Source organism: Ovis canadensis, chromosome 18 (assembly GCF_042477335.2).
Source record: "Ovis canadensis isolate MfBH-ARS-UI-01 breed Bighorn chromosome 18, ARS-UI_OviCan_v2, whole genome shotgun sequence".
Lineage (NCBI taxonomy): Eukaryota > Metazoa > Chordata > Mammalia > Artiodactyla > Bovidae > Ovis > Ovis canadensis.
The window spans coordinates 23,579,566-23,867,923 of NC_091262.1; the positions used below are offsets into that span (position 1 = coordinate 23,579,566).

At 38.7% G+C, this 288,358-nt stretch overlaps 1 long non-coding RNA gene across 1 annotated transcript; it reads right to left on the reverse strand.

The window, feature by feature from the left end:
• Nucleotides 1-43,145: 43,145 nt before the first annotated feature.
• LOC138423514 (uncharacterized) lies at nt 43,146-135,854 on the reverse strand. The gene is made up of 4 exons (XR_011250299.1): nt 135,683-135,854; nt 53,879-54,141; nt 53,022-53,095; nt 43,146-43,256 (listed from the first exon to the last, which is right to left on the reverse strand). It is a non-coding gene; the product is annotated as an uncharacterized lncRNA (long non-coding RNA).
• Nucleotides 135,855-288,358: the final 152,504 nt, after the last annotated feature.

Consider the following 288,358-nt stretch of genomic DNA (forward strand, 5'->3'; position numbering starts at 1 on the left):
TAACAAGCAGTCTCCTAGCAGAAGGTCAGTAGAGAAGTGTAATCAGTTTAGAACTGGATGTTGTAACTTACTTGAATCAAAGACTTTTCTTAAGGTGACATTAAGATGAAATATTTAAGATAAACTGGAAGATTTGACTGGAAATTCACAATGGCTCTCTGAAATAGTCTGCCCTGATTTACAGATCCTCAATTTTCAATTTATGAGCTGAGAGCAGAGTATACCACTAGAGGATGAGAATAGAGTAGTCATATTAGAGGCAGCTCATATATCCTAAAGACAGACTTTGGAAGAATTAGAAAGTATAATAAAGTGCCTGTCCCTTTAAGACAGGACCTGGCTCACTGCCAATTTCAAACCTAAAGCATTAGATATTTTTAAAGCCTTTAAAACTGTCACTTCTTCCCCAGACTTTTTGTCATCTCTAAATGAAAAAACAGTACCAGAGAGATTTGCCCATATTGTTTCAAGTCTCCTCAGGATATTTTTGAAAAGTAAATATTTATTGCTGACAATAATTTCTTTGCTAAGGTTAACTAGCATTTCAAGTACAAAGCAGGGCATCTGAAAGACAGCGAATTCACTTAGTCACTCTCAAGTTACATATATTTACAGGATATTTGCAAACAAGACCAAAGTGCATATTATTAACATTTCTTTACCTTCTTCAAAGGAGGCACTAGTATTATTTTGAAGACATCAGCTAGATGTTGGGACTCAAAACAGGTTAAACTTAGGCTAGAGGCCACAGGAACATCGAATAAAGAACCAGCACTACCGATGGGCTTTTCCTTGTCCTTGAGCTCCTGGAGGTAGATTTTGACAATACAAACACCATTGGCATCTGTGAGGACACGTTCAGAACACGATTGCTTAGTAATCACTCACTGTGTGTTTTCCTGTCAGATATTCAAAGACGTCTAAGCACCTCCCCTAGTTTACTGCCAGCTTGTGCTAAGGGATGTTTGGGGCTTATTGGAAAAAGAAGTATTTATACTGAGATAACTTCAGAAAAGGCAAAGTTAAGCAAGTTCCCCTGGTACACATTTCCTCAATGATTTTTAATATATACTATGACTCTCAACATCTAGAGAACCTATTTAAGTTTTGGGGAACATTTAGCAAGACAAAACTAGAAATCATTAGCTCATATTTTGTTAAATGCTGCCTAGAAGCATCAAGAAAATAAAACTGCTATGGCCTGGAGAATTCCATGGACTGTATAGCCCACGGGGTCGCAAAGAGTTGGACTCGACTAAACGACTTTCACTTTCACTTGCCAAGGTCCCTTTGGGTTATTGTGTTTCTATTAATTGATTGGGTTTCCTGGGTGTTGCTACTGGTTAAGAACCCACTTGCCAGCGCAGGAGACATAAGAAACAGGAGTCTGATCCCTGGCTCAGGAAGTTCCATAGGAAGAAGGGTTGGCAACCCACTTCAGTATTCTTGCCTGGAAAATCCCATGGACAGAGGAGCCTGATGGGCTACAGTCCATAGGGTCACAAAGAGTCAGACACAACTGAAGCGACAGAACACACACACACATAAATTGATTAGTTAGATAAATGGGTCACACTACAGGTCTTTGCAGAGGACCTCACAAAAGGGCCTACATTTTTTCCAGATAAATATAAAAGATACTTAGAGAGCTAGAATAGACTTTGACGACAATAATTCTCCATCTCTCTATCTATCTAGCATAAAAGCATGGCATGAATGCACATTCGTATGTGATGACACGCACTGACATACAGATATTAGGATCTGTTAGAATCAGTTAGGATTTGTACTTGGCTTTAATAACAGACCTCAAAAACTCAGTGGTTTAAACAATTTGAGTTTTTTTTTTTTTCTTCTTTCACAACACGACGCTTCTAGAACCTGGAGAGGGACCTGGCTCTGCCTTTCGGCATCAGGTCCTTAGCACAGATCTGGTTATCTCATGGTTGCAGAATGGCTTATTACGTCTATATCGGCATTACGGTCAGGAAGACCTGAAAGGGTGACATAGACAAAGGTGTGTGTTGAGTTAGATCCCATTACCAAGCCCTACTCAACAATTTAGGCTAATATTTTATTGGCAAGAACTTGGTCCCATGGCTATCTCTATTTGCTGAGAAGGCTGAGAAATACAACTTCTTTACTGGGGAACCTGGGTTCTGTTAGTAAGAAAGAGAGAGAGAGTGAATACAGGGTAGACAACCAGAGTTGTTGCTATAACATGTTCTTTAGTTTGCCGCAGGTCTTGACGGCTGTCTCAGATAAAGGTATTTGGATGAACATCCAGGTAACAACTTAATGTCTGAGAAAGCAACCAGAACCATCGACTATCAACAGAGATTGTCAAGAAACATATTTCCAGATTTCCAAATATCAAAAAAAAAAAAAAAAAAGCTCTCGGATCAACTGTTGGGAAAGATATTGGGACAGGACAAAAGTGTATATATTCCCAGATGCTTCTGATGCAGGGAAGAACAATAAGTATATTTTCATGGCTGAAAGTATACTAGAACTTTTCTTAAAATGCAGTAAATATTGAAAAGAGCACTGAAATATTCAATCTGGGATAAGTTTTTATTTGATTTGTTCTTATATTAGACTAATACTCTAGTAACCTCAGGATTTTTACAGTCTATACATTTTATCAATATTCAGGCTAATATTTCAATAAATTAATTTAGTTTCTAAAAGCATTCTTGGCTCTTAAAAGATTGTTGGAAGAATCCTCATTAACGAGTGCCAAAAATACCTCCTGCATGAGGCTTCTAATACCTGAAATGCTCTCACAGTGGTGATTATCTTGACCTGTAGATGCAAGATCGCTGGGGTCTGAAAATAGGATCAGGTGATACAATCTATATTAATATCAGAGAGTGTTGCAGTTGCCATGACTCCAAGCTATCTTGGTTTTCTATTTCTTTTTTCTTCTCCTAGTTTCTTTTCTTCCATATGCTCTCAAATTATGCATTTTTGTTGAAAGCACAGTCCTTTGCGCTTCCTTTTTTCTTAATGATGCATTTTCCCTTCACATTGGCCTCACATTAAGATATCACCTAGAATATAAAGGAGCTGGATAGCTATTTTCTAAGATCAGTTTTAAAATTAAAATCCCATGATTCTTACTATTATGACTTCATAATCTACATAATTAGGCCTGTAGCTGATCACCTATGATCATTATTGAGCTCTGATCACAAATTTCTATATTCCCATTAGATATGTCTGCTTGTGACGTCTTCTGTCATAGATATCAGTTCTACGAATGAGCTTTTGTTGCGTTCAGTCACTCAGTTGTGTCCGACTCTTTGCAACCTCATGGACTGCAGCACACCAGGCCTCCCTGTCCATCACCAACTCCCGGAATTTGCTCAAACTCATGTCCATTGTGTCAGTGATGCCATCCAATCATCTCATCCTCTACCGTCCCCTTCTCCTGCCTTCAATCTTTCCCAGCATCAAGGTCTCTTCCAATGAGTCTGCTCTTATAAAGAGTTTTTAAAACCCATAAAAAGTCTTCCTTGTTTTGCTGACTGTATTCATTTCTCTCTGTCTTCCATTTAAAATTAGTCTTTTAAATTCTGATAGTTCTTCTTTCATATTTTCTCGTAATGATAAGTAGAAAGAGCAGGGGGTTTGCAACCAGGCTGGTGAATATTTGCATACTAGCTTGGCCAATTACTAGATGTATCGTCTTGGGTTGGATGAGATCAGAAAACATATAAAAAGGTGAAAATATAAGAAAACAGTTGACTTAGCATCCTATGGACAAAACAAAAAATCTTGTGAGAATACTGAAGACAGGTTGGTCACTTATATACTTAGGCGATCGGCTTTGTAATTTCAGCCTGAAAATCTGGCAAGTCTAAAAGAATGGCGTTGAGAAGGAAGCTGGTGAGGGAACCATTGTTATGGAGGTGGGACCCTACACAATATATTCAGGAGAAAATAAGGGATGTATGGCTGAACAGAAAGAAATTATTTAGAAATGTGATTGGAAATTGAGTTGCCTTAGATTATGGAGGAAATGGCAACCCACTCCAGTGTTCTTGCCTGGAGAATCCCAGGGATGGTGGAGCCTGGTGGGCTGCCGTCTATGGGGTCGCACAGAGTCAGACATGACTGAGGCGACTTAGCAGCAGCAGCAGCAGGTTATGAAGACTCTTGAACCCCAGGCTGCAATATTTGCACCTTGATTTAAAGTGATTGAAGGGTTCTGAGTAACAGAACAATAAAATAAGTGCAATGTATTATTACATATATTTAATAGCGGACAAAAAATCCTTTATTAGAAAAATTTAAAGGAAAATGAAAGAAAGTGCAAGAAAGAATGAATGCAACAACAACAACAACAAGAACAACAACAACAACTGAGAGCAATGGGAAGTGAAACAGTCAAATAGAACACTAAAAATCTGATGGAAGATTTGAATTGGGTCAAGCTAGTTTATTTTTTATTGTTTAAATTTTTTAAAAGATTTTTTTGATGTGGACCATTTTTAAAAGTCTCTATTGAATTTGTTACAATATTGCTTCTATGTCTTTTTTTAATTTTTAAAAAGTTTTTGGTTTTTCGGCTGCAAGGCATGTGAGATCCTAGCTGCTCAACCAAGGGTTGAACCCACATCCCCTGCAATGGAGGGTGAGGTCTTAACCACTGGCCAACCAGGAAAATCCCAGGTCAAGCTAGTTTAGACTGGTAGTCACTAACTCAACTAACATGTATCTATTTTATGCCCTGAGAAGGTTAATAAATCTAATTGACTGTCCAATGTATGGGTTGTGGTGACAGTATGGTAAGATTTCAATACACCCTTCTTGAATAAAGTAATGGGCCTTTCAGACCACAACCAAACCCAATCAATCTGAACTCAGCAATGTACCAAATACAAAGCTTCATGCACCCCAAATGGGGTTAATATAACACGTTAAAAACAGTAATGATGGAAGAGTGAATTGCCGACAAAATATGATTATACCCACAGAAAAAATGGTTCACAAATGGAAAACTGAGAAATAACAACAGAAAGATTACATTAGGTTAGGAAAATCATCAAAATTGGGTTGGTTTAGAAGATACAACTTGCTTCTTCTATGAGCTTCAGGAAGATTTGACTATTCTAAGAATACCCAAGGGGCTATCTGCTTTGGAGAACCTTTAAAAATTTATTATGGAACATTTACTATCTCATGGTTCCATCTTGCTTTACTCTTAAAGTCAGGACAGAACTGAGCTATATGCGGGTTAGCATCTTATACAATGTGATTGCTCAATAAATACTTAAAATCATGTTTTATAAGAACTGGAAGGGTACTTGGAGATCAGCTAGTCCCACCTTCTGTCTCCTCATTATTTTAAAGATGAAAACATTGAAACTGGAGAAACTGTGAGACACATTGGCAGATTGGTATAAAGATCTATCCACTAGACAGACAATGCTTTCTTAGAAGATATCCACTGACCATTTCTCTTAGACTTCAATAACTCAGAACATTTATCAAAAGTTAATTGTTTCCATAAAACATGTCAATAAAGTTACAATCCACACGATTACAAGAACCATGGGTATAGGAATCATGAATTGAAAATGCTGACTTTTGATGAGTTCTCATTGAATGAATGAACACTCATTTTTCCTTTACAAATGAAAAGTCTGCAATGAAGCCATGGTAAAAATTATTCAGAAAGTAGATCATTGAATCTTGGCTGTTTGAAAACTATTTGCACACATATTACATTGTATTTTAAATGGCAAATCATTTTCATAATTGATTACTGCATTTCTTTTCTTAAATACCTGATTATTCCAGTGATTAAACTAATTAGATTTAATTATTACATGTATGTTCCCCCAGCTCTTGTCAGAAGCCCTACTCTTTGGGGTCATCAAACCAAAAGCATTTCCTTGTCTTTGGACTTTAAAATTGTTTATCATTTTCCTTCTGGTACAATGAATTCCATTTTTAGTAATTTCAGAATGAATCATATTTAGGGATGACTATCCATCTTTGCTTTGCAGTGTTTAAAGAATTTGAGAGGATTTCTGCTTCTTGCCCTGACATGGGAGGAGGGTGAACGTTTTCCTTCTCAGGCAGAGTGGGGATTAGACATGGCTATTCCTGTTCTCTCAGGGATGGTCTCTCCATGCCCCTTCACACTGAATGGGTCTCTTCCTGAAGATTAGGAGATAATGCATCTGGAATAACATGAGCTCATCCAGGTTTGTGGTTTATCTGGTCAAATCCCAAAAATCTCATAGTCCATCTGGCTGCACATACATTTGGGTAACGTTTAAATATCACAGGGCCAACAACTTGAAAATAGGAGAAGAAAAGAAAGTTCCATCTTTGAGTTCAGGCTAAACATTCCTCTGCCTTCGGTGATGTTTTCCTTTCAGCAGCTCAGAAAGCGTTGTTGGCAGAAGCCTCTTCAGGGTGTTTGTTGTTCCTGTAGTAGGATGTGCTCAGCAGGCCCTCCGAAGGAAGCGTGAACAGAACCCAGATGCAGCCCATCCCCCCGGCTGCAGCAAAAGTTTAAAAGGTGTGAAAACACGAATCTAGAGATGCAGTCAATCAGCCTTTCGACATTCATTTCTGGGGAGAGCATCCTTATCCTGGGCTACCAACCAGTCAGTGGCAAAGCCACAGAGTGTGACAGACAGAAATATTTGGCCTTTGGTTAATAGGTAGTTTTCAGTACAAGACATAAGCAGGCAGTTTAGCACTAGTTCAGGGCCTAGAGTTTGAAATAAAACAGATCACAGTTGGAGGCCAGGCTTTGATACCTGGTAGACCTGTGACTGGGCTTCCCTGATGGCTCCATGGTAAAGAATCTGCCTGCCGAGCAGGAGAGTCAGGTTCTATCCCTGGTTTGGAAAGATCCCCTGGAGAAGGAAATGGCTACCCACTCCAGTATTCTTGTCTGGGACATCCCACGGACAAAGGGCTACAGTCCATGGGGTTGCAAAAGAGTCAGACATGACTTAGTGACTAAATGGCAACAACAGACCTGTGACCCGCAGGCTGTTCCCCTTCTCACATCTGAACTCAGGAGGATGAGGACCTAGCCTACACCTCAGGATTCTTGTAAGCATCACATTGAATGAGGGATGTGAAGTAAATGGACAGCACAAAGTCTGTCAAAGGGATTCACTACTCTTTGCATGCAATAGATAGCAACTGATAAAGCAGAGCAGATAATCTACCCTGTTGAGAACTTATTTCTGAAGCTTTCACAGATTTTTTACTAAACATACAGATTAAACAAACAAACAAAACCCTCTGTGGGCCAAAATACTCTCCCCAACACTGCTGATGAGTGTGAAAATTGGTGTAGTAGAACATTTCTAGAGGACAATTTGCTAATATAAATCAAAAGCCCTAGGCAAGTGCATATGCTTTACCTAAAAATTCAAGTTTTTACATTTGAAATTTCCCCAAGGAAATAATCAGAATTATAAGCAAAGGGTAAATGTAAAATATCTACCACAATGTATTTTTCATTTACGTGGTATTATTTATAATAGTGAATCTCCAAAACCTAAACAGTTGGGTAGGACTTATACATATAATGGAATACCTTTATAGTTATCAGAAATCTTGGTTCAGAAAAGTCTTCCATGATAAGGTGTCTTTAATATTCTATTAAATTTAAAAAAAAAAAGATAGTTATAAAGCAGCACAAATGTAATGAGAGCAATAGTTCTAGAATCTAGAAACATATATGGCAAGATGGCAGTTCTCTGGGTTGTGGGATTACAAATTATTTTTATCTTCTTCTTAGAGTTTCTGTTTTTTTTTTTTAAGTTAAATTCTGTATATAGTCACTTTTAAAAGGAACACAAAAGAGAAATACTGTTATTTTTTCCTTTTAAGTGTTCTTCACTGTCCTAAATTCCCCCTCTTGATGCCCTACATACCCCTACTTCCAAAAACCTGAGACTACCTAGACAACTTTTGACATAGATATGTTCGAATGTAAAAACACAAATTTCCTAACAGCTGAGTCACCTAATTAAAAGCACACTTGTTGAAATGACAAAGAGAAAAATAAAAATAATTACTATAGAGCTCTTTTTTTTTTTTTTGTAATGAACAATTTGGGTTTAAATTGCAGCTAAGTAAAATATCAGAAAAAGTAATCAAGTTTCAGTATGAATAAAGCCTTGGCAAATATTTTAAAGATATTTCCAAATATATGAATAATGAAAAAGTATTCCACAGAATATTCTGGGACGTCTTTTGTTGCCTACAAGGGACTTCTAGTGGCCAGACCATTCAATAAGCATGAAGTGAAGTGGACATCTGATGATTTTTCTCAAGATAATGGTATTCTTCATGCCATGTAGTAGGTAATGATAACCTCAAAATTCACTACTTAGAATTCTTCTCACTAAAAGTCCTGAACAATTTAACAGGCAAGTATGAAAATCACAATGGCCTGATTCTTTGAAAAGTTAGAAGTCAAATTTTCACAAATGTGTAAAAGATTAATTTTCTGTGATTGGAAACAAATACTTCGGTTTTAACATAGAATTGGAGAAACCAAATAATGAAAACCTATTAACTTTCTTCCCCCCCAATATAATATGAAATAAAACAAATAATTCTCAGTCATGAATTTATAAAAAGTGAATCTGTACCTTCAATGGCCTATCTACTTATTAAATATTTATTTCTTTAATACCTGCCCTTGAAATCCAAGTTTCAGAAAATGAGGCTCTGAGGTTTTGTGACCCCAGAAGAGACTCTCAACTGGTTGTTTAACACTGATTGTTTTTGGCCAATTACAAAGAAGTACTTGACTAGTGTGCAGAACCATCTTTAATTTTCAACCACAATATAGAATCACATGTAGCTAAAATATAAACAAACACAAGCATTAAGATTCTCTAGATCATGGAGGTTTATCAACCTCCACCAGCAGAAGCAAGCAGATAAAAGGGAAAGATCAAATAGGGCTAATCAGGACACACTTGGATATTTGCAGGACGTAGAAAGACTGATAGATGCATTCCTGAGTTATTTTATTTTTTCTATTCTTTTAAAAATTTTTTCTCACTTAGGTTATTACAGAATATTGAGCAAAGTTTCCTGTACCATACAGGAGGTCCTTCTTGGTTCTCTATTTTAAATATAGCATTGCATACTTGTCGATCCCAAACTACCAGTCTATCCCTCTTCCCTGTCCCTTAACCATAATCTCATTCTCTAAGTCTGTGAATCTGCTTCTGTTTTATAGATACACTCATTTGCATCATTCTTTTTTTTTAAGATTCCACATATAAGTAGCATCATATGATATTTGTCTTCGTCTGACTCACTTCACTTAGTGTAGTAATCTCTAGGTCCATCCATCTTGCTGCAAATGGAATTATTTCATTCTTTTTTATGTCTGAGTAGTATTCCATGGTATATATGTACCACATCTTCTTTACCAGTTCATCTGTCGACGGACAATTAGGTTACTTCCTTGTCCTGGCTATTGTATACCATGATGCAATGGATATTGGGCTGCATGTATGCTTTCAAGCCAAGTTTTTCTCTGGATATGTGCCCAAGAGTGGGATTGTTGGATTGTATGGTAGCTCTATTTTCAGTTTTTTAAGGAACGTTTTTAAAATGGTAAAACACGGAAAATATGACCTGACAAATGAATTGCCAACTATTCATAACATTATGGTGAAATCTAACCAGTGCTCAGTGAGTGAATTTACAACCCTGCAAACTTCAGGCTGCTTTCAATAGTTGTAGTGATTCTGTGACTGCAGAAGGATTAAGTGGCTTGATCCTGACCCATCTCTTCCAATTAGCATTGTGTTAATTTCTGCAAGTTTTACTTCTAAGGCTTTAAGGACACCAGGCTTTGATTCCAAGATATTCAGGACCTCAATTGCTCTAGACCTGCTCCGTCTGTCTTTCGGATTGCATAAAAAAGGTCTTCAGGCTTTGCCAAGACACCCTGCTGCCTCCTTTTTTAGAGATGAGCTTGATTTGGGATGATTTCATACAATTTCTCACCTTGTTGGGGTTAGAGCAGGTATGAGATGATGAGCAGAACTTGAACTCCTGACCTTGCCACATTGCTTTCCAGCCCTGACAAATCACAATAAAAATACACAAACTGGCTAGAGGCAACACATGTCAGCGAGGCCACAGAAATCCTGACTCCATGCCACGGAACATTAGAAAATTGTTTATCCTGCATGGCCAGCAATATCGATTGTCGAAGGCAGAAAGGTTAGCCATCATTTTCTAGTTGCAAATTAGAAGGGACCCTATCACTTGTTTGTGCAAACAAACAACATTCCTGGAGTATCACAAGGACATCTTCTGACACACCACGGCTGCTAGCATACCACTGAGGGCCCACATGTTCCCAAAGTGTGGTTGAACTGCACATCCGGAGTCGGTTCCCTGCTATGGTCTCCCTCTTGGAGACCACGATGAGATGTGATCATCTCCAGGTCACAGAGACTGAGCTCCATTCCCTCGTCTCGCTGGCCTTTAAAAGCCTTGCAGTTCGGCATCTCTGCCATAAAGTGGGAGAGCTGGCATTCTTTAGGACCTGGGGGAGTTGTTGTGTTCCACTGGAATGTGTTGAATGGCTTGTAAATTAGAGTCCCTAATGAAAACTCGCTGGTGTCCAACTGCAGCAATCATCTGGTTAAAATCAGGCAGTAATTCCACTAATTTTACTGCCCTTCTCCCAGCCCTCAACGCCTCATTTAGGAAAAAATGTTTATGTTCCCCTCAAAACACCTGCGTTTTAACTTCAGTCCCCAAAGCAATTATAGTATTATTTTATTTCATTTTTTTCTTCTTTTTTTTGGGGGGGTCTTTCTGTTGTGATGAAGCATTTCTTCCTTTTGTAAAATAAAATGTAAAGCATAAAAAACTGTAAAGTGCAAGCAGAAAAACCAACCCTGAAATCTTTAACTCTGGACAGTCTAAGTAGTCTGTTTTTTTTTTTTTTTTTACCAAGAGCCTAGTTTCCCAGCTGTTGCCCAGAGTCCTTTAGATATTTTTCAGGAAACAATACAGAAGTTTACATTGTGACTAAATGAGCTCAGGCTTGAAGAGAAGAATGATGTGGCTGCCACTTATCCAATTAAAAACCTTCCTTACTGTGGCTTTTCAAACTTTAGTTCCACAGAGGCCCTTCACTTTTATCAACTTAACATCACTTAAAAAAAAAAAAAGTGTTTTGATGCCCAAGAAAGAAGAAAGTTCTTTGGAAAATGTTTGAAATACAGTATGGAAGATTTTTTTTTTTTTAAACTCTATCTTTTATCTGCATAAATAGAGAATTACCTGGTGGTTAGTTTTTCTGGTCTCCATTTGCTTAAATTTCCTGAAAGTCAGGTGAAAATTTTTCTCTCAGGTAAAATTTCATAAATTTGTATTACATTTTCTTTCTTAATAGAAAACAGAGGGAAAAGAATTTTGAGTAACATACTCACTCATCTCTGTTTCCAAAGCATCACCTTTCCCCCGCCCTCTCTTCACTCCGGGTCTGGGAAAAATTTGTGAGCTGGGTAGGCATTCTGGGTAATGATATGCAAATGAGCCCACCAGTTAACAGAATTTCCTTGTCCAATAATGAAATTGGACCAACATGTAGGTTTTTAAATTGGAGCCAGGCTTGCCCAGGCCAGATGTGCAAACAGGAGCACGTGGTCCTGGTTTTAGAGATTGGAGCAGCGATGCTGCGTGGGGTAGGTTAGAAGGGAAAACCACGTGACAGGCTACTGGATGAAGAAACAGAAATGGCTGAAGAGCCTCCCCTTTGTTGCATATTAGCCATGCGCAGGTACCCGTACACTTCCATTCACTGGGGAGAGTCACCACGATGTCCCCTCAAGCCTGCCCCTGAGGCCGACCCAGAGTGGCCGCCTTGGTCTGGGTCCTGATCGATGCCCTCACCTCAATCTGAGTGATGATAGCCTGAGGCACTCAGGTTACCCCACACCTAGAGAGGTTCTGGTTTCCTTCCTTTATCCCGAGTGTTAATCCTCCTGAAATGCAGAGTAAGGAACACAAACTGATCTTCCATGTCCTATACTATCCATTGGGCATCCTTAGAAAATGTGGTTGTCCCTAGTGACAGAGAGGAGCTGAATTCACAACTTTAATCCCTACCACCTGAGAGGCAAGTCAGTGCCTGGTGCTTCCTACTTAGAAAACCAAAGTGATACTGTGAACTCTGTAACAGTAAGAGAAGTGGCTGTTGAGAAAATCTAAAGGAACTGGAGAGAAGCCCAATGAGCTTAAATCAAAATTTGGAAAAATCTTAAAGTCGGGTTTCAAAGCTTTCTTTTTGAAGTGAAGCAATACCTTACCAATTCTTTTTTAAAACTGAAACCCAAAAAAGTATAACATTATAGATGTCACAATTAGTGATCATTATGTGACCAAAGCTCACTGAGGATGAGAAAATGAACAAACATTTGGATATACTTCCCCAGGATGATAGATATATTTAACTGATGGCTATTGAATTTATCAGGGTCAGTTAGCATAATGAAAACATATTTTATTAGGCTGTTAAAGGGATAAATTGTTTTCATATTTATTCATCTGTTCCCAAGGCTAATTTGGGGAGTTTAAAACATGCTTTCATGTTTCCAAAATGAACAGCTAAATAAATAAAGCATTAGTTTGAGAACAGAAGTATCCACCATAGATGTAACACAGTATTTCTCCCCAGTATAGACCTAAGTAATGATTTTCTGATTGTTCATCCATCACAATAAATAGTCCCCAGAATTCCCAAGCTAATACCAAATAAACGTGAAAATATACATCAGTAAGGAAAAAACAAAACCACACACACACAAAGGCAAAACAACTTAGGTCAGCTTGATGCTTGTTAAATGCAACACAAAAATGAATAGTATTCTATTCGTTAGTTAAGCTGAGAACACTTTTGCTTTAATTCACTGCTGAGTGCATTCTTAAGGACTGAATAATATGAATAATCTGGAAAATCCCCATTCTATTTTGCTCATTTCAAAACCAACATTCCCAACTCAATTGAAACTTTTAGATACTGACTCCCAAAGCTTGTTTGGTGTTGTAACATTTTTCAGGGAGGAAAAACTTTCACATGAGGTGATGCCCACTTTGACCCCTAGCAGTGGAGTCTACGCATTCCATTGTAGCCTGCACTCTAGCCCCTCAGCTGGCAAGCTCACTCTTTGAATGTTATAGCAAGAACCCTGACCTGACTTTTCTTTGATAATGGGTTTTATTTTATTTTTTAATATATTTTTAAATTAAAGTATATTTGATTCACAACATTGTGATAATTTCTACCGTGCAGCAGAGTGACTCAGTTACATGTACAAATACATATGCTGCTGCTGCTGCTGCTGCTGCTGCTGCTGCTGCTGCTGCTGCTGCTGCTGCTGCTGCTGCTGCTAAGTCGCTTCAGTCGTGTCCGACTCTGTGCGACCCCAGAGACGGCAGCCCACCAGGCTCCCCCGTTCCTGGAATTCTCCAGGCGAGAACACTGGAGTGGGTTGCCATTTCAATATATGTATATGTGCGTGTATATATATATATTCTTTTTCATACTCCTTTCCATTATGGTTTATCCCAGGAAATTGAATGTAGTTCCCTGCACAGCACAGGAGGACCTTGTTATTTATCCATTCTATTGATATATGTAAGTTTGCGTGTACTGACTCCAAACTCCTACGCTGATTTTCTCTTCAATTAATTTCTTCTCGGATTCAGTTACTGGCTTTCCCCCTACTGCTTCCTCCTCACATGCTTAAGCACCATCACGATTGGAACATCATCTTTCTTTTCAGCTTCTCTCCTGCTACACCTGGTGTGTTCGGTTGTGGCAGACTCTTTTGTGACCCTATGGACTGCAGTCCACTCGTCTCCTCTGTTTGTGGGGTTGCCCAGGCAAGAATACCGGAGTGGATTGCCATTTCCTCCTCCAGGGGATCCTAGAGACTCAGGGATCGAATTTGCATCTCCTACATTGGCAGGTGGATTCTTCACCACTGTGCTCCCTGGGAAGTCCCCATCCTACACTTGATCTTAGCCAAAAGGCCAAGAAGTGACACCTTATTCTGCCTCATTACTCACCAGCATGACCTGCCCACCATCCTCCAGGGACACTGGGCTGGCATGCCTGTGCCTTGCCCTGTAGTGTTCTCTTTTTTAACTTGACAGTAGCCTTAGAGTTCAGAATTTCTAAACCACTTCTTTGATAATAAGCTCTTAGAGGACAGGGATGGGAGTTAGGTTAGTATATTACCAGGATCAATCACACCTTAACAATAGGGGGATGACATGGTTAGATAGATAATTATTGCTGGAGGGAAGTGTTGGCTAAATCACACTTCAGGCTTTATGAGGAAGAAAAAGCAAAGAAGAGAATTTCGATGCCAAGTAAAGTAAGCTGGCTCAGAAGCCTCAAGTGTAGATGTGTTCTCTTCTGTGTCAAGGAAAACACAGATAAATCGGTTGTGTGAAATGCACCTTTTGCCAAAGAGCGGACTTGGATAGGAAACCAAAGAGGAACGAGATGGATCAGAAAAGAGATTGTCAGTCAGTGAGGACATAGAAGCTGATCCCAGGCACACCTAGGCTGTTACAGAAGCTGGCATCTCTCTCCACACCCAAGTAGCAGCAATCTAGGCCACAATTTACATTTTACATTTGTGTTGGTGCTTAGCTTTGGGTAGTGGAAGTGGTCGGTAGATTAGAGAGAAACAGACCGAGCAGCAGCAGTGGAAGAACAGGCAGGCATGCAAAATGGGCAACAAAGGGCAGATAGAAGTGTTTGCTTCGCCTTTAAACCAACATGTGTGTAATTAACAGCTCCAATTCATGATTTAATTTTCCCAACATATTACTCTTTATTGCAAACCCTTCATGGAACATTGTCATTTGGCTGTAAATCAGAAAGATGCTTCAAGACGGGCCTGACACAGTTTCCTTCAGTTGCTTGGGACTAAATTTGGTGCTTTTGACAGACAGCACCTGGATTGCAAAGCCTGAATGCCCTCCTCACCTCGGGAGTAGGTGTAGCGAGGAATTTAGCTGAACAACACGGTATGTTCTTGTTACTGTGACACTGCCTAGGGATTAGCAAGTCCACTCTGGGAACTGTGACTTCTGTCCTGTTCAATTATTTGTCTCTCTACCAAGACCACCTACAATTGCTAATTAACACACGTTGTAAAGAGATTCATTGTAAAAAGGCCTTGATTTGGCTTCATTCTCGCCTTCCTGGTTCAGAAATTCATATGGTAACAGCTTCCAGAATCTTCTAAGGAAACTAGATGTGAAACAGAAATAAAAGCTAAGTTCTCCATTTCTCAAATGGAAAACAAAACACACACATACACAACAACCCCCCTGCAAAAGCAAAACAAAACAAAACAAAGCAAACCCCACGGAATTTCTTTAACGCTATCAATTTGGTGGTATAGAATGTGATACAGACTGAGAGCATACCTTGTAGACAGAGGGAACAATGAAAATACTGGGATATTGTGAAATTCATTGAATATTCTTAAATTTTCATGGTAAGGTGTGACAGGTTCAGCTTCAATAATCATCTCTAAAGTACATATGAGCAAAAGAAGAAAAATTGGTCACAAGGAAATATGAATTATTTAAAAGATGACTCCACTCACACTAAAAGGAAATTAACAGCATACAGTTCTCTTAATAATTCAAACAAAATTCTCTGCTTTCCCTTAATCAATTGTATGTTTTAAATAAAGTATTTTTCTGCTGGAAATATTCCAGTAATTTCTTCATCTGTCCACTCTGTGTACACACAGGCAGAAAGTACACATTCGAGAATGTTCTATAATTAATTTTAAGTGAAAGAACAATGTGCTGACAAGTAAAGTAGGGAGCCCATTATCTGAACAATTGGAACCTCACTTACAAATGTGGGTAAACTCTTTTTTCCCTTTTCTTAAACACACATACATCGTGCAAACAGAAAAAAGATATTTCCATTTGCAAAAGGGCTTTTTCGTTTTGTACATCTGCAGACACAAAAAAAGCCATACTCAACCACAAATTAGATCAGGGAGCTAAAACAAGCTCATATTATAACAGGCCACAGGTCTGTGAAAAATATAGTGTCTTTTGGGGTTGGAATTTTTTTACAGTAAAGCAAAGGAAAAGTCATTTTATGATAAAATATCATACCATCTGTTCTTGCATGTAAGAAAATTTGGCTGAACTGATCCAATTTACAGCAAGTTAAAATGGGTAGGTCTAAAATCCTTTTACCCTCAACCTTTGGTGGTTCAGCATGTGTAAGAAAAATTCAGTTGAGAGAAGAGAAAATATAGCAATTCTATTTTAAATTCTTGGCCTGGTTCCTATACTTTGTGGCATGTACCTGGTATGTTTGGGAAAAAACCTCATATACTTGCATGCTTTTAGAAAGAATCACCTTTCATCTCCAGTTAAGTAGGTACCCTAGCCAAATGAACATGAATGCCTTAATTTTAATCCAGGAAAGAGGTTTGAACTGGAAATACTCAAAACCACAACTTTGAAATGGCATAGGGTTGTCTAAAATCCTACGTTTCTGTGGTTATAAAATTGAGTAATGCTTTTAAGATTGTATGAAATTAACAGTTTTACTTTGCATAAGACATAGGTTGATTCTTGAATCTCCCCAGCTTTAATTTTAGTTCTACTTAGTTCTTGAAAGGTACCATATATATGAAATCTACACTGTATTTATCAATGTATTTTGATGCTCTGTTGAATGTTCTCCAGTTCAAAAAAGTAGTAAAATCCATGAATATATTACTTTAAATCCAGTATATATCAAGAGTGAAAAAATATCTGAACAGATAATTAAAACATTTAGTAGAAGAGAATAAAATAATGATGATGAGTCTATAGAGATTTAAAAAATATACAACTTAAGCTCTATGGTTTTTTTTTCCCCTCTTAGAGGATTGTATTATGATATTTAGTTTTGAAAGAAACCTCAACTTTGAAAAGTCATCTAAGATGGAAGACTTGGCTTATATTTTAATTAGATACTCCTTTATTCTCAGATAACCACATATCTACTATAACTTTTCAGTATAACTGCCTGCCAAATTTCACTAAAGTTTTTAGTTTCTTAGAATCTTGGAATAATCCTATATCGAAACCTACAGCAAATGCTTTGGCTCAAGGCATTAAAATAACGGATAATGCAGATCACCCTCCCAAGGTCAAGGATCTAATTTTTAAAGCTAGAGAACTTAGTTTTACTCTTCTCCTAACTCAAGATGGAACAAACCAGACGGAATACATGCTCACAATTTTACAGTAGGTGGGTTGTCATGTTGTAGATGAAACTTCATGCAAGACAGCAAAGGGAAGTGGGAATATCCTTTTAGTGTTGGGATAATATGAAAGACAATGTGAATAATTTAGATTCTAATTATCTGGTTGGGCCTTAGTGCCAATTAAGTTAACAGGATAAATTATCATATGGCAGAACATTTACAGTGAACAAAGAGAAGCAGAGAGTTAAGGTAAATACCTGAAGGATTCATTTACAAACTCAGTTAATAATGCTTTCAGTCCTAATTATTGAGTTTGGCTATCTAAGTAGTTGATCTATTTGCTGTATAATTATACAACTGCTTAATTCTCCGCACTGAGTTGTTGAGAAGATTCAACGAAATAGTATATTTAAAGAATTCAGTAGTATCTTCTCTACATGTTTACCTCTTTCCTACTTCACTCAATCCTTATTGCAACCCACCAGTTTGTGGGCAGGTCTCCTGTTGGAAAAACAAAACAGAACTGTCACAACATTTTTCAAATCAGTGCCATTTTATTTTATGCAAATTACACCATCTAATTTGGTCACAAGACAATTCAACTGTTAGAGCTACAAGCCAAGACTACATCTGGAAGACCAAAGCGGAAGAAAGAGTTCCTTCCAGGAGTATCGGTGAATTAAAATATTTGAAACAGAATTCAACAAAGGGGATAACATTGTGAGGATGCATTATATGTGCTGTCTTATTTAATCCTCACAAGAATCCTGTAAGATTAAATGAATGGTGTTGTAGAAGACACTGAGTTTCAGTGAGACAAAATAATATGCTTGAAGTTCCATAACAGTTAAATGGGAGAAATAAGACACTAACCCAGGTTTTTCTTGCCCCAAGCCTTCCTTCTTTTCAGTCCACCTTTCCTCCTTTGGACACACTGCCATTCACCTAGTGGGCATAGCACAGGTTTCACCTGATACAATGTATAACACAGAGGAAGTCAGCTCTTCAGCTAAAATTTTACAGATTGGCCAATTTACTTGGGCTTTTAATGACAGCAGCAGAAGATACCATTAGCCTGAAGTTTTCACGTGGGTCTTCAAATGAGATGATTTGTTTTACTGATTTAAACAAATATTGATCAGTGAGTCGAGAGCTATAATTTCTATGGAATGGAGGGTCAGCCTCAAGTGAATGGTTTGCTGAGGTATACCCACTGGAATTTCACATTCTTCCAGGGGTACTCTTGGGGAGTTACACAGAGCCCTGTGTGATTCTGGGATCGGTTAGTGAGGAAAGAGGGTAACAAAGAGGATTTGGGGTACTTATTCCACATTTGAATCTCAAAGGAAAATTATTTATTCTAAGGGTCAGATATAGGGACAGGAGTATGTCAAGGCTGTAAATTGTCACCCTGCTTATTCAAGTTATTTAATGTATTTAACTTATACGCAGAGTACATCATGAGAAACTCTGGGCTGGACGAAGCACAAACTGGAATCAAGATTGCTGGGAGAAATATCAATAACTTCAGATATGCAGATGACACCACCTTTATGGCAGAAAGCAAAGAAGAACTAAAGAGCCTCTTGATGAAAATGAAAGAGAAGAGTGAAAAAGTTGGCTTAAAGCTCAACATTCAGGAAACTAAGATCATGGTATCTGGTCCCATCACTTTATGGCAAATTGATGGGGAAACAGTGGCCGACTTTATTTGTTTGGGCTCTAAAATCACTGCAGATGGTGATTGCAGCCATGAAATTAGAAGATGCTTACTCCTTGGAAGGAAAGTTATGACCAACCTAGACAGCATATTAAAAAGCAGAGACATCACTTTGCCAACAAAGGTCCATCTAGTCAAGGCTATGGGTTTTCCAGTAGTCATGTATGAATGTGAAGGTTGGACTATAAAAGAAAGCTGAGTGCCAAAGAATTGATGCTTTTGAACTGTGGTGTTGGAGAAGACTCTTGAGAGTCCCTTGGACTGCAAGGAGATCCAACCAGTCCATCCTAAAGGAAATCAGTCCCAAATATTCATTGGAAGGACTGATGCTGAAGGTGAAACTCCAATACTTTGGCCACCTGATATGAAGAACTGACTCATTTGAAAAGACCCTGATGCTGGGAAAGATTGAGTGCAAGAGGAGAAGGGGACGACAGAGGATGAGATGGTTGGATGGCATCACCGCCTCAATGGCCATGAGTTTGAGTAAACTCCGGGAGTCGGTGATGGACAGGGAGGCCTGGCGTGCTTCAGTCCATGGGGTTGCAAAGAGTCGGACATGACTGAGCGACTGAACTGAACTGACTGGAGGGTCAGAAAAGTTTATTAAATGTCTACAGCCATTCTTACCAACTACATCACTTTGACCAAGTCCCCCATCTTTGCTAATCTTGGTTTCATCATCAGTAAAATAAAACCAGGTTGATCTACCAGGCTTGTGATGAGAACCAAATGAGAGGGTCTATATGAAGTTCCTTGAAACATCAAATAAGAAAGCACTGTACAAATACATGAGGATTATTAGCACTTGTCTGTTCCACTCCTGTTGCCAGGCAAAATCCTTGGCCACTTGCCCTGACCACAACATCCTCAGCACAGGCATGGTGCAGGGTAGAAACCGGAAACAGGCCACTTTCACATTATTTTAAAACTTGCTATGAAATTCTGCCAAAACTTTATAAATACCAGGCAGGGCAATGGGGGTGTTGTAGCACATTCTTTCCACCTCATGAGCCATTGTTTTCTGTTCTGAACTAATAAGTTAAAATGCACTGAGTTGCAGTTGCTTAGCTGGGTCAGCTTGTGAAATGCCTGCTATGTAATGCTTGATTCTAGCCAATTATCTTTAGTTCCTCTCTTTTATTAGTGTTAAATTTGAATTACAAGGGCAAGGGTGGGAGTGGAGTGTGGACCAGGCTCCTAAACCTGTAAGACAGTGAATTCATTTGTATTATTTTATGATTCCTCTTTATAAATATCGTTGGTTTTAGACAACTGCTGACATTTTCGACTACTCCAAACCCATCCTTCCCTTTCTTTTTGCTTTAAATTTGTTTCCTAAAATCTGAAGATGAACTTTTCTGCTGCAAAGTTTGAAGAAGAAAAAAAAAACTCACAACAATCTAAAGCTTGTAGTTAACAAAATAAACTGCAGATAAAACCCCTGAAGGTCTTGGCAGCAAATGTTTCCCACTAAAATGGGACTCTGCACTCCTAGTCTGAAACAAATTAGGAAGGAGGGGGAAAAAATCAACAGCTCTGGGGTGAAACTGGGGTTGGTGCTGCCTCATCATTTTTTAACCAAAAATAAAACAAGCAAATTTTCTTTAACGGCAGGTCAAAAAAAAAAAAAAAAAAGAGAATTAAAAAGTCCCTCATCTGTTCAGTGTAATTACTAACAGAGTGCAGTCTTACCAGCTGCAGGGTTCATGGATAAATGGAGAGAACCATAATTTTCTCTCCCTGGGGTTAAACCTCCAAACTTTGAGACTGTGCCTCTATATTATGCTTTTAATATACCATGAGAAGCCAAGTTAGAATGTTTTTAGAATATATCTCTATTCTTTTCTTACCAGAATGAAATAATCATGTGTAAATACAAAACTTCAAGTTCTAGAAGAAAACAAAAAAAACAGTATTATTTCTCCAACATCTATGCTGATCCTCCATGCTTTCTCTAATGATGGTTCTGGTTTTGTCAACAAGAGATGGGTGAAACTGGCTATACTTTAGACTTGTCAGTTCTTGCCAGCTTTCCCCAAATGCTCTTATTTTGGAACAACCAGGGAAAGTTTTCCCCTAGTTGTTGTTGAGTCTGACTCTTTGCGACCCCATGGACTGCAGCATGACAGGCTCCCCTGTCCTTCATTATCTCCCAGAGTTTGCTCAAATTCATGTCCACGGGTGTCCATGAATTCATGATGAAATTCATGTTTGCTCAAATTCATGAGTTGCTGATACTATCTAACCATCTCATCCTCTGCCACCCTCTTTCCCTTTTGTCTTCAATCTTTCCCAGCATCAGGATCTTTTCCAAAGAGTCTTTGCATTAAGAGGCCAAGTATTGGAGCTTCAACTTCAGCATCAGTCCCTCCAATGAATATTCAGGGTTGACTTTCCCCAGGACTTTTCCCTTAATTTTCAAACCCAAGTGTATATTAAGGAAAATTTGACCCATGTTTTCTGATTCATTTAAGCTTAGTTCATTGAACTTTTTTTAAAAAAATAAAACATTTTTAGCATCCAAAACCCAGGAGAAGGTTTTTTTAAAAGCATCTTTAAGCCTTTATTTTATTTGCATAAGGATGTCAGATTTGGGCTGAAAGGAAATGGAATTTGAGCTTAAAATTCCCAATTTGGGATTGGGATTGAACTCATCAAGTTCTTGTGAGGTCTAAAAGAGAAGTAGAAAACTTTGTTTTTTCTACCTCTGGCTAGGTTTTTCTTAATGGGTAATTTCACCTTGTCATCAGGGTGGAAACATAGATTAACACAAGGGGGTAAGTATTCATTTCATAATAATGTGAATGATAGGCTGGAAATGTGGAATAACAGAAGCTGTCATAAGCTCTTATGAGTATATACAAGATCTGCTTAACCATCTCACTATCTTTACACTTGACCAGACAGAAGGATGTATATTCAGGAAAAGGACAGCTCACTAGGAGCTGGACAGAGGCGAATCAAATAGAGGCTCCTCCTGGCTCCACTGAGCCAGGAGAAATTCACGGAAGATCCACCCTGGGCACACCATGTTCACCCCTTTTTGAAGATGCAAGAGGGTATTTTAGGAGCTTAAATCAAAGTCATCTCCATAGCAATGAGAAGAACATGTCTAGTTCTCCATTTTTGCATCATCATTGCAACAAACCCTACTGAGAAAAAACAACTGCGTTTTACCTGTTCAACTTCTCCATTTAGGAAAGGATTAAAATCCAGGCCTGGAATGTTGGTGTCATTATGTCTAAATAGAGATTTGGATTACACCTGTGTAGGCCGGTTGGGCTTCCCAGGTGGTGCTAGTGGTAATGAACCCGGCTGCAGGAAGCATAAGAGATCTGCATTCGATCCCTGGATTGTGAAGATCCCCTGGAGGAGGGCATGGCAACCCACTCCAGTGCTCTTGCCTGGAGAATCCCATGGACAGAGGAACCTGGTAGGCTACAGTCCATGGGGTAGCACAGAATTGGATATGACTGAAGCGACTTAGCATGCATGCAGACCAATTAAAAAATATTGAACAGTATGCTCAGTTTCAACAATTAGAGTAAGGAAAATCATTCAATAGCCTTGAGGGTTTTTTAAATTAATTATTAAAAAAATAAACTTATTTTTTAGTTGGAAGAAAATTGCTTTACAATGTTGTGTTGGTTTCTGCCATTCTGCAGTGTGAACAGCCCTGAGTTTTCATTGGCCACCAGTAGATGGGTTGTAATAATTTCTCCCTCCAGCCATGCATTACAATGTTGAGAGCTGAATGTATCAGGGTGAAAGTTCTCAGTTTTCAGCCAGGATCCATGATTTGGACAAGGTATTATAGGAATTTCCCATTTTTTGCCAAGTTTTGTGTTATCTATCAAATAATATCTACATGGGCTGTTTCAAAATTAAATGAATTAATAGATGGTGTTGGATTCAATATCTGGCATAAGTAAGGAGAGAGTAAACATTACTACCATATTTTATTCAATTTCAAGATCTTCCTACGTTTTAATATTCTTGAAATTGGACCATGTCTTACAATAGACAATATCTTATAATTGCTACTGTCCAGGTGGCAGTTGTGATATAATTGTCATTGCCTGTCACATGTGTAAACATCAAAGACTGTAGCATCAAAACTAGTAGACTGATTGTTAATGACTTTCAAAAATTCCAGAAGCAATAGTGAGCAGTCCTTGTAATCATTAGGATCCAAATAGATATGGAGGGGGGAGGAGAGATAACAAGTCAGGCATGTTTAGTTACATTTCTGAATTGGGAGTCAAGAGTAGGCCAATTCTTCATAATTGGAGAGCTGGCCTACAAATCTAGCACCAATGGCATTTAGTTATTTTGTTAGAAGATAACTTCACCATCTGTATTGATAGCACTGTGGACAATACTGGAATTGAAAACTCAGATATGGATTTCAATGATTTGGAGTGAAAAAGTGCTTCAGTAGAGTCATGTTCTGAAAATGAGAAGTAGCAGTATTCCTCAATTCATTTATTTGGCATAAACACATGCACAACTAGAATAATAGATGATAAAAACTGATATATGTATACTAAAAGTATCCTCTCAGTAAGTATAAAGTAAATATTCTAAGGGATAAGAAAGCTTATGCCATAGTTTCCTTGATAGTGGCTTTTCCATTTTTATTTATTTATAACAGTACACAAACTAAAGATTTGACTTACAGTTGATGGTGTCTTGGATACAATAAAATGGGGCATTAGTTTGGCGAGGATCCAGTGCAGAATGTGTGGCTAGAATGAGACCTGGAACACTTGGATCTTTTGAATACTTGTTAAATGTGGTAAGCATACTAGCATGGACTCTGAATGGTCTAACTCGTATCTGCCATGGCAAACTACCCTTCTGCATGCTTTACAATAGCCAAGCTCCACCCCTACAGGAGGATCTTTGTACAGGATGCCATTTATGCCAAGACAGTCTTTCCATTTCTGGGCATAGACCCAGAGAAAACTGTAATTTGAAAAGATAAATGCACCCGAATGTTCATTGCAGCAGTATTTACAATATCGAAGACATGGAAGAAACCTAAATGTCTGCTGACAGACAAACAGATAAAAGATGTGGTGTGTAGACACACACACACACAGGAATATACTCAGACCATAAAAGAGAACAATATAATACCATTTGCAGCAATATGAATGGACCTAGAATGATCATTTGAAGTAAAGTCAGATAGAAAAAGATAAATATCATATGATATTACTTATTCATGGAATCTAAAAAAAACCTGATAGAGATGGATATAATTACAAAACAGAAATAGACTCACAGACATAGGAAAAAAAGTATGGTTTTCAAAGGGGAAGATGGGAGGAGGGATAAATTAGAAGTTGGGATTAACATATACATACTACTATATAACAAAATGTTGGTAAGCAACAAGAACCTGTTGTATAACACAGGGAACTAGACTCCGCATTTTGTAATAATCTTTAAAAGAAAGGAATTTGAAATATATATATATGTATTACACATATATATATAGCTAAATATATATATATGTATGTGTATATATATGTAGAGAGAGAGAGAACAGAGTCCCTTTACTGTACACTCGAAACTAAAACAAGCATGCGAATCAACTATACTTCAGTTAAAAAGAATAAAGTTGCCCTTCTCTCCTGTGCTTGGCTTACAGTGCTAGACGGTGCTGATGCTCGTTCACGTTTCTGCTTCTCCTCTACTTGGCCACACACAAAAGGATCTCACTCGAAATTAGTCGTGGCCATGTGATTAAAATACACAGATAAGCAACGTATTTCCCTCCCTGGGGACAGCGTTTACAACCAGCATTGTTTTCATTATTCCTTCTCTCTCTGCTGCAGCAAAGCAGGGTACATCATGTGGAGATGAGGATTTTGAGATAGATGGAAGTATCCTGGAATGCCAAACCATCAGGTAGAGATCAGCCGTTCTAGAGAAGGATCTGGAACCTGCCTGCCACGAATCATTCCTGTTCAAAGTGAAATTGTTAGTCACTCAGTTATGTCTGACTTTCTGTGACCCCATGGGCTGTATGTAGCCCTCCAGGCTCCTCTGTCCATGGGATTCTCCAGGCAAGAATACTGGAGTGGGTTGCCATTCCGTTCTACGGGGGATCTTCCCAATCCAGCAATCAAACCTGGGTCTCAACTACAGTTTATAAGAAGTTTCAATAAATATTAGCTCTTGTGATTTTAGACTTCTCTGGTGGCTTAGGTGGTAAAGAATCCACTTGCAATGCAGAAGACCTGGGTTTGATCCCTGGGTTAGGAAGATCCCCTCGAAGAGGGCATGGAAACCCATTCCGATATTCTTGCTTGGACAATCTCATGGACAGAGGAGCCTGGGGGGCTATACACCATGGGGTCGCAGAGAGTGGGACACAACTGAGTGCCTTTTTCTTTTCACTTTCACTTGTGGTTTTTAAGAAAGCTTTCTTTGTTTAAGTCATATATCCTATTTTAGACACACACAGCCCCCTGGACCACTTCATAGGATCAGTTAGGATGTTTTGCTTTTCTGTGTGCTCACATGATGAATGTGTATGTCTCCCTGGTTTACTGAACTCCACGAGGGCAGGCACCATGCTCACATTTACTCAGTATCTTATGCCCAGGAGCCAGGCCAATGATTACAGCTAAAAGATGTTCAGGGAATGCGTTGAGGGAATGCTATTGAACACTCAAACACATCTTTCAATTCCCAGAGGGTTTTGAATCTGAATTGTCTGGGAAGATGGATCTGGACAAATCATATAGATATTTGAAAAGACGTGATAAAAGAAGCATCATTTCCACAGACTGAATCAAAGAAAGAATTAAGGACCAGAATGAGGAGCAAGATAATTGCTCTGTTGGTTAATAAATACATCTTTCTTTCTTGGATTATTCTGAGGATGATGCATATTTTTATGCTTTTTAGTTCAGTTCAAGCTACAGCCTCCCTGGAACAAACAAAAACTGGTGTGAAGTCCCTATTTATAGCACCATGATTAGCTATATCCTGCAAAATTGTTGATGGAAAGACTTGAAAATTAAAACAACGAAACTAATGATAACAGAAACCCTCTTGGATTCTCCTACTCTTCAGCCCCTGTGCTTTTGCAGTCAGCTGAATCTTTGCTATGAATAGCTTTGCGGTGTCCTTTTAACAATAATATCTTAAACTTTTATAGTGCCTTGTAGCTAAGCATCTCTAGACATTTTACAATAGCATTAAAACAAAAGCCAGTTCTCTCAGAATCGCCACAGGAGCCACACTAAAAGCCAGCAGTTTGTGACTTCATCCTGAACACCAGTGGAGGCTGGTGGGCTGATGGAATACAGGACGACCCTTGTCTTCCATCCCAAGGTTGAACTTGCCCTTCACCTCATGGTGGTGGGAGGCAGGCGAAGAATGAGCATTCAGAGCCTCGGAAGACTTGTGACCCACAGACGTGTGCAACACTTTGTGAAGGCATAAAATCAGGTCTTTCCATTCTGACAGTCAACATCCCTCAGCCTTAGCTTTTTTTAAATTTAAATGAATTTATGGTGGAAAATTAGATTATTTAAAAGCACAATCAAATATTTACATGACAGAAAACTAATTCCTTATTTAAGCCATCTCAGAATTTGTGCTTGGACATATGGGAGTATTTCTGCCTTGGAAATCTGTTCTTTCCTTATGCATAGGATTGAATATATATATATATAATGTATTTAATATGCATTTAATATAACTTTATATGTAGTCTATCGACACATATTCTCTCTCCACCGTCTGTCTATCTATCCATCATTTTCCCACTCTTCACATATTGTTAAAAAACGGCTAGGTTAGGATTCATTGAGTCATAATCCAGTTTTTTCAATTACAATGATCCAATGGATAAAGGATAAGTTTCAAAGCCAGAACTACATTAGCAAAGTGAGGAGAGAATTAAGGCAATTATCTCAGTAATTAAGGGCACTGGACAAATCTTTTATTTGGCTGAGATGTCTAAGGAAGTTGAGGCAAATGTGGGCTGGGAGGGCAGACACGATTGCATCTTCTGAATAAAAGCCTCCTTTGGCTAATTCACTTTGGTCATTGAACCAGAGTTACCCATTTTGACTTTTCCCTCTTAGCCTAAGTGAGGTGGAGGCTTTTGGTCATTAATAATTGATTATTTAGGCAAAGCTCTCTCTGAGCAGCTGCCGAAGAGAGCAGGGAATAAAGCTGTTTAACATCTCCGGGTTTTCTCGAACACACCAGCACATTCCTTGAAGGCTGGCCATCTGGAATAATAAAGCGTACCATTCTAGTGGGGCTACAGCCAATCCCCACAGAGTGAGTGTAAGCAGCGCTCTCTGTGTAATAGTGATGGAAGCTGTAGCACCCCTGCCCTAGGAAACCATCCAATGGGATTTCTTAAATCCCCTTTATGAAGACTTTTCACCCATGTCCCTCTGCATAAACCCCAGACTCTTGTTGGCTGACAGTTCTCCTCCCTGGCTGATGCCACACTCCAAGAGGGCAGACCTGGGGCACAACTGTTTTCTTTGCCTCCGTTTTTACCGCTGAGCTCAAGTTCAGTTGTAGCTGCCTTTAAAAACGACAAATGTGTTCTAATTTTAGAGCATCATAGCAATAATTGTTTTTATTTCAGTGGTGAGGAAAAGTGAAGGAAAAACAGCTTGGGACTTAATAACCGCCTAGCCTGCAGCCATCGACTTTATTCATGAGATTTTTTATCTTCTCTCTCTCTCTCAGTTCACTTTTAGCATCTTCTTTAAGGCTTTAAGGCACAGCCTTAAATTACCTTGCAAAGGTTATATGTTTATTTACAAAGAGCTGGCTATGAATGGGCCAGAGGGTGGCTTTTGGCGGTAAACATCTCCTGCTCTCTTAACCATGAGGCCAGCTGAATAAAGTGATGTTTAGAACTTCAGACATACTATAGTTTATGGCTTCATTAACAACCTGACCTGTATTGTGTGCAAATTTCAAGAACATATGATGCATATTTATTCCTCAAGGTGTACTGCTTGGTGGTATTTTATTCTTACAAGGAAACTGTAATAATCATCCTTCAAGGTAGGAGTTTTTATTTAGATACAAGAAGTTAGGAAGGGCTTCCCAGGCAGTGCAGTGGTAAAGAATCTGCTTACCAATGCAAGAGGTGCAGGAGACATGGGTTCGATCCCTGAACTGGGAAGATGCCCTGGAGGAGGAAATGGCAACCCACTCCAGTATTATTGCCTGAAAAATCCCATGGACAGGGGAACCTGGTGGGCTACAGAATCAGACACAATTAGCAACTGATCACGCATGTAACAAATTAGAAATTCAGTAACATTTGTACAGTGTCTATAGTAGCACATATTTGTGACCTAATTATATACATAGTAAGGTGGGTTGTCTTAACCCCACCCTAGCTCACAGAAATTAAAAAAAAAAAAAAAACTGACATGACAAGCTGATTCACAAAATAATCATTTTATTAGGGCCTCAATTATCTGTTCATTTAAAAGACCTGGAAATATATTTTTAAATCTAAAATTTTTAGACAACTACTTGAGTTCATTTTGCTAAAAAATAAAGGGAAAGTAGCCAATGATATGCTTAATTTTCTCTTTATAAATAGCCAAATATGGAAAACAGAAAAATCACAATATTTTTTTTGTCAAAATTAGTCAACATATGACTGACAAATAATATTTTTAATATGATGAATTTTGTGTGCATTTATTTGTGTGTGTGTGTGTGCAAATAGAAAAACATGAAAAGTTGAAAGTTAGGTCTGGGCTTTATTTGTGTAAATAAATGTATGTGAAAATGGTCATCACAATGATGAATAAGCACTAGCCTTTCCTCTTCATTCTGACATGCCATGATGATTTCAGCCCTTTGGGGGAAGCACAAGTTCCCACTGAACACTCTACGTGTGTTCCCTCTTGAGTTCTCAAATATGGAACTTTCTCTAGACTGGCCAGCCCGTCCTTCCAGATCACTACCCTGTCTCCTGTCAGTCTTTATCACTCAACACCGTATTAATCTGTGCTTTCAGTGTGTGTGCCTGTACATTTATTTCCCCAATTATGCCAACAAGCTTTGGGAAACCTGAAAAATTATCTTTATTGTATTCCCTTGCAGCATTTGGCTCTAACTACTTTCCCCCCATGAAGGTCCTCAGTAAATATTGTTCCTCTGATTGACTGATATTAAATAGTGATGTTAGATAAAGATGACCATGTGCTCAGAGTACTGTCTGGCACTTAGCATATATTCAATAAATGCTACAAATTGAGTCAGCTAGTTAAGGAAGCTGAAGAAAATGAAATATTTCAGTATCTTACTTGCTTGTGCTTAGTCACTCAATCATGTCTGACTCTTAGCGACCCCATGGACTACAGCCCACCAGGCTCCTCTGTCCATGGGGATCCTCTGGGCACGCATACTGGAGTGGGTTGCAGCCCTCCTCCAGGGGATCTTCCCGACCCAGAAATGGAGCCCAGTCTACCTCGTTGCAGGCGGATTCTTTACTGTCTGAGCCACCAGGGAAATCCACCTTCATTTGGTTAACCCACATAAAGGAGAATGTGATGGAAAGCCTTGCTCGTCCTCTAAATAAAAATGATCACTTCGTTTTTCTCATGGATTCACTTTTTCCTTTGTTATGATCACTGTGTACTTCTTTACCTAGAGAAAACCCCCGCGATCCATCCAGTCCTTGCTAGTGGTCTCCGAGGACTGGTCGTACATTTTCCAGACTGCTGTAGAAGCCTGTCATTTCTGCAGTCTCCCACAGCTGTTTGTCGTGCTGGGGCTGCTCAGAGCGAGCCGCTGTTCCCTGATGCTTCCCAGCTGCAGGAGGCTCTGTCTGATGACTCCTTTTGAGATTTTTATGGTTCGTACCCTCACTTAGCAGGGTTCTGTTTAACTACACCATCCTAATCGTTGCAATTAAAAAAAAAATCATTAGAACCTTTCAACTTATGTTGGAATATGTAACATTCTTGCTTGTGTAATGCTAAAATAAAATGCTAAGCTGACAGATTTTACTTTTTCTTTGTGAGTAGGTTTTTTCCCCCCACTTAATTTTCAGTTCATGTAGGAGAAACCTGCAAAGGGGCATAGTCATAATATCCTGAGGATAATTATGACCAATGAGAAGTTTTCCGGGAATTTTGTAATGGGCCAGGTCTGCACAAGACAGCTGAAAAGTCAGCTGCCTGAGAACTTAAGGTGAGCTTACAAAGATAAATCTTGCCTCAGCTTGTTTTTTTCATTCTTTGATAATTTAATGGAAACAAGTTTTCTTCTAAAAAATTCTTTGGGATTAAAATATAGAGACTACACTATATAAAATAGATAACTGACAAGGATCCACTCTATAGCACAAGAAATTTAACTCAATATTTTGTAATAACCTGTAATGAAAAAGAAGCTAAAAAAGAATACATATATATTTTTATATAGTTATATATATGTATGTATACATAATATATACACATGAATATATATCTATAACTGAATCACTTTGCTGTATACCTGAAACTAACACTAAACTGCATAGCAACAATATTCCAATAGAAATTTTTTTTAAAAAGCTTGAAATTTCATTCAATAAAAATAAATTTAAAAAATAAAATAAAAACAAATTTTGTGCTTTCTTCCTGCTTGTTCTCCAGTTCTTTTTTTCAAATCTGACAGATTATCATAGGCTATATCTGTTATTAACACTTTGCTTTTGATAAACAGAAAATAGTTTTTATGGCTGGAAGTTTCCCATTTCCCAGTGAATTACACACATTTTTAGTGGCAAGGAAGAACTCACCTAGCAATCCAGGGGTAAACAGTCTCCATTGCAGAAAGAGGACTGTGCCCTAAAGCTCATTAAAGGGATTAAGCCTTCCCAAGGAGAGAAAAATTTCAGGAACGATAAAGCAGAGAAATAGTGCCAGGAACTGAAGATTGAAAAGATATCATGAGGAAAGAATATTCTTTCTCTTGATGCAAACTTTTAAGTTATATTTGATTTGTGCGAGAGAATTTAGAGGACATTATGCATCCCCTGGAGAAGGGCATGGCAACCACTCCACTATTCTTGTCTGGAGAATCCCATGAACAGAGGAGCCTGGCGGGCTGCAGTCCATGGGGTCACAAAGAGTTGCACACGACTGAATGACTAAGCACGCCTGCGTCCATGAACCCATGTGAATCGTGTCTCCCAGAGATTTAGCTGCTTAATGTTGTCTGACAATGCTGCGACCCAATGGACTGTGGCCCATCAGGCCCCTCTGTCCATGGGATTCTCCAAGCAAGAATATTGGAAAAAGTAGCCATTCCCTTCTCTAGGGGATCTTCTCGACTCCGGGATTGAACCTGGGTCTCCTGTATTACAGGCAGATCCTTTACAGTCTGAGGCACACAGTGTATAACCTTTAACCTTTCTTCATCGTATCTCACTGGCCTGAAAATGATAATCGCGAGGATAGTAGGAGGACTAGGGAGGTGCCTAGAACAGAGTAACAGAGTAGAGAATTTAAGACGTTATTTCCCTTCATGCAATACCTATGTGACAGGTATCAGACATCCAAGCGAGTACCTGGAAGTGCTGATGACATGGGTGAGGCTGCTCAGAGTTCTTTAGATCCAGATGTTCCTGGACTTAGACCCTCAGATGGCACAAAATTGGGAAAGGGTAAGGAAAATGGTGGAATGAATCTCTTGGTAGAGTCGAAGACGGCTGCTGCAAACAATGGTTCTCCCCCATATTAGTGGCTTAATACAATATAATTTACTTCTAGATCACATAAATTCCAAGGTGATATCCACCAAGAAGAAAGTCAGAGGCCCAGGTGTTTTCCATCTTGTGACTCTTCATCAAGCCTGCAGCTATCGCGGTTGCTCCAGAAGGGTGGGATGAAGAGAAAACCAGAAGGGCTGTTGCTGGTGGCTTCCCCTTGGCTGACCTGGCCGTGGCTGGCATCCCGGCGCTGCCTGACATTCCTCTGGTGTCATCCCAGACATATGTCCAGAGGCACTTTCAAGGGAGGCAGTGAAACAAAGATGACCTGTGTGTCCAGAAGGAAGAAATAATATAGTCTCTTTCATAGTTTCGCCAGAAGCACCTGGATTTCATCTTTTTATGCTAGTCAGTGTGTCCTCCACAGATTGGGTCTTCTGGATGCAGAAACCAAACTGCGTTCCCACAGGAATCTTTGCTTCTTAAACAACTAGAAAAGAAGTAGCCAAGGAAAGATGAGCTCCAGTACACAGGCCTGTACACACACACCATCCACACGCATGCATATGCACCCAGTTTAAACGTAAAGGGGAACTGCTTTCTTAAAACAAACGGTTTAACATCGCTGTATTTGTATCTATGTTTGAGTTAAGCTTACCTAAGTTAAAAGCTAGATATCTCTCTATATGATTTCTTTAGATTTTGTGATTCTTTAATGGAAAAATAGATCATCTATTTCAAAGAATTTTGATGAACACCAACTTGTTTTTCTATCAGACTGTAAGAAAGAATCCTATTTTCCTGGGTTTTCTGATCCCTGATCCTCTTAAAGTGTATGGAAAACATACACTGGATTCTCTGCCACTCTTGTAACCCCACACTGAGGATAAAGGAACATTTGAGATACCTCTCAATTGTCTTCTCCATATTTGCGAAGAATTTTCTTTTAGCTTGGTTGACAAGTAACTAAGTCTTTTCTGTCTCATCCTTCCCACCACGCTGAATCCAATACTCTGAAAATACAGTATTACAGGAACTTATCTGCAGTCTCTGTTCTGCCCACACTTCATTTACTTCTTCCTTTTGAAATACTAGCAAAAGAATCTTTGCTAGGAAATCGTAAATCTCGTATGTTTAGCCAGAGGGCCTTTCATTAATCAGTCTTCCTTCCTTCCCTCTCTCCATTCTGTTTCTTTCACTCCTTCTTTCCTTTCTTTCTCTCTCTTTCTTCCTTCGTTTCTTTCTCATTTCCTTTTTCTTTCTGTTTCTCCCTCTCTACTTCCTTCCTTCTCTCAGTCACTTTTGCAATTGAACTTGCAACCTTAGGAAGCTAGGTGTCTTGCTCATGGGCTGGCTTATTTTTTATTTATGTCTTATTTACGCTTAAGACTGAGATTTTCCTGTGCGGTGCTCCACATCCAATCACATCACGTTGCCACTTGTGCTTTGTTCCGCAGGCCTGTGCCCATCATGGTGTTGTGTTTTTCTGCATGACGATATATTTTCTTCTTTGCCTGTCTTGCGTATCGTCTCTCTCAATGTCAGCTTTGAACCATTTAATTTCCACATTGTCTCTTACCCTCTTCAGAAATTGCCTTAAAGAAATACAATTTTATAAAAGTAAATGAACTTGTCATCATGCTCCCAGTTTAAATGCTTTTCCCACACCTTGAAAAGCTTTACACCTTACAGCACTTAAATATGTTGTGCATTTAATTAAAGGTGGTGTTTGCTGTCATTTCTGTAAGTCATCAAGCAACAGGCTCTTAGACTCAGAGTCCCATGTTACAACATCGCTTCAATGGGAAAATCAGATTCTCCTTACATCACTGTGAATTACAATGCCTTTTCCAGGAACATAACTCATGTTAAATACAGGAACTGCTTGTAAACTTAGTGAGCTGCTCCTTGCTTTTCAGCAGTGAGGGTTAAAACAGTGGGCATGGCTTTTAGAGAATAACTGCTAAATGCCTCCTGTTGGAAGGAGGAACTGTTAGAAGTTCCTGGTGGGCGAGTCTCTGGCCACTCTGAAGAGATATTGCTGGAAAAACTGCATTCTTCTTGTCCTGCTTCTTTGTGGTCTGATCCTGGATTGGCCCATCTAAAAAGTGTTTTACCGACACCATGCACACGTGTCTTGGCTGAAGCAATAACATGCAAGTGTCAGCAGAGCACGAGTTGAGCATGAACCTTCTGGGGACTGATAAATTCTAAACTAACTTTCTGAATGTTGACTTTTGGCTTGATTCGGTTTGAGAGGCATGGACCATGCTCCGTTTCTCTTCTAAAAATACTCAAAAGACCAACTGCAGTCTGAAGCTATCATAAATGGCCATGTCAGTTATAAAATTGTGGTCTACTTCCTCCGGGGCATATTCAGGTAAAAATATTGAACTGTTCACACTAACATGCGCTAAGATTAAGAGTCTAAAATCCAGTGATACCATTTCCACTTTCAACCAGCTCATATACCTAAATGGGACTTAGTCAAGGGGTGAAAGATATAAGCAAACATATTTATAATAAGATAATGAAATAAGAAAAGTGTAAAGTATAACTTAGAAAGTTCTTTAAAAGTCTAGGTATAGTAGAGATATATCCAGGATGGACAAAACAGACCTCACCCTCCTTATCCTGCATCCATAGATTGCTGCTCCTGCTGCTAAGTTGCTTCAGTCATGTACGACTCTGTGCGACTCCATAGATGGCCTCCTACCAGGTTCCTCTGTCCCTGGGATTCTCCAGGCAAGAACACTGGAGTGGGTTGCCATGTCCTTCTCCAATGCATGAAAGTGAAAAGTGAAAGTGAAGTCGCTCTTATCGACCCCATGGACTGCAGCCCACCAGGCTCCTCCGTCCGTGGGATTTTCCAGGCAAGAGTAGTGGAGTGGGGTGCCATTGCCTTCTCTAGCATCCATAGATTACTCAAAGGGAAATTCAACCTGTAGAGTAGAAATAAACTTTTCCCACTATTTGGGGGTTCCCAGGTGGATCTAGTGGTAAAGAACCTGCCTTACAATGCAGGAGATGTACGAGATGCAAGTTCGATCCCTGGGTCAGGAAGTTCCCCTGGAGGAGGGCATGGCAACCCACCTCAGTATTCTTGCCTGGATAAATCATGGACAGAGGAGCCTGGTGGACTACAGTCCATAGGGTCACAAAGAGTTGGACACGACAGAAGCAACTTAGAACACATAGCACCGTTACACTGGATTATGAAAAAACATTGAGTCGGTGCTAATGACCTAGGTGTGTAATTTAGCTTTAGTCCCATGAATTACTATGAGGCTATGCAGTGGCCATGGGCTATTCTTTGTTTAGACACAAGTAGAAGTTAACGCAGCTAATGCACATGTGATGTTCAAACCCAAATATGTACATACCTAGGCCACAAACATCTATTTCTGCTTTATTGACTATGCCAAAGCCTTTGACTGTGTGGATCACAATAAACTGTGGAAAATTCTGGAAGAGATGGGAATACCAGACCACCTGACCTGCCTCTTGAGAAACTTATATGCAGGTCAGGAAGCAACAGTTAGAAGGGGACATGGAACAACACACTGGTTCCAAATAGGAAAAGGAGTGCGTCAAGGCTGTATATTGTCACCCAGCTTATTTAACTTCTATGCATAGTATATCATGAGAAAGGCTGGGCTGGAAGAAACACAAGCTGGAATCAAGATTGCCGAGAGAAATATCAGTAACCTCAGATATGCAGATGACACCACCCTTATGGCAGAAAGTGAAGAGTAACTAAAAAGCCTCTTAATGAAAGTGAAAGAGGAGAGTGAAAAAATTGGCTTAAAGCTCAATTCAGAAAACGAAGATCATGGCATCTGGTCCCATCACTTCATGGGAAATAGATGGGGAAACAGTGGAAACAGTGTCAGACTATTTTCTTGGGCTCCAAAATCACTGCAGATGGTGACTGCAGCCATGAAATTAAAAGACACTTACTCCTTGGAAGAAAAGTTATGACCAACCTAGACAGCATATTCAAAAGCAGAGACATTACTTTGCTAACAAAGGTCCGTCTAGTCAAGGCTATGGTTTTTCCTGTGGTCACGTATGGATGTGAGAGTTGGACTGTGAAGAAAGCTGAAAGCCGAAGAATTGATGGTTTTGAACTGTGGTGCTGGAGAAGACTCTTGAGAGTCCCTTGGACTGCAAGGAGATCCAACCAGTCCATTCTGAAGGAGATCAGCCCTGGGATTTCTTTGGAAGGAATGATGCTAAAGCTGAAACTCCAGTACTTGGGCCACCTCACGCGAAGAGTTGACTCATTGGAAAAGACTCTGATGCTGGGAGGGATTGGGGGCAGGAGGAGAATGGGACGACCGAGGATGAGATGGCTGGATGGCATCACTGACTCGATGGACGTGAGTCTGAGTGAACTCCGGGAGTTGGTGATGGACAGGGAGGCCTGGCGTGCTGCGATTCATGGGGTCGCAAAGAGTTGGACACGACTGAGCGACTGAATCGAACTGAACTGAACTGAACTTAACTGAACTGAGACCACTGCTGAACCTGGGAAATCTCTTTCTACATCTTTCTTATCTGAAACAGTGTAATACTTTTTACAGTTCAATTTTAGCCAACTTAAAAAGGGAAACATTCTTTGAACTTGAGGGTCTATTTCCATTCAACCATCTGAAATAAATTCTCTTGTTTTATTCATTCAGTTTCCAACGACTCTTCTATGAGTGGATGTCAAGTTTTGTACCTGGGCCTGTGTCTTACATGTTTGGGGACCTCACTTAGCACAGGATGAAGGCAAGGTGAGTGAAAGGGAGAACAGATTCACCAACACTGAATTTCTGTGTTATCATTTCTACAAGAACCCATCAGCTTCCTCTTATCCCTGTTAGTCTGTGGCTCCCTATGAGGACTTAGCATTATTACTAGTTATCTTCCATTCAAAGTCATGGGTAAGCCAACTAGTTCTTGAAAACAATTTTTACAAAATTTTCTTTCTCTTCTTTGCCAAAATCTCAAAGAGGGAAATAAGAGGAAAGGAAGAATTTAAATATGATAGTAAAACTTTTGTATATGCCCTTGGTCTCCCTGGGATACGCTTGGTTGCCTCCTTTCCCCTTCTGAGTGGATAGACACAGAAAGAATTACATTTGAGGTTTTTACATGGATGAGTAACATCTGTTTTAACCTGAATGGTTCAATGTGTTCCTGAAGAACCATGTTTACAGAATTAATTTGGTTATAAATATGAGAACAAATTTAGGCAACAAATTTAACTTGGTTTTTCCCTAAGGCAAGCTAATTCATAAAATCTGAAATATTGTTTTGGCCATGAAGTAATCTTTCCTCTAACTTAATAAGTAAATGGAAGGAGAAAACGTAATAAAGCTCAAATCACAGCAGCTAAAAAGTTAACACCTTAGTGGTGAATAGCCAAAATAAGAAAGAATGGGCTGTTGCCAGCAGGCAAAAGGTCCCAAACCTGCTAAACCTCTTTCTTAGAGCTGTAACACTCTTCTTTCAACTTATTCAACCTTTCACCCAATAGGTTTCTTTCTGTGACCTTTGAACCATAGTTATTTGTTTAGCATTGTGGTAATAGAGTTTGGAAATCTGAAAAACATTAAGTTACATACAAGGGTGTTGAGAAGGTGGAATTCTTTAAGTGAGCTGCAGAAATTCTATATGGTAGATTTAAACATTTTTCTTTTTTTTTTTTTGTCCTCATTGGAGTAAGGGAAAAGAAAAATATTGTGGGTCTTTGGAAACATTATCAAAGTTTTCTTTCCTCTTTTAGTAAAAGGAAAGAAAGTTATTGATGACATGTATGTGTGAAGAGTGAAGAAAAGTAACGATCTCTTTTAGCATCAAATTTTTAAAAAGTTATAAAAGTAAAAACTTAATAGGCCAGTCAAAATTTTAATTGAAGTTAGATATACTGCCAATAATCCTCAACCTGGAAAATATACTTTAATATTCATGTGATCATAATTTCCAATCTGTAAGATTATTAAACGCACAAGATTCTTACAGAAGTTTCTCTTTCTTTGCTGTGTTTAGTTTGGAGAATTTGTTTTGTTCTTCCTTCAAATGTGTATGTAGATAAAATTTAGACCCTTATATTATGATTCTCTTGAAATAATATTAGCTGTATGTGAGACTTTGTGTTCAATTTAATAGTGTTGTAATATAATTATATTAAAGGTACATGCTTATCACCCCCAAATATCATGATTAAAAAGTGCAAAACTTGAGAGTCAATATCAGTAACTTTTTCTTTACAATAATTATGATCATTTAGAATACTGCCCTTTTCATTCACATTTTTAGCTTCATGTAATCTGTGGCCTTTCTGCTGCCAGAGTTTTAGTGCTAAGACTTTTCTGGATTATTCTTAATAATTTGAAATTTAATATCTAATTGACCAGAGAGGAGCTTCTAATTTTTCGGTCAGGCAATGAGGATTGACAATGGTCAAAATGGTTATGTTACAATCTTGTGTGAAAGTAACAAAACAAAATATTTGGCAATACCTCTACTCATGTCAGCTTTAGAACTGCTTCTTTCTGGAATAATTTGAGGGATGCAAAAGTGTTTCTGATCTCTATTATCTGTGTATCTATCTGTCTGTCTGTCTATCATCAACCTATATTCTCTTTTTAAATAATTTTATTGATTCATTTTTGGCCGTGCTTGGTCACCATTACCGAGTGGGCTTTCTCTGGTTGTGGTGAGGGGGTGCCCAGTCTTCTCCCTGCAGTGGTTTCTCGGGTGGCAGAGCACGGCTCTAGGGTGCCTGGGCTCGGTAGTCGAGGCATGTGGGCTCAGTGGTTGCAGCTCCCAAACTCTGGAGCACACGCTCTGCGGTACTTGTGCTTAGCTGTTCCGATCAAGGATCAAACCTGTATCTCCTGCATTGGCAGGCAGGTTATTCACCACTGAGCCACCAGGGAATCTTATATCCTTGTTTGTATCTATAGTACTCAGTCCCTTCATTTACTTACTTATTCAGAAAAAAACATGGAGCATGTATTTCATGACTAGTACAATGCAAAGCACCAGACATAAAGACAGAAAGACAAATCTCAAAGAGCTCCGGATTGAAGCACTAAGCATTAGTCACTCAGTCTCTGTGACTCCATGGACTGTAGCCCGCTAAGCTCCTCTGGCCAGGCAAGAATACTGGAGTGGTTAGCCAGTCCCTTCTCCAGGGGATCTTCCTGACCCAGAAATTAAACCCAGGTCTTCTGCATTGCAGGCATGTTCTTTACCATCTGAGCCACCAGGGAAGCTCTAAAGCACTGAAGACCTTGGTGAAAGTCAGATAGATTAAAATATTAGGCCCTCTAAGTAGCTGCGGATCTACGCAGTGTAGTGGCAATAACACTGCTGCTGCTGCTAAGTCGCTTCAGTCGTGTCCGACTCTGTGCGACCCATAGACGGCAGCCCACCAGGCTCCCCTGTCCCTGGGATTCTCCAGGCAAGAACACTGGAGTGGGTTGCCATTTCCTTCTCCAATGCAAGAAAGTGAAAAGTGAAAGTGAAGTCGCTCAGTCGTGTCCGACCCTCAGCGACCCCATGGACTGCAGCCTACCAGGCTCCTCTGTCCATGGGATTTTCCAGGCAAGAGTGCTGGAATGGGGTCCCATTGCCTCCTCCAGGCAATGACACTAGACCTAAAGTAATGATACCTGGGCTTTAGGGCTATGGTTCATCCCAGTTTGTACTAACTATTCTATGAAATACCTAGGATGGGTCTCTTTACTTCTCACCCTCCTCTTCAGTCATTAACTCTGTGTCCATAAAGCCTTAAAGGAGCCCTGGAAAAACAAAGGCATCCAGGCAACCCCTGGCACTAGCATGCTCTTCCTTGCATTTCCATATTGTCTTTTGTGAACCTCCAGCATCACATGGAGCACACTGGTTAGATATTTGTTTAGGTGTCATTTTCTCCCCTCTTCTCGCCTCTGTATCCCTAGCTCCTAATGCGGTGCCAAGAGTCAATAAATATTTAAATAAATAACTGAAAGGAACAACTAGGAGGGAAAGGAACAGTGGAGAGAGACAGTATGAGTTTGGCAGTGATTATAATCTTACCTAAAAAGACGTATTATGTGTTCTCCATATTTTATTCTATAATAGAAATCTTATGCTTTGGCGGCATTCTGTACCGAAGGCAGCTTTCACCGGCCACATGGCCGTGTAACTCTGTTAGAGTATGCTGTATGAATGGTTGAAGGGCGTATCAAAACAGAGAACTAATGTATGTGCATCCAGTACCCCATGGCACACAGAAGAGCAAATGCTTCCCTTCCAAGTCCTCACGCTACTGGTGATTTATTGACACATGGCATCAGTCGTCTTCAGGACAACAAATAATCTAATAATCGGAAGCTTGTTTGATCACCTGGATAAAACTCCCAGACCGTTATGCCTACTGACATTAAACATCTAGGTCTTTTCAGATATTGATTACATTGCTGTTTCTACACACATAATTAGTTTCACCATTTTTACAAATCTCTCCAGTGAGTTTGGTCAAACAACCAGATAAGAGATTAATTTGTCTGATGAGCTTTACGTAATGTGTGCCTAATAAATATTTGTTGAGTTAGTGTTTTTACTGAGTTAATGAATTTGAGTAAACTGGTAAGTCTCTGAATATCAGAAATTCCATGAGTAAGAGTGACTGCATTGTCAACTGGATATTTTCAAATGAGTTGTCTTCAGAGAACAATATCCATGCTTAAGCTTGGGATAAATGGTCATATGCTGAACAAATGCACATATCAATTTCACCATCCATGAATGCAGATATCAATAAAATATAGAAATAAAATCCACCAACATTTTTGAGGTCTATGCAGTGCTCCTAAGATCTTTGTCTAAGGATTAGGCATCCCCAAGGATTAGGAAGATATGGTTTCAAGTTTTCATTTGTTTTAGGGACTTTTTGAGTTGAATTCTTATGAACTCAACAGCAACCTCAGAAGTTAATGCTCTTGAAAGGGAGGGAATGCTGTATATTCCAATTCTATCAGTCACCATAATCTATCCAAGGATACTTCTCAATATATCATATTGACTGACTGCAACATTTGTATGTATTTCTTCTTAAGAAAAATATATGCACAGGCACATAGAATTGTTGGGTGAACATGCTTCACTGTTATGGAAAAAAAAATTGCAATCCAAGTTATTTCTTATACTTTTTGTTCAAATCAATTAGCAACATCAAAGAGATTGGTGTATTTGCTGTACCAGAATGATATTCAAAATTTAAACATTACTATGTTATTTTAGTAAAGGATGAGTCTATTTATGGATTTATTGAGGGCAAATTAAGGCCATTTGTAGATTTTCTTTCTTGGATGAAAAAAAAAAATTATCCTAGCTTTAAAGAACCATCTGTCTATCCTCTTTCCTCACGGGGTTTAAAAAATGTAGTACCAAGGAATTTCATTGATCCTATTTTACATCCCCAAGGATTTCTCAATGTCCTTTCCCAAGTATCTGCCATTTCCCATGAAGCTATATCCAACTTTTTGGTACACAGTGTCCCATTCTTGCTTAATCCCAACATGGGTCTAGAACTATTCTTAGCCATAGTCAGATTTTCTTCTAATGACTGGCTTTATACCCAGCCCCCCTCATTAATCAGCACCGTTATAGAATATGACTAAGATTATATCAAAGGAATCTACAACTCACTGATCTTTAGAAGGTCACTTCTTAGCTGTAATTTTTTAAAGCATTCAATTCCAGCTTCAAACAGAATTATGACTTGTTCACTGAAAAATTATAGTTTTCTTGTCTCCTAGTATTTCCTCATCCTCACTTTAACTTCATGTGTTTGTGGTCTCAGAGATCCTTTTTGTTCCCTACATACATTCTATTCTACTGATATTTACTTTGTCATTGATTCCTATCAATAACACGTTGGTAACTTGTTTTCTTTTGTCATGTACTTTCCCTTTTCAACTAGATGACATGGATTTGGGTCTTCAAGATTGCTCTACTGTTTATTTTTTTTCTTTTTTTTTAATTTTAATTTTTACTTTATTTTACTTTACAATACTGTATTGGTTTTGCCATACATTGACATGAATCCACCATGGGTGTACATGCGATCCCAAACATGAACCCCCCTTCCACCTCCCTCCCCACAACATCCCTCTGGGTCATCCCCATGCACCAGCCCCAAGCATGCTGTATCCTGCATCAGACATAGACTGGTGATTCGATTCTTACATGATAGTATACATGTTTCAATGCCATTCTCCCAAATCATCCCACCCTCTCCCTCTCCCTCTGAGTCCAAAAGTCTGCTATACACATCTGTGTCTTTTTTGCTGTCTTGCATACAGGGTCATCATTGCCGTCTTTCTAAATTCCATATATATGTGTTAGTATACTGTATTGGTGTTTTTCTTTCTGGCTTACTTCACTCCGTATAATTGGCTCCAGTTTCATCCATCTCATTAGAACTGATTCAAATGTATTATTTTTAACGGCTGAGTTCCACCCTGAACGCGCCCGATCTCGTCTGCTCTACTGTTTAGATGAATCTCTTAATTGAGTCTGCAGGTCTCTACCTTCTCTAAGCAATTTTCCACACAGCTACCTAAAATACAGCTCAGAAACTCTCATTGTTCCAGACATGGTTTGATAAATCTTTTGAATTCTACAACATACATGAAAGCAACATCTTACCTCTTGACTTCCCAAGGCAGTTTGATTCTATGGATGTCTCCACTGAACCACATACATCTCCAGTCTTTCACCCAGCCCCCAAGTTGTGTTTCTTCTCCTCCCATGTGGATAGAGCCTGCTAAAGGGCTGAGAACTGGAAATGACCATCGCTTACTGTCCTCGCTACACAGAAGATGGCTTCAGCAAGAAGCTCAAGTACATAGGAAAGATGAAAGGCTTTAGGGTCAGACAAACCTAGGGATGAGTCCCACTCCCCATCATTTCCAAGTTACGTCAATTCAAACATTTTAACTGGAAAATGGAGATAATCCAGCCCTTCAGAGATGAAATGAATGTCCATGTGAAAGAATATTCTGGGAGAATGGAAGCATTTATTAATGAGTATCCTTTGTGTAATGATCAAGTTGAAGAAAAGAAAAAGAAACATTATGAGTTCCGTTATTGACTCTGCTGTGACTGTCTGGCCAACAGTGTTTTGTGGGCTGGGTCTGGTAGCCGTTAAGGCCAGTGGGTTCAGAGAGGTCTAAGCTCCAGTCTGCTGCCCTAAGGGCCCCTGATTAGCAAGAGTCTTGACTTTTGGGTGAGATTTCCATGCCCTGGAAATTGTTTTCACTGCCAAATAGCTTCTCATTAGTTTTTTTCTTCTAAATAACATCTCACTTCAGATTTGCTCAGAACAGCAGATCAAAGAAAGTGTGTGAACTTTGGCCAGGGCAGGAGGCAAAAGAAGGAAGGGCGGTGACAAAGAGAAATTTATTTTCCAAACGGATTTTGTCAGGGCTGAAGGCTTGTGAAGAAAGATTGTGCCCATCCTTTTATTTCACTTCCATTCATTAAAGTCTGCTGCTACCTGAAAAAAAAAAAAATTCTAGTCAAAAATAGAAACAGGATAACTTTTATTTTACTCCTTCCTATAAATACAGATTGCCAAAGTAGACTGTTCCTATGAAACCTTTAGTAAGCAGAAATGGTGTAAAGCCGAGAAGCAATTACCTTAGGACAAACTTGCTAATGGATGCATAAAATAAATCAAGACAAAGCACAGATGCTCACAGATGCAGTTCAGAGCTATGGCATCTTGACACGGAGCTGCTCAGTGCTGTTCCTGGGGAAGGAGCTTGGCAGTGTTCCCCTCATGCTTGGGATGTGTGAAGTCTGTAACGGTTCACCGAGAAATACATATTGAACTCTAGTTTTGCTTTTTGTCTTTGTTGGGAGCTGGGGGGGGCGGGGGCGGGGCGGGGTGGGGTAAAAGGTAAATTCTATTTTGAGTTCTTTTGGTTATCCAAAACAGGAACTAATAAAAGTCTTTTTTTTTAAAAATAGGAGTATGGTAAAGCAAACTTTCAAAAAGTCAGGGATATCTACTGGAATCAAAGTGAGTTGAGTACCTTAACTAAACTGTATAATAAATATGTAAGTCTGATTGGTTAAAAACACATGGAGAAATGAATTGGAATCTCCACTTATAGAGCATATATAATAATAATGACATGCACTGTTTTGCTTTTCCAAAGTAAATGTGCCTTGTTCATTACATTTGGCCCTCATGATCCACCCTATCCATGAAGTGGAATAGGGATCATTAAAAAAGAAAATGGTACTTCCCCCAAACATTGATCTGTTTATTGCGATTTGGCTAAACAATACTTTCCAATAACAAGTACATAGGAAAATCACATTTTCTTTCGAGTAAATGTGATTTTTAAAAGCACAAAAAATATATTTTTTCAGGTAAATGTAAAGTTCTTATTATGGGTGAAATTTAAGACTGTTTCTGCTCAAGCGAAAATGTTCGGAAAATATAACGTCACTATGAAAATATGAACTAAAGTTTTCTCATTTCATTTTGTTCAATTATTGTTGCATTTCTTGTGCTATATAGTGTGCGCGTGTGTGTGTGTGTGCGTGTGTGTGTGTGTAAAATCAAAGTATCCATGGTTTCTGTGTTTCCATTTAACAACATGTCTTGCAATATCACTGTATCTTAAGTATTCTTTGAAAACAAAATGCTTGATGATTTCATAATTTAACATAATAATAAAATCAATTGATTACCTCATGTTGCAAATTCAGTTTTTTTTTTTTAATTTTTACTATTATCATGTCTTTTAGTTATTTTAAACATTTATGTTCAACTCCGGAGGCTAATGTTTTAGAGTTAAACTTTTGTATCAGAGGGTATAAATTTTTTAAAAAATGTATGTATTTCATCTAAGAATATTTTTATTTAATAAGTTCACAGTTGGCCAACAATCTTATCAGATAGTGTTTTGAACAGGTTAAGATTTTTTATTCACAAGATAACCATGTAGAAAAAAAATATAACACATTAAAAAATTATATAAATATATTTGATCATCACTGCTGTGTGAGAACCAGGAACTTCTTCAGGGAACTCTGCACATGATTATTATAACCTAGAGGAAAAGGCCAGGAGAGGGAAAGCCAGAAAACTTCCCCAGGGGACTAGTGGGCACACAAACACATGAGTTATAAGCAGTAACTGTTATAAGGAGTAACAGGTGAATTAGGAGTGACGTAATACAATTTAAGGCCTCTCTTCTATTCTCACCCCTTTCTTGGCTCCTAGATGACCAAAGAGTCTCTCATCACTCAAGCTCCTTGCTTCCTTTGAACCCGAGTTTGGTCTCCTTTATTGTTACACATTGTAGCATCATCAGTACATTACACTCAGGAACTCATTGAGATCAACATGTTTGTTGGGCCAAATTCTTTAATAACAAGATTAAACTATGTATCTGCATTATCATGCATATTCAGAAAACTGTGTGGAATGAATGAATTCATTTTCTGAGTTATTAGCCACTGAAGAATTTTCAATGACCAGGGCAAGTTGATGAAAATTTCTCACCTCTTCTAGAGTTTCTGATTCTACCTCAAGTTATCCCTGAAAAGGGATTGTTATTGTTCGGTTGCTAAGTTGTGGCCATCTCTTTGTGACCCCATGAACTCCATTCTAGGATCCCCCATCTTTCACTGTTTCCCAGAGTTTGCTCAAACTCATGTGCATTGAATCGATGATGCTATCCAACCATCTCACCCTCTGATGCCTCCTTCTCCTCCTATCCTCAATCTTTCCCAGTATCAGGATGTTCTCCAATGAGTTAGCCTTTTGCATCAGGTGGCCAAATTATTGGAGCTTTAGCTTCAGGATCAGTCCTTCCAGTGAATATTCAGGCTTAATTTCCTCTAGGATTGACTGGTTGGATCTCCTTGTTCTCCAAGGGACTCTCAAGAGTCTTCTCTAGCACCATAATTTGAAAGCATCACTTCTTCGGCACTTAGCCTTCTTATGTTTCAACTCTCACACTGGTACATGACTACTGGAAAAACCGTAGCTTTGACTATACAGAGCTTTGTCAGAGAAGCAAGGTCTCTGCTATTTAATACGCTGTCAAGTTTTGTCATAGCTTTCCTTCCAAGGAGCAAGCATCTTTTCATTTCATGGTCACAGTCTCCATCTGCAGTGATTTTGGAGCCCAAGAAAATAGTCTATTTCCATTGTTTCCCATCTAGTTTCCATGAAGTAATGGGACTAGATGCCATGATCTTAGTTTTTTTAAATGTTGTTTTAAGCCTGCTTTTCCACTCTTCTATTCACCTCCATCAAGAGGCTCTTAGTTCCTCTTTGCTTTCTGCCATTAAGGTGGTATTGTCTGCATATCTGAGGCTATTGATATTTCTCCCAGCAATCTGAAAAGGGACAGTGGGATGAAAAAGACAAGCTCCTTTGCAATTGTGCTTCCTTATTTGTCTATGGAATTTCTCTTTATATTCTTAATATAGTAATTTTTTTGTTAAAAAGATAGTGCATTTGGCAACAATTTTTTATTATAATAGAAAATAGAATCTATTAAAAAGATTTTATGCCAGATTTTCTGGGTGGAAATAAGAAGCTACAACTTACTTTTTTCAATTTTGTGTTACAAATATCATTTGGAGAACTATCTGTTCAGAAAGGCTCCGTTGTGAACAATATCTTGGTTGAGTCACCATGATAAAGGTTAAAATCGTCAGTTAAGTTTTTCAAAATTCAAATTTTCTTTTAAAATATTTATTCATCCAACTAGTCACTCTTTCATTCATTCAGCACAGAAAAAATACAGTGCTTCATAAGATTGGTGAAGGGAAAAGCAAATATAATTTAATTATTTGCTTGAAGAAAATGAGTCATCAAAATTTTATTTTGATATTAGAATAGAAATTTGAAAATTTATAGAAAACCAAAAAAATGAGGCAGAGTTCCTATGCATCTTATACCCGGTTCTCCCTATGATTCACATCTGACCTTAGTATGATAAACTTATCACAATTAATGAATCAGTATTTACACATTGTAATTAACTAAAATTATGCTTTATCAAATTTGTTAAAGTCTTTACCTAACGTCCTTTTTATACCAGGCTGTGACATTTTTCTCTCATAAAGCAGATTTTCCCCTGTTTATGACTTTTCAAGTTTGAGGAGTACTGACCATGTATTTTGGGAGGCTTCTCAGTGGCTCAGTGGTAAAGAATCGACCTGCTTATGCAGGAGATGGAGACACATGTTTGTTCCCTGGGTCAGAAAGTTCCCCTGGAGCAGGAAATGGCAACCCAATCCCATATTCTTGCCTGAAAAAACCCACAGGCAGAGGAGCCTGGTGGGCTGCAGTCCATGGGGCTGCACGGTGTCTGACAGGACCGAGTGAATGAGCACACCTCTTCTGGCCATATACTTTATGGAATGCTGCTCAACTGGGATTTGTCTCATGTTTTCCTTGTGGTTAAACTGGAATTACAGGTTTTGGGTAAGAAGATAATCCAAAAAAGTGCCCTTCTCATCACATCTTATCAAAGGAATCTGCTGTCAACGTGACTCATCAGATTTCTCTACTGTAAAGTTACTATTTTCCCCCTCTTTTCGTATTACTCTCTTAGAGTGAAAATCACAATGCATGGTACACACTAAAGGAATGGAGCCTTATGATCCATCTCACTGAGTGTGGAGTATCACATGAATTATTTGGAATTCTTCTACTTGGGAGACTTGTCTGTTCTTTATTATTTACTTATTGACTAATTTACTTTTTGCATATTGATAGCCAATTATTCTTACATCACCAGTTGAAATCATTATCTTTTAATCATTGGATTTTCTTTGCATTTTTGTAAAAAAAAAATCAGTTGTCTATATTTGTATGGGGTTATTTCTGGGCTCTCTAATTCACAAAATATCATGCTTTCAGGAATATTACAGCATTATATTAAACATCAAATCAGATAATGTGAGTCCTCTAATTTTGCTTTTCTTCTTCAGAATTATATAGACTATTATAAACCTTTTGTCTTTCCGAATAAACTTCAGACACAGCTTGTCAATTTGTACAAAATAGTTTGCTAAGGTTTTGATTCTTGATTGAGATTGTCCAGCATCTGTAGATCAAACTGGGTATATCTGACATGTTAACATCACTGGATCTTTCAATTCATAAATTCAAAATATCTTTTCACTTATTTAGATCTTCTTTCTTTTTTTTTTTTTTACTGTATTTTGTCATTCTCTACATGTAGATTTTAGATATTTCTCCTCTTCAAGTATACCTATTTAATGTTATAAATATTCCTTTTGGCTCTGCTTTCACTATATTCTACAAATTTTGATAAGATGTATTTATTTTCAGAACATTTTTTCAGTTTTCCTGACAACTTCTTTTTGACCCATTATGGGTTTCAAAACATCCATGGATTTAGTTTAATTTTTATTGTTTAATTTCTAAATACTGATTTCTGTTAATTTAATTTTACTTTAATTCCATGGTTGTCTGAGGATGTATTTTGTATGATTTCTATTTTTCTAAATTTGTTAATACAGGTCCAAAATCACTGCAGATGGTGATTGCAGCCATGAAATTAAAAGACACTTACTCCTTGGAAGAAAAGTTGTGACCAACCTAGATAGTATATTCAAAAGCAGAGACATTACTTTGCCGACTAAGGTCCGTCTAGTCAAGGCTATGGTTTTTCCTGTGGTCATGTACGGATGTGAGTGTTGGACTGTGAAGAAGGCTGAGTGCGGAAGAATTGATGGTTTTGAACTGTGGTGTTGGAGAAGACTCTTGAGAGTCCCTTGGACTGCAAGGAGATTCAACCAGTCCATTCTGAAGGAGATCAACCCTGGGATTTCTTTGGAAGGAATGATGCTAAAGCTGAAACTCCAGTACTTTGGCCACCTCATGCAAAGAGTTGACTCATTGGAAAAGACTCTGATGCTGGGAGGGATTGGGGGCAGGAGGAGAAGAGGGCGACCGAGGATGAGATGGCTGGATGGCATCACTGACTCGATGGATGCGAGTCTGAGTGAACTCCGGGAGTTGGTGATGGACAGGGAGGCCTGGCGTGCTGGGATTCATGGGGTCGCAAAGAGTCGGACACTACTGAAGGACTGAACTGAACTGAATACAGGTCATCAGTTTTTTTAAGCCAGAATTTCTACTTTATTGATATATTCAATTTCAACTTCTCAGATTTGAATAACCTACCATATTTTAAAAAATGGTCTGTTAAACATGATGCCCATGAATTCTGTTAATAAGAGCCACAGTAGACAAGCAGATCATTACACTAGCATTTGCTGTGGGAAGCGTTATAGGAAGTCAAAGTCACTGGCTTGGCGTAGGAGTCAGAGCCCCAACAGGGCGCACTCTCTGAACCGATGCTTTGCCATCAAGAGGAGGGAAGTCATGACCGGATCTTCATTTTTCTTTTCATTTATGAATGGGAAATCTCATAGGTTTAGCTAATCAAAAATTCTGTTTCAGGACTTGAATTAAGTTTTTGATCTATAAAGAGTGAACTACTCCTCATCCTATGAATCTGGAATGTTCTTCACCTTCAGGAAAAACATCTCAGTAATACTAGGATGCTAATAGGAACTGGAGGACACCCAACCCCTGACAGGTCCAAAGACATGCAACCCATTGAAATATTTCGGCTTCATATTTCCTTAATTCCAGGTGATCACCACATTTTTTGTCTTTTCTCCCTGGCCATTCTCTTCTGTGTCCCTTATTGTGATTGTCAGATCAAGCATGGTGGCATTCCTTGGATGCATTTTGTTCCTTCATGCTTCCGTTTTCTATGTTCTATGGGAACATTATACAGATATCTTTTGGGGTTCCATTCTTAACTCTTATTTAAGACACCATCAAATGATATCATCTTTCAAGCTGTCATAGAAGTTGGCAAGCACCTCGGTTATGGCACCCTGCAGTGTTATCTTTTTCTATGTTTATCTGTTTCCTGCCTGATCTACTCCAGGAAGATGCAAACTCTTGTCAGGTAAGTTTATGTTTTATCCATCTCTGTGTCCCTATAGCACAGAGAAGGAAATGGCAACCCACTCCAGTGTTCTTGCCTGGAGAATCCCAGGGATGGACACGACTGAAGTGACTTAACAGCAGTAGCAGCAGCAGTGCCCCTATAGCAATTAAAAGACACTGGGTTGCTCAGACGGTAAAGCGTCTGCCTTCAGTGCATGGGACCTGGGTTCAATTCGCTGGAAGATCTCCTGGAGAAGGAAATGGCAACCCACTCCGGTATTCTTGCCTGAAAATCCCATGGACAGAGGAGCCTGGTGGGTTACAGTCCATGGGGTCGCAAAGAGTCGGACACAACTGAGCTACTTCACTTTCTATTGAATGAAAAAATAAACGAACAACTATATGATGAAGTGGAGCTCAAAGTGTGATAGTTCTCTATCTTCCGCATGGAGTCGGTAATAGTGGGGTCAGTGTTTTGTCTAAATTAGAAGATTTTAGAGAAAACATAGGACAGAAAAGACAAGAGAAAAAACTGATGACATCAAGTTTAGTCCAATTAGTGCAGTCCCTGTAGAGCTCCTCTTAGGAGCTTTTTCGTTTTTTCAAATTGAAGTATAATTGCTTTACAATGTTGTGTTTTTTCTGTTGCACACCAAAGTGAATAAACTATATATATACATACATCCCCTCCCTCTTTTTTAATTAATTAATTTTTTGAGTTTACCTTTGATTTTTAAAAAAATTTTAACTGGAGGATAAATGTTTTACAATGTTGTGCTGGTTTCTGCCTTACAACAACAGCTATAAGCATACACAGATTCCCTTTCTCTTAAGTTTCTCTCCAAGCCACCCCCCATCCCACGCCTTTGGGTCAAAACAGAGTACTGAGCTGAGCTCTCCATGCTGTACAGAAGCTTCCCACTAGCTGTCTGTTTTTACACATAGTAGCAGATAAATGTGAATTGTCATCTCATAATTCATCCCACCCCCTTCCCTTTTGTGTCTGAACATCCATTCTCTGCATCTGCGTCTCCATTCTTGGCCTGCACCTTATACTTCCTTTCATTTTGGAGGCCTTGAACAGACGACTGGGTCTGTATTAACTCCTTTCTAGGACCCCCGCAAGTATTTCCAAACCTTAACCTTACTGTAAGGCTACTGAAGACACCTGAATGACTTCAGCGTAAAGATTCACTTCTCACAGATTCAAAGTATAAACTAGAACTAGAGCTTTGTAGAATGAATAAAACAGTGAAAACCAAAATGCTTTCCAGGTGTTTTAGCCATCGATCCTAGCTTCCAACCCCACCCCTCCCTCCTGATTCTACTCATGGGGGGTTGTCTTAAAGGAGGCATATATAGAGTTTCTTTTTTCAAAGTTAGATGATTGCTGCTTTTCTAAATAATAGGCAAGAGAATTCTGAGTCATTCAACAAAGTGCTCGTGACCAAACTCTCTTGGAAGAGGGGAAAAGCACGTTCATGCTCTCTTTTTCTCTCAATTTGTAAAAAGTGACTCTGATCCAGCTGAAATCTGGGCAAAGATTGTGTGTCTGTGTGTGTGTGTGTGTGTGTGTGTGTGTGTGAGCACGCACACGTACACGCCTACATTTCTCTCTTTTTCTGGACAGCCTCCAGTTACACAGTCTTGAAGGCTGGTATCATGTTCCCCTTCTTTCCTTCTTATTTCTTCCATCCTGATAGCAAGACCTCTCAGTCCCCTCTTCTTTCTGTGGTTCCCAGAGAGGGACGTGAGTTTTGAAAGTGTCAAGGCAGTGTAAATGCTGATGTATAGGCCACAGTTGTTTCTCTGAAAAGGCCTTCAGAGTCCTCCCCTCTCTTCTGTTCCCTTCAAGTTGGAATGATTCATCAGCTGGCCTTTTGCAAGAAAAGAAGCTGGCCTGAGGTCTTGGGCCTTTGACCTCCGTGAAGAGAAAGGTTACACCGAGCGCAACTGTGCAAGGGCCAGGGCGGCAGCCACGGGCATAGAAACCCGAGGTGGGGGCGCCAGGCCCGGGGAGGGGGCTGGTGGGAAAGAGGGGGGATTCAGCAAAGTGAAGAGTCTATTTCTAAGAGACTCAGTGGATCAGCTGACAGCCGGGGTCAGGGGTCATATTTATGCTTGATTCCCTGAGCATGTTACAGTAACATCTGCTTGTTATCGGTCTTGAGGGAGCAGGCGTGGGGACCAGGCGCTCTGACCTCCTATCAAAGCAGGCGGGAGAAGAGATTAGGGGTCCCTATTAATGTTTGTGTTAGACTTAATGCCCCCCCCTCTCCTGAGCCTGATTTGCCAGCTTTCCCCTTATTCTTTTTGTCATCTTGCGAAACATTTAAATGAGCCCTGTTGTTGTCAGTGGTAGAGCATTGGATTTCTGGAAATTGCAGAAAAGAAAGTTAGGTTTCAATCAGAGGAAAATCTTGGTGAAAAATATACAGTGAGAAAGAGAAAAAAAAATCAACAACCCAGGAAATTCCTCACATGCTGGAATCGAATTGTTTCATAGAAACGTCTCAGTTTTGGACATCGTACATAGAATTAAAAAATCAGCTGTAATTGTGTTCTGTCACTTTCTACAAAAAACTCCCTAACAGGAAATGTGGTTTGGTCATTCAGTTACCAGGGAATTCAACTTTAATGTAGGATTTGCCTCAAGGTTGGTGTCATCAACTCAAAACAAGGACAGAAGCCACCATTGGAGTGGGGTTGAGGGTGGGATAGTAATTTTTCCCTTTGATTAACCTTTTTAATTTGAGTCACTTTTGTGACTTTTCCACAAATTTCCCTAAAAAATATTTTCCTTCTGTCAAAAATGAATTACAGCTTTTACGTGCAAATATTTCCCCATCTCCAGTTTCTCTGGCCAAACTAATAATCCACAGAAACATAAAGCAGTTTCTGAAAATCAGGCTGAAGAAAGAAGAAAATGCACTGAGCTGCTAAGTTCTTTTTTCTTCATTTTCTGAAACAAAGAAACAAACAAACAAAAAAAACCACTTGCTGTGTGCCTGCTGGCTTCTAGAAGAAATAATTATCTATAATCTTGTGTTTCCAGTTTCCATGATTTCTGTTCAGAAGTTTCTGGAAGATCTCTTGTAAAAATCTCTTGGTCCGCTGTAGATGGAGCATACATAATTGATACCTAGTAGATGCCTTAACCACTTATGTGACATTTTGTTTTAGCCTCAAGCCTTGCATGGAGGAATAAAATTTGGGAGTGAAGGAAGAGGTTGGAGATAGAGGATATTATTTTTAGCTAAAAAAAAAAAAGGAAAGTTAAAATAAGCAAACCTGATTTCATGGAAGGCAGCCACCTCTGGGGTCCAAATTCATGGCAAAGTTCACACAGTCCAACTTCCATGTAACTGTATGAAAACAACATGTTTGCTATTTATAAGGAATTGCCTTGGGGAAACCAGCTTTAAAAAGGAGGATAGATTGTTCTGAGGGAAACTGGATGTGAGTGGATAGGGCCTCTTTAAAGGTAAGGGCTTAGATGTGAGTATACGTGTGTGTGTGTGTGTGTGTGTGTGTGAAGCAGTGGTGGGATGGGTGATGGGAGTCGCTGTTCAAAACCACTTGGTGATTATAAATAATAACAAAAAACTCAGTCGGAAGTGCGTTCTGCCAGACTGGACAATAAAGCTCCTAGCAGGGCATTGAGATTTTCTTAGTCAGGGTCAGACCCACATGCATAAGGCCAACGAGTTCAGTGGGAAAAAACGACTCTTCTTCCCCGTTTTTTTTCCCTTTCCTTTTTTCTTTCATTTGGAAGGGACCCCCTCATAAACATGCAGAGCAATTTTCCAGTACATTAACCCAGGAGGGATCCTCTCTCTGTCGGCTCAAGAGACAGAGAAGTTGAGAACCAGGGTGAGGGGAAGATGGATGAGCCTGGGATATTAGAGAGGGCAGTTTTTCCACTGTCCTGCCCTGTACACCTAGGACAAAGACTTCATTGACTGCCATGCTTGACATCAGCCTCGTAAACTAGTAGTCGGGCACAAAGGGTCTGACACTTGAAAGTACAAGTCCCTGCCTTCTTTCTATTGCAGCTGTGCAGGGGGGTTGGGCCTAACAGTGGTGCCCCTTTGTCAGCCCACAGGACAAGAGGTGAAGATAAATAGTATTGACTTTAAGGTAGTCACCCAATCTTGCTATTTCCCCAAAGACAGCACTTCCTCTCAGGCCGCACATCATGGCCCCGGGAGATGTAGCCATCTTCCCTTTGGCCTGGGTAGCAATGAGGGTGCAGGGTGGATGTGTAGCCTGAGGGAAGGGGAGAAGACAGGGGCAAGTACAGAGTCGTGGGATCTGTTCCTCGTCCTCTGTGAGGAGGTGGTATGGTGGTATGCATTCCAGCTTGGTCTCAGTGGTTTCTTTCATTCTCTTGAGATCCCCAGAAATGGTCCTAGAGGGGAAAAAAAAAAAAAAAACAAATGCAAGAGGCAAGACTGAAAACCATGTACGTTGATATGATCCAAAAGATAGGGAAAAAAAAAAAAAAAGCAACAACTCACATTGGTATCGCTGATTATCACACAGCCAGACAGCACAATGCTTTTCTGAGAACATTTTGGCAATAAAACTTTAAAACAAGCACAGAAGTTGAATGCAATCTTTTAAGAATCGTATGTGCTGAAGGCAGGGACACAGCTGTGTGATTTGTTGAGGTTTGATTGATGCAACCGCTAGTTTTTTTCATTATTATTTTCTTCATCATTAGTTTTTACTTGATACATTTTATTTTTTTTTTATTTGCAGCTGCATAGGTAAACTTTTCTGTATCATTTCTATCTGCGTTAGAAGAGAAGGGATTTGAAATCCAGAACACCGAACCCATTTGGATTTGAAGGCTTATGTGCTGTGCTTAGTCACTCAGTTGTGTTTGACTCTTTGTGACTCTGTAGACTGCAGCCCGCCAGGCTCCTCTGTCCGTGGGGATTCTCCAGGCAAGAATACTGGAGTGGGTTGCCAAGCCCTTCTCCAAGGGATCTTCCCAACCCAGGGATCAAACCCAGGTCTCTCACATTGCAGGCAGATTTTTTCCTGACTGAGCCACCAGGGAACTTCTTAATGGCTTATGACCAAGTTCAACAGCTTAGAGAAGATCACTCTTCCTGTGGGTCTTTCTAGACCTTCTGAAGGCAGGGTGCTATTTCAGATGTCTTTTCATCCTCTAAAGAGGCTCAACAGACAATGATTTATGAGCCATCCTCAATGACAAGCGTCCATCTAAAGTTAAACCTTTTGTCTTCAGAGTGGACTTTACAGGTCTCAGAGCAGACAAGTTCTAAAGAGCTCTCCAAAAATATTTTATGTACACAGAAAGAAGGGTGTGGTAGCTCAAATCCCTACAGGTCCCATGTTCAGGCTGAAGAAAGGTTACAGTTAGGATGTGAACACCAGAGAGGAGTTCCATTTAAACCCTAACAGTGGAACTCAGATCAATCACACATTAGCTGTTTTGTAAAATCTAGCTTCCCTTCCCTTCCCATTGCCTTTTCAAAATTTCTCAGTTTAGCGCCTCCTTCTATTGACAACTCCACTTTACATCATTTGAGAATATATCCTTTATCCAAGTTATTTCAAGAACTCTATTCTCTAAAACTGTGCTATAATTTCATTTTAGAGAACACTGCTTGAGGCTAAGATATAAAGAGATCACATTGATAGGAAACTGAGATTAGCTCCTTTCTATGAATCTTTTAAGTAAACATATTTACTCTAAAAACTAATAGTTTCCAGTTGAGAACAAGTTTCTTGAAAACAGAGGACATATTGACTAGCTTCGATTCACACTCGTTTAACCTCCTCTTTAAGGGAGTCCTATAGCTGATGCATGTCATGAACTTAGAATATCTGCTTTGAACTTGATTCGCCTTTGAACAATCATGTGGCAACAGTTTTGTGCATGTGTGTTCACTTGTGTCCGACTCTTTTGTGATCCCACGGACCATAGCGCACCAGACTCCTCTGTCATGGGATTTTCCAGCCAGAATACTGGAGTGGGTTGCCATTTCCTCTTCCAGGACATATTCCTGGTATCAAACCTGAGTCTCCTGCATTGGCAGACAGATTCTTTAGCACTGAGGCGCCTGGGAAGTCCAGCAATAATTTAGACTTACTGATAAAAGCATTATGTCTGGAAGGAGGTAGATTTCATTCATTGCCTTTTGTTTTCACTTCTGGAGTTCCTAAATTCATTATTTCCAGAATCTAGTCATGTTTACTTACACTTCAATAGAGCCTTGATTGTTTCCAGAAACCTACAAGTTATCTCAGAGTGACACTTTTATTTGCATATCTCAGAGATGGTTTATGGGGCAAACTGCAAGGTGAGCGTAACTTTGTCCCTCTGCCTCTGCCTAATGCCCCCTTCCTCTTCCCAGAGCCATTGGGTCTTCATTTCTCTGGGCTCTTGGATATTCCTCTGGGGTCTCTTCATCCTTTGCCCTCCAGACTCTCAAACTGACATTCTGCCTAGAACATCATTTGGCAACTCTCAGATGTGAAGTGCTAAGTCTCCTTATAGCAGGAAAAAAAAAAAAAAAGCTGAACAGAAGTAAACAGAAACCTAGTTTGTAGTTATAGGAAAGAGAAGTGAAGGTTGTGTCTAGGGGATTTTCATGGGATGATGAGATGTGACCTCCTGGGAAATTTGTTTCACTTTTCCTTGTCCATTTTTGCCTCTTCTAGTCCATTCTTTTCCACAGAGTACATTGTTTCACAGGTTTTCATTGAGAAAATTCTGAAATAGATATTGAACATTCTAAGCAGATCTTCTCAAAAGCAGCAAAGGGATTAGCCTTGACTCTCCTCTTTCCCAATGCTATCCATTTTATTTCTGCCTCTTGACTCAAAACCCAGAAGGAACTTTCCATCAGAGGTTATCTGTCAAACCCTAGGGTAGGGAATATCTCTTAATATTTTCTTCTGAGTCTCTTCTTCCTGAGAGGCCACAATTTTGTGGGGAAAGCTCACGGGTTGGGTGTTGGGCAGGCTTCCGTTCTAGTCTAATCCAGTCCAGTCTGTGCTCTCTTCATTGAACTTAGACACTCATTTCATCTCCCTCAGTTTTCTTATCTGTAAGATGGACAAACTACACATATCTGTATGATTGTTTTCTTTCTTTCTTTCTTGTCCCTTATGTTCTAACAGTGGACTGCATTTTTTTCCCCATTATAATTATGGGAAATAAGCATGTGTAAGCAAATAAGTGAACATTGAAAAATATAATCTCAATTTTGGGTATTGTTGGTATCGCAACTGGAAAGGTCCATGAATTTGATGTATATACATGACCAAACATTTCCTGTCTTCTTTATTTAGACCTGGGTCATGCACTTGGAATTGATATGTTTTGGGAGTTTTTCAAAGTTCTAGTTGAGGACACGTGGTTTTGTAAACACACCATTAAAAGCTAACTGACTGGGCAGAGACCCTCGCATGTGCTTGTCCCATGGGATTCAGCGACTGGCCTGACTTTCCTAGTCTGAATCAGAGTTTAAAAATTCTTTTAAATAAACATTTGTGTTCTGCCTTGCCCAAGGTCTTTCTGACAAAAATGTATTTTTATTTGCATACTATTTGACATTTATTTTAGGTAAAAGATCTATTTCAGCCCATTTGTATTTATGCTGATATAGGCTGTGGGCCACTTTGTCCCTCTGGTGTGTGTACTGGGGGCTGAGTTGAGCCAGGAGGCCTTGCTTTGTCTCTCACTAACTTTGTCTCCTCGAGCTAGACTGTGGCTTCAAGGAAAAGAAAGAGAACTCTCTCTGCACAAAGCACACTGCAGGCCCCATGCTCTGTATCCTTGTAGAACCAAGGCCAAGGAAATATGAACAGAGTGAAGTAAGTCATAAAGAGAAAAGCAAATATTATATATATTAACTCACATGTGTGGAATCTAGAAAAATAGCCCAGATGATCTTATTTGCAAAGCAGAAATAGATACACAGATTTAGAGAACAAAGATATGGACACCAAATGGGGAAAGGAAGGATGGGATGTGTTGGGAGTCTGGGACTGACATAAATACACTGCTATGCGTAAGACAGATAACAAATAAGAACTGACTGTACGGTGCTGGGAACTCTGTTCAGTGTTCTCTGGTGACCTAGAAGGGACGGAAATACAAAAAAGAAGGGATATATGTATTCATATAGCTGATTCACTTTTGCTGTACAGCAGACACTAACACAAAATTGTAAAGCAACTATATGCCAATAAAAGAAATTTAAAAAGAATGGCCGCCTTGGTTTTGTCCCTCTTCTCCTTGATGTTGGCCCCAGGGGCCTGTCGATACCTATGAATCTTGATACTGAACTTACAAGGACATGGATCACTTGCATTAAAGGGTTAATTGCTGCTTCTAACTCTCTAATTTTGCTTTCCCCTCAGTGATTCAACCTCATATGACAGACTTACATGTCCAATTTGATGACCTGTGAACCTCAAACTCCACCTATGTTAAACTCACTTCCAGTCTCCCCTTAGAAAAGCAAGCTCTGCTTTCTCTTTCATTTTCCCATTTCTATAATTATCGTTGCTTTTGTTATCCAAACTCAGAAATTTAGCTGCATCTCTGATTTTTTTTCCTTCTCTTTTCCGTATGTGGCAGCAGCGATCTGTTCCTACTGAGTCTTCTCGTTTCTACATCCTGAGTCTATCCTATTTCTATGGCCCTGTTCAGTTGAGGCTCTCAGATATTCATTGCCAAACTACTGCAGTAACACCCGAGGTGAGTTTCTTTTGCATCGCTTACCTAACACACTCCTCCATTCCAGCCATCTCTCTGCTGTGTATGTTCCAGCACCTGTGCCTCAATCTAGTTTCCTGCCCAGAAGGAGGTCGTTTTTGTTCCCTTGTACCTTTCAACTCACATTCCTCAGCAAGTCTGCCTTGATTTCTCCAGAGATGAGTGAACATGCACCCTCTGGATACCAATTGCACCATTAGTCTTGATATCAAATACTTCATTATTCTCATTTGAGAAAACACATAAAACACCTAATGTAGCTTTCTAGAAGCTGTTTGAATTGTGAACAAGATGGTATGAAGTTTACAAATCAGGTCAGGAAATTCACTAGAGAGGTAGGTGGTAACAATAAGACACTCTCATGTGCTAGGAAATATTCTAATCATTTATTGTCATTGACACACTGAGTCAATAACCCTATGAGGCTGTTACTCAGGATTTCATTTCATAGATGTGAAAACAGAGGTGCAAACAGGCTCAGCCCAATGAAGAACAAGTTTTACAAGAATGACAAAGGATTGTGAAAGCTTGGTAGGAGAGATGACTCCTGTCCGGTTGAAATAAATGTTATGAAGGAGGTTTAAAGGAAGAGGAAAGTGATTTGGTATTTTCCAAGTAACTAATTAGAAATGTTCCATCTTTTAGTCTTATTATTGTAGTTCTATGAGTTCATCTTTGCACTCCTAATTGGATGTGTCACTCCTTAGGACAGATATGAATTCTCTTTGTTTTCTCCACAGCACCTAACTCAGTGTTTTTCATATAGCAGTTGTATGTTGATAGATGCTTAATTACCTTCTGTTGTCTTGAGCACAGAGATGCTGCATTTCAGGGTCTTTTTTTGTTGTTGCTTTGTTTTCTCACCATTTCTAGATATATATACTGAATCAGTCATTTATTTTGATTTTGGGGAAATAATTTACTTAGTGTATATACTGTGTATATGCCTATATAGATTAAATAGCAATGACATTTAAATTTTTGACTAATTCAAGATAGAATACTTTTGAATCAGTTTTCCTTCAATCACCCTAATCAAATTTTTGCCAAGTAAGAATGGACTTACAACATAAGGAATTAAGTGAGCCAATGTTGTTCAGCTGCTGAGTTGTGTCCAACCCTTTGTGACCCCAGGGACTGCAGCATGCTAGCCTTCCCTGCCCTTCACCATCTCCCAGAAATTGCTCAAGCTCATGTCCATTGAGTCAGTTGTGCCATCGAACCATCTCATCCTCTGTCACCTCCTTCCCCTTCTGCCCTCAATCTTTCCCAGCATCAGGGTTTTTCCCAATGGGTTGGCTCTTCGCATCAGGTGGCCAAAGTATTGGAGCTTCAGCTTCAGCATCAGTCCTTCCTATGGGCCAATACAAGTTAGTAAAGACTTTTCACAGAACCATGTTCCCTACAGCTTCTCATTCTGATGGTATGTCCTTTCTAATGTTCCCGTGACTTTCTCACAGGGTTGTTGAGAGGATTAAATGTAACGAAAAGTCAATCAGAAAAGGAAAGAGTTTAACATACAGTCATTTCGTATTTATTAAATGTCATCATCACCGTCAGCAGTGTTATCTTCAGTGCTGTTATCAACTTCATTGTCTTCGTCACCATCATCCTCATCATCAGTGTCACCATCATCAGCATCATCCGTTATTACCCCTTATATACATGATCTGTGAATGTCATTGGTTCTGACCAAAACTACAACCATGGTTCTAGTGTTAATGTGATACTATGTCGGGCTGAGTGGTCTTAGTAAAGGACTTACAATGCTAGACTCAGGTGATTTTCCCAGAGCAAAGACTTCGTTGCACTTCATTAATATTCAACTAGGAATCATTGCTTCTCAGGTATCACACATGACTTTCTTCCGTGGGAGGGTGAGCTGCAGTGTCTTCTGCTTGAAGAAATTAGCTGTGACTCCCTACACACTCTCGTCTCCAAGTTGACCGTTCTTAGCATCCTTCATCCCCAAATGGATTCACTTACAAACCGTTTGACAAATAAATACATTTATGTTTAAGTTCCTTTTAAAGTTTACAAGCAATTGATAGCTTTGAAATTTCTAAAATGAAGCTGAATTTATGGTTAGCCAGCAAATTTTTTTGTTAAACAAATCACACATCCTTTAAACTAAATGCAACTGGAAACTATGCAAAAAAAAAAAAAGAAATTATTTGTAATTTAAGTGAAAAATAAAGGTAAGGTAAGATCTATTTTGCTTGTGATTCATTTATCCTTTCCAAGGGCAACTACTACATATTTAAATAAAAGAAGTGATCTGTTGAATGATATCTATTGAAAACAGTCTTGTCCAGAAAGTTACATGTTCAGAAATATAATTTGACTTTCTTTTCTGAAATCATCTGAAATAAAAATAATGTAAAGCACTTTAGATATAGATACTATTATCAAGGACACAATTCCTTTCAGCTTGACTTCCCTGAAATTCACATTTGTTACTAGTTAAATTATTGGTTACCATAAAAATAATCTAAAAAATAAAGAGAAAATTTAAATGTATGTCTGAACATATGAGTTGCTAACACCGAATTTGTTGTTTTTTATATTTGATACATCCTAATGTTCATATGTTCAGACATATGGTTTTTCCAGTGGTCATGTATGGATGTGAGAGTTGGACTGTGAAGAAAGCTGAGAGCTGAAGAATTGATGCTTTTGAACTGTGGTGCTGGAGAAGACTCTTGAGAGTCCCTTGGACTGCAAGGAGATCCAACCAGTCCATTCTGAAGGAGATCAGTCCTGGGTGTTCTTTGGAAGGAATGATGCTGAAGCTGAAACTCCAGTACTTTGGCCACCTCATGTGAAGAGTTGACTCATTGGAAAAGACCATGATGCAGGGAGGGATTGGGGGCAGGAGGAGAAGGGGACGACAGGGGATGAGATGGCTGGATGACATCACCAACTAGATGGACGTGAGTCTGAGTGAACTCTGGGAGTTGGTGATGGACAGGGAGGCCTGGCATGCTGCAATTCATGGGGTCGCAAAGAGTCAGACACGACTAAGCGACTGAATTGAACTGAACTGAACTGAATGTTCTACAGTTACAGAATTACTTAGTATATAACTTGCAATTATAAGGTATGTCCATATAGTTGGTTAACAGAGAAAAGTAAAAATGTTTAACAGATTTTTTTTTTACCTTCCAAATTCCCCCACTCACCTCCTCTCAAGCTATAGTTTAAAAAATCCTAAAAAGATTTTGAAGTTTACAAAGAATTAAAAATCAGTGTGACAAGTAACAGAAGTTTTCCTAGTCATCATTCATCATAAAAGTTTAATTAAATTAAGAATTTGTGAATAAAATATATACAATATAGTGGTTCATAATCATTGTACAGGAAATGGTGATCAAAACCATCCCCAAGAAAAAGAAATGCAAAAGGCAAAATGCTTGTATGAGGAGGCCTTACAAATAGCTGAGAAAAGAAGAGAAGCAAAAGGAAAAGGGGAAAAGGACAGATATATCTATCTGAATGCAGGGTTCCAAAGAATAGCAAGGAGAGATAAGAAAGCCTTCCAAAGTAATCAATGCAGAAAAATAGAGGAAAACAATAAAATGGGAAAGATTAGAGATCTATTTGAGAAAATGAGATACCAAGGGAACATTTCATGCAAAGATGGGGACAATAAAGGATAAAAGTGGTATGGACCTAACAGAAACAGAAGATATTAAGAAGAGGTGGCAAGAATACAGAGAGGAATTTTTTTTTTTTACTTTATTTTATACACAGAGGAATTATACAAAAAAAGATCTTCATGACCCAGAAAACCACGATAGTGTGATCACTCACCTAAAGCCAGACATCCTAGAATGTGAAGTCAAGTGGGCCTTAAGAAACATTACTGTGAACAAAGCTAGTGGAGGTGATGGAATTCCAGTTGAGCTATTTCAAATCCTAAAAGATGATGCTGTGAAAATGCTGCACTCAAGATGCCAGCAAAATTGGAAAACTCAGCAGAGGCCACAGGACTGGAAAAGATCAATTTTCATTCCAATCCCAAAGAAAGGAAATGCCAAACAATGTTCAAACTACTGCACAATTGCACGCATGTCACATACTAGCAAAGTAATGCTCAAAATTCTCCAAGCTAGGCTTCAACAGTACGTAAACTGAATAGTTCCAGATGTTCAAGCTGGATTTAGAAAAGGCAGAGGAACCAGAGTTCAAATGGCCAACATCTGTTGGATCATAGAAAAAGCAAGTGAATTTCAGAAAAATATCCACTTCTGCTTCATTGACTATGTATGCTAAAGCCTTTGACAGTGTGGATCACAACAAACTGAAAAATTCTTAAAGAGATGGGAATACCAGACCACCTTATCTACCTCCTGAGAAATCTGTATGCTGGTCAAGAAACAACAGTTAAAGCCAGATACGGAACAACAGACCAGTTCCAAATTGGGAATGAATATGTCAAGGCTGTATATTGTCACCCTGCTTATTTAACTTCTATGCAGAGTACACTATATGAAATGTCAGACTTGGTGGAACAGAAGCTGGGATCAAGATTGTTGGGAGAACTATCAATAAGCTCAGATATACAAATGACACCACCCTTATGGCAGAAAATGAAGAGAAACTAAAGAGACTCTTGGTGAAAGTGAAAGAGGAGAGTGAAAAAGTTGGCTTAAAACTCAACATTCAAAAACTGAAGATCATGGGATCCAGTCCCTTCACTTCATGGCAAATAGATGGGGAAACAATGGAAACAGTGACAGACTTTATTTTCTTGGGCTCCAAAATCACTGCAGATGGTGACTTCAGCCATGAAATTAAAAGATGCTTGGTCCTTGGAAGAAAAGCTATGACCAACCTAGACAGCATATTAAAAAACAAAGACATCACTTTGCCGACAAAGGTCCATCTAGTCAAAGCTATGGTTTTTCCAGCAGTCGTGTGAGCATTGTGATGTGAGTGTTGGACCATAAAGAAAGCTGAGTACAGAAGAATTGATGCTTTTGAACTGTGGTGCTGGAGAAGACTCTTGAGAGTCCCTTGGACTTCAGGGAGATCCGACCACTCCATCCTAAAGGAAATCAGTCCTGAATATTCATTGGAAGGGCTGATACTGAAGCTGAAGCTCCAATACTTCGGCCACCTGATGCAAAAAGCTGACTCATCTGAAAAGACCCTTATGCTGGGAAACATTGAAGGCAGGAGATGAAGGGTACAATAGAGGATGAGATGGTCAGATAGAGTCAGTGACTGAATGCACGTGAGTTTGAGTAAGCTCTGGGATTTGGTGATGAACAGGGAAGCCTGCCATGCTGCAGTGCATGGGGTCTCAGAGTTGGACATGACTGAGCAACTAAACTGAACTGAACTGAATGAATAAGGACTACTGTATAGCACAGGTAAATACACTCCATATCTTGTAATAACCTATAAAAGAGGATGTAAAAAAAGAATATATATATATTTGTATACAAATAAAACTGAATCACTTTGGTGTGCACTTGAAACGAATACAACATTGTGAATCAACCATTGCAAATCAACTAGATTTCAATAAAATTAAAAATAAAAATTAACATAAAATACCAAAAATCAGAAAAATTAGAAGAAATATAATATCAGAATAAATTTTAAACTTATTAAGTACATTTTATTTTAAATGCATTGTCTTTACATCTTTCATTTTGCTGCTAACTGGTCTGCAAATCTTACTTCTTACCTGGGAGAAGTAAGCATCCCTTTAGTATACTTTCTGAAAAATAATGTCATTGAAATATGAAAGAATATTCAGGTGAATTTAATGGAAATTTCTGATTGTGTGCTATTTTTCAAAAAAAAGGTAATAATTTTTAAAATGAATAATGATAATTATCAAGCTATTTTATGGACTAATTGACATGAATTGTTTGGTTATTTCTAATTTCAATGTATGATCAAGTCTTACATGACACATGGAGGAATCATAAATAAAGTCAACACCAAACTAATATAAGAGGAGAAAGTGAAAGAGGAGAGTGGAAAAGTTGGTTTAAAACTCAACACTCAAAAACCAAAGATCATGTGATCTGGTCCCATCACTTCATGGCAAATAGATGGGGAAACAATGGAAACAGTGACAGACTTTATTTTCCTGGGCTCTAAAATCACTCCAGATGATAACTGCAGCCATGAAATTAAAAGATACTTGCTCCTTGGAAGGAAAGCTATGACCAACCTAGACAGCATATTAAAAAGCAGAGACATTACTTTGCCAACAAAGGTCCATCTAGTCAAAACTGTGGTTTTTCCAGTAGTCATGTATAGATGTGAGAGCTGGACCATAAATAAAGCTGAGCATCAAAGAATTGATGCTTTTGAACTGTGGTGTTAGAAAAGACTCTTGAGAGTGCCTTGGACTACAAGGAGATCAAACCAGTCAATCCCAAAGGAAATCAGTTTTGAATATACATTGGAAGGGCTGATGTTGAAGCTCCAATACTTTGGCCACCTGATGTGAAGAGCCGACTCATTGGAGAAGACCCTGATGCTGGGAAAGATAGAAGACAGAAGGAGATGGGGATGACAGAGGATAAGATGTTTGGATGGCATCATCAACGCAATGGACATGAATTTGAATACAATAATTGCAGAGTTGATATTTAGATTATCTAAATATTGTTTCACTGATCTGTAAAAAATAGTTGTTAGATAAATTATAAATACAAACTTTATTTTGGGGGAAGGTGGATTTTTAAATGACTGAACACCTTCAAAGCACCTGTTTATTAGCAATGACTATGGAACTGCATCTCATTCATTGTAGAACCAGAGTATAAACTTTGGCAGGGGACATTTTTTTTTTTTTGGTCATTCCCAGGGTTAGAGCATGGATTTTAAATAATATTCTTAACTTTTTAAGCTGTTTGCACTCTTCACCAATTATTTCCATTTTTTAGCACCATTCCCCCAGCAATTAGTTCTAAGGATGAAATATTTTACTTATTAACATTTCATTGGACTATCCAGGTACATTGTTTGAAAACAAATTGAGCATCTCTAGGATGAATTTAACAAATTTTGTTTTTAGAAAACAAAATTATATTCTGATTCATTGTGATTGTGTCAACACTAAATTACACTGGAAGTTTTACAATAAGGCATTAAATTCACCTTCAAGTTGTGTATTAAAATATCCTTCCCCAAATAAGTAATCCTTAACTTGTGAATTCATGAGGGAGTTTTGAAGTATTTTTGAAAAATTAGGGAAAAAGGAAGGAGCTCCATCTTTCTGCTTGTAACACCAAAGAGTTGTTCTTGAAAAATCAAAAAGGATTTGTGTAAGATATACCAACGTGCTTATTGGGGTAACCATGTCCTCATCATACTCTGAAGGAGGATTTCTTTGTTATAACACATCAGTTCAGTTCAGTTCAGTTGCTCAGTCGTCTCCACCTCTTTGCAACCTCATGAATTGCAGCACGCCAGGCCTTCCTGTCCATCACCAACTCCCAGAGTTCACTCAAACTCATGTCCATCGAGTCGGTGATGCCATCCAGCCATCTCATCCCTGTCGTCCCCTTCTCCTCCTGCCCCCAATCCTTCCCAGCATCAGAGTCTTTTCCAATGAGTCAACTCTTCTCATGAGGTGGCCAAAGGACTGGAGTTTCAGCTTTAGCATTATTCCTTCCAAAGAACACCCAGGACTGATCTCCTTTAGGATGGACTGGTTGGATCTCCTTGCAGTCCAAGGGACTCTCAAGAGTCTTCTCCAACACCACAGTTCAAAAGCATCAATTCTTCGGTGCTCAGCCTTCTTCACAGTCCAACTCTCACTGGACCACTGGAAAAACCATAGCCTTGACTAGACGGACCTTTGTAGGCAAAGTACTGTCTCTGCTTTTCAATATGCTCTCTAGGTTGGTCATAACTTTCCTTCCAAGGAGTAAGCACCTTTTAATTTCATGGCTGCAATCACCATGTGCAGTGATTTTGGAGCCTAGAAAAATAAAGTCTGACACTGTTTCCACTGTTTCCCCCTATAGCCAACCATTTGGTTATCACAAAAGTACAAGTACTTAAACAGTCTTTGAGATGAGAAAGCCTAATAAAGAGTCAACCGAAAATTAGATTTTAACACAAACATGCCCCCCCTCACACATGGTAACAGAACACAGAATGCATTACAGAAGAGCCTTGTCTCTCGTGTGATAGAAAGGTGCTGGAAGAGGAAGCACTTTTGCGTTTATTCACACCCCAAAATGTCCTGTATCAGGGAATTCACTCCATCAGAGAAGAACGATTTCTATCCTCATTTGTGTTTGAAACATGAAAACAACATAACAGCTGCATACTGCATTGAATAAGGAAGATCCACATGCATTTAAATCACTTATATCTTACTTTTTTATGATGCAATTGTGAATTATGTTCCTTTTGCATCTGTAATTAGAGGGCAGAACAGATGGCGAAGGCTTCGTTTAAAGTGATGTGTCCATTAAAATAACCTATGCTGCCAAATGATTGTTCACTATAACAGGGTATTCATTCACTGTGGCAGGCACTTTGCTTTGCTGAAATATGTTGCAAAGGCCCCTGGACTATACATGACGCTTATTATTTTTAAGGGCTTTCCAATAAAAGGGTTCACTGTAGCACAGCTAGCTTTGTACCTCATTTATCTTGTGAGCATATGTTTTACTATATTGTTCTAATTAAAAAGTGACCTTGTATATAATGATCAGAACTCAGTGCTGAAAATGATTCATATAGGAGCTGGGGATATGAGAAGACAGTCCAAGCCATATTAAACCGGGCAGTGAGGCAAGGGGGTGGGGCATTCTCTTCTTGTGCGTTACTTGGAGATGATTTTTAAAGAGGAAAAAAAATTAAACAAGGGGAAAAAAAGGGTAAAAAAATCATCATAAGATTTGGTTCAAAGACACTCGTATGAAGTTTAATTATTTTACATCTGGCCAAAGCATATTGACTTCTGTGTTGTTCAAAGCTATGAAAGATGCACTTTGTTTTGCTTTGCTTGGTTAAGATTGTTGGAACTTTTTGGCATATCAGATTCTGGTCAGCCATAATAATAAATACTATTGAAATTTCAGTTTTTTCCACTTCTGAGGACAAAAATGAGCTTTCAAATACCACTTCACAGAATTCCCCCAAATTTACAAAATAGTTATTATAATTTCCACATTATGAAGCAAAAAACAGTTTCAAAGAGATTAGGAGAGCAGCCTGACTCATCCACTAGTAAAAACATTTAAAAAGAAAACATTTGAAAACAATAGAAAAAAACATGGAAAACAACAGATGAAAATATAAATAACTTCTTTATGTAATTTATGGAGAAAACATTTTCTAGGTAAAAATTGGTGAAAAAAGTCAAAAGCACATGTTACAAATTTCACAAACAAAATAAAAGTGCACACATCTAACTGAAGAAATTGTTTGTAACCAATATGAGAGGAACTGTCATCCTTGATATGTGAAGAACTCACAGAAATTGATAAGGAATTACTGAGACTCAATAGGAACATACTACAATGCAAACTATCTGTTTACAGCAGAAAATACAAATTGCTAATTAAAATAAAAAATATGTTCAACTTAATTTGCAATCAAACTTTTAGAATAAATAACAAGAAGTACTATTTTCAACTAATATTAGGAAGCCTTTTAAAATGTTCATGCCCTCTTCTTGGGAAGTTTCTGTAAGACGGTCTTTGTGGTGATGCTAACTTGGGTCAGAAAGATATTTCTGAAAAGTGTTTGAATAATTTAGGTCAGGAATATTTTTTTTTAAATGTGTGCATTTTATCTATTACTTCTGCAAGTCAATGCTAAGGGATCAAGCAGAAATGTGGCAAAATTTTGTGCATTTGGATTTCAATTATAATGTTATTTATTATTTTTAAAAAATGTAAAAATCTCCTGATTATCAATACCCTGGTAATAGCTTGAAAAGCTTTAATATTTCCATCCCCAAATATTTTAGCATTAAAAATAATGTTCTTAAAATCTGAATTCTGTTTATATTCAAGGAAGAAATCTTGCCATCAGGGATTTATTTCAAAATTCATTGTGAAAATTCACTTCTGGCAGGCCGAATTTCATCTCTCAGGGAGGCTTTTCTTAATTTTGGCTAATCAATAAAAGATTCTCATACTTTGGTAGTTTTTCTCTACCTGCTTTTTTGTGAGTAGTTAATGGTCTGTAAATACCATTTAGGAAGCACCAAGGGAGTACACCATTAAGAGGAAATCTTCAGGGAACCCTTTCGTAGAGAGAAAGTCTTTGAATAATACAAATATTTACTCCTCAATAATTTTTATTGGTTTTAAAGTTCATTTTAAAATCCTTTAGGTGGAGCTTCCGGTCATCATGAGTATTTTTATTTTGGAAAAAAAACAAAACAAAACACTCCCTTTTTATCAGAGTTCTTGTTTCCCCAACTTCTTTAGTAAACTTGAATTTGGCACTATACTAAGAGGATGGGCTGAGGATTCGGAGAGCTTCTGAATGACAGTGCCTGATCTTCAGATTCTTTGAATTTGCATTTATGGAATCTGCCCACCTTTTGATGGGTATTCCCAATCCGGTGTGGAGCTGAGAGGTGAAGTAGCCAACACAAGTGAAATTAAGCAGCTTCGCCAGGACTTTACATCCTTCTGGGAGGAACTTAGACCTAGCCACAGGCTCAACACTCCCATAGAAACACTGTGGAAAATCACCACCACTCCCTGCGCTGGAAGTGGGGAAACTGAAGTCCACCCCTAGACCTCCTACCTAACTCTAGGTCATCTCCCAATGTCTCAGAATGTCCCAGTGTGAACTGAGATGATAATTAGCACCTGGTTCATAGGATAATCAAGAAGATTAAGGCAAGGGTGATGTGGAAATGATTTTCAGTCTTGCACAGGGAAATCAAGCACTTACCACATTATATGCGTTTTGATTGCTTTCTTGTCAGACTCTATTCTGGGCTGGAAAATTCTACAGAGCAGGTGCAAAGTCTCCTTCCCTTCTCCTTCCCCAGAGCTTACTCCAGACCCTGTCACAGAGTCCTTGTTTTATAAATATGTGTATTTTTTTTTCTTTTCACTGGACCGACACATAAAGGAGTAGTTTCTGGGTGGAATGTTATTGTATTTTAAACTCCTTGGAAGATGCCCATATATTCCAAGGATCAATAGTTCTGCCAGAGATTCTGTTATTTTTATTTATCAGCATCTCTTCCATCATCATTAACTACTTAACACAAGGCCCTGAACAAAATTTAAAGATACTTTACCTGTCTGTTAGAATCTTAGAATCTAGCTTCTTCTTTGCACAATATGATTATTCAGCAATAAAGATATTAAGAATTGGATATTCAAGATTCATTCAGACTTCTCACAATGGCAAAATATTCCAGACCTATACTTTCTTGATTTGAAATGGAATCAGAGCAGGAAAAAGTTACAGGACTAATATAAAATAAGGAATAGCTGAATATACATTAAAATATGATTGCCAAACATACCAAGAGAAAATGGTTCTTTGGTGTTTTTATTATGAAAGCTCAATTTTAAAATATCAATATTTTATGCTTTAATTTTTGACCTCTGACCAAGCTATTTGTCATTGTTGGAATAGTGTTCTGCAACCACTACTTATATGCTTTTTCATTGTGAAATGGGTCTTTGGTGATCATTCTTTTTCATGGAGTGCATCTATCTTTCTCAGTTAAGATTTTCGGCTTTTACTTCCCCAAAGGTTACATCTATAATAATTGTGTTACCCTACCTGCCAGTGGCCATTTCTCAATTATTCTAACTCAACTATTTGTGGTTTCCAGTAGGAGTATGCTTCCCATTTCTTCCCATACACGGATGTTTGTTTCATGAATGCCTGTGGTTTATTTCCTCTTCTCCAGAAAATTAAGAGGCTATAGATCAGAGGAAAAAATGCTAATTAAAAGGCCAGGCATGGCATGGTTGAAAGCATCACATGGTTTAGAACGCTATGATTCCTTCAAAGAATTTCTTGAGTCGATTCAGTTTTCAATTCATTAAGGTCAGTCCCAGAATATTTGCAGCTTAATCTGTCTGCCCATCCAGGTAAGCTTTGTGTGTGTGTGTGTGTGTGTGTGTGTGTGTGTGTGTGTGTGTGTGTGTGTATGCATGCTCACTGAGGCTTGGTGAGACTTTAAATATGATTGATTCTTTTTTTAAAATTTTTATTGGAGTATAGTTGATTTACAAAGTTGCTTTAATTTCAGGTGTACGGCAAAGTAGGTCAGTTGTACATATACATATATTCCTTGTTTTTCAGATTCTTTTCCCACATGGGCTATTAAAGAATAATGAATAGAGTTCCCTGTGCTATACAGTAAGTCCTTTTTAGTCATCTATTTTATATATAGTAGTGTGAGCTTTGTTAATTCTGATTGGGAAGGAAAGTGATCACTGACATGTTCTTACAGGGGACAGTTTCCCAGTTTTGAAGAGACCTGTTGGGATAAACACATTCAAAATAATAGCGTTGGGACAGGACAAAAGCCACATCATTGTAAAAATGCCTTCAACCTGAAACATTCTGATGGAACTATGCATGAACAATGGACACACACTGCCTAATGTGGTATGTAAAGATAGCAATAACCCTTAATGGCGACTGTAAAATGAAGCATTATGTTAGCCAGTAGAAAGGAAAATGCAAATTGATTCCCTTTTTGTTTAGATGTAAGTGCTTATCAAGGTTAGTAGGTATTCAAGGTCTGTGACACCAGAATAATTTGTTTTATTATAATACATGGAAATAGAGAGTGCTTGGGGCTTTCTGAGGGACTCGAATGGCCAGAGAAAATTCTACAGTCTGGGCTCTTAACAATCTCATTTCAACATATCTCGGACTCTATCTCATAGACAGAAAGGAGATTCGGAACCAAAACCTTTTTAAAATGAGATGATGGTGTTATAGATGAAGCTAGTAATATTTTTTCCTTGGAGAGAATATAAATTGAAACTTGCATTTTGATTTGAAGGATTTTAGAATTGCCTAATGGGCAAAGGCTTTCCAAGTTCATTATCTCAGGCTCCTGGACACTAGCAAGATGTTCCCTGTTGACTCTTTCCTATCACAAGGGCTCTTTGGACAGCAGACGTTATAATATGTGTGAGTCAGTTTGGCTGGAGTACAAACCACACCCAACCCAACCGCCAGGTCTCTCTATACTAAATCTAAGTCTATGGGACTCTTTTATTCTGGTCTGGTCACCAAGGTAACAGCTTAATTTTTGCATGCTGTCACATAGTGACACCTATTGTTTGATACAGCAGTTTTTGGCAATGCCTTCATATATCTCTACCCAGATGGTAGCTCAGGAAGAGGGAAGGTGAGAGGGCAGAAGGAATCATATTGATGGAAAAAGCTTTTCATTTGAAATGCTGAGCCACAGTGAGAGCTACTGAATGTCTTCCCTGGGTACAAGTGATCTCTCATAACTAGGCTAATTTACAGAGATCCTGACAATGGTAAATATGGCGGCTCAATTTCCTTTCAGCTATTAAGTAGATGCAAAATGCATTTCAAACACATGAATTCTTAAACACCTGAATGAACAGATAAAACCAGCTCCATATAAATGGACTTAAACACAGAAATGAATATAGCTCTCTAATTCTTAAGTGGGATTTGGTATTTGGATCTTCCTTCTAGTGGGTTACTGAGTGAAATAATTTTAATGAAAAAAATTAGCCTTTGATTCAGTGGGTTGGTGAATGATGGGTATAACTAGTTAGTTACCACTCTGGGGAATTGTGTGAGTGCAATACCTGGAACAGTTACCGCCCCACCCCTCTCCTTGGGACTAGATCGCTGTCTATCAAGGGAAAATCACCCAGATAAATAATAAAACACTAAAAATGAAATCGACTGTATTAGTGGTCTTTGCTTTGCAAATCAGAAGAAAATAACTTGAGCTAGCTTATTCAAAAAAGGGTATTCATATGAAGGATACTGAAGTTGTCATGAAAGGGCTGAATTAAGTGGTGTCAGAAAGCATGGAAACATTGATATTGAGGTCCGGATCTTCCTTCTTGAGGCCTATTATTAGTGAACTCAGTTCCCAGGAATTCTTTGTTACAATAAAGAAACTCATGTAAGAAGGAAGCTGATTGGCCCAGCTTGGGCCAGGGATCTAAAACTCTGCATATGGTAGTCGCAGGAGCAGGGTTGTAAAACTCGCACATGACCCACCACTAAGGGGCCTTTCTGCAGAGTAGTGAGAGAGTCAAAAGAAAGGGAAAAGTGTGAGCTGGATAGACACCACCAAACATGTCATTTATAATGGTAAAATAACAAAGGTTTTTGTTTTCGGCAAATACTGATTTCATTTGAGAGACGGCAACTATGAGTCTAGAATAAACAAGTACCATAGCACGGGGTTTCCCCGGTGGTTCAGTGGTAAAAGTACCTGCTTGCCAACGCAGGAGATGCAGGTTCAGTCTCTGTGTCAGGAAAATTCCCTGGAGAAGGAAATGGCAACCTGCTTCAGTATTCTTGCTTGGGAAATCCCATGGACAGAGGAGCCTTGAGGGCTATGGTCCATGGAGTTGCAAAGAATTGGGCGTGACTTAGTGACTAAATAGCAACAATAGCAGAGTCCTTGAGCCTTTCATAGTCCATCTTTCTTCAGTTTTTTTTTAGCCCCATCTCAGGCCACACTATTCCCCTCCCACATACTGTAAAAAATTAACCCATAGAACAAAGTCAGATATAGAACTTATTGTAGGTCCCTAAACATGAAGCATATCATCTGTACTCCTACCCCCTTGCTTATGCCATGCTCTGTGACCCAGAATACGACCTCTCCCCTCTCCCTGTTGGCCTTGTAGAGCACTTAGCGGGATCTGAATACCACCTCCTCCAGGAAGACCTCTCTGTCACCACCATCAATCAAGCCCTCAGCTCACTGTGGCTTCTCTCCAGCGCCTAGAACATGAGAGATAGATTTATTTTTCATGTTTGTAGCCAAAGATGAGGACTACATTTCTTTTGCATCTTTGTATCTTCTACTGCGTCTGGGCTGGATGTTGGCACAAAAAGTGCTCTTTGAAAAAAGGAGTGAGGCGAAGTCAATATGAATACAAACTGGAGGCCTCTAGAATATCTCGCCTTCTCTGCTGCTCCCCGGAGCAACGTGGCTGTCCTCTGGACCTTCCTCTTGCAGCCTATAGGTGGCAATGAGAGGTTTCTCCAGCTCTTCTTTCCTTCAGGTCTGATGGAAATGACAGACCATTCAGGAGCACGCTGTGTTTGGAATGAAACCAACGCAGCAACAGTGTTATGCACACTTCAGTCCCTATCAATCTTGACAGGATTTTTATATGGGGATTTTATGACGAAAGGCTTCATATCCCATCACACCTTCCCCGAGCCATTCATTCCTGGGGGAATATTTATCTACAATCGTAAAAAAAAATTCTAAGAAAACCTGCGACATATTGCTATGACCCAACATAAGCAGCCTCCATTGTTCCTGTTATTAGCTACACAGACCCACATGCTATTTCAGTGTGTGATGTATATACAATGGACACGTTTTTATAGTTACACGTTCACTTATACCAATTATACAAGCATATGCTGTATACAGCAACCTTTCTTGGACATGGAGTGGCAAAGTCACACACACATATACACACAGCACACAAAAGGAAAGGGAAGAATATTATTGATTTCACTCCTTCATAAATAAGCCTCATTTTTTTTAATGCCAAAAGTTGGGGAGGTGGGTGACAGAAACCAGCACAACATTGTAAAGCAACTATACTCCTATCAAAATTAATTAAAATAAGAGAAGGGAGAGGAGGGGCACAGAATTCTAAGTGAGGTGAGATACAGGCTTGTCTAAACATTTTAGTCTTTCACCTTTTCACTGCGTCCATTTTGCTAAATCCGCTCCCAGCAATCAAGGCCAGCACACTCATTTGCCTAATTTGGAATTAGAGAGAACGCGGATTGATTTTTCAGCTTCTCTCAGAATACAGGGGAAGGGCCATCTGTTAGGATGAACGGGGTGCGTAAATCCTTCTTGACTCATCTTCTCTGACAACAGGGATGGAAGAGTAGCTGGTGGACCGCGGCATTCTTTGGATTCGTGGTAAGAAATTCACCCTCCCTCCGAGAAGTCCATCAGTTAATATTAACAAGCAGAAACAGCAAGAACCACTTGGCAGGAGGCTCCGAATTTCCCCCAGACTCTGAGCCAAGAGGTCATCAAGGAAGCAGTCTCTGTAAAGTACACCTATCTTCCTGTGATGAGAGTGACGACCGGGGTGATGGAATCAGCGTAGACTGCCCTCCTTTGGCAAACAAACACCCACTCTAGTAAGTGCCTTTTAATGTGCATCGAGGCTGTGTCTAGGAAAAGGATGCACAGTTGGCAAGTCAGAGCTGTAAGGGGATCACTTTGACATGCCGATAAAGCTGATTGGTTTACTTTGGACTTGGCTTTATCATTTACTGAAGGATATTATTAGTGTGGAGATGATAGCCGTTTTCGGACTTCTCGAACAAAAGCCAGTGAAATGTGTATGAACAAGAGGTCTGTTCTGGAGAATCCTAGCCTGTTTCTTCAGTGACTTTGGGATCCTAATCATGCAACTTAACAGAGATAAGGCTCAGAGCAGAGAAAAAGAGCCCACCCAGTTTGGGGCCCCCAGGAAGACGAAAGTCAGTCGTGTTAAAAATGGAAGCCCATCCAACTGAGCATGTGTGTCGTTTTCTCTTATTGCAAATATGATATTATAAAAATAGGCTTGCTCTTTGGAGCCAGATGGCACGCAATACGTCTGAAGCTAAATCCAGGCTTGTGACAGTGGTCATCGCCAGCGAGGAACCACTTGGTCTGTGATGCCAAACTATTCGGTTCTTTATGAGTCTTTTCCATCAAGCAAGCTCCTCTGTACTTCTCTGAGTGTAAAGAAACATACATGCCCCTTGATGACTGTGGGACTATTGTTTTGCGAGGTATCATTTTGTTTGTTCTGTTTCATCTACGTCACTCTTCTTTAGGAAAAATAATGAAGAACACGTAAATAATAACCTTGGTACTTATCATCAACTAGCTTGTTGCTTCGCAATCTGATTTCAGTGCTTACTTTTCAATGACTTCATTACTGATTGATGTATCCATTAATTCAGCGAAGTCTTCAGTTACATACAAACCAAGACTGTAGGCGCTCAAGTCAAAAGTTGGGTTCGTCAACACACAGATTTTAAAAACCATGTCGTCTTTACATTTTTCTCAGTTCTAGCTTCTATGGCTTATTTATATTGAATATAATCCTCCTAATTGTACCATTTATAAAAGTGATTTGTAAACTGTAATGTACGATGCAAATACTTTTGATCCTCAGAGGTTAAGACTGGAATATTATATAAGTTATATATAAGCATATTTTAAGCATCTATTGCATGCTCAGAAATATGTGAGGTGTTTTGTGGATAAAAGGACTAAATTGACAGAGTTTCTATACTCAAGAAAGTTTGAGTCTATGAGAAGAAAATAATTTAATCATGGAAAAGACACAAATTTAGCCACTGAGTTGTCTGAAAATTTGCTATAATCTGTTTGCCAGTTAAGGCCATTAACACTGTGATTCTCTGTGCTCCTTGGTCTGATTTTGCAATAACCTATGTAGCCAGCAATAGCTCTTATTTTAAGATAAGCTTCCTCCAAACATAATAAATTATTCAATTTTATTTAAAGAGCAAAATTCTGCATGTTAAATAATTTCCTACTTTCACAGCATTTTGGAAATTTATTGATGGACACTGAATCCAGGCTACTTGTCTCTGTATTTTTCTAGAAACCAAAAAGATTTTCAAATAATAATTGAGAATATTTTTATTATTAACAGCAAATATTCAATTGTTAAGGCAAAACTTCCAAATGTAGGCTTATCAAAAAAAGTTTGTGTATATATCAATTGGCTGTTTTGTTTAACGAGAGTGCATGTCCTCAGTCTCTCCGAAGTGTCTGACTCTTTGTAACCCCATGGAATATAGCTGCTAGGCACCTTCCTCTATCCATGGAATTTTCCAGGCAAGAATACTGGAGTGGGTGGACCCAAGGATCGAATCCCTATCTCTTGCATCTCCTATGTTAGCAGGCGGATTCTTTACCACTGAGCCACCTGGAAAGCATTCTATTTATTAGTTATGTGAATTAAGAACTGAACTTTTGGAAATTCTGTGTTCTGACCTGTAAGTGGGAGAAAAATGTCCCATTTTAAAGCTGAAACATAAAAATAGGCATGGAGCACTTGTAGTAATTAGATGCAGCTTAGGTTTGGTAGTCTGAAGGAACAGAAGTCTCTTTCTTTCTTTCTCACATAGCCACCTGGGTGACTGATCATGCCTTCCTCGTGGGTTGTAAGAATTCCACTTCCACCATGGATGCCAGCAGGACAGATAAACTAGACAGACGAGGGACACTGCTTAGTGACTTGAGGATCTGGTCCAAAGAACTGGTGCACCCAGGGACCTCTGTCTGCCCCGTGGCCAGAGAATCCTCAGGGAAATGATCACCTCCAAGAAATGGGCACTGTGTCATTGCCCTGTGGGTCTCCTCATCCAGCATCCTTCAGGATACTTACAGCATTGTCCTTACAGGACTAATTGTAATTTGGCTGATTGTTAATGATTTTCCTTCCATGATGACACTGTTTATGCTAAAGGTCACCTTACAATATTATGAAACTCAGCCTTGAGGATGTGAACACAGCACATGTGGGGCGTGAAATGAGCAGGTGCGTGTTGAGATGGGTGTGTAAAGTGATTCATTCAACCAGGCAAAAGGGGGCAGTTGTGTATGGGAGGCCTGTTACACGAGGATGAGAACCTGCTGGGCAATCCTCAAAATGTGTCACTAGAATCCTGGTGGGATTTTTACGAACTAGGAATTGCCACTGCTATTTCAGAGCAGGCATCCACCGACTCAGGGCCTACAGGGTTGCAGTTGAGAGCCCTTTTTTCCCCCAGAGGCCAGAAGACTTCCCGGCTCTGAGTAGGTGTCACAGATGGTGCCGCAGGTAAGTGTCAGATGGTGAAGCAGCATGCGTCTTTGTCACCTTGCCTTCCCCAGAAGCCACTTGCCTGAGCCGCTCTGCACTGTCAGCCAAGGCTCAGGTGTCTGGCTCCCTGCCCTGCTCCTGGAGTTCGCCTTGACATTGCAGCTTGTACACCCTGCCCCTTGGAGGATGAGAAATCACAGGCAGCAGAAGCCACTGGAAGTGACACCAAACAGGGATTCTGGCCTTGGCTCTCATTTACGTCTCTCCTCTTTTCTGCTCCCCTTGTAGCTCAGATTTGCAGTGTCACTCTATGATATTTGGGGCCAGTGTTGGCCCCAAAGACAGTGGACCCAGACGCAGTCGATCTTATATTCCTTATCATAGTCATGTGATAGATGAACCTGCCTTAGAGGAGTTTGGTTTCACCTATAGTGAATTTGGGATTCACAGGTGGCTTAGCAGGTAAAGAATCCACCTGCAATGCAGGAGACGCAGGAGATGTGGGTTTGACCCCTGGGTTGGGAGGATCTCCTGGTGGAGGGCATGGCGACCCACTCCAGTATCCTTGCCTGGAGAATTCCAAGGAAAGAGAAGCCTGGCGGCCACAGTCCTTGGGATCACAAATTGTTGGATACTACTAGACTGGCTGAGCACGGGCACACATCCTGAGTTTGAGAAGATGCAAAATTGTGCATGTCCAGCCACTGTAACAGAGAAGGCGATGGCACCCCACTCCAGTACTCTTGCCTGGAAAATCCCATGGATGGAGGAGCCTGGTAGGCTGCAGTCCATGGGGTCGCTAAGAGTCAGAAATGACTGAGCGACTTCACTTTCACTTTTCACTTTCATGCATGGGAGAAGGAAATGGCAACCCACTCCAGTGTTCTTGCCTGGAGAATCCCAGGGACGGGGGAGCCTGGTGGGCTGCCCTCTGTGGGGTCATACAGAGTCGGACACGACTGAAGCGACTTAGCAGCAGCAACAGCAGCAGCAGCAGCAGCAGCAGCAGCAGCAGCAGCAGCAGCAGCAGCAGCAGCAGTTAGTTTAAACTACACTGACAGAACCAGAGGAAAGGTCAGGCCTAGGGGTGTCTAGAGCTCTCTGAGGTTCAAAGACTTCTGAACCACTTCTGATTTTTTTTAAACATAACTGACATATTAAGAAAAAAAAAAGAGAGAGAACAAATAGAAACTTTGTGGCATACTTAACATTTTTTACATGTATCAACACCTTCATTAGATATAATCCAACTGCCTTTTTAAAGAAAATTAAGATGGAATTCCTAAAATATATATAAGCATGGAGAATTAAGTAAAATGGTTTTATTTTATTTTTTTATGAGAAATGATTTTATTCCTACTATTTAGTTACCATGCAGTTTACTCTAATATGACTCTGTAACTAGAAAAGCAGTGAACGAACACCCATATATACAGGATGGGAGACAGTTAACATCCACTTATGTTTCTCTAAATAGGATGGTTTTTTATTGGGGTATATATGGGGTGATTCTTCCTCTTGCTGTGCCTGGGACAGTCCTGGTGTAAACCCTTTGTCTCAGCATAATTATTAATAGCATTCAAAGAGTCTCCCAGTTTGGATGATAAATTGTTTAATCAAGTTAGCAATATGTTTAAACCCCTATGCTGAATGCCTTCTTTCCATGGTCCCCACATGGCTCAGTAACTCTCTGTAAAGCCTATTTATAGAAACATCAACATTCTCAGTTGGAGGCACTTTGAGAATAATAGGCTTTGGAAATGAATATGGGAGTCATCTCTGCAGAGGTGACGCTGTAAGTTGAGGTGGTGAAGTTGAGGTCTTTTTCAAAGACAGCAAAAACTGCCAAAATGTCATGGTTATGCTTTGTCATAAACCTCATCGTGCCTTTACATGGAGCCTTTTATTCTTTCTCTGAGCAGCGGGCAGAGGGAGGTAGTGTCTTGTTGTATCAGGTAGACTGACCCTAGGATTTGAGACCCCATGGGAATGGATTTATGAGGAAGGAGAGGGTCAGATCTTGTCACTGATTTCATATAAACTTTCTGTGGCCAGATGCTGGGTAAGATGCTAGACCAGTCTGCTACCAGAGATGGGTGTGTGATGAGATCTACATAAGCCCTACATCAGTTTTGGACTTGGCATTTTCCATACAGTGACCCCATATACCATCTCAGCTGATCTTCCGATTCTACTATGAGCTTGGCAGTACTTGTAATATTGTTCCTGGTTTACCCTTGATGAAAAAAAAAATCAGAAGAATGTAAAATATACAAGTAACTCAAGGTGACTCAGATGGTAAAGAATCTACCTGCAATGCAGGAGACCTGGGTTCAATTCCTGGGTTGGGAAGATCCCTGGAGGAGGGCATGGCAACCCACTTCAGTATTATTTCCTGGAGAATCCCACGGAGAGAGGAGCCTGGCGGGCTACAGTTCATGAGGTCACATAGAGTTGGACACGACTGAGTGACTAAGCACAGCACATCAGTCAGGGGAAGAACAGGGTTCAGACCAAAAAATCCTTCAGACTTGAATCCAGAGTGCTCCCGTGCTGCTGTGCAGGGGGGGGAAGTTAGCTAAGGCTTGATTAGTTCAAGTTGTTAATGCTCGGCCAATGCTGTAATCTACAGGGTCCCACGTGACAATTGATCTTACCAGAGATGTACTTGAACTGTTGGACCCAGACAGACTGTCAGAAACAGGATCTGTTTCCATGCAGATCCTGCCATTTCCTACAATCATGTGCAATGTATCCGTCTGAGCCTCTTTTTTTTTTTTTTTTTTCCCCATCAATTGCATTATGTGGAAGGATGATCAGTCCTACTTCATGGATTTGGTTGTATTAACTGAGATTTGTATAACATGCCTGAGGCATATTATACAGGGGGCACCAAACAATCCATTTCTTCTTTAAAGTATGTGTAAAATACTTAGGTTTTTAGTATGGCTTTAAGTTCCATTTGTGATTTCCAGGAGAGAGACAGGACACTTGAGGCTGCTTCACGTTTTGGTGAGTTAAGTGAAACCAGCAGCTGAATTTGCTGGCAGATAATAACTCTGTGTCCCATCGCTGCTCCTTCCAAACATGGAATAAATCTGAAATTTTCTACCACTGGAAAGAAATGTAATATTTAAAGGTAATTTGACCTGTACATGTGTGTAATATGAATATTTAATGAAACCTATGGCAAATGTATTTATATAGCATTAAACTGAGGATATTTATTTCTGACTCATTTTCGGGATGTTATTTCTTCAGCAAATGGGAAGTTGCCCTCTATAAAAATGCTCAGTTCTAAAGGTAAGCTTAAACATGGTAAAATCGAGCTCTTTTTTTCCTGGTTCAACTGCAGATGCTAACTCTGCCCCCTTAAAAAGAAGAAGAGCCATTTTAAAAGGTCAAGATGTGTCCCAAAGACATTATAGATTAAGGGCTAGTCCCAAGTACCACTCTTTTGACCCTTTTATTCTATTGTGTCTAATGTTTACAGATATAGATGGCAGAGTCTTTTAATATTTTATTTCCTCTTAATATAGATCATTATGCTCTTTTATAATATTTCGATTTGCTAGTGCTTTAAATAAAACGGGCATACATGTTTCAAGTCAGTTGATATAATACCTAATTTAGAGATGTGTTTGAATTTGTTTTTTTGGATTGGATAGGATAACCATGTGGAATGAAGTTATTTTTCTCTGAGGCAGCTGCAACTTTGGGATTAAAAAACAGCAAAAGCAAACAAACAAGTGACATCAATAATAAAAAAACAAATATAAGGTGCTGTGTCCAGATGCAATTTGATAAATTAGGATTTCCCTGGTGGCTCAGACAGTAAAGCGTCCGCCTACAACATGGGAGACCCAGCTTCCATCCCTGGGTTGGGAAGGTCCTCTGGAGAAGGCAATGGCGACCCACTCCAGTACTCTTGCCTGGAAAATCCCATGGACGGAGGAGCCTGGTAGGCTGCAGTCTACCATGGACTGGTAGACCCCAGTCCACGAGGTTGCAAAGAGTTGGACATGACTGAGTGACCAAACTTTCTTTAAACTTTATTAAATTTACCATTAAGTCAGATGAGGTAGATTTGGTTTTCATTAAATCAGATGTGGTAGATTTGGGGTAAAAGCTTAAGTTGTGATTTGATCACTTAAAAATTATTTATCTATGTATAGCTGTTCAAGGTCGCTGTAAACACATGGGCGTTGCTCTCGTTGTGATGAGTGGGGGCTGCTCTCTAGTTGCAGCGCATGGGCCCCTTGTTGTGGTGGCTCCTCTCGTTTCCGAGCACAGTCTCTAGGGCACGTGCTGGCTCAGTAGTAGCTGCGGCTCCAGTCTCCAGAACACTGGCTCAGTAGCTGTGGTGCACGGACTTAGGTGCTCCACAGCGTGTGGGATCTTCCTGGACCAGGGCTTGAACTTGCGTCTCCTGCATTGACAGGCAGATTCTTTACCACTGAGCTACCAGGGAAGTCCCTTGACACTTTTTACAACTAGAAAATCTCAACATAGTTGAGGAGAAAACGTTATGGAAAAATAAGTATCAGCTCTTCTTATCCTGCTGGGTAACCATGTGAGCTAGAAAAGGCAATCTTACTCACAGGTCAAGGGTACAGGAAGAGCCAAGCTTCCAAGGAAGATTGTGCCAGCTAAGTCATAATTGCAAACTTTTTCCATTCTCTGATATGGTTTCCATTTTATAAATAACCATATTCCTCCTAAAAATGTCACTGTCTTAAGGAAAATAAATCTACTGTTTATAATCAGCATACTCTTTTAATATGGCATTAGCAAGAAGTCATATTTTGCTATCTCTTGGAAGGGAAATTAAAACTCATTTTGAAACCAAAACAGCTTTAACTATATCAAAGCCCAGAATTCCAAAGGAGCTTTTTCAAAGACTGCATGTTTAAAAACTGTAGCACAGAGGAACTGATAATGTGCTCACCGTAGAAGTGCTTATAGTTAACATGGAAGTTTGGTGCACACGCGATGTGATTGTAATAGTTGCCAAGTTTTACCCTGACTTTTCCTGATCTTCATAGTTGGATGGCTCTTAACTATGATGATTGGGGGCAAATTGCCTGTTATTTAAGAGTGGTTTAAAATCTCATGGTTATGCCTACTTGTCATAAACCTCTTTGTGCCTTTATGTAGAGCTCCTTTTCCTCTCTGATGGGGATGGTCAGTAGAATGTAGTATGCTGCTGTATCAGTTAGTCTGACCCTAGACTTAGAAATCATGTGGAAATTAATTTGAAGAAGGAGCAAGGATCAGTGCCTGTGGCTGGTTTTAGATGAACTTTCTGTTGCCAGCACTCAGTGGGCCTAGCATAGTGTGACCCGGTGAGCACATGCACACACACACACACACACACACACACACACACAACAGCTAATAGAAACAAAATTCTCAAAAGATACGTACTGTTACTGTGTAAAAGACAGAATGGTATTTTCTGTTCCAGCCTATCTCATTCTATTAAAAAAATAAAGTGGGTCACAACCCACTGAACTGATTTCTCAGTCCACTAATAAGTCATGACCTAGAGTAGGAGAAGCACAGGCCTGGCACCTAGCAAGGCACATCTCGTATGTTTTTAAATTTTTAAAAAATTGTTACTTTTGACCACGTATATATTTATTTGACTGCACTGGGTCTTAATTGTGGCAAATGAGTTCTTTAGTTGCAGGATGCTAAATCTGAGTTGCAGCATGTGGTCATAGCTCTTTGGCCAGCAATCAAACCAGGGCCCCTTGTATTGGGAGCATGGAGGTTTTGCCACTGAGCTACCAGGGAAGTCCCAGTGTGTATGTGTGTGTGTGTGTGTGTGTGTGTGTGTGTGTTCCAATAACCTAGTGTTTTAGAACCTACTGTTATAGCACATGGAAAAGTGAAAATGTTAGTCGCTCAGTCGTGTCTGACTCTTTGTGACCCCATGGACTGTAGCCCACCAGGCTCCTCTGTCCACGGGATTCTCCAGGCAAGAATACTGGAGTGGGTTGCCATTCCCTTCTTCAGGGGATCTTCCCAACCCAGGGATCAAACCTGGGTGTCCTGCATTGCAGTTAGATTCTTTACAGTCTGAGCCACCAGGGAGGCCCCTGTTAGTTTATTGCTAAAGAATGTTAGACATCATCTGAGCCTTCACTAAGTCACAGTAGTAACACCAAAGTTCACTGACCACAAATCAACAAGAAAATGTAATAATAATGAAAAAGTTTGAAATACTGAGACAATTACCAAAATGTGACATAGAGACATGAAGTGGGCAAATGCTGGTGGAAAAATGGCACCAACTTGCTCATTGCAGCATTGCTACCAACTTCAACTTGCAGAAGATGCAATATCTGCAAATTACTGTAAAGCAACATAATAAAACAAGCTATGTCTATAGTAAAAAACAATAGATGGTGAATGGATAATTTTAGTTTTAGTATTTATTTCGCAATTTAATCTTGAGAGCATATTTTTAACTTGCAAAAAATTGGATGATGGATCCCTGAGAAAGAATAATGGGTGTTGTTGGGCTATTTTGGTCTCTGTGTCTCTCCATGAGCTTGTGCCCTGGAGAAAATGGGAGATGAAACCTACAAAACTGATACCTCCTCCCTACGTTCTCATCGTGGGAGGACTTTGCTGGCTGCGGCAGCCGTGGACTCTGCCTTGGAGATCTTTCTTTCATAGAAGACCTTGCCATGAAGAGGCAAGAACACAATCAGCTGACAACCTGCAGTTATTGCAACTCCAGGGACCACTTCAGCTTTCCAGCTGAGACCACTCTCCTCCCAGGCAGCCCGAGCCAGTGCCCAAGTGTGGCAGAAAGTACCAGGGTCCTTCAATAAGGCAGTCTTTTTGCACTGGAGTTCCTTGTTGGTGTGGCTGTTCTCAGTCAGATTTTTATCACAGTCAGAGGCTCTCCTGTCAAATTTTGCCTTTTTCCTTTTAATTTTTCATGTGCATTAACCCCTAGTCAAACTCAAGCACCCTAGATATTTGACCCCCTCCCCCCAAGCTCTCAGAGCCTGGAGAGATGGCTTCTCTCTCCCTATTAAGAGTTAGTATTCTCCCTGTATGGGAAGAGGCCAGGAGTTCTCACTGCTAAGTCCACTGGGTCCACTACCTCCTTTGTTGGCTGCCAAACCAAAAACTGAGGTTAAGTCATAGCTTACTGAAGATGTCCTGAGCCTGGTGAGAACTTTGTGCCAAAAGGGCAATAAGAGAATCAGTATATACAGGCAAAAACCAGGGGGCCACCTACAGACTGGATTTGGAGGGTGCTTGACCAAGGTGATTAGAATACAGCCAAAAGTGAAGAGAATGGGGCGGTGTGTCAGGATGTAGGATTCAACACCAGGGGATGATGCAAACTTGTTGGGAGGCTGGCTCTGGAAGCCTGGAAAGCAAGATGGCCCCACTGAGTGAAGTTGAAAAGCTGAATGACTATGGCAGGTGGTTGAGGAAGGAACTAAAAAGTTCAGCAAAGCAGCCGTTCTGGAGAGGATGGAAGATTATGTTCTAAGTCGGGGCCCAGAGGACACAGTATTCACAAGGCTGCTGTGAATGTGCCAGTGAGAAAGACACCTGCGTCATTAACTCTCCTCTGCAGGCTGACACAGAGCTTGTTCACTGAGAGCAGTGGGGATGTCGGAGTCCCAAAGCAATAGATACCAGGTGGTGGCACTAACCACCAGTGCTCAGGGACAGCTGCGCAATGAGTGAGAGCAGGGTGGTACCCAAGGGGCCTTGCCTCACAGTGAACTGAAGAGATTATTAATTGGATGAAATGGGACCCATTTTTCCTAGGGACAAAATAAATGGGCAGTCATTGAGGGTTCTACCTAATGCATATAATCAATTTAATAAAGTCCACACAACTAGGAACTTTACTTTGACCTAAATTCTATCATCTTTGAGTGGAACCTGGAGTAGGAAAAGCATCTACCTTGGGAGCAGGCTACAGGGCTTGCATTCTACTACTTGGGTCACACAATCACATGTCAGTGGTGACAAGCAATGCTGAGAGGAGTGCATGACAAATTTCAGTGGGAAAGTCACGGTTTGAGACCCCAGGATTCGGAAACAAAGGGAATGACATTTGCAATGAAGAATTAAATATCAAATTCTTCTATGTGCTGAAAGAGATAGAAAGTTTAAGAACAAGTGACCATGGATCTAGAACTTTCATCATGAACTGGCTTCTTTCAGTTATATATTGATCAGGCAGGCAGCACAGGAATCTAACTTTCCATGGAAAAGGAACACGTAAGATAGAGCCCAAGTAGAATCAGATGGTGACTTGACTCACTGAGAAATGTGGGGATTAATTGCATGAAATAGGGATGGTTTTCCTAGGGACAAAATATGCTGCAGGAGGGCCCAGTGGCCCCATCTGAACTCTCATCAGTGACTTCATGGGATCTCCTATAAGACAAGCTGATGGAGGAACCAGATCTCAGAGATAATTATCAGGGATCATCTTACAAGGGGCAAGCCATTAAAGGATGATGGGCTGCCTCATAGCCATAGTCAAAGGTGGCTTGAAAACAATTAGTAAGATAAGCTCTTCCCAGTGAGCAGAGCTTTGAGTGATTTACTTGGTCAGCCATTTTTTTGTGGCAGGAAAAGTGGCCTGAGCTGAGAATATGTATAGAATTGTGGGCAGTGTCAAATTTCCTGGCTTAGATGCTCCATGCATGTAAGAAAAAAGACTGAGAGATCAGAGAAAAAGAGGTAAGGAAACCAGAAGGAATGCCAAGGAGGCACTTACAGCCACATTCTGGAATCATCTATAAGAAGGTAAAGGGTGAAACTAACCCAGTAAATGTTGATGAAGACAGGACCAGAGTGGAGTATGTGGGGGGTCACAAAATTCCAAATATTAGAATCCGAAAGACATCATTCTTTGAAGAAGACCCAGACATAGGCAAGAACATAAATACAAAGCAATCCATTGCTATAAACACTGTATAACTAATTTGTCTATTAGTGCAAAACAGAACAAAAGCACTTTAAAAATATTTGGAGCATTAGAGGAGATTCTAAAATATTTCTGGACTGTTTGGAAGAATAAATGGAAATTAAAAGCTCAATATATAACCTTATAAATTTAAGGCTTAGCTATCAACTGTCATTATTTCTGCACCATTCATTATTATTTTATTGTAACTAAATAGATTTTTGAGGGATTTCAGGAATTTATTCCAGTTTTATTTCTCACACTGAATCATAAATTCCTTAATTTCCAAGTTTTCCACTGTGGAAGTTTCCTAAAATCATCTCCTTATTGTTGGGGAAAAGCTACAGTATCTTAAACTTTCCACTGGGGTTCAGATCATGGGTTGAAAATATATGACTACAGTATGAAAGCCTGTCACACTCTGGAAAAATAATTTTAAGCTCACCTTAATGTTACCTTTTCAGGCAATGTAATCTCTTTTCTTCTCTAATTTTACCTGTATGTTTGTTGTCCGATGCATGTGTGCCTGCTCAGTCTCTTTAGTCACGTCTGACTCTTTGTGACTCTATGGACAGTAGCCCAACAGGCTCCTCAGTCCATGGGATTCTGCAGGCAAATATGGGAATGGGTTGCCATGCCCTTCTCCAGGGCATCTTCCCAACCCAGGGATTAAACCTGTGTCTCCTGCATTGTAGGTGGATACTTTATCAACTGAGCCACCAGGGAAGCCCCTGTTGTCTGATATTATAATGATAATTATTAGCATTACTAAATCACTTATTGAATCTTAAATCCCCCTCAGATTTTAAAACACAAGAATCTATAATAGTATGGCCAGAGTTGGTCACTAATCATTGCAATGAAATGCCATCTCTATAATTTTTATGTTTCCTCTTCAAGTTATTTCTTTATTTTTGAAAACATTTTTAATTATTGCAGAAGTAATATATATTATTTGTAGATGTCTTTAAAACTTGGACACATGAAATTTAAAATGTTTAAAAGTTTTTACATTACCTTTAATCCTACCACTAAGAGATCACTGACTATAAATGCTGCTATACCCCTATATAGGAGAAGGCAATGGCAACCCACTCCAGTACTCTTGCCTGGAAAATCCCATGGACGGAGGAGCCTGGTAGGCTGCAGTCCACGGGGTTGCTAAGAGTTGGGCATGACTAAGTGACTTCACTTTCACTTTTCACTTTTCACTTTCATGCATTGGAGAAGGAAATGGCAACCCACTCCAGTATTCTTGCCTGGAGAATCCCAGGGACGGGGGAGCCTGTTGGGCTGCTGTCTATGGGGTTGCACAGAGTCGGACACAACTGAAGTGACTTAGCAGCAGCAGCAGCAGCATACCCCTATATTCCCTGTTTTTTTTCTTCCAGTCAAAGGGGGAAGAAAAAAGAACCAAAATAGTCCTCAAATAGGTCATTTCAGTATGTGAATACAAGCAAAAATGGCAGGGAATTACAGATAGAAAAATAATAGAGCAAATAGAAAAATAATAATAGGAAACAATAGAAGAAAATTTTCCTGACATGAAGCAAAAGTGAGTCTTCAGATTAAGACTCACTAAATGCCTACAAAATATATCAAATGAAAGAGAATTACATCCAATCTTGTAAAAAAATCAGCATTTGGAAATGTTATGAACTATAGCTCAGAGACCACAAGGTAACAGAGAAAGGGAGGAGAAGCAAATTTGTTATACATTTCTTCCTTTCATAAATGCTTCACACAAGGGAACCACATCTGCATATGCTTTGAGAATGAAAAATTGTAATTCAAGGTTTCTAAATAAAGAGAAGCTATGATTCATTCACAAATGAGATAGGAAAAATGTTCTCAGACCCAAAGAATCCCAGATAATAGACCATTTAAAGTTTTGTGAAAAAAACTGAGGACATATACTAACCAAATGAGAAATGAATCAAAATAACAGATGAAAGAACTGAAAGAATATGATGTAAATAAAAAGAGTGGTGAAAAATGAAATTCATGAATGTTAAGCCTTTTTTTAAAAAATATTGACCTCAAAATATAGTCAAGGAATATAATACACATGTCAAAATTATTCTTGAAAATGGAGATTAATAAAGTAAAAGCAGTTTGTCAGTAATAATCTAAATTTCAAATTTGAAATTATTGTGAAATATATAGGAAATGTGAAATTGGGAGTAAGAGAGTTGAGTCAACAGACTTTAGATATGCAACAAAAATATATTGTATATTAATGGAAGAGTAGACAGAATATATAACTTTCTAATCACTGGAAAGTAAAGGAAAGAGTAAAATGTAGAAAGTGTTTATCAAAAACCTTATTTTTCATTAATAAATTTTAGGGATTTTTCTGACTTTAAATATTTTCTTCGATAACACCACAGAGCATTATAGTTGATACTCTCATAGTATTTTAACTTGCATCTTATATTTAATGTACTGAATGTGTTGTAAAACTTTATTCCAACCAGTTTGTATCATTTTACAGTCCCACTAACAATGGCTAAAAAAGCCGGTCACCTATATGCTAGCTAACCTGCTGTTACAAGAAAAATGTACCAATACTGTCTCATTTTAGCTCAGCCACTAAATATTTCATTCATATAGGAGATTTTTCCTGTCTTGAAGTAAAAAGTTTAATTTTGCTTAAAAATGAGTTACCGGTGTATTTATATGCTGAGTGTATTTTCCCCACAAATAATTTAAAATGTGTCTTTCAAAATAGACCAAATGCTAAACATTTTCTCATTTTAGAAATGTGGTTTCTGGCCAAAATTACTGTCATGTGCCTTCAGAATATTTGGTAATAATTAGTATAATTTTGCGACCCCGTGGACTGTAGCCCGCCAGGCTCCTCTGTCCATGGGATTCTCCAGGCAAGAATACTGGAATGGGTTGCCATTTCCCTCTCCAGGGGATCTTCCCAACCCAGGGATCTAACCCGGGTCTCCTACATTGCGGGCAGATGCTTTATCCTCTGAGCCACCAGGGAAGCCACCAATAAAATTTTGTTTGATAAGACAAGAGACCTTTGGGGAAAATACTTACAAAAATAATTGTGAATGTGGTTAGGGTAGATAATCACTTTGCAAGTGATATTTCTGATTTTAGTGTGGTCTATTTATATTAAGTATAAGTAGAATATATTAGGCTGCAAGTTTTTCAGAAGTCTGTTCTTATTTGTACCTCCTTAGAGGGAGGAATAAAACCAGGAATTATTATGTTTCCTAGAAATCTTTTTTCTTTTAATGTGTCTGCTATCATCCTACCACAGTCTTTTCTTTTTCAGGGAAAATGTATAAAAACACATAAAGAAGGCTGAGTGCCGAAGAACTGATGCTTTTGAACTGTGGTGCTGGAGAAAACTCTTGAGAGTCCCTTGGACAGCAAGGAGACCAAACCAGTCCATCCTAAAGGGAATCAACCCCAAATATTCATTGGAAGGACTGATGATGAAGCTCCAATACTTTGGCCACCTGATGTGAAAAGCCAACTCAGTGGAAAAGACCCTGATTCTGGAAACATTCAGGACAGAAGGAGAAGGGGTGACAGAAAATGAGATGGTTGGATGGCATCACTGACTTAATGGACATGAGTTTGAGCAAACTCTGGGAGATAGTAAAGGACAAGGAAGCCTGATGTGCTGCAGTCCATGGGGTCACAAATATTAGGACATGACTTAGCAACTGAGCAACTGAAAAACAACAACATGATATGACACAACAAAGAATGTAAAGAAAAAAAATTAAGGCTCTCAAATAAAGATAAAATCGCAATAATATGGGTAGTGGAATACAATATTTTTATTTTAAAATCTTTAATATTAATACCACAATAGAATGCCAGATAAGTTTTTAAATTGAAGCAAAATTGATTTATAATATTATATTAGTTTCAAGTACACAGCATAGCAATTCAATATTTTTATAGATTATATTCCATTAAAAGGTATTGCAAGATAAGTCTGTAATTCCCTGAGCTATACAACATATTTTTGTTGCATATCTATTTTATGCACAGTAGTTTGCATCTCTTAATCTCATACCCCTATCTTTTATCTCCCCCTTCTTTTCTCCTGTTATAACCTCTAAGTATTTCCGCCCCGCCCCCCCATACCTGGGAGTCTGTTTATATTTTACTTTATATGTATTTAATTTTTTTAGATTTTACATATAAGTGATATCCTACACTATTTGCCTTTCTCTGTCTTACTTCACTGAGAATAATATTCTATAGGTGCATTCATGCTACAAATGGCATTATTTCATTTTTGCCAGCATTTTTGGAAAACTCAGCAGTGACCACAGGACTGGAAAAGGTCAGGTTTCATTCCAATTCCAAAGAAAGGCAATGCCAAAGAATGCTCAAACTACAGCACCACTGCACTTATCTCACATGCTAGTAAAGTAATGCTGAAAATTCTCCAAGCCAGGCTTCAGCAATATGTGAACCGTGAACTTCCTAATATTCAAGCTGGTTTTTGAAAAGGCAGAGGAACCAGAGATCAAATTGCCAACATCCACTGGATCATGGAAAAGCAAGAGAGTTCCAGAGAAACATCTATTTCTGCTTTATTGACTATGCCAAAGCCTTTGACTGTGTGGATCACAATAAACTGTGGAAAATTCTGAGAGAGATGGGAATACCAGACCACCTGACCTGCCTCTTGAGAAATCTGTATGCAGGCCAGGAAGCAACAGTTAGAAGTGGACATGGAACAACAGACTGGTTCCAAATAGAAAAAGGAATACTTCAAGGCTGTATATTGTCACCCTGCTTATTCAACTTCTATGCAGAGTACATCATGAGAAACGCTGGACTGGGAGAAACACAAGCTGAAATCAAGATTGCTGGGAGAAATATCAATCACCTCAGATATGTAGATGACACCACCCTTATGTCAGAAAGTGAAGAGGAACTAAAAAGCCTCTTGATGAAAGTGAAAGAGGAGAGTGAAAATGTTGGCTTAAAGCTCAACATTCAGAAAGCGAAGATCATGGCATCTGGTCCCATCACTTCGTGGGAAATAGATGGGGAAACAGTGGAAACAGTGTCAGACTTTATTTTTTGGGCTCCAAAATCACTGCAGATGGTGATTGCAGCCATGAAATAAAAAGACGCTTACTCCTTGGAAGAAAAGTTGTGACCAACCTAGATAGCATATTGAAAAGCAGAGATTACTTTGCCAACTAAGGTCCGTCTAGTCAAGGCTATGGTTTTTCCAGTAGTCATATATGGATGTGAGATTTGGACTGTGAAGAAGGCTGAGCGCTGAAGAATTGATGCTTTTGAACTTTGGTGTTGGAGAAGACTCTTGAGAGTCCCTTGGACTGCAAGGAGATCCAACCAGTTCATTCTGAAGGAGATCAACCCTGGGATTTCTTTGGGAGGAATGATGCTAAAGCAGAAACTCCAGTACTTTGGCCACCTCATGCAAAGAGTTGATTCATTGGAAAAGACTCTGATGCAGGGAGGGATTGGGGGCAGGAGGAGATAGGGAATGACCGAGGATGAGATGGCTGGATGGCATCATGGACTCGATGGACGTGAGTCTGAGTGAACTCTGGGAGTTGGTGATGGACAGGGAGGCCTGGCGTGCTGCGATTCTTGGGGTTGCACGGAGTCGGATACGACTGAGCGACTGAACTGAACTGAACTGAACTGAACTGAACATTCATATATATATATACCACATCTTCTTAAGTAAATCATCTGTTGATGGGCACTTGGGTTATTTCCATATCTTGGCTATTGTGAATAGTGCTGCTATGAACATTGGGGTGCATGTATCTTTTTTAATTAGTGTTTTCATATATATATATTCAAGAGTACAATTGCTGGATCATATGTAAGTTCTAGCTTTAACTTTTGGGAAACCTCCATGTTATTCTCCAGAGTCGCTGCATTGATTTACCTTCCCACCAGCAGTGTAGCATGTTCCCTTTTCTGTCCATCCTTCTAGCATTTATTATTTGTAGATTTTTTGATGATGGCCACTCTCACAGGTGTGAGGTGATATCTCATTGTGGTTTTGATTTCCATTTCTCTAATAATTAGTGATTTTGAGGATGTTTTCATGTTCCTGTTAGTCATTTGCATATCTTTGGAAAATTTCTCTTTAGGTCTACTGTCCATTTTCAGATTAGGCTATTTGTTTGTTTGTTTTAATACTGAGTTGTATCAGCCATTTATATATCCAAATATCCAAAGGGTTTTGGATATTAACCCTTTGTAGGCCCTATTATTTGCAAATATGTTCTTTAGTAGTATGCCTGTGTTTCTTCTAGTTCCATTCTTTTGGGGGATCTATTGTAGGTTTTTGGTTTGTGGTTACATGGAGTTGACATTGACCTGTAACTACATCTACTTGTTTCAATTAAAAGATGCTTGCTCCTTGGAAGAAAAGCTATGACCAACCTAGATGGCATATTAAAAAGCAAAGACATGTTGATGTATGGCCAAAACCACCATAATATTGTAAAGTAATTATCCTCCAATTGAAATAAATAAATTAATTGAAAATAAAAGCAGAGACATTACTTTGACGACAAAGGTCCATCCAGTCAAAGCTATGGTTTTTCTAGTAGTCGTGTATAGATGTGAGAGTTGGACTATAAGGAAAGCTGAGCGATAAAGAGTTGATGCTTTTGAACTGTGGTGTTGGAGAAGACTCTTGAGAGTCCCTTGGACTGCAAGGAGATCAAAACAGTCAATCCTAAAGGAAATCAACCCTGAATATTCATTAGAAGGACGATGCTGAAGCTGAAGCTCCAATACTTTGGCCACCTGATGAAAAGAACTGGCTCCTTTGAAAAACCCTGATGCTGGGAAAGACTAAAGGCAAGAGGAGAAGGGGAAGACAGAGGATGAAATCGTTGGGTGGCATCACCAACGTGATGGACATGAGTTTGAGTACACTCTGGGAGTTGATGGACAGGGAAGCCTGGTGTGCTGCTGTCCATGGGGTCGCAAACAGTTGGACACGACTGAGCAATTGAACTGAACTTCTTTCAAACAGATTGTCATTTAAATTCAAACAAATTCTAAAGATCCATACTTTGTACTCCTGTTCTCTCCCCTCCATTTTGTGGTTTTGAAATCATATTTTTCATGTTTATTCCTTAGCTGTCAATTGTAGTTATTGTTGCTTTTATAATTGTCTGTTAATTTTCATACTGTCTTATTTAAATGGTTAATCCCCAGTGCTTACTATATGTTTGCCTTTCCTAGTGAGGTTTTCCCTTTCCTATTAGATTCTTACTTCTTTTCCACTTAAAGAAGATCCTTTAGCATTTCTTTTAGAGAAGGTAGAGTATGAATTTTTTTGGTGTTTGCTTATTTGAGAAGTCCTTTATCTTTCTATTCTTAATAGTAATCTTTCTAGGCAGAGTACCTTAGGTTTCAGGTTTTTCCCTTTCAGCACTTTGAATATATCATGACACTCCCTTCTGGTCTGCAAAGTTTCTGCAGAGAAATCAGCTGATAGACTTATGGTGATTCCTTTATGTATGACTCTATTTTTCTCTTGCCAACTTTAGTATTCTTTTTAACTTTTGCTGTTTTAATTATGATATGTCTTGGCGTGGGTTTGTTTGGATTCATTCTGTTTGGAATCCTCTGTGTTTTCTATCTATTTCCTTTTTCAGGTTTGGAAAGTTTTCAACCATAGTTTCTTTAAATGCATTTCGATCCCATTCTCTCCCTCTCCTCTTTCTAGGGCTCCTACCATGTGAATGTTGGTGCATTTAATGCTATCCCAACCCAGAAATCTCTTAGACTGTTTTCATTTTTTAAAAATTTGCGTTGCTTTTTGCTATTCTGATTGAGCAATTTCCATTTTATTCTATCTTTCTGATCACTTTTTCATTCTTCTGTATCACTTAGTCTGTTATTTATTTCTTCTGATGTACTTTTTTTCCAGAAGTTAGTTCAATAAAATAAAATAATTCCATTTACAATCTTGTTAACCCTTCTGATGCCTTTTTATGCTAGCTATTGACTTCGTCATTTCTGATTGAGTCTTTGTATATTTCCTAACTCCTTGTTAAAATTATCAATGTGTAGTTCTATTCTTTCCCTTAATTCAGTTAACGTTTTTACAATCAACACTTTGAATTCTTTATCTGATAATTTCCTAATTTTTTCCAGGAGTTTTCTCTTGCTCTCATTTTGCTTAACTTTCTCTTCCTCCATGAATTTAGGTGAAACACTTACCTACTGTGGTCTTGAAAGTGTGTCCTTACGTGGATGCTTGCCTATACTGACTGTATTCCCAGCACCTCTGGTGAGAGAGCTGGATTTGATGCTGGCAGTTGTCAGTGTGGTAGGGGGCAGGGCTGGTGGTGGAAGGGCTGAGGGCAGAGCCAGGTGTGAGTGCTGAAGCAAGTGGGGTCCATGTGAGTTCTCGGCTTATGCTGACCACAGACAAAGGTCTGACCTGTCCCCTCTGCAGCTGCTGGTATTTATTTCCCTTGCTCCACTCAAACGCAGCCTCAGGTGCAAGTCCCCTTTGTCTCTCCCAGCCCTCTCCCTGTCCCCAGGCTCCACACGCACCCCATGCTGTGGACCGCACTGTAGGGTGGGTGGGCTCGAGTGGCCCTTTGGCATGTATCAAGAGAAGCTGTGGCTGCTGTCAGAAATCTGGGCTGCAGTGCTTGAGTGAAGTGCCAACAATGACAAGCACCTACCACTCAGGCTCAGCCCTAGGACTGGGTGAGCTCTGTGTCCTGGGGTTGATTCTTCCTTGAGGGCAAGCCAGTACAAGCTCCTCATGAGTGGAGTCCAGGCTTCACACAGCTCTCCTGTTAGTCCCAGTCATGTTCCAACCCTCCAGGGGAGCTTGTCTCCTTGGTGTGGGATTCCAGGACTGGGTGCCCAGCCTGTGGCTCTCACTGTTCACTCCCCAGGGCAGGTGTCTACCCGTGTCATCTCCCTTTTCCTCCGGGTCACCTCCCAGGGGCACAGATCCTGACCTGATTGCTTTCTTCCCTTCCTACCAAATTACATGTTTATCTTTCTTACAGCTCTGGTTGTACAGCAAATTGTGGAAAATTCCCAAAGAGATGGGATACAAGACCACCTTACCTGCCTCCTGAGAAATCTGTAAGCAGGTAAAGAAGCAACAGTTGGAACTAGACATGGAATAACGACTGGTTCCAAATACAGAAAGGAGTAAGGTAAGGTTGTATATAGTCGCCCTGCTTATTTAACTTATATGCAGAGTATATCATGCCAAATGCCTGTCTAGATGAAGCACAAGCTGGAATCAAGATTGCTGGGAGAAATATCAATAATCTCAGATACACGGATGACACCACCGTTATGGAGGAAAGTGAAGAGGAACTAAAGAGCCTCTTGATGAAAGTGAAAGAGGAGAGTGAAAAAGTTGGCTTAAAATTCAACAATCAGGAAACTAAGATCATGGTATCTGGCCCCATCATTTCATGTCAAATAGATGGGGAAACAATGTAAACAGAGACTTTATTTTTTGGGCTCCAAAATCACTGCAGATGGTGACTGCAGCCATGAAATTAAAAGACACTTGCTCCTTGGAAGAAAAGCTGTGACCAACCTAGACAGCATATTAAAAAGCTGAGACATTACTTTGCCAACAAAGGTCCATCTAATCAAAGCTATGGTTTTTCCAGTAGTCATGTATGGATGTGAGAGTTAGACTATAAAGATAGCTGAGCACTGAAGAATTGATGCTTTTGAACTGTGGTGTTGGAGATGACTCTTGAGAGTCCCTTGGACTGCAAGGAAATCAAAACTGTCAATCCTAAATGATCCTGAATACTTATTGGAAGGGCTGATGCTGAAGCTGAAGCTCCAATACTTTGGCCACCTGATGTGAAGAGCTGACTCATTGGAACAGACCCTGATGCTGGGAAAGATTGAAGGCAGGAGGAGAAGGGGATGACAGAGGATGAGATGTTTGGATGGCATCACAGACTTAATGGACATGAGTTTGAGCAAGCTCCGGGAGTTGGTGATGAACAGGGAAGCCTGGTGTGCTGCAGTCCTTGGAGTCACAAAGAGTTGCACATGACTGAGTGATTGAACTGAACTGAACTGAACTTGGATGTACAGGAGTCCTGCCAGTTTCCAGTTAGTTTTCAGTGAGAATTGTTCCACATGTAGGTCTATTTTTGAAAATGAGGGGGAAATGAGCTTCAGGTCCATTCACTCTGCTATCTTGATTGATTTCCAATTGTAGATAACTTTTGAATTATCTATAAATTTATATGTATGAAATATGAAGGGTACTATTATTGGACATCACAGAAAAAACAGTAGTTTAGAAGGTAGTTTGACAATAAATCAAAACAAACAACACCGAAAACATATATACATATTGACCTAGCAACTCCAGAAAGATACTCTTTATATAAGTGAGTATACTAGAAAACCCTAAAAAAATCATCTGCATACTGCTTAAATACACTGAATTATAGTCATATAATATGATATTATGTAGCCATAGAGAAGAATAAAGAATGACCAACTGAAAACTATTATATTTTTATACCACATAGGTTAATAAGAAGAAGCAAAACCATGTGGAAAACATGTGAAAGGTAAAACTAAAAATAATGAAAGAAAATGAGATAATCTTTGTGACTTAGCATGGAAACACTAATCAAATGACAAATCTGTAAGGGATGATGGATTTGATTATACTTAGAATCTGAAAATAATATTAAGAAACAGTAATATGCATAAAGTTAAGTGAGAGATAAGAGAGTACGGACGAAGATATTTGCAATGTCAAAAATTCTCAAGAAAACAGTATCTTGGAAATGCGGTAGAAGGAACGCTTTTAAATCAACAGGAAAGCTACTTCAACCCCAAGAGAAAAACAGGCAAAGGTGTAAATAGGTAGTGTACTTAAGTGGATATATAACTATTTACAAGTTAATGAAATTCAAATTAAAACAACAATTAAACACCAATTTATCTTTAACCACCAAAAATCCAGGAAGCTCAGTGGTAGCAGGTAATGTGTAGCTGTGGTTGCTCTCTGCTCTGCTGGTGAGAATACAGATAGACATAGCAGCTCTGAAGAGCTACTTGGTGGTATTTAGAAAAAATAAATATGTGCATTCCAAATAAATCAGCACTTCTGCTTTTAGGAATATGTACTAAGAAAATTCTCATTCAGGTCCATGTGTGGGCATGCATGAATTTTTTTGTTGCTTTTTTCCCCAGCATTATTTGTGGAGTGAGAGATTGGAAAGTATAAAGTATTAGTCACTTAGTTGTGTCCAGCTCTTTGCAACCCCATGGACTGTGGCCCGCCAGGCTCTTCTGTCCATGGGATTCTCCGGGCAAGAGAATACTGGAGTGGGTTGCCACGCCCTCCTACAGGGGATCTTCCCAACCCAGGGATAGAACCCAGGTCTCCTGTGTTGCAGGCAGATTCTTTACCACTGAGCCATATCAAAATGCTTATCATTGGGAGTCTGAGTGGCTAGAATCAGTGGGTGTACACTGTGAAGTGCCATGTGGCAGGGGACAGAAACAGAAGAGATAACATGCAGAAATACGGATGCAAAACAAGTACTGAGGAGGAAAAAGTAAGCAGTTGAATAGTGTAACAGTAGTATTATACCACTGTGCAGCTGTTATACACTACTATTATACTGAATTTGATCACTGGTAGTAGTATGCCAGGTCCTTAAGTTAAAAGTACCATTGAAGGTGAAGGTGAAGTCGCTCAGTCGTGCCCGACTCTTTGCGACCCCGTGGACTGTAACCTACTAGGCTTCTCCGTCCATGGGATTCTCCAGGCAAGAATACTGGAGTGGATTGCCATTTCTTCTCCAGGGGATCTTCCCGACCCAGGGATCTGAACCCTGGTCTCCCGCATTGGGGGCAGACGCTTTAACCTCTGAGCCACCAGGGACTATTGCCACAGATAAATAAGAAAATCAGTACAAGTGAAAATGAAGGGAAACTCAGGTGACATAAAGAATGTTTAAGAGATTTTAGCGAAACTTACAAGTTTTTGAAAAAAGTAAGACATGTTTCTGTACCATATGTATAACCATTTGTGTGTATTTTATGTGTGTACATACACACGTACACACACACATACACATATATATCTGTTCATATATACATATGCATACACGTATCTATCACAGACACACATATACAAGTACACAAATATATAATGTGTATGTGTACAATATACACATATACATTTATTACATCTAAACTTCTGGATAATGTAAATTATTTGTCATGACTGTATATTGCATGCATGCATGCTGAGTCGCTTCAGTTGTGTCCAACTCTGCGACCCTATGGACCATGGCCTGCCAGGCTCCTCTGTCCATGGGATTCTCCAGGCAAGAATACTGGAGTGGGTGGCCATTTCCTTCTCCAGGGGACTCTATATTATATTTCTTTAAAAATAATAAAGTGGCAAATATGAAAGGTCTTCGTATTTAGAGAGTATTGCTTTCCATAATAGTCTTGTGATGTTATTTTTTGTTGATTTTAAAATCATACTTATTTGTAATGTTCTTTAGAAATAATGTGAATGAAAGTTTGAACGTGAATCACAAGTGGAATTTTGTCAAATAAGTTTTACTTTCTTTTTCTTAATTTTATAACTAAATTTATAATTTCACAGTGCCAAAGGAAATATGATACTCTGGACATTTTTTTTTAAGAGTTTTTATTTAAGTATACTGTAAATTCAGGAAAGTCCTCAACTCATAAGTGATCACATCAATAAATTTGTACAAGATTTTCACAAGTAACTGTCACCAAGATTGAGAAATAGAATTTCCTCATCTTCACAGAAGTGTTCTCCCTGTCTCTATTATAAAGACAATCAAACTTTAAGGCTGTATATTAGTTTTCCCTTTGTATAAAATGTATATAATTGAGTCATACAGTAGGTATTTGATTTCTGCTTTTTTTTAACCATTATGTTAGAACTACATTATTTGTCATATTCCATATATTTAAAATTCCACAAGTAAAGGGAATTTTTATTTTAGTTTAAAATAAAATTTTATTTTAAAATTCTTTATAAAAATATATATGTACACATGGTATTGATTAAAAAGATTCTGAGTATCAGACTTCCTTGGTGGTCCAAGGATTAAAAATCTGCCTGCCAATGCAGGGGACACAGGTTCAATCCCTGGTCCTGGAAGATTCCACGTGCCTTGAGCAACTAAGCCTGTGCACCACAACTACTGAAGCCCGTGTGTGCCTAGAGCCCGTCCTCCACAGGAGAAGCCCAGGCATCACAACTAGGGAGTGGGCCCCCTTCCCCACCCCCACCCTCACCTCCCCGCCCTGTCACTCACTGCAACTCCGTAACTAGACAAGGCCCACAGGCAGCAAGGAAGACCCAATGCAGCCAAGAATAAATAAGTAATAATAAAAGATGTTGAGTACATGTCTGGATTTAAGGGGGTAGTTTGTTTAAGCTAATTGTCTTGAAAAAACCCAAAAATCTAGGATATATACAAATATAAATATACACATACCATCTATAAATATAAATATATATTCACACACGCACACACCACAATCCAAACATCCAAGGGCTATTTAGATGATGAAGATAACTGGACAAGATAGAATTTATCCAAATAACAAACTGTGTAGTAGTTTTTCAGTCTCATTCAGTTCAGTTCAGTTCAGTTCAGTCGCTCAGTCGTGTCCGACTCTTTGCGACTCCATGAATCGCAGCACTCCAGGCCTCCCTGTTCATCACCATCTCCCGGAGTTCACTCAGACTCAACTTCCATCGAGTCAGTGATGCCATCCAACCATCTCATCCTCTGTCGTCCCCTTCTCCTCCTGCTCCAAATCCCTCCCAGCATCAGAGTCTTTTCCAATGAGTCAACTCTTCACATGAGGTGGCCAAAGTACTGGAGTTTCAGCTTTAGCATCATTCCTTCCAAAGAAATCCCAGGACTGATCTCCTTTAGAATGGACTGGTTGGGTCTCCTTGCAGTCCAAGGGACTCTCAAGAGTCTTCTCCAACACCACAGTTCAAAAGCATCAATTCTTCGGTGCTCAGCCTTCTTCATAGTCCAACTCTCACATCCATACATGACCACAGGAAAAACCATAGCCTTGACTAGACGGACCTTAGTCGGCAAAGTAATGTCTCTGCTTTTGAATATGCTATCTAGGTTGGTCATCACTTTTCTTCCAAGTATTCCATTGTAGAAATATTCCATAGCTTTATTATTTTTCCCATTGATGGACTTTTGGACAGTTTCACAGTTTGGGACTTTTATGAAAAATGTCTTGATGACCTTCTGAAACATGCCTTTTTGCACATATTTGTATTGCATTTCCCATTTTTATTTCTCATCTTGATTCTTGTGTCTTTTCTCTTTTATTCTTGATCAATCTTGTAAGAATTTTAACAGTTTAAATATTGTTTTCAGATATATAACAATTGGCTGATTTGATTCTATTGTAAGTTTATTTTTTTATGTCTCCAATTAATATTCATTATTATTCCTTGTGTTCTATAGTCTTTAGGTTCAATATTTTAACTTTTCATGATGTAGGTATAAAGATATTTAAAATTTTCAGCCTTTCTTCCTCTCTCAAGTCTATATACAAGGCTAAATTTTTTCTTCTTAGCATGACATTAGTGTTATCCCACAAATTAATGTCATTTACTCACTGCTGCTGCTGCTGCTGCTGCTGCTGCTAAGTCGTTTCAGTCATGTCCAACTCTGTGCCACCCCAGAGACAGCAGCCCACCAGGCTCCTCCATCCCTGGGATTCTCCAGGCAAGAACACTGGAGTGGGCTGCCATTTCCTTCTCCAGTACATGAAAGTGAAAAGTGAAAGGGAAGTCGCTCAGTCGTGTCTGACTCTTCGCGACCCCGTGGACTGCAACCCACCAGGCTCCTCCGTCCATGGGAGTTTCCAGGCAAGAGTACTGGAGTGGGTTGTCAGTGCCTTCTCCTTACTCACTGCTATTCTGTTCAAAATATTTTAAAATTATATTGTGATATTTTGCCTCAGGTGTTATTAAGAAGTGCAGTGCTTTATTTACAAATAAATGACATTATTTAGAGTATCATTTTGCAAAATCAATTCCTAGTTTAACTATAACATTGTCAGAGATGAATTCTACATTATTTCCAAAAACTTCCAAATTTTTTAGATTTGTTAATGATATGGGTAATTTTAGCTAAACTTGGCATATAAACTCGAAGAGAATGTTAACAGTAATACTATCATTATATACAGTGTTATCTGACTGTCTTGACTAAGTCAAAATGGCCAATCATGTTCAGATGTCCTATATTTTACCTGAATTTTTTTTATATTGCTCTGTTAGATACTGAGAGAGATATGTTAAAATCTACTTTTTAGTGCTGTCAATTTTAGATTTCTGTACTTACAGTCATGCTGTTTGTTACATTCTTATTTTTAAATATTTTAATCTTTTTGATAGAATTACCCTCAATATTATGAAATAGTTTTATTTATCTATAGATATGTTTCATGACTTAAAGATCTCTACCATTATTTGCACTGTTTTTTGGTTTCTTATGTTTTCTTATGTTTAACGTATTTTGATAAACAGTATATAGAAGTTTATACAGTTTGAGAATTATCTCTTAATTAGAACATTTATTGTACTCAAGGGCTTCCCTGGCGGTGCAGAGGTTAAAAGTGTCTGCTGCAATGTGGGAGACCTGGGTTCGATTCCTGGGTCGGGAAGATCCCCTGGAGAAGGAAATGGCAACCCACTCCAGTATTCTTGCCTGGCGAATCCCATGGATGGCGGAGCTTGGTGGGCTATAGTCCACGGGTCGCAAAGAGTTGGACACGACGAGGGACTTCACTTTCACTTTCATTGTACTTAACAATTACTTAGCAGTTAATATGCTATGCTTTCATTTCTCATTTTATTATTTGCTTTCTATTAGTCTAGTTTCACTCTTCTTTTTCTCTATTTTTATTTTTGGCCCTTCTTTATGTTTCCTGTCCCCCCCTCCAACTGCAAAGAATTCCCTGTTCTGTCTCTTAGTTTATTTCCTTTATATCATTTTATTACTACCTAGACCTACCAACACATATTCTTATAAAAGTAGTATTTTTAACAATATTTGGACCACTCAAGAACCTTAGGATTTTTCAGCTTGTACATATATTTGTGTTATAGGTGACATGTATTTTAGTTAAATATTTAAAATCCAAAAATATATTATGTTAATTATTTAAGCATAATTGTATCTATTTACCTACATATTATCCTTTTTTTTATTCCTTTTCTTTCTGTATCTCAAAGTTTCCATCTGCAGTCATCTGTCTTCTGTCTGAAGAGCACTCTTAAGTTTCTTAATGCAGAACTGCTGGCATTAAATTTTTTGTTTTCATCTGCAATTGTCTGTATTTTGTTTTCAATCTTTAAGTACATGTTCACTGAGTATAACATTCTGTGTTGGTGCTAGAAATTTTGTTGCAGCACTCTAAGGGTCATAGTCCACTATTTTCTGGACATCTGAGAAGCTTATTCTCAAGTTTATTTTCATTTTTTAAAGATGTATATCCTTTGTCTGAGCTTCCCTGGTGGCTCAGAGGTTAAAGCGTCTATGCGGGAGACCAGGGTTCAATCCCTGCATTGGGAAGATCCCTGGAGAAGGAAATGGCAACCCATTCCAGTATTCTTGCCTGGAGAATCCCATGGAAGGAGGAGCCTGGTGGGCTACAGTCCATGGGGTCGCAAAGAATCGGACACAACTGAGCGACTTCACTTTCACTTTCATCCTTTGTCTAGATTCTTTTAAGGTGGTTTATTTGTTCTTGATTTTCAGAAATTTTGATCTGATAAACACAAATAGCACATTCTTTGTATTTATTTTGTTTAAGGATTGATGTATTAAACATATTAGAAAAGCTCTTAAGTTAATCTCTTCATTTATGTTTTTTTCCCATTTTCTCTTTCTTCTCAAATTCTGGCTTTCAAGTATAAATGTGTTAGATTTTTTATTATACTCCATAACTTTCTTACATTATTTTTTGCATTTGTGTTACCCATCTTTCTCCCTCTTCGTGTTATCCAGTCTGGATATTTTCTTCTAAACTACCTTCTGGTTCACTAATCTTTTAAATTGTTTAGTTTGTTGATAAGCTCTTCATTTGGGTTCTTAATTTAAATTATCTTATTCTTCACTTAAAGAATTTCCAATTACTCTTTCTTCATCTCAATTTCATTTAATTTCAAAATCTTGTGCATATTAATATTAACCTTGAACATAATTATTTTATTTTTAAATTATAGTTGATTTATAATATTGTATTAATTTCAGGGTTATAGCATAGTGATTCAGTTTTCTTTTTCTGATTATATTCCAGTATTTCTTATTATAAGATATTGGATATAATTCCCTGTGCTATACAGTAAATCCTTATTGCTTATCTACTTTATGTGTACAAGTTTGTATCTGTTAATCTCATACTCCATGAAAAGTTTGACTTTACTCCCTCCCATGTTAGTATAAAAGAAGCCTGAATTCTAACTCAGGCAATACAGTTCTTCAGAGCATGAGTCCACCATTTTCTCAGTTTGTTGGCTTTTTGAGTAAAATCATGTTTTCTCGCCCCAACAACTCAGCTCTCAAATTTTTTGGCCTGTTCGTGGTGAGAAGTATGAGCTGGGACTCAGTAACAGTTTTTCAATATTAAATTCTATGAACTGCTTGTAATTTTGGATATTACCCTTTTGTTAGTTGCTGCCTACTATTATTTTAAAATTTAGGACTGATAATTCCAATATCTGGAACTCTTATGGTTTATTTTTGTTGTGTATTTTTTTCTATTGACTTTTGGTAAGTGAGTTTTCTCTGTAAATCTAATAAATTCTTTTACTGAATGCTTGATCTTATATATGAAAAAAAAAATCAGAAACAATTTGAGGTCTTGGAAGATGCTATTTTCTTTCAGTGAGAATTTACTTTTGCTTTAGCAAACTGTCTCAGTTCAGTTCAGTTCAGTTGCTCAGTCGTGTCTGACTCTGCGACCCCATGAATCACAGCACACCAGGCTTCCCTGTCCATCACCAATTCCCGGAGTTCACTCAGACTCACGTCCATCGAGTCAGTGATGCCATCAAGCCATCTCATCCTCTGTCACCCCCTTCTCCTCCTGCCCCTAATCCCTCCCAGCATCAAAGTCTTTTCCAATGAGTCAACTCTTCACATGAGGTGGCCAAAGTACTGGAGTTTCAGCTTTAGTATCATTCCTTCCAAAGGTATCCCAGGGCTGATCTCCTTCAGAATGGACTGTTTGGGTCTCCTTGCAGTCCAAGGGACTCTCAAGAGTCTTCTCCAACACCACAGTTCAAAAGCATCAATTCTTCAGTGCTCAGCCTTCTTCACGGTCCAACTCACACATCCATACATGACCACAGAAAAACCATAGCCTTGACTAGATGGACCTTAGTCGGCAAAGTAATGTCTCTGCTTTTGAATATGCTATCTAGGTTGCTCATCACTTTTCTTCCAAGGAGTAAGCGTCTTTTAATTTCATGGCTGCAGTCACCGTCTGCAGTGATTTTGGAGCCCCAAAAAATAAAGTCTGACACTGTTTCCCCATCTATTTCTCATGAAGTGATGGGACCAGATGCCATGATCTTCGCTTTCTGAATGTTGAGCTTTAAGCCAACTTTTTCACCCTCCTCTTTCACTTTCATCAAGAGGCTTTTTAGCTCCTCTTCAATTTCTGCCATAAGGGTGGTGTTATCTGCATGTCTGAGGTGATTGATATTTCTCCTGGCAATCTTGATCCCAGCTTGTGTTTCTTCCAGTCCAGCATTTCTCGTGATGTACTCTGCATATAAGTTAAACAAGCTGGGTGACAATATACAGTCTTGACGTACTCCTTTTCCTATTTGGAACTAGTCTGTTGTTCCATGTCCCCTTCTAACTGTTGCTTCCTGACCTGCATATAAGTTTCTGAAGAGGCAGGTCAGGTGGTCTGGTATTCCCATCTCTCTCAGAATTTTCCACAGTTTATTGTGATCCACACAGTCAAAGGCTTTGGCATAGTCAATAAAGCAGAAATAGATGTTTTTCTGGAACTCTCTTGCTTTTCCCACGATCCAGCGGATGTTGGCAATTTGATCTCTGGCTCCTCTGCCTTTTCTCAGAACCAGCTTGAACATCTGGAAGTTCACGGTTCACATATTGTTGAAGCCTGGCTTGGAGACTTTTGAGCATTACTTTACTAGCATGTGAGATTAATGCAGTTGTGTGGTAGTTTGAGCATTCTTTGGCACTGCCTTTCTTTGGGATTGGAATGAAAACTGACCTTTTCTAGTCCTGTGGCCACTGCTGAGTTTTCCAAATTTGTTGGCTTATTGAGTGCAGCACTTTCACAGAATCATCTTTCAGGATTTGAAATAGCTCAACTGGAATTCCAAGAAGTGAAATGCAAAGGAGAAAAGGAAAGATATAAGCATCTGAATGCAGAGTTCCAAAGAATATCAAGAAGAGATAAGAAAGCCTTCTGCAGGGATCAATGCAAAGAAATAAAGGAAAACAACAGAATGGGAAAGACTAGAGATCTCCTCAAGAAAATTAGAGATACCAAGGGAACATTTCATGCAAAGATGGGCTCGATAAAGGACAGAAATGGTATGGACCTAACAGAAGCAGGAAATATTCAGAAGAGGTGGCAAGAATACACAGAAGAACTGTACAAAAAAGATTTTCACGACCTGGATAATCACTATGGTGTGATCACTCATCTAGAGCCAGACATCCTGGAATGTGAAGTCAAGCAAACTGTCTAAGAAGTCGTAAATTACTTTCTTTTAATCCAATCATCAATTAAGTTGATTTAAAGCTGAGCTTAGGCCTTTTTCAGAACTAGTTTATTTCCACTTTCTCTTTAACACTAGAAATTGTATATTCTGAATTCCCAGTTCAGAACCCTGGCTGTTTATGAGAGCCCCTAGACTTTATGGGCTCTAAACTCCAATATTGTCAAACTGGCTACAAAGGCCTGCTGGAAGTATTGCTCAGTCTTTCAGGTTCTCAGTCTCTCAGTGAACACATTCTGCAGTGCATATCAATTGGTCTTGGGAATAAAAAATTGTCTCAAGGAGAAAAATGATGTCAAATGAGAGGTTAATTTCTCTGTGCTTCCCTTATCTCTGGAATCTTGGCTTCCTTATCTTTGTTGCTTAGGTAGCACTTGGATACTTAGATTGGATGTGTGATATGTGTGTGTCTGTGGTTCATATAATTGTTATATATGTTTATATATGATACCATTTGTGTATCTATATCTATACCTATGTCTATATCTATATATCTTCCAGATTTTTGAATTGTTTTCATCAAGAGTTAGCCTGCTATACCATCTTTCCTTATATCCAGGAGCATATTCTGGATCTTTCTAATCAACACCATTGATACCATATTTTCATTGAAAGTTTTAAAATTAAAAACTTGGTTTTATCGCCAGTCTATGTCTGACGCAGGATGCAGCATGCTTGGGGCTGGTGCATGGGGATGACCCAGAAAGTTGTTATGGGGAGGGAGGTGGGAGGGGGGTTCATGTTTGGGAATGCATGTAAGAATTAAAGATTTTAAAATTTAAAAAATAAAAAACTAAAATTAAAAAATAAATAAATAAATGAACAGATGGGATATGATAAATAATGTAGTACACTCAGAAATTATATTACATGATTTGTTGGCACTCTAATATTTAAACATAATTTCTACTTTAAATTTGTAGATTATGACTCTGAAAGGTAATAAGGTTCAGATGTTATATCCCTTGTTATAGGACACTTCTAGCAAAATTCTGGGAAATTTTACTTCCAGTGATAATATTAATGAGCAGTAATTATTAATATTAAGGATGCATCATCAGTTTTCTAAGTACTTTACACATTTAATTCAACCTTTTATCATTAAAACACTATAATAGAATTGTAAGATGCATGTCACAGAGAAAGACAGGTAGAGTTACTTTCCCAGTTATTCACCATATGAGTGAGGAGAGGTGATTCACATTCCAGCTGTTCAGTTTTTGAACACAAATTCTTCGCCTAAATTTAAAGAAATCTTTGACTTGGTATATGGGCATTCCTTTTCTCTTATATGAGAGCTGTATATTTTTCTTTTGACCCCAGTTAAAAATCTAAGTTTTATTTTCATTTCATAGCCGACCAAGTTGATATATACCTATTCTAATTTTTGAGGTCTACTGATAATTTTTAAACTTTGCCCCAAAAGAACACTTCAAAACTATTTCTTTCAAAAATATAATTCCCAAAGTGAGAAATATTAGCAAGGAGAATTTCTTAGATGTTTGAATCTATTTTTAGAAATAATTGTCTGATTTACAGTGTACCTGATTATTAACTTAAATACTCTATTAAGCTGGAAAATAAGTGGGTATTAGTTTTGCAATTTCATAGCACATCTATGGAATTGTTAGTGCTACTATTTTAAAATAGTCTTTCTACTTAAATATTAACTGTGTTTTTTTAAATTTTAAAGAGATTGTCTAAATTATGTGGATATTTTTGGTACATAGGTTTACCACATAACCAATTGCTAAACTTTCAAATTGAGTTATGAAAATGTCTATGGAATTCCACTCTAAATTTATGATTACTCTTTTTGAGTATAAGATTTTTTATTTTTTATAGTTGATAGGAGAACAGCCTTAAATGTGAATTTGGTTGACTTAGACTAATAAGTTGTTGTTGTTTTTACAAAACTATATATATTTTTAAATAGAAGGTAGTTGGACTTTTCAAAATGCATTTATTTGCTACAGTAGTTTTCTTACAGGTGATGATGGTATTTTTTGGCTGTGTCACTAAACTTGAATAGCAAGAAAAGTGAATGAGCAGACAATTCAGACTTAAAAGCAAAGTGTTTTAGCTATTGGCAGATGTCAAGACAACTTGAGACTTAATGATTACTGAGCTACATACTTGCCATCCTTATCTGTCTCCAGCACAGTTGACAAAACAAGGTAGTCTTGATGTCAAAACAGATTGGGAAGGAAGAAAGGAAGACAGAAACTTGGGCAGAGTTAAGAAGTCTTGCTTTTCCATTTCAAGTTTCTCTTTTTAAAATTCTAAGTTATCTCCTAAACAAACTCTTATGTGAACCCAAAATAAAGCATTTACTAAACCACATAAACCACAGAAAATTTATCAGAAAGCATTCTGTACCACTAGATACAACAATGTGGCAGATAAAATTTTATTGATCAACTTTTCCCCCAGGTAAAACCATGGACCTTCATAGCCCTTATTTGAGAGATAATTAATTGTGCATGGCAATGATGACCTCTTTCTCCCTCCTTATTGAAGCTCTCTTGTAATGATTCTCAGCATGTTCCTCCCTTCTGGTCCTCCTTAGACTCTTCTTGGTTTTGTTTTGTTTTCTCCCAGTTTTATGAAGTTATAACTGACATATAACATAGTATAAGTTTCAGATGTATAACATAGTAATTTTATATTTGTATACTCAGATCATGAACTCCTTATTGCCAAATTCAGACTTAAATTGAAGAAAGTAGGGAAAACCACTAGACCATTCAGGTATGACATAAATCAAATCCCTTATGATTATACAGTAGAAGTGAGAAATAGATTTAAGGGACTAGATCTGATAGATAGAGTGCCTGATGAACTATGGAATGAGGTTCGTGACATTGTACAGGAGACAGGGATCAAGACCATCATCATGGAAAAGAAATGCAAAAAAGCAAAATGGCTGTCTGGGGAAGCCTTACAAATAGCTGTGAAAAGAAGAGAAGTGAAAAGCAAAGGAGAAAAGGAAAGATATATGCATCTGAATGCAGAGTTCCAAAGAATAACAAGGAGGGATAACAAAGCCTTCCTTAGGGATCAATGCAAAGAAATAGAGGAAAAGAACAGAATGGGAAAGACTAGAGATCTCTTCAAGAAAATTGGAGATACCAAGGGAACATTTTGTGCAAAGATGGGCTCAATAAAGGACAGAAATGGTCTGGACCTAACAGAAGCAGAAGATGTTGAGAAGAGGTGGCAAGAATACACAGAAAAACTGTACAAAAAAGATGTTCATGACCAAGATAATCACGATGGTACGATCACTCACCTAGAGCCAGACATCCTGGCATATGAAGTCAAGTGGGCCTTGCAAAGCATCATTACGAACAAAGCTAGTGGAGGTGAAGGAATTCCAGTTGAGCTGTTTCAAATCCTGAAAGATGATGCTGTGAAAGTGCTGCACTCAATATGCCAGCAAATTTGGAAATCTCAGCAGTGGCCACAGGACTGGAAAAGGTCAGGTTTCATTCCAATCCCAAAGAAAGGCAATGCAAAAAATGCTCAAACTACTGCACAATTGCATTAATCTCACATGCTAGTAAAGTAATGCTCAAAATTCTCCAAGTCAGGCTTCCGCAATATGCAAACCGTGAACTTCCAGATGTTCAAGCTGGTTTTAGAAACGGCAGAGGAACCAGAGATCAAATTGCCAACATCCACTGGATCATGGAAAAGCAAGAGAGTTCCAGAGAAACATCTATTTCTGCTTTATTGACTATGCCAAAGCCTTTGACTGTGTGGATCACAATAAACTGTGGAAAATTCTGAAAGAGGTGGAAATACCAGACCACCTGACCTGCCTCTTGAGGAACTTATATGCAGGTCAGGAAGCAACCATTAGAAGGGGACATGGAACAACAGACTAGTTCCAAATAGGAAAAGGAGTATGTCAAGGCTGTATATTGTCACCCTGCTTATTCAACTTATTATGCAGAGTACACCGTGAGAAACCCTGGGCTGGAAGAAGCACAAGCTGGAATCAAGATTGCTGGGAGAAATATCAATAACCTGAGATATGCAGATGACACCACCCTTATGGCAGAAAGTGAAGAGGAGCTAAAAAGCCTCTTGATGAAAGTGAAAGAGGAGAGTGAAAAAGTTGGCTTAAAGCTCAACATTCAGAAAACGAAGATCATGGCATCTGGTCCCATCACTTCATGGGAAATAGATGGGGAAACAGTGGAAACAGTGTTAGACTTTATTTTTGGGGCTCCAAAATCACTGCAGACGGTGACTGCAGCCATGAAATTAAAAGACACTTACTCCTTGGAAGAAAAGTGATGACCAACCTAGATAGCATATTCAAAAGCAGAGACATTACTTTGCTGACTAAGGTCCATCTAGTCAAGGCTATGGTTTTTCCTGTGGTCATGTATGGATGTGAGAGTTGGACTGTGAAGAAATCTGAGCACCGAAGAATTGATGCTTTTGAACTGTGGTGTTGGAGAAGACTCTTGAGAGTCCCTTGGACTGCAAGGAGACCCAACCAGTCCATTCTAAAGGAGATCAGTCCTGGGATTTCTTTGGAAGGAATGATGCTAAAGCTGAAACTCCAGTACTTTGGCCACCTCATGTGAAGAGTTGACTCATTGGAAAAGACTCTGATGCTGGGAGGGATTAGGGGCAGGAGGAGAAGGGGACGACAGAGGATGAGATGGCTGGATGGCATCACTGACTCGATGGACGTGAGTCTGAGTGAACTCCGGGAGATGGTGATGGACAGGGAGGCTTGGTGTGCTGCGCTTCATGGAGTCTCAGAGTCGGACACCACTGAGCAACTGAACTGAACTGAACTGATACTTCTGAAATAATTACCACAGTTAGTTTCGTTAACATCCAATACCCAACGTAGTTACAAAATGTTTTTTCCTTGTGTGATGAGAACTTTTAATATAGTCTTTCTTAGCAACAAAACAATGGGTGGCTCAGTGGTAAAGAATCCTCTGCAAAGCAAGAGGTATGAGCTCGATTCCTAGGTTGAGAAGATCACCTGGAGAAGGAAAGGACAAACCACTCGAGTATTTTGGCTTGGGAAACCCCATGGACAGAGGAGCCTGGTCGGCTACAGTCCATAGGATCACAAAGGGGTCAGACATGACTTAGTGACTAAACAACAATTGATATCCATAGTCACCATGCTATTCATTACATCTGCAGGACTTAATTTATCTTGTAACTAGAAGTTTGACTACCTTCATATAGTTCCCCCAGCTATTACCCCTGCCTCTAACAACCACAAATTTGACCTTTGTTTTGATGAGTTTTGTTGTTTCAGATTCTGCTTCTGGGATTATGCAGTATTTGTCTTTCTCTACATAACTTGTTCACTGTGCATAACCCCCTCAAGATTCAACCATATTCTCACCAATGGCAGAACTTCCCTACTTTTATGGCTGAATAGTATTGATATTTTACTAAATCTATACACATATACAGTAAGTCTGTATATATACAGTAAATATATATATACAGTAAGTGTGCATGTATATTAAATATACATATATACAGTAAGCATATGTATGTATATATTTAAAAACGTTTGTTTGGCTGTAGTGGGTCTTAGTTGTGCCATGCAGAATTTTGATCTTTGTCATGGTGGGGGATTTTTAGCTGTGGCATGTGGTATCTTATTCACCAACCGGGCATGGAACGAACCCAGGACCAATGCATTGGGGTTGCAGAGTCTTAGCCACAATCCACCAGGGAAGTTCCCTTTATGCATTTTTTAACTTATTTATTGATAGACACAGGTTATTTCTATGTCTTGACTATTATAAATAATGCTGCAATAACTATAAGGGTGCAAATGTCTCTTGAGGATAGCCACTTCATTTCTTTATGATGTGTACCCAAAAGCGAGATTGTTGGATAAAATGGTAGTTCTATTTTAAAGTCCTTCTAGAACATCCAAATTGTTTTCCATAGTGGCTAGGCCAATTAACCTTCTCACCAACAGTGCTCACCTGTTCCCCACATCCTCACTGACACTCATTATCGTGTCTTTTTTTTTAGATTGAATTATAGCTGACTCACAATGTCGTGTTAGTTTCAGGTGTACAACAAAGTGACTCAGTTATTCATATGTATATATTTTTAAAAATTCTTTTCTATTATGGTTTGTTGCAAGATATTGAGTATAGCCCCCTGTGCTATACAGTAGGGCCTTATGGTTTATCCTTTCCATACCTATAACACTGTGTATATGTTAATCCCAAACTCTTAATTTAGCTTCCCACCCCCACTATCCCCTTTGGTAACCACAGCTGTGTTTTCCACATCTGTGGCTCTATTTCCGTTTGTAAGTAAGTTAATTTGTACCATTTTTTATATCACATGTGTAAGTGATTGTTGTATGATATTTGTCTTTCTCTGATTTACCTCACTTAATATGATAATTTCTAGGTCCCTCCATGTTGCTGCAAATGACAGTATTTCAATCTTTTTTTATGGCTGAGTAATATTCCATTGTTTGTACATACCGCATCTTCTTTATCCATCCATTTGTTGATGGACATTTAGTTTGTTTCTCTTGTCTTTTTGATGATAGCTATTATAGAAGGTTTGCGGTGACATTTCATGGCAGTTTAATTTGCATTTCTCTACTGATTAGTGATGTTGAGCACCTTTTCATTTACCTTTTGGTCACTTGACATCTTGTTTGGAAACATGTCTATTTATATCCTTTGCCTTCTGTTTAATTGTACTATTCTTTTTTTTTTTGCTATTGATGTACGAGTTCTTTATATATTTTGGATTTTAAAGGCTTATTGGATGCGTGACTGGCAAATATTCTCTGTCATTCTGTTGGTTGCCTTTTCATTTTGCTGACTGTTTCTTTTTCTGTGCAGAAGCTTCTTAGTTGATATAGTCCTATTTGATCAGGTTTTAAATTTTTTGCTTATACTTTTGATATCACATCCAAAAGTCATCACCGAGATTTACGTTATAGCACTTTCCTCCTGTGTTACTCTCTCGTGGTTCTTCCTAGACTCCTCTTGGCTTGCTGATTTCTTCTTTCTTTCATTCTTTCTTTCAACTCTTGGTCCATTACATATTGGGATTCCCTGGGGTTTTGTTATCTTTGGTCTATTTTAAGGCTTTTATGATAATCTATAGGCTACTTACGCTAGTTATTTCACAGACTCACATGCTCAATTGTACAATAATCATTTTCTTGTTTTGATAAGTAGCTTTTATCTGTCTTATCAAGCTAGACAACTGGAGACATCTTAGTTTTTCTTGAATTGAAACCCTTTCTCAGTGTCTACCTCTAACATAGGCTTTCTGTTTCTTTTACTTCTTTAAAGACTTTCTTCATAAAGAAACTGAAGTGAGCTAATTCAAATATAAATCTATTTCTATCCATCTGAAAGTACTAACTGCTCTCCAACTTGTTGGATAAAGTACACATCCCTGCAAAAGATGTCCAAGGTCTTTTTTGTGACCTGATACATCTCTACCTTTCCAATCCCCTCTTTCCATTTTCTCCTTTCTTCATTCATTCAATAAATATTTACTGATGCTGCCTATGTAGTATTTTGAGCAGGCTAACATGATCCCTCCTCCAGGAAGCTTAGATTCTGTTGGAGAGAGGCCATTAACTAAATGAATGCACAGTTATGAACTGAGATCAATAAAATGCAAAATATAACATGTAGAAATCTGATCTAGCCTGGGGAGTTATGGAAGATTTTGCTGAGCAAATGGTACCTGATCTGATACATAACTGATGGGTAGACATTGTTAAGGAAGCAAAGAAACAGCAAAAATGGGGGAAGCGGTCAAGCCTTGGGCATAGCATTTGCAAAGACTCTCTTGTGGGAATTTACTATGTTTACAGGACTGAAAGAAGACTACTATCACTGGAGTGGAGAGGAAGGGGATGTGAAGAAATGAAGAGGTGACATAAAGAGGTGATCAAAGACCAGACCTTTTCCTTGACCTCATAGGTTCTGTTAAGAATTTGGTTCCTTACTCTGAGAACAGGTAGAAGCCATTGAAATTCTTCACACACAGTTGTAAAATATCATGTCATAAAAATTTTGAAAAGAACCTCTGACAGCAGTATGGAGAAAAAAGCTGGAGACGGGAATTTTTTCCCCATTGCTGATGGGAATATAAAATTGTATGGTCACTGTTGAAGAGTTTGTCAGTGTCTTAAAATTTACCATATGACCCAGAAATTCCATTTCTAGTTATCTAAACAAGAGAAATGGAAACATGTGTCCACACCAAATTATGTATGTGTATGTTCATGGTACCATTATTCACAACAACCAAAAGTAGAAACAGTCCAAATGTCTATCAACTGGTGAATATGGGTAAATAAAATAGGATATATCCATACAATGGAATACTATTCTGCAATAAAAAAAGTACTTATATATGCCCCAACATGGATGAAGTTAAAAAACACTATGCTAGGTGAAAGAAACCAGACACAAAATATTATCTATAGAATGATGTCATATAAATGAAATTCCTCAGAAAAACAAATCTATGGAGACAGAAATGGATTAGTATCTGACTGGGGATTCAGTGGGGGGAGTTAGGGTTACAGATGGTGTTAGGGTTAGGTTCACTCCCTGGGTCAGGAATATCCTCTGGGAGAGGAAACGGTAACCCACTTCAGTGTTCTTGCCTAGGAAATCCCATGGACAGAGGGGCTTGGTGGGCTACAGTCCATGGGGTCACAAAGAGTCAGACACTGCTTAGCAACTGAGCGTGCATGAAACGGGAGAGGGGAGTAGGCAGTGATTGCAGATACTCACAAAAGATCTTTGGGTAGATGAAAATGCCCTAAAATCAGAATGATGTGGTCATGGTTATGAAACATTTTGAATCTGCTAAAAATCACTGAATTGTGCACTCGAAACGAATGAGTTTTATGGTATGTAAATGATGCCTCAATAAAGTTGTTGAATGAATGGGTAAATTGCACATATGCAAAACCAGTCGTCACTGTGATGGCTTAGGTAAAAAATGATAACGTTTGAGACTAGAGTGATGGCTGACATTAGAAGAATGAAATAGGTTTGAAAAATAATAGGATTTCAAGAGAACCTGGGAAAGATTGGGCTTGGCAAGTTCAGCTTATCCTCTGTCCTGTAGAAATATCAAACTTCTTGTAACTTTGAACAATCCATGCCCCTTTTTACTTTTCTGTGTGTTTAAAAGTCTTGGGTTCCTCAGGAGAGCATTTTGCAACATCATCTACCTACTTATCATAGATTGGGCTGCCATAAGAAATCGCTATACATCAGGTGACCTAAACAAGTATTTATTTCTCACAGTTCTGGAGGATGGGAGTCCAAGAACAAGGAGCTGGCATATTCAGTATGAAGTGGGAATTCTCGTTCTCACTGCAGATCGCTGGTTTCTTGCTACATCCTCACATGGCTAAGAGAGAGAGGAGACTAGCCCCCAGGCCTCCTCTTCTAATGTCCAGATCTCATTATGGCAGCTCCACAATCTTGACCTCACTTATCCCTAATTTTATTCCCAAAGCCCCATCTCCTCCTACCATAACATTAAAGATTAGGGTTCCAAAATACAAACCTGGGGGGAACACACACATTTAGTCTATAACACTGTTATATACCTGATCATCCTTTAAGACTCAAGCCAAAAGTAATCTCCTCTTTAAAGAGTCTTCCCTGACCCCCTCACTTCTTGTATGCCCCCAGAGCACTTCCTTTAGCATTTTATTGCACATCTTTGCCCACTCCTTCCACTAGATCACTGTTGTCAAACATTTAATGTTTGAGCCTTCACTTCTGTTACAACATCCCTGCCAGGCCTGACTAGTGGATCACAATAATCTCTCCTGCTGAGTCAGCACTCCTCTCAAAACAGTGCCAGACGTAGCTTCTACTGACCACTGCCACTGACACATCCCTGAAATCTATTTGCCATACCTGCTCTAATTGTGATGTCCTTGATGACAGGCATGTCAAATGTCTATGGGCCCCATGTACTAGAAACAGAGAATAGGTACAATAACTGCATTCAAATCCTTTTGAAGAAGATGCTTCCAGATGGATCAATACTTGCCATGTAAAGCAATTTATTCCTACATACCATATCTCTTTCACGGCAATGGCTTCTAATTTTCACCATTAGGGAAAAAGAAATTCAGCTCAAAAATCATAATAGTTCCTTTCCATTTTTTTTCTTCTAAATCCTGTGTTTTAAGTATATGTTCAGCCCATAGTTTTCCATCATAAACTCCAAACTGCAGTCCATAATGGGGCTTTACACAATGGCCTTTATATTTTAGACGTTCTGCCTTTGAGAGCTAAAGCATTTTAAGTCAGGCATAAAGATAATGATTTAGTTATTTATTCTTTTGAACCAGTTACTTTAGTGACTCACTTTTCTGTCTAACCCAGGCTATTATGCACTAATCCATACATTACTTTCCTTCAATACAGATGACACAGACTGTTTACTCAGGATGATTTTGCAATGCACATTAACAAAGACTTTGTGAGCAGGAAGAATACCAGTTATTCAACCAACTTTAAGAAAACAGCTGAGTGCTAGCCCAGCTTAGCAGGGTGTTAAATATCCATTAATAATGGCAAGGCAACAGACTTGAAGGTTTTGATTTTAGTTCAGATAAGCACTCCAGATTTGGGACTTGGCTTACTGTATCTCTGGGTTTCTCTTAGGGAAAAGGTGGCCTATTCCGCCAGGGGGGCTTATCTATTTGAATGTTGGAAAGCAGTCATTTTTAATAGTACTTTGTGTAATCATTATTATGATGTGATGCACATTAAAACTGTTATCAATGTTGAACTTTGTAGGATAGCCCAGATTTCAAATGTTTGACTCTGTTTTTCCCCATGACTATGTTTCTCAGGTCACAGGTATTGATTTTTTGTTCAGCAAGTACCATCACTATAGTCTAAAGCTTTTATTCCCATTTAGAAACTGTCATCAAACTAATTCCACTCTCAGGAGAAAAAAAAATCACTATTCTCATTCAATTTTCATTGACTATCACATAATATTGTACACACATCTGTCCCCTCCACTAAGCTATATGTTCTTTGAAAAATGTGGACCATACTGTTTATATTCTATCAACACCTCTCAGTTTTAGGTGCCCAACTTCATGTTACTAAGAACCTGTTTTGCAAAAAAGGAAATTATTTACCTGCTAATATGAAGACAGTTTCTCATGGTTTATGGGAAATTTCATCACCTTTGAAACGGTTAGTTTTTCTCCTATTTCACAAAAGCAGTTTGTTTTTCTGGTAAGTGTTGAGCAATGACTGTGTCAGTCACTCTGATGTCATTTTACACAGATTTTCTTATTTTGTCCTCACAGCTCTTCTGTGAAGTAAGTGCTATGATTACTGCTCTTTTGTGCATAAGAATACTGAACATAGTTCAGTGACTTTTCCATGATCACTCAGGCCATGAGTCTGTGGAAAGTCGATTCAGAGACAGATTCTCAACTCGGAAACCCAGAAGTTCCATTTCATTGTCCTTCTATGAAGAAATCTATTTTCTCCCTTACTCTCCAAAATGAGAAAACAGAAGTTTTGTTTTCATTGGGTTTGGTTTCTTAGGCTTCATTTTTTCCCCCAAGAAAAATGAAGTCTTTTGATAGTTGGCTGAAATGAAAATCCCAGTGTTCTCTTTGTGTCTTTTCTTCTGTTGATTTCCAAATTCTGGTCCATCAGCAAGCCTTGTCATCTTTCAAAGCCTGTCCAGAATCTCACCACCTCTCATCACCTCCACTGTTGGCACTCTGCTACTGGCCACCCCCTGTTCTCACTAGGTTGTTGCAATATCCCTCCTTCCTACCACTCGCTCCCCTCCAACACCACCTACCACTCCTGTACACTGACAGACGGTTATCAAAAGGCAGTCAGATTGTATCACTTACCACCCTGGAATTGAAGGCCCACCCATCATCATAAAAAAACTGAGTCTCTCCAACAGCTCTGCACGGTTCACCGCTTCTGTCTACACCCAGCTCTCTAATTGATATCATTCCCTCGTTCCTTGTCCTGCACTAATTGCACCTTAGCCATGCAGTCTCCTTTCTGTTCCTCCAACTCATGACTTAAAATCACATATGCACATGTGCATTCCTTCAAGGCTTATTCATCCCACAAATAAAAATTCAGTACATAATATGAGCTAAGAGTACAGAAAGCATAAAAAATAAGATCCAGAATTTCAAAGATCTTAAAAACTGGATGGGAAGAGAAGTCACTTTCATAATAATTTCTCATTTCTTTCACTAGGCAAGTGCAGAAGTTATTGGGGCTTTCCTGATTGGGAAGGCAAAGAATGAGATGGTGCCTTTAAGAGAGAGGTCTTTGGCTGAAGCAAAGATAGAGTAATAAAGTTTGGACCCTTAAATGACATAAGCTTCAGATACTTGGAAATGGACATCATTAGCAGCCAATGCATACGAAGTTGTAGGAATGTACATTTGATAAGCTGAAGTTTACTTTAGCTTGTTTTCTCATTCAAAATCCTTCCTAGTCTTTCTCTGTTAAGCATTGCTGATCCTGCCACGTGAAAGTGGTCCGTTCTTCCTCTAAAACGTATTGTATCCCTTTAAGGATATCATAGGTGTTATTTCCTCCAGGAAGCCTTCATAGCTTTTCTCTGAGATGGGTCTCTAAGGGCACCTTGAGATTTTACTTCCCAGCTCTTTCCTTCTCCTGTTATAGCATGTATCTTAAATTATAAGTATTAAATGCTTATTTGTCCAGTTTGCCCATGAAGATTGTAAACCCAGAAAAGTTTGGTATGACGGTCACATCTCCTCCTTTGAGGTATCAGGTTTAACACAGTACTTACATTTAAGTAGCTGTTTCATAAATATTAATTGAATAAATAAGTTGCTTTACATCAAATTATACCTTAAATATTTGATTTAGAGTGTTCATCTGTAATGATTAAGGAAGTAGTTAAGAAAGTAGTTAATTTTTAATAATTCACCACTGCTTCAGTGAATAAGTTTAGACAGTTTCAAAATATTTGAGTTGAGCAGAGGGGGTGAGGGGCAGGTTAAAGCCTGCCCAAGACATCTAAGGTTTCTGAAGGACTTTGCAGAAATAAGTAATGTATTCATAATTATTGCTTGTATTTCTGTTCTCCAAATCTCCAGCAAGGTGGGCCCAATGATCTTGAAGAGAGTTCAAATGAAGAAGCATTCAAAACACGAACCACGAAAGACAGAAGGGAAGTAGGCAAAAATATACTAGCTCAGTCTTGCTACTATTTCTTGGAGTCAATCTTGGTTTAAAACATAATAAGCAGAGCCCAGCTTGTCATACCTACTTTCTCCCGGGGGTTTGAAACTATAATGAAAGCATTTTAACTCAGTGGTAACTGGATTAGAGTAATGCAAGAACCTGCCACCTTGGGACCTCCTGCTTGTGGCTTGGCCTGAATAAATGTGCATGGAAATTGTTTTCAACTGATGGCTGTGCGAGATCACAAGTTATAGTAATGTTGACAGTCTCAGCTTGGAACCTGACAAAATAGCAGAAAAAAAAATGTGGAACAAGGATTGAAAACAGCTCATTTGCTGACATGAAAGCGGTGCTCAGAGGTGGAGATGTACCACCTCTGCGGGTCAATGGTGACAATATTTGCGAAGTGCCACAAGCGTCTCTGCTGCAAATGGGAGCAGCTTAATATGAATCTTTGCTGCCAATCTCGAGCAACTTGATTTCTTTCCCAGTCTCCAGGACTCATCAGAAGCCATAAGGAGAAGTTTCTCAGACTTAAAGTGTGTGAAAGGATACTAAATCTTCCATCTCCTGAAGGCTGGCTGGGAAATGAAAAGGTATAGTTGTCACATTCTGACACAGCAGAAGATCGTGGAAATAATCTAATCGGTTTGTTCCCTGCAGAAGCATCCAGAGGTTTCAGTGCGAGTTCCGCCTTTCTTATTTCGCAGGTTTATTGTACTCTGTCACGGAGGCAAAACATCTGTTGGGGAAGACAAGGAGGAGGAGACCCTCCATCTCTCTTGTGCACATTCACAGAGAAGTTTTGGTGAATTTACTGCCAGTGAAAACTGGCAGCTTGTCTGTTTCCAAGATCACAGGCTTCAGGGCAGCACCAAATGGTTCCTGACTGGGAGCAAAGTACGTGTGTTTTCTGCACCGTGTAACTGCACCTTCATGGCAAACTGGGCCAAGTGGACTCAGAAGGGATGTTTTAGAGGGCACTTAAAATTAGACCATTTTGAGCCCTTGTAATTCAGAACAATCCAATTTTGCTTTTTGGAAAGCAGAGCTGTTTCCTCAAGGAAATTCAGTGGGAGTCCATTTTTCTTAGAAGATTATATGGATCTACAGAGACAGTAAAATAATTTGATTATATGCATTTCAGCAAGGACTCCAAATGAATTCTGCTTCTTTTCTTCAAGCGGGTGGTAGGATCTCCATTGTACAGATTAATTAAGTGAGGTGCATAGGTCATATGAGTTTATATATATGTACAAATATGCAGTCACTTCAGTCTTGTCTTTTCTGCCCTGTGGACTATAGCCTCCTGGGCTCCTCTGTCCCTGTGATTTTGCAGGAAAGAATACTGGAGAGGGTTGCCATACCCTCCTGAAGGAGGTCGCTCCAACCCAGGGATCAAGCCCATGTCTCCTGCATTGAAGGCAGATTCTTTACTGCTGGGCCACTGGGAAAGCCCATATATATAGATATGTGTGTATATATATGTATGGCACAACGGTTCTAAATTGTAGGTCAGAATTATACCTTGCTAATCTAAGCAAGAGCCAGTAGTCCTCAGGAGAGAGTCTAGCACATTGTAAATACTTAGCAAACTGCTTGTTGGATTGGATCTCTCTAGACCAGTCAGCAGCATGAAAGACTCACCTTTCTAAACCCTCTGAGAAAGAATATCATTGTCTACAGTTATTTTGAGTAATGTGTTCATTTGTTCATGAATTTATGTCTCATCTCCTTGCATGAGGACTATGAGACTTTTAGAATCCATACCCTATCACAACATTAGTTTGGATTCCCAAAACTATCTAACTTTTTCACATTTTATTGTAAATATGTTTGTTTATTTAAAAGGTAACTTTTGAATGGGGATTAAAATACAGTACTTAATATCAAATCAGGTTGGTGTGCCAAAAATTATCGTTTCCCTTCAGTTCTGAAAGAGAGCTAATAGCTTATTTTGGACTGACCACCTCCCCCACTCCTTTTTTCAACTTTAATCTGTTTTGTTTCAAAATTTGTATTGGAGTGTAGTTGATTTATAACATTGTGTTAATTTCAGGTGTACAGCAAAGTGAATCAGTTATATATGCACATGTATATATGTGTATATTATGTGTGTATATTATGTGTATATATGTGTATATATGTGTATATTATGTATGTTATGTATATATACACATACACACATATATAGAATCACTTATATATGTATATATCTCCATTCTTTCTGTACTCTCTTTTTATTTCTGTTTTGCCATTTGATGTGTGTTTGTATGTGTGTGTACATATTTTTTCTCCCCCTTTTACATCTTGTACACGGTATAATCTCTTGTTCTGTAAATAAATCAGAGACTATGACACTGGGCAGTGTCCACCTCTTAATTGGATGCATGGAACTAACCCCCAAAGCTTCACAAATAAACCCAAGAACAGGCAACCATTTCAAAGCCATATAATGGACGCAGGCTGCCTGTATATTTAGTATCTAAGGAGCAGCTTTTCCTTTTCTATTTTTTTTTTTCCTCTTTTCCCTCAGTAGAAGCTAAAACTTTATTATAAAACCACAGATAAGTATATCAACTGCTAGGAGGCTGGCACAGCAGAATACAAGGAAATAAGAGATAAGGGAATTTGGTCAAATACAAAAAGTACTGTGGAATTTAAACCAAATGACAGCAGATAAGGCTTTCCCTGAGTTTCTATTAAAAATGTAATAAATAAGAAATCCAAAAATATTTCTTTCCAGGCTCAGTACTTTTGTTCCTATATTACTCATCATAAATGTATGGGATCTTCATCAGTGCTGGAATTCTATTCACAGTTGCAAAAATAAACTTTGCTGGAGTCATGTTAAAGACGTGACAGCTTCAGATTGAAGCTTTGTGGATCTTTCAGTAAAGTTTGTCATTTGAATAAATAGACCTTATTTACACACTTAAGAAAGTAATCCCATAAACCCGCATGGAAGCCTAGTGATAAAAGCAGGAGTGACTGAATAGAAATCACCAGGAATCAAAACACAGATTAAAAAAAAAAAAAAAAAGCAGTGGCAGGAACTCTGCTTAAGATGCTCTTTAGGGAAAATTCATAGTGTTTTTATCTTATCATTTTTATTATTATTTTAAAGGTATAGAATTCTCTAAGGATTCAAAGGTTCTGTAAGTAATGGATACTTACTGATATTTCATGTTCCATGGCGGAATTTAAACTGACCTAAGGTAGATAGATTTTACTAAAGTGAATCCCCCCAAAAGTGAATGTGCATAGGTCTGGGTGGGCCACCTCAGTGCCTTTGACGCTATTGACCTCACGGAAAGGAAAAGAATTGAGATCTTGACAAAAATGGACTTTAGTGGTTCCCTGGGATGATAAGGCCTCTGGGGCCAGCAACTTGAGTGTGATCTGTGGTCTCAGGTGAAGTGGCCCATGGTGTCTGCTTCATCTCTAGAGGGCAATAGCCTTCAGTCATAAAACGTCTCCCTGCATAACACAGCACATCTGTCAGCATCCCGAACACTCAGTTTATATCTGTCTTGGGATGGCTCATGGAAGGGAAAGTGCACCCTATTTGGATAGTAGATATTCAAGCCATTTTATTTGATTTTATCTTTTGTTCTTATATGATATGATTATACATATATATATACACAGACACACGTATATATATTTATCTAGTTGAATTTCTGTTTTAAAGCATTTATTTACAGATGATAGGAGAGGGTATTTGTATTTCTCATTTTGAAAACACAAATGGTGGCATATGATACTTGCTGGTTTCCACCTTATTTAGTTAATGACAACTTACAGAATACAAAGGCATACAAAATCTTTAATGACCTAATGTGAAGCTTTGCATTTGCCCTTAAATATCTGCTGGTTTATTTTTATAATTTTGTGTCTATACTGTTTGCAAGCAATATATGTGAATAGTCTTTACTATTAATAAAGAAACCAATTTGGGTAGAAAAAAATATATATGTATATATCTCAGTATTGAAAAATAGAGCAAGCCTTACATAATTCTTGAGAGGGGGAACCAGTATTATCAAATTTCAGTAACAGTTTCTATTGACTGTAGCAATGATCCTTCCTAAGCATAGTAAATTCAGTGCAATAAATGGGTCACATATTACAAATTACACATATAGCTCTGGGTATCAAATCATTAGTGAATTTAGCCATCACAAGCAAAATGAGAAATCCATCAGGAATAGGTCAGGTAGACAATAGTGAAAGTTACAATGTCCTAACCTAATACCTATTTTTAAAGAAAATTTCAAATTTTGAGTATCCTGCTATTTAACATTATCAGATAAAAATTTTTATGGACCTATAATGTTGGTATTCAGAAGGTATTGAGAAATCCAGGCATGTGTGGAACATGGAAAATGAAAGTCAAATCTCTCCAAATTAATTATTAAGATGCTGAGTCATTATAGCTAGAACACTGAAAGCTATCCATTTTATTTTTTCTTTTGCCTCTCAACCTGTCTAGTTTTCTTACTAAAAAAAATTTTAAATGTGGTATCAGAAAATATTTCTATTCATTTTGAAACAGAATTCTCATACATTGTGGTGGCTTCTGGGATCTGACCCAGAATAAGAAGTCAATGTGAGATTGGATCAATGCTGAACACCTTATTCTCCATGTGTCTTACTATTTATGCAAAAAAAAAATCTGCTTCTACATTATCTCTGTGTAGTCAAGTAAAATTCCTTTCTAGGGCAAGCAAGAACATTTGATTAATGAGTAACTACAATCAATGAATTACTATGTGCAAGGTGTTTAGAATAGTATCTGGCACATAATGCTGTTCAAGGGCTGATAATCATACTTACCATTATTCTTATTTATCAACCCAGATTTCTTAATTAGAACACAATCATTATTAGGGGAATCTAATTTGTCTGAAACTCTTAGCAAAACAAAATCTACAGATCCTGGAACTCACGGCAGAATGTGGACATAAGTTCTTAATCTTCTCTCACTTAAATTGGTGTGATAATTGATTTTAAATTTTAAAAATTATTGAGATGTTTGTACATTCATTGTTTATATTACATGAGAAATAATTGGTAACCAAAAGAGGTCTTGCCCCTTTGAGAACTAATTTTAAAATAGTTTTACTTAATGTTTTGATTAATGAATTTATGTTGTGATTTGGTGACATCCTGAGTTTCACTTACAGTTATAAACCTTGTTTGTGGAGGAGTTTATATGGGTGCATATGGACATAATTATCTGCTTCTCTGTGTCCAGCTTCTATGTGTGTGAATTTAGAATGACCTGTGGCTAAACTTGACTTCTTCCTTTGTGTTTCACAAATCGGAGCACTGTTCATACTTATGACATTATATGTAGGGGAAAAAAAATGTGTAATATATTTATATGTATGATAGCAAAAGAATAAATCTTTTCTAGCTATTTAGTTATTAAAAAGTATGTTCTCTAGAGATTTTTTCATATATATATGTGTGTTATGCTATATATGATATATATAAATTATGTGTTTGCAAATAGCATTTATTAATCTGTTTAACTTTATTCTGTTGTTATTTTAAGATAACTTTCAGAACTACTTTTAGTTACGCTGGATGAAATAAAAATTTGACCTTGTTCTTTAGTTTGGAAACATTTTGGTATGTATTTTTGGGTGTTGCTTTGTTCTTAAATAATTACAGAGGATGTATAATAATATCTCTGAAAAAGAGGGTAGTTATTTAATTAATTAGATATAAATACTGTGAATAACACTACCTGCTTTAATTTTCAGGTTTACCTGCAATGGCATCTATACTAAAATAGTTCAAAACCAACTATGTAGTAAGATGATAACTAGGGAATCGATGGCTAGGAGCACAACTGATTACAAATCAAGTAAATTAATAAAACATTAACTTAATATTTTCTTTTCAGTAGCAATGTCTTTGATTTCATGTACAAATTAGATCTAAAGTCTTGGTTATAATCTTATTAAACACAATAGAACATTTTTTTTGATAATTGATCACAGTATAGCTTTAAAAAATTTTAACGCTTATCTAAAATAAATCAATTAGTGAAACTTTTGTTTGCTTTTATATTATTAAATTATCTTCACAACATAGTGGAAATGTCAACAGTTATCAATCACTTGAACTTTTATTAAAATGGTTAAGAAATATTTCACAGAATTCCTTGAATTAGTTACAACTGTCTATGCTTTTTATTCCATCTTGATAGCTTACATATTTAAGTAATTCTGCATTTCTTTAACCAATAAACTCTGCTTTAATTATAGCAGTATGTAGGCATATTGTATTTTTTCATAAGAATTCTGCCCAACATCAATCACAATAGGTTTTTTCATTGCTATCATTTTCAGCAGAGCTAAAGACACACACACATACATCAGCTCATCAGACTGTTCTATCCTCAACGTGTGTGTGTCTTTGGGTATGTTACACCCTCTAAATTCAGGTGGCCTCAAGCTGTGCCATATAATTCCAGCCTCAATTAAACTTTCCAAGGTCAGCAGTGCTGCACCAGGTCAGACATAAATAAGGCAGAGGATAGTCCTGGGGTATAGAAAAGCCATATTTATTCTTTATCCATAGTTCATGGCTATCAAATGAGGCCTAGCAGAATGGAAAGACAGAGGAAGAAAGGAGAATTCTCAAAAGGTACTTTACACTTGAGTGTAGCCTTTGTTGAAAAAAAAAAATCAGCATATGAATAATTTAAAGACGCAATGAATTAGTAGTGGATGTGGGTGTGGGTTTTGGTGTGTGTGTATATATATATTTTATTTTTCCTCTAAGAATACAACTTTAACCAGAGTCCAGTGAAGAATATGTTGGCATGGCTCCAATATATTAACCCAGAAATCAAGAGATCTAATTTCTTTCTTTCTTTTTTTTTTTCCCAACCACTAACTGATAGAGTAATCTTAGAACAAATTGTTTTGGTCAGCCCAATGCATATTTTATCACCCTCAGTTTTTTTTCTCTTCCATAAAATGAGAAGTAGATAAGTCCACTGAATCTTCAAGTTTTAAATTCGACTTTAGTCTGAGTTCTACTTGATAGTCTTAGTAAACAAAGATTCAATAAACTAAGTTAAAGAGAAGGACTTGACTGAGAGAATATATTTCTATATAATGCACAGGGATTAGTTTGCAGAATATATAAAGAACCCATAACAAAAATAGCTTCCTTGATGGCTCAAGCAGGAAAGAAGCTTCCTGCAATACAGGAGACATAGGTTCAGTCCTTAGGTCAGGAAGATCCCCTGGAGGAGGAAATGGTAATCCACTCAAGTATTCTCACTTGGAAAATCCCATGGACAGAAGAGCCTGGTGGGCTACAGACCAGAGGGTATCAAAGAGTCGGATACCACTGAGCACACACGCATATAACAAAAATAAGATAAACTTCCCATAAATGTACAAAAAGAATTAATAGGTAATTTAACTAAGCAGGAAATTCAGTTGACCAAGAAATGCTTGAAAAGATATTAAATATCCTTAATAATTTGGGAAATTTAAATTAAATAATGTTATACCTTTTGACATCCACCAGTTTGGCAAAAAATTATTGTTTGATCACGTTAGGAATGAGTTAGGAGTGAGATTTCCAAATGATGCACAAGGTATGTCAGTGCAATACAGACAAATCACAAGCACAAAAAGCAAATCACAAATTTAAAAATTTGGAGGAAACCACAGTGAGATCTGCGGAGTGTCAACTACAAATTGGCACTTGCTGAGAGCATTTGCCAGCAACTAAACAACAAGGGCCTTTGCCATCTGCCTCTGTGAGGCTGAACCCTGTGCTGTTGCAGCTGCTGGCCTTCAACACCCTCCTGAGGGGAATTCAGGGTGGAGAGTGAGGCACGCTGTGCTCCAGGGAAACTGGTAGAACAGGTCTTTAGATAGTTAGATATTTTCCGAAACTGATTCCATGATTCCAATCCTTGCATCTCTTCAAATCTAGAAAGTCACTGAATTCCTTCATGGTGACATCAGCTCCTCATGACTAGCAGGAAAACTTCTGTAAAGTAAGGGCTGATTGCACTGAACCCCTCCTTCCCCAAGATCTTATCTATTGACCTTCCCTCATTGCCTCTTTGGAGAACTTGCTCAGCTGCTACCCGAGGTGCTGTCTCCTGGGCTGCAGTCCTTATTTTGCCCCAAATTTTAAAACTTAACTTGCAACTCTCACATCTGTGCATCTTTTTAGTCGGCAGGAGCAGTGTGTACTCTCCTAGCTTGCGGCAGCTCACGGTCTCAGTTTTGGAGGGTGCTATGTTATCCTCAGTGACGTCAGATCTTTGCAAAGCAAGGTTGTCCGTGCATACGCTATAATAAAATGAAGGGGCTGTGTGACCGATGGGCAATTCTGGAAACTGTTCAATCGATTTTGCTGTTCTCTTATAACATCCTGAGCTTCCCTGGTGGCTCAGATGTAAAGCGTCTGCCTGCCATGTGGGAGACCCGGGTTTGATCCCTGGGTTGGGAAGATCTCCTGGAGAAGGAAATGGCAACCCACTCCAGTATCCTTGCCTGGAGAATGCCATGGATGGAGGAGCCTGGTAGGCTACAGTCCATGGGGTTGCAAAGAGTCGGACACGACTGTGTGACTTCACTATAACATTCAGCACAGTACTCTTTTCAGTTGGGCTAAGTAGAGTTTGAGCCTTAATTTAAGACTGGGCCAATGGACTTCTTAGGACCTATCCAGGCAGATTGCTATAGTTATTTCTCATAAGTTAAATATTAAGTATTAAATGCACTACATAAGTTGGGGGAGAAATCAAAGTGGAAAAAGATAAGGGAAAAGGTAGATTTCTGGGTAGATGGCACAGTTTGTAACTCCTTACCTCCCACTCAGATTTCCACTGGAAATCACATTGCCAGATTTAGCAAAACAACGACAGTAAACAAGCATGGGACATACTTATTTGAAAAATTTGTTTGTTGTTTGTCTGAAATAAAAATTAACTCGGTGTCCTGTATTTTATCAGTAATCCAACATGGAAATAATAATAAGATATAGAGTAAGAAACAAGAAGTACTCAAAATTAGGGATGTATTAGCTATATAAATGACTTTTGAAGAATTTCTGTAAATGAAGGGCAAATGATAGGTGCAGGTCACAATTCTCTCATGAGAAAGCAGGCCACTCAAGAATGCTTCAGACACTGTGGGAAACAAGGAAAGAACCAAGATTCCTTGACCCAGACAGGTGAATAGAGCTTATAAGGCAGAGGGAAATGAGAAACAGACAGCTGAGGGAGGAGGAAGTGTGAACAACTAAAGAAAAATCTCGCCATAAAAAGATAATGAAAGTGCAAGCAGGACCTTGACTTGATGGATTCAGCAGACAGTAAATTTAGAGGAGAAGAAGGCAAACTTGAGATGTAGCTCAGCTGCTTCAGCAGTGAATCAAAATAAAGACCGTTGCACTGGAAAGTCTGAGATATTCAATAATTTGAATGAACAAATGCATTTGAAAACATTTGAAAAAAATTCAGCATAAATCATGTAAAAGCAATGATTTCTTAATTATAATATGGAAAAATTCCTTATTGTGCAAATAAAAACCAATAATTGGAGAGAGGAATGGGGAAAAGATGCAAAAGCATGCTGAATCTCTAAAAATGAATCTTGACATGCTTGAAGTGAAGTGAATGTCACTCAGTCATGTCCAACTTTTTGGGACCCCCTGGACTGTAGCCTGCCAGGCTCCTCTGTCCATGGAATTCCCCAGGCAAAGAATTCTGGAATGGGTAGCCATTCCCTTCACCATGGGTTCTTAATGACCTGGGGATGAAACTCAGATCTCCTTCTTTGCAGGCAGATTCTTAACCATCTGAGCCACCAGGGAAGCCCCTGACAAGCTTACTTAGAACAAAAATGTTAGATTCTAGTAGATTTGGAGTAATCATAAGGGCAACCACTAAAAAATACAGTGACAATTCTTTGAACCAACTAATCATGGGGACATTAAAAAAAAAAAAAGTAGAGAGAAAGGAAACCGAAATTCAGAAAGTTTAGTAGACTGTGATAAGAACAAATGTAAGCTGACAAATATGAATGCCTTAAGCTTTTCTATTAAGTGACAAATACATCTGTGGCTCAGCTGGTAAAGTATCTGCCTGCAATGTGGGAGACCTGGGTTCAATCCCTGGGCTGGGAAGACACCCTGGAGAAGGGAAGGCTCCATTCCATTATTCTGGTCTGGAGAATTCCATGGACTGTATAGTCCATTGGGTTGCAAAGAGTGGGACACGACTGAGTGACTTTCATTCACTTTAAATTTTGAGTCACAGAACAATATTGAATTTTATGCTATTATAAAGGGATATTACTAAAATACATAAACCAAAAATAAAAGAAGCCCCAGATTATATTATACAAATCAAAATGAACCACACACCGAAAAGCAAGGAGAATGGAAAAAAGAACTCAGGACACAATATTAAACAGATAATTTTATAGTACTAAAAAATCACAGAGCCAAATGACAAAGCATGGAAATCTATGAAAAAGTATCTCCAATAAATATGCAACAAAAGTACAATTCTAGCATAAGAATTAGCAAACTAATGTCAATTTTTTTGTAAGTATATTGAGAATTATTTCCAAAAACCAGAGAGTACCATTTTTTGTCAGTTTCCTTGGAAAACTTACATATATATACATATATATATATATGTATATATATATATAGTCGGTGATAAAATACCTCAAAATTCCAAAATGAAGAAACATCAGAGGTCACAGCTTTGGGGAATTTCTTTGTAAAAGGCTCTCTAGAAATCATAATTAAAAAAATTAAAGATGAAAACATGCAAAATTATATATGGAAAAGGATCCATAAATATATAGTGGGAAAACTTTTGAAAAAAAAGATACATATTTTAAATTTATTAATCAATATTAATAAATTTGAAAACATCAATATAACAGAGATTTTTATAAGAAAGCAAAAATTACCAAAATTAAATTTATAAACATTAATATATCAATAACTTTAGAACAATGTAACCATGACTAAAAAAGTACACTTAGTCGAGATAGTTTGAAGGGTAGCTTGCTTCAGATTTATCAAGAGAAATGTAAAAATAATGGTCTGTAAGAAAGTGAACAAATTAGGTAAAAAGTTGGAAAAATTCACATTTATTTCTGAATGTACGTAATCTTGATGAGGCCAAATTCAGCACATAAACACACACTAGATACTAACTCTGTTGTTAATTTGGTGACTTTACAAAAGTTTAAAATCTTTGATAATGAGTAAGTTTTAAAAATGATAATCTCCCAGCTATAATAATGCTTTATAATTAGAAAACAGTTAATAAAAAAAAGAAAGCCTATTAGCTGCTATGATGAAAGCCTACAATAACTTGCTGATATTAACAATCAGCCCATAGAAAATCATGTAATGACATGGACAAACATTTATGATGTAGTAAATGAAAATAGCTCATTTAAAAGAGAAATATAGTACAAACTAGTTTTGTGTTTAAATGCAGATGACATGATCCTCTACATGGAAAACCCTAAAGACTCCACCAGAAAATTACTAGAGCTCATCAATGAATATAGTAAAGTTGCAGGATATAAAATCAACACACAGAAATCCCTTGCATTCCTATACACGAATAATGAGAAAGTAGAAAAAGAAATTAAGGAAACAATTCCATTCACCATTGCAACGAAAAGAATAAAATACTTAGGAATATATCTACCTAAAGAAACTAAAGACCTATATATAGAAAACTATAAAACACTGATGAAAGAAATCAAAGAGGACACTAATAGATGGAGAAATATACCATGTTCATGGATTGGAAGAATCAATATAGTGAAAATGAGTATACTACCCAAAGCAATTTACAAATTCAATGCAATCCCTATCAAGCTACCAGCCACATTTTTCACAGAACTAGAACAAATAATTTCAAGCTTTGTATGGAAATACAAAAAACCTCGAATAGCCAAAGCAATCTTGAGAAAGAAGAATGGAACTGGAGGAATCAACTTGCCTGACTTCAGGCTCTACTACAAAGCCACAGTCATCAAGACAGTATGGTACTGGCACAAAGACAGACATATAGATCAATGGAACAAAATAGAAAGCCCAGAGATAAATCCACACACATATGGACACCTTATCTTTGACAAAGGAGGCAAGAATATACAATGGAGTAAAGACAATCTCTTTAACAAGTGGTGCTGGGAAAACTGGTCAACCACTTGTAAAAGAATGAAACTAGATCACTTTCTAACACCGCACACAAAAATAAACTCAAAATGGATTAAAGATCTAAATGTAAGATCAGAAACTATAAAACTCCTAGAGGAGAACATAGGCAAAACACTCGCAGACATAAATCACAGCAGGATCCTCTATGATCCACCTCCCAGAATGCTGGAAATAAAAGCAAAAATAAACAAATGGGATCTAATTAAAATTAAAAGCTTCTGCACAACAAAGGAAAATATAAGCAAGGTGAAAAGACAACCATCTGAATGGGAGAAAATAATAGCAAATGAAGCAACTGACAAACAACTAATCTCAAAAATATACAAGCAACTTCTGCAGCTCAACTCCAGAAAAATAAACGACCCAATCAAAAAATGGGCCAAAGAACTAAATAGACATTTCTCCAAAGAAGACATACGGATGGCTAACAAACACATGAAAAGATGCTCAACATCACTCATTATTAGAGAAATGCAAATCAAAACCACAATGAGGTACCACTTCACACCAGTCAGAATGGCTGCGATCCAAAAATCTGCAAGCAATAAATGCTGGAGAGGGTGTGGAGAAAAGGGAACCCTCCTACACTGTTGGTGGGAATGCAAACTAGTACAGCCACTATGGAGAACAGTGTGGAGATTCCTTAAAAAATTGCAAATAGAACTACCTTATGACCCAGCAATCCCACTTCTGGGCATACACACCGAGGAAACCAGAATTGAAAGAGACACATGTACCCCAATGTTCATCGCAGCACTGTTTATAATAGCCAGGACATGGAAACAACCTAGATGTCCATCAGCAGATGAATGGATAAGAAAGCTGTGGTACATATACACAATGGAGTATTACTCAGCCGTTAAAAAGAATTCATTTGAATCAGTTCTGATGAGATGGATGAAACTGGAGCCGATTATACAGAGTGAAGTAAGCCAGAAAGAAAAACACCAATACAGTATACTAACACATATATATGGAATTTAGGAAGATGGCAATGATGACCCTGTATGCAAGACAGGGAAAGAGACACAGATGTGTATAATGGACTTTTGGACTCAGAGGGAGAGGGAGAGGGTGGGATGATTTGGGAGAATGACATTCTAACATGTATACTATCATGTGAATTGAATCGCCAGTCTATGTCTGACGCAGGATGCAGCATGCTTGGGGCTGGTGCATGGGGATGACCCTGAAAGTTGTTCTGGGGAGGGAGGTGGGAGGGGGGTTCATGTTTGGGAATGCATGTACGAATTAAAGATTTTAAAATTTAAAAAATAAAAAACTAAAAATAAAAAAAAAAATAAAAAAAAAAAAATAAAATATAGAAGACTACCAAAAAGAATTACCATGTAATAAAGATCTCCTTTCTTCAAAAAAAAAAAAAAAACAAAACAAAACAAAAAAAAAAACACATACATGTAAAATACAATCAAAAAGCGACAGTTATGGTGGCTTGGTTGTGTCTGGCTCCTCAGTCCATGGGATACTCCAGGCCTCCAGGCAAGAATCCTGGAGTGGGTAACCATTCACTTCTCCAGGTCAGTTTTCATTCCAATCCCAAAGAAAGGCAATGCCAAAGAATGTTCAAACTACCACACGATTGCACACATCTCATACCCTAGCAAAGTAATGCTCAAAATTCTCCAAGCTAAGCTTCAACACTACGTGAACTGAGAATTTCCAGATGTTCAAGATGGATTTAGAAAAGGCAGGCAAATCAGAGATTAAATTGCCAGTATCCACTGGATCATAGAAAATGCAAGAGAGTTCCAACAAAACATGTATATCTACTTTACTGACTATGCCAAAGTCTTTGACTATGTGGATCACAAAAAAACTGTGGAAAATTCTTCAAGAGATGGGAATACCAGACCACCTTATCTGCCTCCTGAGAAATCTGTATGCACCTCAAGAAGCAACAGTTAGAACTGTACATAAAACAACAGACTGGTTCCAAATTGGGAAAGGAGTATGTCAAGGTTGAATCTTGTCACCCTGCTTATTTAACTTACAATCAGAGTACATCATGCAAAATGCGAGGCTAGATGAAGCCCATGTTGGAATCAAGAGTGCAAGGAGAAATATTAATAACCTCAGACATGCAGATGACACCACCCTTATGGCAGAAAGTGAAGAGAAACTAAAGAGGCTCTTGATGAAGGTGAAAGAGGAGAGTGAAAAAGCAGGCTTAAAACTCAACATTCAAAAAATGAAGATCATGGCATCCAGTCCCATCACTTCATGGCAAATAGATGGGGAAACAATGGACAGTGAGAGACTTTCTTTTCTTGGGCTCCAAAATCACTGCAGATGGTGACTGCAGCCATGAAATTAAAAGATGCTTGCTCCTTGGAAGAAAAGCTATGACCAACCTAGACAGCATATTAGAAAGCAGAGACATTACTTTGCCAACAAAGGTCCTTCTAGTCAAAGGTATGGTTTTTCTAGTAGTCATGTATGGATGTGAGAGTTGGACCATAAAGATAGCTGAGCACCAAAGAATTGATGCTTTTGAACTGTGGTGCTGGAGAAGACTCTTGAGAGTCCCTTGGACTGCAAGGAGATCCAACCAGTCCATCCTAAAGGAAATCAATCCTGAATATTTATTGGAAGGACTGATGCTGAGGCTGAAGCACCAATACTTTGCTACCTGATGTGAAGAACTGACTCACTGGAAAAGAACTTGATGCTGGGGAAGATTGAAGGCAAGAGGAAAAGGGGATGACAGAGGATGAGATGGTTTGATGGCATCACCGACTCTAGGGGGATGAGTTTGAGTAATCTCCAGGAGCTGGTGATGGACAGGGAAGCCTGGCGTGCTGCAGTCCATGGGGTCACAAAGAGTCGGATATGACTGAGTGACTGAACTGAACTGATAAAGCATACAGAGTATAATTCAGTAAAATTTGCTATCCATCTACTACACTTTAGACACATTAACTGTTTAATTTGGGCATTCTATATATACTCCAAGGTATAAGTCCATTTGAATGAGATGCGTGTGAAAAATTAGGAAGTGCTTGTATAAAGAACTCAGTCACAGAGTGTAACATTTAGCTCCATACTGTTGGATCTTACTGTAGGATCATTTCTTGCAGCTTCTGACAATCACAGTCAAGGACACATTGTAACTGAGGAGGAGACAGGTTGGTTAAATGGTGTTGGACTGAGTATCATAATAATGGGACTTTGTTATTGTTGTTTGTTTTATTTAATTGATTTCTTTACCAGGGTTTCAGTCTTTACTCTCTAACCTGAGGATAATTATTTCTATTCCGCAGATTTCTTCTCACGTTTACACCAGAAACCATTCAGTTCAGTTCAGTTCAGCCACTCAGTCGTGTCCGACTCTTTGTGACCCCATGAATTGCAGTACGCCAGGTCTCCCTGTCCATCAACAACTCCTGGGGTTCACTCAAATTCATGTCCATAGAGTCAGTGATGCCATCCAGCCATCTCATCCTCTGCTGTCCCCTTCTCCTCCTGCCCCCAATCCCTTCCAGCATCAGAGTCTTTTCCAAAGAGTCAACTCATTGCATGAGGTGGCCAAAGTACTGGAGTTTCAGCTTTAGCATCATTCCTTCCAAAGAAATCCCAGGACTGATCAACAAAACCTTTTACCTCATAGTAAATGCTAATTCAATCCTATACTATAAATATGCCTTTAAAGAGGAAATTTTCTTTTAAAATACAGCTTCCACAATTTGTTTTTCATTTGCTAGTGCAATCTTTTTTTCTCTTCTCAATCACAGCTAAAATCAATCTTATTCAAAAGAAATTTATATCAAGCAACATTTTTCTTCCCTGTGTTTCTCAAAGAGATTTAGCAACTTTGTATACCCAGTATAACACCATTAAAATTTACCTTTAAGTCCTGTGGACATAGCTCACCATCTCCTAAATATTTGATCTTTAGTATCTTGAGATTGTAGATCACAGTGGGCCCCCTTCACTGGTTCCTGTACCCTATTAAAGTCACTTTGCTAATTTGCAACTTTCTCAAACTGAGTAAAGACTAATTTATGGCTAGAAGCCCTGTACTTTCACAAGTCCAAGTTAGGTTAGTTACATTTACTGAGTTATTTATTAACTTACAAAGAAAATAAGAAGGTGTGTTTTGGGAGGTAGTTCCAGTCTGTTTGAATTTCCTAGTTTATCCTTTACCTAAAACTGAGAGAGATCCCAACAGCAGGTATGCCAAGGCTCCTTTTTCAAGGGCTGGCCTGAGATTGCAAAATAGAAGTGTCCCGAATTCTTCTTGGCAAATCTGCTTGAAGCCTGAAGATTGACACAGAGTTCACAACAATCCTTGCATCAAGTGTATAGAAGCACAGAGATGCAAGCAGGAAAAAGATTAATGCCAACAATGGTTTAAGATATTATCAGTAACAATCAGAGCTTTGTAGCTGATAAAATTCTCTCATATATTTAATTGATGATCATTTTTATTTATTTTTGAATGTTATTAGAATACAGTTGATTTACAATATTGTGTTAGTTTCAGCTAATCAAGGAGATCAAACCAGTCAATCCTAAAGGAAATCAACCATGAATATTCACTGGAAGGACTGCTAAAGCTCAGGCTCCAATGCTTTGGGCCACCCAATGTGAAGAGGCCATTTATTGGAAAAGACCCTGCATGATGGGAAAGATTGACGTCAAAAGGGGAAGGGGTGGGGCAGAGAGAGATGTTTATACAGCATTACCAACTTAATGGACATGAACTTGAGCAAACTCTGGAAGATAGTGGAGAATGGGGAGGCATGGCATGCTGTAGTCCATGGGGTCCCAAAGAATCGGACATGACTTAGCAACTGAACAACAACAACAATTAGTTTCAGCTATACAGCATGGTGATTAGGTTGTACTTATATTCATTTTTTGCAGATTCTTTTCCCATATAGGTTTTTACAGAATATTGAGTAGAGGACCCTGTGCTTTACAATAGGTCCTTGTTGGTTATCTATTTTATATATAATAATGTATGTATGTTAATCCCAAGTTCCTATTATATTAACTCAGTGAATTCAGGGATATGAGGGCTAAAACTTTATTTCAGCTATGCAATTGCCAGATATTCTGCTGGGCATTTTAAATGTATTAACCCATTTAAAACCTTGTGTTTTATAATTCTTGTTTTCTAGGTTAAGATACTAAAATGTCTAAGGTCTGTGAAGAAGTGATGTGACCAGAGTCACAAAGCCACAGAGTGGCCGGGCCAGGGCTCAAATCTAGAGTGATGAGGCAGAGACAGCTTTTATTATTATTTTAATATCTGACACTGAAATTTTCCCAGGGAGAGAAATGTAGTAATTATTTATTGTTGTTTATTTGCTAAGTCATGTTTAACTCTTTGCAACCCCATGGACTGTAGACCACCAAGCTCCTCTGTCCATGAGATTTCCCAGACAAGAATACTGGAGTGGATTGCCATTTCCTTCTCCGGTAGTAATATTTACGTTTGGTGAAAGTCTTTTTTTTTTTTTTTTTGATGTATTTTTGGCTGTGCTGGTTTTTCATTGCAGCGTGCAGGCTTTCTCTAGTCGTGGAGAGCAGGGGCTGCTCTCGTGGAGAGTTTCTTATTGCAGTGGCTTCTCTTGTTGAACACAGGCTCCAGGGTGCATGGATTTTGGTAGTTGTGGCTCGAGGACTCCAGAGATCAGGATCAGTAGCTGTGGTGCACAGGCGTAGTTACCCCAAGGTATGTGGAATCTTCCCGAACCAAGGATCGAACCGATGTCCCCCACATTGGCAGGGCTTCTTCATCACTGAGCCGTCAGGGAAGTCCTGGCTAAAGTCTTAATGAAATAGGACTTCTTGATATCAGAGGGTAGATGATATAGTGATAGTGATGAGAGGAAGAAGAGAGAAGAAAAGAAGTAAATCTGAAAACTTGTACAATACGGGAGGGATATCCTGATCATAAATCACCATAGTCTATTAAACACATGACTATAGTTTTTTGTGTTTGTTTCTGTTAATCGTGAACACTGAAAAGAAAAAAAATTTTTTTTTTGAAAAGAAAATCTTTTAATGGGGTAGCTGTTGCTGTTTAGCTGCTAAGTCACCCAACTCTTGTGACCCCATGGACCCGCCAGGCTCCTCTGTCCATGGGATTCTCCAGGCAAGAATACTGGAGCATGTTGCTGTTTCCTCCTCCAGGGGATCTTCTTGACCCAGGGATCGAACCTGCGTCTCCTGCGTTAGCAGGCGTGTTCTTCATCAGTGAGCTACCAGTGAAGCCCGGTATCTGTGAGGTTGCTTCTATTTTGCATGCGCAGTCGCTTGTATTGCTTTTAAATTGTGTGTAAGTGATATCATATAGTATCAAATAAGCCTCGTACTCCACTCTCAGCTGCCCTAGACTCAGAGCAATGCTGTGGCAAGGAGATGGCAGGACCAGAGCATTACAAGGTAGATAATGGGATCATTCACAGGAAAACCATCAGTGTTGCTTCCCAGTGGAAAGGTAGTCCTGACCATTGATCTTGGAGTGCAGTGCAATCCTGTGGACTGTAGCCACAGGCTTCTCTGTCCATGGGATTCTCTAGGCAAGAATACTGGAGTGGGTTGCCATGCTCTCCTCCACGGGATCTTCCCGACCCAGGGATTGAAGCCAGGTCTCTTACATCTTCCTACATTGGCAGGCAGGTTCTTAACCACTTCCCTTGTGGCTCAGACGGTAAAGCGTCTGCCTACAATGCAGAAGACCTGGGCTTGAAAAAATTATAACATATGAGAAATTAATACCTAATTGATATATATTTTTTTGTATCATAAGGTCTCCAAAATTTTTCTTTAGTGGAACACACATCTGAGCAGCTGGCTGAATATGCTGATTAGACTGACTAAAGCAGAAGAGAGATTGTGGGAGAAACAGAATAATATTGAGTAAAATTCTTTGTTTTGGGGATCTTGGCATTCAACAGCACTCAACCACCCAGGTAAAAGGAGTAGGGATTGAAGGCCAAATCTTCCGTGGGGAACTAGTTTGGTATCCACTTGGGAACTAGCTTCCCAGGTGGTGACATGATAAAGATTCTGCCTGCCAATGCAGGAGACGCAAGAGACACGGGTTTGCTCCCTGGATTTCGAATATTCCCTGGAGGAGGAACTGGCAACTTGCTCCACTGTTCTTGACTGCGAAATCCATGGACAGAGTAGGCTGGCAGGCTATGGTCCATGGGGTTGCACAAAGGCAGACAGGACTGAGCGACTAAGGACACACACTCACAGCTTGGTATCCATTGTGACATACCTCATAGCAACGGTTAGGTGTCTGCAACACGGATACATTAATCAGAGGCTGTAATTACTGAGGATACTGGTCCCTCTGGAAAATAAGCAGCGCTCTGAAGTAAGAGATAATGGAACAACTTATAATCACTATATGGTGAGACACATCCCCTTTAGCAAGGTGGAAAACACCCGAGTACTGCCTTCCGCTCAAATATTTCCTGGTTGACTGTTTCTTGGAGCTCCATCTCAGAGGTATGTAGCCATCATAGGATCTTTATGACCACCTTAATCACAATTTAAACCCATTTATCCATGTGCTATTACAAAATGGAAGAACAACTAGAAACATTCATTCTTATGCTAATTCTGCACATTCTTTAAAGAACATTATAAAACTACCCCTCAGTTTTTGGTTTTCTTCTCTGAAGAACAAATAATTTCATCTCCTTTTATCTTTCCTCAGGGGTCCCATTTTCCTGTCCTTTAATCACTGTTATTGTTTCCATCTGTACCAGCTTTAATGTTTGCTATTCCTTTCAAAGTATGTGTCTGCTAATTAGATACAGTACTATCAAAATTAGAATAGGTCTAAAATACCTGTTGATCTATTATTGAAATAACTGTCTCTATTTCAATAAGGCAAGGTATCAAAAATGTCGGTAAGGGCAAGGGAAAAATAAAAATTTAACTGCTACCTGAGAGGATATTTCCAGTTACGGAAAATAGTTCTAAGTAGTCGAAGTTGCCCTAAAGAGAGAAGCAAAGATGCAGTACAGTGTAAGAAAATGACTCTTATGAAAGTTAAATTTTAAAAAAACGAACACAAAAATTTTATCCGTAAAACGATTACAAATGCAAATATATGCCTGGATACAAATGGGCAAGCACTGAAAAAGAACATACAAGAGGAAATTTTTTCTTAGAGCAGCATAACTTTGCTGCATTTTTTCAATGTCAATTTTCCTGATTTTAGCAGCACTGCATGTGATAGCTGAAAGACAGTTTTATAAGAACAATCTGGAAAATAAGAAGGAAAACTTAGGCCACCTAATAATGTAATAATATTTAAGATTAGGAAAAAACTGCAATTCATACAGCTCTATACTATTTTAATGCATTTTATAAATCTTACAGAGATCATCTACTTTTTGCTATTCATGCTTATAATGAACAGAGGGTGAAAAATTGGTATAATTTGTACTCTGAAATGTCTTGTCTGATCCCTTCACCTAGAATGACAATAAAAAGTCAAAAATTTTAACCAGATTAAAAATAGAAAAAGCATGCTCAGAATTTTAGGTCTAGAAGTGCCTTTATACATCATTTTGTCTAATACCCTAATTTCACAGATGACAAAGTAATGACCAAAGAGCAAGACTGGAATTTTCACTGTAATATATTAATAGAAAAACACAGAAGATAGAATTCTGCTGTGAGGCACCTCTAGATATTTGTAACTCACACACTATTAAATCCTGCACATGACCCAAGAGTAATAGAATCTCATTAAATGAGAGTGTTGGGACTTTGTAATTTCTCTCTTGGTAGAGACCATGTATCCTATCAGTTGATGTTTTCCTTAAATGTGGCTAACGCAGGGACTAATAAGTACTTGGTCTTGTCTTGGCTCACAAGAGAATATCACTAAACCATCATTAATCATGATTTAATAAAGTTCCAATGAATTTTGAATATAAAATGAAATTTTATTGTGTTTTATAAAATTGATTTCCTTTATGCTCCTTTTAACAGATAGATGGGTAAGATAGATAAATAGATGATACATAGATAGACAGAGAGATACATAAGTACATAGATATAGGGATTCTTATCTGGTTAATCTGGACCAGAAAGAAAGCAGAGCACCGAAGAATTGATGCTTTCAAATTGTGCTGCTGCAGAAGACTCTTTTTTTTAAAATTAAAATTTATTTATTTTAATTGGAGGCTAACTGGTGCAGAAGATTCTTGAAAGACCCTTCGACAGAAAGAAGATGAAACCAGTCAATCTTAAATGAAATCAACCCTGAATACTCATTGGGAGGACTGATACTGAAGCCGAAGCTCCAATACTTTGACTACCTGATGGAAAGAAGCCAACTCATTGGAAAAAAAAAACCTGATGCTGGAAGAGTGAAGGTGGAAGGAGAAGAGAGCAACAGTGGATGAGATGGTTAGATGGCATCATCGATTCAATGGACATGTGCTTGGGCAAACTCTGGGAGAAGGTTAGGGACAGGGAGGCCTGGTGTGCTGCAGTCCATGGGGTGGTGAAGAGTAGGACAGGACTTGGAGGCTGAACAACAACAATCTTAATTATCTGCATTTTTGTTTAATTTTTAGTTGATAGCTCAAAATTCTGCTTGACGTTTTCGAAACGTTGGTCTTGGGTTTATTTTCCATCTTCTATCTCTAGAATAGTTTTTCATCTTAACTTTTGATATTTATCATAAACTCAAGTATCATTTTTCTGACCTTATGAATTAATAATACCAGCGCATTGTTTCCATCAACAGAATAACTATCCCATGTAAAGTAAATCTGTTAGAAGTCTTGAACTTAAAGTGGATTCTTCAGACTTCTGTCAGATGTTGAAGAGCCTTGCATTGTGCCTGGCATCTAGTTCAATTTCAGTAAAAATTAGATGAATAAAAGAAAGGCATTGACACTCATTTCTGCCTAGTAGAAATCAATGTCCTAGACAAGGTAACTTTGGCATCATTGCTTCTTTTCACTCCCAGAGTGGCAACTTGCCTAAGGAGGCTCTGGAAGACATGTTTTCCAAATAAATAATCATATTAAAGCTATTTATGTTCATTTAATTTTTCAAAGGGTGCTCAGAAATAATATTTCTTTGGTGTCATCAGAGTAGAGACATCCCTGGGCATCCACCAGAATTGGTTTCAGGACCCCATGGATACCCAAATCCGCAGATGCTCGATCTCCTCACATAAAATGGCACAGCGCAGGTAGACCCAGTATCCACGTTCCACATCCACAGATGAAACCAACTGCAGATGGAATTGTTACATCCAGTGAAATAATAGATATGCAGTTGGTTGAATCCAAGGAGGCATGAGCCCTCGGATACTGAGTGCAAACTGTACCCATAGGAGATGGACACCTTGAAGCTTGCAATTTAAAGACAGAATCTATTTCATTTTGTTGAGTTCTAAAGAGAAATAGTTTAACTGCCAGGAACTCTGTGTTTGGTTCCAAATATTGAAAGAAATGTCCTCTGCTCAGAGGTGATAGGCTCTACTTTAAAAATATGCTCCTTTAGTGTTCTAAGTCACATAAAGTTCAGGCATATACCCTATGCATGGCTTCCCAATCTATGTGGCAAAATGAAAAAGCATTTTGTGGAATGCTTTGCAAAAGGTTTGGCATTGAAGAAAATCTGAGAAAACGTCTTGTCTCTTTCTTTCTCTCTCTCCCATTTTTGTTTTCACTCTCTCTCACATACCAATACACACTTACACACAAAGATTCACACCATTCAATGTTTTTTCAGAAAGAACACTGACTCTAAATGGCCAAAAAAAAAAAAAAAATGCTTCCCCCCCGCCCAGTCATTAAAAGTAAATTGAACTAAGGATATATAAACCTTATCAAAAAGGATATATAAACCTTATCAAACTCCTTCTATATATATAATCTAAGATGGAAAGTATATAAATCAGTAATTTTATAAGTTTTATTTTTTTTTCTTTTTCATTTTTTTGTTTTGATTTATTTATTTTTTTTATTTTAGTTTTTTATTTTTTAAATTTTAAAATCTTTAATTCTTACATGCATTCCCAAACATGAACCCCCCTCCCACCTCCCTCCCCAGAACATCTTTCTGGGTCATCCCCATGCACCAGCCCCAAGCATGCTGCATCCTGCGTCAGACATAGACTGGCGATTCAATTCACATGATAGTATACATGTTAGAATGTCATTCTCCCAAATCATCCCACCCTCTCCCTCTCCCTCTGAGTCCAAAAGTCCGTTATACACATCTGTGTCTCTTTCCCTGTCTTGCATACAGGGTCGTCATTGCCATCTTCCTAAATTCCATATATATGTGTTAGTATACTGTATTGGTGTTTTTCTTTCTGGCTTACTTCACTCTGTATAATTGGCTCCAGTTTCATCCATCTCATCAGAACTGATTCAAATGAATTCTTTTTAACGGCTGAGTAATACTCCATTGTGTATATGTACCACAGCTTTCTTATCCATTCATCTGCTGATGGACATCTAGGTTGTTTCCATGTCCTGGCTATTATAAACAGTGCTGCGATGAACATTGGGGTACATGTGTCTCTTTCAATTCTGGTTTCCTCGGTGTGTATGCCCAGAAGTGGGATTGCTGGGTCATAAGGCAGTTCTATTTGCAATTTTTTAAGGAATCTCCACACTGTTCTCCATAGTGGCTGTACTAGTATATATAATATAGATCCATAATTTTCACAGGCAGGCTTTTAAAAAAATGTTTTAGTCAAAATGGAATTGAGTGAAATATGTTGATGGTGGTCCATATCTTGGTGTTAGAAGGTATCTTTCTCTGTCACAGGCAATTTACTAAAAGTAAACAAACTTCTATTAATATTACTTGAAATGGAAATAAATATTTGGAACAAAATCTTCAAATGCTATAAAGCAGGTTTTGTTTGCTTGCTTTTGCACTCTCCGTGCTATGAGGTTCCATAGGTTAAAAACCCTGACTGAAAACATCATTCCTCAAAGTATGGTCCTATTCCAGTAGAAACTTGTTTTCAACTCTGCAAGCCTATAAAACTGTAGCCTTCTTCCCAGCCCACTTAATTACCTTCCTAACTAAAGTATGGGCTTGCCTGGTGGCTCCGATGGTAAAGAATCCACCTGGAATGCAGGAGATATGCGTTCCATCCCTGGATCAGGAAGATCCCTTGGAGAAGGAGATGGTAACCCACTCCAGTGTTCTTGTCTGGAAAATCCCATGGACAGGGCAGCCTGGTGACTATAGCCTATGGAGCCACAAAAGAGTCAGACACGACTTAGCAACTAAACAACAACAGAATTGGGCGTTCTCAGTGATCTGGCTATGAATCAAACACACCAAGAATATGAGTGGACTGGGGTTTGAGTAGGGGCAGGGGCAAGGTTCTTGTTAACAGTAGCTTAGACGTGAAAACAAAAGTAGAACTTGCCATTTGAAAAATGGGAGACTATTTTTTTTCTTTCTTTTTTAGTTCAATTGTATTTTTATTTTTATTTATTTTATTTATTTATTTATTTTAAACTTTATTTTACTTTACAATACTGTATTGGTTTTGCCATACATTGACATGAATCCACCACGGGTGTACATGCGTTCCCAAACATGAACCCCCCTCCCACCTCCCTCCCCATAACATCTCTCTGGGTCATCACAGTGCACCAGCCCCAAGCATGCTGTATCCTGCGTCGGACATAGACTGGAGATTCGATTCTTACATGATAGTATACATGTTACAATGCCAAGTTCAATTGTATTTTAATCCAGGTCAGTGAATTTCCTAGTTTTGCCATTAAGGAAATATAGGGAAGGGGTTTCTTGGTCCAAAGTTGTTGTTGTTGTTGTTGTTTTTAATTAAATGAAAGTGCCTTTATTCTGGAACACCAGAGTCTAATGGTAACTCTGACTGTGATATGAATGCTTCAGGAAAATGATTCCAGAATACTGTGAGTGTTCTTGCTCTTTTATGTGTGATTACGGATATTTTTGTTGTAGTCTCTTGGTAATAGATTGCCCTTTATATGTGCTTACTTTTAGTTTGAATGGATCTTTCTGGTAGTGTTAGAAAAACATCTTTTTTATTTTAACTAGAAAGCATGTAGTATGAGCAAATGAGACTATATGCTTTGGTATCTCTCTTTCTCCCAGGTATGATCGTTTATTGTACAGCTATAGAATACGAAAATAAGTTTATTAAGTTTACTTAGAAATGATTCAAAGATATCTGTTTGAGCTCCTTGAGCTATGTCAACATTTTCTTGAAAGATACCTGATATTATTTGATGTTTACTTTTTTTAAGTATAGTATTTGTAAGTTAAAGTGCATGGGGACATTTTATTACATTTTAAATGTAATTCCTGATCCCCAGATGCTGTCCATATAAATCTGAACAAACCCAAGACATCGCTATCTATATTAGATCAACAAATCCGCTCAGTCCCTGGGCTAGTGTTAAGAATAAGCAGCAAAAGTGAAATTCCTTGGTAATAAAACTTCTGTTTCTTGACAAGTGTGATGTAAGGACATTTTTTGCTATGCTGCCTACACCTTTCAAAGTAGGTTACACTGTACGGTCCGATTATGTCTTCCTGTAACCTCTATTTCAAAAGTGCATGCCGTGTAAATAATACACTTTTCTAACAACTATTTTAATGGTCACTGTTTTTAAGGTCATCTTCATGTGAAATTCAAAACTGCAAAGTGCTGAAAATCCCATTTTGTTTCCAAGGAAAGGATGTTTTCTTTTTCTTTTCTTTTTGTTCTCCTTTGGGTTTTTATTACCATTTCTTAAAATGGCAATCTCAGTGGGAATTGGCATACTCATATATCAAACTTCATTTGCACTACCATCAGGTTAAATAATTTTTTGAAGCTTTAAATGCATCATGAAATTGGGAATACCTATGTAGGCAATTGCTATTGACTTCTCAAATTATTTTATTACACGTTTCTTCTTGAGACCAGACAAATAAGATATTTTCAGGGCTAGAAGACACAAATGTGTCTCTTGCTATTACCCCCAAATGACGCTGTAAGATGCTGTCTCCTGGTTGGTGGGGGGAGGGGAACCCCACTCACTTGTTAACAGCTAGTGCACCTCCAGAATAATTTCTAGAGCTATTTCCCCCCAAATAACCACAAATCTATATATCACTCTCTCTCTCTCTCTAAATATATATATATATATAGATATAGATGTAGCTTTCATTGATTTTTTTCTAATTATGACATGCTGTTTTAGAAACTTGGAAAATTATATAAAAATACAGTGGGAAAAAAATCTTTATAATTCCACCCAGAAAATCATGATTTATATTTTGAGATATCATAATCCTTTGTCAATTTCAGCTTTGCCAACCAAAGGTTTGAGCTGATATTGTTTTGTATTATCATGCCAAAATTGAAAATCCACAACCTATTTACACATGTAGCATTCAGTTCAATTTCCTTGATTAAGTGTAACATGATGAGACCTCTTTAAACTCCATCCCTTTTATATATAAAAATGTCGGAAGAGACATTCAAAATGTGATTGTGTACAGAAGCCAAGGGACTATTTAGATTTCTGATATCTGTTTAAAAAATACAAAAGGGAAACACAGGTTCAAAAAGAAAACACTAATAAAAGTTAAAAAATTTCAAATCCAAATAGTGTGTAGGTGAAATACAATTAGTGGAATATATTGCCTTTGCCCATAAATGGTGTTAAAAATAACAATTCACTGAAAGATTGAAGATGGCAAATCAGTCGTATGATTAATTACAAAAGCAGATATTTTTTAACTCTACATATCTCTTTCACTTTGTAACAGGTTACTTTAAGTGTAATGCATTTTATTGTTTTTCCAGTAAAACCCTTATTTCCCATTAACTCTTAATATAATTGTAGTTTTCTCATTCATTACAGTCCCGGAAATTTAACTTCCGTATTGATAAGAGCTACATGCATCTGTCCTTACAGTCTTGTTGATTTATATAGTACCACTTTTTAAAGTGAGATCATTGTGCTCTGTAACTTGCTTTTTCTTTGACATCAGAATACAGGTTTTCTTCTATGCTGTCATATTTTCTTTTAAATAATTTTGAATGGCTGTATAGATCCCCATGAATAGATAAAAACATAATTTCTTAAAGCTTCTTATTCTTAATTCTTTATGAATGGACTTTCACAATGGTGGATATATCATTAAAACATCTTTACTATTTTATAATTAAACTATCTTATTATTATATTCCTTTGCATTTTTTGACTACTAGGCATTTTTAAATACCCTTGATATGTTTATTTTCTATGTTCTTTTCTTTTGTTAAGGAATTTATTTTAACTGCTTTCATTTGTTTCTAAAAGAGATATTCTAGTCTAAGAACCTTTTAAATGTAATAGTTATTATTATTATTTTTTAGTTATGATTTTTCCTGAGATAACCATTTGCTTCAGTTAATTTCCAAGTTTTAAACTTCTAAGAAGTTTACATCTGTGTTCAGTCAAATCCAACAACATTTTTCTCAGTGTTTCTGTCATTATCATTACATAATTCAAGTATCTGTAGTCTTATGAGCATATAAATATTGAGCTGGCCAAAATGTTCATTTGGGTTTTTCTGTAACAGCTTATCGGAGAAGGCAGTGGCACCCCACACCAGTACTCTTGCCTGGAAAATCCCATGGACGGAGGAGCCTGATGGACTGCAGTCCATGGGGTCTCTAAGAGTCAGACACAACTGAAGTGACTTAGCGGCAGCAGCAGCATAACAGCTTATAGATCAAACCAGCAAATCCTAAAAGGGATCAGTCCTGAATATTCATTGGAAGGACTGATGCTGAAGCTGAAACTCCAATACTTTGGCCACCTGATGAGAACTGACTCACTGGAAAAGACCCTGATGCTGGGAAAGCTTAAAGGCAGGAGAAGGGGATGACAGAGGACGAGATGGTTGGATGACATCACTGACTCGACAGACGTGAGTTTGAGTAAGCTCTGGGAGTTGGTGAAGGACAGGGAAGTCTGGTGTGCTGCAGTCCACGGGGTTGTAAAGAGTCTGGCATGACAGCGACTGAACGGAACTGATAACAGCTTTTGGGAAACCCAAATGAACATTTTGGCCAACCACATACAACTATCACACTCAGAGTAATATTCTTATGAGCACATATCCCTAAATTTCTTACAGGTGTCCATAGAGATTTTCCTTATATTCTGGTGAAAAAAATTCATGACTCAGAGTCATTATCCTTTCTCCTGGAGAGACCGAGGAATGAACTCTCTTACTGGCTAGTGATGTTTGTGCTTAGCTTCTTCTTTCTTCCAGGTAAATTATTGCCCAGGAAGCCTTTAATTTTCTCTGTAGCTGTGTCTTGCTGGACACAGACCAATAGTTGGCCTGATAGCCTGTTACACGTCCTTGACATCTCTTCTAACAGAGACCTCAGAGGCCTTTTGGTATTTATCACCCCAAAATAAGATACCCAAATGCCACAGGGACTCCTATATGCCAGGAAGGTGGGTATTTTCCTGGTGCCTGAAATAGCATTGATAAATATTCATTGTTTGGAGTGATGGTGAAGTGGAACTCTTATTCCTGAGTGTTCATATGGGAGGGTTGAGGAGAAAATAGAAATTCTTCCTGGATTCCAAACTCAGAGGTTTTCTCCAAAAATTCGAAAAATATTTTTCAGCTGGAATTAAATCTCAAGCAATAGAAACATAAAATTTAACACTCTAATGTATGCTAAAATGGGAATTTTTTTAGCAGAAGGAAAATTATAACGGCAGATGGAACTGAGGATCTTCTTCAGGAAAAATTAAAGGTTACCGGAAAGGCCGTCTTGGTAAACAGAAAAGGTTTGCTTTTGTAGAACTTTCATTTCATATAGACACAAAGTTTTAAAAGACTCATGTCTTTTTAAACAAAAATAATAATACTATGTTGCATGATATAGAGCAGATATAACAATAAAATATATAAAAAAAAGAACAGAAGTGAGAGGAAGGTAAATTAAATTATGATGAATTTTAAGATTCTTACATTGTTTTAAAAATTGTACAATATTATTTGAAGGTAGACAATGATTATTTAAAGATAAATAATGCAATCACTGGAAGAGTCATCAAACAGAGTGCAGAAATATAGCTAAATGCTTAATACAAAAGACAACAAGAAAGTGGAAAGAAATGGGGTAAACGTGAAAAAAAATTCAAGATAGAAGAGCTTAATTGAATCATATCGATAATTACCTTGTCAGTTGATTAGACAGTCTATTTAAAGACATACATTTCTAGACTAAATTAAAGAAAGAGGAATTGAAACATATGTTTTTAAAAAATATAAGCAAACATATAATTTTGAATTAAATGTGTTGAAAAAACATGTACTATGGTGTGCCTATAAAAGTATTAAACTTTGAAAAACAGTACTAAATTTGTTTTTTTTATAATGTTGAAAGGATCAAGTTCATTAGGAGCTATAACAATATTAATTGTGTATGCCCTTTTAAAACTTTTATATACATGAGAGAAAATTTGGCAGAAATAAAGAGGTAAGTAAACACAAAGCATAGTTTGAAATTTTAATAGCATCTTCTCAATATCTGATAAAACAGGCAAACCAAAAAAAAAAAAATCCAAACAATAAAAATACAGATGATATCAAAAGCATTATTATCCAATGTGATTTAGTTAACATTTATGAATATTATCTAACAAATATTTCCTGGAGAATTCCGTGGATAGAGGAACCTGGTGAGCTACAGTCCCTGGAGTCACAAAGAGCTGGACACAATTGATAGACTAACAATTCTTTTCACTATTTAACAAATATACATGGAGCATTTATTAAAACAGAATATAGAATGGATACTAAAACATGTTTAACACATACTGAAAACATGGAATCATTCAGTTTATATCATCTGACCACATGAGTTCTTAGAAATTAATAGTGATGAGATATAAGATATCACTATTAGATATTTCTTAAAATTCTCTAAGTATTTGGAAATTCATCAGCAAACCTCTATATAAAATATAGATCCAAAAGTAAATCACAAGCAAAAATTAGAAAATATTTTGGGTTAAATAATAGTGAAAACACAATATATTAAATTTGTTGAATGCAGTGGAAGTAAGGCTAACAGAAAATTTTATAACTTTAAAAGTTTATACATCAAATTTAAAAAGAGGTAAAATCAATAATTTGAACTTCCACATTAAGATAATGAAAAAACAAAAGCAAATTAAACCCAAAATAAGTACAAGAAAAAATAATCAAAATAAGATCAGAAATCAATGATATAGAACATCAATGATATTGATGTTCAATATAGAACACCAATAAGGTCAAATGCTAGTTTTTTGAGATTAATAAAGTTGATATCAGTTATCCCCAAACTAATCTATAGGTACAACATGATCCCAATCAAAGTTCCAGAAAACTAATTTGTACACATTTACAAGCTAATTTGGGCTCCCCAGGTGGCCCCAGGTGTAAAGAACCCACATGCCAATGCAGGAGATGTAACAGAACAGACTCAGGGCGGGTTCTATCTCTGAGTCAGGAACACCTTCTAGAGTAGGAAATAGCAACCCATTCCAGTATTATTGGCTGGAGAATTCCATGGGCAGAGGAGCCTGGCGGGCTACAGCCACAGGGTAACAAACAGCCAGATGCGACTGAAGTGACAGTGTAACCACACACACACAAGCTAACTTAAAAGTGTATATGTGCATTCAGAGAACTTAGGTAGTCAAAGCAATTTTGCAGAAGAAGAGAAAGCTTGAGGAATTATACTATCTGATTTTAAGATTTAAACTGGTCAACCACTTGTAAAAGAATGAAACTAGATCACTTTCTAACACTGCACACGAAAATAAACTCAAAATGGCTTAAAGATGTAAATGTAAGACCAGAAACTATAAAACTCCTAGAGGAGAACATAGGCAAAACACTCTCCGACATAAATCACAGCAGGATCCTCTATGACCCACCTCCCAGAATTCTGGAAATAAAAGCAAAAATAAACAAATGGGATCTAATTAAAATTAAAAGCTTCTGCACAACAAAGGAAAATATAAGCAAGGTGAAAAGACAGCCTTCTGAGTGGGAAAAATAATTGCAAATGAAACAACTGACAAACAACTAATCTCAAAAATATACAAGCAACTTATGCAACTCAATTCCAGAAAAATAAATGACCCAATCAAAAAATGGGCCAAAGAACTAAATAGACATTTCTCCAAAGAAGACATATGGATGGCTAACAAACACATGAAAAGATGCTCAACATCACTCATTATTAGAGAAATGCAAATAAAACCACAGTGAGGTACCACTTCACACCAGCCAGAATGTCTGCCATCCAAAAATCTGCAAGCAAAAAATGCTGGAGAGGGTGTGGAGAAAAGGGAACCCTCCTACACTGTTGGTGGGAATGCTAACTAATACAACCACTATGGAAAACAGTGTGGAGATTCCTTAAAAAATTGCAAATAGAACTGCCATATGACCCAGCAATCCCACTGCTGGGCATACACACTGAGGAAACCAGAATTGAAAGAGACACATGTACCCCAATGTTCATCGCAGCACTGTTTATTATAGCCAGGACATGGAAACAACCTAGATGTCCATCAGCAGATGAATGGATAAGAAAGCTGTGGTACATATACACAATGGAGTATTACTCAGCCATTAAAAATAATACATTTGAATCAGTTCTGATGAGATGGATGAAAGCCGATTATACAGAGTGAAATAAGCCAGAAAGAAAAACACCAATACAGTATACTAACACATATATATGGAATTTAGAAAGATGGCAATGATGACCCTGTATGCAAGACAGCAAAAGAGACACAGATGTGTATAGCAGACTTTTGGACTCAGAGGGAGAGGGAGAGGGTGGGATGATTTGGGAGAATGGCATTGAAACATGTATGCTATCATGTAAGAATCGAATCACCAGTCTATGTCCGATGCAGGTTACAGCATGCTTGTGGCTGGTGCACGGAGATGACCCGGAGGGTTGTTATGGGGAGGGAGGTGGGAGGGGGGTTCATGTTTGGGTTTGCATGTACACCCATGGTGGATTCATGTCAATATATGGCAAAACCAATACAGTATTATAAAGTAAAATAAGGAAAAAAAATAATAAATAAATAATTTTTTTAAAAAAACTATAATAATCAAGGTATTGTAGTTTCATCTTATGAATGGACATGTAGATAACAAACTGAATAAACTACACAATTGGATTTAGACATATACAGACAATTGATTTTTGATCAGTTTCAATGAGGGATAGGAAAACATTTTAAACAAATATGCCTAGAGCATCTTAATACACATTTTAAAAAAGTTAACTTCAATCCTTGTCTTTCCACGTACAAAAACCAACTTGAGTTAAGGCCAGAATGTGAACTCTGAACCATGGAGCTTCTGGAAGAAAATAAAGGGGTGTATTTTCACAACCTTGGAGTGAAAAACAATTTCTTACACAGATACATAAAGCAGTAACCATGAAATTAACAAATATGGAATTTTTCAAAATCATTTTGGTTCCTCAGAAGGTTCCATTATAGACTGGAAATATATGACATATCTCATACTTGACAAAAATCTGTATCCAGAACTTTCACAGACCTTCTATAAATCAACTGTAAAAAGACAACCCAGTTAGGCAGGCAAAGAATCTTAACAAATACTTCACCAAAGAAGATATGAAAATATGAAAGTAAATAGTAAACGCTTGAGAAAGTGCTCAGTATAATCATCAGGAAAACAAATTTAACACACAATCATACTCATTGGCACCCCACTCCATTACTCTTGCCTGGAAAATCCCATGGACGGAGGAGCCTGGAAGGCTGCAGTCCATGGGGTCTCTGAGGGTCGGGCACGACTGAGCGACTTCATTTTCACTTTTCACTTTCATGCATTGGAGAAGGAAATGGCAACCCACTCCACTGTTCTTGCCTGGAGAATCCCAGGGACGGGGGAGCCTGGTGGGCTGCCCTCTGGGGTCGCACAGAGTCGGACACGACTGAAGTGACTTAGCAGATACTCCCTAGAATGATTAAAAGTAAAATCTTTTGAAATTATATATATATGTATTAAATATATATGTAAAGCATATACATATTTTAATTTATTTACAGAGAGAAATGACTATGTCTGAATCAAAAAAAAAAAATAGTTGCTCAGTCATGTCTGACTCTTTATGACCCTATGGACTATATAGCTGGCCAGTCTTCTCTGTCCATGGAATTCTCCAAGAATACTGAAGTAGATAGACATCCCTTCTCCAGGGGATCTTCCTGACTCAGGGATGGAACCCAGGTCCCTTGCATTGCGGACAGATTCTTTACCATCTGAGCCACCAGGGTAGAGAGATACTAAATACCTTATTAGGAATGTTACCATGAGCTATGCCTTCTGCAGTTCTGGCTGGTAGATTACATTAAGCTTTCCAATGCCAAATACCTGCTGCTGCTGCTGCTGCTGCTGCTGCTGCTGCTGCTGCTGCTGCTGCTAAGTCACTTCAGTCGTGTCTGACTCTGTGCAACCCCATAGATGGCAGCCTACCAGGCTCCCTCGTCCCTGGAATTCTCCAGGCAAGAACATAGGAGTGGGTTGTCTTTTCCTTCTCCAATGCATGAAAGTGAAAAGTTAAAGTGAAGTCGCTCAGTCGTGTCCAACTCCCAGAGACCCCATGGACTGCAGCCTACCAGGCTTCTCCATCCATGGGATTTGCCAGGCAAGAGTACTGGAGTGGGGTGCCTAGGAGGTATCAATACTTGAAGTCACAGGAGCCCCGTATGGGGTATTATGCATCAGATCCAGTAAGTGAGAGAGTAATCAGTGATATATTTATGCAATATAGGAATTTTGGTCTAACTGTAAACACACATATAGCTAGCCATGCATGCTATGTATGTGTGTATGTTTGCATGTGTATATGGGCAAGACCAGTCATTAGTTATTGGCTATGATCGGTGAGACAAGACAAATATTTCTTAAATAATTTAATTTAATTATCCCAATAAGCTTTTGAAGTTAGTAATATTGTCCAATTTTACAGATCAGAAAACAAAGCAGTACATTGTTAAATAATTATATAAAATATATCACATCATTTTTCCTTAATTTCAATTACTGTGTGTGTGTTCAGTAATTCAGTCGTGTCTGACTCTTTGCAACCCCACAGACTGTAGCTTGTCAGACTCCTCTGTCCATGGGATTCTCCAGGCAAGAATACTGGAGCGGGTTGCCATTTCCTTCTCCAGGGAATCTTATCAACTCAGGGATTGAACCCATGTCTCTTGCCTCTCCTGCATTGGTAGGCAGATTCTATACCATTGCACACCTGGAAAGTTAATTAATAATTTTATTATTCACTTTTATAGAAATTTAAATGTCTAGCAAATGATGGATCTGGGGTTTTAATTCAGATCTAAATATAAATGTGTTACTTGACCACTGTACTTTCCTGTTTCTGGTTAGATGGTTCAGAAGTGGATCAACAAGGCAAGAACTGAAGTCAAAGAAAAGCTTGTATATATGCATTGGTCTCAGGACCCCAGTGAATCACAAATTCCAGAAGGCACTGAACATATATATGATATTTGAGTTGTTTTTAAAGTATGTTTTGATATACTTTTTTTTTTTTAATCTCCAAGTATCTCAGTGAAACAGAAGCCAGAGGAAGATCCTGAAAATTTACAGCATGTAAAAGATGGCAAATGGAAGTTAAAATATACAGTACTCATTATCACTAATTTAAAATGTATAAAATGTCATTGATATTTTCTTTATTTCATGTGCTGCTTTTATGATTCTCTCTTACAGGACATAAAAATATTTTAAAGGTTTTCAGTTATAGGTTCATTTGCAACCTCTGTCTCTTAAATCTCTTTTTTCCGGTGAGTTGTTCACTTCCCCATCAGGACGGATCCCCCCGGGGTCACTGGGATTAGCCATGGGGGGACCATCTGGAGTGACCGTACTTACCCCACCCTTGAAAGTCCCCTGCTGCAGGGGGCTGCCGTCAGCAGGAGCTGGTGACACCGCTGCCCTACTGCTCACCCCCTAGGCCTCCTTGGCATCTGCCCTTCCTCTCCATCACTTGTCCGTCACACAGGAGGGAAACGTGGGGAGAAGAAAGACAGAAGGCAAGGCTGGCTTCCTTTGGGAGAACCACAGAACCAAAACAGCGCAGAACGTCTTTCAGAGAAGAAAGTGGAAGAGACACTGAGAAAACTTTATTTCATGTTTTTCTGTATAATTTGCAGCCAGATTTGTCCTTTCTCATTGGGAAAGCTGCTGACTGTGGGCTCTAAACTGGGATGTGGAACAGGCTACCAGGAAGGCATTAAACAGTGGGTGAGTCTCTCGATTGAGAAGATGTAACCCAGGGAACAAAGATTCCATTTACTCATGTTCAAGTGTGTGAAGGTGCAGATTAAGCAACATTATTATGAGTCCAGACTCATTCAGCCTCTGTAGGGTCCATATATCATTGGCCTGCTGCAGCACTATTACTATTAATATGATTATTTGTCTGCAGATGGTGATTTTGGCTTACCCCAACATGATCAATAAATACAGATGATTCACATACACTGGATTTTAGACTTACATCAGAAAGGTGAGAAAATCACTCTTAGAAAGCCAGTATTTGAAAGAACCCTGGTAAAAAGCTTTCAACCGAAAGATGTGAGCCTGGCTAGGATCTTTCAGGAAGAAAACAATGGCAACTCACTCCAGTACTCTTGCCTGGAAAATTCCACAGATGGAGGAGCCTGGTAGGCTGCAGTCCATGGGGTCGCTAAGAGTTGGATACGACTGAGCATCTTCACTTTCACTTTTCACTTTCATGCATTGGAGAAGGAAATGGCACCCCACTCCAGTGTTCTTAAGGAAACACTGATAAAACATTTCTCTGTTATTCAGAAGTCTTTAAAGATGTGCATACACTTTGGTGTATGTGGTAAAAACAGATATGTAAGGATTCCACTATGAAACAATCTTACCTTACGACAGAACCTCCTCATAACTCTATAAGGTGGCTTCCCTGGTGGCTCAGATGGTAAAGAATCTGCCTGCAATGCCAGAGAAGTGGGTTCGATCCCTGGGTTGGGAAGATCCCCTGGAGAAGGGAACAGCAACCCACTCCAGTAATCTTGCCTGGAGAATCCCATGGACAGAGGAGGCTGGTGGGCTATAGTCCATAGGCTCACAAAGAGTTGTGAGCTCACCCCAGTCACGACTGTGTGACTAACCACCTGATGACTTAGGATACAATGTAAAGCTACATTCCAAATAATTCTGGGGTCCTCAGTCTGGTGAAGAAAACAGGAGAATGCGGGAAAGTTAGAAAGCCTGATTCCAGAATTAAAGAGGTGATTCTTTACATAAGCAACATGTGATATTAACTGTATGTAGTAGGAAAGGTGCAGATTTAGTGAATAACTAAATAGTAGGAACAACATTGGGTGGAATTCCAGTTACTTAGAGATACAGGTGACAGCAGAATTACTAAGTTTGCAAGTCCTGGTATTTTTAGATCTGTACAAACTGGAGAAACACCCGTTACATTAATTATATGGACTGGAATTTTCTTCCACCAGAACTAAAAGCATAATGATCAGATGGGAACTATTCATGTTTTTATTTAGGAAGAAGGTTTGTGTGTGTGTGTGTGTGTGTGTGTGTGTGTGTGTGTGTGTATTATAAGCTGTTAAGAAAGATAGGGGGTGGGGTGGAGTTTTAATTTTGGGGTGACATAGAGTAGGTGGCCTACATCTGTTTATAAACTGGTGGAGTTATTTTCTAGCTCCTTCCAACCAGTTGCTACAGATTTGTTGGTAATATAAAGTGAAGTAAAGTGAAAGTCGGTCAGTCATGTCCGACTCTTCGCAACCCCATGGACTGTAGCCCACCAGGCTCCTCTGTCCATGGAATTCTCCAGGCAAGAATACTGGAGTGGGTTACCATTCCCTTCTCCAGGGAATCTTCCCCACCCAGGCATCAAACCCAGGTCTCCTGCATTGCAGGTGGATTCTTTACCATTTGAGCCACCAGGGAAAATTAAGAAATAGCCTTATTGTTTGAAAAACCTAATCAAAGAGAAGGACCATTCATTGTAAAGATGAGAGGCAGAGACGAAATAACTCCTCTCTAATGCAGATTTATTAATAGTCATTCACTGGTTTTCAGTAAGATACTCTTCGCGTAACCTTGACTTTATTAAGGAGTCCTTAAGGTGCATTTGGAAGACAGATAATGAGTTTGGGGAATAGTCTTATCTACATCAAGCTAATCTTTAACAGCTTGGAAAGGAACTAGCATAAAGTTTTCCAATTTGAGTGACAGAAGCATGTTAAGATGAAACCGTTTCAAACGTCCTTGTAATAAGACTTTACAGCACATGACAATGTTTTTAGAAGCATGCTTTGTGGAGCAGTGGGAGCATGATATAAATAATATGAAACACGATGGAGCTTTAATACTATTCTTGAGGGTCAAACGAATTGCCAGTTAAGGAAATAAAGAATTCGACTGTCCGAAGCCTCTGAGTGGCACTTTGTATCTGGGTTAATAAAAGCAAGTCAGATGTCCCTGGGGAAAAAAAGTGTTTTATTCACATTGGCTGTCTCCTTTAAAGGGAGGGACAATCGGAAGGGAGGGATTTTGAGTGGCATGTCATTGTGGACACTGCACATGCCACATTGTCAAGACTTCTATGGAGAGAAATCGGCAGGAACCTTTCTGACCCTTGGCTAGTGCAGAACTCTGTGTGTGTGTGGGTCGGGGGGAGGCGGGGGGGCGGTGTGCATAAGAGAGCTGAGAGCGAAAGCAAGAGGGATGAAAAGAAAACTAATTGAGAAGTATCTCTCTAATGAGACAGCTCATATTTACCCATGCACAGATTTCCAAGTTCAGATTTTTCTTCTTTAGTGAAAATGCCAGTTCCCTTCTTTAGCATAAAAGTAGCCATGTCAGGATAAGCTTACTTCTCCCCAGTTTCTATGTACCAGTTACATCACACTCTGAGCTGAAATAAGCTACAGTCTTCAAAGCTTTAAACATGTTCAGCAGCTAAGCTTTCCATTCCTGTGGGTTCTGATCACCCACAGTTTTGTTGTTTGAAGTTGTTTTGTTTGTTTGTTTTTGGATTGGTTTTCTTTTGCTTTTCCTCTACTTGCCTCCACTTCTTGGGATCTTTCCTTTCTTCTGTTTTCAGTCCTTATGTGTTTAGAATTTCACTCCAAATATCAGCAGGCTTAAGGTCATGACACAGGTTCAAACCAGAAAGTCTCAGCTGTTTTTTGAGAATCTCCTTTCCCTGGCAATAAAGTACTCCCAAGTCTTGCTCAAGAGATTTAAATACTTTCTTGCTATTTATTATTTTTTTCCAAATTCCAGCATAAAATCATTTCTTCATCTCAGTAAGATACAAATGGGTAATTTATTGGCATTGCTGAAGGCTGAAAAGTGTCACTGCAGATTTCTCTGCATTAGTAAAGTGTGAACGTAACAGTGAGAAAAACAAAAAGCAGTTCTTTTTACTCAGAAAATTCAGTCCTGGGGTAAGGAAGCTGGGATTCAGTGATGTGGTTGAGCTTTTTTTTTTTTCCCTCTTAAGTAGCAAGTGATAATTCATCTGCAAATACACTTTTCTTTGCTCTGTTGTCAATAGAAAAGCTGTTTTGCTAATGGTTATCTGTCTACAAGTCCTTGACCTGCTTGTAAACACATTTCTGCAGGAAAACCCTGGGCCCTGGCCTCGGGACTTTGCGTCAACAACAAGAGATAAAGTGACCACAACTTAACCTGATGTGGCCTGGAGTGCCCTCTGCTGCCCCTGGACCAAGAGCTTCCCTAATCGCTCTGCTGGAGGAGCAGAGTGCTTGGAGGCTGGCCCTTTGCAGGACTTGACCTGAACTGCTAAATGGTTCCCATCAGGATTCTATTTTAAATAATTTTATATTTCTCTGCCAGGAGCCATTTTAAACCATCATCCTCTTAATCACAGCAGAAGGGATTTCTCTTGACTTATAGAAGTTAGTTGGATATACGTCTTTATGATTCTGAAAAAAAATTGGTGGCTCAGATGGTAAAGAACCTGCCTGTAATGCAGGAGACTCAGGTTTGATCCTGGGGTTGGGAAGATCCCCTGGAGAAGGCAATGGCTATCCACTCCAGTGTTCTTGTACGGAGAATTACATGGACAGAGGAGTCTGGTGGGCTACAGTCGATGGGGTTGCAAAGAGTCAGACACGATTGAGCAAGTAACACATACACACACTTATGGCTTACTCGTGGAGTCTAAAAAATGGCACAAATTCATGTATTTACAAAGCAGAAATAGAGTCTTAGATGTAGAAAACAAACTTTTGGTTATGGCAGGGGAGAGCGTCTGGGATAAATTGAGAGACAGGGATTGACATATACATACTATTATATGCTAAAGAGGTAACTTTAAGGATCTACTGTAAGATACAGGGAATTATTCTCAATACTCTGTAATGACCTATTTGGGCAAAGAACCTAAAAAAGAGTAGAAAAAAACACCAAATATTAAAATTACTATGTATGTATGTGGGATGAGTCGTGTTTGACTTGGGGCACAATAATTTTCAATCTTAGTATCTAATCTTCTGTGTAACTGCCCTCTGCTCAGAATCTCATAAAACTGTGTCCCTTTCCAAAACTTCTCAATTTTCTCCTTTTCTGCTCCTTTCCTATCTGTTTTACTTTCTCGTCTTCTTTGAAATCTCACCCACCTCGACCTTTTTGGAGTTTGCATGGTAGAGTAGTCATGTACCCATCTGAGAGTCGGACCATAAAGAAGGCTGAGAGCCAAAGAATTGATGCTTTCAAATTGTGGTGCTGGAGAAGACTCTTGAGAGTCCCTAGGACAGCAAGGAGATCAAACCAATTAATGCTAAAGGAAATCAATCCTGAATATTCATTGGAAGGACTGATGCTGAAGCTGAAGCTTCAATACTTTGGCTGCCTGACATGAAGAGCTGAATCATTGGAAGACCCTGATGTTGGGAAAGATTGAAGTCAAAAGGAGAAGGGGGTGGCAGAAGATGAAAAGGTTAAAGAGCACCATGGACACAATGAACATGAATCTGAGCAAACTCTGGGAGACAATGAAGGACAGGGGAGCCTGAAGTGTACAGTCCCTGGGGTTGCAAAGGCTGTACATGACTTAGATAATGTACGACAACAATTATATGGTGAAGTATGACTTCCATTTTTCTGAAATGTTTGAGTTCTGGTGGAATTCTATATTGATATCTTTTTTTTTTTCCCTTCAAATTTAGAGTTTTCTTAGGATGAGATTTTCCTTCTAAACTGCCCATTTCAACTGCAACTTTCCTAACTCATGTCCTTCTTCCCCAAATATGCTTTCTTACCTTAGATTTTGCCTCAGATTTGATTGTTCAAAATTAAGAGAAACCATTAATAAAAACTTATTGATGGGTGCCTTTAAAAGTAATGAAAGGAGAATAATGCCTAGGTTCTTTCCATAAGGAGCATCTTGGTTTTGATAGATCTAAAGTGACAATCTAACTAGTGAATGGAGTGTTTGCTAAAGCATTTGCACATCAAAGCAGATTTTAAAAGATGCATTCAGTGCAATTTTCATGTTGCTTTTAAAACTACACAGGTAAACTCATTTATTCACTTTGTAATTTCTGAATTATCTGCTGTGGTTTTATGTTTATGCTTCATGCTTCAAGCACAGTTCTCAAAATTTATAGCATGAGCAAAATCTTTTGGTGTATTTTCTGTGGCTAAGGTCACTCTTCTGTTAATCGTGAAGTATTCAGAATTTCAAAATGATATTAAATAAGAAAAAAGCCTCTTGATGAAAGTGGAAGAGGAGAGTGAAAAAGTTGGCTTAAAGCTCAACATTCAGAAAACGAAGATCATGGCGTCTGGTCCCATCACTTCATGGGAAATAGATGGGGAAACAGTGGAAACAGTGTCAGACTTTATTTTTTTGGGCTCCAGAATCACTGCAGATGGTGACTGCAGCCATGAAATTAAAAGACGCTTACTCCTTGGAAGAAAAGTGATGACTAACCTAGATAGCATATTCAAAAGCAGAGACATTACTTTGGCAACAAAGGTCCATCTAGTCAAGGCTATGGTTTTTCCAGTAGTCATGTATGGATATGAGTTGGACTGTGAAGAAGGCTGAGCACCGAAAAACTGATGCTTTTGAACTGTGGTGTTGGAGAAGACTCTTGAGAGTCCCTTGGACTGCAAGGAGATCCAACCAGTCCATTCTGAAGGAGATCAGCCCTGGGATTTCTTTGGAAGGAATGATGCTAAAGCTGAAACTCCAGTACTTTGGCCACCTCATGTGAATAGTTGACTCATTGGAAAAGAGTCTGATGCTGGGAGGGATTGGGGGCAGGAGGAGAAGGGGATGACAGAGGATGAGATGGCTGGATGGCATCACTGACTCGACGGATGTGAGTCTGAGTGAACTCCGGGAGCTGGTGATGGACAGGGAGGCCTGGCGTGCTGCTATTCGTGGGGTCACAATGAGTCGGACACGACTGAGCGACAGAATTGAACTGAACTGATGCTGATTTAGTCCTTACATGAGGCATATATAAGAAGGAAGGCAAAAAAAAGGGATGTTTTGCATTTGCTAACTTGAGTCACTAGAATACTAATTCTTTAAATATCAGTTTTTCACATTTGTGATATAGCCTTTGATACTATAATCTACAGCTGTCCTTGTGAGTGGTATATGACGGATAAAGATGTTTTATGAAATACAGCCACAAATTATGCAAAAGAAAAAACTGTACAAAACAAAGCTAAGTAGCTCAATGATTTATCACAAAATAAATATCCATATAATCCCACCCAGGTCAAAAAATAGAACATCCCAGAAGCTGCTCCCTCTCAATTACACCTCCTATAGCTTTTCCGCCAGCTTCCCTGGTGGCTCGGTGGTAAAGAATCTGTCTACTATGCCGGTGACATGGGTTTGATCCCTAGGTCTAGAAGATCCTCTGGAGAAGGAAATTGCAACTCATTGCAATATTCTTGCCTGGAAAATCCCATGGACAGAGGATCCTGGTGGGCTACAGTGTATGGGGTCACAAAAGATTTGGACATGACTTAGCAAATAAACAACAACAATAATAGCTCTTTTTAAAAGTAATCATTACCCTGGCACCTATATAACCACCTTTTCCTTTCTTTGTACCACCTAAGCTTGCATCCTTAACACTGGTTTAATTCTTGTTTTTTTTCATATTATATGAATGAAATCAAACAACATTTATTCATCCATATTGGTTTCTTTTGATCAGCATTATCTTTGTGCAACTTGTTATGTGTATATATTTTCTAGCTTGCTCATTCTTACTGCTGAATTTTATCTCACTGCATTAATATTTGGGCTTTCTAAGTGGTTCAGTATAATCTGCCTGCAGTGCAGGAATTGCAAGAGACGCAGGTTCCATCCCTGGGTCGAGATGATCCCCTGGAGGAAGGCATGGCAAGTCATTCTAGCTTTCTTACCTGGAGAACCCAGAGAAGCCTGGTGGGCTATAATCCATAGGGTCGCAAAGAGACACCACTGAAGCAACATAGCATGCATGCACATGTTAATATTTGTATATCACAATGTTCTTACTGTTGATACATATTTAAATGGTGTCCAGATGCTCTGGATGCATCCACTGGAATGTTCACAAAATTTTTTTTTTGATTAATGCTGTAAATTCAATGATTCCTTTAAATATTAAACCTACTTTGAACCAATACAAACAGTTATCATGGCCTATTATATTTTTATTTTGCAGGATTTCGTTTGTTAAAATTTTAGCATTTAGATACAATAATTTTACTTTATTGTAATCAGATCTTGGTAATGAATTTATGCTGTCCTCAAGAAAAGATTTAAAGAGCAAATTTCTCTTTTATTCCTCTGTTAAAGAATTGGCATTTCTTCCCTTGAAATTTTGATGGAATTCAACCATGAAGCCATTTGGACCTTTGGCTGCTTTTTGTACTTCCCTTTTCTCCTCCCTCCCTCCCTTCCTTCTTTTTTAAATTTCTCTTTCCCTTCTTTTCTTTTTTTTTTCTGTGTGTGCAATGACACACACAAAATTATGGATTTATATTTTTTATTTCTTATATCAGTTTTTCTATTTTAAGGAATTTGTTCATTTTAATTAATTTTTTAAATTGCTAAACATGTTTATAACACTTTTTGTGTTCTGCTTAATGTGCATAGTCTCTGCAGTGATGTTTATATCTTCCTTCTTAACATTAATTATTTTTGCAGTCTTTCTCATTTTAATCAGTCTTACTACAAGTTTAAAAAAATTTTTTTAAGTGTATCCAGATAACAGACTACTGTGTTCATCATTTTAAGCAACCCCATGGACTGTAGCCCAATAAGCTCCTCTGTTCATGGAATTGTCCAGGCAAGACTATGGAGTGAGTAGCCATTTCTTTCTCCAGGGGATCTTCGCCATTCAGAGATTGAACCCTAGTCTCCTGCAGATTCTTTATTGCTGAGCCACCAGGGAAGTCCCATTTTAAATTAGTTTTACATTATTTAATAATTTTATATATAATTTCCATCATTTTCTTTCTTTGGGTTTACTTTACCACTTCTTTCCTCAAATTTTTAAATGAATGGTTAGATGATTGACTTCTACCTTCTTTATTCTCTTTATGTGTGACTGAACTTATCCCACTGGGCACAAGCTTTACTTGCGTGTTTGGATATGCAGTATTTCACTTTCTTTTAGTTGAAAATATTTTTAGCTTTCTATTGCTAACTTGTCTTTGCGATCCGGGTTAGTTACAAGAGATTGATTACTTTTACACACAATAATAGTTTTCTAGCTTTTTGTTACTAATTTTTTAAAATAAAAACTGTTTTGATCCTTTGAAATTTGTGATTCTCTACCTTAGAGAAATATATGCATTTCTCAGATTATCAAAGTCATATTGATTGACACTTATTTTCAGACAATGCAAGACATTTAGGGCCCTTTGTTTCCCTCTTCTTATTTATGTGCTACTGCTAAAATTTAATTATAAATATAGAAACACAAGACATTATTTTTCTACAGTTGATATTGATTTTAATTTGTTTATGCTTTTATTTCTTTCTGGATCTTTGATCTTCCATCTGGTGCTAGTTTCTGCTCTCTGAAAGTATCTTTTAGCACTTCTTTTGTATAGGAATGCTGGTAATAAATTTCTTAAACTCAATTCTTGTCTAAATATTATTATAATTCTCTTTTAATTTGAAAGAATAATTTTTGCTGGATATAAAATTTTCAGGTGGATGTTATTTTACTTTAACATTTAATTTTTTTTTTTAAGAAAAAATTTCCATACCATCTGCCTCCTATTTTTTCTATTGAGAAGTTGGGAAATCTGCCTTTTCTCACATTGAAATTTTTTTTTTTTAAGATTTTCTCTTTAATATCTTGTTTTTGCCAATTGTTATATAATATTTCTAGGTGCAGATTTACTGTTATTTATTCTAATTATAATTACAGTGTTTCTTGAATTTGAGATCGTTCACCAATTTTCTGATTTTCTTAGCCATTATCTCCTCAATCATTCTTTCTGCTCCATTCTCAACTTCTTTCTCTCTTCCTCACCATCCTCTCCCTTGCTCCTTGTTACTTCTTCAAATCTAATTTTACACAGATTAACTTTTATTGTTCTGTTCTATTTCAATTTTTCTATTTGTCTGACATTATTCTGAAAGGTTTCATCTAACACATTTTTCAATTCACTAATTATCTCTTCCATTTTGTCTTTTTCTGGCATTAATCTCATCCAGTAAGTTTTAATTTTATTTATTTTTTGTCCAACTCTAGACTTTCAATTTCACTCTTTTTTCTTTTGTTTCTTATCTCCTTTCTCTTTATTTTCTTCCTCCTCTCTTTTTCCTTCTTTCTCTCCTTTTTCTTCTATTTTTTTTCATTGCTGTCTTATAGATATCTTTCAAGATTTTCAAATATATTTAATGCTTGTTTTTTGGAACAAAGCTGTTTTAAAATCTGTTTTTGATTATTCAAATTCTAAAACCCCTATTAACGTATTTCTCCTGGGTTTGTTCACACAGTCTTGAATTATTCATAGGACTGGTCATGTCTTTTGCCTGATATTTTATTTGAATGTTATTTGTAATAATTCTTTGAGGCATGCATGATTTTATCTTCCTCTAAAATATTTCACATTGTTCTTTGACAGGTAGAGGCTTTCTTACACTCTGGAATAATCTTAATGATACTCCTATGGTTGAGATGATTTGAAGTTGATTTGCGGAATCTTCAAATAGATAGATTTTTACATTTTACCTAGCTCTTCTAGTAATTCTCAGCATGAAATTTTAACACAATTAACTAATCCACTGTACCCAGAAGTCTAGGCAACAATATTTCTCCCATATTAATACCTAAAGATTGTGAATTAACTCTATTGCCCTTAGTCCTTCTCTTTGGTTTTGTTTTGCTTTTCATGGAAAGGCATTTTATTTTAAATATAGCAGTGTGCATATGTCAATCTTAAACTCTCAATCTCTCTCCCTGCTACATTTCCCTGCCCCCACCCCACCCCCCCGCCCCACCCCGCTAAATTCATTTTCTAAGTCTGTGAGTCTCTTTCTGTTTTGTAAGTAAGTGCAATTGTATCATTTTTCTTTCAGATTCCACATATAAATGACATCGCATGATATTTGTCTTTCTTTTTCTGATTTGCTTCACTTAGTATGATAATCTCAGGTCAATCCATTTTGCTGCAAAGCCTTTATTTCATTTTTTTAATGACTGAGTAATATTTCATCATATATATGTACCACGTCTCCTTTGTTCATTCATCTGTTGGTGGACATTCAGGCTGCTTCCACGTCTTGGCTATTGTCAACAGTTCTGTAAGGAACACTAGGGTACATGCATCCTTTTACAGCATGTCTTTATCCAGATATATGCCTGGAGTAGGATTGTAGGATCATACAGTAGCTCTATTTTTAGCTTTTTGAGAACCTCCATACTGTTCGCCATAGTGGTTGTATCAGTTTACATTCCCATCAATAGTGCAAGAGGATCCCTTTTCCCCACACTGTCTCCAGCATTTATTGTTTGTAGATTTTTTTGCTGATGGCCATTCTGACTAGTGTGAGGTACTACATCATGGAAGATTTGATTTATATTTTTCTAATAATTAGCCATGCTGAGTGTCTTTTCATATGCCTCCTGGCCATCTGCATGTCTTCATTGAAGAAATGTCTATTTAGGTCTTCTGTCCACTTTTTGATTGGGCTTTTTTGCTTTTTTGAATATTGAGTTGCATGAGCTATTTGCAAATTTTAGAGACAAACGCCTTGTCAGTTACATCATTTGCAAATATTTTCTTCTATTCTGGGAGTTGTCTTTTCATTTTGTTTATGGTTTCCTTTGCTGTGCAAAAGCTTCTGAGTTTAATTGGGTCCATTTGTTTATTTCTGTTTTTTTTTGTTTCCATTACTCTTGGAAATGTATTGAAAAAGATATTGCTGCAATTTACATCAAAAAGTGGTTTGCACATGCTTTTCTTTTAAGAGTTTTATAGTATTTGGTCTTACATTTAGGTCTTTAATCTATTTGGAGTTTATATTTGTGTGTAGTGAAAATGGTGAATTAAATAATGTCACTTGCAGCAACTCGGATGGGCCTGGAGATTATCATACTAAGTGAAGTAAGTTAGACAGAGAATAACAAATGATATTGCTTATATGAAGAATCTCAAAATAAATGATACAAATGAACTTACTTACAAAATAGAAAAAGACTTGCAGATTTACAAAATGAACTTATGGTTGGGGGGTAGGATAGATTGGGAGTTTGGGATGACATGTATACACTACTATTTTTAAACTAGATAACCAACAAGGGCCTACTGTAACAATAAATAAAATAAAATTTCTCATGATAAACACACATACACAGAAGAACATTTTTTAATGCCATAGACAAAAATAAAGTCCTTCTCTTTGAAAAGAGGAAACTTGCTATCTTTACTCAAGCTAGAAATTTATGCTTACTTAAACCCTCTGTTGGAGAAGGCAATGGCACCCTACTCCAGTACTCTTGCCTGGAAAATCCTATGGACAGAGGAGCCTGGTGGGCTTCAGTCCATGGGGTCACTAAGAGTCGAATATGACTGAGTGACTTCACTTTCACTTTTCACTTTCATGCATTGGAGAAGGAAATGGCAACCCACTCCACTGTTCTTGCCTGGAGAATCCCAGGGATGGGGGAGCCTGGTGGGCTTCCATCTCTGGGGTCGCACAGAGCTAGACAAGACTGAAGTGACTTAGCAGCAAACCCTCTGTAGTGTGATAGACTTTAACTAACTGCTTTAACAATTTTTATACCATTCAGTTCAGTCAAACATGAATTATTTCCAATGTTGCATCTGTCAGTTAAAAGAATCTTGCTTTTCCCTATAGATATGAGCTACCCTTTCGGAAAGTCAGTGATTTTCTTTTTTTGAACAGCGAATATATTAGTTTTTTTTTTTTTTAACAGGAAATTAGGTGCATTTGGGATTATTCCTATCTTTAAATCTATATGGAAAACATAAACTCAATTAATTGTCAGGAAAATATGCCAAAGAAAGAAAAGAAGTATTTTGTTTAATCCTCTTTTAGAAATGATTTTAAAGTATTCTAAAGAATGGCTTTCAACATTCTTCATGAATTATTTCCATATCTAACTCTTTGTGACCCCATGGACTGTAGCATGCCAGGCTTCTATGTCCTATACTATCTCTCAGAGTTTGCTCAAATTCATGTCCATTGACTCCGTGATGTTATCTAACCATCTCATTCTCTGCTACCTTCTTCTTTTGCCTTCAATCTTTCCTAGCCTCAGTGCCTTTTACAATGAGTTAACTCTTCACATCAGGTGGCAAAGTACTGAAGCTTCAGTTTCAATGAATACTCAGGGTTGATTTCCTTTAGGATTGACTGATTTCATCTCCTTGCTGTCCAAGGGATTCTGAAGAGTCTCTCTAGCACCAAAATTTGAAAGCATCAATTCTTTGGTGCTCACCCTTTCTTATGGTCCAACTCATACATTTGTATATGACTACAGCAAAACCAAAAACCAAAAAAAACCTGTTTAACTCTAAAACAAATTTGAAATACTATATACTGTACATCGGAGAAGGCAATAGCATCCCACTCCAGTTCTCTTGCCTAGAAAATCCCATGGACGGAGGAGCCTGGTAGGCTGCAGTCCATGGGGTCGCTAAGAGTTGGACACGACTAAGTGACGTCACTTTCACTTTTCACCTTCATGCATTGGAGAAGGAAATGGCAACCCACTCCAGTGTTCTTGCCTGGAGAATCCCAGGGATGGAGGAGCCTGGTGGGCTGCCGTCGATGGGGTCACACAGGGTCAGACGTGACTGAAACGACTTAGCAGCAGCAGCAGCATACTGCACGTATGTTATATACAAAATTTTTAAAACATTCACTGTATATTTTGAGAACTGTTTGATTATAAGGAACAAAAACTATTCAAACAAAGGAAAAAGGCAATTTATTAGAATAGCTCATAGAATCAAAGGTTAGATATGAAACCATATTTTATTTCCATGTTGGAACAAAGATGGATAGTCAGGAACAAAGACAAGCTTTCTGTAGACTCAAATTTCATCGTTGCTTTGTATTTTTTTTTCTCTTTTGCAGAATAACTCCCTCAGTTTAGGTAAACACATGAGTAATCAGTACCACCACCACATGTCTGTATTACATCATTTCCCACTTCAACCTGTTAATGGAAAATCATTCATTTATCTATATTATTTCTATAATTTTAAGAGAAAAATTATGTTCATTTAGATATAGGCTCTTGGTCATCCATTCCTCAATGATCTATGGCCAGAGTGCCATGATGCTATTCTACACAAGGACCTGGTCCTTGAGGTAAATAGAAGTTGAGATAATGAAATGTGAGCTCTAGAATTGTACATTTATTTTCCCTGTCAATACTGCTGATTCTACAATTTTTTTAAAATAATAGTATTTTTGAAGAAATCAGCTTTGTCTTGAATTACTTCCCCAAACTATGCTTTTATATTTTTATTCCATGATTCTTCTTTCTTTTGTCTGCCTAAGGCACCCACTAATCTGTATTTGACTCCTGTTTTACTATTAAAGCTTCCTCTCCTGGACCCTGTATTCAAAACTGCCAACATCTCCATTCAATTCAGTGGATTCATCTAAGCTACATTCATTTCAAGGCCACTCAGTGCCCAGGTGGTGCTAGCGGTAAAGAACTCGCCTGCCAATACGAGAGGCATGAGACGTGGGTTTGATGTCCGGGTCAGGAAGATCCCCTGGAGGAGGGCATGGAAGTATTCTTTCTTTTCACCTTTTCTTTTTTTAAAATATAAATTTATTTATTTTAATTAGAGGTTAATTACAATATTGTATTGGTTTTGCCATACATCAACATGAATCTGCCACAGGTATACACGTGTTCCCCATCCTGAACCCCCCTCTCTCCTCCCTCCCCGTACTATCCCTCTGGGTCGTCTCAGTGCACCAGCCCCAAGCATCCAGTATCATGCATCGAACCTGGACTGGCGATTAGTTTCTTATATGATATTATACATGTTTCAATGCCATTCTCCCAAATCATCCCACCCTCACCCTCTCCCGCAGAGTCCAAAAGACTGTTCTATACATCTGTGTCTCTTTTGCTATCTCGCATAAAGGGTTATCATTACCATCTTTCTAAATTCCATATATTTGTGTTAGTATGCTGTATTGGTGTTTTTCTTTCTGGCTTACTTCACTTTGTATAATAGGCTCCAGTTTCATCCACCTCATTAGAACTGATTCAAATGTATTCTTTTTAATGGCTGAGTAATACTCCAGTATTCTTACCTGGAGAATCCTATGGACAGAGGAGCCTGGTGGACTATAGTCTACGGGGTCACAGAGAGTTTGCTGTGACTGAAGTGACTTAGCACAACAGCAACAGCAACAACACAGCCAGTGCCCAACTGTGTTTCACTTCATTCATCTTTACAGATTCTCTTAAAGAAAGAACATCTTCCCCTACTTTACCTTCTCCTCTGCATAGTTCCTCCATTGCCAAAAATAAAGACAGATTCTCCAGAGTAGTGAATGAGCAGGGGGGAAAACTCTGCACAGCAGCTTGATGATGCTGATGACCCCATTTGAAATGAGGACTTATGGTTTTAACTACTTTTCATTAATCAGCATAGGGAAAGCTCTAGGGAACCTGAGAAGTAGCTTGGGGCTAGCCAAGGTACACATTTGGCAGCATAGGGTAGTCACAGCAGAGATGTTCAGTTTCCAGTGGTGGTGATTTTTGGAGGACATGGTCCCTCTGCAGTGACATTACTGTGGTTCATTGAAGTCTTTGTTAGGGAGAAAAACAACAACCAGTTTACCAGCTTAAGCTATGGCTTCTGTATAAACTTCTCCCAGGATTGTTTCTTGTTGGAAACTTGGCAAAAATGGCATCATGAGGAGTTAACACTTTCATTAAATCTTGGCAGCTCCTTCACAATACCTAATGTTGACCACCTTCTCATGTATTTCACAGATACTGAGTTATGGTCTTAAGTGGAATTTATCCCTAAATTATTAATAGGTATTCTTAATTGGATATTCATAACTCAGACACTGCCTCTTATAAATGGGGTCTGCATATAGGGATATTCAGAGTATCCGCTCTGTATATATTAAGGCAATCTGTGCCTTTATCTTGGCTTACAAATCAGTTCATAAGCTAATTTACATTTACGCAGCAAACGAATAAGTAAAAAAAAAATTGGTTATAATATGAATAGATCGAATTAGTATATCTTACTAGAATCTTTTGTTTCCTTAATTTTTATCATTGTTTCTTATTCTTAACAAATTAAGATGTTATACAATGTTTGTCATTCGCTTATATTTTTCTCTCCTTGACTGAACACCATCCAAACATTTATTAACATCCTTGTTAATTGATTTCTGAATCTATTTCTTATTTCCACACCTATAACCCAGAGACTGTCACAATTTCAGTGCCAGAAAAAAACCTTGCAGCTTTGATATTCCTTACCAGATTCTTTGTTCAATTTTATATATTCTTTGAAAGCTCAGTTTATTTGAAGGAAGCTGGGTTATTTCAAGGAAGCTGTGGAGTGAAAAACATTTTTTCCATGTTGGGCAACTTTGTAATTCCTGAACTGACTGCATCAGCTTATCAAGTTCTATCTTCTTATACTAGGCACTTTTCTGGACTTCAGATGATTTTATTCTAAGTTAAGTACTTGAAAACTTAGATTTGGGAAGCTTCTGACTCAGTTGAATGTCTTAATACTCAATGAAACAGGGTATCTTTTGTTTTTTAATGCATTTGAGTCCTCTGTATAGCCTAGAGTGTATGCTTTGAAGGGGTAAAGGAACTGTCTTTCATCTAAGCTCATTCCCTAGTACTTAGTACTATAAACTATGACTTACTAAATTAGGAAATGCATTTTTTGAAATTATAGCAGAATCCAAATTTGCATCTGTTGATTTAAAATCAGAAGAGCCAACTCATTGGAAAAGACCCTGGTGCTGGGAAAGATTGAAGGAAAAAAGAGAAGAGGGACCCATAAAATGAGATGGTTAGATAGGATCACCAACTCAATGGACATGAATTTGAGCAAACTCCAGGAGATAGTAGAGGACAGGGAAGAATGCCCATGGGGCCACAAAGAGTCAGACATGACTTAAGGACTAAGAAACAACAATCTGAAAAGAAAGCCAGAATACTTGATTTTACAAAAGTGGACATAATAGTTCAATCATAAGAAAATTTTAGCAACACTGGCCAGCCTCTTCTAGGGTGGATGCCTTAAAATTTATGTGATAGATATATCAGTTCAGTTCAGTTCAGTTGCTCAGTCATGTCTGACTGTTTGCGACCCCATGAATTGCAGCACTCCAGGCCTTCCTGTCCATCACTAACTCCTGGAGTTCACTCAGACTTACATCCATCGAGTCGATGATGCCATCCAGCCATCTCATCCTCTGTCGTCCCCTTCTCCTCCTGCCCCCAATCCCTCCCAGCATCAGAGTCTTTTCCAATGAGTCAACTCTTCACATGAGGTAGCCACAGTATTGGAGTTTCAGCTTTAGCATCATTCCTTCCAAAGAACACCCGGGGCTGATTTCCTTTAGAATGGACTGGTTGGATCTCCATGCAGTCCAAGGGACTCTCAAGAGTCTTTTCCAACATCACAGTTCAAAAGCATCAATTCTTCGATGCTCAGCTTTCTTCACAGTCCAACTCTCACATCCATACATGACCACTGGAAAAACCATAGCCTTGACTAGACGGACCTTTGTTGCCAAAGTAATATCTCTGCTTTTGAATATGCTATCTAGGTTAGTCATAACTTCCTTCCAAGGAGTAAGCGTCTTTTAATTTCATGGCTGCAGTCACCATCTGCAGTGATTTTGGAGCCCCCCAAAATAAATAAAGTCTGACACTGTTTCCCCATCTATTTCCCATGAAGTGATGGGACCAGATGCCATGATCTTCGTTTTCTGAATGTTGAGCTTTAAGCCAACTTTTTCACTCTCCTCTTTCACTTTCATCAAGAGGCTTTTGAGTTCCTCTTCACTTTCTGCCATAAGGGTGGTGTCATCTGCATATCTGAGGTTATTGATATTTCTCCCGGCAATCTTGATTCTAGCTTTGTATTTCTTCCAGCCCAGCATTTCTCATGATGTACTCTGCATAGAAGTTAAACAAGTTGGGTGACAATATACAGCCTTGACACACTCCTTTTCCTATTTGGAACCAGTCTGTTGTTCCATGTCCAGTTCTAACTGTTGCTTCCTGACATGCATATAGGTTTACTCAAGAGGCAGATCAGGTGGTCTGGTATTCCCATCTCTTTCAGAATTTTCTACAGTTAATTGTGATCCACACAGTCAAAGGCTTTGGCATAGTCAATAAAGCATAAACATATGTTTTTCTGGAACTATTATCCAGTAAATAAACTTGGAATTCTTTTTTGGCACTTCTAAGAATGGATTAATTTTCTTGTGTGCCACTGACTAAAGAATTATTTTTCCTCCCATTGAGAAGGACGTTCAATACAAGGTATAGGGTGGGATGTGAATAAGAGAAGGTATATTATTTATCAGCTAAAGAAAATTCACCATCAACCTTGGGAGTCACTCTAACTCTTCACATATATAATATTTACACAGAATTAAGCCATTTATGGTTTTCCCAGGTGGTGCTAGTGGTATAGAACTCGCCTGCCAATGCAGAGACACAGGGGACTCAGGTTCAATCCCTGGATCGGGAAGATCCCCTGGAGGAGGATATGGACACCCACTCCAGGATTCTTGCCTGGGAAATCCCATGGACAGAGGAGCCTGGCAGGATACAGCCCATAGGGTGGCAAAGAGTCAGATGTGACTGAAGTGACTAAGCATGTACGTAGGCAAGCCATTTATAAATATTTTCAAGTACTTGTTTTTAAGGGCTTCCCTGGTGTTTCAGACAGTAAAGAATCCACCTGCAATGCAGGAGACTGGGGTTCAATTCCTGAGTTGGGAAGATTCCCTGGAAAAGGGAATGGCTATCCACTCTAGTATTCTTGCCTGGAGAATTTCATGGGCAAAAGAGCCTGGCAGGCTATAGTCCATGGGGTCGCAAAGAGTTGGACATAACTGTGCAACTAATACTTTCACTTTCATCCTATTTAAGCCCCCACTAACCATCCCAGCATTGTTATATAATTACTGACAGGATGACCCTTTCCTCATTCCTCAAATCCTGTGCTTAAGTCTCTTTCTTTCATTGTAAAAAAAAAAAATAGGAAATCAGCATAACTTATAAGTTCTTTTTGGATTTAAGTGCAATATTCAACAAAATAAAGTTAACTTAGCTTTTCAGCCTTGGCATTTAGTAGAAGAAGCAATGGAAACATTGCTTCTATCAATAACCACTCTATCAACAATAATCAAGTAGTCTCTCCAGGAGAAGATACAGAAAGCTGTGTTGTGAGTGTTGTTTCTCACCATTCAAACATTAATAACACTCCATGACATCAGTCACTTGTAATGTCACAATTAGGTGGCCCTTTCTAGAAAGTGGAGTTGTTTATAAACACACATTAAATATAAATCCTTCAGAGGTTTCTAAGTGTTATCTCTCTAAAAGACCTCTTCTGTTCGTCCCATAGACTTTACACCGTGAGAAGATGATACCGTTGCCTAGCGCTTAAGGGTGAGTCTTTCCTGCTTTATCATTTCAAATTTTCAAAGCTCTGATGAGAACTCAGCCCTTTTAGACTGCTATGCTTACGCACTGAGTCATGTCTGACTCTTTGGGACCCCACGGACTGCAACCTGCCAGGCTTCTGCATTCATGGAACTTCCCAGGCAAGAACACTGCAGCGGGTTGCCATTTCCTTCTCTAGGGGATTTTTCTGACCCAGGGATTGAACCCTGGTCTCCTGCATTTCAGATAGATTCTTTACCATCTGAACTATCAGGAAGCCCAGTAACATTGGTTAGTGTGATGAATAGTTGTATGTGTTAACCTGACTGGGCCATGGGATGATGAGACTTTGGGTCAAACATTATTCTAGATGTCTTTGTGAGGATGGTTTTGGTTGAGGTTAACATTTGAACCAGCAGTTAAGTAAAGTAGACTGTGCTCTCTAAGGTGGGTGGGCTTTGTACAATCAGTTGAAAGTGTGAATGAAATAAAAATCTGACTCTCCTATAGGTAAGAAAGAACTCTCCCTGCCTGATGGTCTTCAAGCTGGACATTGCTTTGCTTTCGTCTTTTCCTCCCTGCCTTCTGACTTGAACTGGAACATTGACTTTTCTTGGGTTTTTAGCCTGCTGACCTTTGGACTGGAGCTATACCATTGTTTCTCCTCGGTCTCCAACTTGCCAATTGTAAATCTTGGAATTTTTAGCCTTCATAATTTCACAAGCCAATTCCTCAACCAGGCAGGAAGGACCAGTCTCTTCCTTTCTCTCTCTCTTTACCAGATGAATCAAGTTGAAAGAGTGAAACCATTTTGAACAATAAATAGACCTACACATAACCCCATTGTGTCAATAGTTCTCTGAAACACATCAAAAACGACTACCTACTTTAGGTTGGTATCCAAATCAAGCTCTCAATAAACACACTCCACTATTGCCGTCATTTTGCAAGGACAAAATAATGTTATGGATGGAATTAGACATAGAAACATTGCTTTCAGACAAAAGAGCATGATCTTCTTTACTGATTAAATGGTGTTCTCTGTTTTTGACATGTACATATACATGTATATTTATGCATTTATGTTTAAGTTGCAGATAAGCTGTAGGCATTTAAGTGCAGTTATATTTGTAAGTTAAACTGAGAAGAGCAAACATATCATTAGCTCTCCAACTAGGTGATTATATGGCCTTAGCATGACTCATGGTGAAACATGACAGCTTATGTGAACACTAGATATTCACAGAGAGTAATGTGTAAAAGACACTTTTCTGTAATTGGTCCCAGGGCAAAGGGCTGATCGCCTGTATAAAAGCCTCCAGATATGCGTGTGGTCTGGCTTCTAATTAGTGAAGCAAAAAAGAGTTGAACTTTGGAAATTGTGATGAGTCCATGATCTTTTTTTTTTTTTTTTTCCTTTAAGGAAATAATCACTTTGCCCTTGAACTCCAAAAGGCCCTGAAATCAAGTGATTCTCCCCTTAAGCTTCTTAACAAGCATGGGGATTAGAGGCAAGCAGTGCAGAATGGTTCATATTAGATATAAATGATAATGGACAATAGAAATTCACCTATGAATAAAGTACAGGCACTCTGAGCAAGATCCTTTCACTGAGTTTATTATTTTTTTTGCAAGATATTGTGATTCTCCTGCTGCAAAACTGGGCATAATGCAGATAAATGATAAGGCCACTAGAGAGTAAAGTTGAATGCAGAGTTCTGCTTAGAGCAATTCTCTGTAAAAATGCTGTCCCATAAGCAACACCATGGACTATAGCCTGACAGGCTCCTCTGTCTATGGATTTTCCCAGGCAAAAACAGTGGGCTGGGTTGCCATTTCCTTCTCTAGCAGATCTGTCTGATTCAGGAATTGAACCTATATCTCCTGCATTGCAGGCACTCTCTTTACCATCAGAGCCACCAGGGAAGATGCTGTAAGTGTTAATAGTGCTAAATTAATTAAATCAAGTATGTCATGAAAGTAAAATATAATTAAAATGACAGCTTTTATATGTATTTTTTCTCATTAAAATAAATCAGTGCAACCTCATCACTTCTTTACCATTGTGAAGGCTTAAAATTGCGAATGAAAAACACATTACCAGAGCCTTCAAGTCCAGAATCGTGTGCACATCCAAAAGTCATCTCTTAAGTATATCAAGAAGTAACTAAATACTACAGCCGAGTGATTCTTTGTACTTTATCTGTATGGCCTGAGACTGTGCTGATCTGTGTGTGTAATTCTTTTGCTGACTGTGGATCCCATGCTCACCTTTTAAATGAAGAGCTTGACTTACTGTCGTTCACCTTGAAGGGAGACGACATTCTGCGCAGAGTCTGAAGATGCGGTATGTGAATTACCTCTCCCCCTGCCAGCCGCTCCCCAAGAAGAGAATAAAGTGTAATGGAGCAAGGAAGAGGGTGGGAAGAGGGAAGGACAGAGAAGTGAAATACAGCAGGTTTGGGAAAAGGATATAGCCTTTGTGATTAATATTAAAGTTCTGGGCTCACAGACATCAAATTTTACTCTCTCTTCTTGAGGTGTGGATGGACTTCACCAAACCTGGCTTGGAGAAAGAGTCTCATATTAAGTGATACTAAATACCAGGGACAAACATGTCGTTATATTTTCTGCTTTATAGAAAGCATTAGGAGTTCAACTGAATTTTGGACTGCATCCTGTAGGCTTCAGAACTTACCAATATCATATACTCCTTTGACCTCTCCAGCCTCTATAATATTTTTCCTGCCTTGCATACAGACTTTCCTTAATACTTGTTTGAATTTAATAAATATTGAGATGGATTGATATGCTCATAGCTTTAAAGCAAATCTGAAGCCTCGCTGATTGTTAAGTTTTTAACTCTGCAGAAGCTTCTAGTACAGAAAATCAGCTGCAGCTGTATGTTCAGCCAACAGGTACTGTGTGTGCTGAGTCACTCAGTTGTATCCAACTCTTTGCAACCCCATGAACTGTAGCCTGCCAGGCAAGAATATTGGAGCGGGTTGCCATTTCCTTCTCCACCCATATATACTGAGTACATTCTGTATTCCCAAGCACTGTGCTCAGAACCGCGGATGCAGAGATGAGGGAAGCATAGTCACTGGTCTTAAGAATCTCATTGACTAAGGGTATAGACAGGGTGTCAGGTAGGTACAGAGCCTGAAATGGTGGATGCAAAGGTCAGGGTCAAGGAAGCTGGTGAACGGCATTTGTGCTTGCTACATGAGATGAGGAATTTGTAGCAAAATGGAGAGAGGGCACCATGTTTAGAGAGGGCAGTCTGAAGTCGCTTCCAGTTCATCATGGCTATGTTCAAATCATCTCGGATCTTCTGAGATTTTAAAAAGCTGGCATAAAAATATCTTCTGAGGAACTGTAAAATAACTTTGTGTTGATTGAATTTTTTAAATGCAGTTTCACAGAATGTGTTTTTGCCCTTTATTTTGTAGCTTGTCTGTCAGTTCAGTTTAACTTCATTGAGCTATTGTTGAGTACAATTAGGATCCTTTTCACATTGCTGTAGAATATAGTTATTCCTTCTTAACAATGGCTTTTCCAACAATGAGGGCTTCCCTGATGACTCAGAGGTAAAAAAAAAAAAAAAAAATCCACATGGAATGCAGGAGAGGTAAGTGCTAGTTTGGTCTCTGGATCGGGAAGGTCCCCTGCAGGAAGAACTGGATACCCACTCTAGTATTCTTACCTGGAAAATCCCATGAACAGAAGAATGGTGGGCTACCATTCATAGGATCTCACAGAGTCAGACGTGACTGAGCACACACACACATTCCAAAAATGATGTTCTATGTTTGGGTGAGAGGTTTCCAGTTTATTTGTCATGATAACCTAGGATATGATGCACCAGCAATTGACCTCATGAGTTCAACAACTTAAAATAACAAAATACGGACTTCCATTATGTGTTCTTTGAGGCTGCAACTGTGCTATGGGCAGTCTTCTCTTTGAGCTCAGGCTCATAGGCCAGTTTCTTTCTAGAACATTAGGGACCATTGAGTCTGAGAAAAGAAATACTCTCTAACTCTTAAAATATCTGCTTGGAATTGACACCCAGCACTTCAAAACCCATTTCACTGGCCAAAGCAAGTCATTTGGCCATGGAGTCAAGGAATGTAATTCTCAATCACTGAAGTGAGAGGACACAGGCATTCATGAACGATTTTATTGCTGAAAAAGTATTTCCAATCAGTTCAGTATAATTGAGAAGCTGTCAGTTGGGGGTAGCTGTTAGTTTAGGTTCTTCAAAGTAACATCTGCTGTGCCCTCAATGTTGACTTCCTTTGTTTTAGGAAACCTCATATGGCCATTTAGTGAGGTGACTAAAGGCAAATATGTAGTCTTTGTTCTAGGAGGAAATTGTGAGTTTCTCCGAATCTGGTGTACAATTGTTAAAAAGATGGGCATGTTACAAAGATGGACATGTTAAGTGTACTATTTAGTAATGTGAATTGGAGAAATCATTGACCTTTGTCAATGGATGAAAGTGGTCAAAAAGAAAGATATACGGCCCTTTAAAACTTGGCGTCCCTATCAGGGGCCAGCAAAGTACACCACTGGGCCAGAACCAGCCTGAAACTGTTTTTGTTGATAAAATTTTATTGAGACACAGCTGTGCCCATGGATGCTGTCATACTACAATGGTAGAATATATTGTTGCCACAGAGACTGCAGGATTCCGAAGCCTTAAGTACTTATTATCTGCGCTTTATAGAAAAAGTTTGTCTACTCTTGACCAAATTTACAGGCTATTATGATTTTCTGGGGCACAAATTTATTCATTCATTCAATAAATGTGTTTATATTTATCATGGGTTTCCCTGGTAGCTTAGACAATAAAGAATCCTCCTGCAATGTGGGAGACCTGGGTTTGAACCTGGGTTGGAAAGATCCAATGGAGAAGGGAACAGCTACCCATTCCCGTATTATTGCCTGGAGAATTCCATGGAGGGCTACAGTCCATGGGGTCACAGAGTTGAACACGACTGAGCATATTTACCATTATCTGTCACATATTTATCATTATGTGTCCAATTCAATGCAAGATGCTGGGTGTACAAATGAGCAAAATAGGATTCTACCCTCATGTAAATTACAGCCAGCTGGAGAAGACATATTAAATGCATGATCTCTTAAATGAGTAAAACATTTCACAGTAACTTATGTGAAGCAAAGAATACATATAATGAAGGGAACTAATTAAGACAATAATGTCTTTCATAAAGATATGATTCTAGAGCTGAGGTTTGGATTAGGAATTAATCAAGTGATGAGAGTATCATGGGCCAAGGTCCTGGGGAAGAAGGAACCACGTCACGTATAAAGAAATCAAAGACAGTCATCCTAGTGAGAGTACATGGATGGTTGAGTTGACAATGAAGATGAAAATGAATAATTTCACGAGAGATGTAGGAGGTAAAATCAAGAGGACTTGGTAATAGATAAGAGACAGGTGTAAGTGAGAGAGGGGAATTAAGGACGCTGCTCCCTGGTGGTCTAGTGATTAGGTGCCCTCACCACCACGGCCCAGATTCTATTCCTGGTCAGGGAAGCCTTTCTTCTGGGCTTCCCAGGTGGTGATAGTGGTAAAAAAAAAAATCTGCCTGCCAATGCAAGAGATATAAAGAGATACAGGTTCAATCCCTGGGTTGGGAAGATCCCTGTAGGAGGAAATAGCACCCCATTTCAGTATTCTTTCCAGGAGAATTCCATGTACAGAGGAGCCTGGTGGGCTACAGTTCATAGGGTCACAAAAGAGTCAGACATGACTAAGGATCTAAGCAAAGCAGAGAATGTTCTTGATTTGCCCAGCTAGATGAAAGGTCACTGAAGCAGGTACATAAGAGAATCAAGTTTGGACAAAAGGATCATAAACAGCCTAAGTTCATTCAAAGACATATCAGCCTCAGTGAAGACTGGAGTCTAAATCTCAGAGGGAGGTTTAAGCTGAAGTATAGTTTGAATAATAAGCTGAAGTATAATTTGAGTAATCCATAACAGACCAGAGTATGTACAAAAAATACATACAGGGAGAAGAGTCTTGGGACTGAGTCTTCAGGCCTCCCAATACATAATGGCTGGGTTGGAGAAGAGACATAAGCAAGAAGAACATTACTTCTTGAAAACCAATGGAAGAGAGGGCTAGGAGAAAGAAGTACTCTGATGTGGCTTTAAGCTGTTAAAGAAGAGATCCATCACAATGATTACAGTAAATCTTTACAGACTCATTGCCTTCAGAAACTACTGTGAGGAAATGGTAAAAATGGTCTCAAATGGAAAAAATCCACTTGGAAAATCCATGGTGGCAACACCATGAGTTAAATTACAGTAGAGAAAAGGAAGAGAGTAGATTATTTGTGGAGATTGACTGTGCTTCATGCAAAGGTCTCCAATGCCTTCCTTTTTAGATTGAGTAAATACTCTTAGAGTGAGTCTTTAAGAACATCTGGTGAAGAACTGATTTCCCTAGGTCTATGGGAAGAGACTCAAGAGTTGCAACAATTTAAATATTGCATCAGTATTCCAATTCCAAAGAAAGGCAATGCCAAAGAATGCTCAAACTACCACACAATTGCACTCATCTCACATGCTAGTAAAGTAATGCTCAAAATTCTCCAAGCCAGGCTTCAGCAATATGTGAACCGTGAAATTCCTGATGTTCAAGCTTGTTTTAGAAAAGGCAGAGGAACCAGAGATCAAATTGCCAACATCCGCTGGATCATGGAAAAAGCAAGAGAGTTCCAGAAAAACATCTATTTCTGCTTTATTGACTATGCCAAAGCCTTTGACTGTGTGGATCACAATCAATTCTGAAAGAGGAAATTTCTGGAAAATTCTGAAAGAGGTGGGAATACCAGACCACCTGACCTGCCTCTTGAGAAATCTATATGCAGGTCAGGAAGCAGCAGTTAGAACTGGACATGGAACAACAGACTGGTTCCAAATAGGAAAAGGAGTACATCAAGGCTGTATATTATCACCCTGCTTATTTAACTTCTATGCAGAGTACATCATGAGAAATGCTGGACTGGAAGAAACACAAGCTGGAATCAAGATTGCCGGGAGAAATACCATTAACCTCAAATATGCAGATGACACCACCCTATGGCAAAAAGTTAAGAGGAACTAAAAAGCCTCTTGATGATAGTGAAAGAGGAGAGTGAAAAAGTTGGCTTAAAGCTCAACATTCAGAAAACAAAGATCATGGCATCCCGTCCCATCACTTCATGGCAAATAGATGGGGAAACAGTGGAAACAGTGTCAGACTTTATTTTGGGGGGCTCCAAAATCACTGCAGATGGTAATTGCAGCCATGAAATTAAAAGATGCTTACTCCTTGGAAGAAAAGTTATGACCAACCTAGATAGTATATTGAAAAGCAGAGACATTACTTTGCCGACTAAGGTCCATCTAGTCAAGGCTATAGTTTTTCCAGTGGTCATGTATGGATGTGAGAGTTGGACTGTGAAGAAAGCTGAACACCAAAGAATTGATGCTTTTGAACTGTGATGTTGGAGAAGACTCTTGAGAGTCCTTTGGACTGCAAGGAGTTCCAACCAGTCCATTCTGAAGGAGATCAGCCCTGGGTGTTCATTGGAAGGACTGATGCTAAAGCTGAAACTCCAGTACTTTGGCCACCTCATGCACAGAGTTGACTCATTGGAAAAGACCCTGATGCTGGGATGGATTGGGGGCAGGAGGAGAAGGGGATGACAGAGGATGAGGTGGCTGGATGGCATCACTGACTCGGTGGACATGAGTCTGAGTGAAGTCGGGGAGTTGGTGATGGACAGGAAGGCCTGGCGTGCTGTGATTCATGGGGTCGCAAAGAGTTGGACATGACTGAGCAACTGAACTGAACTGAAACATATTATATATTCTGATAATCTCTTCTCTTACTAAAATGAACAAATTAACCATCAATTGGAAATTTTAGCTTACACATAAGCACCAAGGGGTTTTTGGAGCATGCACAGAAAACTGACATAATCTCTATATTAGACATGCCTCTAAGAAAGGAAGTTGCCAAAGGTCACCAGGAAATCGTCATCTCTCCAGAATGTGTAACAGTCTTGTAGAAGATGGCAGGCTTTCCAAAGAAAGTGTAATAAGTTTTTCAGTAATTTTATCTATATTTTGAGAACAAGGGTAACTTAACATTTGGGATAGAAAAATAAGTCTTTTTTTTTCTTTCTTTCTTCAGACACATATATAAATAAAATAAGACAGGAGCCAACTGTAAAAGACTTTAACTTTCATGTCAGTAAAAGGGAGCTTAGCTACTTTAAGAGATGAGTCTGCATAATTAAAACTCTTGGGAGAATCAGTGACAGAGTGACTGAGATGAAGGATAACCTACCAGGACAAGAATTGTGTTGTTTTTTTCTTTTTAGACTTAACACTGCTGATTCTTATTTTAGTCTTTCTTGAAGAACTGACTTTGCTTTAAAATATTTTGTTAATGCTATTTTAATGTTTTATTTCAATCCCCTAGGTTATATATGTCCCTGCCTTGCTAACCATGAATTTTAAATACTTATTTCTGTTCAGAGACTCCTCACCCTGGCTGGAGTGGCTCGTGGTCTAACAAGCTTGAGGCAGGAGGGAGCATGAAGGGGACACTTCTCTTCGAGCAATCGACTCCATCTCCCATTTCGATTTCTTAAAATGTATCCTGGGACCTTAAGCCCTGTATTCCTCGGTGTCTACTGTGCATACTTTCCCTTCTTTCTTCTTCTCATGCTACATGGCCATCAGTTCTTCAATCAGGAGTCACAACCATCTTTAAAAATGCAAGTCAAGTAACCAGAAATATTATAGTGGTCTATGATTTAACTGAACTATGTTTTTTAAAAAAGGACACAATAAGTCGCAAAGTGAACCTTGACTCCTCACTATGCTTCAGATCCTAGCAAAGTCTGTGACATGACCTTCCAGTCTTTCCTTGTGCAACTGATGTTCTTTGTTTCTCTTTAGCCTCTTCCATGACACTCTCTTTCCAATTTTTTCCATTTGATGTCCCTCAATTCCCCAGATGCACCATGCTCCAGACGGCCTCAATGCCTTTGCACAGGCTATTCCCTCTACCCAGAGTGCCCCCATCCACACCCTGATCTTTGGAACTTGGGAATATGTCACAAAGTGAAAGGCACTTTGCTGATGTGATTAAGAGTTTTGAGATAAGTAAAGAGATCATGTGAAAGAGGAGAGTGAAAAAGTTAGCTTAAAGCTCAACATTCAGAAAACAAAGATCATGGCATCTGGTCCCATCACTTCATGGGAAATAGATGGGGAAACAGTGGAAACAGTGTCAGGCTTTATTTTTGGGGGGCTCCAAAATCACTGCAGAAGGTGACTGCAGCCATGAAACTAAAAGATGATTACTCCTTGGAAGGAAAGTTATGACCATCCTAGATAGCATATTAAAAAGCAGAGACATTACTTTGCCAACAAAGGTCTGTCTAGTCAAGGCTACGGTTTTTCCAGTGGTCATGTATGGATGTGAGAGTTGGACTGTGAAGAAAGCTGAGAGACGAAGAATTGATTCTTTTGAACTGTGGTGTTGGAGAAGACTCTTGAGAGTCCCTTGGACTGCAAGGAGATCCAACCAGTCCATCCTAAAGGAGACCAGTCCTGGGTGTTCACTGGAAGGATTGATGCTGAGGCTGAAACTCCAATGTTTTGGCCACCTCATGTGAAGAGTTGACTCATTTGAAAAGACCCTGATGCTGGGAGGGATTGGGGGCAGGACGAGAAGCGAATGACAGAGGATGAGATGGCTGGATGGCATCACCAACTCGATGCACATGAGTTTGGATGAACTCTGGGAGTTGGTCAAGGACAGTAAGGCCTGGTGTGCTGCCATTCATGGGTTCACAAAGAGTCAGACATGACTGAGCAACTGAACTGAACTGAACTGAACTGAAGGAGATCACCCTGGATTGTCCAAGTGGACCCAAAGTAATGTTAAAAGTCCTTATGGGAAGGAAGCAAGGGGAGCAGAGTGAGAGGCAGAAGAATGGAGGCAGAAGTCAGAGATATGATGTTCTACTGCTGGCTGGAGCCATGTACTGAGGAGTTTGAGTGACCCCTAAAAGAAGGTGGAAAAGGCAAGGAAACAGATGACCTCCACAAGTCTCAAGAAAATGACCTCCACAAGTCTCAAGAAGATGCCAGCTCTGCCAATTTCTGCCATTTTAGCTCAGTGAAATTAATTTCAGACTTCTGACTTCTAGAACGTAAGAACTGTGTGTTAAGTCACAAACTTGGTAGTAATTTGCTCAACAGCAACTAGCACATCCATCCCCCTGTCCTACCACCTTCCCAACCAATCCCTATGTTCTTATGTCATTTCTTCAGGAAATCCTCTTGCACCGTTTCTTATCAGGGCAGATCCTGTCTCCCATTTTATATTTTCAAACTACCCAGGCAGAACCCTTCCTTCAGAGCACCTGTCACCTTTACAAATTGTGAATGTCTGTGATTACTTGACCACCATCTGCTCCCACCTTGGCTGTGTAACTGCCCTGGGGTGAGGTCACGGTTCATCCAAGGCAATGAATGAGTTAATGAGTGCATGCACGAGTGATTATTGTAGAGGCAGTGGTGCTAATTATTTTTATATTAAAAATATTAGAAGACTTAACACTGCTGATTAGTTAAATTAAAAGACACTTGCTCCTTGGAGGAAAAGCTATGACAAACTAGACAGCATATTAAAAAGCAGAGACATTACTTTGCCAACAAAGGTCCATATAGTCAAAGCTATGGTTTTTCCAGTAGTCATGTATGGATGTGGGCGTTGGACCATAAAGACAGCTGAGAGCCAACTATAAAAAAGAATGCATTTGAGTCAGTTCTAATGAGGTGGATGAAACTGGAGCCTATTATACAGAGTGAAGTAAGTCAGAAAGAAAAACACCAACACAGTATACTAGCCCATCCGTATGGATTTAGAAAGATGGTAACGATGATCCCGTATGCAAGGAAACAAAAGAGAGATGTAAAGAGCAGACTTTTGTATTATGTGGAAATTGAGGGTGGGATGATATGAAAGAGTAGCATTGAGACATGTTTATTACCATATGTAAAACAAGACCAGCGCAAGGCCGATGCTTGAAACAAGGCACTCAAGGTGGGGCTCTGGGACAACCCAGAGGGATGGGTGGGGAGGGAGGTTGGAGGGGCTTCAGGATGGGGGACACGTGTGCACCCATTGCTGATTCATGTCAATGCCTGGCAAAAACCACCACAACATTGTAAAGTAATTAGCCTCCAATTAAATTAATTAATTTTTGAAAAAAAAAGTGTACACATCTTGATGAGACAAAAAATATAAAGTCTTTTTTGAATGTGTTACTAAAAAAAAGAAGAAAGAAAGCTGAGTGTCGAAGATTGATGCTTTTGAACTGTGGTGTTGGAGAAGACTCTTGAGAGTCACTTGGACAGCAAGGAGATCCAACCAGTCCATCCTAAATGAAATCAGTCCTGAATATTTATTGGAAGGACTGATGCTGAAGCTGAAGTTCCAATAATTTTTTGAGTAATCCATTTTCATTTTTGTTTTTACCTGCCTTGAGCAATAATCCCTGAAGAAAACTAACAGGGATGACAATGCATGCCTCTCTTGCTCCCTCCTGACAGAAGGTGTGCAGGCTCCGACATAGTGGGCTTAGCATACTAACCTTTATCCATGCATATGGTGAGCTGGATGGACAGTAGCAAGGAAAAGTCTGGAAATGATAAAACTTTAAATGTCACTCTCCAAAGAAATAATGTGAAATTCACCTAGTGCTGCAAAATATAACAAGCTCAATTATTTTTCTGAATGCTTGAGTAAATGAAAACACCAATTTATAAACAAGTGTTTAGCAGAGATCTCAGTTGTAAGCAGCAACCAACTTTGACAAGTTTAAAGAGGAAACATACTTTTGAAGCCACCAGGGAAATGGGAAGAATGCAGAAGCAGGCTCAGATGCTGAAAGAAGCCAGGGAGCAGCCAGGACCTGGGCAGTCACTGCACAGCTCTTGTCCTCATGAGCATGGATCCAAGAGCACACATGGCCAGGCCCTATGTGGCTCCGTCCCCTGTCCCTGGACGCCACTGCTGGTACAATTCCCACCACTCAGGGAAATTAGATGTTATACCTACTGCAGCCAAAATGAATGGACCCCCACCCCACTCACCTTCTGAGCATCCTGCCTGCATGCATGCTCAGTCACTAAGCTATGTCCAACTCCTTGTGACCCCATGGACTCTAACCCATTAGGTTCCTCTGTCATGGGATTTCCCAGGCAAGAATACTGGAATGGATTGCCATTTCATCCTCCAGGGGATCTTCCTGACAACCCAGGGATTGAACCCACGTCTCTTGCATCACCTGCATTGGCAGGCAGACTCTTTAACACTGTGTCACCTAAGAATCGCTCCCCATACCTCACCTTCTGAGCATCACTGGCTCCCAATTCAAGTCTCCAGGTGCTACCAGCTGCCCTGGGACATGTGGTTGTGTGCTTGCTGCAGAAGCTGGGACAATGAGTAGCCTGTCTCTTCAGGCTCTACAATAAGAGGGGGATTCTGTCTCCCAGGAGGTTTAATTTTGGAAGGAAGATGAATCAAGAATAATTTTTTTCATTTAAAATCATAAAAGGCAAATATCCACACAAGCAGCATCCTTCTTTGCTTAAGTTGAAGAAGGTAAAAATTGGGGATTTAAGTGTTCATGTTTTGGAAAAACTCCCTTGATTTGAATTCTTGCTCTGAAACCTTAGACAACTTATTTAACCTTTATATGCGAGGGATGAGAGGCTTCCCTGATGGCTCAGTGGTAAAGAATCCCCCTGCAATGCGGGAGACATGGGTTCGATCCCTGGGTTGGGAAGATCCCCTGTAGAAGGAAATAGCAACCCACTGGAGAATTCCATGGACAGAAGAGTCTGGCAGGCTACAGTCCATGGCATCACAAATAGTCTAACATGACTAAGCAACTCAGCACACATGCAAGGGAAGTGCTAAACTCACCCCTGACTTTAAGGCATATAACTAGTACTGTAGCTTATAAGAGGTATCCTCCTCTTTTGTCAAAGTCTGCATGAAGCAGAAATTTCTTATTTTTGGAGTTAATTTTTCTCAGAGGAAGGGATTATGTTTCTCCCATTCTGTTGGCCTTGTAGGGAAGTGGGCACTGTAGCATACAGGGCCCCCATTTATTTTTAATTCTACCTGATTTTGTTGTTGTTGTTGTATGCAGCACATAAAAGAGGTCTATCGAGTTGCCCGATCAATATAAGCTTATTATTGCTTACCCAAGTGTTTAATAAACCCAGCTCTGTCCTGGGCATAGCCTTAAATACTTCATTGACTGTAACAAAGCTACTCTTTTCTTTTTTGGCCAAAGTGGCCACATAAGCTATAATTAAGCACTAATTATGGGCTCTGCTGGTCAGATAGGAGAAAGCAAAGTTCATTATACAATCACCAGAACAAAAATTGGAATGAGATATATGTTTCTGGAAAATATTATAAAATGACAAAATAAAACATAGGAATGAGAAAAAGTAGAAGTTTGTTTCCTTTTTTCTCTACTCCTCACACTCCCCCAGATTTATAGGATATGGCCATTGACCTCATGTATTACTTTTCTGTTTTGTGAAAAATAATGATAACAGCAAAATATTTTCAAATGAAGACTTATTTTTTTCAGAGTCAGTAAAATTATGAGAGCATCTGGATCATGATCTATTTTATGGCTAATTATAAAACAGAATGACTTTTCTCAGTTCTTACCACTTGAGAAAACTTGATGTTAAATTAGTCCAATGCATGAAAAGTTAGCTTGAAAATCACTCTTTGACTTGTAGACATTATTGAAAAATACAACAATTTCTATGAGAAACTTTCATTGGAGGGAAGTATATGATTTGAGAAGTATGGCTTATTTTGATCACACCTGTGCACACTCACACACTCCTAACAGGGCCACCTGCACAGCCTTGCAAGCAGCTTGCAAGCATCTCTGTGATCTCACCATGCTACTTGTCAGGAAGAGTGTCCCGGCCACGACCATGTGCATACTTTACAGGAGCCTAGCATAGAAAGGACATATTTAACAGTTTATAACTGTCTCGGTGACAGCAAGTTCTAATTTAAAACTCCTGTGTAATACTTGTTAGGAAGTTTTAATATCAAAAGGCCAGCCAAGGTCTTTCATGAAAGATTTCTAGACAGTGAAAGAAACTAATTCTTTTTAGTGATGTTTGGCTTCTCCTAGGCTGTAAAGGATCTTGATTTCATATTTTATATCCATGGTTTGTTAATGAAATTTTCTCACTTAGAGAACAACCAGGAAAAGGAAAGATAGCAATACTGTATGATAAATATTTGAGTGAGATGTTTATGTAGAATGCAAAATCTACCACTAAAATTTTAGAGTGCTTTATGTTGTGCTTTTTGGGAGATATCTGCTGATTATATTCTTTTGTACAAGGCAAAAGGTGAAGGGGCGACAGAGGATGAGATGGTTAGACAGCATCACTGACTCAATGGACATGAATTTAATCAAGCTCCGGGAGATAGTGAAGGACAGGGAAACTTGGTGTGCTGCAGTCCATGGGGTTGCAAAGAGTTTGACATGACTTGGTCATTGAACAATAACAATACAAGGTGTGAACTGTCTGGCTGACACTGGACTGCTTTTTGGATTTACATCGCTTACAAAAGGAGTGACATGTTCCCCAGGGCTCCTGGCTCCTCTTCTCAGCTGACATGGATAACCTCACTTCTATACCTTTACATATAAGGAATCCCAGTGCTTGTTACAATTACTGCGGAGGTGTGGTCACAGGTGAGGACATGTATCTCCCTCTCAGTGATCAAATCTTGCTTGGCAAAGGGCCATTCATCTTGGCAAAGGGCCACTGTCCTGGGGCAGTACTGGCTTGCACACCACAAGAACTCAGAAATGTGATAGCCTCCTTCTGCAGTGCCTTCTGGGAATATCTTTCTCTCTCTACAAAGCAAGCATACATATATCTATAGGCACTGAAACAGAAACATATGTACGTGTGTGAATAAATGTGAAGATGTGTGAATAGAACTGGGTAGACATGCACAGACAATATTCCAGTGAGGTTTTCTTGTTAAAAAATTCTTATTATAATTCTTCCATGAACTTGTGAAAATGGCTTAAAAGATGGAAAACAGTTATACAGAGTATTTATTGTTTTTGCAGTAATCTCCAATTACTTGATATCTTATTGAGTATTAATCTTTCCTAAAATGAATTACCTGGGCAAATATTACAGGGCTGTTCATAGGTTGATATCTAGAGAGTCCAACTAGATTATAGAAGGAAAGGCAATCACTATTAAAATATGATGCATTCATTGTTCCTTTTCTCATTTATATTACATTTGATTTTTAATAGTAATATATGGCTCTCTGGTTTAGATTTTTATCTTAATGAATTGTATGCAATTTTGATAAGCTGTCTCAACTGTTCTTTGAAAGGAATTTTGTGTGGGGATGTGAAAAGATTGCTGGGACGAAGGATAGTAAATAAATAAACAACATCTGATCTGTGTGGAACATTTCAATTTTTTAGATGATACATTTTACATCATGTTAGTTCAATGGATGACACACATTGACATGATTACCATTTTCCTTCTTTCTCAATATAATGAAAAATGGGAATAATCTTTTATACTAATGAGTTTGTGTTTAAAAGCCTTATTGATTTCTTCAAGCTAAGACATTGCATTTCTTTATAATTCATGCTTTACTAAGATTTATTAACAAATAGAGTAGAAAATGGATTTTCCAGACACCTATTAGGAGGTGGATGTCAGTCCAGAGCACACAGCCTCTTGAAGTTTGTGTTAGGAGAAACAGTGATGGTATTGTGATAGGTAATGTGCAGCTGAGAAGTTAAACCTGGGATCTGTGGTTGTTCTCTTCACCATGGGCATCTCATAAATGGCAACTGTTTTGAAATCTCCCATGGTGCCCTCCTCATTGTGCTTTCCTGTTGTGGTACATTAAACAGGCAGTGCTTCTCCCCTTTCCTTTATATGCTCCTCTGCCCTCTCCCTTCTCTCCCTAGCCTCCCCTAGCCACACGACTCTCCGTCCGTGACTCCTCCGTGTGTAACGAAAAGACATCAGAATCACAGACATGTTTCTTCCAATAAAGACATCACGAACTGACAGAATTCCCTCATGTTGTGGCACTTGAGGGCAACGGTTACATTTTCTCAGCTGGAAAAAATACAGATTTCTCCACATGTGGACAGAAGGTCACGGTGAGCTGCCCTTCCCTCGTCAACTGCTCTGACGTTTGCTAAGTTTCTGAAGTCAGCCCTAACGACTCCAGCATGGTCTCTCTCTTTCCGCTGAGTTTCTCCAGAGTTCACTGCCAGCATCACTGAGCAGGTAGCGATTACTGTGGTTCTGTCCTGCTCCTTTTCCATGTGACTTATGCCCCTTCCCAGGGGGTGGTGAGAGTCCCTGTACTCTGATGACTGTAGCACCTGGCCTGCATTAAAGGCCCGCGAGGCTTAACATACAGAATAAAGTGACATGAGGCTCAAGGGAGATTAACATTTTTGAGCACTTATTATTTTTCAGCAACATCATTAAACACTTCACATATGCTCTGTACTACATCCTCAGAACAGCTCCAGGCGTGTGTGGTCTTCTTCCCAATTTATGGATGACGGCATTGAGGCTCAAAGTTTGGTAACTTATAATTTGAAACGATACATGCACCCCAGTGTTCACTGCAGCACTATTTTCAATAGCCAGGATACAGAAGCAACCTAAATGTTCATTGAGCGACGAATGGATAAAGAATCAACCTAAATGGATAAAGATGATGTAGCACATTTATACAGTGGACTATTACTCAGCCATAAAAAAGAATGAATTAATACCTTTTGCAACAATGTGGATAGACTTAGAGACTGTCATACTGAATGAAGTCACACAAAGATAAATATCATATGCTAGCACTCATATGGGCAGTCTAGAAAGAATTGTACTAATGAGCTTATTTCCGAAACAGGAATAGAGTCACAGATATAGAAAACAAACTTGTGTTTCCCAAGGGGAACACAGGGGAAGAGATAAGTTGGGAGATTGAAATTGACAAATATACACTATTGTATATAAAATAGATGCTATAAGGACCTACTGTATAGCACAGGGAACTCTACTAAATGGTCCATAATTACTTTTATGGAAAAAGAATCTAAAAAGAGTGGATATATGTATATGTATAACTGATTCACTTTGCTGTACAGCAGAAACTAACACAACATGATAAGTCAACTATACTCCAATAAAAACTAATTAAAACAAAAGATTAGGTCACTTGCCTAGAGTTGGGCTGCCCCATCTTGTCTGCCCAGTCCACTTTGTGTCACTATCATGCTCAGCACGGAATCACAGTGCCTTGAATAAACAATGTTTAGCATAGTAATTTGCCCATAATTACTCATTACTGTCAAGTGGACAGGAGCAGCCAGAATAATTTTGGCAAATATAAAGTAGATACCACCATTCTCAGTTTCAAAGCCCATCAATGGCTTTATATCATACTAAAAAAAAAAAAAATTCAAACTCCTTACTCCAGTCTACAAGACTGAGGTTCCCTGGCTTCTGACTACCTCTCTGACCCACATCCCACCTGGCTGGTCTCCCCTTGTCTGACACAGGCTGTCTCCAGCCTCAGCCACAGTGGCTGTGGCTGTGCATTATTCTCCTAACACATCAGTTGGCTTCTTTGTTTCTCCAAATCATTGCTTGGACTTCTCCTTCACTTAATTAAGATCTCTGCTCAGAAAGGATTTGCTTGACATTTACTGTCTGTAATAGTCCCTTCCATCTTTTAATCTCTATCCCACTGCCTTGCCTTGATTTGCTTCAAAGAATTTTATCACTATCAGATACCGCTTCATGTGTGTGTTTGATACTTTTCTTTCCATCACTGACTTATGAGCTCTGAAGTTTAAGGACCATATATATCTTATTTCCCACTGTACTCAACATCTAGAACTTAGTAGGTTCTCAACATATCGTTAAATGGGTATTCAGTAAACCGACCTTCTGTTAGAGCTATGTGGTCGATTGATGGCTAACTTAGGTCTTGATGCTGAGTGGTGTAGTTCTTGTTATATACTTAAGGAAGAGTGTCAGGAGGCATTCACTGGACCACTACATAGCTGACCATCCAGTCAGGACATACGATCCAAGAAAGTGTAATTTCATTTAATGGGAGAAACTGTTTGAAATGGATTCTCTGTGGAAAGCCTAAGGTCTAAGTCGTTTCTTGCATTGCTCAACTCTTGCACGTGGAATAGATATCACATTGTGAGTCCCCAGGTGCAGGTCTCCCAGCATATAAGTAAGCAAGAAGCCACACAATAAAAGGAAACTAATATAGGTTGAATAATGAATAACGATTGATCTATATATCCTGTACATATTTCTTCATCTGTCTTCCCTGAGATATGTGTTCACCTTCCCCTCTACAAATAAATCAAGAGCCTTCGGGCTACAAAACTTGCCCAAAGACAGACCTGCTGAGATTGGCAGATGGGACATTTTGTATAAGATTGTCAGCTGAGGCATAGAAGTCAGGATCTGATCCAGAGCCACACACCTCTTTATCAGATGTCTCAACTCCGTTCACTTTCCCCCAAGTCACTCCCTCTTCTGAGACTTCCCCCGCCCCCAACACCCACACATAAAGGTACACACACAACAAAGCAACCTCAAATCTGTGGAGGACAGCCAAGGATTTGAGGCTAAGGTTTCCTGTGCCAAGAGTTGCCCCACTAAGCCAAGAATATAACACCTCCTTTGGGCTTCCGTAAAGCTTCAAGACAAATCTTAAACCAGATACACTCCTTTTAATCCTATTGTTACCATCTCATGCGGTGCCAAAGTAAAGAAAGGACATGCCTTTAAAATGGGGACTCTAAGAAGATATAAGTAGGATACACAAAACACACACTCAGAGCAATTCCCAGGAGGGTTAAAGTGTGATCTCGCCTAACCACACTTCCTCCTTCCCATCACCCCCTTCCTGTGCAGTAATAAGTAAATAAATGAACCAACAAGCTACATTCTGCTGTCTTCTTTCAAGAGCATAATATAATGCAAAAGTTTAGTTGTTTCTTTCTGCTTTCTTTCAAGGGAAGAAAATGCACTTACTGTGACTTAGACCTGAGGGCAGTTCCTTTCTGTGTATTATTTCATTTATCTTTATCATAGCCTCTTAAAGGCAAGCATTAATGACAAATGGACTGTAGCTCAGAGAGGTGAGTTTATTTAATGTCAAATAGCTAGTAAGTAGCTCAACTGGGATTTGGATTCAAATCAGATGATTCCAATACCCCCATTTTTTTCACTTTCTTCCATATGAAGTACTGAATGAATATGATATGTGTGTATGGGGGGGGGGTTGGGCAGAGAAAGGTGACTGCAGTTGAGTATTGTTATAACAAGAGCTCAGACTGATTTTTTTGGTCAGGGACTAATAAAGATGGCTGCGCTGAGCTCACATGGTATTAACATGACACATGTTGAGATGTGCTTGTTGGAAGGTGGATATCTTTGTGTTTTACCTGCTTCCTGACCCACTCATGCAGGTCGGCGGAGAGTTGACACAATCAGGCAATAAAGTGCCTGACAGGAATTGGCTTGTGTGCAGTTCTGAGCTCTCTGGCCAGGAGACAGGACTTCCTGGTGAGCAAAACTAACAGCAGATGAATTAGTGCTTTTTATCAGCAGGAGTTCCAGACCCCTTCGTTTCTGAGGTGAAACCACCAAATATCAACTCAATCATGTCAGTATGATGACAGGCCTTTGTCTACACAGCAACATGGGATTTCTGGGGAGAAAACTAGAAAGAAGCTGATATGCAAAAATGTTTATTAAAGCAACAGAAGAATAAAACGGTTCATTGTTTTCAAAAGTACCTGACACGAACAACTGGAACCTAAACTGCAGAAAGCTGAGAGTTTCATTAACTCTGTTGCAGGATTTCTCAAACACATATGACTTCTGAAACCAAGCAACCATCAACAGTGCAGTTCTCCTTCTAAATCGCCATTGTGGAATGTCAATTACCCTGATGACATGCAAAATCAGGACCCAATGTCCACCCTTGAATGCACCTAGATTCAGAATGACAACCTGAGAACATGACTTACAGATTCACTTCTACCTTGATTTTTCAATGAGAGGTGTTTGAGGCACATAAAAAACATTCATTTTCCATTCCCATATTTCTTATGAAATGAATGTTCCTAGGTATGCACTTCATTCTCATTCTGGTGTCAAGAACCCAGTGCAAATGTCTCATAGGGTAAACTTTAGAGTCTAGTCTATTTTTTTTTCCCCCTCTCAACTTCTTGCAATATGCTTCACTAGGCTAGAACTTTATAACGTGATTTGATACTATCATTTGTCATAACTACTGAATCTGAGTGATTTCTTGGATTGAAGTCTGCACACTTCTTAGTACCAAGTGTAGAGATGCTAAAATGGCAACCCTGAGGTCAGATATTAAAACGTACAACCTCTTCTCCTCTTGTAATGCTTGGTTGATAAGCAGTTATTGTCCTGAAAGCCAGTCATTGGAGTTGAAAGATAAATATTATTCCATATCTTATTGAATAAAATATATTATATCACAGGTGATGGAGACAGATTGACTCAATAAATTCTAATAGTGTATGCTGAGAAATAGCGGCAATAAAAATGCTGATGACTTGACACAGGGAGAATATTGAATGTCATTAGCATGCTATTTCCTCTCTTCTGGTCTCCCTGTCATGTTCCTTACACTGCTATAATCTCTATCGGTGGATTTTTCTTTGCATTATCGGTATGAGAATAAATGGCATGGTTAGTACTTTAAGTTATCCACTACTCCGCTGATTGCAGAAATGAGGCAGTAGCCTAAACACAGAAAATTAATATAAAATTTTATATTTAGCCATATCATCAGCCTATATTTGAGCATGCTGCAAGAATGGGAGCTGCCACTGAGCACAGCTATGTGGTCCTTCTACAAAGTTTTGCCCAAACTCTCATTTGTGCTAATTTTCATTAACTGAATCAGTTTAGAATAGTGAGTCAGAATTTCCTTTTGGCATTTTATTTTAAGACAGTTCAGTGACATGGATCTTATTTTATGAGATGCAGTAAGGTGCAAGGCATGAAAATTTTAAAGCTTGTTTCAATCCCAATTGTTTTTGTATATTGTCTGGGATAGACAATAAATGCATTTACCATTTGTTAGTAGAATTTAACTTTTGAGTTACAGCTGCTAAATTGATATTTTTAAAAGTGCATTATGTTGGAGTGGTGACTCATCATTAATGAGAGAGTTTCTCCTGTGAGGACCTTTCAGAGGGTTCTTACTCAATTAGAGTAAGATTTCCTACTTCAATTGCTCTCAGTCTTCTCTGAAGAGTTCTGGATGAGATGCTCGTATTTGGCATAGTTCCTGAAATTGTCCACAGATACTCTAATCTCAAAATATCTTGAGCTGAAATTGTCTTTTTCTGGAAAAGCTTTTTGCTCTCCCTGTCCTATTTCAGTGAGTGATATCACTCCCTAATCTGTGCCCCCAAGCCAGACTTTCACATCCTCTCTGTCTCTCCTCTTCTTTGCCCAAAGCCTCAGTAAGCAAGCAGTTACCAAGGACACAGGTGTTTCTGACAGTGTTTAGAATCTATCTAGTTCTCCAAATCCTGTATCTATTCTCCTTCAGGTCAGTGTCATCTCATCCTCAGATTGCTACAAGTCTCTGAATTCTTCTTCCATCTTATAAACTGTTCGCTTCCCCAACCCCCAACCTGTCCATCATTCTCCATATTGCAGCAAATCTGATCACGCCTTAAAGTGAAGTCGCTGAGTCATGTCCGACTCATTGTGACCCCATGGACTATAGCCTGCTAGGCTCTTCCTTCCATGGTATTTTCCAGGCAAGAGTACTGGAGTGGGTTGCTACTTCCTTCTCCAGAGGATCTTCCTGACCCAGGGATCGAACCCAGGTCTTCCGCATTGTATGCAGACCCTTTACCATCTGAGCCACCACGGAAGTCCTCCTAAGATAAGGCATGATCTTATCAAATCCCTTCAATGGTTCCTCACCATCAGCAGCAGCTTATCCCCAGGAGCAGGGGCATGGATATGTCTTGCCTTTAAAGGCTGTCCTGGGGTGTGTTTTAATTACTATTGTTATTGTTATTAAAGAAACTAGCAAAATATTCCTTCCTCGAAACTGAAATATATTGAGAGGCTCCAATGACGACTCTCAAGTCCAATATGACTGGTATTGGTGGATTTCCAGCTGGGGTGCTCAGCCTGTCACTCACACCTCCATAACATAGAAGGAGAACACCCTGGAGAGCTTTGCTTGTCATAGTGGGCAGGCGAATTGCTTTTCATTCTTAAACTTATTTATCTTCATAAATAACATGGTTTAAACCTTTAATTAAAGGTTTATTTCTAGGAAGCCTAGAAATACAATGTTAGAATATGAGTTAATAAGCAGTATTAAAAGTGGGTGATGAATGTCAATGGACCCATAATGCTCAATTCATTTAATCATGATATGTATAAATCACAGCAAGATATGTACAGTAGTCAAAAGATGTCTTCAGTAATCTTGATGTCTCCAGTCATCTAGTTATTGAAATCAAATGTTAGAAAAATTAGGAAAAAGACAATAACATTTTTCCATGTATCTTTCTAAAATTTTGTCTTTTAGCAGTGAAATGACTGCTCTTATGTCTAAAGAGGACTAGAAATCTTAAGGACCTGTATGATAATGTCATCTAGGAGTGGGGAGTGATAACCTTCAGAACAAGTAGTGAGAGAATAAAATTATTTCTGCTTGGTCCTAATCAAGTTCAGTTTGATCAATTATGTAATGATAACTATTAAGAGTTCTGTGTTTTTTCAAGTTTGATATCACAAGTCAGGTTCCCCAGAAAGCAATGAACCTGATATCTGTGGACTGGAAAGTTTGGGACATTCTCTGAGACATTCTTTCAGGATCCGTACTTGTGAGGAACTAAAGGAATCAGGATTTAACAGAAGGAGATGTTAGATTGTGATGCATATGTAGAATAAGTCTTAGCTGGGCTGGGATCCTCCTTCAGAGTTTTCTAAAATTAAAACAAGGAACTGAGCTTCTTACATAGACCAGGCATTGCACGTGATTTACTCCAAGGAAAGGCATATGAGCTTGAATGAGGCAATATTCTTTGTTCTAGGAAACTCACCATGTCAGGATGGAGGTAGTGTTTCAGCAGCAAATGAGTCATCGGATCTGCCAATGACTGGGAAAATATGTCATTCAATCCTGAAGAGTGTGTTTGGCACCTCATAACATTTGTTACCATTTATGTCTTATACTACTAAGCTCTACCTGCTTCATATAAACTTAGGGATCACCTTTTTCACACTTCTGGTGGGCTCCTTTCCTGAAGAACCTGACGGGAAGAAATACACAGACCCCACACTGACACTGTTCAGAGGTCGTGTAACCAGTATTCACTATTTCATTTTTGAACTATCCATTCTAGTTTTCCTTCATTTTAGGAGGATCCATTTGTTGGTCTAGGTAGCTTACCTGGGCAGTAGGGTAAAATGTTCTTATTTATGAAAAGTGTGAGTGTCTGTCACCATGCTCTTTTCAGGCTAGACTGCTGCTTTTGCCCATTTGCTATCCCAATTAGGCACAAGAATAGTAAGGTATCCCCAAGTAGTGGCTAAACTCATTCTTCTCTGCCTCCATTCTGTAAATGTATGTCAGTTACACCAGCCAGGGTGGCATAGTTTCCAACCACTGGTACCATATTATCTACCAGGTCTCATGGCTCAATGTCAGGGCTATTTGCACCATATCCTGAGTCTGCTGCAAAGCTCTTTCCTTCTCCCGACTCTTCACAAAATGGACAGCCTTTTAGGTGATTTGGAACTTCATTATCTGTTTCCCATATACAACCACACTAATAGTTGGGCCCATGACGATGTTTTAGAATTCTGAATATCAATGTCAGTTCAAATACTGTCTACAAAAACTCTCATAATATTGAGACATTTTCTTTTTTTTAACCAAGCAAGTGGCTCAGCTTTTTAAAAGAGACCAAGAAAACCATTCATACATATACTTTCTGTGGTGTTACTATAGATTCCCCCCCTGGAAATCATTCTTTCTTCAGTCAGTGGGTTCTGAACTATAAACTGGGTCAGGCTCAGTATCTGAAGAAAGAAGTGGATTTTTGATTGGGGTGGTTGCCTTGAACCATATACAGTTTGTATTTCTTTTGATCATATAGATGGCACTCTTGTTAATTGCTCATCAATCTTTCTCCCAGGAAGGTGGGATCTATTATCTATTCTCACAATTATCTGTAGGTCCATTAATTCCAGTTGTTTTTTAAAAATTTCTAACTTATTATAATCTTTGTATAGAACTTGCTCTGGTGGTAAAGTGTCATTACCTATCCTCAATATTTCTGAATTCCAAGATCCCATTCCATCATTGAGCTCATTTCTATAATAGTATCTGCTATTGTCGATGCTGGTTCACACCACTCAGTCACCACTAAATTTCTCCATTCCTCTCATCAGTTTGCTTGCCAGTTTGATTAGCAAGGTGACCTCTGATCCCTTCTGCAGAACACAGTCAAATGATGGGTTTCCCAGTCCTATACCCAGCACCAACTTTAGCACGTCCATTCTCTGAGCCTTTTGATCCCCTATTGTATAATCTGCAATGGCAGTTCTGTCAGTTCTGCTTAGCCTCCTGAGGGTAATTGATTTCCCCAAGCTTCTAAGAGACATCCTAACAATGTGTTAAAATCACCATCCGAGGTCTTTGCCAGATTGTTGCATCCAATGTTTCGAGTAGTGATCCCATTTTGGTAAACTCTCTCTGTCCAAAATTATATTCTGTCCCACTTATTTTCAGTACCCTCTGAATCCATTCTCTATATTATTACCTTGTTTCTGACAGTACATGTTGACTATTTCTTATAGCAAATTCCTTTCCTCCCTTGGTAGGCTCAGTGATTCCCTGGCTAGGTATCATTGTGACTCATCCCTAGTTAAAGTGGTCAGGAAAGAATAAGGGCAGATCCTGAAGGGCACACACTTTATTTTGCAAGACAGAAAACCCTGCATAGTCTTCACAAAAAATGTGGGCTATAGGTTTTAACAGGGAGGAATAGATCATTTCCGTTGGCCTAGATGATTTGGAGATTCAAGGTTTTTGATGCAAAACTTCAGATGTTCCTATCCTGAAAGTGGAAGTCACTCAGTCGTGTCTGACTGTTTGTCTGACAGTCATGTCTGTACAGTCCATGGAATTCTCCAGGTCAGAAGACTGGAGTGGGTAATCTTTCCCTTCTCCAGAGGATCTTCCCAACCCAGGGATCAAACCCAGGTCTCCAGCATTGCAGGTGAATTCTTTACCAGCTGAGCCACAAGGGAAGCCCAAGAATACTGGAGTGGGTAGGCTATCCCTTCCCCAGAGGATCTTCCCAACCCAGGAATCAAACCAGGGTGTCCTGCATTGCAGATGGATTCTTTACCAACTAAGTTATCAGGGAAGCCCTGTTCCTATCCTCAGTTCAGTTCAGTCGCTCAGTCGTGTCCGACTCTTTGCGACCCCATGAATTGCAGCATGCTAGTTCTTACTAAATATACAATAGCATTATGCTTTAAAAGTTTGCATGTCTTATTTAAAATATAATTTGTTGATAAAAATGCTGTCATATGAGTCTTCAGTGAATCATAATCTTTTTGCTCAATGATGATGGCTGCTGACTGATCAGCATGGTAGTTGCTTTAGGCTGGAGTCAGTTCAGTTCAATTGCTCAGTCGTGTCTGACTCTGCGACCCCATGGATTGTAGCACGCCAGGCTTCCCTGTCCATCACCGACTCCTGGAGTTTGCTCAAGCCCATGTCCATTGAGTCAGTGATGCCATCCAACCATCTCATCCTCTGTCATCCCCTTCTCCTCCCACCTTCAGTCTTTCCCGGCATCAGGGTCATCTCCAATGAGTCAGTTCTTCACATCAGGTGGCTAAAGTATTGGAGTTTCAGCTTCAGCATCAGTCCTTTCAGTGAACATTCAGGACTGATTTCCTTTACGATTGACTGGTTCAATCTCCTTGCAGTCCAAGGGACTCTCAAGAGTCTTCTCCAACACAACAGTTCAAAAGCATCAATTCTTTGGCACTCAGCTCTCTTTACAGTCCAACTCTCACATCTATATATGACCACTGGAAAAACCAAAGCTTTGGCTACACGGACCTTTGTTGGCAAAGTAATGCCTCTGCTTTGTAATGTGCTGTCTAGGTTGGTCATAGCTTTTCTTCCAAGGGATAAGCATCTTTTGATTTCATGGCTGGGATGGCTGCAGCAGTTTCTTAAAAGACAACCTGAAGTTTGCTATAGCAGTTGATATTTCCTTTTCTGAACTATTTTTCTGTAGTATGCAATACTGTTTAATAGCACTTTGCCCACATTAGAAGTTTGTGCAATATTGGAGTCATTTCAGCAATCTTCACAGCACCTTTGCCAGAAATAGATTCCATCTCAATAAACCACTTTCTCTACTCATTCATAAGAAGCAAGTCCTCATCCATTCAAGTTTTACTGTGAGGTTGCAGCAATTCAGTCTCATCCTTGAAGGCTGGAATCATCTTCTACCTAACTCCTGCTAATGTCAATATTTTGACCTCTTCCCATGAATCACAAACATTCTCAAAGGTATATAAAATAATGAATCCCTCCCATAAAGTTTTCAATTTACTTTGCCCAGATTCATCCGTGGAATCACTATCTGTGGCACCTTTAGCCTTTATATAATATGACTTGGAATTTGAAGTTACTCTTTGATCCGTGGGCTGCAGAATGAACGCTGTGTTAGCAGGCATAAAAAACAACATTAATCTCATTGTTGACTTTCAATAGAGCTCTTGAGTAGTCATGGGTATTGTCAATAAGCAATAATGTTTCAAGATGAATCTTTTTTTTTTTCCTGAGCTGTAGGTCTCAACAATGGGATTAAACTATTTAGTAAAGGATATTGTAAACAGATGTGCTGTCATACAGGCTTTGTTGCTCCATTTATAGAGCACAAGCAGAGTAGATTTAGAGTCCACAGTTTTTCAAAGTCCTAGGATTTTCATAATAGTAAATGAGAAATGGCTTTTACTTGAAAGTCACTAGCTGCAGTAGCCCTGAACAAGAGTCGGCCTGCCATTTGAAATTTTGAAGCCAGGCGTTGACTTCTCCTCTTTAGCTATGAAAGACTTAAATGGCATCTTCTTCGGGTGTAAGGCTGCTTCTTCCACACTGAAAATTTGTAGTTTAGAGAAGCCATCTTCATGCCTAATGGTTTTAGTTAGGCCTCTGGATAACTTGCTGCCAGCAGTCACTCTTTCATCTTGCTTTTTCATGTTCTAAGGACAGTGTCTTTCACGGCACCTTATGAACCAGTCTCTGTGAGCTTCACACTTTCCTCTGTAGTTTCCTCACCTGCCTCAGCCTTCCTAGAACTGAAGAGAGTTAGGGCCTTGCTCTTGATTAGGCTTCGACTTCATGGACTTCCAATCTTCTACCCAGGACACTCAAACTTTTCCCCAGTCAGTAATAAAGTGATTTGTTTTTTTGCCTTTTTTTTTTTTTTAACCATTTGTGCATTCATGGGAGCAGTTTCAAGAAACTTTTCCTTCATGAAACTTTTCCTTTGCCTTCACAACTTGACCAACTCTTTAACTTTCATACTATTTCAGTTCAGCGTGCCTTCTTCACTAGGCTTAATTATTTCCAGCTTTTATTTAAGGTGAGAGAGGTGTATACATTTCACTTGAAAACTTAGAGGCCATTGCAGGATTAGTAATTGGCCTAATTTCAATATCATTGTGTCTCAGGGTGTACGGAGGCCTGAGGAGGGGGAGAGAGACTGGGGAACAGCTAGTTGGTAGAGTAGTTGGAACACACACATAATTTATGTATTAAGTTCACTGTCTTATATGGGTGCAGTTCATGGCACCACAAAACAATTGCAGTCATAACATCAAAGATCACTGACCATCATTGTTGTTCATTGTTCAGTCAATAAGTCATGTCTGACTCTTTGCAAGCCCATGGACTGAAGCATGCCAGGCTTCCCTGTCCTTTACTATCTCCTGCAGCTTGCTCAAATTCATGTCCATTGAGTCAGTGATACCACCCAACCATCTCATCCTCTGTTCATCCCCTTCTTCTCCTGCTCTCAATCTTTCTCAGCATCATCATATTGAATATAATAATGATGAAAACATTTGAAATTGTGTGAGAATTATCAACCTGTGACACAGAGACACAAAATCAGTAAATGCTGTTGGAAAAATGGCACCCATAGCCTTGCTCCATGCAGGTTGCCACAAACCTTCAATTTGTTAAAAAAAAAAAAAAAAGAAAAAGTGCAATGATTTTTCAAAGTACAGTAAAGAGAAGGGTAATAAAAGAAGCCATGCCTGCATTCATCCTCCAGAACTGAGGCACTCATACACAGTTGCTGGAAATATTACTCTTTTGACTCCATCTTCAGGAATTGCCCTCAGCTGAGAACTACTGAGCTCAAATCTGTACATTTCCCTCGAGTGTTGGCACAGACCCAGTGGCTGGTAATATAGAGGCCAAAGGTGCAGGCTTCTTGCTTCAAGGCAGGCACTTTTGAAATGATGATCCATCTCCAACACTCTCCAGGGCATTCTGGGATTGGGTTGATACCCTCTAAATTACATTACTTCCTCTGCCGCAGTCCTTCTTTCCCTCCTCCACAGGAGTTGATCTTGCAAGGCACTTGTCAATAAACTTCCTGCATAAAATCTCTGTGATTCTTTCAAAGGACTTGTTCTAAGATAACGAACATATTCTGTAGTTACTGGACTTATGAATGTCATTAGAGATTGTTTCAAGTATTCTTATCCAAATGAAGTATTTATTTTACTCGGAAATGTTATAATATAGCCATGGAAATTGACAAAAAGATTGAAAAGAGTTTCCCTAAGAGTTTGGGAGATTATACTACTGTAAAATGAGTTTGTAAGTCTAAGGTTGGTTAATGTTAGACTTTAGGGTCATGTCCTATCACTTGCTTCTCACATTCTATCCTTCTCACATCCCACGTTATTTGTTTTCTCCTAATTGTATCTCTATAGGGGTCTTTTACTATATCATTTTCTGTTTCCTCTTCCTTCACATGGCTAAGTGAAGTGACACCAGAAGTACAGCTTTTCTAATAATTTTATGTTGAAGTATTTTACTGGGAAGGGATCATCTCTAGAATGAATTAATTAATATGGTGATATCCTGCTGGTATAACTTTTATTATCGTAAGTTTATCCTCTTCAGTTATAACAGCAGGGGCTCAGATCAACCAGATTCAGGGCTTCGGCTTTGATAGAAAAATGATGACAATGGTGTGAGAATCAATGGAGTAATGTCTAGAGTCCTCTCTTGTTGGTTTGTGAATTTTCTGATAAATATGAGTGTAGAAGGTGAGAGCCAGTCTTGAGATGGCAACCCAAATCACCTCAGCTGCTCAGGTTTTATTAGGGAGGTTCTGTTAACCATAGGCTTCAGAACATCCTTGTGGTTGGATAACTAACCCGGGACTGTGAGTTACAAAGATAGAAAGGTGAATAAAAATTCTTTCCTCTTTCTTTCACCAAAAATAAATGTCTATACATGTCAAAATGAATCGCATTGCACACCCTATAATTGATTCAGGATTATGGCAGCAGAATTTAGAAAAGGATTGGAAATGCTCTCCACCAGCAGTTCCCAACCTTTTGGGGAACAGGGACTGGTTTCACAGAAGATGAACTGGGGATAGGGGTTAAGGGTGGGGAACAGGTATAAATAGAGATGAATCTTCACTTGCTCACCTACTGCTCACCTCCTGTTGAGCAGCACACTTCCTAAAAGGTCAGGGACCAATACTGATCTGTGGCCCAGGAGTTGGAGACCCCTGCTCTGAGCCACCCTAAGGAGTAAGATTCTTTCCTTGAAATGGTTCTGTAACAACAAATAACTTTTTGCTGTTGCTGTTCAGTCACCAAGTCATGTTTGACTCTTCTAGATCCCATGGGCTACAGCACGCCAGGCCTCCCTGGCCCTCACCATCTCCTGGAGTTTGCCCAAGTTCATGTCCATTGCACGGGTGATGCCATCCAACCATCTCATCCTCTGTCACCCTCTTCTTCTGCCTTCCATCTTTCCCAGCATCAGGGTCTTTTCCAATGAGTCAGCTGTTCACATCATGTGGCCAAAATATTGGAGTTTAAGCTTCAGCATCAGTCCTTCCAATGACTATTCAGGGTTGATTTCCTTTAGGATTGACTGGTTCGGTCCTCTTGCAGTCTAGGTGTCTCTCAAGAGTCTTCTCCAGTACCACAGTTTGAAAGCAACTGCCCTGCTTCCTTTATGGTCCAACTCTTACAACCATACATGACTACTGGAAAACTTTGATCTATGATTTAGAAAAGGCAGAGAAACCAGAGAGCTAATGGCTTTTTGTGCGGAGATAAGTATGGGATTTCTATTTAAAAAATCAGAAGCTCTAGTGGAGTATGTTTATAGCTTTGATTGTACTACCCCTATATACAGATTTGTGAACAACAGATTCAGCTCCAGAGAATGAGGCACAGCTTCTACCCAACGATTTTAAAGGAGTCAACCCCAGATGTGCTATATGTAGTATTGTCAAGTCAGTTTGACAAATGCCTTCTGGAAGAGCACTATAATCTCTCCATAATGGATTTTTTTTTTTCTTCCAGAAGACAATCGGTGGACACATTATTTCTATTTTGTCAGTATCCCATCTTTAGGTATCACTTCTCTCTGGTCCTGGTTGGCCCTCACTCACCATGTCCCACAAACTCTGACCACTTTTTCTGACACAGGGTTGGTTTGTGACACAGACTGAGCCAATAATTAAACTCCCCTCTCCTTAAAGAGTGTTCAAGTAGAATCTTCCCCGAGATTGCCTCATGCTTATTAGAAGAGGCAATATCTCTTTATCTCTACATTTTACAGCTAAAAAGAGGTAAGACAGAGATGGCCAGTGGTTATCTTACTCACACAGTGAAAGAAACCTTTATTTCAATGAAATGAGAGTTTAGAATGAGACGCAAAGAAAGATCACTGACAATATTCCTGGGGCCCATGGGTCTGACTGAACATTTAGCTGACTGTTCTCCTGGACCTCTTTTAGGGAGCCAATGAAATTCTGTTCCTGCTTGAGACTGTTTGAATTGTTTTGCCACTTTAAAAACATTCAGCCTCTTTTAACAAATTATTTGGATGAATTTTATTTGAGTTGAATCTACTACTACTTAATTCCTCCAGTCCACATTCTCCATGCCTAGTTTGAGTCAGGATAATCTAGGATTGGTGCATATAATTGCATTTATTTTTTAACTGGAGATATAAAGTGACAGTGAAGGTCACTCAGTTGTGTCTGACTCTTTGCGACCCCATGGACTATACAGTCCATGGGATTCTCCAGGCCAGAATACTGGAGTGGGTAGCCTTTTCCTTCTCCAGGAGATCTTCCCAACCCAAGAATCAAACTCAGGTCTCCCACATTACAGGTGGATTTTTTACCAGCTGAGCCACCAGGAAAGCCCCTGGGAGCAAGGGAAGCATAAGTCACGAAGACTTTCCTACATCAGTGTCTTTAAGTGAAGAATCTGCTATGGCCAATAGCTCAGAAAATGCCCATTGGATACAGATATATCCATATATATGGATTAATAAAAATGTAAAAGTCCTAGGTAAATAATTTCAACATTATATAAGTGATAATAAAACTAAGAATACAGGTTTTCATTCAGTTTTTAAAAATCCTGGAGAGGTATGTGATGAACAAAGACTATAACAATACAATTAAGGTAGCCATGAAACTTCATTCTTATGAAAATAGAAAGGATTCCCTTATTCATTAATGATCTACCTTTCTAAGTAATATGTAATTTTTGCCTCTTTGCCAATGGGTATGGGTAAATATTGATGTAATCACATAGGGTGGAATATCAGTGAATAGGAGGCAACATTATATGTTTATACTATATTTCTCTAGAGTCAAAAACCAGTAATACCCTAGGGTTTTAGGATTTCTTTTCTCAGTTGTGAGCATAAGAGCATGAAAATGAATGAATGGGGAGGAACTGGGAGAAGGATGAGGTGGGAGGCTGAGGTTAGCAGATGGAAGCTGTTATATGCAGAATGGATAAAGAGCAAGGTCCTACTGCACAGGGAACTAGATTCAATATCTCGTTATAAACAATAATGTAAAACATTAAAGGCGTATACAAATGTATAACTGAATCACTTTGCTGCATAGCAGAAATCAGTACAACACTGTAAATCAACTATACTTCAATAAAAATAAGAAAATGAAATTAGCTGTAAGGGATTACTTGTATTTTACCTGAGTTTCATCTAAAAAGTGTTCATTTCATATGGTTCAACATGAGCATTCAATGATTTTAATTCTAATACTATTACAAATGTGACATGAACATTACTAAAGAAAGAATACCTACTACGAAACAGGAACTGGAATAAGTCCTTAATTTACTTAAAAACATGTGATCTTTCACAACATTGACAGTTGTAAAGTACCAATGAAAGAAAGTGAAAGTGAAAGTCACTCTGTCGTGTCTGACTCTTTGCAACCCCATGGACTGTACAGTCCATGGAATTCTCCAGGTCAGAATACTGGAGTGGGTAGCCTTTCCCTTCTCCAGGGGATCTTACCAACCCAGGAAAGGAAACCAGGTCTCCTGCATTGCAGGTAGATTCTTTACCAGCTGAGCTACCAAGGAAGCCCAATAGATGTAAAGCCCAATTGGTAAAGTACCAATAGGTGTAATTATTTTCTTACTATACAGATGAGGAAAATAAGTCTCTAAAGGTTAATTAACTAGCCAGTGTCTCAGAGACTGTATATATGGGAGCCAGGACTTGAACCCAGTGAATCCGGTTCCTGAGTCTGCACCATTAGCTGCTGTGTTATATTATGCTGCAAAGTAACACTCCAGATTCCAGGCTTATATTTCTCCTTTTCCAGTCATAATGCAGATACAATAAAACAAGGTAAGATTTCCTGAAGTTTTATATTCCTCTTCCTCTGATTTCTTATTCAGGATATCAATGAAATGAGACCACTTTTGGTGTCAGCACATTCAGGACTTCTCTGAAACTCTGGATCTAAGTCAATGGAATAACAAGCAAAACTCATTACTTTATTTAATGCCATTGTTGTTTCGGATATCTCCTGGTCATCTCATTTCATGAGGGAGGGATTTCTACTCTAGGCTTTTTAGAATGGCCAACAAAAGTCACCTGGCACTGGACAGATGAGATTGACAGCAATTTATAAATCACATGCACTCTCAGCTTGGGGGAGAAAGATGGTGCCTGCCCCATAGGGCCACGTGGAAGTTGCATTCAGGGACAGAGTGAAAAAGTAGGTCTGTGGGAGTCAGTCTTTGTAGCATCAAGAGGATGGGGTGACCCATGGTGCCCAGGGGAGGATGTGATTGGCTTGTTTGGATAATGCTGCAGATGGTCAGGAAAAAAAATCTGCTAGTCAGAGATGGGCAGCAACTGTGTCTGGTCCTCTTAGAGAGAGGGTTGTTTGGCTAAGGGGATTCATCCATGAGAGCACCGTGGGGAGGAAAACCTGCAGTTAGGTCATTTAAGGCCCTCAGTTTCCCTGGTGCTTCCCTGGTGGCTCAGACAGTAAAGCATCTGCCTGCAATGCAGGAGACCCAGGTTCCATCCCTGAGTTGGGAAAATCCCCTGGAAAGGGAAAGCTACTCACTCCAGGACTCTTGCCTGGAAAATCCTATGGATGGAAGACCCTGGTAGGCTACAGTCCGTGTGGTCGCAAAGAGTTGGACACAACTGAGCAACTTCATTTTTCAGTTTCCCTAGATATCAAGGCAGCAGAGAATATTGGGCCTTGATTTTAGGCTTTAAATGCTGTTGTCTGGCTTGATGGTTCTAGAAGGAGCAAAATCTAAAACAAACAAAACAAAATAGTCCTTGAAATATTTGGCTAAAACTGAATGTGAGAAAACTTTTGCTCTAGCCAAAAGAGGAAGGAGGCTGACTAATCATAAACAGTGGTCAGAGGCATTGCTTCAATACTTTGTAATCTTCAGGTCCTAACTTGTCCTTAGGTTTTTATAAAAGCACAGATGAAATGCTAGATGAGTTGAGAATTTCCAAATTGTTTATACAGATATTTTCGGGCTAGCAGACAGGACAAAGATATCTTCAAATATTTTTAAATGTCTCCTTTGAAGGTCCTGTAGCATAAGCTATACAGCTACGTGACCTTGGGCAAGTTGTTCCATTTTCTTAGGCTCAATTGCTTGACTTTCAAATAAGATCTAACAATATCCTTTTCAAGGGATTACATGAAACGAGTAAAACAACAGATATGAATGGGTTGCCAGTTCAGAATACTCAATAAATATTCTTTCTTTCTTTCTTCCCCCTCCACTTACCATTTGGTTTTTGTCTGTTTATATTATTGACAGTTATTAGATGCTACCTTACTTTCTATGATGTGCAGATGCAGCTGTAATTACTAGATCCTTTTATCAGGCCATTGTAAATGAAACATTTGAATCAATCAAAGGCATCATCTTAGTATTGAGTACACAACTATATGTACATATTACTTCTATACCATGTCATCCATGAAATCTCCAAAGTCTCAACGTTGAAAACAAGAAGCTACCAGAGTGGAACAAAGATACCTCTGCTTTCAGTTGTCTGCAGACTGCATTTGTAACGTTTAAATACTAAACAATGATACTTTTTTAGTGCTGGTGGGAAGTGAAATGTCAATACTTCCAGTAGTTAATCAAGTATTTCATCGCTAGATGAAGTAGAGGAAAAAGGAAACATAACAATGGCCTATCTTTAGAATCCAAGATAATCCCATAACACCTTTCTGCTAAAGTTAAATTTTAACTTAATCTGTTCATCACATATCGACTTCCAGATGTACAAGCTAGATGTAGAAAAGGCAGAGGAACCAGGGATCAAATTGTCAACATCTGTTGGATCATACAAAAAACAGAATTCCAGAGAAACTTCTGCTTCATTGATTACACTAAAACCTTTGACTGTGTGGATCACAACAAACTGTGGGAAATTCTTCAAGAGATGTGATTATCAGACCACCGTACCTTTCTCCTGAGAAACCTGTATGCAGGTCAAGAAGCAACAGTTAGAATCAGGTATGGAACATCGGACTGGTTCAAAACGGGGAAAGGAGTATGTCAAGGTTGTATAATGTCACCTTGCTTAATTAACTTTTATGCAGAATATAGATGCAAAATGCCAGGCTGACTGAAGCACAAGCCAGAATCAAGATTGCTGGGAGAAATATCAATAACCTCAGATATGCAGATGATATCACCCTTATGGTAGAAAGTGAAGAGGAACTGAAGAGACTCTTGATGAAAGTGAAGAAGAGAGTGAAAAAACTGGTTTAAAATTCAACATTTAAAAAATGAAGATCATGGCACCCAGTCCCATGACTTCATGGCAAATAGATGGGGAAACAGTGGTTTGAAACAGTGATAGACTTTTTTTTTTTTTCGCGGCGGGGGGGAGTGGGCTCCAGAATCACTGCCAGTGGTGACTGTAGAGCCTTGAAATTAAAAGACGCTTGCTCCTTGGAAGAAAAGCTATGACAAACCTGGACAGTGTATTAAAAAACAGAGACATTACTTTGCTGACAGAGGCCCGTGTAGTCAAAGCCGTGGTTTTTCCAGTAGTCATGTATGAATGTGAGAGCTGGACTATAAAGAAGGCTGAACACTGAAGAGTTGATGCTTTTGAAATATGGTGTTGGAGAAGACTCTTGAGAGTCCCTTGGGCTGCAAGATCAAACCAGTCCATCCTGGTTTGATCAGGAAATCAGATTTCCTGATTTTCTGATATTCTGATATTCAGGATTCTTGATCAGAATATCAATGAATATTCAGGAAGTCACTCCTGAATATTCATTGGAAGGACTGATGTTGAAGCTGAAGCTCCAATACTTTGGCCACCTGACATGAAGAGCTGACTCACTGGAGAAGACCCTGATGCTGAGAAAGATTGAAGGCAGAAGGAGAAAGGGATAACTGAGGACTAGATGGTTGGATGGCATCACTGACTCAATGGACATAAGTTTGAGCAAACTCTGGGAGATGGTGAAGGACAGGGAAACCTGGTATGCTTCAGTCCATGGGAGTGCAAAGAGTCGGACTCAACTGAACAGCAACAAATACCTGTTTTATGCTAGTAATTCTATTAACTTCTTACTAAACCTCATGATAGCCCATGGACACCCCAAACTTAACATGTTCATGATGAAATTTCCCTGTTGTACCCATTCCCTATGTTCTTTCTCTTCTCTCCATTTTAATGACGGGAACTGCCAATGTCTATCAAACTGAATCAGAACCAGGGCTTCATCTGGGGTCTCTTCCCTCTCCTATCTTTCATAACCAATCATTGCTATTGTCCTGTCAATGCTTAGTCTTAATCCACTTTGGTTTTCTATCCCATCACCACCTTCAGCTTTCATCCAGATTAAAACATTCAACAACAGCTCTGTTGTCACATGCATCTTTCACATAGTAACCAACTATCTTTTCTTATATAAAAACATTCCACACAATAGGAGATACGAAGGTATCAGCATGAAGGTGAAGATCCACTCTAGCCTATTTCTTCAACTAATTACAATTGAAATCTTTGGACAAAATGCAAAACTGATTGTGTGAGGGTTCTGAAAAATAAACAAAGCAGGTGGAGTAGAGCCAAATCTTGAAGTAACTCTACAGAGCTGTACCCTGAGATTTTTTTTTTCCTCTATCCTATTGTTGGGGTCCTTTAATAGACCTTCAATGGACCCAACAATAGGTCCTTTAATGGACCACTCTGATGGTCCGGAGACCGATAAGAAAGTAAAAGACAGAGACAGAGACTGATATTCCTTGGTTTACGCAGAAAGCCAATAAAGCCCCTGCATAGGGCTTGCTCTGTTCACGAAGGCCTCAGGCACTCTCTCGATCGGGTGAAGGTGCAGAGTGCCTTCTCGAGAGGGTCTTGGAAGCCCAGGCTGATGTCCATCAGCAGACGAATGGATAAGAAAGCTGGGGTACATATACACAATGGAGTATCACTCAGCCATTAAAAAGAATACATTTGAATCAGTTCTAATGAGGTGGATGAAACTGGAGCCGATTATACAGAGTGAAGTAAGCCAGAAAGAAAAACACCAATACGGTATACTAACACATATATATGGAATTTAGAAAGATGGTAATGATAACCCTGTATGTGAGACAGCAAAAGAGACACAGATGTATAGAACAGACTTTTGGACTCTATGAGAGAGGGAGAGGGTGGGATGATTTGGGAGAATGGCATTGAAACATGTATACTATCATGTAAGAAACGAATTGCCAGTCTAGGTTCAATACAGGATACAGGATGCTTGGGGCTGGTGCACTGGGATGACCCAGAGAGATGATATGGGGAGGGTGGTGGGAGGGAGGCTCAGGATTGGGAACTCATGTACACCCGTGGCGGATTCATGTCAATGTATGGCAAAACCAATACAGTATTTTAAAGTGGAAAAAAAAAAGAAGTCCGGGCAGGAAAGTGAATACAGAGGACTTCTGCACTCCAAAGAAATAGCCTGAGAGAGAGAGAGAAAGAGAGAGAGAGAAAGAAAGCAAGACACGACCAAAACTCTGATGGAGCAAAGGTATTTTAATCAACATAGTGTGGACATATATACTGTAGTTATTCTCAGCAAAGATAAAGATTAAAATTCCAGACTTACAAAACATAGGCAATCCATATCAAAGAGAGAGAGAGTTGTAAATAATCACTTTTACCATATGGTTCATAAAAAGGAAGAGCGTACTTATCACCATATAGAAAAACTAACGAAGGAAATGCCTGGTTTCCTCAGCCCCAAGGAGAGGCTTGCCTCTCCTAATTCCTTAATATTCAGGAATTAATAAGGAACAGAGAATTCCTGACAGATCCAAAACAGCACACAGGAAGCCTCCTGTTAAATGCTTCCTGACAATTCCCCCTATTTTATTATATTTGTTAAAAAAAGGGTCCTGACCAGATGAATTTGGTTAGTATTAACCAACCTTATAGAAAGGTGACAGTAAACAACAAATATAATTATCAAGACAATCATCAAAGTTACAGTTCCAGACCCGATACTATGGGTAATACTTTGAAACCATCCTCGTGGGTCTAGCCCAGATAATTTTTCAGCTAAAGTTTCCAAATTATGGGAAGAGGGCAGATTTTTTTTTTTTAATTTATTTATTTATTTATTTTTAGTTTTAGTTTTTTATTTTTTACATTTTAAAATCTTTAATTCTTACATGCATTCCCAAACATGAACCCCCCTCCCACCTCCCTCCCCATAACATCTTTCTGGGTCATCCCCATGCACCAGCCCCAAGCATGCTGCATCCTGCGTCAGACATAGACTGGCGATTCAATTCACATGATAGTATACATGTTAGAATGTCATTCTCCCAAATCATCCCACCCTCTCCCTCTCCCTCTGAGTCCAAAAGTCCGTTATACACATCTGTGTCTCTTTCCCTGTCTTGCATACAGGGTCGTCATTGCCATCTTCCTAAATTCCATATATATGTGTTAGTATACTGTATTGGTGTTTTTCTTTCTGGCTTACTTCACTCTGTATAATCGGCTCCAGGTTCATCCATCTCATCAGAACTGATTCAAATGAATTCTTTTTTACAGCTGAGTAATACTCCATTGTGTATATGTACCACAGCTTTCTTATCCATTCATCTGCTGATGGACATCTAGGTTGTTTCCATGTCCTGGCTATTATAAACAGTGCTGCGATGAACATTGGGGTACATGTGTCTCTTTCAATTCTGGTTTCCTCGGTGTGTATGCCCAGAAGTGGGATTGCTGGGTCATAAGGTAGTTCTATTTGCAATTTTTTAAGGAATCTCCACACTGTTCTCCATAGTGGCTGTACTAGTTTGCATTCCCACCAACAGTGTAGGAGGGTTCCCTTTTCTCCACACCTTCTCCAGCATTTATTGCTTGCAGATTTTTGGATCGCAGCCATTCTGACTGGTGTGAAGTGGTACCTCATTGTGGTTTTGATTTGCATTTCTCTAATAATGAGTGATGTTGAGCATCTTTTCATGTGTTTGTTAGCCATCCGTATGTCTTCTTTGGAGAAATGTCTATTTAGTTCTTTGGCCCATTTTTTGATAGGGTCGTTTATTTTTCTGGAGTTGAGCTGCAGAAGTTGCTTGTATATTTTTGAGATTAGTTGTTTGTCAGTTGCTTCATTAGCTATTATTTTCTCCCATTCAGAAGGCTGTCTTTTCACCTTGCTTATATTTTCCTTTGTTGTGCAGAAGCTTTTAATTTTAATTAGATCCCATTTGTTTATTTTTGCTTTTATTTCCAGCATTCTGGGAGGTGGATCATAGAGGATCCTGCTGTGATTTATGTCTGCGAGTGTTTTGCCTATGTTCTCCTCTAGGAGTTTTATAGTTTCTGATCTTACATTTAGATCTTTAATCCATTTTGAGTTTATTTTTGTGTGCGGTGTTAGAAAGTGATCTAGTTTCATTCTTTTACAAGTGGTTGACCAGTTTTCCCAGCACCACTTGTTAAAGAGATTGTCTTTACTCCATTGTATATTCTTGCCTCCTTTGTCAAAGATAAGGTGTCCATATGTGTGTGGATTTATCTCTGGGCTTTCTATTTTGTTCCATTGATCTATATGTCTGTCTTTGTGCCAGTACCATACTGTCTTGATAAAAGGAATCCACATTGGAAAAGAAGAAGTAAAACTCTCACTGTTTGCAGATGACATGATCCTCTACATGGAAAACCCTAAAGACTCCACCAGAAAATTACTAGAGCTCATCAATGAATATAGTAAAGTTGCAGGATATAAAATCAACACACAGAAATCCCTTGCATTCCTATACACTAATAATGAGAAAGTAGAAAAAGAAATTAAGGAAACAATTCCATTCACCATTGCAACAAAAAGAATAAAATACTTAGGAATATATCTACCTAAAGAAACTAAAGACCTATATATAGAAAACTATAAAACACTGATGAAAGAAATCAAAGAGGACACTAATAGATGGAGAAATATACCATGTTCATGGATTGGAAGAATCAATATAGTGAAAATGAGTATACTACCCAAAGCAATTTACAAATTCAATGCAATCCCTATCAAGCTACCAGCCACATTTTTCACAGAACTAGAACAAATAATTTCAAGATTTGTATGGAAATACAAAAAACCTCGAATAGCCAAAGCAATCTTGAGAAAGAAGAATGGAACTGGAGGAATCAACTTGCCTGACTTCAGGCTCTACTACAAAGCCACAGTCATCGGGAAGAGGGCAGATTTTATAAAAAGTTTTAAAGATTTCCTTTTGCAGTAAATGTACATTCAGAGAGGCATTATCATGTATATTTTGTAACTGAAATTTGATTTGTTCCCAGTTGTAGGCACTATGATTGAATTGAACGGGGTATGGATGTGAGAGTTGGACTGTGAAGAAGGCTGAGGGCCAAAGAATTGATGCTTTTGAACTGTGGTGCTGGAGAAGACTCTTGAGAGTTCCTTGGACTGCAAGGAGATCCAACCAGTCCATTCTGAAGGAGATCAATGCTGGGATTTCTTTGGAAGGAATGATGCTAAAGCTGAAACTCCAGTACTTTGGCCACCTCATGAGAAGAGTTGACTCATTGGAAAAAACTCAGATGCTGGGAGGGATTGAGGGCAGGAGGAGAAGGGGACAACCGAGGATAAGATGGCTGGATGGCATCACGGACTCGATGGACGAGAGTCTGAGTGAGCTCCAGGAGATGGTGATGAACAGGGAGGTCCGGCGTGCTGCGATTCATGGGGTCGCAAAGTCAGACATGACTGAGCGACTGAACTGAACTGAACACAAAATTGAGTAGCTTAAAGAAATAGAGGAGTTAAGACAAGTATATAGTTTCCAGTTAATACAAGTTACAGAACATAAAGTCTTATTAAATTGCAAATTTCCTATGGCTATAACAAAAGGGAGTGGAAATGTATAAAATATGACTGATTATAGCGAAAGAAATCGTTACTATGACCAAAACAGGTCTCTGTGAAATGTCCTGTCCAAGCTCCAAATTTTTCGGTTCGCAGCAAGTTTCCAAATGTCTCATTGTTCAGGCCCGATTTGTTTATCGAGGACAACTGGAAGAGGAGGAGGGGGTGTCATTCCACAGTCAAGCCAGCTAAGAAGGCCTTTGTCATGGTAATGTTTCATTAGTAACCTTTTACATAATGTTTTTTGTTCTTTCCCCAACTCTTTCCCTAAAGTTTCAGTAGTGTAAACATGGTTCACAGTAAATAACCCAAGCAACTTCCGAAGGTCTTATTCTGCAGGCAGGAAGAAAACCCAAGTTTGTTGGCTGACGTTTATGCATACTACCGCTGGGCCCACGCACAAGGGAAGGACTTCATAGCCTAAAGAAATGTTGATTGGTTTTCCTTCCTCCCAGGTTGTGATGGCTCCTTCACGTTCTAGGGAGGGGGCCTATGTATAGAGTCATTAGTTGAAAGGATTGGTCCTCTCTCTGTCCATTTGACCACCTGTAATGGAGGGGGTTTGGGTATTAGTTGAGCTCGAGCAGGGGGCGGGGGCGGGGGAAGGTACAGGCCAAAAGATTGAGCATTGCCAGGATAATGCATTCAGGACTCCAAGGCAATCCTTGTTGAGAGACCACATTTTCAGCTCGATTAGTAAGGGTTTTTATTTGTCCCCAGGGGAGATCGTAGGGGTGATGCCACCGAGGGTATTGCTTTCTGGAGATCTTTAGAGCGGACATAGCCCATATTGGAATTTCTTCTCCCTGGGGTTCTTGTTTCTCCATTTTGAATGCCAGGGGCCCCCTTGGGTTGAATCTTCCAAAGATGTTAAAAAAAATTTTTTTTTAAACAAATAAAATTGTATTAACAGTAGTTATAGGTTTAGAAAGTATCTTATGTTGGAATCTAGTGAAGTCTGCTTTAGATAAGGAAGACAGTAGTGTACCTGTGTATACCCCCTTTTTAAAATATTTTTTATTTGCAACTTTAGTGTGTGATGTGTTCGTTTGACTAAGTCTTGTGTCTGTGGATTATAAAGAATACCCGTAATATGTTTAATAGAAAAAGATTGCAAAAATTCTTTAAAGTGTCTAGAAATATTGAAGTCGCTCAGTCGTGTCCGACTCTGCGACTCCGTGGACTGTAACCTACCAGGCTCCTCCGTCCAGGGGATTCTCCAGGCAAGAATACTGGAGTGGGCTGCCATTTCCTTCTCCAATAACATGTTGTGTAGCTTCACTGCAAAGAGGTGCGGCCCAGATAAAAGAGGAATTTGTGTCTATACAGACGTGTAGGAAGGAAAATGGAGGAAGTTCTGGGCAATGAGTTACCTTGTGCGATGGGTCGAAGATGTAGGGGTCTACAGGTAGAACAATTACTAATAATTTCTTTAGCCTGGCAGTATGGGATTTTCCATAGCTGGTGTAGGGAGCCAGCATTGTTATGCAACAGAGCATGCTGTTCCTCTGGAGTAGCAAAGGAAACCAGTTTATCAGCTTGTTCATTATCATAAGTCATGCGGCCCAGAAGACAAGAATGTGTTCGAATATGTGTAATATAAATGGGAGAATTGCGGTTTCTAACAACAGATTGTAGTTCCAAAAAGAATTGTTGAATAATAGGTTGATTGGCCTTTCTGGTGGAGGTTTCTATATTTTTTAACACAAAAACAGAATATATAGAGTCAGTGACTATATTAATGGTGTAAGGATGTAGGCAAATAACTTAAATAAGAGCATATAATTCATATTGTTGAGCAGAATGAAATTTAGTATAAAAGACTTTATAGTCCTTAAGAGACCAGAATGAAGCTTTGGTGTTTTTCAGTTCGGTTGAGTTCAGTTGCTCAGTCGTGTCTGACTCTTTGCGACCCCATGAATTGCAGCACGCCAGGCCTCCCTGTCCATCACCATCTCCCGGAGTTCACTCAAACTCATGTCCGTCGAGTCGGTGATGCCATCCAGCCATCTCATCCTCTGTTGTCCTCTCCTCCTCCTACCCCCAATCCCTCCCTGCATCAGAGTCTTTTCCAATGAATCAACTCTTCGCATAAGGTGACCAAAGTACTGGAGTTTCAGCTTTAGCATCATTCTTTCCAAAGAAATCCCAGGGTTGATCTCCTTCAGAGTGGACTGGTTGGATCTCCTTGCAGTCCAAGGGACTCTCAAGAGTCTTCTCCAACACCACAGTTCAAAAGCATCAATTCTTTGGCGCTCAGCTTTCTTCACAGTCCAACTCTCACATCCATACTTGACCACTGGAAAAACCATAGGCTTGACTAGACAGACCTTTGTTGGCAAAGTTATGTCTCTGCTTTTCAATATGCTATCTAGGACTTCCCTGGTGGCTCAGATGGTAAAGCGTCTGTCTACAATGTGAGAGACCTGGGTTTGATCCCTGGGTTGGGAGATTCCCTGGAGAAGGAAATGGCAACCCATTCCAGTACTCTTGCCTTGAAAATCCCATGGACAGAGGAGCTTGGGGCAGGCTACTATCCATGGGGTCGCAAAGAGTCGGCACGACTGAGAGACTTCACTTTTCACTATGCTATCTAGGTTGGTCATAACTTTCCTTCCAAGGAGTAAGCGTCTTTTAATTTCATGGCTGCAATCACCATCTGCAGTGATTTTGGAGTCTCCAGAAGTAAAGTCTTACACTGTTTCCACTGTTTCCCCATCTATTTCCCATGAAGTGATGGGACCAGATGCCATGATCTTCATTTTCTGAATGTTGAGCTTTAAGCCAACTTTTTCATTCTCCACTTTCACTTTCATCAAGAGGCTTTTTAGTTCCTCTTCACTTTCTGCCATAAGAGTGGTGTCATCTGCATATCTGAGGTTATTGATATTTCTCCCGGCAATCTTGATTCTAGATTGTGCTTCTTCCACCCCAGTGTTTTTCATGATGTAATCTGTATATAAGTTAAATAAGCATTTTTAGTTCCATCTATATAAAAAAACCTTGGCCTGTGGTATAGGCTGTGAGCTGATAATCAGAGAAATAATAAATTCAGTATTTTTGAAGAAATTCTACAGCTTACCAGAAGGATAATGAAATGAAATTTCTCCAAAATATTCCAGATATGCCAATTTTGAGGAATAGTGGTAGGTGATGGGATTCCTGGTGTAATGCACCCATAGGATTCGTAGATGGATTAACTTTTCTAAGGTCTGTTGCTGCTGTTGCTGCTCCTAAGCCACTTCAGTCATGCCCAACTCTGTGTGACCCCATGGACGGCAGCCCACCTGGCTCCCCCGTCCCTGGGATTCTCCAGGGAAGAACACTGGAGTGGGTTGCCATTTCCTTCTCCAACGCATGAAAGTGAAAAGTGAAACTGAAGTCACTCTTAGTGACCCTATGGACTGCAGCCCACCAGGCTCCTCTGTCCATGGGATTTTCCAGGCAAGAGTGCTGGAGATGCCATTTGTTAGATTTCTTTTTTATAACAAAAATAGGAGAGTTCCAAGGAGAACAAGATTCTTCAATATGTTTTCATTCTAGTTGTGTATCTATAAGTTTCTTAGCAGCCTGTAATTTCTCTTTCGTGAGGGGCCACTGCTTTGTCCAAACAGTCTTGTCATTCTTCCAAGTTATTTTAATAATTGTATTGTTTGTTAAATGAGCAGTGGCCCCTAGGAAAAATGTGGAATGTATATCTGAGTTTTCCATATCTTGTATCTTTTTATTAAAAGTATGTATCTTATTTTTCCTTAGCAACTATGAAGTGTCTTGCATATTAGCATTTTAGGGATTGGTGAATATATTTATTATATCATATTATACTATATATATTCATTATATATATTTATATATAAATATATCATACATTATATAATATATTTATTAATAGTTTTAAATCTCTAGTTTTTCTGTAACAAAAACTTTTTGTAAGAGGAAGTTAACATTTATTAATTAATGTTTTAAAATCTTATTTTATTTGGAAATGACCTAGTTATTTAATAATTTTTTATTATTTAGTTTAGTACAGCTCTAGAAATTTAAGTTATCCCAATCCTAAGAGATTATTTTAGATTATAATAATAGATTATTCTATTAAAATATAACTATTTTTAATAGAGTTTATCTAAAAGTTTTTGTCTCATATATATACATAAACAGTTACCTTTTTGTTGATAAATTTAGTTTAAATAAACCTAGGCATAATAAAAGTTTATATAATGTTGATGACATAAGACATGTCTTAATTAGATTAGCAAAGAATCATTTTTAAATTATATTTATATTTAAATAAGCATTGTATTTAATACTGAATATTTTACTTAGTTCACCTGAGTTTGAATTTAAATAGAGCTCATTAACTGCATATTATCTAAAAACAAAGCTGGTATATTGATGGCAGCACTGCAGGATGTTGAGGGTTTCAGGGAAAAGATGGAATTTGCCCCTGGTTTTTGTTGAAGGGGAACTGGGGTTTCCCCTGCTTGGAGTTTCCCGGAATAGGTTTCCCTTTAATGTTAAATTTAGATTTACAATCTTTGGCCCAATGCATTCCTCTATGGCAGTGAGGGCAGATTTTTGGAGGTTTTTTTTTTTTTTCTTTTTAGCTTTCTTAGGGCAATCCCTTTTTCAGTTCAGTTCAGTTGCTCAGTCGTGTCCCACTCTTTGTGACCCCATGAATTGTAGGACACCCAGCCTCCCTGTCCATCACCAACTCCCAGAGTTCACTCAAACTCATGTCCGTCGAGTTGGTGATGCCATCCAGCCATCTCATCCTCTGTCGTCTCCTTCTCCTCCTACCCCCAATCCCTCCCAGCATCAGGGTCTTTTCCAGTGAGTCAACTCTTCACATGAGGTGGCCAAAGTACTGGAGTTTCAGCTTTAGCATCACTCCTTCCAAAGAAATCCCAGGGCTGATCTCCTTTAAGATGGACTAGTTGGATCTCCTTGCAGTCCAAGGGATTCTCAGGAGTCTTCTCTAACACCGCAGTTCAAAAGCATCAATTCTTTGGCACTCAGCTTTCTGCACAGTCCAACTCTCACATCTGTACATGACTACTGGAAAAACTATAGCCTTGACTAGATGGACCATTGTTGGCAAAGTAATGTCTCTGCTTTTCAATATGCTATCTAGGTTGGTCATAACTTTCCTTCCAAGGAGTAAGCATCTTTTAATTTCATGCCTGCAATCACCATCTCCAGTGATTTTGGAGCCCCCCAAAATAAAGTCTGACACTGTTTCCACTCTTTCCCCATCTATTTCCCATGAAGTGATGGGACCAGAGGCCATGATCTTCGTTTTCTGAATATTGAGCTTATTTCCACATGTAAAGCATCCGTCATTTCCCATTCTAATGGCAGCAACCATTGTTTTAGCTAGCATTTGTATCTTTTGGGTTTCTGATCCTAGATTGTGACAAGTTTTCAAATAATCAATAATAGTCCCTGTCTCACTAATTGGAACTATAGCTTTTTGACATTCCTGATTTGCATTTTCATAAGCAAGTAATTTCTCTAGTTGCCTTTTGGCTTCTCCAATTACACTATGGGAAATAGCAGTTTGTAATCTAGCTAAAAAACCAGCATACATTTAATTAGATCCCAGAACTTTAAATAAGTGATGAAGTAAAGTAGAAAAGTCATGGGGCTTTGCAGCCATTTTACCCATGTCTTAGTACTTACTGGTCTCAATAGGCCCTGAGGTCACTCCGTCTGAATTTGCCTACATGTACCGAGCTCCTGTTCTGGGCACCACTTGTTGGGGTCCTTTAATGGACTGGAACCTGGTGGTCCAGAGTTGACCGATAAGAAAGAAAAGGAGAGAGAAAGAGGCTGATATTCCTCGGTTTACGCAGAAAGCCAATAAAGCGCCTGCACAGGGCTTGCTCTGTTCATGAAGGCCTCAAGCTCCCTCTAGATGGGGTGAAAGCACAGAGCGCCTTCTGGAGAGGGTCTCAAAAGCCCAGGCGGGAAAGTGAACACAGAGGACCTCTGCATTCCAAAGAAATAGCCTGAGAGACAGAAAGAGAGAGAGAGAAAGAAAGAAAGACGGGGGACCAAAGCTCTGATGCAGCAAAGGTGTTTTAATCAACATAATGTGGGTATATATACCGTAGTTATTCTCAGTAAAGATAAAGATTAAAATTCCAGACTTAACAAAACATAGGCGATCCATATTAAAGAGAGAGAGAGTTGTAAATAATCACTTTTGCCACATGGTTCATAAAAAGGAAGAGGGTACTTATCACCATATAGAAAAAACTAACGAAGGAAATGCCTGGATTCCTCAGCCCCTGGGAGAGGCTTGCCTCTCCTCTTAATTCCTAGGAATTAATAAGGAACAGAGAATTCCTGACAGATCCAAAACAGCACACAGGAAGCCTCCTGTTAAATACTTCCTGACATCCTATCATACATTTTCTCTCAGTATGGCAGGAGTAGTGCAGTCTTCAGCGAAAATTTTGAGTAAAATTCTGTGTTTCTGGCTAAAGGAACAAAGATAAGAGGACTCTTAAGGTGAGATGTTATCGAGAGATGGATGCTCAAAGGAAGAGAAGAGGCGCCTCTAATTATCTGCATAGGAACACGCAAGCGTTAGTCCATACCTGGAGCTACGTCTTTGTGGGAGAGACCAACAGTAGCCTAACTAAGGCTTAGATGAATGAAGAGAATTGAATGACACACACAAATCTTAGTGCAGTCTCTGAAGAGTATACATACGGAATAAACGCAAACAAAGGATGGTGAATGCTTGCAGAACTCAACTGAACTCTGCACAGGTAGCTGTCTAAATTCTGAGCTGTTGAGCATAAGGCAGATCCAAATCCTCATAACAAACACTTTGAGAATTTAACCTAATAATTGAGCCTCTTCCCACAGAAGAGAAGACGCAAACTAATTAGACTGATTGCTTGCTGAAAGGAAAATAATAATACTTTTTCAGAGCACTTCAACAAAGTACAGTGCCCAACAACTTAACATTCACAAATTCAGGGTATAATCCAAAATTAATTGATTCAAAAACTAAACAAATTTCAACAGTAACAAATAATAAAATGCGACAGATAATAATAAAATGTCACAAAATTGTAAAGGTAAAAATAAACATATGCCAAGCTTGAGGTTAGTCCAAATGCTGGAAAAATCAGACACATGCTTTAAAACATACGTTAAATTTTATTAATATTTAGAAGAAAAGTATTTTGAAATGAGTAATAAAAATGAGAAATTGTCAACAGAAATAGGAATTATACAAAGAACTAAATGTGAATTTTAGAGCTGAGAAATAGAATATAAGAAATTTTTTAAAAGTGCTAATTGGATCCAATAATAAAGGTGACCAAAGAAGAAAGAGTAAACAAACCTGAGGTTGTATCAATAGAAATTATCCTAAGGCTAGAGAGAAAACAGATTTAAAAAAATCAACAAGAACAGAGTTTTGGTTTGTTTGAATGTGTAATTGAAGTTCAGAAGAAGAGGGGAAGGATATTGGGGTTGAAATAGTATTCAAAGCTATAACAGTAGGAAACTTAAATTCTTGAAAAACATATTTATAGGTTGAAGACTAGCAAATTTCAACCTAGATAAAATCAAAGAAGATGATGTGTAGATATATTATAATCAGTTCACAACTAAAGATAAAGACAAAGGTCTAGAAAATGGCATGACATATAGTGGAAGAAAAATTTGAATAAATTTCTCTTTAATATCCTTAAAGCACTGAAAGAAAGAAATAGCAACTCAGAATGCTATCTCCAATAAAAATATTCTACAGAAATAAAAGTGAAATAAATAAATTTAAAAATAAACAAACACTAAAAGAAAATTTATGAAATTCTAGAGGAATTTCTTCAAGGTGAAAAGAAAATGATATAGAGATTAGAAGTTTTAGGAATTAAGGAAAAGCAAGAGAAATATCAGCTTCCCTGGTGGCTCAGATGGTAAAGCGTCTGCCTGCAATGCGGGAGACCCAGGTTTGATTCCTGGGTTGGGAAGTTCCCCTGGAGAAGGAAATGGCAATCCACTCCAGCACTCTTGCCTGGAAAATCCCATGGATGGAGGAGCCTGATAGGCTACAGTCCATGGGGTTGCAAAGAGTCGGACACGACTGAGCGACTTCACTTCACTTCACTGCAAGAGAAATATCAAATAGCAGGATAAATGTAAAAATTACCTTTACTGACTAAAACAAAAATGTATACTTTATTATTAAAGCAAAAATTAATACATTTTTGAAATTCTTGAGGTATATAGAAGTAAAGAGTATGACAGTTATAAGATGAAGATGACTGTGGTGGAGAAAAGACCTAATATAGTTGCAAAGATTTTCATTTTATATAAAGTGATACAATATTAAAGGTAAAAGATTAAGTATGCATACTGCAATCTCTAGAGCAATCACTAAAATAATACAAAGAGATATTGACAAATATTCAGTAAATAAAATAAATAGGTGAAATAAAAAGAAAGTAGTAAAATTATGGACATAAATCCAATACAATCAATGATTATATTAAATGTTAATAGTTTAAATACCTCAATTAAAAAAAAAAAGCATAACAAAATTGCCAGAGTAGCTTAAAAAGCAAGACTCCACTATGTGCTGCCTACAAGAAATATATTTTATTTTATTTTTATTTTTAAAATTAATGTGGTTATTATAATTGAAGGCTAATTACTTTACAATATTGTGGTGGTTTTTGACATACATTGAATGAATCAGCAGCCATGAGTGTACATATGTCCCCCTGTCCCTAGCCCCACTCGCACCTCCTTCCTCACCCCATCCGTCTGGGTTGTCCCAGTGCACTGGCTTTGAGTGCCCTGTTTCATGCATCAAACTTGGACTGGTGATCTATTTCACATATGGTAATATACACGTTTCAATGCTATTCTCTCAAATCATCCCACCCTCGCCTTCTCCTACAGAGTCCAAAATCTGTTCTATATATCTGTGTCTCTTTTGCTGTCTCACATATAGGGTTATCATTACCATCTTTCTGAATTCCATACATATATGCATTAATATACTGTATTGATGGAGAAGGTGATGGCACCCCACTCCAGTACTCTTGCCTGGAAAATTCCATGGATGGAGGAACCTAGTAGGCTGCAGTCCATGGGGTTGCAAAAAGTGGACAAGACTGAGTGACTTCACTTTCACTTTTCACTTTCATGAATTGGAGAAGGAAATAGCAACCCACTCCAGTGTTCTTGCCTGGAGAATCCCAGGGATGGGGGACCCTGGTGACAGGCATGGGGTCTCACAGAGTCAGACACAACTGAAAAGACTTAGCAGTAGCAGCGTACTGTACTGATGTTTTTCTTCCTGGCTTATTTCACTCTTTATAATAGGGTCCAGTTTTACCCACCTCATTAGAACTGATTCAAGTGTGTTTTTTTATTTTTATTTTTCATTTATTTATTTATTTTTTAAATTTTAAAATCGTTAATTCTTACATGCGTTCCCAAACATGAACCCCCCTCCCACCTCCCTCCCCATAACATCTCTCTGGGTCATCCCCATGCACCAGCCCCAAGCATGCTGTATCCTGTGTCAGACATAGACTGGCGATTCAATTCTTACATGATAGTATACATGTTACAATGCCATTCTCCCAAATCATCCCACCCTCTCCCTCTCCCTCTGAGTCCAAAAGTCTGTTATACACTGAGTATACTGAGTAATACTTTTTAATAGCTGAGTAATATTCCCTTGTGTACATGTACCACAACTTTCTTATCCATTCGTCTGCTGATGGACATCTAGGTTGCTTCCATGTCCTAGCTATTGTGAACAGTGCTACGACTAGGGTACATGTGTCTCTTTCAATATCCTCTGTCATCCCCTTCTCCTCCTGCCCTCAATCTTTCCCAGCATCAGGGTCTTATCAAATGAGTCAGCTCTTCACATCAGGTGGCCAAAGTATTGGCGTTTAAGCTTCAATATCATTCCTTCCAATGAACACCCAGGACTGATCTCGCCCAGGATGGACTGGTTGGATATCCTTGTAGTCCAAGGGACTCTCAAGAGTCTTCTCCAACACCACAGTTGGAGAAAAGCATCAATTCTTTGGCGCTCAGCTTTCTTCACAGCCCAACTCTTACATCCATATATGACCACTGGAAAAATCATAGCCTTGACTAGATGGACATTTGTTGGCAAAGTAATGTCTCTGCTTTTGAATATGCTATCTAGGTTGGTCATAACTTTTCTTCCAAGGAGTACGCGTCTTTTAATTTCATGGCTGAAATCACCATCTGCAGTGATTTTGGAGCCCCTCAAAATAAAGTCTGACACCGTTTCCACTGTTTACCCATGTATTTCCCATGAAGTGATGGCTCGAATGCCATGATCTTAGTTTTCTGAATGTTGAGATTTTTTTTTTTTAATTTTATTTTTACTTTATTTTACTTTACAATACTGTATTGGTTTTGGCATACATTGACATGAATCCGCCATGGGTGTACATGAGCTCCCAAACATGAACCCCTCCCACCCCCTGACATTATCCCTCGGGATCATCCCCGTGCACCAGCCTCAAGCATCCTGCATTGAACGTAGACTGGCGATTCGTTTCTTACATGATAGTATACATGTTTCAATTCCCTTCTCCCAAATCATCCCACCCTCTCCCTCAGAGTCCAAAAGTCCGCTCTATACATCTGTGTCTCTTTCGCTGTCTTGCATACAGGGTCGTCATTGCCATCTTTCTAAATTCCATATATATGTGCTAGTATACTGTATTGGTGTTTTTCTTTCTGGCCTACCTCACTCTGTATAATCGGCTCCAGTTTCATCCATCTCATTAGAACTGATTCAAATGTATTCTTTTTAATAGCTGAGTAATACTCCATTGTGTATATATACCACAGCTTTCTTATCCATTCACCTGCTGATGGACATCTGGGTTGTTTCCATGTCCTGGCTATTATAAACACTGCTGCGATGAACGTTGGGCTTTAAGCCAACTTTTTGACTCTCCTCTTTCACTTTCATCAAGAGACTCTTTAGTTCCTCTTCACTTTCTGCCATAAGGGTGGTGTCATCTGTATATCTGAGGTTATTGATATTTCTCCCAGCAATCTTGATTCCTGCTTGTGCTTCTTCCAGCCCAGTGTTTCTCATGTTGTACTCTGAATATAAGTTGAATAAGCAGGGAGACAATATACAGCCTTGACATACTCCTTTCCCTATTTGGAACCAGTCTGTTTTTCCATGTCCAGTTCTAACTGTTGCTTCCTGACCTGCATATAGTTTTCCTCCAATAAAAATAGTCAGCAATTGTCAGATTGATTAAAAAGGCAATGTTCAACCACATGTTTTCTATTAGAAACACATTTTATATTTAATGACACAAACAGGTAGAAATAAAAGAATAGAAAAAGACATACCATGGAAATAATAAACCATGAGAGAAATGATTAGCTATATATAAATATTAGACAATATTTTGGACTTTATAAAAAGAAATGCTGCAAGAACTCAGTATTTCTGGAAGATATAATAAATATAATGTATATGCATTTAATAAACCATGACTCCAGAGCACATGAACGAAAACCTGATAGAAGTGAAAAGAACATAATTAATGATGATATTTTAACACTCTAATCTCAAAAGAAGAGAGAAAAATCTCCAGTAATATAAAAGACCTGAATTACTATCAACCATTTTGACCTCAGTGACAGTTATGTTATCCTTTATCTCATGACATCCCAATATAATCTTTTCAAGGTGGCATAAAATATTCTTTAGGATGGACCATATGCTAGACCATAAAAGTCTCAGTAAAGTGAAAGGACTGAAATAACACAAAGTGTTCTCTTCGATCACAAAGACATTAAATTAGAAATTAATAACAAAGATATTTGGGAAGTCCTCAAATATCTAGAGATTAAATATTCTACTTAGTAATTCACAGGTTAAAAAAGAAATCACAGGGATAATTAGATGAATATTTTAGATGAATGAAAAAGAAAATATCAAAATTTATGAAATGAAGCTAAAGCAATGCTTAGAGAGATATTCATAGATTTAAAACAGCTTTATACACACACACACACACACACATATATGTAAAACTCAATGTGCAACACCTATGATACAACTTAACCATCTTGTAGCTCAGTTGGTAAAGAGTCCACCTGCACAGCAGGAGACCTGGTTTCAATCCCTGGGTTGGAAAGATCCCCAGGAGAAGGGAAAGGTTACTCACTCCAGTATTCTGGGCTGGAGAATTCCATAGACCGTGTAGTCCATGGGGTTGCAAAGAGTTGGACATAACTGAACGACTTTCTCACACACACCCCAATGGCTCAGTGGTTAAAGAATACATGTGCAATGCAGAATATGAAGGACACACAGGTTTGATTCCCTGGGTGGGAAGATCCTGGATGAGGAATGGTAATTCACTCCAATATTCGTCTATAGTCCACGGGATTGCAAAGAGTCAGATATGACTGAGCGACTAAGCACACACACATATTTAACTCAATAATAAGTCAAACAGCCCCATCAAAACTGAGCAAAATACTTGAATCTACTTTGCCAAATAAGAGATGAGTGTCACTGTATGTAAGCATATGGAAAGCATAGTCATCAGGGAAATACCAATTCATACTATAATGAAGTACAATTACAAACCTATTTACTTTACTGTAACCCAAAAGATTGATTGTATCAAGCATTGGTAAGGATATGCAGAGTTGATATTTCCACATGTAGATTTGCTGGAAATGTAATGTGGTACAACTACTTTGGAAAACAGTTTAACATATTCTTAAAAAATTAACCCACACCTACTATACAACCTAGCCATTTCAGTCTTAAATATCAGGGGAAAGAAAACCCTCAAATAACATCAAAATGTGAATGAATAAACACATTATGTTCTAACTATACAATAAAATACTATTAATCAAAATTTTAAAAAAAGAAGAAATAAACTATGAAACACACAAGAACAGGAGACTAAGGATAAGTCTTAATTAGTAAGCTGTGTGAACCAAACCAGGCCAAAAAGGGAACATATCGTATGACTCTATAAATGCATACTATCTATGATTTATTTTTTAAAAAAGGCTAAGACATACAAACAGGAAGACATTTTATGGCTGTCTGGGATGGGGGTGACAGAAATGACAGATTACTAAAGGTGCTGAGAAAATGTTTGGTGGTGATGGATATGTTCATTATCTGTGGTGATGGCTTCTACAGGAGTGCACTTACATCAAAATGGATCAAATTTTACTCCTTAAATATGTGTAACTATACCTTAATACAACATACCAAAAATAGATAAGTAAAATTTTTATGGTACCCTACTGTCACCTGGAAAATTTTTCAATTTTTTACCATGGCATGTATCAAAGGCCTCTATATTAGCTTGAATTAGTCCTAGCTTTGAGTGACAGAAAATCTAAATGAATGGTGGTCTAAAGTCAGGGCCAGCAAGCATTTTCTGTAAAGGGCCAGACAGGGAACAGTTTAGGCTTTGCAGGCCACATGATGGTAACTTCTCAACATTGCCTTTGTGACATGAAATCAGTTATAGATGGTATATAAAAGAATAGCATTAGTGTGATCCAGTGAAACTTTAATTGCAAAAACAGATGGTGAACTGAATTTGGAAGTGTGGGCTGTAGTTTGCCTATCCCCAGTTTGAAAAATAGCCTTTGTAAACATAGGTAATCTAAGAATACGATGATGACTCCATTTTCCTCCTGGTTTACCATTTTTAACATGTGGTGTCTATGTCATGGCGGAGAAGGCAATGGCACCCCACTCCAGTACTCTTGCCTGGAGAATCCCATGGACGGAGGAGCCTGGTAGGCTCCAGTTCATGGGGTGGCGAAGAGTCGGGCACGACTGAGCAATTTCACTTTCACTTTTCACTTTCATCCATTGGAGAAGGAAATGGCAACCCACTCCAGTGTTCTTGCCTGGAGAATCCCAGGGACGGGGGAGCCTGGTGGGCTGCTGTCTATGGGGTCGCACAGAGTTGGACACGACTGAAGTGACTTAGCAGCAGCAGTAGCAGCAGCAGCAGCAGCAGCAGCAGCAGTCTATGTCACGGCACAAGACAGCCACTCTAGCATCAACCACATCTGTATTTCGGCAAATGGGAGAAGAAAAGAAAGAAAAAAAAGCGTGCCTTTCTCTTAGAATACTCCTAGAAAGTTCTGCACACTTTAATTTATATTTGTCTGTCTGGAAATTAATCACATGGCCACACTTAGATACAAGGAAAATTGAGTAACGTAGTTTTCATTCAGGATGACTAGGTATCCAGATAATTGTCAGGGTTCTACTACAAAGAAGAGAGTATTGGGTAAAAATTCTCTTCTGCATTTTTCTAAATAGAATATGTATAGAATCCATAATTATATGAAGGAAGCAAAAAGGAAAATATATTTTTAGATAGAAATCACAAGGTTTTATTTTGTATCATTTTTAAATATTGAAAGAAACATGCTTAGTGTTAAAGGATATTTGTTTATGTAAAGAAATATAAGATTTCCCTAATGACATAGAGATGATGTCAGACAAGCTTGTGTGTTGGGTTCAGATGAGCCTGGATGAGAATTCTGGCTTTCACTTGTTGTTTATGAGAAAGTTAATAAATGTCCTTTGAATCCTAGTTTGAGAAGTGAAAGTGAAAATATTAGTCACTCAGTCATGTCTGACTCTTTGCAACTCCATGGACTGTAGCCTGCCAGGCTCCTCTGTCCTTGGGATTCTCTAGGCAAGAATATTAGAGAGGGTAGCCATTCCCTTCTCCAGGGGAATCTTCCCAACCCAGGGAGAGAACCTAGGTCTCCTGCACTGCAGACATATTCTTTACCATTTGAGCCACCAGGGAAGCCTAGTTTACTAATCTGTACAATGGGCAGATATAGTTTATTTAATATATTCACATCTATGTACTAGGACAGGGATAGTACTGCTTATCTTTGCAACACTGTAGTTACGATATCACAAGTTAGGATGATTTCTAGTGTCTGAAAGTGAAAGTGAAAGCTGCTCAGTTGTGTCCAACTCTTTGCGACCCTATGGACTATACAGTCCATGGAATTCTCCAGGCCAGAATACTGGAACAGGTAGCCTTTGCCTTCTCCAGGGGATCTTTCTAACCCAGGGATCGAATCCAGGTCTCCTGCATTGTAGGCGGATTCTTTATCAACTGACCCACAAGGGAAGCCCAAGAATACTGCAGTGGGTAGACTATCCCTTCTCCAGCAGGTCTTCCTGACCCAGGAATTGACTGGGGTCTCCTGCATTGCAGGCGGATTCTTTACCAACTGAGCTATCCAGTGTCTACATTTTATTAAATCTTCATAGGCAGAGCACAGAAGAATTTGAGGGTCTGAGCATCTTAGGTGTGCCATAGACATTTTTAAAATTCACTCTAAGTAGCTGACAATATCTCACTTACATATAAACTGAGCCACTCATCACAATGCCATTCCTGAAACCTCAGTTCAGTTCAGTTCATTCGCTCAGTCGTGTCCGACTCTTTGCGACCCCATGAACCGCAGCACGCCAGGCCTCCCTGCCCATCACCAACTCCCGGAGTTCACTCAGATTCACGTCCATCGAGTCAGTGATGCCATCCAGCCATCTCATCCTCTGTGGTCCCCTTTTCCTCCTGCCCCCAATCCCTCCCAGTATGCCAACAAATCTCCAGAAAATACTGAGGCTGGGGTCTTAATTTTTAGCCATTCTGAAACTCCAATACTTTGGCCACCTCATGTGAAGAATTGACTCATTGGGAAAGACTCTGATGCTAGGAGGGATTGGGGACAGAAGGAGAAGGGGACGACAGAGGATGAGATGGCTGGATGGCATCACTGACTCATCGGACACGAGTCTGAGTGAACTGTGGGAGTTGGTGATGGACAGGGAAGCCTGGCGTGCTGCGATTCATGGGGTCACAAAGAGTTGGACACGACTGAGCGACTGAATTGAACTGAACTGAACATTTTTTGCTAAGAAAGGCATTGCTATTACATATTTAAATGAGATTATTACCAGCTTGTGTTTTGAAAACAATTTGCAACTATCACTGTATTTTATTTTAAGACAGCTTAATTTGGTAATCCTTGTTTGACAGATGAGAAAGCCAAAACATAGAACAGGTACCTGCCTCATAATGACAAGCAGATGTTTATTGCTGAAGCTTATTGCCATCGAGGGAGTATAAGGAATATAAGAAATGCTGGGTTGGTTAATTTCAAGAAATTATCATCTGGATGGTCCACCCTTACCTTTGCAATACACAGGTGCTGGCTGTCTTAGTGGCTTCAACCATGGGTACAGCATTGAAACACATTTGTCTTCAAATTTTAGACCCCTCTTGTCCACTCACAGGTTTATTTAACTATAGAACCTACAGAACTATCTGTCTCATGCATAAACTCGAGGAGTAAAGATACTAATGGGTAAAATCTGAATGAGCGGTGTAGTCATGCCTGTAACCACCTTTCTCTCACCCCCCAAATGGTGGGTGCAGATTGCAGACCAAGAATAAAGCAAAATTGGGGGCAAACTGCCCACCACTTCCAGCCTGACCACAAGCTCCCTTGGAGATATATGACCCTTCTCTGCAATCATCCCAACTACCTGCTCACCCTCACTCAGCAACTGGCAAGCTCCAAATTTACACTGGGAAATCTGAAAAAGTATCAGTTCCTAACCTCATAGGCTTCGCAGGTAGTGCTAGGGGTAAAGAACCCGCCTGTCAGTGCAGGAGAGGTAACAGATGCAGATTCGATCCTGGGTCGGGAAGATCCCCTGAAGGAGGAAATGGCCACCCACTCCAGTATTCTTGCCTGGAAAATCCCATAGACAGAGGAGCCTGGCAGGCTATAGTCCAAGAAGTCGTACACAGTCGGACACGACTGAGGCTTAGCACCTGGCCTCAGACCACCAGAGGTTCTGACTTAACTGGACTGGGATGGGGCTTTGATTTGGTAGGTTTTAAGAGTATATAGTCACCCTACTTATTTAACTATATGCAGAGTACATCATGAGAAATGCTGGGATGGAAGAAGCGCAGCTGGAATCAAGATTGCTGGGAGAAATATCAATAACCTCAGATATGCAGATGACACCACCCTTATGGCAAAAAGTGAAGAGGAACTAAAAAGCCTCTTGACGAAAGTAAAAGAGGAGAGTGAAAAAGTTGGCTTAAAGCTCAACATTCAGAAAACGAAGATCATGGCATCTGATCCCATCACTTCATGGGAAATAGATGGGGAAACAGTGTCAGACTATTTTGGAGGGCTCCCAAATCACTGCAGATGGTGACTGCAGCCATGAAATTAACAGACGCTTACTCCTTGGAAGGAAAGTTATGACCAACCTAGATAGCATATTGAAAAGCAGAGATATTACCTTGGCAACAAAGTTCTGTCTAGCCAAGGCTATGGTTTTTTCGGTGGTCATGTATGGATGTGAGAGTTGGACTGTGAAGAAAGCTGAGCACTGAAGAATTGATGCTTTTGAAGTGTGGTGTTGGAGAAGACTCCTGAGAGTCCCTTGGACTGCAAGGAGATCAAACCAGTCCATCCTAAAGGAGATCAGCCCTGGGTGTTCTTTGGAAGGAATTTGGCCACCTCATGCAGAGTTGACTCCCTGGAAAAGACTGATACTGGGAGGGATTGAGGGCAGGAGAAGAAGGGGACAACAGAGGATGAGATGGCTGGATGGCATCACTGAGTTGATGGACATGAGTTTGAGTGAACTCTGGGAGTTGGTGATGGACAGGGAGGCCTGGTGTGCTGCGATTCACGGGGTCGCAAAGAGTGGGACATGACTGAGCAACTGAACTGAACCTAACTGAAGAGCATCCCAGGTGTTTTTAATGTGCAGCTGAGGTTAAGAACCACAGCTCAGGGGCTCCCTGGCTGGGACCGTGGGCTGCCTCACCTTTCCCATGGATTTCAGATGTGATCTTTCCTGTTGCTGTCTAGCCTGCTCTGTCTGATTCTCAGTTCACAACTCCTGCCCCGTTCTGCACTTTCTGGTATTTGTGTCATCCTCATTCATTGGTAATTTTCCAGCTTCTGGCTAAATGCCTGCTCCACCTCGCAGGTGTCTGAGTCAGACCCAGCTTTGCCTTGGCCTCTCTTGCTGCCTGGGTCCTAAGTCTGTTCCTGACAACCACTGTCCAAAGCTTAGCACAGCCTCCAAGACTTTGCTCCTTAGGGATGCTTCCCTGAGGCTCCTCCCAGCCAGGGGCGCCCTCAGGACCGATTTTTCTAGCAAAAATACCGGAGTGGGTTGCCATTTCCTCCTCCAGGGGATTTTCCTGAGCCAGGGATCAACCCTGCATCTCCTGCACTGCAGGCAGTTTCTTTACCTGCTGAGCCACTGGGGAATGCATACTGATACTGTTTAATATTCTCTGATGTTCCTTTGCCCTGAGAGAGAGAGGGAGGGAGTGTGATTGTGGGGGTGGTGTTGGGGTGAGGGAGTGAAGGGTGTGGGAGGGTGTAGGGGGTGTGGGAGGGGGTAGGGGGTGGAGGGGTTGGAGGAAGGAGGTGGGAAGGGGAGCAAAATTCCAGGACATATTTCCCCAGTGAGTTCCCCATTGTTATTAAACACAAATAATTAAAGCTGATAAATTTTACATTGTCTAGTACATTTTTCATATTCTATTAAGCCTAGTGTATTTTTAGCTTTGTATTTAAACATTTAACATTTATTACTAAAAGTATAATATAAACCATTTAATATAAGTTAACTACAGTGCCTATATTTTTTTGAGGAAATTTAAAGGGAAAACTATTAGCTACACAAAACTCCAAGCTTTGACCTTGTATTCATTGAAATTTGGGTCTGTAACTCATAAAATTGTTTGAAAGAAATATTTATTTGATACCTGGTATAAATAAGAGAAAGAATGGGGAAAGCAGTCACTTTTCACACCTACAAAAATGGAAAATGTTATATCTTCTGTCAAAGTATTCATCCTATTCAAAATTACTTGAGAAGAAAAGCTGGAGTTAATTTTCATTTATTTATATAAAGCTACAAATTAATCATGACTACCCCTTGTCTTCCCCTTCCACTCATTCAGCATTTCCTAAATGGAGTTAACTGGGAATAAGAAACAGGGCATGGGAGGGAGTGACTCATTGACTCAGATTACACTCACCTGTTTTATCATTTTATGGGAAATAGTAAATAGATGCCTATTTATTATTTTATCTCAATTTGCAATGTCATGAATGAATCTTATTATGCAATGACTGACATTTACTCAAAATTTCTGAGGTAACATTTCATTCACATAATTTCAAGATAAATCATCCAAACATAGTAACCTGCCCTGTTTCCTATCAAAAATTGATCAGAATACGAAAATATCAATTGATTGCTTCCAGTTGATGCATCATCTTGTGCTTAATCATTTATCTATGATTTAACATTGAACTCATTTTTTTCATTCTATTTTTCTTTTCTATGCTGATATCAATAACATTGCAGTGAATGACTGTATTTGTTATTACAAAATAAATATTTTTGAATTTATTCTTTTGTATAGATTTTACACAGGTCAAATATCATTAAACTTCTTAGTCTAATTGATAAGCCTACCAAATTTATCCAGTTCTCTAAGCTTCCTAAGGGGATGAGAGCCATTTAAAAACAGGCCCATGTGTTGGTAAAGAGTGCTCAGATTGAGGAAGGAGAAGAGGGTAGAGTATTTCGGCCCCTGGTTTATGATGGGTTGGTCCGATTTCAAACACTGTTATTAAATCCAGCCATCATTACTGTTTCTATGGTGTTGACAACTTGATGCGAAGTTGCATGAGAATTCTTTACAATATAGAGTTTGTGTGGTATGTGTGTGCTCAGTTGTGTCCAACTCTTTGCTACCCCATAGACTGTAGGCCACCAGAAAATTCCTCTGTCCGTGGAATTTTCCAGGCAAGAATACTGGAGTTGGTTGCCATTTCCTACTCCAGGGGATCTTCCTGACCCAGAGATCAAACCCATGTTTCTTTCATCTCCTGCACTGGCAAGCAGATTCTTGCCCACTGAGCCCCCTGGGAAGCCCCATGTATAGAGAGTACACAGCGTGAACTATTACGGCGATTCATAAATTGGGAAGGGGAAATATGTGATACAACTGTCTTTCTTGTTTGGGGACATCTGCTCTTTGGCCTCTTCCAACTGGTCACTGTGCCCCGGGGCTGTCGGGCGAGGTTGGGTAACCAAAGGAAGAGCTTTCCACAGGTGTTCTTTCACAGGTGTTGCTGTGGCCTCTTGAGGACTTTCTTTTTTTCCAGTTAGATATCGATCAGACTTTGTGGCTCATGTTCTTCACTGGTTATTCTCTCAGCCGTGATCAGCAGACTCTGAGATACCAGGTGGAACTTTCCGCGTGGTACTGAGGTACAGCTTCTTCATGTGTGTCTGTGCTACAAAAGGACGGTAAATGCTTTACCAGCAATCATTTTATTGGCTCCGAAAGGAGGTTTGATCTCGGTTCTAGTAACCAATTAGAATCTATCCCTCTTCAAAATTTGCATTGTTTAATTCATAACTAAAGCATAATTATTCTTTTGTTATGAGACTATTCCATGTTTTAGCGGCCATGATGAACTTCTTTGTGTTCATTGATTTCTTTTTTTCTTCTCGCTCTCTCCTTCTCTCTCTCTTTTTTTTTTTTTTTTTTGTTCTCATCACATTTACTTCCTTTGTTGACTCCATCTGCAAAGGTTGTTCCTCTGTTACTTCCATTGGGAGAGCTTCCACATGGGCATTAGGTACTACAGCAGAATTTAGTCCCTGAGTTTGACTGAAGTAGCCAAAACTTATTATGTTGCTGCTGTTGTTTCTGCAAATTCTATCCCCTCTTTTCAAAATAAAGGATACAGTCACTTAAACTTTTCCAGCCAGGCTCCTCATCTCCACAATGACATTCTTCATGCCTGGGGTGGGGGGTAGAGGGCTCTTTATTTTCCCTCTCCACAGAGCATGGTCCCAGCTGTGTGGCTCCCTTCATGAATATGCATGAAATCAGATATGACATTGCCCTGCTCCCATTAATAATCTTGTCATCTGACTTGTGCTCCAGAAAGCTCCAGCCCTGGGCTTCTCAGAGCAAATGTAGCCTGAAGAAAAACAAGACAAAACAAAACAAAAAGACTCTATCTTTTTGTTTATCTTTTTTTTTTTTTAATTTGATTTGGATTAAGTATTCCAACATTTGGGCAAGGGCTTGTGAGAGGAACAGAGGAGGCAGGAAGGGAGAGAAGGAGAGGGCTCAGAGGAGAAGTCGGCCCCCGTGTGAATGGCGTGGCTTGTTGGGAGTCGAACGCGGTGGGTGTAATGGCATGCGAAGTGACCTTGAATATAGGCACTGTGGGTAGCCCCAGCTTTTTTGTAAAAGAAGCATTTGCAGTGGAGGTTTGGGTTTCAGGCCTCCCAGTCATCAATCATCTCAGCCCATTCTTCTCTTTGACAGCTCAGTACAAGGCCTGACATTTGACACCCAAGACCCCAGGACTTAGACACAGACACAAGCTGAGGCCCTAAGGGAGGGGAGGAGGGGAAGAGAGAGAGAGAAAAAGCTTATTTTATTTTTTAAGCAGCAAACAAATTCTGTCACAGTAATTCTGCAGAAGAGCATCACGTTGAGTTTTGCTACTGCTTTGTGATTTTTCATGCTGCCCAGGGTTCTTAAAATAGCTTTGTGTGAACAGTTTGGGGTAAATATCTCAGCCTGGCGGGCCACTTACCATTTGGCCAGATTGAATCCAACCTCAGCATTAAAGGATGGATTGGTGGACAAGGGGGTTATCACTTTCTGGACAATGGTCCATGACATTGTGACCTGAGTGCCATTACATCATACTGTCACTTAGGGGAGAAGGCCACCCTCAGGGTACTTTCCCTTTGGAACATTGGAAAAATAAAAAAGAAGGATAATAACTCAGGTTCAGATATGAGCTCACTGAAGTCTGGGGTCAACTAATGCAAGTGTTTCAGGGATCAAATAATGGTAATTGGTGTTAAGAATTAGGTAATTTATGGTTCTAACTTTGAAAGAGTCTAAAAGGTTTATAACATGCAAGTCCCAGGATTTCATGGGTGAAAGTCCAGGTGGCTGTGCTTCTAATCCCTGTTCATCGACAGCCAGTTAAGCTGAGTGCCAAGCCCTGAGCATGTGAGGCCAAGGGTATGCCATTAAATTCTTACCCAAGTCTGAGATCTGACAGATGAATCTTTCAATGACTTTTGACAATGACTATATGCCCAGCACTGTACTGATATCATAGAAAATGCAAATACTTTAAGAGATGATCCCAGCCCACACAAACACTACTAGACTATTTGGAGAGATAAAGCATATGTTGATAAGGTAGTGCATAGCAGGATAGTAGAAACAAATGTATTCTGATAAATCAGTGAGACTGTCTCCAGGATTACATAGCACATCTTTCATTCTGGAAACATCAGCATCTCACACACAGACTTGAGGGAAAAAAACCATGGTTCTTCTCAGCGTAAATGTAGAAAAATATTTTGGGGATTGCTTAGGAAATATTAAAAGCTTCCTAACAATTATGAGCAGGATAGGTTTCAGTTCAGTTCAGTTGCTCAGTTGTGTCCGACTCTTTGCGACCCCATGAATCGCAGCACACCAGGCCTCCCTGTCCATCACCATCTCCCGGAGTTCACTCAGACTCACGTCCATCGAGTCCGTGATGCCACCCAGCCATCTCATTCTCTGTCGTCCCCTTCTCCTCCTGCCCCCAATCCCTCCCAGCATCAGAGTCTTTTCCAACGAGTCAACTTTTCGCATGAAGTGGGCAAAGTACTGGAGCTTCAGCTTTAGCATCATTCCTTCCAAAGAACATCCAAGGCTGATCTCCTTTAGAATGGACTGGTTGGATCTCCTTGCAGTCCAAGGGACTCTCAAGAGTCTTCTCCAACACCATAGTTCAAAAGCATCAATTTTTCGGTGCTCAGCCTTCTTCACAGTCCAACTCTCACATCCCTACATGACTACTGGAAAAACCATAGCCTTGACTAGATGGACCTTAGTCAGCAAAGTAATGTCTCTGCTTTTGAATATGCTATCTAGGTTGGTTATAACTTTTCTTCCAAGGAGTAAGCGTCTTTTAATTTCACGGCTGCAGTCACCATCTGCAGCGATTTGGGAGCCCCCCAGAATAAAGTCTGATACTGTTTCCACTGTTTCCCCATCTATTTCCCATGAAGTGATGGGACCAGATGCCATCATCTTTGTTTTCTGAATGTTGAGCTTTAAGCCAACTTTTTCACTCTCCTCTTTCACTTTCATCAAGAGGCTTTTTAGTTCCTCTTTACTTTCTGCCATAAGGGTGGTGTCATCTGCATATCTGAGGTTATTGATATTTCTCCTGGCAATCTTGATTCCAGCTTGTGTTTCTTCCAGTCCAGCGTTTCTCATGATGTACTCTGCATATAAGTTAAATAAGCAGGGTGACAATATACAGCCTTGACGTACTCCTTTTCCTATTTGGAACCAGTCTGTTGTTCCATGTCCAGTTTTAAGTGTTGCTTCCTGACCTGTTTAGGGGTCAATATTAGGTATGGTCAATATTAGGTATGAGCAGAGACTATATAGTAACAGCGGTGAATGGTATGGCTGAAGTAGGAGTGGTTTTTCTCTTTATCTTTAATAACTTTCCCAATAATCAATAATGGATATGAATAAATTATTAATAAATAAATGTTATGAATACTGAAAACAATAGGGCTATTCAGTTGGTCCCTAGAATCATATATCAGTTTCATTTCATTCTATGGATTTTCTCTCAGTGTGGAAAGTCTGTCAACATCCTCCTTTCATTCCCCTCCTGGAAATAGTTAATAATGTTCATGCTTCTGCAAGAGCAAAGGTGAATCAGCCTCTGCACCTGAGTGAAGCTCTTTAGAGTAGATGGGGGCTCCTCTTCTCTATTTCCGCAATGCCCTGTGCACTTGAATAACACTAACAAGTTGTATTAATTTGGGAGTGACTTTTCGACCTTGCTCATTCAACTGGGAGCTTCTTGAGGGCCAGACCCTGCCTTTGTCAGGCAATTTACACATGCTTATTCCTCCAGAGTGTAGGTCCTTACCAAAAGGGGCATTCGATGGCCTACTGAAGACTTAACAAGTATATGAATAAAAACCTGCTTCGATATCTCCTTAGACAAGCTTTATCACTATAGTTTTAGGGCACTGATTTGTCCACCTGTAAGCAGGCACCCTGGGGGAGGAAATGGCAACCCACTCCAGTATTCTTACCTGAGAAATCCCATGGACAGAGAAGCCTGGTGGGCTACAGTCCGTGGGGTTGCAACTAAATCAACACCACCACCAGCCAGGTACACATTCCTTAGTCTTTGAGCTTTGCTTTGTTATCACTTTTGGCAGTAAACAAATTTATTTTTCTCACTTTTCCTGAGCTTCTTGTCAAGAATGGATGAATAAAAACTTACCAGACTCTCATCTACTTTCACTGAAAATTGCCGGTGCTTTTTTGCTCCTCCTTTACCTTTCTTTCCTTGTTCTTAATTTTTTAAAATATGTCTTTCTTTTTTGAAAAGCTTTTAAATTCTCTAAGGAATAATACTGTATTTTTTTTTTTTGCTTTTTTAATTCTCCAAAATAAAGTATCATTTATAATGATGTAAGTTTCAGGTAGTTAATTCCTGTCGAAAATAGCTTTTATTCCCCAAGTTATTTATTTACTTTTTCAAGTATCTTGCTATTCTATCAGGGTATTCATCTATGTTTGGATAAATCTGTGGTACTTTTATTTGGTGTGTTTCTTTTTCCCCTAGAAAACTTCACCCACTGCTGTCAAGAATTTGAAGTCCAAATCATAATTTTCCCCCCACTTTGTTAAAGAAGTACAGAATCTGCAATATTGCAAAATGAAATGTCTTAATCTTGAGGGGAATTCTCTGATCCATAAAATAAGAGCTTTGCTTAGCCATGAGCTTGTAGAAGCAGTGCTTTTCATTCTGTGCAAAAGATCTACAGTTAGCCTGAAAATGTCACACAGTGGAGATGATTAGTTATAATGTAAATAGAATGTACCACTGAAAGCAAACTCAGGACAAATGTCTTGGTTTTGTTTTAAAAGTTAGCTATTTCCTAGTGTGGGCAAAAAAAAAAAAAGAAAGAAATCAAACATTTGTAATTAACAATACTGACTACCATCATTTTAATACTTTCAAACTATGGAGACAGCTGACTTTCAGTGCAATCAGGGTGAAGACTGCATTGTTGGGTGGAGGAACTCCATGGCTATTTTTCTCCTATAGGTTCACCATGTGTCACTACAGAATTGGAATTCAAGAGGTGAGCCTGTATTTCTAATCATGTTGATATTTCCCATGTAGAATCTTAGTCAGCTCCTTGAATTCTTCACACAAAACTATAAAAAGGTCATCAATTATAAGGACCTTATGTAAATACTGGGCAGTTTTGTGATTCTATTCTGAGCAACGTTTATATACATCTGCTCAAATAAATTAATTTTCTTGTCCCAAATGACTCATTTAGTAGAAATAGAAGTTTTCATGCCAATGCAAATAGAGAAGGGAAAGAGGGCACAGGGAAATGAGGAGAATGGGAATTCGCTTTGTAATCTACCAGTTTATGAGCGTTGGCACATAGTTTTTAAATGGAAAAGCATTAAGCAAATATTTATTAATATATGGGGAAAGAAAAGAGAGAGAGAGAGGATTAGGAATCTGATCTTATATGGAAAGTAACCATGTTGAGGGTTTGGTGTGCATACAGACACGCCTGCATTCTAGTCCAGTTTGCACTGTTTTCCTGGCTTGAGAATCTGACTCACTTCAGTTAATTTCTCAGAGCCTTATTTCTACATATGCAACACCATAATGTAGTTCTTCAAACCATGATCACTGGCAGCTAAATGGCACAACACTTCTATCTTCTGTAGGTGCTAGGGGCGGTTCCACATGTATTGGGCATCCCATTACAGATGAAGAAAGGCTTGCAAACTTTGCTCAGTCATGTTACAGGCTAAGATGAGTCTGACAAATCCTTGAAACTCCACCTGAGGTCTGGAGTCATGACCATATGGATTTTAATAGCAGTTTCTTTCCTGCCAAGAAACAAAGTTTCTAGACAGAGCTTCCACCATGTTTCCATCAACCCATTGCAATGAGTCATATAGACTGCTCCAAAAACTATATTTTCTTCCTATCACTTGCTGCTGCTGCTGCTGCTGCTGCTGCTGAGTTGCTTCAGTCATGTCCGACTCTGTGCGACCCCATAGATGACAGCCCACCAGGTTCTGCCGTCCCTGGGATTCTCCAGGCAAGAACATTTGAGTGGGTTGCCATTAGATCTCAATAAACTTCCTCTTTTGGCATTTATACCCTCCCCCCATCATCTAGCATTGATTATCCTATTTTTGTGGTATTCATTGACACTGTCATTTTATGAATTATCCATCCCAATCATATCGCCAGCCCTTTGACATCTCTTGAAATCTCTCCCTCTTTCTACATGACCTTTTTAGAGCGTTGGCATTCTCCTCCAGCTTATGCCCATGATCATTTTCTCAAAATTTAGTTCATCCTTCTCCATCCAAGAATCTTTCTGAATGAAATTTACCTTCTTTGAATTGCTGCTTTATTTTGTGTGCCTCAACTTTTCTGAAGAATGGATGCATTTATGTTTTTCATACTTCTTTTCCCTTGCCATTTCTTAAAGCTTTCCTTTCTTTTCTATTGAGAATGCAAACTCTTCAGAAGATAGCATTACATTTATAAAACATGTTGTATTCATTATATGGCCCAGCAGAGTTCCTAATATAGGATAAAAATTTTAGTAATTGATTTTTGAATATAATTGCAATTAATTGAATGCTACTACAGATTCCCATTAGCTATTACTATTATTTTTGCATGTATTCTGCTTTTTTTAATCTCCCTTCCCTAAATAGGTAGAAAGATTGATTTATTGATTTGCATACAAGTATTGGTATTCATCTATCTGTATTTTTAATTATATCATGGCAATGCCCCTGAAAACAAAAGTTCATCTTTAACTGTGGCATTTCTTGGTCCTAGAATGGGTCCTTACATATAGATTCAAGGTAACACATTTCTAATGGAAATTAACTAGCAAAATTTCACTAGCAGAACTTCAAGTTTCACACCTTTGTTCTTTTCTAATTCCAGTCTTTGAAACCTAGCTGTATCATGTGCTTCTGTGTACTTGTCCAATAAGACCTCAATCCAGGTTCAAGAAATAAAATAGTGTTATTTCAGTTGTATTCTTATAATTCTTAAAATGCATTTTTATTGTATAGATGAGTAAATGACTTGATCTCTACTTCACTAAGTAGAAGAGGGAGTTTGCTAATTCACTCCAGGTCTATTCTTTGAGTCCTGCTACACAGTTTTGGGCCCTTAAGTATAAGGATAGCAAAACCTGAATAATAATGAAGAAAGAATGTACTATATGCTTTGAAAAGAAGGAAGGTAAACAGTAGAAGAGAAGATTAGAAATACTGGTTCTGCAACCACAGTATTTGGTTTGAAAATCAACCCACCACCCGCTTGACTCTCTCTGTTTCAATTATCTTATCTATAAAATGGAAATAAAATGCAGCTTCATGGGGTTATTTGGAGGATCCAATGGTATACGGAAGTAATGTGCTTATACAGTCTCTGGCAGAGTATGGCTTTTATTCCATCCATGCTAGCTATTGTGTTTATGATTCTGACCATGAATTCATCCGGTGGATAGACCCCGTGCTTTTGCTGTGGGTCAGTCCACTCGGGTGAAGCCACAGTCAAGTGCATGCTTATTAGGCCAACACAGGTTCCAGCTCCCAGGGCCATGTTTCTTAGTTCCATCTGTGTGGGCTGAGTGTGAAGGAGGATGGAGAAGCTGAAGAGGAAGAAAACAAGGCCCCTGAGCATTAAACAGAGTCTATTCCCCACGCCTACTCCAAGAGATTAAAGAGATGGATTCTCGAGCTGTTCTTCAGACTGACTAATTTATATGTATATTGAGGACTCAGCCAGAGAATTTTTTTTGAAAGGAGCTGGGGGAAAATATGATGCTCTCACAGTCCCAGCGGTGTTGCCACATCCATTTTACTAGCGCATTTATCCTTTAGTACTTCCATGGATTGACATGAGGGAGGAATCCGCATGTCATGGGAGATAACATCTCACTGTTGCCAAAGGAGTCTATTCAGACATGCATGTTAGTGGGTTGATAACTTATTCGGTATTGCAGAGGACTCAAAGATAGACATTTCGCCTTTTATCTCCATCTCTGTGCTCCCTGCATACTAAAGATAGTGCAAAACAGCCAGATACATCTTAACTAACCCACGCAGAAAAGAGGGACTTTTGCTAGCCTGCTGCCAGGGCTGCGAAGTGAAAGGAACAAGGTGTCACAGGGCCTAATGACAAATGAATTAAACATGTTTATGTCCCAACTTGAGTGGTCTGTGAATGTATTTTTAAAGCTCACACCTAGTGATAATTTAGCAAGAAGAGGTGTAAAATAAATGGGATGCAGACATTTTGCAGCCGTCTGGGGTGGAGGGGTGGGTGATAAAAAAGCAAATAGTGAGGTTGCAATAAAAAAAAAAAAGTGGGCACGTTAACTCATATGGATATTTCTACTAGTTGACACACATTTTGAGGAGAAGGAAAGAAAAATGAAAACTTCTTTAAACAATGGCTCTAAATATGTATTAAAACAGAAACCATTCGAATTGCCTCTGTATTCTCAGAAAGGTAAAGATGCAGGATTCTCTATTAGACACTGTACAAAAGGAACATCTATCTTTTTGTCAGCACCAATCATTGAGTATTTATCCTTTACTCACATAGTATGTGTCCTCTCTCGATTACCTATGGGTGGTAGTAAAGTGGGATCATTTAAGATAATGTTCAAGATAACATTTCAAATATACAAGGTGAAGTTGACCGTGAAGATAGTGATTCCATAATTTTAGATCAGCAAGATCATAACAACTCTGACATGATCTAAAAACTGAAGCCCAAAAGTGAAATTTTGGTCAAAATTTCTAACTCACTTTTTGTGTTTAGCTAGAATTTAGCTCTGCTATTAATATAAAATATAATTATCTAAACAAAAACTAATATTTTAGAGAAAAGTGAAACTCTTAATGGTCACTGTTGCTCTGCTTAAAGAGCTTGAAACATGATTCAAAGAATACAAACCAAGATGATAAAAAGTGATTTAGTTGGAAGAGGTCAAGTAATTTTATATTTTGCTTTCTAGCTCTTTTCCAGATTTTCCAAATATTCTAAACTTAGTATGTATTTTTATAACCAAGAGAAATGTGTAAGTGTTTCTTAAACATACTTTATTTATTAAAACCTATTGTTTGTATGATCCATTGGCCCCAAATTATATATGTATATATATGTATTTTTTTTTGCTAAGTCGTTTCAGTCATGTCTGACTCTATGTGACCCCATAGACGGCAGCCAACCAGGCTTCCCCATCCCTGGGATTCTCCAGGCAAGAACACTGGAGTGGGTTGCCATTTCCTTCTCCAACGTATGAAAGTAAAAAGTGAAAGTAAAGTCGTTCAGTTGTGTCCGACTCTTAGCGACCCCATGGACTGCAGCCCACCAGGCTCCTCTGCCTATGGATTTTCCAGGCAAGAGTACTGGAGTGGAGTGCCATTGCCATATATATATATATATATATATATATATATATATATATATATATATAAAACATATTTTATTGAAGTATGGTTGATTTATAATGTTACATTAATTTCTAATCTAGTGTTTACTTAACATTCTTAAATGTTCCTTTTAAGCATCTTTGAAACAAAGAAATGCTATATTTGAAAAAGTTTTCCTCGTGCACACAATATTTAGGAAAATATACCATGTTTTTCATGGTCAAGTAGATCAAAAGACTATTTATTTTGAGATCTTACCAGGTCTCCAGTAGAATTAATTGAATATACAGAAATGAGTTCAATTTTTTTTTTCAAATGAAATATATAGGTGGCTCAGACGGTAAAGAATCTGCCTGTACTGCAAGAGACTGGGCTCTCTCCCTAAATCAGGAAGATCCCCTGGAGAAAGGACTGGCAACCCACTCCAATCTTGCCTGGAGAATCCCATGCACAGAGGAGCCTGGGCTACAGTCCATAGGGTCACAGACAATTGGACACAATTGAGCGGCTAACACTTTCACTTTTCATCCGTAAGTACAGTGTGTGTGTGCATGTGTGTGCACGCATGGGCAATTGTGTCTGATTCTTTGAGACCCCATGGGTTGTAGCTCATCAGGTTCCTCTGTCCATGGGATTTCCCAGGCAAGAATATTGGACTGGGTTACCATTTTCTACTCTAGGGGATCTTCCCGATCCAGGGATTGAACCCATGTCTCCTGCACCTCCTGTATCGGCAGGCAGGTTCTTTACCAACTGGGCCACCTGGGAATACCACCTGTAAGTAGAGTACTAGGTGTTATTTATATATATATATATATATATATATATATATATATATAACTTAAAATATTATACACCTAACAGCATCCAATCTGTCCACACTCTTTGGAGGGTTTGTGTTGGTATTATGAAGTATAAGAGCCCTGCCTCCCCTTCCTAACTCCTTCTTCTGCTTTCAGTTGATTTTTTTAAAATATGTTTGTACCTCTCTATAAATGAAGTGGAAAACAAGTGTTTTTATTTTTATTTATTTTTTGATCATTATAGGGAACAAAACTGAAAATTCCAGGCACCTATAAACTTGTGTAATCTCATTTAGCTACATGTGCTAAGATAGAAAATGTTTACTCTTCAGCTTTGTGTCATGTAGAACTAGCTGATCTTTAATGGAAAGTTCCTTTGTCGCAGTCCTAGTACTTTCTATCATTTTCGAGATGGGCATAAGATTTCTTTCTTTCATTTTCCAGTTTAACAGTGAATGAGTTTTGATTGGTCAGGAGCTTCATTGAAATCCTTGAGTGCACAGGGTATTTCACGAACTCAAGAACTATTTAAAAATAAACTATAACTGTAAATGCAATTTTATAGGAAGGCCATCAGCTTTGAAAACATAAATCTATAATATTTATATATGGGCTGCCATTGCACAGAAGTCATAACCTCCCATGAGAATGTGTATGTGTATGCCTTTGCATCCCACCTCGAATGATTTTAACTTTTAGCTTTTCTTCATGAGCACCCAGATTAGTGTCTGTGACTTATGGCTGCATCAATTCATACAGAAATGCATTGTACCACTGCAAGGGAAGTAGTTCATCTTCTACATGACAACACTTGCACCTCTCCAAAATCTGAAAGGACTCTAGACATGCAAAGTCAGAATGGCTTTCGAAAGAATTCGGGGCTAATTATAAACCTGACAAGCAGGAATTTACAGAAATAGAACAGAGCCATGCTGGGTGATATGTCTTTGTTGATATGTCTATTTATAAATTGACATTGGACTAAAATACTGAATACTTGGACCTACCCAAATACATGAGTATATTATTGACTAATATACTAATATACTAACTAGTATATTCTACAAATTCAGAAGTCTATTGATTTGAAAAATAGCTGGTTAATAATCATTGGGCTGCCAAAATTTTGCTTTGAATTTTCAAATTAATTAGTGGGTTTGAACACAATAGCATCAATATGTTCAATATTTAATTTTTTATTTAGAACTAATGTTTAAGTTCCCTGAACACACAACATTAGAAATGATTCCTCTGTGTAATTACTCTTATTTCCTAATCACTGTCATTTGGAGTTTGTTTATATTTATAAACACACAGAATTTGAAAGTACCAAAATATACTAATCCAAAAGAAATCCCCTTTCGTGGATAAAGTATTTATGAATATCAATCACATGGAAATTTCTTTGATATTTCTAGTAAGATCCAAGTGCATTTCAGTTCAACTGTTAGTTGTATCAGGATGAAAACAGCCTTGTGTTATGGTCAACTTCACATCCAATGAATTGTGTCTATAAATTTACACTTCCTTAATACCTCTGGCTATAGATTTGATCCTGATAAATGTGACACCATTGGAGGTTCATTAAAAGCATGGCCCACATTAGAAAACATCCATTAGATAATCTTTTATTCAATAGCAGTTAATTGTATCTTGGTTTAAATCGCTTTTGCTTATGATTGAGCAAGAAAGAGAGCAAACAATACTTGCACACACTTTAATTTTCAGTAGTTGATTAGTAAATATTGTTCAATGAAATATTTTTGTGTCTTTCCCCACTAAGGCATTAAACCACATAACTTCAACTAGAGTCTTTATGTAGCTAATTCCCAAATATAAATCTCCAGCTACCATATTTTTAATGAGCTGTTTGAATTCAACTGCATGATGAACTTTCTATATGGACATTTCTCTAGGCTGGCAATATCAGCATGTCTCTTTCAAGCTTCTGCCTTCTCTTCTATGCCTTGCCAAAGTCAATGTGCCAGTGAAAGTCAAGTGTAAGTCGATGTGAAAGTCAATCCCTCTGCCTTCAATTGTTAAATCCTCATCGGTTACTTTCTCTTTTTTTCTCTCTACATGCCATGAGAAGCAAACTAAGTTTATTTTGTCTGTCTTTGCAGTTCTTCCCATGCTCACCGTCTCTTTCTATTTCCACTCTTACTGTGTATGCTCAAGCTCTCAACATTTACTGTACAGACTTCAATAACTTTCCAGTTGACCTTTCCTTCTACTGTCTCCTTTGACCTTAGCCCGCTTTAGCATAACTACAAATTAATATCTCTTTTGCATATACTTGGAATATTAAAAACTCTTTTTTAAAAAGTCTTCAGTGGTTCTCAAATCCAAACTTCCAGAATAAACCTTTCCGCAATTTGGCTCTGAACTTATTTTCTAAGGAATTCTGCTTTTAGCTTTGACATAAAAAGAGCTTGGACATAGTCACTCCCAGATTTCTAACAAGCAAAAGCTGGACAAGATGAAAATCAACAACTTTTCTTAGACCCATCAGAGAACTGACACGACAAGGGAAATTGCCATCTTGAAATTTGAAGACAATGAGATGTCTTGAGAGACATAATGCAGATATGTTTACCAGGAGCAGAAGCCTCTGGGTCCATAAGCTGAGAGGAACATGAAACTGGAAATGTGACAAATTACTGGAGTGAGGATGTGGATTAGTAGGAGGGAGAATACTCAAAGGCTACAGTCTTAGAAGGCACTGACACGTGTATTGGGCATTCAGTCCAGGAATGCTATGAAGATCCAAGAAAGGCACTCCCTCAGAAGTTCTGGCAGAGGGAAAAGGGAACAGAAAACTTTATGAAGCATATTCAGAGTCTTTTCCATAACAGAATTCTGCTCTTCATGGAAAGGAGTCTGCCAGAGCACAGTTCTAAAAAACAATTCTGCTAGAATAAGGGAATTCCTCTGTACTCCAGCTCCATACAGCCTTCCTGTTGGACCTAAAGTGGAAGAGGGTGGATTACAGGCAACTGGGGACTTAACCAGAAAGTTATACAGCATTTCTACCCTCTGTACCCTATCACCACACCAACAAGGATTCAGGAGAGTCACAATACAGCTGAAAGGGCTGTGACACATAGATTCTCTCTGAGAAGTAGTGCATAGGAAAGTCCCAAAGTCAAGTTAAAGGACAAAATTAAGGACTAGAGGAATTTGAAAACTCTGAAGCCTAGAAGTACAGAAAACATGAAACACAGCCCAACTATTAGGCAGATTAATGCAAATCCTCACACTAAAAATCTGTTTACCTCAGTTCTTATTCCCTGAAACTACATCTGCAAACTTATACATATATAAATATTTATATTTATAAATTTATAAATAAAAACCTATAAATAAATAAAGCAAAAATAATAAATCCTACAAGAGGCAAGGAAAAAGTGTGTGAAAAAAATAACCCATCAGAACACAGACTCATATATGATACAGGTGCTGAAATTTTCACACAGGTAATTTAAAATTACAGTTTCATACATTAAGGTTGCTAATGAAAAAATATAAGCAATATACAAAGAGAAAATTAAAAAAAACAAATAAAACAAAAATAGATAGACACTGAAAAAAAGAATAAAAAGAAATGCTAGAAATCAAAAACTTTGTGTTAAAAATGAAGAATGCCTTCAACAGGCTCATTAGCAGACTTAAAATAACCAAAGATAGAATTAAAAGACTTGAAGATGTGGCAATAGAGACTTTCCCAACAGAAAAGTAAAAAACCAAAAATAATAAATAAGCATTTGAAAACTGAATGAAAATATGAAAATGTACATAAATGCAGTACTACAAAAAATGAAAAGAGAATGAAACAGCAATATTTGAAGAAATAGTGGCTGAGAAATTCTAAAATTGATAGACACCAAACCACAGGTCTAGATGCTCAGTGAACATCAAGCAGCATTAATACCACACACACACACACACACACACACACACACAATATTCAGATTTTAGATAATTAGATACACAAAACTGAAGGAAGCTGGAGGAGGAAAAAACATCTTAACTTAGAGGAATAAAACTGAAAATTACATCAGACTTCTTTTAAAGAAACTTGCAGTCAAGAAGAGAGTGATGTGATATATATAAAGTGTTGAAAGAAAACACTATCAACCTGGAATTAAACATCAAGCCATATTACCCTTCAAAAAGGAAGGAGAAATAGTGACTTGCTTAATAAAGAAAAGCTGAAAGAGTTCATTGTGAGCACACCTCCTCCATAAGAAATGTCAAAAGAAATTTTTAAGCAGAGGGAAAAAACTGTTCAATACATAGGTCAGAAATTGGGATCAATGTAAAGAAAGGAAGAGGATAGAAAAAAAAATTATTATTACTATTTAATTGATCAAAATGACCAGTTAAATACTACATTTATGCTAAAATAATGACTAACATTTAACTGAGTAATTTTAGTATATATGCATACACACACACACACAAAGAGTTACATCAGTAGTCCAAGGGATAAGAATTAGGAATACTATATTATAAGGTATTTATGAAATATGTGAAGTATACAGCCTGTACTTGAATGTGGACGTAGATTATTCCAAAATTTGTATTGTAAAACCTAAGGTAAATCACTAATTTGAAAAGAAAAGCATAAACGATGTGATAAAAGAGAAGATAAAATGGAATCATAAAATGCTCAGTTAAGACCAGAGAAGGCAGAAGGGGTTGAGGGCAAAAAATGAATTCAACAAGAAAAAAGTGGAAAGATAATAGATAGTATTCCAAGCATATCTACCAGTACTTGCTCTCAATGTGAACGGTCTAAAAACATTTGTTAGAGTGGATTAAAAAAATCAAATAAATCGAATAAACCCTCATTTCCATCTTTTAGACTTACCTACTCCTATTTTAAATAGAGTACACTATGTTAGAAAACAAAAATATAAATGGTAATCTCCTAAACTCTGCCCACAAATCAATTGTAACATGAAGATTGAATTTGACTGATGGATGGAGAAGGAAATTACCACCCACTCCAGTATTTTTGCCTGGAAAATCCCATGGACGGAGGAGCCTGGTGGGCTGCAGTCCATGGGGTCGCTAAGAGTCGGACACGACTGAGCAACTTCACTTTCACTTTTCACTTTCATGCATTGGAGAAGGAAATGGAACCCACTCCAGTGTTCTTGCCTGGAGAATCCCAGGGCCGGGGGAGCCTGGTGGGCTGCCGTCTATGGGGTCGCACAGAGTCGGACATGACTGAAGCGACTTAGCTGCTGCAGCAGCCAGTATTTTTGCCTGGGAAATCCCATGGACAGAGGAGCCTGGTGGGCTATAGTCCATGAGGTTGCAAAAGAGTCAGACATGACAGCAAACAGAACTGGTTGAAGTGAGTAGATATTTTACATTTGAAAGCATTTAGAAGCAATGTTTTCTCTCTAAGATTGAGAATTAGGTCAATAGAAAACTGAAAACTAGTCTATTATATTCTGCTCATTAAAGGTTTTAAGAATGTATTTATAAAGGTATGCTGTCTGAGACATGTTTGCTATAATGATAACAAATAAAATATCTAAAAATATAATTTATATCTATATTAAATTTTATCTTTTTAATTAATATGAGTAATGACTTCTCTTATTGCATCTAAGTGGCAGGTAAAATTATTGTATGTTGCAGTTTGTTATGGCTCTTCTAGAAAATGTTAGTTAATAGTAGTATAATCCTTGGAAACTTCCTTCCAGAGTTCATAGAGGTCTGGGTCTGTAGCCTGCAAAAGACACATAGGGTACATATTTAGGTGAGCTTGTAAAGTCTTTGAGAAAGCAAAGATGGAGAATAAAAAATTCTGTTGATGTACTTCTGCTACAGGTTTTGTCTGTTAACCTCATGGAGAATTTATTTATAATTAAACTACCAAAATCTTTCTTGGCCAATGTGTTCTTTATTTTGAAAGATAAAAACTGTCAAATAATAGATTTTTGAAATGCAAAAAAGAAGTACTGTTTTTATAACTCTATTCAAGACACTTTTCCCCCTTATAAATAGGTCATTATACTTCAAGCATTTCTTTTAGCAAGAGATGCTTTATTCCTTTTTTTTTTAATCTCAGCATAATCAGCAGGAATTTAAATAACTTTATTATTTGCATTTCAAATTACAGTTAAAGAAACTGAAGTTGGTTTTATAAAGCACAGCAAGGAAAGGGAATTAACAAGGAAATCAGTTTTACCTGAACCATTTTTTTAAATTTATTTTTTTATTTAAGGATAATTGCTTTATAGAATTCTGTTGTTTTCTGTTAAACTTCAACATGAATCAGCCATAGGTACTATTAATTTGTAATTCCTTAAACTCAATGTAGTCTAAAAAAATGTATGTTTCCATTCTCCTTTGAATTTAGAAAAAGAATGAATAAATTATGTAGTCAAGTTGGAATGTATGGACTCATGCACATTCTTCCACAGAAAGAAAATAAATACTAGGTGGTTGTTTCAGCACAAATAGATTGATACAGCTACTCATTTCAAAATGCTAACTTTATCTGTGAACAGCAGATGCAGACAAGTATGGGTGCCTGATAACAAGGATGCAAGATGGATACAAATGTTATCAGCAATCGCTTGTGCATTAGGAACGTGAGTCCCTAAGGCTGAGTTGGCACCACAAAGGTAAATGCAAAATTTTCCTTTTCTTCGGAGATTTTTCAGTCAAACTCTGGTTTCTTCTTGACATTCTAGATATCATTTTCAGCATTTTTTTTTTTCAAATTTGAATGTTTATATGATCACCTGGCAATCTTGTTAAATGCATGTTCTGAATCAGTAGATTCTGGGTAGAGTCTAAGAATTTGCATTTCCAGTAAGCTCCTAAGTAATGGTAATACTGCCCTTCTTAGGACCACACTTTAAGATGTAAGGTTTTAATTTATTTTTAAAAATTTATTTTTAATTGAAAGATAATTGCTTTACAATTTTGTTTTGGTTTCTGCTATACATCAACATGTGAATCAGCCATAGGTATACTTATGTCTTCTTCCTCTTGAACCTTCCTCCCACCTCCCACCCCTCTAGGTTGTCCCAGAGCACCAGTCTGAGCTCCCTGAATCATACAGTTAATTCCTACTGGCTATTTATTTTACATATGGTAGTATATATCTCCATGCTACTCTCTCCAGGGTTTTAGAAGATTACTCTACACATTTAAGAGGAGCTTAGTAATGTACACATTGTTATAAACTATTACTTTATATTAAATAACAATTTTTGCTCTTTGGATACATAATAAAATTCACAATGACTTCTTCATTTATAGTTTGGTAGCTTTTGATACTGTAGATAATAAAAAATAAATCGCTTTGTTTTGGTCACTTAGGGGACTTTTTTTCCCTTTGCAGTGATTTAGATCGACCCCCTTTGTTGTGAATCAGATTTGGATTCCCAAAAGTTAAATTCTGTGTTTATCAGTAGAGGGACAATCTTTTCCATTCATGCAAAATCACTTTTGGATTTGTCACTTTGCTTTCACTCATAAGTCATCATCCTCCGTTACATGTGGAGAAAGCAAGGTGCTTTAGTAAGTGAAAGGTAAGTCGCTCAGTCGTGTCCGACTCTTCGCGACCCCATGGACTGTAGCCTACCAGGCCCCTCCCTCCATGGGATTCTCCAGGCAAGAGTACTGGAGTGGGTTGCCATTTCCTTCTCCAGGGGATCTTCCTAACCCAGGGATCAAACCCGGGTGTCCCGCATTCCAGGCAGACGCTTTAACCTCTGAGAAACCAGGGAAGGTAAGCAAGTGTTAATTGCAGAGTTAATACCTCACTATATTGCAAAAACAAATACAGCTTATCCCTGACTTTGGGGCTGGATGATGTAGCCAAACAATTTCAAAGTAGTTTTTGAAATAATTAAATATGTAGGATACTCGAAGGGAGAAGTGATCTGTTAGTTATCCTCTAGTTAGAAGAGAATCATGGAAAGCTTAGTGAAAGAGGTTGAGCAAGGCTTAGAGGGCTAAGAAGGACTTGGCCATCTAGACAGGGCTGTCAATGACATTGAGAAGGAAATCCATGCAGTATTCTAGAAGTGTGTGAAAGTCTGGTTGGTTTGAGGCAGTGCAAGTCGTTTATTACTGATGAGACAATCAGTGGAAAAGAAGGCAAAAGGTAGAAAGAGAACAGGCTACAAATAGTGTCAGGCAGCGGCAAGTTTATGTGTTTTATCCCGGCAATAGGAAGTCATTTATGATTTTAAATAGGGTAATGATGTGAAAAGAAATATTTTACTGTGAGTTCTTTGTCTTCTCTTCAGTGTTATGCAGGACAGATTTCTTCTACAAAATGTAAGTTTCTACTATAGCCTTTTCAGAGTTTAGTGCTTGTTAGACTCTGCACATATATATGTACATATATATGCTGAAAAGAAAGTTAAAGTGTTAATCACACAGTCATGTCTGATTCTTTACAACTGCGTGTATTGTAGTCTGCCAACCTCCTCTGGCCATGGAATTCTCCAGCAAGAATACTGGAGTGGGTAGTCATTCCCTTCTCCAGGGGATCTTCCTGACCCAAAGATCGAACTTGGATCTCCTGCATTGAAGGAAGATTCTATACCATCTGTGTTACCAGGGAAGCCTGATACAATGAGTAAGTGGTATACAAATGTCTAGGTTTTACCTCAGTTGTTTTAAATCTTAATTAAAAAAAAAAACACTTGCAACCTATAACCAATTTTAAAAAAAAGATCAAAGTGTTAATTCATTTAGAAATTACTAAAATCCTGTACTAAACCCTGTACTTTTATTCATAATCTCTTTAAATCTTATTTCTAAGTTACACTTTTACAGGTTATTGCCTTTGGACAAAATCATAAAACTTTCTGCTATGTCTAAATTAAACTTTAGTAAGTTTTAAAAAGCAGAATAAATGACTTTATTGTATTCTTTAGAAATTATTCATATTAATTATAACAGATTCTAGGAATGGGTCTACAAAGAAAACATTAGAAAAAATTTCACCAAGTTTTTTTTCACCAAGTTTTTTTAAACAAGTTTAAACATACATAAGTTATACAGATTTGTATAATAAATACCTCAAACCCTTTATATAGATTCACCAGCTGCTCTAATTTTTCACATTTGTTTTTTCTACATACAATTGGGTCAGGCTGAAGTATTTGATAATAAATTGCAGGTATCATAACACATTCATTCCTAAGTATTTCAGAATGAATCTCCACCAGATAAGTAAATTCTCCTTCAATAAGTACAACAGTGTTGTGATAACTAAGGAAAGTAGCAATAATAACAATACCATAATAGTACTAATAATGTCCTTTAGGAAGTTAGGGTTAGGGTTAGAGTGAAGAATAGAAAACTTTTCCACCCTCCATACCCAGGTAAAAATTTGATTCTGCAGAAACAGTAGAAGTTAACGCATATTCACTTGAGTGAGGGACAAGAACCTACCTGGAGCTCAGGATCCTATACAAATAACAATCAGAGACTGGATAATTCCAGGATATGGATAGAACACTTGCCTTCTTAAGACTGTCTCCAGATACAAGATAGAATTTGGTTGCCATGGGAAGAAAGGCAGGAATACTGAGAAAGAGTCATTCTCAAGGTACACATGCTCTGCATAAGGGTGAAGCTCAACCAGGACAATCAAGAACCACTTTTTTTCCCCCATAGTGAGTACAGCACTGAGTAACAAGCAACAGAAGTCTAAAAATAGTAGGCAAGAACTTGGGAAGACCCCTCTATGGGAATTAATTATGTGCGGGAACTACTAAAATGTTAGAGTGGAGCTGGGACATTTGGGAAAAAAACCCATGTCACCCCTAACCCTTCATTAAGCACAAGGTGCTAATGTTCCACCATTGCAGGACTTTGAAATCGGTGGTGCCTTAAAGATAACTTTAGGAGTGAAGCCCCAGTTCCAGCTTCTTGTCTTACTATATTTCATGATAATATTTCACACTAAGAGCCAGAAAAAAAAGTGTGTCTGATTATGACTCCAAGTATTATTTACTTTAGTCTCTACATTTTATTTATAATGTCTCCAATCTCATAAAAACTATGAGACAACTAAATAAAGCAAGGGAAACATAATCACTCATTTTCAAAAGAAAAAGAAGTTAGAAACAGACCAAGAGAAAACAACAACTTTAAAATAACTGAATAATATGTTAAAAGATTTGGTGTAAAAGTTGACAATATGAACAAAGAAATGAGGTATTTTAGTAGAGATATGAAAGCTGCTGCTGCTGCTGCTGCTGCTGTCGCTTCAGTCATGTCCGACTCTGTGCGACCCCATAGATGGCAGCCCACCAGGCTCCCCCGGCCCTGGGATTCTCCAGGCAAGAACACTGGAGTGGGTTCCATTTCCTTCTCCAATGCGTGAAAGTGAAAAGTGAAAGTGAAGTTGCTCAGTCGTGTCCGACTCTTAGCGACCACATGGACTGCAGCCCACCAGGCTCCTCCGTCCATGGGATTTTCCAGGCAAGATGACTGGAGTGGGGTGCCATTGTCTTCTCTATTTAAAGGAAAATAGAAATGCTAGAAGTTAAAAAAAATAAATCAGAAATGAGGAATTATTTTAACAGACATTTGAGCTAATTGGACAAAAATGAAGACTGGATGAGTTAAGTTAATAATGCTGCTGCTGCTGCTAAGTTGCTTCAGTCATGTCTGACTCTGTGCAACCCCATAGACGGCAGCCCACCAGGCTCCCCTGTCCCTGGGATTCTCCAGGCAAGAACACTGGAGTGGGTTGCCATTTCCTTCTCCAATGCATTAAAGTGAAAATTGAAAGGGAAGTCCCTCAGTTGTGTCCAACTCTTAGCGACTACATGGACTGCAGCCTACCAGGCTCCTCCATCCATGGGACTTTCCAGGCAAGAGTACTGGAGTGGGATGCCATTGCCTTCTCCAAGTTAATAATAGGTAAACAGAAGTTATCCAATAGGATCACGAATAGAAAATAGAGGGGAAAATAAGCAAGCAAAATATGCAAAAGCTATGAGAAAATAACAAACAGTCTAACAAAAATCTTCCTGAAGGAAATGGGAGAGATTTTGAGCAAAGAATATAGTAGAAAAGATTATAGCTGAGAATACTCCAAAATTAAAGGGATACTAATCATGGATTGAAGAATCCGAGAGAACCCAACCAATATAAATACAGAATGTAACAGAAGAAAAACAAAATTCTAATCCAGTTGCTGAAAACCAAAACTAAAGTGAAAAATCTTAGACAGCTAAGGCCGCATATATTTTAGAGCTTAAGAGAAAAGTACATTATATTTACCATTTCTGGCGCTCCACCCTCATTCTTGAAGTTATAAGTTTCCTCTGGTATTCTCTCCTCAGTCTGAAGGATTTCCTTTTAACACTATTTCAGGGAAGATCTGCTGTTAATTAATTCTCTTAGTTTTCTTCATATGAGAATTTCTTTTTGCTGTTGTTCCCAAAGGATGTTTCCAGTGGATATAAGAATCTGTTTTAGAAGTCGCCTTTTTGTGTGCGGGGGGAAGGGAGGGCACATTAAAGGAATTCCACTGTCTCCTGGTATTTATGATTTCTGGTGAGAAGTCCACCGTCATTGCTCCCCAACATCAAACGTATCTTTTTTGCCCGTTTTTCTGATTTTCTCCCATATCTTTGGTTTTCAGAAGTTATATTACTGTATTTGTGGGTATGAACATCTTTGACTTTTTTTGATGTTCAGATTTCTCTAATCTTCTTGAGGTTCTAACATATAACATTTGCCCAATTTGGCAAGACTTTCCGCTGTTATTTTGTTTTGTATTTTATCTTTACCAACCCCTCCCTTCTTTCCCTCTGGGGTTCTAATATTACGAATGTTAGGCCTTTGGGTATTATCCCATAGGACCCTGAGGTTTGATTTAAAATACTTTTTTGTCATGGTTGTTCTTGGGTCTTTGGGTTGGATCATCTCTGTTGATCCATCTTTAAGTTCACTGAGTCATTCTGTTGTCATCTCCATTCTTCCATAAGCCTATACAACATTTTAAAATTTTCAGATATTTTGTTTTATAGCCCTGTTGCCATTTGACTATTTTTAATAGTTCTTCCTTCTATGCTGAGAATTTATACTTTTTTTTTTCAATTCTTTAAAGTGCTTACCTTTATTTTATGGAGAATGGTCACATTGCTGCTTTTTTTATTCCAAAATCCGTGTCATTTGGTGATTGGCATCTGTTGATTATCATTGTTGAGGATTGTTCAAATTTTTCTGGTTCTTTGTATGCTGAAGAGCTTTGCATGCCTCCTAGGAATTCTGAATAATATGTTGTGAGGGTTTTGGACACACTAAAATCCTCTGGAGAATTTTGAATTTGTCTTTAGGAGCCAGTCAACCCAGTCAGCTCCAGATCACAAATTCTGTTTCATCTTCTGTGGGCAGTTGTTAAAGTATGTGTTTAGTCTGAAAGGATTTACTGTGCTGTTCGCAGCTATCCCAGTGGATGTACCGCCAAAGACTCAGGTAGCACTTGGGCAGTACCTTGCATCATAGTTCGGCTCTAAACATGTTTGCTATGCTTCTTGGGAGTGTTCTGAGAATATACAGCTTGGAGAGAAAACGGGGCCTTCTGCCAGCTGATAGACATAATTAGGGTATTTTCTCTCTCATTCTCAGTATTTTCCCAGTATTCCTCCCTTTTCAGCCTTCTGGCTAGGAAATCAGTGTTTTCCTCTCAGAATTTTAGCCCCCTGCACTGATACTCATGGGGAGAAACACCAGTTTAAAAAAGTAATGAGTATCTCCCCCATGTTCTTCAAATAACATGAATCTCTTTTCCTGTGTCCTCTATACAGATTGATAAGTTTTTTCTGCAAGGTTTTATGTGTCACATTAATCAGCTATTTCATCCAAATAAGCATGATGTGATCAGAATAATTTATATCAATATTTACTCTCTTTTCATCAGGAAATCAAAATGTAAGAGGCATCTTATTTATCTATCTTAAGCTACTTATAGAAATGTATTCTCTAATTACAGAATTCTGTCTAGGCATATCCAGAAATTTCCTACCTAAGCTATCAGGATTTGCCTCAATGTTTAGTAAGTTCTTCATACTTAGACTGTCTAAAATATGTATGAAATAGGACATTTTTCTGTATTTTTAAGAAATATTTAGAATTTCTTAATACATTTTATTTTAGGTGGCTTAAAGATCAATATACCATTTTGAGTTAATGTTTCATATAGTGCTAAAGATTTTCCATCATATATTTCTTATGTTAATATTTATTTTTGCTAATGTAGTCCAAAGGTTGTGCTAAAAACCTAATTTGGATGCTCTTATCCATCATGTGAGAGTGATACCAGAGCACATTTTTTTTGCTACTGAAATTAAAGTGTCTTATTATAGGGTATTTATGCTATGGATGTTCTTAGTAAAGTGGAATTTTTATATTATGTCATTAAAATGAATATTAACATGATACAATGGAAAATATAGATTTTCATATTTCTTTGGCATAGAGAAATTCTAATGTGAAGTACAAGTGGCATCTTGTAGAAAGATCTAAATTGAAGTCTTTAATTTAAAAGAAAGGCTATATGATTTTTAAAAGATCTACTTTAAATTTCCTTAACTATTTCACTAATTAAAGTGATCAAGGAATAGAGCAGAGTTTCTATATACCATCTTCTTATGTTTTTGCAAATATTGTATTCATGAATAAAACTAAACAGCTGGCTGCTGAACTTGGACACGAAAGAATACCAGTCTAGGTATTACACTGTACTGTTGGTAATCCTAGATTTTTTTTGACGTATCTTGTTGACTGGATGTTATCTGTTCCTCGCCCTTTCTGGTGAGACCACTCCAGATCACTTTTGGGAAACCAAGCTCTTTGATATGGTGTGATCTGATTCTTATATAGGGTAATTGTTCTCAAACTTCAAGTGTACCAGGCATACCCAGGGTACTTGATGAAGTACAGATTTCTGGGCCCACTCCCAGAATTTCTGAGTCAGTAGGTCTGAGGTGGGGCTTAAAAACTTGCATTTTTCACAAGTCCTTATGTATTGACAATGTGGCAAATCCAGGGACAACACTTGGAGAAACTCCAATCTAGGGTAAATCACTCTATTTTCTCACTGCTGGAAAGTAGTTCCACTGGTGTCAGCTGAACCATCATAGCCTAGATCATTGTACTTCCCTCCACACTATATCAGAAACACAAAACTATAAGCTTGGTATATGGCAGTGTTGAAATACAAATATGTTGTTTGTTAAAAATCTAAACTTAGTCAGTTGTGTGCTGTAGTGAGAATCACAATGGTAGCAAATGATATAATGTCCACTGAAATAAGCGATATATTTCCATCTTTGTTAGGAGGATAAATCAGAAGGCCCTCTGTTTGCCTGGCTAAAGTCTTCCTTGATCTAGCCATTCACCAAGATGGGTTATAGATAATTTCTTATACAGCTCTCAAAACATTCTGTGAATATATCTATCATTGAACTTTAAATTTTTAAAAAAAAAATATCTTTCTGTGTATCTGATTTCTTCATTGGACATTTGGTCTTTGAAGGCAAAGGGTCATTTCTTATTAATCTTTTAACTTCAGTGCTTGGGGCAAAATCTTGTGGGTGGTTGGAGCCCAATATATTTTTTGTTGAATAAAAGAAGAGATTCATGATGGATGATGAGTGAAAGGCAAAGTCAAAACATAACCTGTCCAAAATGATTTCCTGAGAGAGTGAGTGTTTGCATTTCTTCACACACTCATGCAAGTCTGTACACGAGAAGCTATTGTCCCCATAACAGTCATTTACTCTTTTCTAGAAAGTGTCCATGTACTTGTGACTTGTACAGAGAATGACAAATAAAATCCTCAAGGGGATAAGAGGTGATAGACTGGAAATTTTAAAGTCTAGATGGAAAGGCACAAGTTGAAGGAAAACATGTCCTAAGTTTAAAATTCACTGAAAACATGGGTGGGGGAAGGTGGATTTAACACACAGTAAAATAAGCTAGAATTGGGTGTTTTCATTGGGATTTAAGAAACTATGTTAGCACACCTTAAAAAAAAAATTACTATGCATTGTGATGGATACAGAGCACATTCATCCTTTACTTACATTTTTGTGCTTTTAGAACATTCTCTCCCTTTAAATACTAAGCCATATTTCAAGACCCACTAGCAGTTTCCAGAATTCACCTGTTCCTGTTCCCACTGCAGTGATCTCTCCTTCCATTGAACTGATATAACACATGCTTTACTTATCAAAATTCTGTCATAATACACATAAGCATCTATGGATTACGAACTGTCTCTGATGAGACAGTTCTTCCACGCTATACACCAGGAGTGACAAAATGAATACAGGCAACATCTCCCTGAAGTCCTGGGATAAGAATAATGCTGAAAGTGTATAATATTCTCCCAATTGTACTTAGAATGAAAAAATGTCATTACTTACACCAGATATGTTATTGTCTTGAAATTTTGTATCCCTAAAAACTTGTAGGGCAAAATTTGTAGCAGATAAGGACCAACAGTATGTAAAATGAAGAAATTAAAAAGAATGTAACAGTTACTTAATTACTAATATAAAATATATGTTGAGATTTAAAAAGATATTCAAAAAGTTCAAAGTTAATTTTATTCCTAAATAATAGATTTATAAGAAATACTAATGAACTCATGGGTGCACGTAATTAATTTTGGGGGAATATATTATCCACCAATACGCTCTTTGTTTGTAATACCCAAAATAGAACTGTCAAGTCTTTACATACGTATTTAAGGTAAGCAAACCTGGCTTCAAATAAATATTCAGCTTTAACTTGGAAGTTCTGGACGATATCTTTCTGTAATTGTCAGTTTTCTATTATGCATAATCTATTATACAGCTATTTTTTAAATGAGAAATTTGTGCTATAATTGATAGAATATTAAGGTTTAAAATGGGAGTGAATTTAATAGCCTATCTCATATATTTAATTCTATATTCACAAAGGACTTCAGAGCATGCCAAAGAAATTTTGAATTTACTTTGGTGATCTTAAAATCTGGACAGTATTGACTGTTAACCCAGTAGTTGATTCTTCTTTTTTTTTGAGATAAAATTAATCTAGAGAATTTCCTGGTTGTCCAGTGGTTAGGACTTTTCATACTCACTGCTGGAGGCCCAGGTTTGATCTTGGTCAGGGAAGTAAGATTCTACAAGCAACATGGTGTGGCCAAAAAATTAAAAAAAAAAAAAAAAACAAATAAAATTAATTTAGTTGCTGTTGTGATGGAAATAAGAAGAATTCTTACTCATTTTCAGTAATGAGAAATTCCCTCTTTCTAGAGATCTTAGTGACACCTGATTAAAACATGAATGGACGATGCTGTTAAATTCATTTTCCCCAGTTGTAAGAACGTCATGCTTACCCATGGACTGGACTTACCCATGCTTGGACTCTTAAACCCTGAAAGTCTCTAGTATGTGCATAAAAGAGAGTTCAATTGTTTTCACTTCTTCTGAATAATGTTTTTATTTCTTTGTCTTTCTTTAGTTCTTATTCATACATGTGTGTTCTCAGCTTAATGTTTATTACAGTTTTTCTCTGTGCCAGACATTTTGCTCAGTGGGGAGCTACACAGATGACAATGACGTAGATCATGCACTCAAGAGATCATAGACCATTAGAAAGACAGATAAATAAACAGGCAGTTAGACTAAAATTGAAGCATCAGGATAGAAGTGTTTTGTAACCCTTTAATCTTTTGTGTCTCTCAGGATTTAGGGTCCCTGGTATCAATACAATCTGTATCCCTAGTTAGATTTTCTTTTTTCTTTTGTTTTTAGTTTTTATAGTTCAACTCTTTTCCCCTACCATCTTTTTCACAACAACAATATCTCATTCTTGCTGAGCATCAGTGAGTTAAAACCTTTAATTATCCCTCATATACAGTACCTACTTCTTTGATGTAGTGATAATAGCTGTAATGAGGCATGAGAGCAAACCTAAACAAACGATATATGTCCCTTCCAGGGTCTGGATTAATTGATACATTTAAAGCACAAATTACCTGTGAAGCAGAGGTACATAGGTGGAGTATAGTAACTGGCTCTGATTTAAGACTATTCTAAGCAAGATTGTTCTCATTCAGTCACAGCCTCAGGGTCTCCCCCTGGACATGCCTGGCTCAGATTAGGGGACAGCCTCCTTCTCCCTACTTTTGCTATGTAGCTTCTCATTACTCAGTATGTGTTTTGTCCTTGTAAAAATCCAGAATGTGGGCAGATCAAGTTCAAAAGGATGGAAATTAGGCCAACATTTGGCCGCCTCATCTCCTAATCCTGAAAAACGCACCAAACTCATTTCAAAATCTCCGAATTCTTTAGAAAATGGGGGAAGAAAATGATTCAGAGCTAGCATGTTCTGAAAAACATGTATTTGACTGAACAGTGAAATCTTTGGGCAGGCTAAAAGGAGAGACATTTTGTGATGAGAGCAAATAGCATGCACTGCCATATATTTTCCCTATAAAGATAGACATTGTAATTCTAAGTAAAAGTGAATGTTGAGAGCATAATATACTTGCTGTTTTGTAAATTTTTGTTCATGTTTTTTATCATCTGTACATTCTATATGATGAATATTTTTCCCATAGAATAATCAGTGCATCTTTCCCATATTAATATACATATTAATGATTTAATCCATTATCTGTTATATATTGAGTTTGTTTAACTTATAATATTATTTTTGAAAAAGATAAATATTTTGTACATCTCTGGCTGCCTCTTTTGAGTAAATGCCTTTAAAAGGAATTATCTTTGCAAGTACAATTTTTTTCAATTAAAAGAATATTGTCATATTTTCATTAAGAAATGTTATTTGCATTCCCAATAACCACCTCAGATTGTCCTAAAAAGTTATCCATTTATAAAGCAAGCATTCAGTTCAGTTCAGTTCAGTTACTCAGTCATGTCCAGCTCTTTGCGACCCCATGAATCACAGCACATCAGGCCTCCCTGTCCATCACCAACTCCTGGAGTTCACTCAAACTCTTGTCCATCAAGTCGGTGATGCCATCCAGCCATCTCATCCTCAGTCGTCCCCTTCTCCTCCTGCCCCCAATCCCTCTCAGCATCAGAGTCTTTTCCAATGAGTCAACTCTTTGCATGGGCTGGCCATAGTACTAGAGTTTCAGCTTTAGCATGATGCTGAAGCATTCATTAGGAATTTAGAAAAATTAGAGGTTTATGTTATATGCTGGGGGTATTTCAATAAGACATAAGTCCTTGCAATGTTTTCAACTATGTGTTCAAGTTTCCCAGTAGTTAAAGGACTATGCTCATTGTCTATCTCAACTTGTGTCAGTTCAAATTTATTAACAACAACATATTTGTAATATCACTGCATAACCATTTTAAAGTCTCAGGATCTAGAGTGATGTTCTTTTTTTTATTCCTAATATTTGTAGTTTTTGTCTTCTCTATCTTTGTTGACTTTTATAAAAATAAGTTTTTGACTTTGCTTACCTCCTCTATTGTATGTCAATTTTCTATATTATTAAATTTATGCTCTTATATTTATTAATGCCTACTTTGGGGGGATTCATTTTTTGTGCTTTTCCTATCTTTCTGTCATACTTGACACTTTGATTTTCACCCTTCTTTTGAACTATAGACCTTAATGTAAAAGATTAAACAATAAAACTAAAATGATAATATAGCAATATAGAAGTAATGGAAAAAGATTCTTAAACAAAACCCAAAAACTTTAACCCCAAATTAAAAATTGATAAGGAAAAGTTATTACATTAGCTGAACTGTGTTTATATTCTTTAAAAGAAACCATTGAGAGTGAAAAAGGAAGGTACAGAAAGGAAGAAGCTGTGTAGAATAAACATAACTAACAAATAATCTTATTTGAAATGTATTAAGAACTACTAAACATCAATCTTAAAAAACAAAATATTATCAAATATGGACAAAGAACTCAAACAGGTACATCAAAGAAGAAACTGCTGAAATATTTAATAATCATATAAAAATTTCTTCATGTGTTAGTAATCTGAAACGTCAATTAAAATGACAGTGAAATGAATAGCTCACATTTACTGCAAAGGCTAACAAGATTGACAATTTTACAACAACCATAGTGTTTGTAAAAGGAATTATGGATGTTATAATTATTGAATGGAAGATAGCTGTGGACAGGATATTTTCCGGCTTTCTTCACCTCCTTGGCACAGGATGCTGAGTTAAATACATGATGTTTTGCCAGGAGTACTTCATCAGCAATCCTGTTTCCTTTCCTGCTTTTTTTTGGAACTCTGAATGAAATGCAGAAAGACAGAAGAGGCAACTTTGGGCCTCAAAAAGTATCATTTGTACAGAACAGGTATAGTTATTCAGCATTCTTCATGGAACAAAAACTGGATTTCTGAGATAGGAAATAGATGGTATGGCATCTATAAAAAGAGGCTTTGATTTATTTTAGGACCACTGGTGGCTCAGACTGTAAAGAATTTGCCTGCAGTGATGGAAACCCAGGTTTGATCCCTGGGTTGGGAAGATCCTCTGGAGAAGGAAATGGCAACCCACTCCAGTATTCTTGCCTGGAGAATTCCATGGACAGAGGAGCCTGGCGGGCTGCAGGCCGTGGGATCACAAAGAGTCGGACACAACTGAGCAACTAACACTTTCACTTGTTCACTTTCATGATCATGAGACAAAGCATGAAACAGACAATTGTTATTTTTCCCAGTTCAATCTAATTGAGTTTATAGCCAGTAGAAATTCTTTCCAAGATATTGTAATAAGTTTTTGCTGATTTGTTTTAGTTTTTTGTTATTCACATTTTGACATGTGTTAATGTTATTTTGAGGCATCTATTTTTCACCTATTGTAATAGTAATACTATCTGACTGAAACTATTTGTCTTTTTTTACCAGACTCTTTAAGTTCCATCAAGGTAGGAGCTATTAATATGTTTATTTTCTTGCTTATCATGATTTCTAGGCACAATATAGATACTTGACTTTATTTATGAAGGAATAAATGTATCAGTCATATATTCAATTTTATCATGAAGCTTTAAGAGAATTAATCCATATTGACGTTATATTCTAAAAATTATATTATTAATATTCTTGGCATTCAAAGGAAGCACTCACATATAGCTACATATGTTACACACTTATAGTTGAATAATGTACAATATTGCATAGAGTATATTGAAGCAAAAACATTCAGGGTTTAGTGAAAATGGGAAAAGGTACACTACGTTAGACAAATGATAAATTATCCATCTTGAATGAACAAGTTCAAAAAGATTCAAAATATATAATAAAAGCTTATGCGTGTACCTCCTAAATCTCTTCAGTCGTGTCTGATTCTTTGCAACCCTATGGAATGTAGCCCTTGAGTTTTGGACTCCAAGTTATGGGCTTATTAAGCATAATAGAAGGCTTCCCTGATGGTCCTAGTGGAAAAGAACCCACCTGCCAATGCAAGAGATGTAAAGGGTGCAGCTTCAATTCCTGGGCTGGGAAGATCGCCTGGAGGAGGGCAGGGCAACCCACTCTAGTATTCTTGCCTAGAGAATCCCATAGACAGAGGAGCCTGGAGGGCTGCAGTCCACAGGGTTGCAAAGAGACACAGCTGAAGTTTCTTAGCAGGAATCCACGCAAGCATGATAGAGTAGTCAAACTTGTTTTATTAGGCACTGTTATGACTTAAGTAATATTGCAGGAAGAATTAACATCACGGCTATTAACATAATGAATTATGACTAGGCAGGAAAATGGGATGAAGGGCTTGTAAGAAAATAAAGAATTGGCGAAACATCAGAGAGAGCTTCCCTGGTGGCTCAGTGGTAAAGAATCTGCCTGCAATGCAGGAGCTGCAGGAAACACAGTTCCATCCCTGGGTTGGGAAGATCCCCTGGAGGTGATCCCATGTTAACCCCTCCAGTATTCTTGCCTAGAGAATTCCATGAACAGAGGAGCCTGATGGGCTACAGTCCCTAGAAGTGGCTGAGCGCACACGCATAGCATGAAAGATGTGGAGGAAAAGAAAAGAGCAGTTAAATATGGTTCTTGGCAAGGAGATCATTGAGACTTAGGAAATTCTCTCTGCTGGGGCTTCTCTTTTAACTTTCCTGCTACTACGTGGATTCTCTAAATATGGGGATTTATCTTCAGCTGTCTTTTATCTCTGTCCTCATCTGTTCCTCTCTCTCTGTTCCTCCAACTTCCCCTTTTTCTAATTCTTTCACACTTTCTTCATTGCTTTTCCTTACATTTCTTTCTTTTATTGTATATTTTTCTCCTTCACTTGCCCCTTTCAATTTCAATTTAAGGTTGAAATTCATCCATCTTTCCTTCATTTAGTCAACAAGTCAAAAAAATTAATTACCTAAAACTATAACACGGCAAGTCTCTAGTTAATTAGAATGCAAAGATTAATAAGACATGATACCTTGCCTCAAGAGATTTTACCATTAAACAGTGATAAACATTCATTCATTTCTCTATTTATTCAATCATTATTTATTTACTGGGGATATATGGTTGAATAATACATGATCTATATTAGCAAGGAATTCCAAGTTTGGTCTAAGAATATTTAAAATACTTTTAGTCTTTATCATGGAAAGACTTGTGAAGAATACAATCCACAGGGCTGCACTGATTCCAAAGGGACAGGGTTAGAAGTGGGGAAAGGAATACCATTGTTTTTCTTCCCTATACCACCTTTATCTCTTTATTTTAAATGAGAAGGTATCATTTTATAATTTAACAAATATTATTAATAAAAAGTCTCAAATACAAAGTTATGATTCTGGATGTTTGAGCCTTCTCATTTCTCAGGGTCCCTTTATCTTCACAGTCACACTTAGTTATTATCAGTTTTATTTCTATATACTTCATTTCAGCCTTTCACCCTTTGATTCAGGGTCTATTAAGAGGGAAGAAAAAAGTTTTGTCCGGCAGTTTTAATCTCACCATATTTCTACTCTCGCTTAAAAATTGTATTGTCTATGAAAAATTATCATATATCTGCTTTTTTACTATGCCTTTATTTAAAATTTTCTCCAAAAATTATTGCTTTGGTGATCAAATTAATCTTATTTATTTCTTGTATCTTAGAAATTCTTTGAAATACAATGTCCTTTTTCACAAACATTTCAGTCAATAGTTAATAAGTTTCTTTTACATTTCTGTAAATTCTATGTCCTGGAAACAATTGGTAAAGAATATGCCTGCAGTAGGGGAGACTCAGGTTCAATCCCTCGGGAGGGAAGATCCCCTGGAGGAGGGCATGGTTATCTACTCCAGTACTCCTGCCTAGAGAATCCCATGGACAGAGGAACCTGGGGGACTAGAGTCCACAGGGTTGCACAGAGTTGGACGTGACTGAAGCATCTAAGCAGTAGCAGCTGGAAACAATAAGCTTTATTCAAGAACTCTGTATATCCTCTTCTCTCCCAATTACTTTTCATCTCTAATAGAGACAGAAGTTTATCTTGACAAACTTAAGCTCTTAACAAGAAACCTGTCTGGGCTGAATGTGCAATCACTTCCGTCACATCTTCCCTTTTCTTTTTTGAGCAACTGTCCCCAAATTTCAAAATTGAAATACAAACATATTATAATAAAGACATGCATTTCCAGGTTTCTGTGGGACTTCATGGCAAAGAATGTGTCTTCATAAATGTGCTGTGGCCTTACTGGCAAAGCATTGCTCTCCTTGTCAGATCTATAAGCTTCTCCAGCTTTGTCACCTCCCCAGTATGACAAATAGATGGAAAAACAGTGGAATCAGTGGCTGATTTTATTTTTCTGGGTTACAAAATCACTGCAGATGGTGATTGCAGCCATGAAATTGAAAGACTCTTGCTCCTTGAAAGGAAAGTTATGACCAACCTAGATATCATACTACAAAGCAGAGACATTACTTTGCCAACAAAGGTCTGTCTAGTCAAGGCTATGGTTTTTCCAGTGGTCATGTATGGATGTGGGAGTTGGACTATAAAGAAAGCTGAGCACCGAAGAATTGATGCTTTTGAACTGTGATGTTGGAGAGGACTCTTGAGAGTCCCTTGGACTGCAAAGAGGTCCAACCAGTCCATCTTAAAGGAGATCAGTCCTGAGTGTTCACTGGAAGGACTGATGTTGAAGCTGAAACTCCAATACTTTGGCCACCTGATGCAGAGAGATGACTCATTTGGAAAGACCCTGATCCTGGGAAAGATTGAGGGCAGGAGGACAAGCGGACGACAGAGGATGGGAGGGTTGGATGGCATCACCGACGCAATGGACATGGGTTTGGATGGGCTCTGGGTGTTGGTGACGGACAGGAAGCCCTGGCGTGCTGCGGTTCGTGGGGTCACAAGGAGTCGGACATGACTGAGCTACTGAACTGAACTGAACAGTAACAATTGGAATAGGTGCTGAATCAAGCACATGGTTTGCTGTTAACTGACGCTGCACTGGTTTTCTTTAGTCTTCAGGAGGATCTTCCCATGCCAAGTCAGTTTGTAATAGCTTGAATCTTTCAGCAGTCCTTTGCCCTGACTCCAGAGTCCTCAAATATCTTATGAGAGTGACCTCTTCACATAAACGTCAATATCTCAGAAACCTAACTTAAAATCCAAGAGGCTTTTTCAGCATCTGAACTTTACTCTTGGGGTCTACATACTGTTCTTTGAATCCATGGACGGACTACTTTGTAACTTTCTGATATGTGATCCAATTTGTTTGGAAGCTTTGGCTTACAGCCCCGCAGGACAGACACAAAGACTTGGACGATGAGAGGCAGATGCTGCTGGCAGTGCTATGGCATCCAGTTACGATTTTTAAGTAAAGAGGCGGGAAAGAAAGGAACACAAGGTGGACAAGTACAATACCAAGAATGAAAATCAACAAATAAAGGGCGAAACAATAATCCAGCACTTTCTTTGTCATAGTTAAAGAATCTCAAATGTGGAATGAATGCGGAAGAGTTTGTTACAGACATGGGTGGAGGGAAGTGAAATGAGGAGACCTTGATAACCAAGTGTTCCTAGAAGCAAGAAAGTATATAAATTCATTATAGAAAACTCATGAATTATGAAAGACACATTGTTGTTTCTTTAATACTTAATACTTTAATACTCTTTAGGGTTAAACTGTCCTAATATTACTCTTACCTAATGTTATTTCCGGGCCCACTTTTGGTTTATCTGATCTATAGAAAAGTGAAATGCATTGATCAGAATTAAAATCTTCTTTTAGACAATAACTTAGCATCAATATTTCTCTGCTTAGGGTGACTGAAAAGTAGTAAGATGTAAGAAAAATCTTTTATCTCTCAAGAAACTTACTCTCTAATGGGAGAAAAGCCACTTCTGTATTTAAAAATAAAAGATAAGAGAGATATAAAAGCAAGATATATTCACTACCACTATTGTTTATAGGTTAAACACATTCATGCACATGGGCACAGACGTGCGCGCACACACACACACACATTCACACCCCTCCTTTCTAGATCGTCCTAATTGTCAGCATTGTTATTGTTTGCACCACCAGATCTTCAATAATATTAAACATTTCCCATTTTCTTCTTTTAAGTAGTAAACTTAATTTTTAAGAGCAATAGTTTAGGTTTACAGAAAAACAGAGCAAGAGGGACAGAGAGTTCCCATATATGCACTGCCAACCCCCAAATATTCCCTATTACCAACATTTTGCGTTAGTGGGTTACTTTTATTACACCTGGTGAACTAATATTGATATATTGTTACTAAACCAAATCCACAGTTTCCACTAAGACTCACTCTTTGTATTGTAAATGCTATGGATTTTAACAAATGAATAATATCATGTGCCTAAGATTTTATTAAACAGAACAGTTTCACAGCCCCAAGTAGCTCTTTTTTTTAAATTAATTTTTATTGGAGTATAGTTGCTTTGCAATGTTGTGTTAGTGTCTACTGTACAGCAAAATGAATCAGTTTTCTGCCCCGTTTTGAACTTCCTTCGTATTTAAGTCACTACAATGCCTTAAGGAGAGTTCCCTGTGCTACACAGTAGGTGCTCATTAGTAATCCATTTTATACATGGTATCAATAGTGTATATCTATTAGTCCCAATCTCCCAATCTCTCTCACCCCCTTTCCCTCTTGGTATCCATGTTTGTTCTCTATATCTGTGTCTCTATTCCTGTCCTGTAAACAGGTTCATCAGTATCATTTTTCTAGATGCCACATATATGCATTAATATATAATATTTGTTTTACTCTTCCTGATTCACTTCACTCTACAGGACACTCTTTAGGCCCATGGACATCTCTACAAATGGCCAAGTTTTGCTTCTTTATATAGAAAAAGCATTGTTAAACATATCTCCTGTGTGCAGTGGAAGTATGTTTCTTATAGTAGGTAGTCAACAAGGTGTGGAATGGCTAGGGCACTGGATATGCCCTTTAAGAAACAATTTTAATAAATACTGCATGTTTTCTCCAAAACAGACACATGAGTCTTATACTCTAACCAGCTGTTTGAGAGTATTTATTTCCTTTTGCTGTTTCCAATATATTACTAAATTCTAAAATTTTTGCCAAAGGGCTATCTTTGTTCAGCTGGCATTTCCCCCAGTTACTGGTAATATCAAGCATCTTTTCATATGTGTAATTGGCTACTTATGTTTCTTTTTATGGTAATTGCATTTTTTATATAATTTGTTGATGAATTGGGGTTGAGTACTTTGTAATTTTCTTATTAATCTTTAGGGTTTTTATATACTCCAGATATTTATCCTTGACTGTTAGGTAAGTTGAAATATTGCATTTCAGTTGCGGCTTGTTCTTAACTTCACTTATGATGCCTGTTATTGCACATAAGTTTGAGTGAAAAATAAAGATAAAAAGGAAGTCTAGAACCTAACATAGTAAAATGGCAAGTGGTTGGGAGTGGAGGATGGAAGCCAAGAAAACAAAAATATATGCTATGGTCCTAATTTGGCAAGAAGCCCATCCTTATTCTGATGACTAGTTTTCTCTGGATTTTCTGAAGATCTTAAGCCATGCAGCCCCCCTTTTTCTTCTTTAACTTTCTGCAAGTGAATTTCATATTCTTTTTCTGCCACCCAACCATATCATTCCATGAGATGTGTCTCTGCTGTTCAGATTTCCTTATTCAGAGACCCTGTCTTCTGTGTTTGATGCTCTGTAAAGAACTATGTACACTCACAGCTCTCTATAAATAATTGAAAGAGTAATAATTTGCATATACAGTGGCCTGTAATTGGTTGTGATATACTCACTGGTAATTTTGCATGAGGGATGCTCCAGTAAAATAAATCGTGCTTGTCTGTGTTTACTTTGGACAGGTGAAGTACTATATGGCATGCTGAATTTTTATATCAAGTTTTAATTAGGTTATCTCACTTGAGTTACCAAAATAACCTGCTCTCCCCAATAATGAGAATGGAATTTATTTAGAAGTGAATATCAATGACTCATCCCTATATTTCAGATTAGGAGAGAACTCTTCTCGGTAATAGACTCAAGTTAAATATTTTGCATCCTAATCTAGTCAGGCTTACCGATTGATTCTCTGCCAAGAAGAGCCCCTGCCAAACCAGAGAAGGGAGATATTGAGGTCAGCACTCTGTCACATACCCAAGACAGCACATGGAAACCACTCTGCAGGGATGCAGGGAGTGATCAACCTTCTCCTTTTCTGTAAATCCCCCTCCAGCCAGCAGTAGGTCAGATTGGAGGAGAACATACTTCTAACACCATCTCACGTTTGGCACACTACATTTTCACTAGGTGAGTCTTCTGTTTCAAAATGACAGGCTTTTCCTTTTTTTCACAGAATAGAGCTTTACGAAGCAAATTCTTTGAAGCTTATCATTTTCAGTTTCAGTCAGTCAGATCAGTTGCTCAGTCGTGTCCGACTCTTTGCGACCCCATGAACCGCAGCACGCCAGGGCTCCCTGTCCATCGCCAACTCCTGGAGTCCACCGAAACCCATGTCCTTTGTGTCAGTGATGCCATCCAACCCTCTCATCCTCTGTCATCCCTTTCTCCTCCTGCCCTCAATATTTCCCAGCATCAGGGTCTTTTCAAATGAGTCAGCTCTTCACATCAGGTGGCAAAAGTATTGGAGTTTCAGTTTCCACATTGACTATGATGGCTACTCCATTTCTTCTAAGGGATTCCTGCCCACGGTAGTAGATATAATGGTCATCTGAGTTAAATTCACCCATTCCAGTCCATTTTAGTTCACTGATTCCTATAATGTTGACGTTCACTCTTGCCATCTCCTGTTTGGCCACTTCCAATTTGCCTTGATTCGTTGACCTAACATTCCAAGTTCCTATGCAATATTGATCTTTACAGCATCGAATCTTGCTTCTACCACCAGTCCCATCCACAACTGGGTGTTGTTTTTGCTTTGGCTCCATCCCTTCATTCTTTCTGGAGTTATTTCTCCACTGATCTCCAGTAGCATATTGGGCACCTACTGACCTGGGGAGTTCATCTTTCAATGTCCTATCTTTTTGCCTTTTCATACTGTTCTTGGGGTTCTCAAGGCAAGAATACTGAAGTGGTTTGCCATTCCCTTCTCTGGTGGATGACATTCTGTCAGACCTCTCCACCATGACCAGCCCATCTTGGGTGGCCCCACGGGCATGGCTTAGTTTCACTGAGTTAGACAAGGCTGTGGTCCTAGTGTGATCAGATTGGCTAGTTGTCTGTGATTGTGGTTTCAGTCTGTCTGCCCTCTGATGCCCTCTCGCAGTGCCTACCGTCTTACTTGGGTTTCTCTTTGGGAAAGTCAAAGCATGGAGGATGGTAGGAAGAAGTAGTTTTAAGTTACACTAATACTTTTTATTATTGTGATCATGATTTTTAACCTTACAAAGGACTTTTCTTTTTATTCTTACCCCAATCAACCAAGGCAAACTCCTCCAAAGAAGCAATGATCACAATATTGTTCAAAACGCTAAGGTACAATTTGCATGTGATTTGAGGCCAAGCCTAGTCATTTCATCTCTGAAATGACGTGTCTCCGAAAGATATGCAAGGCACACCCAACACACAAAGAAATAAGAGAATGTGCTCTCAGTGCTTTATAATCTTAATCAGATTCTCTGAGAGACATTCTTTCATAGATATAAGACAGGAAGGTGGTATCCAAATTAAGAAGTTATTGGTACCCAGTAGCTCAGAAGGCAGTGGCACCCCACTCGAGTACTCTTGCCTGGAAAATCCCATGGGCAGAGGAGACTGGTGGGCTGCAGTCCATGGGGTCGCTAAGAGTCAGACACGACTGACTGACTTCACTTTCACTTTTCACTTTCACGCATTGGAGAAGGAAATGGCAACCCACTCCAGTATTCTTGCCTGGAGAATCCCAGGGACAGGGGGAGCCTGGTGGGCTGCTATCTATGGGGTCGCACAGTGTCGGGCACGACTGAAGCAACTTAGCAGGAACAGCAGCAGCAGCAGCAGCAGCTCAGAATTAAGTCAGTGATTCTGCCTTGAAAATGTGTTTTCTCATGGAAACAGTAGGTTTCAAGATTTCCTAAGCTTTGTTGGATCTATGGCTTTGCCCTTGAAACACAGCCACCAGGTTAGGAAGATGATGAGAGTAAACTTCCATCTTTTGCAAAGATAAGAGTAAGTTCCATCAAAAACTCTCAGGCAGACATGATTTTGTAGATATTTGTACCAGGAGTTCTGGCAAACACTGGTCAGGTGGAATGAGAGCTGTGAAGGAGACAAAGCTGGGGTGGCTAACAAGAGGATTGCAGGTAAAAAAAAATGTGATGCAGAGACAGGACGTGTGCAGGAGCATTCCCTCAAATATCAGAAGGATGTTCCGAAGCTGCTGGGCAGACAAAGGATAACAAACATCTGACATGAACCTAAATATCCCTGAATAGAAAAATAGCTAAATAAACTACATGTATGTATATTATGTATAACATATTTACATATATAGCATATGTATAAATATATTCTATACAGATAAGAATAATTAAATATATAGATTATCTTATACAAATTATATATAGATTATATTATACAAATTATATATAGACTTAGAGAGGGAAATGGCAATCCACTCCAGTATTCCTGCCTGGAGAATCCCTTGGACAGAGGAGCCTGGCAGGCTACAGTCCATGGGGTCGCAAAAGTCGGACACAACTTAGCAACTAAACCACCACTACCATATATAGACTGTATTATATAAGTTATATATATATATAGAAAGAGAAAGATATAGATGTGTTTCCATAGGATATGGGATCAACTAAAAGTCACATTTTAAAAACATTTAATAGCATGATGCATGAAAAAATACATGACAGCATACAGATATAAAACTACAAATATAGAATGATTCCTTTCTAAAAACATGTAGAGAAAAATATTAGAAAATATAACAAGACATTAAACATGGATGAAAAGGTGCACTTTTTACTTTCATTCTTTTTGTGTTTTATATAATTAATACACATCACTTTATAATGAAAGTTACTGAAGAATTGATACTTGCAAATTGTGGTGCTGGAGAAGATTCTTGAAAGTCCTTTGGACTGCAAGATCAAACCAATCAATCCTAAAGGATATCAACCCTGAGTATTCATTAGAAAGACTGATGCTGAAGTTGAAACTTCTATACTTTGACCACTAGATGCGAAAAGCCAACTCTTTGGAAAAGACCCTGATGTTGGGAAAGATTGAGGGCAGGAGGAGAAGGGGGTGACAGAGAATGAGATGGTTGGATGGCATCACCGATTCAATGGACATGAGTTTGAGCAAACTCCGGGAGATAGTGAAGGACAGGGAAGCTTGGTGTGCTTCAGTTCATGAGGTCACAGAGTCAGACAGGACTTAGCCACTAAACAACAATAACAAAAACCTAGCTCCTTGCGGGTTTATAGGTATAAATAAGTTATTACACTTATTACATTTTACAAGTCTGCTTGAGATGCTCAGCTCTGACCACTGCCAATAAACACTTGAAAAGGGAGAAAAGCATCTGCTGCCAATCTACCCGCATGTCTGGCTGCCAAGACTTTTTATCCAAACTTTTCTTGAAAAGAAATGTTATATTTGGTAGCCTCCATACTGTTGCCTTTTTCATCTTTCAACACTCAACAACCCAGTTTCTGCTCTCTCTTCTCTGTGGAAAGACCCCTCCACCAACTACCAAAACTGGCAAATCAGATCTCTTTTCTCCCACTTCTTTACCTGCACATTCTCTTGGTGTTCTATTTTTCAAAACCTCCTAAAGGTATAAGATGTAAGCTCTACTTCCATGTTTCTGTGACATCACACTTTCCAGGTCTTCCTTTGGCCCACTTATTCATTTTTGTTTGTAAATGCACGTTTATTTGAGGTTCTACTATATTCCAGATATATCTGTGAGCAAGCTTTTGTGCTAACAGACTTACCTGATGGGGAAGGTGGAGAGGAATGTTAAAAAAAAAGTAAGTAAAAATGTTCTTTTGGTGAATTAGTTGGGGAGAAAGTGGTCTCCCCATCCTATTCCTCTGGCATACACACCAAGGAAACTAGAATTGAAAGAGACACGTGTACCCCAATGTTCATCGCAGCACTGTTTATAATAGCTAGGACATGGAAGCAACCTAGATGTCCATCAGCAGATGAATGGATAAGAAAGCTATGGTACATATACACAACGGAGGATACTCAGCCATCAAAAAGAATACATTTGAATCAGTTCTGATGAGGTGGATGAAACTGGAGCCGATTATACAGAGTGAAGTAAGCCAGAAAGAAAAACACCAATACAGTATACTAACGCATATATATGGAATTTAGAAAGATGGTAATGATAACCCTGTATGTGAGACAGCAAAAGAGACACAGATGTACAGAACAGACTTTTGGACTCTGTGGGAGAGGGAGAGGGTGGGATGATGTGGGAGAATGGCATTGAAACATGTATAATATCATATATGAAACGAATTGCCAGTCTAGGTTCGATGCAGGATACAGGATGCTTGGGGCTGGTGCACTGGGATAACCCAGAGGGATGGTATGGGGATGGTGGTGGGAGGGGGGTTCAGGATTGGGAACTTATGTACACCCGTGGCGGATTCATGTTGATGTATGGCAAAACCAATACAGTATTGTAAAGCAAAAAAAAATTAAATTAACTTTTAAAAAATAAAAAATAATTTAAAAAAAAGTAAGTAAAGATAGAAACTAAGCAATTTCATTTCATATTTCTGAACCTCTCTGGTGCTGCATACATAGGCCTCTCATTTACCCTTGGTGTTTTCCAGGTTTCTCTCTTTATGTCTCTTCTCATTCTTCACACTTTTCTATCTTTTCTCATGTTTTCTACTAATCTGTTTAGTCTTGATCTCACCCCAGTGTTCATGTATACAACTGTCCATGTATACAACTGTCCATCCACAGATAACTCTACCCACACATCTGGCACTTGTCAAAATCAAGAAATGTCAAGATAAATTCATCATCTTCCACTTTACACCTGTCTGTGTAAGGGTATCTCCACCTCCGAGCAGTCTACCTTGCCTGAGAACTACAGGATAAACATGGAGAAGGTTAATGATGATCGTTCCTGGTGTCTCTAATCTCCCAGGGTACCAAATTAACTTCTTTCAGTAGAGATAATTTGGCTTTCATCTCTGAAATAATCCAGAGCATAAGCGCCATGACTTCTTTATTCTAAAATATATGTATGAACACATGCAACATCGGCTACACACAGATACACAGCCAGGCTTCCCAGGTGGCACTAGTGGATAAGAACCTGCCTGCCAATGCAGGAGACATAAGAGATGTGAGTTTGATACCTGGGTTGGGAAGATCCCCTGGAGAAAGCAGAGCAGCAACCTACTCCAGTATTCTTACCTGGAGAATCCCACAGAGAGAGGAGCCTGGCGGGCTATAGTCCATAGCATCCCAAAGAGTCAGACATGACTGAAGTGGCTTCATACGACTTCACACACATGTACACTAAATTCTTTGAGGTCAGGTCAGATTCACATATTCCAATCTAATTCTATTAATTTGGGGACACAGGTGCTCAAAATAAGATGTTAACATCAGAAATCTTGGTTTTAGATCCCCTCCCACCTATAATTCATTTCCAGTTACTATTAGGTGAGCATTATGGCGTCTCACTGAGGACCAGATGCACACCAGACCCACAATCAATGTTTGTATTAATAGATTAATTCTTCTGTTTCCTGAGAGATCCACTGTCGTGAGGCTGCTGGTGACCTACTCAAGAAAGAAAGCAAGACAGATAACTTGTTTTCTATTTCAAAATAGGGTTTTGCATGTTTTTACTAGGAAGTAAGGGATGGATATATGCCTTTGAGTAAATGTTATGTGATATATTTTCTGCACTTACTTCTTGGCTTTGCTATTGTCAAAGATGATTTAAGATCTCCTTTTTGTTGTTTGTTTCTTTGCTTTTTTCTTTAATGGCTATTTGGCCATCAAGGGAATGTATTGTGTTTTCATCAGTCTAGTCTTTACCCTTCCCTTTCTTAAAAAAAGTTCTAATTCAGTGCCACAGCCTAATGGGAACTGGGCTGACACTGGCACCCCAGTCCAGCTGGGCACAGGTTCCCATCCAGCCCCCTGGCAGCCTAGCATGTCCGTGGTCTGGATGGATCAGCTGACAGTCCCTCGTGCAGCTGAGTCTGGCTGAGGGGAGATGCACTCGGTTTTCAAGAAAGCAAAGATAAAGCGGCCACAGTCCATGGTCCTTGTGCTAGCCAGACGCAATATGTACCCTGGTGAGAACCTGCTTTATCCTGTCCTCTGAAACCACTTCTTCTCTAGCTGGAGAACATTTACAAGGTAAAAGGTGAACTCTATGATATTTTATAGAGTAGGTTTATTACAGCTCTTAGAGTCCAAATCCAATCTGTATCATCACCTTCCCAAAGCACTTCTGCTCTCCCCTGCAAACTTTTTCATCCACTTTCACTCCGATCAAGGTGAAACAGGCTTCCCAGGTGGCTCCGTGGTAAAGACTCTGGCTGCCGAAGCAGTAGACGCCAGTTCAGTCCCACGGTCAGGAAGATACTCTGGAGAAGGAAACGACAACCCACGCCAGAATTCTTGCCTGGGAAATCCCATGGACAGAGGAGCCCGGCGGGCTACAGTCCATGGCATCGCAGAACAGTCAGACACGACTTAGTGACTAAAACAACAACAAAGGTGAAAGAAAAGCCCCATTCCTCCCAAACCCACTCCGTTTTCTCTTTCCACAATCTCCTCTCTGTTTGCATCTGCATCTCTGTTTTTCTCTCTCTCCTCTCCGCAGCCAGGAGAAGAGAGGCTTGGGAAGGAAGGCGCGAAACAAGTCTCATCTCCTTTTACTACTTCCAGAACAATAAAAGCTCTCACAACAACACCCGCAGTAATGAAGAAACCAGGCCAGGAAAAAACCTCTAACTTACATTCAGGGTGTTTTAAACCCCAGCACTGATCAGAGCTCATTGGGAGATGGGGATGACAGTCACACACACAAATGAGGGTAAGAACTTTTGGAAGCATGTCTTAAAAAAAAAAAAAGAGAGAGAAAGAAAAAGAAATTCACAAACACAGGAAGTGGAGTGGTGATTTGCTCAAGGTGTGTGTATATTTTTTCCTCCATCACTCCCCTTTTGGGGAATCACTGTGTACCCACGGCAGCCCCAAACAAAAGGAACGGGGCAGGTTTTAGAGGCTTCGGAACGGGGGGACTGAGGAGGCGAGGGAAGAGAGGAGCATGATTGATGGAGTTCTGGTTGGCTTATAAAGGGCAGCCGGGAGTGCAGAGAAATAATCAGGGAAAAGGGCGTCCCGTGCTGGCTTTCTCAGAGGGGCGAAATGAATCCGGCTCCTCTGCATTATTAAGTTGTCAGGCGGGCTGATGATGAAAATCTGAAGGTCAGGCATAACAAGAAGCACCTTATGGGGGGGTCACGACCTTTCTGGAAGTGCTACACTCATGTTTATCTGCACCTAACCCTTATCCACAATTCTTCATTTGATAAGAACATTGGAGGGGGGAGGCTGGGAGGGGTGTCTCCTCATATGTATAAGCAGTGAGTGAAATTAGGCTTCCCGTGAAACTGATGGTGGAGGCTCAATTCACAGTGAAAGATAATAAAACCAAAAGGACACACGAGGGATGCAGGCAGAAATTGTTCGCTACAGTGGAACTCAATAAAGGGAACAAGAGCTTCCCTAAATGACAAATTTGGTACAGTGGTGCTAAAATCAGGATTCTCCCCGGAATTGAGGCAGCGATTCACGCCTGGCAGTACCACTTCTTATTTACTTTGGAGATCCTAATGGCCTGGGGAGGGGTGGGGGGTTGCTCTGGGGGAATGTTTATTTCTTGATCTGCCTGTTTTAAATCAAAGACACGAGGTGAAGGACGATCAGACAGAAATACTCGATTTGATTTGTAATTTTGTTTGTTTCTGAACTGGCAACCCAGCCGCAGCTCTCGGGCATCTTGTCTGCATGTGTTGGGGCTGAGAGTTTGTAGTTTTCATTGAGTCCCCTCCCAGGTGTCCTCCATTTCTCGAGAACTGAGGAAGTGCTTGGGATTCTCAGCTGGGACTCATAGACCAAACCTCTCACTGATCACAAAAATAAACATATCACTTGTAAAAATAACACTGGAACGATTCACAACCTACAATGCAGGCTTCTATTGACACTTCCAAATCGAGTTGTTTATCCCTGTCTGTAAAAGGAGCATTCTTCAGATTTAGAGACTTTGGCAGCTGTGTGTGTAAAACAGCATTTGAAAAATCTCTTCTAAAACGGAGATATATTTGAAAGTGTACAGAAAGGGGAATGCTTGGTAAAATGAGGACAGAAGCAGTTTACCTGTGAAATAAAAAGTGAATCACTCTGAAAGTCAGCTAAGGACTTCAACCTTTCCAGAAAAGAATTCTCTAAAATGTGGAAGGAAGGAATATTTTCTCTACTACTCTTATGTATTTTTTGCTTAGATATCTTTTAAGGGGTAAAACCTGATTTTCAACAAGGTACTTTGAGATAGTTCATTTGACAAAATAAGTAGATTGTGACTTGAGTGGATGATATTCAATTTGGATTTACATTCTTAAATAAAAGAAATAAGCTAGTACTTAAAAAAAATATTTTGGTCAGGTTCCTTAAGTTATCTCCATAAGCTACTTGCCAACCCTTCTGCCACCTCATATGTAAAGAAGCATTATCCCAATAGATAAACCATGGATAAACTAGGGGAAAAAATCCATTTTATTTTCTCAGTTCTAATCTTTTATTTTTTTTCTCTGTGGTGCTGTGCGGCATATAGGATCTTAGTTCCGTGACCACAGATCTAACCTACATCTAACCTTCCTGCATTGGAAGTGCTGAGTGTTAGACACTGGACTGCCAGGGAAACCCTAGTTTCTCAATTCTATGCAGGAATAAAAATGCAAGTTATATATATAACTTGACCTGGACATCTCTCACAGCCTATACATTTGAAGATTATATCTGTGCTTTTTGCCTCACAGGTACCTCCCCTGTGTAGCAGAGATAAAATCTCTACCTTCCTGCAAATGTTCATATGAATGTTTGTTTAAAAATCGGATTCCCTCTATAACAATAGCATCGCAAAATTAAGGGAAATAAGAATATTCAGTAGCAATATCACACTCAAACTTTTTTTTTTCTTTCTCATTTTTTTTTATCCTTTGTCCAGAAGGGGGAAAAAAAAAAAACAAAACAGGCTTGTAATTGATGAGATGCTTTGGTTTAGGCAACATTGACCCAGAAACCAAGATAACAAAGTGAGCCCATTATTGCAGGGTGGCTGCCGCATTAGGTTACACCGAGGGATGACTTTACTTGCAGAGTGGAACAGGTGCTAAGAGACGAACCCACAGGAATAGTCCTTCTGCAATTATTTTAAATACAAAATAATTCTTTTTGTTCTTTTGTAGGCTAAAGTAAGTGTACCATCTGGAATGTATTTTCTATTAATACCAATTAGAAAATATTAACATTACTGGTTTGCAATTCAAACAAATCTTTAAAAAGTCACAGTTCAGCTTGCCATGAGCTCCACTTATCAGAATGCATCTATCTGTATAATGAGCCAAGATGTCTTTAGGGCTAAGGGTGAATTTTCCAATAACTTTGTCAATGATCAGCCACCCAGTCACAATGTGACTATGTGGAATGTCACAAATATTAACTACACTTTTGCAAAGAAGAAGAAGAAATTTTTTATTTTGTGATGGTTTCGTTTTTCAACCTATGGATTTCTTTGGTAAAAAAAAAAAAAAAGCAGATTTGAACTTGCCTGCAATAAAAGATATGTACACATTAAACAGAATTAGATCAAAAACATCAACAAATAAAATTGAACATACTGAAACTAATGTCATTATCAGCTGGTGACTTTGAACATGTAAGAAGAGATTGGATCTCCACCTCCTGGCCGTTGGTTTTCTTTATGAGTCTCAGCTCTTTCTTGCTTTCACTGACTCACGTTTGTAGTACGTTTTGTCTGACCTCAAAATATTCTTTTGATCAGATTGTATCTGTGGTTCTGGAGCCATGATTTTTCATTATCCTAGGCTTGGGCCTAGATTTCTATGACATTCAGAGGTTTGTTTAAAAATGTATGACATTTGATTGAAAGGAAGGGGCCCAATGTATTAAACAGTGGTACTCAGGGTACCATCTATTGGATGAGCAGCATCTGTGCCTTGGCTGGCCACAGGCACCCAAGCTTGTTAGAAATGGAGAATCTAGAACCCCTCACTCAAGACTCGCGTTTTTAACAAGATCTGAAGTGATTCATAAACACATTCTAGTTGGACTGAAATAGATGCCATTTGACACTTGGGGGCCTCATTTGGCTGAATCAAAGGACAGCCTAACCTTGATGACATGGCAGTTCCAAATGCCTGCTGCCTCCATGGTATAGTTATTACCAGGGACCCAAACTGACAAATGCATGGACTTTCTCTGTTTGTCTTCCCCGGTAGAGAAGAAAGCATCAGAAGTGAGGATACGCCGAGAAGAATTCTTGGGGAATCACAAATCCCTAGAGAAGAGAAGGGCTCCATTTCTCATAATATGTTTACTCTAAAGGTAACTAATAACACAGGCTTCCCAGCTGGCTTAGTGGTAAAGAATCCTCCTGCCAATGCAGGAGATGTGGGTTCAATCCCTGGGTTGGGAGGATCCCCTGGAGGAGGAAATGGCAACCCATTTCAGTATTCTTGTCTGGGAAATCCCATGGTCAGAGGAGACTTGTAAGTTGCAGTCCATGGGGTCACAGAGAGTCAACATAACTGATCAACTAAGCAAGCACAAAAGCAGCTAATAACACATCGTCCAACAGCAAATACCTGTAGGAGTGTAGTAGTGTTAGTCAGTCTTGCCCAACTCTTTGCAATCCCATGTACTGTGGCTCTCCAGGATCCTCTGTCTGTGGAATTCTCTAGGCAAGAATACTGGAGTTGGTAGCCATTCCCTTCTCCAGCGGATCTTCCAAATCCAGGGATCGAACCCTGGTCTCCTGTACTGCAAGCAGACTCTTTACCATCTGATCCACCAGGGAAGCCCCCCCAAAATACCTGGGCATCAGGTTAATTGTAAGTTGTAATAACAATAATAAAAACAAAACTCTTTCTTTGCATCAGAGATGCTCAAAGAATAATGCCTTCTGTTCTCATGATACCTGTTATTAGCTGCTTTTTCTTTCCTTAACTTTGCAGAGGGCAAAAATACTCAGTGTTTTTAAAGATACTGGAAGTGATTGCTACCTCTCAGGGTATCTTTATTTTATTTTCACCTCTGGGAGCCAACTCTACTGTGACTTTTTATTGCTGCCTTTTTTTATCCATTTGGAATTTCATAGGCTAATCGATTCAAATCCATTTTAAATCTCAATGGGCTGGAGCTTGGCATGTGAGTTGGTTGGCCAGGTGCAAGTTTCTCTTCAAAATATGACAAAAGTCATGGCTGAAATATAGAGCGGCAAAAATGTAGGAGAGTTTTGCCAAGTTGCGGCTAAACAAGGCTGACTGTTATTAGCAAGGGGCAGAGGGGCAAACGGGGGAGGAGGAATGTGGGCAGTGTGCCATTTGCATAATGGTCAATCTAGTATTTTTTTTTTAAAGAACACGCCACTACCGTTCATTCTTTGAGCTTTTAAAATTTTTCCATTAATAAAAATATAACTCGGAGAACTAGCAATGCATTAAACCAATAAAAGAGGTAAGAATGGAAATGTTTTAATGATCTTCAGCCCAGTGTTCAATCCCTTAGAATTTCTATCCCAAAGACACCCCCAAATTCAGTTTCCACCACCAAAGCATGAAGCCTGACTATGGCACTCGCAGTTTATGTACCACTGAGCAGATGCTGCAAAATAAGGATGAAACAGTTGCTGGTTCGTCTTAGATAATCACGGCAGATTAAGCAGTAGTTTCATTACAGTGTTTTTACTATGCATTATTTTTACTAGGCAGCGTCCTTTGAAATAATGGGAATTGATTTCACAGATCTTTTGCATATTACTGATGTTCAGTAATGTTGCCGAGTAAAACCTTTTCCATCCTGCCGCTGTGAAAAGGCACTAATTGGGGAAGAAGAAGGTCCCCCCCATGGAAGGCTCTTTCTTCCGCAGATTTGAAGCTGGGAATCAATTGAGCCAGGGAAACTATATGTGGGCCTTTGTGGTTTTAGCAGCTGGAGCTTTGTGTCCTGATTTAGCTGACCTAAAATTCACACGCTCCCAGATCACAGAGCATCGGCTGCACTGCCCTTGGTTTCCCCTTCTTGGCCCTCAGCTCCCCCCTCCCACCACTGTATTTCTCCTGCTGGATAATAAAAAAAAAAATGGAGATGAACTGCTGGTGAACCAGGAGGCCAGAGAATGAATGCAGAGACAAAGATCACCGGTGTCTTCTGCAGTCAGACACAAATCTTAAAACGCATCCGATTATTTACCTTGACTTTGGGTCCCTGGGTGTGCATTTCATCTCTACCTGGCTGTTTGGCTTATTTCCCCAAAGAACTTACCTGCAAACATATTCTCTACCAGACATGTGGATAGAAGATAGAACTTCTTTCTCTCCAAAGTCGTCTCTATTACTGGTTGACTTGGCAATAACAGCTTCATTCCTCCTAGAAATGATTTTTATCGGAAGCCTCTATTTTTTTTTTTTTTCCCTCCTCTGAAGCCTTCGTCCCTAAGTCATTTCCTCTTGGTGGGATTGTGAGATCTTGTGTGTTTGGGAAAAGAACAGCGAGAGGAAACAGGCCATCTGGTCTCCACTGCAGTGCCTTATCACAGTTAGCTACAGGACTTAGGCAAGACAGTGAACTTTGCTTGTACTTCGTTTCTTTTCTGTATAACTTTCTCTTTCAAGTGATTAAGGCCTCCTTCACCTTCATCGCTCTTACCTTTGAGGAGTTCCACTATAAAAGTTAAACTCCCGTGTAAAAATTCATTTGCATCACATTATCCACACTGTATTCAGGCCAAGCTGTCCTGAGCTGAACATGTTAGGAAGAAGCTGGAAGATTTATTCATTTTATCTGTCAAATTCTGAAAACAGGACATGGCAAGGTTTTTTTCTTCCGTTTAGGATGTGAAAATATTTCGGCTGTGAAAGTATATAACACATGAAAATGTTTTAAATGATAAAGTTGGATGGATTCAGTACCAAGCATTCTAAAATTATTTTAAATGTAATTTGAGGGAGAGAAATCTGTTTCTGTACACTTCAAGAATAAAATGATCAGCAAAGCCCCAGAAGTATCTGTTGTCCCATAAGGTTTTGCAGGGAGTTCAAAGTCAATTAGTTCTATCCAGGGTTACAACTGCAACAGCTCAATAATAGCTATGGAAATTTCCCAAAATATGCTCCTTAAAATACTAAGTCAGTGAGATGTTAATGGTTATTCTAGACACACATGTTCATGCGCATGAACGCACGTGCGCGCGCGCACACACACACACACACACACAAAGTTTTCATGGTGAAAAACAGTTTGGAAGAATTTGAGATGAAATATACTTAAGATAGTTTTTTGATTGCAGTATGTTCAGAGCTTTTTATCTGCAGATGTTCACTATGCATCTCCTTGAGAAAGATTGCCCTCACAGCATCTTTACAATGTATATGACCATTAACTCTTTGCGGGGAAACACCAGTTAATGCCTTAACCAAACCATGCATCTCACAACACCATTTATTAAACACAGATATAAATTCAGCCTGTTGTAATTAAATAGAAATACAGATTGAATGGGACTCTTAAACACTGCTTTAAATAGATGAAATTCAAACATCTTGAACAATGTATTTTTTAGGCAAAATCTCTTATTTACTATTTTATATCATTGTCTTTCTTGGTAAGGAAAGACCGTCTATAGATAACAGCTTAGTGATGGGCAGTTTTAAGAGGCAAATAAAGATGGTGTATGCACTAACCTTTTGGCATAACTCTTATGAGTTATTATAGTATTCATAGCCTGTCATGAGGAAACACCACTATATCATTTCAACCAAACCACACATAGATCAGTCAAAATTTTAATAATGTCAAAATATTCTCCATTCTCCAAATTCACCACGGGCTTCTCTGTTGTCCTGCCTTGACTTACTAAGAGGTTTCTTCTAAAACCCCCTTCACCCTTATGGCCACTTTTTCAAATCCTCTTCTTCCTCCAAGGACCATGCAAAATGCTAGGACGATTCCTTTTATCTTCTTATAGTTAATCTTTTTCTCTGGTTCTCAGCAGTTTGTACTGCTACTGGTATTGGACATATATTTCCTCTTTTTATGCTTAGCTCTTAGTATTATTTTAATTCCCATTCCTTAAGCATTTTTCTAAGCTTATCACAGTGCTAAATTTCTGTAAAGGATCTCATTAATATGTAATCTATGCAATGGGGAGTACCTATCTGTCTCTCCTGCCTCACACCACCTCTACCCCTCTCTAATCACTCTTTAATAAAGGAGGGGATTTAATGAAGTTTGCTGAAATAAATGGACTGTACTCAAATTGATTTCAAATTTTGTGACTAAATGTCCGAGTTGATGGTCTGCAGTCTTTCCAAGTTTCTTCTGCCTTGGCCAATGTCCTGAAGATATCCTGCATAAATGCTTTGCTGTGCTCACTGAAGTTTTTGCTACTGTTGTTCTAGACACTCTTGTAGCCCCGAGAAACCAGGAGATACTGATAAAGGATATTCCTCTCCAGCATGGCACATTCCTGTCGAGGACCAAAGATTTATTCCTAGGGTTCCAGGAACCATTTTTGGAAAAGCGGCATTCTCTGTTTGATACCAAAATTGCAGAGAGGCAATCTCTTGGATTATATGAACTGAGTTAAAATTACCCCTCTACTTCAGCTCACTTGTGTTGAGCACCTATAATGAATCAAGACTTATGTGAGACGTCATGGGTACAAAGTTAATTGAGACATCTCAGTGGAGTCTAACGGTGAAGACCTATAGATAAAGACATTATTTCAACAAAATGTAATAAATTCTAAAGCTGCAGTATGTACCAGATGCTACCTAAGTTCAAAAAGAGGCATTTGCCCAAAGGTGAAGGTTTAAAAACCCAAAGTAATCCCTGTTTCTGGGCTTCCAAGGTGATAAAGAATCACCTGGCAATGCAGGACATGTGGGCTCAATCCCTTGGGTCCAGAAAATCCTCTGGAGAAGGAAATGGCAACCCACTCCAGTATTCTTGCCCAGGAAATCCCATGGACAGAGAAGTCTGGTGGGCTATAGTCCATGGAGTCGCAAGAGTTGGACACCACTGAGCAACTCAACGACAAACAAAAACAAAAATCCAGGCTTCCACCACCCTTTGACTTCTTGGTTATGTTTATACCTCTAATAAACTTAGGAGAATTAAGTTTTTGGCTTCTCGCATCTCTCCTCGGAAAACTTCGACACCGATAAAACTCAATAATATAGCCCAGTCCTGGAAGTGTGTCTTTAGTAGTTTCTCCAATTGAAGTGGGCAGGGAGCTAATTTTCTTTCAGCTGGAATCAATTTTTTCTACTCATGTCCATTCACTAGAATTAATCGTTTCGGAAGAAGCTCAATTTTGCTGGAAAATCCAGAAAAGATTTTAGTTACAGCTCCACATAATAAAGCAATTGTATAATTAATAATACATTTGTCACTCCTTTAGAGAGTGGGAAAAAAAGGAACACATGTATGGCTTTACTGTAAATCCTGACAGTGGAGATTTTTTTTCCAGGGAATTATACTATTATACCATAAAAATGTCAAGGCGCAAGTTTACTGTTCTTACTAATATTCTAAAATATTCTCTTCGGCTGACATCTCTGTCAATTAAAATTAAACAAAATTGCATTCTGCCATCCACACTTCAAGGAGGAAGCTTTCAGTTTTATGGCTGTTCTTTGAATGGATTTTTAAGATGGCATCTG